Genomic DNA, 288358 nt, shown 5'->3' with positions numbered 1-288358 from the left:
ATGCTTTCATCATTTTATTTCTGGCTTTTCATTAGTTCTGTTGAAGAAAACAGAACACACATCCAGTACTTAATGATCCCTTTAGTATCAGATAATCTATCAGCGTTTCCAAAAGAAAAATTGATGGAAATCAATGGAAATGTTCAATAATATTTATGTCTAACTGGTAGCAAGGCATTAGCTAATACCATGGTATATCACATATACCGTGTTATCCTTCCTGCAAGGGTTCAGAAGCGGCTCAGTGTCTGAACACTGATGTTTCGAAAATATCTTCCTCAGCTGTCTGACAAGCTGTGACTTGTTTTATTTAACAGTATCAATAAAGTTCTCATGTGCATTGGTGTGCTTGCCATCTCAGGCACCACCAGTTTTTCAGGTGTATTCATGATCTACCTAACAGAACTTTTCTGAATCTGTCAAAGTACTGTCTCTTTTGTACGCTTTGTTTTTGGAAATTCTACCTATTACTGCCCAAACCAGTGCACCCACATATCAAGGCCTCTGTTGAGGCTCGTTCATGCATTGAAACAATTCGGTTTATTGGTGCTCCTGATCATGTACAGTTGCTATCTATTACTTACTCTGAATCCTCGACATTGATTTTATTCCTCCGTGTGTCTTGGAGCTTCAAAGGGTGTGTGTTTATGGATCCAATTTTCAGTACAGGTATACATAAACAACTTGAAAACTGCATCTCCTCAGCAAACTTCAACAGGCAGATAACACACACATTATTAGTCTCCTTCTGGCGTATATAAGATCAAACTCAAAAATTGCACATCCTAAGCCCTGAACATTCTCTGGTATACAAGACCAGACAGATGATAGCACATTATCTGCATCTCCTTGGTAGATTTATTTCTGAAATGGATGTTTCTGACATTAAGAGTGTGTCTGACAGTCCTTCTCACCCAACATTTAAAGATTAGTTTAGCTGAGGGAAGTTGGCTGCAGTCTGAACCTTCTGTTTATACATGACTAGCTTAGTTGAGAGGAGTTGGCTAGAGTTTCTACCTTCTGTTTTCCCAGTGTGCGCCAAGGAAGCTCTGATGCATTTAGTACATGTTATTTCCCACATATTCTCTTTCAGGCCAGCCTTGCAAACTTCATGAGTTATACAGTATTGTAATATCATAATACTAATGTGAAATTCTCTACATCATATTTTTGTTTTCTTTTCTCTGAAGTATCTCACAAATATTAAACAATGTGCAACATCAAATAGATTTTTACCAGATTTTACATCCCATAATGATAGCAAAGAACTAGCCCTGATAGCCTTATGTTTTCCTTGTAAAAGCATTAGGAATTAACTTGCATTGCAAAAGCAACAAAGTGTGGTGGGCCGTATCCAAACTTGTTAGCAAGTTCGAGGAATTGCCGAAGCATAAAAGGTTAGATAAGGCAAAGCTAAAATCAGATCAAAGCAAAGCTATAATCACAGCAGCTTAGAGGTATAGCCCTATCTACAAAATGAGAGCTTTAGCTCTCAAAAAGAGCACTTACTGGACTGTCTAAAGCTATTTGTAATTTTTATTACTGTATAAATAGTAGAGTATCTACTTGTGTGACTGAGCTGAGGTCTTAATGTCTGTTATAAAGTCAGCAGGCATACAATTAGTGACAGAAATAGTGTCAGAGTTAGGTAAAAGTGGTAGCAACACATTCTTTTTAAGTGATACTTCTAATTTGCAAATCTCGTTACTTTGCAAATTTTTTTCAGATATTTGTTTCTATAAAATGGTCATCCGGACGAATCACTAAAAGTTCAGGAAGGTCATGTGTCTAAGTTAATTTCATAACCTTAATTGCTTCAATGCAAGCATAGAGAAGAAATGAAAATCTGTTGTGGTGAACTCCCTTGTGATCCAAAAGATACACTAATGCACCAGCTCTATTAGAAATAAAGCCTATATTGCAACAATCATTGTTAAGTAGCCTCTCTGCAGCTGAAAAAGTCAGACTGTTTCTCAGATCTCCTCCTCTTCAGACTGTATCTCTATTACCCCAGTCCCACCTTTGTGACTTTTAAATACAAAGTAACTCATGTATAGTGGGAGAGAGGGACTTAAACAATCTCTTCAGCTGTCAGCAGTGTTAAAATGATTGGTACACTGAGGACAGATGTGACTCAAATTACTTCTTCCTTAACATTTATGTTATATTATGAAACTGTCCACTTCATAAAGTCATGAAATTGTAGGCACTCTATTACACTGTTCAATTGTTTCACCTCACTAATACATGAAATGCCTTAAAATTTCAAGCATCTCATGAAATTACTTCTTATGAGATCAGAATATGAATAAATCTGTACAAGTAAGCAAAAAAAAAAATGCCTTGGTTCCTTGCAATCTTCCCTAAGGCTGAGAGGGAACACTTTTTGCTACCTGCTCCCTAGGAATGTCATCTATTTGGAATGAATTTACACTGGTAAAAGTTTTTCTTTTATGTCTTTTGAAGGAGGCGGTTTCAGGGTGGAAGATGGCACAGATATTTCTCTCTACTTCTTTGTTAAACAGGGAAGAAGAAACTTCACTCTTTTTCTTTCAGAAGAAAAATATCCCCCATTCAAGATGTTTTTTTGACCTCTGTGCTTTGAAGCACATGAGTAAGGCCTGTTTTCAAAGCTTACTTCTTAGGAAAGCAGTGGGTTCATTTTTGGAGTCAGGCAGTCATAATACATCATATTGCAAAGACTACTAGGGTGAGCTGCTTTCTGAATAGCCTGATACTTCCATAGATCCACATATCTAAAATCACAAACTATATATGAGTAGTTCCAAAGATTGATCATGCAAAAGAAAACACATTTTCTGTCTTTCAATTATGCTCTGAAACCTCATAGTTTTGGGAACCTAACGAGTTTCATCAAAGCCTTGAAGCATGTCATACGGTTTTAGCCTCTCTCCTTGCATGGAAACATAAAAAACAGCTTCAGCACTGCTTGCAGAATGAGACTGTTGAACAATCTGCAAATCTATTTCCCATCTTTTCATCACTACAGCAAGATGGAAAAGTGGAGGTGTTTCCACGATAGAAATGAATGCTTGACCAGTCCATTTCGGACCTGGTTTCTCTTCCAACAGTCACAAAGCACCAACCATACTGTGCCGTCAGAGGGTCATTTAGGCATGATCCCACATTTGATAAAATCATTGCATGGCATCTGTTTCCATGAAGATTCACCTCCAAATAAAGAGTAAGCCCTGTCTGAAGTAGCTCGGTGTGAATGTGTAAATGGTCAAGCACTTGAAGAAGAAAAAAGCATTACCTATCAGTACATGGCTTTCTTAGAGATGTGCTGCACATTCCATATCCATCTATATTTCTGCCTTAAGGCCTTTTTAACATCTATCTTTATTCATATTCTTGTAAAACAATGAGTTGTGTATTTCTAGAAATAAAACATTTCATCTAACATCTATCTATTGTTTTGTGTCTTTTTGGTCATTTTCAGTGACTGGCTTCTCCACATGTTTCTAGCATAAATATGTATATATCTCAGTCTATGAGAATTACAGGCTATTTATCTAGACAGTAATACCTTTTATCTTGGCTGGGCAAATCTTATTCAGTCTCCTTCCAATACTACAAATCTTCCTAGATCCTTCACTGTTATTTCTCTGTTGTCAGAAGAGCTTCCAATTTAATATAATTTCATATTTAATTAACATGCCATTTACCCTATTCCCAGATCATTAATAATGATGATAAATGAAACAGGGCCTATTATCATCCTTTGGGGCAGCTCTTTCCATATAATGAATGAATTTGACAGAGGTGAAAGTTTAGGTTGAAGCATGAAATAATTTTAAATTAAACATCCATTTATTTTATTTGTTGTAGTTGCTAATTATTGATGGACAGCAGCTGAGAACTGACCCATCTACTGTGATGGATGAAGTGCAGAAATTTCTGGGAGTCTCTCCTCATTATAATTATTCTGAAGCCCTAACGTAAGTTAGTTTCATCATCTCATGTTCCTGTATTCTTAAAATACCAGTGTCTTGTAAGTGAGCTTAATAGAAAATAAAGCCTCTCATACTTTTCTGTCTCATGTGAGCCATCACTAGGATGTATTCTTCAATGTCTGAAAAGGACACAATTCAGGGTTAGATGTTCTGTGAATCATGCACTGAGTCACTAAATGTGGAGCTTGACTGTTACAGAAATAGACTTCTGACAAATGGACAAAAGAAGTACTACTTTGTGAGAACTGTATATGAATTTTGGATCAATAAAAATGAATTTTATTTCCATCAATAAAAGAACCAACATATGCAAAGATGCATAAACAGAAAGGAAAGAGAATTAGTTTCTCTTTATTTTCAACATCAGCTGCAAGAAGGATTCATCAATATCAGTGTCAAGAGTGTAACAACCACTTTGTATGTCATAAGCGCTCACATACACAAATGCTTTGGATTATGACATTTAGATCTGGTTGCTCTTAAAATAAAATTGATAACCTTAGGCTGCTCTTCTGAATGCATGACTATTGTCTGTCTTTATAACAAGTTCCCAGGAAAGAATGCTTTTCTTTTCTAGGCATTTCTATATTTAATGCTTTTATCCAATTGTATTCTGTTCCTTTTTGTAGCAAAACAGACTTTTTTCTTTGATGAGATAAGAGTCAAGTGCACTGTAAGGACATAAAGGGCCCAATTCATCCCTGAAGTTAAGTGTATTAAACACATGCTCTTTTTTTTATATACCAAAGCCTTTGACCTGGATACTGTGAATTAATCCCATCTGCATCTAATTCTCAAGCACACATTTCATTCATATCTGTCCTTGAACACAGGTAATCTTCATGGAAATGAAGAAATTTGCTCCATTAAAATGTACTGAAACCAATTTGTCCCTGTAGCTGACAGCAGTTTAGTTACACCAGTAATGTCTTTGTCTTTAAATGCATTCATTCTGGTATGTCTTTTGGCAAAAGATACACAAAATATAAATGATTTTTTTCTTGTAACTACAAGATTGCATTGCAGAAACATGAAACAAAATCCACTTGTATTTCTGTACACTTTCTCCAAAGAATTCAAAGCATTTTGTAGCTTGTAAGTTTATAGTGGTGTGCAAGGTAGGTAAATACAAACATACCAGATTTGCAGAATGAGAGTGAAACATTGAGAAGTGAACTGTAGATTAACAATCTTAAGATTCATGAATTACGAAGGTGGGCAAAGCTAAATACGAAGGAAAATTTTTGTATGAGTGCATTGTCTTGATGAAAACAGAGTAAGTCCAGCTGGAAAAAGTACTTTACACCTTAGCTGGAAGAAGTCCTGCAGGAGAGAAGATTAAACCAACTGCTCAGACCAAGTGTAGTTGTTCATTAGATATGTTAATTCCTACCTATAATAAGTCTTACACAATTAAAAGAGACGTTACCTGTATCTGTTGCAAGCAAAAGCCCTGCCTTTATTCTGCATGTTTAGTCTCCATTGCATAGATACTGGCTGAAGGCATGATGTAATCCTTAAAATGTGCTCTAAAGTATGTGACCAACAGATAGATGTCAACATATACAGTATACATAGACTTTATTGCATATTTTATTATGATTATTATTTTATTTAATCTGTTGAAGAGAAACAGCATATACCAGTGTCTCTGCCCATAATACATTTTTCCGCCCCAAAGTAATCTTCATAATCATTTAGATGCTAGTTTTATCATTAGTAGGTACTTTTTTCTTCAGTCTGAACTCAGAAGATGTATCCTTCTTGCTGGGTGCTCCTCAGCCTCTCACACACAGCCCACTGCAAACTTGTCCTTCCAGGATCAGTGTTCTTGGCCTTTCCTTCTCTCCTGTATATCTTCCTTCTGTCTTTCATCTTTATCTATTTCTACTTTAGTCTTTGTGTCTGCACCCAGCTCTTACTGCCTTGCTCCTGTTAACCGCTCAGCTCCTCTATTCACTGAGGTTTTTTTTCACTCTTTTCACCCTGATATGACAAGTTACTGGTGCAAAAAATAAGATACTAGATTATGAAAACTTGCTTGATTTTGTTTCGGAGTTGAAAGTGTTACTTCATCTGTTGTATTTGAAAGTATATTTGTTTCAGATTTGATTCACATAAAGGTTTCTGGTGTCAGCTCCTGGAAGAAGGAAAAACCAAGTGTCTTGGAAAGAGCAAAGGTAGAAAATACCCTCCTATGGATTCTGAGGTAAACCATTATTCTCTTTGGCTTTATATAGGGATTTAGCTGGCACCTGTGGGATACCTCACAGGCAAACAGAAGGAAGAGAACACAAAATTCGTTAGCTGTTAGTTATTTGACGTTAGTATTTAAGATAGCTGGAGTCTATCGACTATTTCAGTCTTTTTTTTCAAGTAAGTGTTCAGATTATTAAATAAAACAACTTCTAAAACCTGGAAACCCTTAGAAAAGTAATCTCAGCAGCCCTGAATTTCCCTGAAATTCGTGTAGAATCCTGGTCCCCTTAGCTAAGTGACTTAACCTGCAGAGGCTTCACAGTGCATTCTTTTTCAGTCATGATCAGATACATGTGTGTGTGTCTGGTTCTGTGTCCTCGAGAGTAGTTAGGCCATGACAATTAGCACTAACTCTCATAAAGTCCACTTCTGAGAGTGTTTGAGTTCTGTTTCTATGGTATATTGTAAATACCTTCCCCAGACAAATGTTCAAATTAAATAATTTCCATCAGGTCAAATGTTGCAGCCTGTGCTCACGGGCAATTCATTCTTCTTTTCCAGTTAGAAATTTTATGTTTAGTCTGTCCTGTATTCCTACTTCATTTAGCCTGATTGAAACTCAAATAAAAACTTAGTTTTGAACACCAGTGAGTATTAATGCACCATGCAGGCCATTTTTTCTTCTCACATCTGTATAAATCATAAGTGACTTTACAAAACTCAATAGAATTATATAAAATCATTGAGTGAGAAGGCTTTTGACCAGAGATAGGATAAGACTTTGTTTTTGTTATGTTCTTCAATTCTAAATACTTCTGAATATTGGAGGTACTAGTTGACAGATGCCTGAATACTAAAAGATTTTAGAAGCTCTTCATGACATTCTGGCTTCAATCACATTAGAGTAAATTCAAAGTAATTGTATCTGCTTCAGAGCAATTCTTAATTTACATGACTATCTGAGAGCAAAATCAAATCCTTTGCTTTGATTTTGATGTTCATTTTGGATATCCTGTATTCTTCCTGAAATTATCTTTTGCAGTTCAGCTCCTAAACTAAAGAGCTTAAACTTGTACGCACTAGATAGCATTAAAAAAAAAAAAAAAAAAAAAAAAAAAAAAAAAAAGTAAAGTTTTGACACAGGTAAAACAAACTTCAAAATGTAGAATTCACAGCAGCTATGGTATGGCATTTTATTAAATAACAATAAGTGTTTTTATATCCTTCAGTGCAGGGTTTTTCTGTCAAGCTACTACAGAGATCACAATGTGGAACTGTCAAAACTCCTACACAAACTGGGACAACCTCTGCCATCATGGCTGAGACAGGAGCTGCAGAAAGTAAGATAGCATTGAAAAAAGGCTTTTTGAAATCTCTCGTCCACACTTCAGTCACCATACCTAAAGTCTCCAGTAGCTACCAGAAGATGTTGTAAAATATACCTCTTCCAAAAAAAAAAAAAAAAAAGTAAAAGATAGAAGTTTTTTCCATATGCTGGCATGTGGATTGTGAAAATGTTTGTGTTTTTTAGAACTTGGGTAGGCCACAGTCTTTCTCATTTCTGGGCCTGTGGACTTGTGGATTACTGTGCACATGTGTGGAAATCAATTGCAACTGGTATAAGCTTCAAAGATACATGACCTATCCAATTTCATGGTAAATATTTACAGTTTTATATATCAGTTTAAAAGTTTTGTGTCTCATGTAGGTTTTGTTACGCCTCTGACAGTTTTTCTTACTATTTGATTATTGTGTCTTGCATAAAGTCAGAAAATTTAATGTAGCAGAAAATGCCAAGTGTACTTCTGCCTTTGGAATCATCTTGGCAAATACCCAACATATATCCTAACAAGGTATGTGCTAACAAAGTATATACTAGCAAAGTAATTAATATATACTAACAAAATAGTATATACTAGCAAGGCTGATGAGTAAAATTACCACATATGATTTAGGTGTGCACAGCAACGAAATACTTGTAGCAAAATCTGGAATGCACAGGCTAAAGCAGTGTAGCAAAAAAGGAGGTATTCTCCAATCACAGCCTGCAACAGTGAAATCTTACGATGCTGTAAGGAGCCTTTGTCTGTAGTTACTGATTTGTCAATGACTGAAATGGCAAAATACAGAAGGTAGACTGTATCTGAACAGAACTTTAATTGGACATGTGAAGCACAAAAGTTACAATACAACCTTTATGGGCAGTATTAAACTCTAACGATTGTGAACCAAACTGAAGCAGTGCAATGAAGAGTCTTTCAGTGCTGGCTACTATAAGCAGCCAGACCTGAATACTGCATTCTGAACTTAAATTTCTCTAAATGAGGAATGTCTCCACTGAAATGAAGGAAAAATTGGTAAATAGCAAAACATATCCATACTTATATTGCCTTAATTTGCATGACTACTTTTTCCTTGATTTATTTGCCTTCAGTCTGTGCTGTATCTATTCCAAGATCCCTCAACCTGATCAAAAATTGTAGCATCTTTCAGTGAGCTCCAATTTATGTCAGTTGTAAAAATCTATCTAATTTCACAATGAAAACACTGGTTCTAGATATTTTTAAAAATTTGGTATTAAATATTAAGAATAAGCCTTAGAAAAACAATAGAACATGGTGTGTAATAATGTTACAAAATTAGGCTCTAATCATGGAAAAGGCTAATAGCCAGCCCTACCTTTATGTAGTTTTAGACATTTCAGTGGTACATCTCACAACACATCAGCCTAGACATGTAAGATAAAATCTGATTAAAAGTACTTAAAAAATTGAGAGATCATTGAAAATTTCATTTAAGTATTGCTTCTTCACTAAACTTTGACTCTGAGTGTTTCTAAAAGGCATGAAGAGGTAGTGAAAAAATCAGATGAAAGACAACTACAATTCTCAGTGCAATGGTTTTTAGAGTAACTCTATAATATCATAATTTTTTTAGGATGAATAGTTAAAAACATGCATCAAATGGTGGAAAAACTTTCTGAGTCTCAATGTTGTTTTACAATATTTACATAATCATATAATTTAACTTTCAAGGTTATGGAACGGAAACCGGTCTATTATTCCCTAAATAGAAAACAGATGTCGAGATCCTTACTGTACCTCTAACTGGTAATCTTTACTATTTATTGATTTTGTCTATGTAATATCTGATTTTAATAGGGCTGTAAAGAAAAAAGTCTAGACACATTTGCTGTATATAACAATATTCTTTCTGCAGCACATTTTGCTAAGGGAGTATGCATGACAAGGACCTGCTAGAGTAGACATTTTTTTAAGGTGAACGTCTGTATCATTTATGAGAAAGAGATTTTTCATTTCACTTTAAATACACACTGTCATATGGGTAAGGTCAAAAAGCTGACTTGTCTTAATGTACTTCTTATTTGATAAAAGAAACACTCTGAATTCTGAACATCCGTTAAAGCAAAATTCTCTGCATGCTATGGACAGCTCAGGTGTTCCTAAAGCATTGGTTTGGATTTGTTAAAACTGAACTGAATAACTGGAGAAAACAGCTGGAATTTTCATCCTGGGATGGTTGATTTTATCCTGTGTATAACCTAATTTACCATCACTCAGACACTTAAAAAAATTGCAGGGATTGCACAGAGCTCATGTTTTGTGCTTTGCTGCCTCAGTTCATGTTTTTTAGAGTAGCAATTGTACAATAGAAAAAAATAAGAAAAACTTCAGACTTTATCAGATGCCTGAGATTTTCATGCTGAGAGAATCTTTTCTGTGCACACTGAGTGCCTCTTACATGCTGGAGGAATAGGCTTCAGCCACATTCACAGTTCCATCTGTGTTTCCAAGAAAGCTGTTTCTCTCTTCTTTGAGAAATCAAGGCCTCAGCAAGATGGAAATGATGAGTGGGCAGTCAAGGTTGAATAGAGTGGCGATGGATATATGCACATCAGTCACATTGTCATTCCAGAAATTTCACAACAGGACAGGTCACCTTTCCTGTGTCCTGTGTTTCCTTTTGTGGCATCCTCACTGAGGTATGGCAAGGAACTCCCTACAGCTGCGATCTGCTAAAGCAGCTCAAGATCTGTCAGCTTGTAGCACCTGGAGCATAAGCTCTTCACATGCACAGCCTTGGCCTTGGCCAAATTAGGTTTGGCAGCTAAATGCAGTGCTCATCTTCTGGGAAGGAGCGTTATGATGACTGTGAAAGCATGATGAGGAGCAGTATAGTGGGGCTCTTGCATGGCTTCTGGCCTTTCCTGAGTTCTTAGGCAAGTCTCAGTGGATTCCTGTGGTAACTTTACCTGAGTCAATACTATGAACAAATTTGACCTTTTGTCCCTGGAAGTGTGCATCTGAAAGGGCATGATCTTGAATCTTCGTCAGTCTGAGCTTCTGTTGAAATCAGGCTGCTAAACATTAGCATCTCTAGAAAAGGCGCTACAGGATTAGCTTCCTGTACATTGGAAGTGCTATTCTTACACACAAAAGCAATAGAGAAGTAATGGCAAATAGATACTGTTCTTCGCACTTCTGATTTCAGATATTCGGGTATTAGTTGTTTATAAAAAGTATGAAGCCACTTTTTCTCTCTGGAATTATTCTCTTTAAATATGTTCTTACATTTAACAGGAGACTTTAAAAACAGAAATTACTTTTAATATACAGGCAACTTGGTGATGAATGAAGAGTCTAAGCAAAGCATGCAGACAACAGCTAAATGTTCTGTTCCACAAATAATAGGATACATGTGAGCAGAGCTGAGTAAGCAAGTCATACAACCTACAGTATTATCTGACAAAGTTTAACCTCGTCTGTTCACAACTTACAAGAAGCAGACTATCAATATTAACACTTTGAAAAAACAGTGATTCATCACAAAGGAGCTATATTTGCTGGTTGAAGTGAGGTGTTCACTGTGGTTGGTAACACGGCCATGGTTTCTGTTCCTCTGGTAGATAACTGCACAAGCAGTTCCTTTACAAATGCTTGATTATGTGAGCTTCACATTTGTTTTCATAAATCTGATTCTGATATTTGCTTTACATGGACGTCTGTGCCAGTAAAAATCAATGTGTGATTATTAGCAGAAAGTAACTATTAGGGGGTCTAAACACTGAGCCTGATACAAATTCACTTAATGATCTGAGCAAACATTCCTGAAAATACTGTGATATTTTCCCAGTTCTATTTGTGCAGAAGGAATTAGTTTCACTGATTTGCAGACTAGCTTGTACAGAATATTCTTTTTCATTGCTTAAAAATGTGAAGCTTCCTCAGGAAGAAATTAAATAGATATTTCAATGTTTATAGATGTAATATTCTTGTCATTCACATTGAATGAAAATTGCTGGAAACATTTTTCTCTGAGTTTTTTAAAATAAAAATAGATATTATTCTGATAGTGGCATGATATATGAAGTGCAACAATAAACTCTGATAAGAAAATGTACTGCTGTGTGGATGTGATTTTTATGTTCATGGAAGTTGTCCTTTTCCAGGTTTGTTAGCAGATAATGCAGCTTGACTCTGAACTACTGCAAAATCCAGGAGCACAGGAGCAGCAAGAAATATTTTCACAAATGAAAAATATTGCTTATTATCTCTGTGAGTGAATATTACTGCATTATGGAGCTGCCTGTTTTACTGCTTTTGCTTCCTGCTTACTTTTCATTTCTTGTGGCAGAACTTGAAACATTTCTAGATCTTGCTATTTTTAAAAGAACTAGCAGGTTTTATTCAAATTACTTGCCTTGGGGATCCTGTAGTTGTACCATTGCATCAGCCTCCATAGACATGAGAAAACCTTTTCTAGCAGAAACCTCTACAGAATTTCCAAAGGAAAATTCACTGTTACCAACAAATTCAGAACAGAACTCATGTGCTATCTAGCTGGGCAGAAGCTGTTAATGTCTTCATAGAGGTGTAGGAGACAGAAAACGTATGTAACATGTTTGCTGTTAACATATGTTAAAATGTTTAATTGGTTACAGAGAAATTATGTAACCTATATATTCAGAAGTCTGAGCATAACAAAAGTGAAACAGTAAAGTAGTAACAGAAAAGTACTAAGCAAAGGGAAAAAAGATCTTAACTACAAGTAATACCTTACTGACTTCAGTCTCCAATTCTGATTTCATGGGTTTTTTTCAGTTCTTCCAGTCTCAAAAGTCTTAGACCTCAAAGGTGAATGGGCCATTTTTTTGTCTCTATGGACTACATGAATGAAGAAGGCATGATAGTCAGCATCAAAGGACAAATCACAGGAACAGGAAAACAAAAAACAGGTAAAACCAAGAGCTAGAGAAAACTGAATGGAGGAGGACTTTAGACAAAATAAGAGTGACAGATTTGAAAAACATGATGAGCTTGATTCTTTTCCACTTCATAATCTGTTCACTTCTTTCCCTGTCTTGTTCTTTGATAGGGTATTTTCTTTCCTTTTTTTTCATTCTGCTTCTCTTCTCTTGAGAATTTTGGAAGGGAAATAAGGCTCATGCATTTTTTAAGTGTTCAGATATCTACCTGCCTAGGAGAGTTACCCATCTAGAAGCACAATGTCTCTATCAGATCTTTTTGTTTTCCTGAATGTGATTATTTAGGCCTGAAGGCATGAGTCTTTTCTAAGAGGTATGGCCTATTTCAACCATGACATTTGACACAGGGGCTTGATTCAGAATTACTAGTTGAAATCCTCTGACTTATCCATGAGAAATGGACCTCTTCCTGGGTAAAGAAATTTTCTATTCTATCCTCTCAGTTAACAAGAATGTATCCCGCTAAGTTTCTCAGTAAAACTTCTTTTATTAGCTAAGTTCTCAACTGATTGACTCCAGGACCAAAAACCAAAACAAAACAAAAAACACCACAAACCAGTTGCACAGCTTTTTATACAGGCATAGTTCATTTTAGCTATTATATTTATTATATATTATATTTAGCTAGTTTCCGGAGGGGAAACATGGTAAGCTAAAGACAGGAGACAGCACTTTATTCACCTGACATAGAGTGGAATCAAAGTTGCTGAACACATATGGTGTAAGATCAGAAGAGCTTATGGCACAGGCAACTGGATGGCAGATTCTGACATGCCTTTGCCCTTCTGTACAATCCTATCATTCTTCTGGAATACTGCATGAGGGTCATATATCTAAAGCAGTCGAATTACATCATCTCTGAAAATGATGAAAAACACCAAATGACAGATGGCCTTAAATAATTTCTTTTTTTTTTTCCAATTAGAAGTAAGGTTTATAATGAAACATCAGCCAGAAGGAATCTTCCTGCACTACCTATTCACCACTTCTAATATTTTCTTTAAGAGTTCCTTAACAAATCACATATAAAGTCTTCCCTTGTAGCTGATTGAGACATATTTTTGGTCTTGCCACCTCTGGCAGTGGCAGTCTACTGGCATCTGGACTGCTAAAGCCAAAATTATCTGCCTCATCTTGCCAGTATGCCCATGCACAGAATAAATACTACCTCATCTTTGAGGGTGTTTTTACTTAATGAAATCTGTGACAGACATTTAAAAAACTGCCCTTTCTCTGGACAGAAGATGAGTTTAATAACACTGCAAGCCTACCACACCCTGAAATTAGTTCTCTAGTTCTGCTGTCCTGACAGATCTAGAGAGGAAATCTTGTCCTGATTATGCAGCCAGTGGAGTTATTTTAGGTTCATTTCATTGTAATTGAGAACTCCTTTCCCCTAGTGTATGTTAAATCCTTTCCCTCTTGAGTTAGGAAATCTAGCAGATTCAACTTTTTCCTTTCCTCTGATCCATGGCAGTAAGGATTTTGAATGCTTTCTTTTTTTCAGACTATAAAGTACTTAAATTAAAAACACTGTGGTTTGAAAGGTATACTAAGTAAAATTGGGGAGGGGGGAGAAATTTTGCAAGTATTAACCAAGTATCTTTGCTTGTGTGGACCAGAAAAGGAAAATTACTTGTGTTCATCTAAAGGGATTACTTCATTTTTCTAGCACATATTTCAAAACATCTTCCTTGTTCTCAACCTGTTGTTATCAGGAAAGAACAAATTTAGTATTTTAGCATTTAAGGCCCATACTATGACCTTACTTAGTATATATACAGATATATACATACATTCATATGTCTGTCTGTATGTAGACAGGTATATCAATGTCCAGGCAACTTAAACAGAAACACTTTGATTTTGAGAGTAACTTCAGTGTCTTGTTCATAGAGCTGTTAATCTATTTTCTCCTGAGGTTGCTCTTCAGCAACTTTTAGAAGTACTTTTAAAGCACAGTAAAAGACCTTAATCATAATTGTAGCCCATTGTTGTCCTGCATTCCCATCATACCTCAGATTGTCAATATATTCAGTTTCACTTCTGGAGCTGTATTTGGGCAGTATTATCAGGTCCTTTTTGTGGAAGACAGACTCCTGCCCTCTTAAATCTCTTCCGGCATCTGAAGATGCTCACTAGTTTGTGATGAAATTGTTGCAGGATGCAGTGAAGGCCTATATTGTAATTTGAGTGAGTCAGTACACCTTTTCCTACACTTGCTTTGTAGTGTGCACTGGAGCCAGATGTGCTCTTGTGATACAGCTCAGAAATTCTCATCATCTGTGAGCTTCACCATGGCTGATACGTGGTAACGACTAAATAGCCAACCTGACAAACAGCAGAGACTGGACAGCCTAACTACTACTGTATCCAGGAGTGACTTCTGTTTGGGTCTGTTTCAAGTCTTCAACCAGTTTCTTGCAGTAATTTCACTAATTTAGTGTATGCTGATGATTTATAGTTTTGCAAATTATTTCCAGATTGGAAATTTTTAGTCTGTAACTCCTGAGAGCTAGTGATTCAAGCACAGGATGAAATGGTGAACAGAAAACTATCATCATCACTTAAGGCTCTGCTCATCATTCAGTATGAGCAGATGCTGTCTTATTCCAGCAACATGGCGATTAAAAAAATAAATGCAGTTGTCCAACTGCTATTCAAAAGCAGTCACACCCTCCTGCCTTCAGAAAGGTGAATTCTGCTTGAGCGAGAAAGGCCAAAGCCTCAATCCTACACATTTTGCAAATCTCTATGATCCAGCTAAACGAGGAGTTCCACTCAGTACAGCCGCAGATGGGAAGAACATTACAGCAGAAACACGCGTCCTGAGTTTAATGCCTCACACCGCGGCCTTGCGGGTACGTACACGCCCGCCGTGCGTCAGGCTGCAGGAACACCAGCAGAAGCGCTTTCCTATTGCCCCCGTGTGACCGACGCGCCCCGCTGCACGCGCGGAAACGCCCACAGCCGCGGGGCGGATCGCGCAGCCCCTAGCGCGGGGCGCCGCGCCGCTCCGCCCTTTCCGCCCGCCGCAGCGCCCGGCTGCTGGCGGTGGCCGCGGCGCCCGCGGCGCCCGCCCGGGCCGTTGGCGGGGGCGAGAGCAGCGCGAGCCCGGGCCGTTCAGGGCCGTTGGCGGCGGGAGAGAGGGGAGCGGCCGCGGCGCGAGCCCGGGCCGTTCAGGGCCGTTGGGCGGCGCGCGCGGCGGCCGTTGGCGGCACGGGTTGGGGGGAGAGGGCGGGCGGCGGAAGGCTGTCGGGGCCGCGCTGGGGCCTCGTGGGGAAGCGAAGGTAGTCGCGGGCCCGGCGCTGGCGCCCGGGTCGGGGCGGCGCGCTGTCTTCCGCAGGCGCGGGCGGGCCCGAGAGGGCCCGAGCGGAGTCGCTGAGGCAGAGGAGCGGGGCGAGCGGCAGGTAGGTGCTGCGGCGAGGCGGGAAGGACGCGTGGGCCGCGTGAGGCATGGCGGCGGCGCGGGAGCGGCCGCCACGTGGCGGGCCGGCGGGGCCGGGTGGTCCATGGTCTCATGGGGGCTGCCGGTTGTGGCTGTACCCCTTCCTAGACATGGAAGAGCAGTACCTTGCTAATTGGCAAGGCTTTTACCATCTCGTTGGTATTAGTTGTTGACTGTAGCAAGTAACATATCGAGTAGATGGAGGTGTGGGGTGCGGTAGGATTGGCGGTCTGTCTTTTTTATGTTTTTCCTCAAGAAGCGGTTGCGGCCCAGTTCTTAAATGTGTCTTCTTTTTTTTTTCCTTTAAAGAGTATAGAGGCTAGAGCTACAGAGACGACCATTGTTGCTGTTGAAATTCCCAAAGAAGAACGTATTATGCAGTATGTATTATGCGATAAATTGTTAAAAATGAAGTCTTGAGCAGGAATAATTACCATTTACCATTTATATTACTGTGGTTAAACTGCTTGGCACCGATAAGGTATAGGCTTGTTGAGTTTTTTAATGCTTGATTTGCGATGGTCATTTATAGATAAAATTCAAGAACAAAAGTTAGTGTAACTAGGAAGAATTGGGCTTGGGTCTAGATATATTGGCTATATTAGGAATAATGGGTCATGACGAAACACTGCCTTTGCCTGCCAAACTGGAGGTATATGAATCCATAGACTTCTGGAGACTACCTGTGGAAGTGTTCTGTCAAGACAGAATTAAGACCTTGAGACCTGAAACTGCTGTGGAAGGGGGAGATTGGATAAGTCATTACAGATAGTTTTGCTTCAGAGTAGCTGACAATTTGTAAGAGGGTTTTATGCTTTTAAGAAATCTTTGTTGTTGTGAATGTATTTTCAATTGCAATATTAAACTATCTTTTTTTTTTTTTTAACAGGGGCAAAAGTTCTTAAGTTGTGATGACAGAAGACAATGGGGTAATTCCACATTTAAATTCTAGGAGTAGCTATGACTAGAATTTTAAATTATTACTTAGATTAGGAGTGGATATGGTTAATCATCTGGAATAAATGCCTTTTTGAGCAATAATATTTCTGGTTACTTAGGCTAAGTCTTAATCTCTTCAGCCTTAACAAGATACGAGCTTTTGTAATTAAGTTCAGACTTGGAGGCTAAGAGATGTTTTGTTGTTTCTCTCATCTTTACCAAGAGCAGAGATGGGCTGGGATGTAGTTTACTGTGCCTGAAATCAGTCTTTACTGCTTGTAAACAAATAAGAAAGAATACTGTTAGGGTGACAAGCTCATTTTTTTTTTACTTTGTAGAATCTTTAGCTACTCATGACTGTCGCTGGGTCTCAAACAATTATATTAATGCTGACTAGTTTAGTTGCTGAACTGTAGTCTGTCTTGTGGTTGACCATACTGCAATATTTTTTAAATCCAGAAGCATTTGTATCTTAAGTGGTGGCTCTGATGCTGTCACAGCAGGTTACAAATCTTACAGTAAGTACATACGTGCTGTGTAAAATGAGGGCAAGATTGTGTGAAGTCTAGAAAGTGAACATGAACAGCTGCAGTCATAGTTTTTATGTGTATGCCAATGTAAAGCATTTAAGTGTATCAATGAGGCAATAAAGAGACGTCTTTTACTGCAAGTGTCACTTGTTCATTATAAGACTGCTGATAACCAAGTCTAGTCCTACGTGTGTACTCTGGAATTGCTGCTGTGTGACTAAATTGCTTGGTGTTGGTGTGTAGCTGGTTCTTACATCTCCACTTCATGGTTACGGACCACAGTAGTGACTGACTGTGGCTGACACGCTGTTTGGGAGCCATTTTAGCTGATCTTTGTGTCAGAGGTTACTGTTGCAGTGGAGAAAATCTAACCTTGAATGTAGCTGCTTTTTCAGTATCAGCTGCTGAGGGATGTTTTGTTTAATCCATATTTCAAGAGAAGAATATGTGGAGCTCCAGTAGATGTGAATCATTGGAAATAAATGTTTTCATTCTGTGATGTCTGACCAAACTTACTGTCTTACGTAAGGCATGTTCTCCAGCACTCTGCTGGCACAATGTCATGTGGACACATCAAAAGGGGACAAGAAGGAGGACTTGTGAGCAAACAAACAAAAAAAATACATAAAGTTAGAACAGGGGTCAGATAGAGTGTACTTGGTGGTAAGCACTTGACAATTAAGAAAAGGAAAAAGGTTATATTTGCTGTGGAGGGGATGGGGTGTTTGTGGACTTAAATTGTAGCAAACACTAGATCTCAAGAAATAACTTCAGATGTGAAGGTTAGTTACGCTCTGGAGTAACTGCCTTACGGAGATCAGGGAGCTGTCATCATAGGAAACTTCTCTTTTTATTTTTTTATCGTACTTTTCCTGCTGGGGATGACAGTATAGCTGAATGGATATTCTGTGTGAAGCTATAATAAGTAGTGCTACACCTGTTCAGTTGGTGGTGTTTGATTACTCTGTTTCTGTTTGAGCAGCTCTGCATTGAGCCATATTGTATGTCATCTTCCCTGCAAGTTTGTGCCTGCAAAGCCTGGTAGCCAACAGTCTGGAGCATGCATTGTAAATTCTGTTTTTTTCTGGGAAACTGTACTTTCTGTAGTCACCTTTCTTTTTTTTTAGAAGTGGTTTGGCAAGGGCAAATTCATTTGCAAATCTTAAACAAGAAAATCCCAGGCAGACAGTAGTCAGGGGGGAGCTGCTGCTATTCTATAGACACAGTGAGGGCAGAAAGGTCTGCTCGACCCCTGGGAACAAGAGTGATCTTTTGCAGTTTTCTGCAAAGTGGCCCAGTGTTCCTGAGGCCATTTTTTTGTAACTGGCTTTCATCCTATGAAGAAAACTAGATACAGGCAAACATGAATAGAAAGAAGCAGGAGTGGTGTGGGAAACAAGTTTGTCCAGGAATATAGAAAGCATTAATACAGCAATTATACAGAATATAAAGGTTAAAACGGTCTGAAGGCCTGCAGAAAAACATTTTCTTTAGCAATCTGAAGCAATATTTAAAAGTTTAGGTCTTTAATGTCAACTTTTAACTATGGTACGGCATTTTGCTGATATGGTCATCTGACACTTGTTAGCCCAAATCCTTTGATTTTTTTACCTTTGCTTTCTTCAGGGAATAGCTCACAATATTTCATTAATTTTTGGCATAAAAAAATGAGAACTTGGTTCTTAAGTTGCTCTTCTGAAATTTTCAGTCCAGTTTTTTTGCTGCTTATAGCAGAAGGATCATTTTGTGTGAAACTGGCAGTAACTTAGAGGACCACATATCTGTCCTGTGAGTCTATTGCATAAGCCAAACAATAAGGGCACTGGGTATTTCCACTTAAGTTGCAGCATCCTTGGATTATAGCTTTAAGGTTCTCAGGAACAGGCTGTAGCAAGCAGACCACAGGCCAAATGAATTGGCCCAGAAGCCTGATCTGGCCCCTGGACAAGATTTGTGAATATTCATTTCTGAGCCCTTTCATCAAATATTTAGAATTTGTTGAGATAAAACACCAAGTTTGTGTAAAACAAGCTTTCATTTAAGGTGTGTGGGGGAGATAGTTTTCAAGGTTATGGTTGAGTACAAAAGTAAGAATAAGCTGCTTGCTGTGGATGTCTCCTGGTAATGTTGAGTGCCCTTAGTGAGGCTACATTGCCTTACCTGAGGCTGAAGATTACCATGGACACTCAGTTGTGTACACAGAAGGCAGCAAACAAAAAGCTCTGCTTTGCTTTGAGTGTAACAGAAATGATGAGTATACTTAAATGTGGAGGCTTTTAATTTCCCCACTTTAAAAAATGAACTTGCTTAAGCTGGCTTGTATTTCAGGATTTGTCTTAAAATTCCTATTCCCAAGTAACTTTTCTTATTTTTCTCACCTATGCCTTATAGAGGTTATTTATTTTTCTATACTTGCTTATATCTTGTCTTAAACCACTCCAGCTTTATCTTCTTCACCCAACACAGTCATTTTTTATGCTTTTACAAAAGTAAATTCCCTTTTTACATTTTATTAACTTCTGTCATCCTTACTTCATCCTTTCCCTGTTTGTGGTTGCTTGATACTGCATTTGCAACATGGCCACTTTCTGTGATGTGTGTGGAAAATAAATGGAACAGGAAATGGAAACTACTGCGTGTTAGTGGATATGTAATGAGCTAGGTCTGATGTCTCGTACATCAATTCACTGTATGTGCTGTTATGCTGCAATGTGGAGCACAAAAAGTTTTCTTTTTTCATAAAGTTTATGGTGCTTGTTGTACTGATACCTGCTACTTGAACCTAATGTTCTAGCCACCTCAGTACGATAAATGATGATACTCTGAAGTTGTAGCAGCATTAAAAATGTTGACTATAAATATTCTAGCACTTGTGTATCTTAACACTGAAAAAGAGAGAAAACATTGATTCAGAATAGGCATACTGTTAAAAATAAGCTGTTATAGCATCTATTCATGAAAACTAGGTAGCTGAAAATGTAGAAGGACTCCTAGTTCACGTGTGGTTCAGTGCTTGTGTGTAATGTGCCTTCACTATGGGAAGCTGTTCAGGGTCAAGACTACATGCATGTTAAATGTGTTTTGTGTTTGTCAGTTGCAGTAGTGTTTCACTATTCTTTGTTTCCAATGTACTCCTTGTATCTTCTCTGGAAAATGGACAAGTTGAGGAAGAACATTTCGCTTACTGTGAAGTTGGTAATGTTTTAAGCAGTTGTGCAATTTAATGCAAGAAGGTGGAAATCTATTTACAAAACCTTTAAAGTTCAAAGTGACTGTACCTAACTATAAATTTGTATAATGTTGGGATACTTGAAGAGACGACATTTTGGTGTTTACTAAAGTCATCTACTTTGATAATGGAAGTGCTAAGTGTTCGCTTAGTTTCTGTGACCATTAACCCTGTGACCAGCATGTTCATAACAAAACAAAAACTTCAGTATAGACGGGAGAGTAGAGAGAATTTGTTTTCTACAATCTTGTGCATTTTGGAAAATTCAAACAAACGGGTAGGTGGCAGGGGTCAAAAAATTCTTAGGTAGTTTTGAGAGTGTAGGATAGGCTACTTTTTGATAACTGCTCTAGATTAGAGTATACAAAGGATTGGAAATTACATGGTATAGAGAAAACTTGCATCTAGGGGAAAAAGGCCTACAGTTCCATACTTTCAAGAAAATGAAGTCATATTTTCAAGAGCACCTGTTTTCACTTACAAAAACTCACAGCAAGATTATCCAGCTGAGCTTTTTGAATTTATAAAGAAAAGTTCTAGTCAGTGTGGCAGTTTTTATTGTATACACTTAAATCATCAGACTCATGGAACAAAAATTTAAATGGTATAGTGTAAGACAGCTGCACTTTGTTAGAAACTAAGAAGGCATGCTGTCTGCATGAAAACAGTAGTGCAACATTTTTAAATCTAATTCTTAAAGCATGTTATGAAAGGAGCCAACTAAACTAGCAAACTACTATACTAAATCTAAGTGGCTTACTATGCTTAGTATGCAGACTTGATTTCTTTTCCAAGTATAATACTTCAGTGGTACAACTTTTTTAAAAAAAAAATCGGGATTTTCTCCATATACGTCATGCACATAATACATTGCACTATACAGCCTACTTCACAAGCCTCAAAATAGAGTACCTTCTATAGCAAAGTTTTGATGGTACAAGTAAATATCTTCTGACAGATGTATTTCCCCTTTTATCATTTTAATTTAAAGAGATATATAAGCAGTAAAAATAGGAATTGATTGAAATTTTGCTAGCAGAGTTTCATATAGGTCTAACAGTTGGTGGTCACTGTACTATGATTTTATTACATGTTTTTAAATAAACTATTTCATGCTATTTCAGAAGTGCAGAATTAGAGAAGACTTTAAATATCTAAAAACACCTCATGTATTATAGCTTAGCACCAGTTCCAACAAGATATTTAAACTAGTCATGGCCCTTAAAAATCACTTTGACACCTGGAGAGAAATTGAGGACCAAGTCTTCAATCACATGGGATTCTGCAATATTACCACCATTTTTTTGCATGCAAGCCAAGTTGCATTAAATATTTATTACAATACTGGACAGACATGGATGCATACAGAAATGGATGATAACCCACTTACAATAAGGACACAAGCATTCCACCTTTGTTCACAGAAGGCCAGACAACACTCTGAAGGAGCTGGAATATTGGGGGAAAGGAAATGCAGAAAAATAGTAACTGGTAGTCACAATTTGTACAATTACATACAATATGGTGACATACAGCTGCCATGTCTTTCACATTGGAGTGTTTCTTGGCCCGCAGAGCTTCAGTTTCATCCTTTAAAGAAAAGTTTGTCAAAATGTGGTACGTAATAGACATTTATAGATGGTCAAGGTGGACCTACAGATGGGTTGTAGATGTAGCACTGAAGTTTCCTGTTTTCCTGACTGTAGTTAGTCTCAGATATTTTCAAGATTAGCTTTGATACCGAACAGTGTTGCACTAGAAAGGTAATTACTTGTCTTCTGTGTGATAAAGAAGTTAAATGGGATGGCCCTTTCTAAAAGACTAGTAAATAGTTATTTAATACATTTCTTGCTACACTAAGTAAACATCACTTTTAATCGGTGTTTTTTTATAATAAACCATTAAGGTTTCTGTAGGCTTTGGGAACAGAATTTGTGAGAGGAATTGACAAAGGGAATCAAGGTACTTTAAGTCTTTGAAAACCAGCTAACTGATGTTTGGATTATAAAAGGACATTGGGGACCATATGACTTAAACTGTTTTTTTCCTTTAGCATTGTAAATTACTATGACAAATTTGAGTAGTTTCTAGATTAAAGATACACAAATATTTCACAGGTATTGATTTCAGGTAGGGTTCCTTTTCTGGTCAGGTCAGACTGAATTAGTATTCTAACTAAACACGATATAATTCCTTAAGTATTCCTGTGTTTTTTTTTTAAACTGTCATTTAAGACTTTAGACCTTTTCAAATGTGCATTGGCTCAGTGTCTCTAGTACTTGCATTCCATATACTTGCAATAACTTTTCCTTGTAGGATTGGTAGAGGTTCCTAGTGGTACTTCAGTAAAGCCCCTCTAAAACTAGTGATCTCTGAGCTTGTTTTGAATTATTTTAACTTTTGTTAGAGAATTGAGGGGTTTGAAACTGATACTGTACCAACAGCTAGTGGCAAACAGGAAAACCTATATTCTCCCCAAACTGCTGCATGTATGTCATTATGTGCATGTGCTGAAAATCAGGGGAATGCAGGGGGAAGGTCCCTTTAGATTAAAAAACCTAATTCCATCTTTCTGGAATTCAAAGAGGGCTATTTTTTTCATCTAGCTCATGCAGTTGTGCAGGATTTTTGATGGGAAAATAATAACGTCCACAGTACTGTCCGCTTTACTTAGAAATGTGCTTTAGAAACTAAACTGTGAGTATCTGGGAATCTGATTATTGGTTATTAGTTTCCCTTCTAACAAGTAATGCCTATGAAGAGTCATTACCAGAAGTGAACCTGTGAGTGTTCTCATCAGCTGAAGGAAATATGAGACAAAGTTAAAGGACTTGAGTATAAGACCACAGAAATAATAAATAGGGAAACAGTCAAGGACTCATTAAATAAACTAGACTGGAAGTGAATTGAGATGTGTAATTCTAGAGAAGCATGGAGCATGAATAGCTGCTGCTACAGTCTTCTGTAAACAGTGAATCTTTTAGTGAACTCTCTAACTGTCCTGCTCCGATGTTGCTCTAAGATAAAGATCACTTTTGCCATTATCTGCATGGAAACTTATTCATGCAGTATAAGCTTCTTCAATTGGATTTTATCTGTACATTAATCCCTAACTGGAAAGGTTATGTATATAAAGCTTGGATTTAACAAAAAAGAAAAACACATGAATTGGGCAAAATGTCTGTTCCCATCTATTGTGGGCCCCAGCTGTGCACTGTTTGTGCTGTTTAAGCTGTCCTGCTTCAAAATTTATTATCGAAGTTTGTTTTTGATTAAGGACATTCATAGTTTGGTCACACTCTTTATCCAGGGTACAAAAGATGAAACTTTTGTGTAGACACCTGGAGAGTCTTTCACTCCACAGCCATAGCCCCAGGAGGTCACACCATATACAACCCAGCTTTCCCCAGGGCGTTCACACATCAGTGGTCCACCACTGTCTCCTTGACAGCTATCAACACGTTTCCGTTCCTCGAGATTTCCAGCACAGAGCATTCTTCCCGTGAACCTTCTTTTATAACGCTCTTCACATACCTTCTTGGGAAGTAAAGGGATGGCAGCTTGTTGTAATGTTCTTGAATAGGCCCTCCCTATAAAGAGGACCCAAATAATTGTATCATCATGCTTGGTCTCAGAAGCATAAATAAAATCTAATCTCATTTATACTGTTAGTCCTTCCTGCTATTTTATCATTAAAAAAGGGACTTAATACAGGAAAATCTACTGTACACTAAAATAATAATGTACTAAATATATCCTGTAAATATGGAATACAAAAATACTTTTTTAAAAAAGCTTAAAATTTAACTAAGATTTAGGTTTACACCTCGTATGCTGGATCTTTTCAAGGCTGGATTTTGTTTGTTTTGTAAAAGAAGTGTGTTTAACAAGAATATATGCTGTAATACTTAAATAGGGAAGCTATTCTTTGGAGATATGAGCAGGGGAGACTAAAACTGTAGAAATACTTCATTTCTAGGTCACCAGTTCAAGTCTATCTGCTTCAGCTACAGCAAGTGCTGCACCATCTATCAGCTTCCCAGCCAGAGCACCATCATAATTAAATACTGTGGGGATATGCAAGCTTGTTGGTCACCTTGACTGCAGAGTTAATGCTTCTGGCCTTCAAGTGTACTTTGTTAGAGGTGAGCAATATCATTTGACTCTTCTACAATTCTGATACTTCTACACACTGGAAAACTAAAAAGTATAGCCAAATGAATGTCTCATTCCAAAAATCTGCTTCCTCACCTAATGTAATTTTGCTGGAAACAGAACCTGTCCTTGCATTTTCTCTTTCTGTAGTGAATCTTGCACTGCACAAGCAGGGCTGTAATTAAATTACTGCAGTACTTTCTTACTCCTCTGTGTATTGGTCATCTCTTCTACTTGCTACTCCAAGCTTAGAGTTTTTCACTGATTCCACAGTTAGAGCACCTTTCTTTGCTTTTAATATGCTGAAGACAGGAAGATTGGTGTCATGAAGTGGAGAGGGTGGAGCATGTTTCATCTTAAGTGAAGTAAATAAGTGGAGTAAATCAGTGTTCTAGCTCTTACGAGGAAACAGAGGATGAGAGGGGTGGGACAGCAGCTCAGGGTGGGGTTGGGCAGACGTGGCATAAACGTGCATCTATTAATTGCAAAATTACTTATATTTGGAAATGTGGAATGTTACTGTGGTAACATGATACTTGTGATACTTGGCCCATCATCAGGCTATTCCTAGGAATAGTTACTCTAACTTAGAGTTGAAAGAAGGCCTTTTTTTAAAAAGAGCTGTCATTGCTACTGCGTAAAGACCAGATTTCAAAGTTACAGAGCTAGCTCATTTTAGGAAATGTTAATACTGAGTAAAAGCTGTGCAAGAGTCAGTATTTTAAATCAGTAGCGTTTTCATGTGCTTTCAGCCCTTCTTGCTATGTATGCTGAACATATGTGCTTATTAGTAGTGACAAATCTTGTAATCCTTTTCAAGACCTTACCTGCAAGTTTTCAATGTTGTGATCAGTTATTTTTCCTTACTAAAAAATTTCCAAGTAAAATATCAAGACTTAAGTCATTTGACTTTTTTCTATAACTTTTTTCTTTTTTTCAGTTGAAAAGATAGGACACCAAAAGCAGTTTCTTTAAAAATAAAATCTTATACTTGTAAAATAAGTTTGATTTATATTGTAAGTATGAAATTTCAACTGAAATATTGCAATGATGTAATTTCTTACTGTAATCAATTATGGCAGTGGCTAATGTTTGCTTACCTGGAAGTCCCTAAGTAAGCAATATTGTACTTAGTTGTCTAAAGTGCTAGACAGAGCTAAGCAATGAATTAATATTGTTTTTAGCAAAAAAGTACAGACCTAGAAATCTGTTAATGGATGTACAGATTAATGAATATAAAGAGAGAGAAGTGATACGTGGCTTTGCTTTCTTGCCAGTTTGAATGAGTCAGTGGAGCAAAGGATCAAGTGTGGCTGCTGTCTGGCACTGTATTCAACCACATAAAAATATGAAGTAAAACAAGGTTAATAATTTGTAAAATATTTAAAGGATAGAGACCTTTTGAAGAAAGAGACTCTTGTAATGACCTAAAAAGTGACTAGAAAGTTTATTCCGAAAGTCTTTATTACAGATTGCTTTCTGGCTCTCTCAAGTTTTGGCAAGGTGTTCTCTTACTGAAATCTAACCACTGATACTGAAAATGCCAGTGGTAATATGAAAGACTGAACAATGCTACTTAAAATTCTGTTACGTACATGTTTCCTATCCATTTTTCAGATGAAGTAGCATCATTTGAAGGAGTTCTGTACAATACTCCTTGTACTTAAAGACAAAAACCTGAAATATATTAGAGCTGTTAGTTATGTTGGGCGACAGGGAACTATAAGCTGCTCTTTGAGGTTTGCCTGTCAATGAATAAGCCTTTGATTCATACTTGTCAAGCTTGATGAGGCCATTTTAATGACTTGTTCCACTATTTAGAGTGACATTGTTCTCAAACACAAACTAAATTCCAAAAGCAAAAGATGTTTTTGATCCTGTTTTAGGATCAGGAGAAAAAAGAGATTCTCTTATTTAAAAAAAAAAAAAAAAAGGAAGAAGAAGAAAGAAAATACTCAAAGTGGAACAGTTTTCCCTGAGTATTTGATAACGTCTTTTTAACAAGCAGCCTCAGGTAGCAAGTCAGTGGGTAGAAATCATTAAAAGACTTTTACCTGTGTCACCCCATCCAGTGATGTAACAGTTAGGAGCAGTTTTCTGTGGTCTCTCTCGCCTTAATGGCAAGCAGGCAGGTAAGACGTGGGTGCTGAATCTGGCACATTGTTCCTCTGGACCTTGTAGCCTCACTAACGCAATGTCGTAGTCACTGCTGTCAGGCCTGTACTCTTCATGCGTCACTATCTGCTGAACTCCGATTTCTTCCTCATACTCTTCTGGTACCAGTGTGTGATAATCTCCCACTCGCACAGCGTAATTACGAGTGTTATTTCCATACCTGAAATTCAGATTGAAACAAATACGGCTCACTCATGCAAATGCAGATACTAGACATAGAGCCAGATTTGATCAATGTCTTTTTGTCTCTTTTTTTTTAATTGTTCAGTTAAATCACAGCACCAGCACTTTTTTACAGAGCAAAACCACTTTCTCAAATAATTCAACTGACGTTTAAACATATCCTAAAAAATACTGTATAACTTTTCCTGAAGTTTCAGGTAAGGCTGAATATTTTCATAGGCAAGATTTCCTATTGCCATCTGCCACAATTAGCTTTTTTTTTTTTTTTTTTTTTTTTTTTTTTTTTTTTAAGGTGCAAGCAAGGAGCAGTTCATAAATAATTTTAGCAAAGGTAACAAAATGCCAATAATTGTAATGAAAACTTGTGAGTACTAACATCATTGTGACACCCCAAATAATTACTGAAATGAAAACAGTGCTCAAGTTTGTTTTGTAGATTAGTTTTGAAACATGTTTTGAAGAAGGAATGCTATTTGAATTCTAGAGGAAGAGATAACTTGACATGAAAACCTCTTAAGTAAAGTAGTAAGGAGAACGAAGCATGTATAAAATAGATATATTTATAAATATATATAAAAGAGCTTATGGTCTTGAAGTGACAGATTGCCTGTAAATCTTAGTTGTCCATATAAAAAGGTTCCAGTCGCTAACATTGTAGACTGAATGTGAGTACCTTAGAGGTGATTACTATGGCTGCAAGAAGTGTTGCTATGCATGCCTGAGATTTCAGATTACAGGACACAGCCATTCTCAGGAAAATGCAAACAAGTGTAGTGTTTAGTATGTTTGTTTATTTTAAAGTCTGGCTAAGCTAACACAAATACATTTTTTTGACTTCTCCCTTTTCCTCATAGCATTCAAAAGGAAGTTTCTAATAGATTTACAGAAAATACACAATGATCAGTCACCTACCCCACCCCTGTGTTTTTATACTTTCCAGCAAAATGCTGGAATAAATTATAAAAGGAAGCTGATACAGAAGTATTTACTATTGCAGTAAAATTGTATTATTTTCTATTTGAATTATTCTAACTTAAATGCAAAAAAACACTTAAAGTATGAGAGTTTTCTTGACATCTCATTCAGTAATATTTTTCTGCTCAGATATCATATACTGTGTGATAACATTCCACTTAGGAATCTAAATAATACAGCAACTGACCCCAATAAATTTAGCAATGTTATACTGTTTCTTTCATCACTTAAGCAATACTAAATAGTTTAATAACTTTTGCTATAGTGATTGTTTATAACTGTTGATCTCATTGCATTTGAAAGCTATCTATTCAAAACAGAAATCTCTCTGCTGCAACATACCATTAGATGTGATCTCTAAGGAATATTAGAAACAATATTTTAGCATTTTTTGGTATACATCTGAGCATCATCCTATTAGAACGGGAATGTATGAGGTCATTAGTAAAAATATAAATACTTTCTGCCTGACTTAATCTGTCAAATACATTTCCGAAAGGTCACTGAAAATGCTATCGTATAATTATAGATACGCTTTTGGCTCTATGTATTAAGTCACATGTTAGTGCTATGCTACTTGTTCATGGAGTTTAAATTTTTATGTTTTTTTCCTATTCAGTAGGTATTTGTCTATGTAATTAAACCATTGTGTACCTTGACATACAGATTTTGTATATACAAATAAACACAATCACAGTACTTTCCAGATTAGTTTTCTCAGTGATCGAGTGGATATTTGGTTCTCAAATGGAGAAGGGTAATTTTTAAACGGGTATAAATCTTTTTTTCTTTTTTTTTTAATCTCTTCTGGTTTTTTTAGTATATAGTGCAACATCAAGTTCATGATTTACTTTTCTATTCATTATCTTAATGAAATTCAGGGCAGTGGGAAGGGTTAGTTCTTTCTGTTTTCCTTTAACCGTATGGATGTCAGGAGTACAAAGTGACAAATATATTGTTTTATGTGTTTGGAATTTACATCAGAAATGAATTACTCTCTCCCAAAATTGGTTTGATAATCAAAGTAATTTGATTTTTGATTGTTTGTTTTGGTTCATGAAGAAGATGGAGTGAAACAGTTGCTTATGACCAGCAATAAGGAGTGCTCTCCTATCAGCCATATCTGAGATAGCACACAAGGAAGCTTCTGGCTTCTATTTACTGGTATATCCTTGATCATAACAAAGAAACAGTATTCTCTTTAAATTAAGTCCTGCTAATTTTCTCTTACGGATCATGGTAATTTTTAGAATCATAATGAAAAATTGATATTCAGGAAAGCCTATCTTAATTAAATGCACTGATTTTAAAGACTGAAAAATGCAGTTGCTTACGCAAACGTATAGAACTTTTTGTTAGCTAGAAGTCTTCTAGTTGGAGGCTTAATGAGCAGTCTCAGATTTACCTTACTTCTGTGCACATTCATACACACAGCTGTTTTAAACTGACTTTTTCAATCATAGACAATTATATTTCTTCCCCACTAGTAGTTACCTATTTGCCAGATATGTAAATATTGTCACAGAATGTCAGTAAACAAAAGAAGCAAAATACCTAGCTCATAGGGGCATCTAGTCTTCCTTATCTACAAGTCACCTTGAAATGGCAGAGAACCATTGTACACATATCACATAACCTGAAGAGCAGAGGCAGAGGAGGGGTCTGGGAGTGCTTCCCAGCAGAAAATGGTGTAGCTTTCAGGGTGTTACCACTGTCTTGTAGGGCTAGGATGGGTAGGCCTTTAAGTTACAGCAAAACCTGCCAGTGTTACCCTTAACACCACCTTCCTCTTTTATTTCCCCTCTAACTGGAAGTTGGATTAGCTATCAGCCTCCATATTAATATCATCCTTATGCCAGTCAAGTAATGTAGTGACATTGAAGGCACACCTGAATTCATCTGACCATTCCTGCTAGGCTTAAGAAAAGTGAGTTTTAATGTCAGTTTCTACTTTGGTTTCTGGCATGTTGCTAGATAGTTAATTCCAGTGCTCCCCAGTTCTAAACAGGATTGCCGGCCCCTTGCTGAAGTGTATGTGGGCATCCAGGAGTGCTTAAAGAAGCACTTAAATGTTAAGAGTTATAGTATTAGAACAGCACAGTGTTCAAGTAATCCCATATATCCTAAAATGACATGATGGTCATAATTTCATTTTTGTTTCATGCCTCATTTCTAATCATCCAGAGTTAACTTTTTTTTTTATGTCTACAGCTGCAAATTCTCTGTAGCTGAACGACTTAGGACAAAACTTGGCAACACAATAGGCAGATTACAAAGGAAGAATAGTTTGAAATATTGCTATAACTTTGCATCAAAAGCAAATTCTGTGTGTATGAAATCACAGAAGGCAGATAATGCTGCTATACTGCTGAGGAACAATTCCTACAATCATGCATAGAATGTATTGAATTCTTATGCCTACTATAATTGTGCCTGCTTTTGTTATTTAAGCAGTACTCTGTTTTTTCAGGTATGGGACATGATATACTGTCTTTTTTCTCTTGTCTGTCTGGAAAATATGTGAAGAAGGCGCTTGATCTATAGATAGTTCTTGTAAATCCAGCCTCTTAAAATCACTCTGAGATCATTAGGAAGTTCAGCCCAGTCTGTCCAATGACAAATCAGAGCCAAAGATGCCGTCTCTCTTCTACAGTGAACAGTGACACATCTACAGGCTGTGAGAGTTGCATGCTTAGATTTATGTTGCATAGTTTTAACTGCAAGTCCTAAATCAGCATGAATAACATTTAGGATACATTTTTTTCACACAGTTTTGTGTGTATATCACTAAAAGGTCAAAGTTCAGATTCTTAGGCTTGATTAACTACCTTTTACAGAGGACTCTGAGAAAGGAGCAAAAGTGGATTTGCAATCTTACAGTCCGAGTGGGACAAAACAGTATATTGGCCCTTAGGACCAAGTGGAACAGTTTTAGGATAGCCTGTGACAGCCCCTTGAGTGGCTGCAGATGTAGGATTATCAGTGTTACAGCCATGCTTTTCTTGTTCCCTAACACTCTCCCAGTATGTAGGTGTTCAGAAAAGTATGCAAAGTAAAAAGCTTTCGTAACACAATCAGTAATGAGTTGGAGTCCCAGTTAAGTAAGCAAGCCACTGGGAAGAACAGGTAATATATTTTAATACATAATTTTAATGTACTTTGGAGCAGTTTTCAAATGGGCTTGACCTAGGATGTTTTGCCTATACCCATAACAATGAAATAGTTTGAAAATAAGCCTCATTAGTGAAGACAGACCTACCTCTTAAAGCAGTGTGCAGCAGTAAGGACCCAGCAGCTGCTGATGAGAGTGGCACCACACAAGAGTCTTCCGTCACCGTGAGATGACTTTAGTCGGAGTGCAACCTGCCATGGCCAGCCACCCCTGCAGAGAGCATAAGACATCTCTTTCCGGGAACAAACCAGAGAAGTTAGATAGTTTGTCACTTACCTTGAATGTAAATCCTATGTACTTTTTCAACTGAAATAGCTTACAACTCATGTTATTTATAGAGTAATAGTTGAGAATACCTTTGATACTATTACAGCATTCGAATTCCATGTAATAATGGTTGAGATTAATTTACAGTTTGAGTGTCCAGCACTCTGAGCACTTCCTCTCACTGTGAAATATTTTAATTTTACCTTCTCAGATTGTATTCATCGTGCCAAAACTATGCTCTATAGGTTCCTCCCCAAATGCCATCCAAGTCAGATAAGAGATGCAGAGTATTGCTTTCCACATGAAGAATATTAAGCAACTCAGGAGTCAGTGAGTCAGAACTATTTCCTGTCAGCTGAGTAGGGGAAAGAAGGGAAATTCTTGAGAACTTATCCTTGCCTCTTTTTCTGTCTGTATTAGTATCTGCTTTGTTGGTCCCAAGCTTCTTTGAGGAGGGAAACTGACACATCTAAAGCAACAACAAAACCACAAGTAACAGATTAGCACCTTCTTTCAGCCTGTGGTCGTCTGTCTTGTTTAGTAGATCTGGGATACATATTCCCAGGCTTATCAAGATAAAATGAATTAATTTTCACCAGTTTTATAGATTAGCAAAATACAGGAAGGGGAAAAAAGGGAGGGAGAGCGAGGGATGTATGTTTGAGCAATAGCCACATCCAGGAATAAGCAAGCAGGTAGACTTAAGTACTTTCTGACTACAGTCAAATTAGAACAGGTAAACTGGAGTACTAGAGCTGCCCAGCCCAGCATTCTATCTCACAGTAGTCAAATATTTTGAAGAAAGATAAAGAAATTTACTCCCCATTAGAGTAAAACATGTTAGATTTTTAAGTTTTGGAAGATGAGATTCAACATTTCCAAAACATGAGGCAATTAACTTGTATTTCCTGGTATGCACATAAGTATCCGGTTCCTTTCTGAGCCTTAACAAGTAATTTGTGTTAATGCTTTCCTGTGGTAGTGAGTCCTTTTCTGATATTGTTCATGTGTTCCTTTTCTTGATCTTTGAATTATTTCTAAACACTGCAGTATTGAGTTTCTCCCACCATTTTACTTCATCTAGTGTCCCTGTGTGTGTTTATTACGAGACTGAAGTTCTTCACTGGAGACTGTTATTTGTAAACTCTTTGATTTCATCCAGTGTCCTTTGTATGTGTATTCTGAATCAATAATTCTTTTTCTGCTTTTTTATACAATGCCTTATTTGTCATTCTCATTTGTCTCCTTTCTAAGATGAGCAATCCTATCTGGCTGAATTTGTGGTTTTCTGGGCTCCTTCTTGCTATTGTTCTTTGAACCTCTTCCACATAGTTTCTTTTTTGTAATGGATTGATCAATGTACACATAGTTTGAAATAGGTTGCACAATGACATGTAAAGATGTAATTTCTTTTCTCTCTTTTTTTTTCTTTACACAATCCCTTTCATAAGATTCTGTGAATAGATATTTTTGTGACCGTTCACATTGTTAAGGAAGTAAAGCCTATACTTCCTGTTGTAGCGGTATGTGAAGAGGAAAGACAATAACCATATGCAAATATATGCCATTAAAGGTTAGGAACAAAGTGTTAATAAAAAAGCCCAGTTCCATAACCGTATGATCAAAGAGAAGTATTTTTGGAAGGAAAATCAGGTCTTAGGCAGTGAGTCATATCCAGCCCTTTTTCCAGGGTAGAAAACAATTATAGTCCTCAGACCAGATTGAACTAGATTCATAGCTCTGTTTTTTGTAGCTCATATTTGAGGTTAAGGTTTCTTCTAAAAGAAAAAGTGAAATGGCTACTCTGAAAGTAAGATGTTTAACCCAACCAGCAACTGAACCTACAGGTGTTTGCAGATTTTCAACTGATAATATGATTGCTTATCAAAGAATTTATTTGAATTTCCTGCCAAATACACTTTGAGTGTATTTCTACCTTAGGAAAAACAAAAAAATTGAAAATTAAAAAAAAAATCCTACAATAAAGCGTAAATTAGACAGGTGGCTTATGGCAAACACATCTTAGAGGCTTTATATTGAAAATTACTTGTCTTTACCAAATATTTACCGTAAAGAATTTTTCCCACCAATTATTCGCTTTTGTCGGCGATGTAGTAACCTCAATCCACAAACAGAAGCAAGAGAATCTAAACAAGAAATGGAAATGTAGGCAGAATTAAACTTGCAGTAAGAAGTATCCAATCTACGATGGGAGTTAACTAAAAAACAATAAGGCTGAAGTTATTCTATATTTCATGGTAGGTTTTAATACTCGAATATTACTCTAGGAAAATATGCTGGATTGTCTCAGGCTTAGTAATTCTGGTTAGTTAAGATTCTTTTTCAGCTCTGATCACAAATCAATTTACATAGTTGTGCTGTGCTTTGCAAGTGCAAGTCTAGAGTTATTCCTTGGATTTTTAAATAGGGTTTTTTCTTACTTATCCTGATGTAAGTAAAAGCAGAACTTGACAGTTAAAGACAACTATGCCCTGAAAAGTTAAAAGTAGCTGTGTCTCTTTTTTTTGCCTCCTTGTGTCCCAAGCATAACTTAAGAAATGGGGCTGCTGTGTACTATGGTGGACAAATACCCAGTATCGTTTCAATTGTCTTTCCTTCCTTTGTGCAGCTGGCACAGCAACAAGATCAAGCATATGGTCTGCAATGTGAAGGCAGACACAGTTCCCTACCGCTTTTGTTTCTATTACTACTTTTGATATTAATATTTTCTCTGTAAGGTGGGAGTGTTTACTTCCTCTCTCCCTACCATGATAGTATCCCATTCAGAATCTGTCCTTCTGTGACTCACAACAGACATCACCTTTATTGCTGTTCCCGGGGGCCTTCTTGCCTGGGTACTCGCAGATCACCCCAGCATCCTCGCTGTGACGGCAGTTGTGGGTTCCAATGTCCTGTTTAATGCAGTCTGCCAGAGATCTCTCATTTCCTGTACATTTCACGTTATCCACGTGGATTGGACCTTTGCCCTCCCCAAAATATGCCATTGTCCTTGCTCTAGCTGCACCTCTGCAAACAGAACATAATTTTGTGATTAAAACATTTTAAAGCTTTATTCTATGCTTGACTCACTTGACTTAAACTGAAATATTTTAGAGAGTGTGAGTAGTGAAATGAAGACATTGAGGTTTCATTCCAAGTCCTCTTGTTAATTTGCTTGATGACAGTGTTTTTTCTTGTTGCCTCTACTAATCTAGCAGTTGGAAAAAATAATAGTGTAGCAAATGTGTTACAGTTCGTTAATGTTTAAAAAGTGCTTTTATGTCTTTGCATAGCACTGTGCAAAGTATTTTTATTGTAATAGTGTTACAGTCTATAACAGTTAATAGTCTATAACAAATGAAAATATGTGAAAGCTGCTTTTTCATAATCTCTTTAATCCTCATATAAAATCAGCATCTGTGAATGCTAAAAATAATTTGTTCTGGTCTGATTCCCTCAGAAAGATGGACTAGTTAAATAGAAGGTACACTTGCAGTTTAGTTTGAACTAGGATTTACAAATCTTGTAGACAATAATAATTACATATTTCATAGTAGCTTGGTATAGAAAATCATGAGTGCAAATTACATGCCATTTTAAAGTGTGTCCCCATAGTTGAGCTCTAAAACTAATGTAATTGGAAAAAGACAGTAAAATGTCATTTTAGCATTAATACTTAAGCAATTGTATTACATTTGGTAACTTTTGTGACAGATGTTTATTTTTAATTACTTAGGATAATGCTTCATAATATATAAATAGCCATTTTGTTGGGTACAGTCTAAGTAATGAAGAAACTCTCTCTTCTCTAGGTGGAGATCACATGGCTATCTTTACAAAGTAGGGCTGGAAGCCAGTGCATCCTTTAGGTGAGTTTGATTTACTGTTTACATAACAATTAAGAATGATTTACTGAGATTTTATTGTGATAAAAACTTATTGTGATAAAAATATAATGAATATTATGACTGTAATATGTTACACTACTCCATGAGTTTCTATTTTGAAAGAGTATGTTGCAAATACATATTGTAAAGGACAATACTTCTGTGGATACAAAAGGATAATTGCACATGCAGTGAAAAGCCAGAGCAGAGAAAGAGTTTAACAATGAAAATGTACTAGGCAAAAAAATATTTATCTCTTTTTATATCTTTTTTAATACCCACAATGTTGAGGAAGGCAGGTGAGAATACCCTAAAGAGTTTATGGCTCTTCGTCAGCTAGAGATTCTCTGCTGGGGGGGAATTTTGATTTGTCGTATCATTTTTAAAGTTTCTTCATACTAGAAGCATAGGATCAAAGTCAGAGAATCTGGCCTTGAATTGTCCACACCCATATAATCTAAACATGAAAGTAATACATGTAAACTTCCTCTCTTTTCAAACTTGTCCATGAAAAGCCTTGGCTATTTGGGCTTTTTTTTTTTTTTTTTAACAGATATTGAAGGGGAGGGATGGACAGGATTTCTAAGCAGGAAATGTTACTTAGAATAAATGAATTGTAAAAATTCAGGAAAGAGAAACATGCAAAACATCTGACAGAGTTGATACAACAAGGTCACTTGTCCTTAGACATTTTAATTTCCATGGCTAGCACATATCTATTAGAGATCTTCTGGGCAGGCTAGACAACCACAAATTCATGGGCCCGTGTGGGATGCACCCACGGGTACTGAGGGAGCGGGCAGGTGTTGTTGCCCGGCCGCTCTCCATCATCTTTGAAAAGTCATGAAGAACTGGAGAGGTGCCTGAGGACTGGAAGAAAGCCAATTTCACTCCAGTTTTCAAGAAGGGCAAGGAGGAAGACCCAAGCAACTACAGGCTGGTCAGCGTCATCTCCATCCCTGGTGAGGTGATGGAACAGCTCATTCTGGATGTCATCTCCAGACATATGGAGGGAAAGAAGGTGATCAGGAGTAGCCAGCATAGATTGACCAAGGGGAAATCCTCCTTAACCAATCTGATAGCCTTCTATGATGGAATGACTGGCTGGGTAGGTGAGGGCAGAGCGGTGGACGTTGTGTACCTTGACTTCAGCAAGGCTTTTGACAGCTAGAGAATCTCTAGCTGACGAAGAGCCATAAACTCTTTAGGGTATTCTCACCTGCCTTCCTCAACATTGTGGGTATTAACAAAGATACAAAAAGAGATAAGTATTTTTTTGCCTAGTACATTTTCGTTGTTAAACTCTTTCTCTGCTCTGGCTTTTCACTGCATGTGCAATTATCCTTTTGTATCCACAGAAGTATTGTCTCCCATAAACATCCTCCTAGATAAGCTCAGGAAGTGTGGGTTAGATGAGTGGACAGTGAGGTGGATTGAGAACTGGCTGAAAGGCAGAGCTCAGAGGGTCATCATCAGCGGCGTGGAGTCTAGTTGGAGGCCTGTGGCTAGTGGTGTCCCCCAGGGCTCAGGACTGGGTCCCATCCTATTCAACTTCTTCATCAATTACCTGGATGAGGGGACAGAGTGCCTCCTCAGCAAGTTGGCTGATGATGCCAAGCTGGGAGGAGTGGCTGACGCACCCGAGGGCTGTGCTGCCATTCAGAGAAACCTGGACAGGCTGGAGAGATGGGCGGAGAGGAACCTCCTGAGGCTCAACAAGGGCAAGTGCAGGGTCCTGCACCTAGGGAGAAATAACCCTAGGCACCAGGACAAGCTGGGGGCTGACCTGCTGGAGAGCAGCTCTGCAGAGAAGGACCTGGGAGTGCTGGTGGATGACAAGATGACCATGAGCCAGCAATGTGCCCTTGTGGCCAGGAAGGCCAATGGTCTCCTGGGGTGCATTAGGAAGAGTGTTGCCAGCAGGTCGAGGGAGGTGATCCTGCCCCTCTACTCAGCCCTGGGGAGGCCTCATCTCGAGTCCTGTGTCCAGTTCTGGGCTCCCTAGTACAAGAGAGACATGGAGCTACTGGAGAGAGTCCAGCGCAGGGCTACGAAGATGATCAAAGGGCTGGAGCACCTGCCCTGTGAGGAACGGCTGCGAGAGCTGGGCCTCTTCAGCCTGGGGAAGAGAAGACTGCGGGGGGATCTGATCAATGTGTACAAGTACCTGAAGGGAGGGTGTCAGGGGGACAGGGACAAACTCTTTTCAGTTGTCCCATGTGACAGGACAAGAGGCAATGGGCAGAAATTGAACCACAGGAAGTTCCACCTGACCGTGAGGGGGAATTTCTTCCCTGTGAGAGTGATGGAGCACTGGACCAGGTTGCCCAGAGAGGTGGTGGAGTCTCCTTCTGTGGAGATCTTCAAGGCCCGCCTGAATGCAGCCCTATCTAATATGGTCTAGACTCCCTGCTGAGCAGGGAGGTTGGACTAGATGATCTCCAGAGGTCCCTTCCAACCTTACGGATTCTATGATCTGCCAGATAATCCAAAGCCTTAACTGACTTTGGAAGCAGCATGCAACAATCTTGCCTAGAAGGTTTAATATAATTTACCTTGTTAGCTGCAAGCAATGAATCTCTTCTTGCTCCAAATATTTTTCTTTTGTGAATGATGCTCTAATTACAGATAACTACAAAGAATGTCCTTCTTTCCTATCTACAGGCAGCTGATGTGTCCATATATGGTATTACAAAACGGTGAGACAGTACAGGGACTTGTTGCAAAATCTTACTGGATTTTGGAATCTCCTATGTCACAGAGCAGTTTGCAGTGCTCGGTGAGTTTCTGCTTTAGGGCATTGCTCTAAAATTCCTTGGGAAACTGAAAGCTACTTTGTTGTGATTCACAGCAGTATTCTTGTCATCTTATTTGCCAGACATTTATTGCTATTTACTGTATATTTGTCTCAGCAGTCTTTTATCAGACATTTATAAAGGCACTGCCTCCACTGATATACTAGATAAATCTGAAAGACTCTTAAAGACATACATGAGTTTGCATATGTAAGTATTAAAAGGTGAGAGAGATGTGGAGAACAAAGATGAAGGAAGGAACTTAGTGCCTGTGGATTGCAATTGTGCTTTGACATAAGCTGAGTCATAATACTTGTGCTGCAGACACTTTCATATCTTTATATATCATATTGTGCATCGGTAATCTTGTCAACTTGCTGGTAATTGCTGTGAAAGGTTCATTCAGCAAAGGAGTGTCCGTTCACTATACCTACTTTTAATAGGAACTCCCTTAATCAAAATAAAAAATGTTTAAAGCATATACTTACAAGGAAACAAATATAAAAAACATGACGTTCTAGAGCAAGAAGTACAGCTTAATAGAGAAAATAATTTCATATAATTGGGAGATCTCTAAATGTAGAAGTGTAAGTTTTGTATGTTTGTTACATGTTGGAACATGATATTACAACTCTTTTCAGTCCACCACTATCCAGTGGTGCATGTGTCACTTAATTGCTGCTTTCTGAGCCAGCTATTCATGCACAGATGGCCATATGAAGAACAGCTCTCTTTGCTTGCTCAAATCTGTCCCTAGGGAGAAGGGCAGGTTCAAGCCCTTATACCGTAGCTTTTCTCAGGCACAAGGCTGTGCACAATAATATGCTGAGCTCTTTTAGAAGCAGTACTATCATTATTCATAATGCTGTTAATCAGAAAATCCTGTTGATTAGTACAGAGGGCCAACTATCTTAGAACACTTTTTTTCTGGAGAAGATCATTCGTGTGGAACACTAATAGTAGGGTATTTGTACATTTGATGGACATTTGTGTGTGTACCTTTGTGCTCTTATAAGCCTGTTCTAAATAAAAGAGGTCCAGTGTAGCCCTAAAATACTTGTTTGTGTGCTAAACTCTGTCAGGTATTAGACAATACTTCAGCAAATGTACATGTTCTTTCAGTTCTTATTCTGCTACAAATATACTTTGATTAGGACACTATTAATAATTAAGGTTTCATGACTTTTTAGCTTATTAGTAGTGCTGTTTTCTAATATTATTTGTATTATGTTTACTTCCACTAGTAATAAGTTTGGCAGGCTGGCTTAATGAGAGATCTTTAAAACTAGTATTAATTTGAATATAGTGATTTTGCCAGTTATGGATTCTCCTGCTTCATCCTCAGAAATGAACTCATACAAATTGCTGAGAAGGTTCCAAAGCAGGATTTCATAAAATAAACATAGAGATATGTATTGACATTATGAATAATATATACAGGAAAAAGTCCATTTTCCCAATGTTTACCTTTTGTTTACCCATGTCTCCTTTTTAAGGCAGTTTTTTCTCCCATTTGTAATTGTAAATGTATTTTTTTCCAAGGAAGGGAATGCAAAGCCTTTTTAAATTCCATTAAATTCCACAATAGAAAAACTTGGAAGTTAAATGTAGCAGTGTAGAGGGAATTGAATTATGTTGTTTAGCTCCATAATCAGTCTTCATGAAAGTGATGTCAGCTTCATTATTATGTGCTTTTTGAGCTCCTCGCAGGAAAAGGTCATAATGTGTTTACTGCTAAAGATGCAACACTCATCAACCTTAAAACTCTAATGCATGAACCCAGAAGTCCCAGCCTTGCTTTGGGACAGTCAAATCACCACTGAATATAATAGGAACGTTAGCACAAAGATCTGTGCATGGACTCTTTGGCCCAGAAACAATTACAGCTTGTCAGTGCATGTAACAGCTTAGTCAGGTTTGTAGAATGCAACTGTCTAGACCTAGGGACAGCAACATGAAGTGCTTCCAACAGGCCTTCTCAGTTTCTCGAACTTAATTTTAGATTTCTAAAATGCATCTATCCTAGGCCTTTGTCTAATATGTATCCTACTGTATCCCATAATCTTAACCCTCTGTTCTGACATGACGCAAATTGAGAGTCCAACTAACTGTCTGTCTTTGCAGAGGCTTATAAACAGAAGGTCAAAATAAGTGAGTTTGGTCATCTATGACAGAAATATAGAAGCCTAGAGAGGCTGAAGATGAAGCATACTAAAATGATTCAGTGGAAGGTAATACAAATGAATGCATTTCTTTAGCTCCAGTTTCTTTACAGATACTCAGAGAAAAGTTTTTATATGATTGAAAATTGTAGTCAATTAAGTATGATGAAACACAGAATTCTAACATAAAATCAGAAACGAAACAGAGAACCTACATAGTTCACAGAACGTATAATTATCTATGCTCATCTAAATGTTATGTTAGTTTCTCTCATTTTTTCCAAACTAGAAATTTCACTCTGAAACTTTTTACTTTAGAAACCTAGAAACCAAAGGTCAAAGAAGTAAACTAAGAACAGGTGAAGTGAGAAGGAGCAGAGAGCAGCTATGCTAAATCAAATTCTCTTCTCAGTTACATCAGTGCAACTAACTAAGTGTGGAAAAAAATCTGGTGTAGTCTGTTTATATCATATGAACATGTAACACCTTAAGTGACAAATAAAGTATAGTATTTATTCAGTAGTTTAGTCATTTTGGAATATTCAGCTTTTGAGAAAATATTTTAGCTAACATTAACTTGCTTTACGGCTGCCAGTGAGACTATGAAATACTTTTGAATATTGAAATTCCTTTTCCCAAATGTATTACTTAGTGTATGCTCCCTTTGAAGACATATACTATTAGCATAATAAACAGTAGGCTAAGTATACATTTCTAAAGTATACCAAAAGAATACCAGACAGTTTTTAAAAAGCATATATTACATGATCAGACATAACCAAGTGATACTTGGTTACACAAGTTATTGGTTATTTAACATAATCCGATATAGCAAACCGATAACTTGAGAAATAGCTGTGCAAGTTTTCTTACTTGTAGCCAAGCTGTCGACAGACTACAGCTGCATCCGTATCAGACCATCCATCATCACAAATTGTCCCCCACTGGCCATTGATAAAAATCTCTACACGTCCTTCCTTCTTATTCTCACCATCCATCAGCCTGATGGGAGGACCTGGGAATAAATTACAATTGTCAACCCACAACGACAGAAGCAAGAACTAGTACATTAGGTCATTTTCATCACATTCAGGGTGTAGGGTTAGCTGACACTGATGTTCAACAAGCCTAAAATCAACTGTTAAATTAGTAGCATATTTTGCCCTGGCTGGAAGAAGAAAGCTGTTCTTACAAATTACAACACAATATGAAGTACAACTGTTCTGCATGTATTTTCAACATTGGAATTCATCTAGTTTTCTAGTTTCATATAAACGTGGGGCATAACTCATAATTTGACTGCAGAAGGCACAGACCGATTCTCCCACTAATGGCAGAGAACACCTAAGATGTCTTTGTATATGGTACCTTCCAGGCTGAACACATTTTCCTTGCAGGAACTTTATGGGCGAATTTAGCTATATTTCACTTCATAAATCCACTCTCAGACTTGCTACAGAAATTCCTCTTGCCACTGTCTGAGCAAAACAGTACAGCTTTGTTTTGAACTTTTGGTTTTGGTTATTTGTTACACATGCTATTCTGTATTACGTTTTGTGTGATAGCATAATATTCTACAGCATGTTGTTCGTATATTGTTTTCTAGCATTTATAATTGAATACTTAATGAGATACAAGCATAATACAAAAACTCACTTATGTGGATTAGTCAGACTTAACCAGTTTGTGTTTGATGTCACAAACATCAGTTTGTGGTTTTTTTCTTTCTCAGAGCCTAGGGATCTCATTTGATACTGTTACTCTCATTCACTGTTTAAATTTTGAAACATTAAGCAAAGTATATATTTGATTCTCATTTATGTTAAGACTCCTTTGTAGCATGCTGGGAATTCAAGTGTCCTTAAAACAGTTATGAATTACTGTGAGGGCTCTTTATAGTGTTTAAGTGAGAATCAGCTTCTAAATCTTTTAGTACGTCATACTTTATAATCCTTAACACTCTAATTAGAGCTTCTTTTCCTGAATAATTTGAAAGACTGTTCCTAATCATCTTCACATAAATGAAAGATAAGTAAGTTCATTACCCAATGAAATTTTATTCTAACTCTGAAAGGATGAGAAATTATTTAATCTTACTCTAAAATAAAGCAGTATTAGGAAACATTTGGATTTGAAATTTAATTCAGATTAAATTAGGTTATGAATAACTTCCTTAGACCAGACCTTATTCTGCAGTAAAGCTAGTTAAATCTGGCTTAATTTGTTGATTAAAAGAGGAAGGGTTTTAAAATAAAAATAAAGTGCTTTTGCTTTAAATATAGTTGACAGCACATTGTTCACATTGCAGTTACATTGCAATCTGGACTGTTACTAATCAGTTTCTCTAACTTTCTGTTTAGTTACAGTTCCAGGATCTCATGTGTTAACACATGTTGTAGTTATTGTAGTGTATTGTATTTCATAGTGTTCCTTAACATCTGTATTTTCTGAAGTTATATCATCTACTCATTTCTCATATTTTTCCACTGAATTTATCTTTAAAGGGAGAAAAATGCTTTTTCAAATGCTGTGAAGTAAACAGTAACAATAGAGTCTTTGTCCTCTGTCCAACCAGAAATTTTACAGGAAATGTCTGATACACTATCTTCATTTTCCTGTTGAAAATGATGTGTTTTTTGGAAGAATATGATTTAGGTGTAAATTATACTACCTAGATAGTGCCACAAGATGTTAGTGGTACAATATCCTGGTACAATATAATTATTCTTATTATTATCTCATATTGTTGTATTTTAGCATATATATCTATGAGCAGGAAACAAATATGATTTTCTGGTAATCAGAGATATGAGAATGTTCCCATATGGATGCATTTAACTGAAACAGACCTCTTTCAGATAAGATTGTTTTATAGGAACTTGAGCAAAGCAGCACAGATGGTTTGCATCTGTAAAGACAGCAGTCATGATGTAAATTCTTATTATTTTGGGTTTGAGAGAATTCTTTTTACCAATGTGATTCCACTTCATCTACACATAGTAAAACAGTACTACAATATAAAACATGCTTTGGATGGTTAGAGGTCAAAAGGCTGTAAAGAAAAAGGTTATAAAGAAGAAGATAGTAGAAAAATGTGCATTGCAGGTGCTGATTGTTAAAAGATCAGGTAGCAATGTAATGCAATAAGTTTAAGGTTTAGTTTGCAGGATAAGCTTTCTGGAATTTCCAGAGAACTTCAAGAACCTAAGCATACAAATCCATTAGATTTCTGTAGAAGCTGGGAATCCACTAGTTCCTTTGTTAATCCTAATTTCAAAATCAGTTAAAATATACTTCAAAGATTTTGGCAACAATTCTGTAAAGCATCACTTAACAACAAGCTACAAAGTCTGCATGTAGCAAATTAAAAAATGAGTCTGGTTTTCAGAATTGCTGAACAACTCATTGTTCCACTGTAATTTTTAATGTGCATATCTGAAAGCCAGAATTCTTGTTTAATTATCTATATGTGGATTTAGGAGTCTTTAGAATCTATTTGCAAATATTTTATCTACAGTACCTCTACGTAATTGATACTTATCTTGGTTCTTATCAGTCTTTCTATTCTTTCTTCATACATGTTCGTAGGCGTTTTGGCATTGGAACTGGTCTTTTGTCTGTGTTTCTAGCATCATTCATCCTGGTCAGGAACACCAGTTGCTGGCTGTTCACCCAGGCACAGGGTAAACAGTAGACAATAGTAATACAGAAATAATTTCATGCTTCTCACCATTTCTTCTTGATATCTCTGAACTTCCCACTTTCTCGATATATCTTTCTTTTCAGATTATCTGAAGGTAAGGCCATAGGATGTTGCACTTTTGATTTATATCCTTTAATGCAATTGTAATGCACAGGTACCTTTCCAACTTTTGATAGCATGATACAGTTCACTACAACTTAAGAAAGTGCTGAGTGAAATGCAGTATACCTCTAGGAAGGGCTGAAGAAATCTAAAATCTCATGACAGTAAAGATTAAGAGAACAGGATTTATGGATTCTGACTTCGCTACTTTACAAATTTGTATTGTTCTCTAAGGTTCTGGCTGTTTATGTTCCTATATACAAAGCTCAATTACTACTTGTGATCTTCAGGTGAAAAGTGAACCTTTTTTCCTTCCTGTTCATTTGGCATGTGCACACATCTGCCAGTGATTGATTGACATTGGGACATTAAGCACCATAAGTATAGTATACTTCTCTCAAATCTGCATGCACAGCAATAATCATATTGTGAAGTTATCAAAGAGATGCTTTACCAAGTGCGAGTTTATCACTGTCGTTATCTGGATGACAAATTAGTCTCACATCCTCCTGATGGTTGCAGTCATGCTTTCCCCACTCTCTTTTTGAACACTGCAGAAGGTTGGACTCCTTCCCTGAGCAGCTGACATCATCCAACCAGATGGGCCCAGAACTTCCTTCTGAGTAGCTCTCAGGTGCACTTTTTCCATACCTGCATAATAAATAGGTATACATAACATTTTGATCTTTAGTGATTGGAGGGTGTGTGATACTTAAGCACTAAAGGAAATGATTTATTTCTGACAAAGATCTCTCAAGCACAACAGTGAACGGTATTAACCATGACCAAGCAGGTTCAGTTAGCTTTAAAATCAGTGATAGCACTATATGCTTCTTCCCTGGTAACTGTTTTTTTTAAGGAATTATTGTTAAATTCATACAAACTTGGAAATGTAAAAATGTGTTACCTTTAATTAAGACTTCAATTCAGTCAAATATACAGTTGTCTCATTGACTTTGAGACTTAAAAAGTTCTTAATATTATATATACATTTGAATGTCGCATCTAGGAAAAATGAAAACTTTCTTCTGTGAAAGTGATGTGTTTTAATGTGAATATAGTTATTATGGATTGTGACATCAGTGAGTGAAAGAATACCACAAGAGAAAGATGGCATAGTGAGAGCATGTCTCTGTAAGCAGAGTCAGTAGGAAAAGGAGCGAAGAATGAATGCATAGAGAACTCTAAAGGAATTTTTTCTAACATATGAATTTCAAATAATGAGTATTCTAGTGCCTGTGATTTTTTATTTTATTTTTTTATTTTATTTGATTTTTTTTGAGCTAAATCCAGCAGGCCTAATACCTTGAAAGTCTCCGTGGTTTTATGGCTATTCCACAAGCAAAGAATTTGAAGAATCAAACTGCTAAGCATAAAACTAATATAACAAATCAGTTTTTCTCTATAGCATATGCATTAATCTTAGTTAGCCAAGAAGATAAATGCAAGGAGCTCAGTGAATAAACATTGCTGAATCAATGGCTGAATTGAGACAAGCTTTTGTTTTCCTACCTAAACTGAGGCCATAAATATCTGATTGATGCTGAATGAAGTAGGCTTTAATGGATTTTTCACCCAGTAGTTTATATAAGGCACACAGCTAATACATAAAAAACCAGACCCTTGAAGAATATAGGGATTGTGTAAACATTTATCATCATTGTCAAGTCAAAGAGTCAGATACATAATACCAATTAATCTTACTTAAATCCCAGCTGCCGGCAAACCACCTGTGTATTCAGCTCAGTCCACCCATCGTCGCAGATTGTGCCCCACTGCCCAGTATAATAGATCTCCAGGCGTCCCTCATGACTGCCTTTCCCACTTGCTAGTCTTAATGCACCATCTGTGTCATTAACAAGTACAGAAAAGGAAAAAACAAAAATAAGAATCAGTTTTCCTTAGATTCTACAAAAAATAACTAACAGCATTATATTTACTGGATTGGATCAGAATATTAGGCTACCAAACCTAATGCTGATCACTAGGTTTTATTTGATCAGAAGATGAACAAAATGCCGTAATGCTTCCAGTTGGTTGTGTGGTGTTACATAATGCAATTCTGTAAGCGCAACAGAAGTGGTGCAGGATACCAATCCCCCAAGCCCCTATTACATGCCTAGTTCACGGGAGGAGACTCTAATTGTGTGATTTTGTTGTATACATGTGTTATCTTTTACTTTGTATATTATGCTTATTTCCCATTATTTCTATTGCGGAAATATTTTATTGTCATTGATAGATGCAATAGAGAATTACGGCAGCAGGTGTAGTTGTCCTGCTTCAGAGAAAATGCCTCTACATCATAAATGGCAGTTAGCAAGTTGCTGAGGATCCAAAGGCTTGTGCTGAATAACAAGATTTTCTGTACCTGTAAAATTTCCATAAGCAACTGTTGGTTCTTTGTAATACTGCCAGAACATTTATTACTGTGGGGCTTTACACGTCCAAGAACTTTAAAAAATATCTCTTTCCAGAGCACTTGTCACTATTTTCCAGTGTGATTATTTATCACTGAACTACCTGTAAGAGGTGTACAGGAAACACCAGCGTCTTCTTTGTGGCCACAGTTGTGTTCTTGCCAGGAGTTTTTAGGACACTGTTCTATAGATAGTTCATTTCCTGTACAACGCACTTCATCCAGCAGCACTGGGCCTGAGCCCTCCCCAAAGTAAGCCTGGCTCCGTGCCTTGGCAACACCCCTGTGCAAATGTAACAAACACGTGGTCAAGAACAAGCAAACTGAAAAAAAAATACAATCTTTTAATTAAAAGATCGAATCTTAAATCATATACACAAGAGCGTTGAACTGAAATTACACAACTTTGAACAGAAAGTAAATTGGAAAAAGGTAGAAGTCTGATGTCAGAGGAGCATGTCAATTCCCATATGGCTCACCAGCAGGCCTAGATGCTCTAAAACTGTTGCACAGATCTCAGCCTTTTGAGCAAACTTGGATGGCACTATCAGCAGCCATGGGTTCAGTGTCAGGTTACAAGCCATGTATAATCTGGTGGCTGCTACTTAAGAGCCACAAAGCTTGCTACCTTCAATGCCACTTATTTTAATTCATGATAATTCCAGCAGGGTTGAGCAAGTGAATTCTTTTCAGTCTCTTCTGCACTGACCTGCTTAGTTCTCATCCTGGTCTGTCTCAGACATAATAACCAATTCCTGGTTGGTTCTGTACCGTAGTATCTTCCTTCTCTGTGTCATGCTCCTATTTCTTTCCTCCCTAACCCATCTGGCCTGTCACCCCAGTTGTCTTCTCTCTCTTTTTGTCTCTGATCCAGCATCTCTCCTCTTTGCCTCCCACATGTGCAGCATCCTTCCTCAGTACTGTACACTCATCTTGTGTGATATCAGCTCTGGTTGTTGTAATAAAGTGTTAGTGCTATTTTAAAGGAAAATATTTTAAAAACTCAAATCCATGTATCTTACTAACTTTCCTGCTTAGCTACTGAAGCAGAAAATACTTGGAAAAAACATACCCAAGGCCAAGCTGCCGACAGACGACTTCAGCATCTGCATCATCCCACTGATCATCACAGACAGTCCCCCACTGGCCAGCATGGTAGACTTCTACTCTTCCTTCATGAGCATTGTTCCCACCGGCCAGCCGGATTGGAATAAAGACAGAGGCTATGATCAAACACAGAATATAGAAAGATGTCACTTCTTTCTCAAAGTGTTATCCTGATAGTAAGGAAAAAAAGAAGATGGTTTAATGGTTTGCCTGGCATTGCTCATGAACTACACTATTTTTTCTAATTAGATGAAAATTCTGAAATTGAACTTGTTAGAAACTGTTCCCTCAAGCTCACTCTGGGTAGCTGAAGAGTATTATCCCAGTAACTGTACTGAACTCCAGTTACGTTATGCGTCAAAGCGCTCACAGGTATTTAGGACCATAAGGCCAAATACCAGTCAGAGCTGCAATTTTACCAGTAAAAGCAAAATTGACTCCATACAGTTTGGGTCTCAGAGGGCAAATCTCCAGTAAGAGTCAAAAATTCTGTCATTGTCACAACTGTAGAATTTCACACTCTTATCTTCTGATTCCTTTGGTAATTCTAGTCAGAGCACTGAAATTTCGTTGACTACTGAGGTTCACTTTAGTTGTGTAATATTGTTCCCTTTCTTAATCTATCAACCTGTTTCTGAGATATGCTTTGATTTTTGTTTTTTGTTTTATTTGCAAGCAAGTCCTTCCGAGTCTTGAAGCCCTTCTCTGGGCCTGCAGAAATTCTCCTGGAAGCATCTATAATATACCTCAGCAGAAAAACATAATAATAGAAATGGCTTAAACCCAGTAAAAAAATAATGACTTTTGTATTTAAAAGGGTATTTTAAGGTTTAACCATATCTAATATCTGAATGACTTACAATGCGAATGTTGGCCTTCCCAAAAATTAATGCTATCATTTCATCTATTTCTTGGCTGAAAAAAAGAAAATTGAGGGAACTTCACCAAGTTCATATTACTATTTCACTGGTATGAAATCTTGAGAGGGGTAGTTATTTAAAAAGACTAGTGGCAGTAGAACCTGCAAAACAAACATGCAACTTCAGAAAGTTTTAGCTAATCAGCTAGTTCTCCTGGCTGATTTCATTAATTTCAGATATCTCAGACTCTAAATTATTGATAAACTTCCAGTATTCTTGAGGTGAACAAAATCCTTTAAATAAATTTCTCTAAGCAAAACAAAGTGTTTTGGTGAAAGTGTCCATAAACAGAGGGGAAATATGATGATCTAAGAAAATAATTTTCAAATTTATAGCTTTCAGTTTCTTCAGGCAAAACTGTTTCTCTTGCTTTGGTCCTTAAACTTGCTTCTTAAGTTAAAAATCATCTCCCTTCCTGCTATGTTATAATTTTCTAAACAAAAACTAAAATATTTTTTTCAACATTATTTAGGAAAATATTCCTCATGAATAGTGCAGCTTTAGAGCAAAAATGCAACTACTTTTACATAGGGAGGTAAGTGGGGGAAGAAAGGAAGCACAGAGCCAGCTGCAGTTATGCCACAGGTTTTGGTTACAGCTGAAGATAATTGCCATTGCCAGCTCCTCAGTTCTGCCTGCCTGACCTTCCTTGAGATCAGCAACATCTTAAATCTGATAGCATAACTGTCATGTAGTTCCTGTTTATCATTTCAGTTAAAGTAATGTGAAATACCTTAAAAGCATTAATGTTTTCCTCCAACCCTGTCATTTTGGCTTGGTTATGTGTGAGGCAGTACTCTTGAGCTAGGAGAGCTTTGACCTGTTTTAGAAGCATGTGGAATAGGACAAAAACACAGTTCCTTGTGTGATGCTGTTGACATTTACAGTAAGGAAGAGGAGCTCAATATTCATCTGACATTTCTACACCAAAGCTCCCTCTCAGAAAGCATAACATGCTGAGCAAAATCACTGCTCTTTACAAAAACAGAAAACATACTAACAAATTGATACTGTAGCATGTGTTGCTACCAAAGAAAACTTCCTGCAAAGAAAAAAAGGGGAGAGAGGGGCTGGGGTAGCACACAATCCTACTTTTACAGCTAGAGTTCCCTTTGAGGATTTTTGTTGCTTCACCCTCTCTTACAACCTGGATCTCAAAGCAACAATTTGCTTGCTAATTATGTAAAGGGTGGTGCTACTAGTGGTGCTGAGAAATTTGAAGTGAATGATGCTATGAATCAGTCTTATTTAATTTTCTGTTCTAAGAAGTCTAATTAAACTTTTTTTTTTCTAATTTAATCATAAGCAATTCTGACTGCTTTTATTTATATAAAGTAAACAGGTAACCAAAACATATATGCTTTTTTTTACCTAGGGAAGAGCTACATGTGACAGCAGCTGCCATTTTTTGAGGACATGTTCCATCCTGCCAGATGTCTTTTTCACATAATAGTATGTTTTCTTCATCACCACGGCAACGTACTTCACTCCAGTAAACAGGGATAATGCCCAGTCCGGCAAATGGTATGTGTTTTGCTGTACCTTTCTCACTGCAAGAATAATCAGGAGAGGGCATTAGGAGGGGTGCAAGGGAAATGAAATATTTGTTCCTGAAATCTGTTCTTTCATGTTTCCCATATATAAAATTTGGGATAGAAAAGAGTTGTCTGTCTTCAACAGGATAAAGTCATCACATTTTCATGCAGTTGAGCATTGTTGCCTTCACTGAGAAAAGTACCAGATGCGACCCAGTTCTTGCCATTGTGTTGGGGGATATTTTAGTACAATGGCTTGCATTGCTCCAGGGCCAGCCATGTTCCTCTTCTCCTTGTTCTTAACCACAAAAATCAACACAGAGGTTCTGTCCAAAGTCCATAGGAGGATCTACAGTACCTTTCCACTGCAGGTTTACTTACAGAAGTAAGTAATGCTAAAGAGACTTTCACTCTCCTCTTCTCCTGTACTCCAGTAACACTGACAATTACTCTGCCCATACTCATGTCATACCGTATGGGCTGTGGCCATGGGACAGTGAAGCCACCTCATACTCCATTAGATCAAGTCCATGTACATTATTCTCAGACTAATAAGCCAATTATTGAGCCTTCTTTGCCTCCCTATACTGCCTGGCAAAATTAAATGAAAAACAATGCTCAAATATTGTAAGATCAACAGAACAGATAGATGGCAGCCCCTGAAGAGCACCAGTAATACCTGCTGAAATCACCTTGCAGGATATAGCTCCAAATTTCTGCTGAACAGTCATGATGGCATGAATTGTTTTGACTGTTATTTAAGAGGAGAGGGGTGGCTTACTCTGATATAAGTCATTTCTGCTGACAGGGCCATACCATTCACCCTTATCACTGAACTACATTAGCTAATAATGGTCTTGTTCAACTAGTATGTAGGATGTGGAAGGCAAAAAGAACTTAAAAGAAAATGAGGAGAGGAAACATTACATGTAGACAGCCGAAATTCTAAGCAAAACCACAGCCTCCAGATGGCTGAACTTTTATCTCATCTAATCCTCATATTTTTATAAGTTGGCTTGGTGTGTCCAGATTAATACTGAACATCATAAAATGGCTTAGATCTAGTTCTGGCTAGCACTCTGTAAAAAGTGGAATATCATTAGGAATGTCACAACGCAAATACACTGCTCTAGCCACCTAGTGATTGTAGAAGACAAAATCACTTCCTTGATATATAACTGAAGGAACTGTCAGAAAGGCATTTTTTCTTTCAGACTAAAACTTACCCAAGTGCAAGCTGTCGACATACGACCGTTGCATCATTATTATCCCAATGGCTGCCACAGATTGTTCCCCAGACTCCATTCAAATAAACCTCAACTGTACCTTCAAAATCATTCTTGCCACCTTGGAGTCGCACTGATCCTAGTTAAAAGAAAAAAAAATGAATTCTCTAAGATTTTGCATGACTCAGTTAATTTATCCTCAGCAAAAGACTGAATCTGATTTTCCATCTGCAAAGAGTTCCTGTTTCAAATATTATCGCCTTACATTCTGTTATTTTGGGAAGCTGCTTCTGAAAAGCATTCTAGCACATGTAATGTTCTTGTACGCTGATCTATAAAAGCAGGTAACCTTATTGCTTACGTAAGGAAAATATTTTGCTTCTTATACTGAAATTGCATCACATTTCTGATCCTTGTATATATAGACTATGTATAATCATATAAATGTAGTTAAATCTCCCAATATGAGAAAAGATTATATATATGAGTGCTGTATTTTTATATTCAATATAATTCCATCTGATTTAAAGGAATTAGAAAGCAACCACATGGATCGCATAGCTTCTGCTCTGACCCATATAACATTATGCATGTCATGGGTGTCACCAGTTTATTTCAAGCCAAAGAAGGAATTCATTCATACTTGCTTTCAGACCAAACACCATTTGATATAGTTATATAAATTTGTTAGAGATCTTTATCCAATTCCCAGATGAAACATTAGGAATTTTCTTAAAGAACTCAGAGGTCTGCCATCAAGCTGCTTTGAGAGTTACAGAACACACAAAACTAAGAAAATTGATTGATTTAATTTTTATATTACAGTAGTTTTGCTTGAGATGCAAGATATCTGCTGCCAAGTGTAACTAAATGCCACTGGCAAAGGTGGGAAAGAGTTGGCCATATATGTAACACTACAAAAGCAGAACAAAGGTCATTACAGTACAGTAATTCAATAGGAAATAATGCATTTCTGTTAAATTATCAAACATAGCACAAGCGTGTACATTAATATTGCCTGAAATCTCAGTTAATCTGTCTGCCTCTGCTCTGTGATCTACTTAAAATCAGAGGCCAGACCATGATCCAACTTGCAAGGTTTTTAGCAATAGGGAAAAAAAGCAATGTTTGTGTCTACATTCTTTGTATATGTGTTCATGTGTGTTATATGTATAAAATAATAATAATGACTGGATCAGTTTTCTCTTATCCTTCGTTTTCACTCAGATTGTGTTCTGTTTTTAATTTAGTTCAGTATAGTTGATAAAACCACAAGCCCATGACTGCCAAATAAGTCAAGGAATTAATTAACCTCAAACTAGTGTTTGTGTGTTCCGTTTTGCCTCCTATTTATTTTCTCAGCAGTAACTTATTGTGCAGTAAATTACAAAATTTATTAAATTCGTGTTACAGACTGAGCCGTCATTCAGAATAGAGGATTATTGATGGTTTAATTATAACTACCAATAATTAACAATTAATTGTAACAACATATACACATTACACATTGTTTTCCTGTCGTTATGATTTTTCTCTTCATGCTTTTATGTCATATTTAGACAGACAGACTCTGGAATTTTTTCTGCTCTTTATGAGATGTTTTTGTAGACTATTGATTTCACTTGAAATGTCAGTTGAAGTCATAGCAAAGTGATTCTTGACATACTAGAAAGTATTTTGAAGTTAACATCTCCAAAATAAGTCTTTGTACATGATTGCTGCATGACACCTATTAAAATCAATAAATACAGTGTTTCCTAATTATACATTACCCAACATTACTGTGCAAATATTTGGGTAAAGGAGTACACGAAGAATAAAATTCTTAGGTCTCCATGGCAGAATTTGGTCACTGCTCTTGCTATATTTACAGAATTCACAGTGTCAACACTGAAAGACTTTATTCATGTGCACAGAGCAGAAGATGATATGAGGAAACTTCCACACACTAGAAATTCTTTTACCAACAATTAAAAATGAAAGAAATCTAAAATCCTTTGCGTCTCTACTAGAAGCCTCATGGAAGAAGCCTAAAAAGCATAGAGATCTCACTGTAGACACATACCACTAAAAAAAGACCAACTTCCCCCTTACCCTCTTTCCCTGCCTTCCTTCTCCCCCCAAAACAAACAAACAAACAAAACTCTAGATAACTTCTGGTCCCCCCCCTTAGAATGGGAAACACCTTGCTGGCAATAGTTAGTAGGGAAGGAAAAATGACTGAATGGGGGACAGCCTCATCTCCATGTGCCTGTATGACAAGATCTAGGAACGAATGATAAATACAGGGGGATTTTTTTTTAATTCATATCACTATTTCCACAAAATGTTTTGGTTTGCCTTTCTCCTTTAGATTTACATCTGTGTATAGGAACACTAACATCTTATGAAAGGCATTAACATACATAACAGACTGTTCATCTCACAAGAAGATGCAATAAAGAACTGGCCTCTGTCAGATAGGAAAAAAAGGACACATGATGGTTCTTAAATGTAATTTTCAATGAATTTAAAATATTCTTGATTTTTCCCTAAAATTTTAATCTAGAAAGAAATAAAAAGAAGCTTGTTTATACAGATAATTGGTATTAAATCTTTTATAATGTCTAATGTTTAATAGTTACCTGAAAAAATAGCATAACTCTAATATGCTGATTGCACTGACACACTACTCATTATAAGATGGTAGCTATGAATAACCTAAAATATCCAGGGCAAAACCTAGCTTTCTCTCCATAACCAAAAGAGTTAGTAAAATCAGTTTTTTAAAGAAAAGTTTCAGAATTGAAAAATATCTGAAAGGTGGTTTGATTAATATTTTTTTCTAAGCATTCAGTATCTCAGGACTGAACCCAATAAGAGTAAAATGATACTGTATTTTTGGTGCTTAATATGCACCCTGAAGTATGTGTTAGCATATATCATATGACTTAAGTCATAATTATGTTGCAAACAAATATAACAGAAAACTAATGAGAAAACTGAGTAAAATATGGAGCAATAAAGTGTTGCAGTATTTTGACCCTGTGATAGTTATTTTTCTGAATTAGGAGTGAGTTTTAAAATACATTAATTTTAATAAAATGGGTACTTATGAAATATAATAGAACTTTAAACTACAGAATTTCACTTCATTAGATTATTTTTCCTTTCCAACAGACAAAAGTCTTATTTTATGACGGAACATACATATATGTTTCATGTGCAAGTTGATCATAGGGAATTGCAAGCTGACCAATGTAATCTGCAGTCAGGTATGTTTATACTGTATTACCAAGTCTCTGTTTATTATTCATGACTCTGTTATTAGGATCTTCACGACAGGATAATCAGTGTTTGCATTGTTAAAGTGACTGGGAAACACTTCTACTTCATAGACAGCAAGAAAATTAATATTTAGCATGATAAACTTTGTTGTTTACTTTTACAAATATATCCTAAAATGAACATAGCTGTAGTCTCTTTCTCTTACTAGTTATAACTGAAAGCCATATGGAAATTTCTTCAAAAGCAATAGTTTCTGCTAGAATCTGTTTCAGAATTGTGTAAACATTTCCATAGGCCTTCTTCTCTCCCAGATTTATGTTGACAAAGTCTCTTTGGTACCAAGTGCTATCATCATAAATTCTAGTAAAATTTGCTTTTAATTTTGCTTAAGTAGAAGTGTAATATTTTAGAGATCCTACAGCAAGTTTTCACGTTATGATTTTTACATCATAAACACCTATAGAAACAAACGACGATGTTTTGAGGTACCTGGATGCATGTTAGGAGAGCTAAAATTTTACATGCTTTTTCTTGGTGCACAGAAGCATGGAACTGCCTCCCCCACTTCCTCATTTTTCGATAGGGAAAAATGTTGGCATTTTATCAAGGTGAGGAAAATAAATGTGTGCAAATCTAACTCCATCTTTGTAGACTCTGCCATTCCCAAGCCTAGTTTTTCCATCTCTGCCATATAAAGGTGTTCTTCCACTGAAACTAAACTCTCAGAAATGCTGTATTTTCACTGTTTAATTCTGCTGTTACATTTTAACACACAAAACCACCTGCACCTCTATGCATGTGACAAAGTGACTTCCTTCTGCATTCCCCCTCGGGCACTAGCAGTTCTGGAGAAGAACATTTGAATTACTTCTCAGAAAATAAGACTCAGTTAAGTATATTTATTGGAGATTCTAGGTATCTGGAGTCAAGTAGATTGTGTTAGCATCCCACTGACAGATGAGTAGAGCTAATGCAATAATATCTACTCTAGTTTGCATGCAATGCTCTGAGAAGTGCACACTGCCTCCCTGCCACATCTTCAACTGCTTAATGTGCTTATCAAGCCTTCATTGCCCCAACAGCAAACTTGATAAGGGAAGGTTGTGAATACAGGGATGCTGCCCTTTTCCTAGGCCAAGGCTGCCCTCCTTTGCCCAATGCCTTTCTCAGCACTGGTCAGAAAGGGGAAGGATCCTCTGTAGGACAGGTGTATTGGCCCCACTGGAGGTAGAGACAAGGGCACAGAACCACAAAGCAAGCCTGCTAGATACCTTTAGGACACTTACTGTGGTCTCAGGACAACTCTGTATATACATATTCAGTCCTATAATGAAGAATGCAGACCTGCTCTCTTGACAGAAGCTCATTCATATATAGATAAATAGATACTCCAAAGAAATCCATGCTTATTTTGGGCCAAGGTTATGGACGGTCAATTCAAGTTGTTTACAAAGAGTTTGGTGATTTTAGTTGCCCTTGGATCTGCCCAAGTCAGAGCCTTTCCTATCTGCTGCTACTGTTTAGAAGAGATTAAGTTATACTTGGAAATGAAAGGAAGAAAGGGTATCCAATAAGTGCTGCTGAGACTTGCTCCGCAACGCCTGCCATATAGGCTAAAGATGAGACATGAGAGAAAAAAAAGGCGGAGGAATTGGCTCTGAGCCAATTTTTAATTAACTCCAAAAAACAGAAGAGCTTCAAATAACTTGCACTGTAAAGAGCAAGAGCATCCCACCTACTGCTTTTACTATACCATTCCCACATCCGGAGCTGCTGAGTAACTTCAAACCCTATTTTATTTTCTACATTTCACTTAGAACAAGTATTGTCACTTTGTGTGGTTGAATTGCAAATAGAATGGGGATCACTTAACACTTTTGCTGTATGTGTAAATATTGCAGCATTGTTTTTCTGGTGTTGGCTAAAGGTATGCCGCTATTTTCTTTGTAAATGCATTCAAAGGTTTGTAACTTGTCTGTAAATGTAAATTTTGAAAAGGAGGATGAGAATTAAAAGTTGCCCATGCCTTTCACCCTGATGCTGAGTACTCTGAAATTACAGATTTAGAGTAAAGCAAAAGAAGTGTTTGACGTTTGGAAATCTGGACAACTGATGTCTTTATTTCTGCTTTCATTTGCAAGGTGTTACAACATGGGATGGATGGTTTATATTAGACTTCTGGGGGGGTGGGAGAAGTGATGGAGGAGTGCCGCAGAAAGGCCCTAGGCTGATATATCATCTCTGAAGTCTTGGAGTCAAACATTAGGTTTGACAAACTGACATTAAGTATGAGAGTCTCCCTCTTGCTTTACAGCCCACATGTATGCTAACATACTACAAGTTGTTAGGCAGTTAAGTTCAAGATTCAGAATCCAAGCAAAAGAGCCAGTCCCAGCTACAGAATGAAATGAACTGATTGCTTTGCATGAAGCACTTGTAAAAAATCTAACTACATTACAGGCTTAATCTAAAACCAGTTCAAATTGATGGACACTTTGCTTTTCCTGCAGAATCAGGCCAGAGTGGAGTCAGAGAAATTAATTTTGCTGACTTCAGCTAAACTATGGGTGACATTCACTGTGATCAGTGCTGTTGTCCATCTCTTTTCTAAGCACTGCTTTCAGTCTAAAATTGTAACTATTTTCTCCAGGTTGTTTAACCTTGGAAAAGGGGTGCATCCATTAGATCTACTTTTTAAGAACTATCATGGGAATTTTAGTAGATCCTTAAATTGGAAGTTTCATAAATATTGTATGTATGTACTGACTGTGTGATGTGCTGAATTGGTTCCTCAGCAGCATTGAAGTTCATCATGTCAATGATCAATGGTTTTAAGATTCTGAAAAAATTAATCGAAGTGATAGAAATGTAATAGTCTCTGAAGGACTACAGTTGTCTTACATGGTACAAAGCTGTAGAAAATTAGGGGATCTCATTTTGTGCAGCTGTAATTAGAATGATTTGAGGAGAGCTACTTCAGTCTAAAAAGGAAAAAAATAGACATCTGTTTAATTTTTGTTGTATTTTTTCTTTAATCTTATATTATTAAAAGAAAAAAAAAAATCTCCAAAAGACCTTCCACCGAATACCTGAACTGTATTATAGGTAGGGAGAATAACCTGGTGTTAACTCACTTTACTCAGAGTTTTAAATTAGATGTGTAGTAAAGTGTGGTGAGCAACATATTATGAAAAACACTGTAACTACATGCCAGGTAAACACCATGTGGCAACAGTTGCTTTTTAAGCACTGAGGTAAATCACTCTTTCAAGGCATGAGTACATTACAAGTATTACAAGATGTTACTAGCAATGCCAAAATACTAAATTCTGCTGGACATTTACTGGCTCCGAGTACAGGGTACTCAATTGTGATTTCCTTGGGTAATAATGATTGATAACTTTTATATATACATATACATATGAATTCGGTTTACTTGCTTTCAAGGCACAAATAAATAATATTAGCCAGATGTCTCTCATTTTAGAAGGAAATGTGACACTAAAATACATTATTTTAAACTAGAAAACTGCATTTAGACTGGTATTGAATAGTATAATTGCACGGGCATTTTTTTAATTTTCAGCGTTAATATCAAAATATAAAGCAGTTTAAAATATGCACATGCACAAAGTTAAACCAATTATCTTTGCAGATAAGTCTCAATATTAAAGTCTTAATACTAAACCTAGAAAGCCAAGAGGTTTACAGATAACGCTTTACACATGCTATTGTATCTAGTTATTGCAGGTGCCTGATAACTGAATCTCTGTAAAGTCTCTCCTCTAGCTAAACTTCATTCTAACATTGCTTTACTTGTATTTCCTTGCTTCTTACATGAAAGGAACATACTCTGTCTTTATATGCAAACGAAGATATCAGCCCATCTTTGAGCTGATTTATTTCCATGTTCCACCTTACGCATTCTCACACATTCTCTAGTTCTGTGGTATCCCCTTCACGAAGACTTTTGGGCAGGTTTTTGGTCTGTTGAGGTCACTCGGAGTTTACCACCGAGTCTGACAGAAGCAGACGACCTTTCAACTGTAAAGTATTAGCTATGGTTCAGTAGGTATGTCCACCTTAACAGGAGCTACCCCGGAGTACGTTTTCTTGAAGAGACAAGGAAGAAAAAAAAAAAACACACACACACACCAAGAACTCGAAAAAGACCAAAGAAACAACTAAACTTAAATCATGCAGTATTTTTAGCATTTTTCACTTAAACTAGTTTATTACAGAACTTGCAGGGAATTTTGGAATTTACTTCAGTGACAGCAAGGTTATGTTCTTAGCAATAAAATGCCACATTCTGCACAGCTGTGACATACTGGTTCAAGAGCCTCACAAAGTACTTTGGGGACTAGACTAAAGAATTTTGAAAAGAGCTATAAATGTGGTAAACCAAATAATAATAATAATAAAACAACAGTGAGACCTTTTTTAAGGATGTAAGACCTTTTTTAAACTAAAGGATGTGAAGTCTTCTGAATTTTTTTCATCTGTGTCTAGCCATCTTCCATGGCATCAGCTGCCTGCTATTCTTTCCAAGGAAAGATCTGAAATGCATGGCGCCCTTCTACCTTCCTGAAGGGATACAGCATTTGACTTTGAACATGGCTTTGGAAACTGAATTTTTTTAATGCATAAATGAATTGTATGGACCTCAATGCCTCCATATGCTCTTCATGTGATATTTTATACCAATCTCCGTAATTATCACACTGTTCAAATTACTGTCTTTTTTTCTGTTCCATCTCTGACATACCTCCTAGGGCTATTGTTGGAAGAGTAACATAACCATCCTCTTCAGCGTCTGAAAGGGAATCCAAAAAAGGAAAGACTTCCACAAGAAGAGAGTTATTAATATTAACATTAGTAATAGACTTCCATGCTAACCTTGTGATATTACAAAATATGTAGAAGGAAGGGCAACAAAGAAGAACGTCTTTGTTTTCTTTACAGCAATTATGTCTGAGCATTTTTAGTATAGCTATAGATAGGACATAATTCTTATTTAGGTAGGACTTAATACCAGAGGGATGCAGAAGAAAATGTTTCCATCTAGTGAAGCCTTTTAAAGCCAGACTGTACATAAATATACTTAACCCAAGGGATTGGTGCCAAGACTGATGAAATTTAAAGCTGATCAACAGCTCAAGGGCTAAATGCTGAAATCGCTATCGAGTCGTTTTGCAGCAGGAACTTCCCCCGCAGCGCTCCTGACACAGCTGTCCTTGACTTCGCGGGAAGCGTCGGTCTCGGGGCAGGCTGCCCAGCTGCGGCTGCACCACACGCACCCGCGCTGCCTTGCAAACCTCACCGTCTCCGGAGCAGTAAGAAGAGTGGAAGAGATTACAGGAGCGGGTCGCGCTCGGAGCAGGGCAGCCTTTGCTTTCCGCTAGCGCTCGGCTCGCCCCGGACAGCCGCTTCCCGGGAGAGCCCGCGGGGGCGCGCCGCGCCCGGGCAGCGCTAGCGCGAGGGAGGACCTTCGCCCCCCGCGTGCAGCTGCCGATTTTAGCGCTTGAAACGTCCCCCCTGAAAGTCCTCCGGGCAAAAACCCGCTCCGCTAAGGCGCCGCGCGAAGGAAAGCCGCCCAGGTGCCGCCCGGCCGCCCCGGCGCCGCCCGGCTCACCTGGCTCGCAGTCAGCGCGGCCGCGCTCCGCCCGCCGCCCGCCGCCGCACCAGGGCCGTCCGCCGCCGCGCAGGGCGCAGGAGCTGCGGCGGCCCCGCGCCGCCGCCGCCGCCGGCCGCCACGGCCGCGGGAGGCTGGGCGCTGCCGAGGCGCCGGCGAAGCGCCCCGCGGCGGGGCAGCCGGCGGCGGGCGGCGGCGGGGGGCCGCGGGCGGCGGGCAGGCTGGCGGGGAGCTGCCCCAGCCCGCGGGCGCCGGGGATCGCGCCTATCACCAGCGCCAGCACGAAGCCGGCGAATGCCATGGTGCCAGTGCAGCCCGCTTTGCTCCATCGCCCCCTCCGCCCTCGCCCGGCGCGCCGAGGGGGGAGGCGGGGCGCGGCGCCCCGCTAATCCCCCGCCGCCGCCCGCCCCCGGCCCCGGCCCCGGCCCCGGCCCCGCCGCGGCGGGGCGGGCCGAGGCGCGGAGCCCCCGCGGCGCAGGGCGGCGGCGCCACGGGCGCTTGCGGCTACCTGCCGCCGGGCGCCCGTCGTCGCGGGGCCGCTGGCCCGCCGCGCTTGGGGATCCCTACCCGCCCCCTCCCGCTTGGTTTTGGCGCTGCCCCGACCCTCCCGGCACCATCACAAAGCGGCTCTGGGAGCCGGGGAGAAAAGCACCCCCGCCCCGCGGGTGGCGAGAGCCCCAGGCCTGTCGGCAGAAAACAAAGGGGCCGGGAACAACTGCTGCGGAGGGGGATGTCTTCGAGGGTTTAGTCTTGTCCCAGCTCCATGTGCGCTGAATAGAAATCCGCTTAATTCCAACCGCTGTGGAGTTTGGTACGACCTGGTCATCTCGGATTTCCGCCGCCTACCAGGATGGCCATCAATTAGTTTTGCCTTTTCGTCTCATACTGTTCAGTTGCTAGTTTGGGTTATTTATTATTATTATTTTAATTATCTCTGTGCTTAATCTATACTGCTTAAATTTTGCAGTCTGATGCTGCCTGATAGAGTGTTCACCTTATGTGGCAATTTGCCTGTAGTGAAAGTCTTTAGATTCACTTCTCCATAGGGTCTTTTTCCTCCCTTAATGTCTTCGGATGAAAAGCATCAGTCTGGCTTCTGGGTGAGCATATCAGTGTTTCCACAAACTTGCATTGTGACCAGGGTCTAAGGGAGAGTGTGCTTGCTGCTTTCCGTGTGGGATCCCATCTCCAGCAAAGAGTGTCCTTCCTTTAGCAGTCTCTATTCAAAAGGGCCAAAATGCAACTTCACTGATTTAGACTTTTGCTTGAAATAAAGAGGAGCTCCAGTCAAAGTCACGGACTTTGTCTGACGTCAAAGCTGCAGTGTTTGGTGTTACCTATATTCGTTTCATTTTAGTTCTCCTGATCTGTGATTAATTTGTTATTGCAACCTTTTGCTTGCTGTTTTAATCACTTACAAAGCAAAGGCACACTCCACTAGGGTTTCTACAGCAACATTTTAACTACGCCATCACATGTGTCCATTGCACTTCTGTGTGGATATGAGTGCACACATTGTTCTCTCTTTCTGACTTTTCTTCTGGGCATATGTATATGCATTAGTTTAGAACCTGTCAGGACTAGTAAGGGTTTGATTTGCTTTTGAAAAATTTTAATACGTACAAGATATTAGCCTGAAAGCAACTTATTATGGCCATTTATAAATTGCCTGAAAATTTGTTGCTGTCATGACAAGTTGGTTCCTTTTATCCTTTAGAAGGACTAGTTAAAGCCATGCTCAACCTGGCTGGTTAAAGCAACCTTTCTTGCCTAATAAACGTTTTTTGGCCTAAGCTCTTTTTTCCCCTTTAGCCAGGAAGAGCCAGTGTTCTGCTCGCAGAACGGGAGGAAGATAATGAGTATGATGAATCTTGCAAAACACTTCAGGCAAACCTTTGAGTTTAGTACTTATTCATGTATTCTGATTTAATTTATCTCCTCTAGGTGTGTGGGCCTGCAGAAATCTTCCAGGGAACTTTCTTTGCCTATATAGGGTGAGAGAGTTTGTGTTTGAGGTTGCAAAACAGTATTAAGCAAGGGAAAGAAGTGGTGCTGCACAGGAAAGAAGGCTGGGAAGCAACTTGAATTACAAATGAAGCCTCCAAAAAAAATAGTTTTCATAATGATCCCCTCCCAAGACAGTGTTCAGGTTTAATCAAATGATGAAGATGCACAGATTAAATCTTGAACATTTTAATTCTTATCATGATTGCTATTTTCTCTGTAATCATATGGAGAATGAGCCTCAATCTCTTTTAGCAATTGTAAAATAGCTTTCAGTCTGATGATGTGAGGACTGCTAACGCTAAGGGAAATACTAATTTTGTTAGAATTTACAAATTAAGGGCTTAGTCTGGCTTCTATTTAAAATATCAGTAATAGTTTCACTGTAAGTAGAAGAGGCCCTTTTCCAAAAACACTGAAACTGATACAGTCTGGTTTTCTCAGGGTTTATGCTCTGTGCCTTGACTGCAGTTTTGTTTTGTTTTGTTTTTTGGGGGTTTTTTTGTTTGTTTGTTTGTTTGTTTTTTGGCTGGGCCATTTATGAGGTCTCTCCCCAATACGGTTTCTTCCTGTTTGAACTGTAGGAGCTATTGTTGCAGCCTATCCTTAGGTTGTAACACCTACAGTTGCCATATAGAGTCACTCTCGTCTGCCTGGCTACCTACTCTCATTAAACTTGTAGGAAGCTCTTTATCTCTGTGACTTCTGCCTCTGTCACATTTGTCATAATCAGTCAACAGATCCAAAGTTACTGAGAAGAGCAAAGACAAAACAGCAGCTACATGGACAGACATAGCAATTTTAAGAATTTGATCCTTTTGGGCATCATACTTAAAATAACAAAAATAATTAAAAGCGTGTCTAAAATAAAACTGCATTATGCTTTAAGGATGGACGCTACCGTCATTTTTATAAATGATTCTAAAAAGAAAAAATAAAGGCTTATTACTCTGATATAATTAAGATCCTCTTAAAAATATGCCAAATATGAGACATTCTTAGTGCATTTGGTTTCCTTAAAAAGTTTTGGCTCTTCTGTATAAAACTGATGAAAGCTCATTCACAGGTTGAATTCAAAGAAGAAGGAATGAAAAATTATGTTTGTTGAATTAGAAAAATAAGCAAGCAGATGTAAACCTCAAAAGGTCTCAGTGGATCTGGATACTAAGTACAAATTTAATCTTGAAGTGTTAATAATGTCAGAAAAAAATATAGTATTTTCATACTGTATTTCATACTATACTAAGTATATAGTATATTTCATACTATACTAAAATATAGTATAGTATAGTATTTCCCAAAGTCTTGAGAAAATAACAAACCTTTGAAAATCGTACTAGTTAACTACTATACGAATGTATAGTAGGTATTCATATATCTACTACATGAATACTTCACATTATAACTGAACATGAGCATCGTATTTCGATTGTACTTACTATGCACAGAGGTAGTCCCTGTTGGCAGCAGTCTCATGGAAGTAAATGAAACAATGCTCATGGCTAAAGTCAGCAAATCTGTGCTGCACATCTAAAAATGTCAATGAGATTACTTGTAGAAAATCAGTTGCTAGAATGGGTTTTAATTTGTGCACAGTTTGACCGGGCTGGCTGTATTTTCCTCTCCTAATATACAACATCCCAAATACCAAATTGTTGATAGAGCAAGGAATAATAATTCATATATATGAACTGTATAATCAAAAGAATTGCTGTATTTTTTTGTATAGATTCCTCAGGTTGCCTGAGAAATTACTGAAATATTAGAAAATATCCCCATAATTCAGCAATACCAAGGGTTTTTCACATAAGCAAGTCATAAAAGTAAACTTACACAAAAGCTTCATTTTCCCTAATAGCTTCCATAAAAGAGGGTATAGGTTAGCAAAGGACTAAGTTTCAATGAATGGTTCTTGCAAACAGAAGAAAATATCTGACGGGTTATACATGCAAAAATGCAGTAGTCCTCCTGCATTTGGAAAACATTTAATACCAAAAATTTAAAATTCAGCTGAGGAATCAGCCTAGTTCTATTCCTATTTAAATCAATAGTAAAACTCATTATTAGCCTCTTCCTGTGTTCAGTAAAGCTGCATGCCTTTACTTCAGAGTGGCTTGTGCAGTATGCTCTCGGCATAGATTGTAGAAAAGCTGAGTATTTCCAGCTCTCAGTGGAATTAAGTTAAAATACTATTGTCAAGCAAAGACCTGAGTCAGTTCCAGCTTATTGACACTGATACCCCTAAATCAAATCCCTCTGGTGTTCCCTCCTGACCTGGTTAGAGTCAAACAAGCAATTTAGATGTGAAAGATGAGAGCAAGCATTGACTTCAGGCAGTGCAGAGGAAAGCTCAGTACCAATATATGAGAAATTCCCCCAGGAAATAAATGCAGGTACAAAGCAGAGAGAATGTGACCAAACAGCCAGACACAACAAATTGGACTGGAATGATTTTTAGAATATCTCCCTCATAATTTCTTGCTATAGTTTTTCACATAATCAAGTATGCTGGGGCCAACAGATCAACCACTGTATTCAACGGAAGAACTTGTGCACGTAACTTAGTGGGCTCTGAGTGACATCAGATAGCTCCAGACAGGGTTTAAATGAAGATGAGAAGTCGAGGAAGCAAGCCTCCACACAAAGGAGTTTTCCATGTTGAAAATAGGGCACAATATGGGTGCCATAATGAGTCAACATTTTTAGGATGTAAGTCAGCGCTCTTGTAAAATAATTTTATTCATTAAACTCATTCTTTTCAAAAAACAGAGGCAGCAGAAATTTGAAATCTTGCCAAGTCTGAGTCAAAATTAATTTGGGTTCATGCTTGTATGGAAGAGAATAGGCCTTTTGTATGTGATTATATATAAGCTCTATAGGGTGACCTTGCATTACACAGAATGTAACTGAACAGCCTGAGGTTTCCATTACCACATCATATAGTGTGCACAGTAATGAGATCACAGAAGAACCTTTTTTAAAGTGTTAAGTATTTTCTTGTACAACAAGCTAAATTCATATTACAAGGCAATAAGAGACTTGACTTCCTGGAACCATTTAGTAGTATACATGTACCTATAACAGGCTTATACAGACATGCATGAAATAATTCCATTTAAAAATGAAAGATAAATTGAATCATGCAGAATTAGTGAATACTTTTTGTTTAATATGCTGTGTGAAAAAAATGCTGTTTCAGCTGAGATAATTTTAGTGAATCCAAAGTAACTATGTATCATGTAAAAAGTATCACAGTTTTGCACAGAAAAAATGGATATTTGAATAACTGAATGAAACATGGAGATAATTCTGTTTGAAAAATATTTTTAAAACATAGAACTTCTGACACTTATTAGAAGTTACACGAAGAGAGAACACATAGAGGCATCTGAAAAGAAAAAAAAAAAAAACATCTGAATATCAAACAGAGTTTTTAATTTGCTCCATGTGTTTTACAGGTTTACCCATCTACTCAAATAGAAAGTCACATTTGGAAAATAACGTGCAAACGAACTACATTCAATAAAGGCTCTAATTTTACATAAATGTATACTCATTCTCTAATATATACATATCTACCTACTGGGATATCTCCAGACAAAATCTAGATTTCACAAGTACCATGTGTAAAATTTCAGATGACTGCAGCCATAATTAGTTTGTGCCATTGCCACTATTTCAGCCACACACAGGAATATCAAACTAATATAGCATACAGTCTTGTACATGTCGTTGCAGTGGGACAGTGTTTGAGGCGATGTTTTGTACTGTTTTCAGGAGCAACTTCCAAGTGCACTTTTATGCACCCTCCCTGCCCTTTAAAGGAAGCTCTGTAAGTGATTTATTCTGTGCTTATGCTGGACAAACAACCCACTCCAAACAAAAAAGATCAATGGGCAGGATACACCTTTGTTAAAACTTTAACATTTGTTAAAATGCTTAGCATCTTGGTTTAGATCCAAGACAGATAAGGTTAAAAAAAAAAACCACTCTTGTTGTCTTCAGTGTCATAAGACATAGATTTTTGACTCTTTTTCATGTAGAAAGTGGCCCTTACAAACCTGTCAGTGTTAGGTAGCCTGCCACAGAACAGGATGAAGCCTTGTTTATTCAAAACATCCACTGTCAGTGAGGACAACTGGTTCACAGAGCTGAGACATATGACCTTCTACAATTTCCTCTGACATTCATGGTGTAGAAGGTTTCCTGGGGTTAACAATGGTTTGTAAATGTAGTTGCATAAATAAATTCTTCTCTTACAAGTAATCCAGGTAGTCTTGTTCTAGTTATTTCTGTCTGGAATGATAGCAGGTGTCTTCTCTTTGTTCAGAGTTAATCTTTTGAAAACATTCCATAATAATATCTAATAATATTTATATGTGAAAAATAAATCTTTACACATTGTTGTGAAGTGTAAGTGCCCATGCAATGAAAACCACACAGCATAGAAAGCTAAGTCAGGCAAGGCTGGTTTGTGTTCTCATCTTCCATCTAAGCCAAATGTCATCTGCCCATTAGCAGCCGTGGAATTCAGGCATTTCTTTTATTTCCTGCAGGAATTTGTCCGTTTCCTGCAGGAAATCCAACAGCAGTTTATATACAAAATGTAAATAAAACTTTTTTTCTCCAGAGTCTTAGAGGGATGCAGGAATTTTTCTAGCACTGATCCAGAGTTAGATACATGCAGTGACTCTTCAAATATTTGATTTATTTTCATTGTATCATACAATTCTGTTACTAGGAATGAGAAAGTATAAAGCGAGTCAGAGCTGTATTTTATAGTTATTCATAATCTGAGCATATGTGTAATTTGTAATAAATTATATCTATAGCTTATTGAATGAAAATATGTAAAATAAGCATAAAAAGTGAAAAAAATATAAATACCTATGGGAGCAGGAATAATTTTGTCAAAGCAGCCATATTTAATCTCTTACAGAGTTTGAATTTCTAGATGTTTTTACTCTTGAAAAGCAGCAGGCACTTCAGATTAGCACAAACCTTACCATGAGGACTTTTGTTCTGCAAATTGGAATGCAAAGCAAGATGTGCTCCCTTTTCCATCTCTCCCCTCCTGTATGCCCATATAGCTATAATTTGGCTCTTTTGTTTATTTAACATAAAAATAGTTTGGTGGGTAAACACCCATTTTAATTTTTAAAAAATCTGTAATTTCTCTATACACTGCTGCACACTGTGCTTTTAAAAACAGAAGTTAATAGATTTGATTTTTCAAGACTCTGTGAAATGTCCCAGTAACATAAATACATTGCTATATATTTCAAGTGATTTACTTATTAACATTTTTCAATACACATTTTCCTACTGGGGCACAAAATAATCAAATATAATTCCTTCCCACTTACTGCTCTTGTGTCCATCTCCAAGTTCTGGAATAACTGATAATGTAAAGAATGTCACATTTTTCCAAAAGTATTTTATATCTGTTCTTTTTAGTCAGTACACAGAAAATCTTTTTAGAGGATTTCACCATTGTACATAACTTGAGTAGTTCATTGTATATGCACTTGAAAACAATCAGTCTCACAAAGTTAGAATGAAAAGAAAGCGTGATTTTGCCATATTTCAATGACCATTCTCTGTCTATCAGCTTTAAAAAAAGAGACTCGCACTACTTCCAGTATTGTGGCAACACTCATATGTTCCTTCTGCTAGGTGCTGCATACACTGGCTCCCTACTGAAACTGATGTGTGGCCAGCACTGGCAAACTTTAGTCCTGTGTATTTTTATTCTTACTTTCTTAAATATGTAACAACTTCAATTCGCTAGATAATACATGTAAAATTTAAAATGCATGTTTGTTTTTTCAAGAAGTAAACTGACAACTGCACCCCTTATTTTTAGTAATAGTTCTGGATAAGAATATCATTATTGTTTCACAGGAACACATTTTCTTATAGTTAATGGAGGGAACAAGGAAAAACATTTTAAACTAAGCTAATTTAAAGAGGTTGGGATTTATAGTTAACTGAAAAAAATAAATCCTGTGCTACCAAGAAGCAGTTTTAGAAATGGTAATTCTCACGTCACAAGGGTACCAAAGGAGCACTCAGACAGAACTAATCAGCACAGCTTCAAAATACATGATCTTTTTATATCCTCTTTTGGTTTTGTATTTGGAAGCACTAGGACTAATTTTAAATTTTTTTTTTGTTTTACATGTGATTTCAATTAGTTGAAAAGTTTCACTGTTAAGAAGTGGAGTGCGTTGTTGAGTGTTTATGACCTGTTTGCATTATTTGTTAATAATCTCATCAAAATCAGAGAGTTTTCTCATTTTAGTGAATTGTTTTGTGTATTATAAATACAAGCATGAGTTTGCCCATATGCTTTCCCATTTTATTAAGTACTAATCTCTGTAGTTCCTGGTTTAATTTCACATGTATATACAGAGCTGGAGCAACCATATTGTGTTGACTAGTATATTTAAAGAGATGCATAAAGATGTGCTTGATATTTGTGCCTCCTTGTGATATTTTTAGTTGAAATTCTGAAATGTAACTACATAAGCTTTAAAGTAAATAAGGTGAGGGTATCAAATGCAAGTGGGAGGAGAAACTGTACAATATGGGATCAGTCCTGACCTTGCGCTACGGCCCTTGCGGTTAGAACAATACTGGCATTGTGCAGATCTGCCATAGACATTTGCACTCAGATTGCCTTCATTACCACAGAATGTGCAAAATGTCTGGCAGGAGCTTTGCATGCAGACAACATGGGAAGGGAACAGTGAGGAAAGGGGGTGAAGAAGGGAAGATCCACTGCTGTAACTATTGGCAAAATGCTTTCTTATCATCTTTGTTGTTGGCTTAGTTATCCTTTACTCCTTCCTGACTTCTGACTGATCTCCCTTTCTTATCTCTCCTCTAAACCCTCTTGCCACATCATGATACTTTCCCCATTGCTATTTTTGATAATCTAATGCTAACATGGAATTTACAATTTACAGTTTTTGTATTCTAGTCATCTTGGCTGGAATAATGATTAATCAACTAAAAAGTAAAAAAAAAAAAAAAAAAAAAAAAAAGAAGAAGAAAAGGAAAAAGAAAATTGAACACATTGGATTATGAAAATCCATGGATTTTTGTATTCAAAGAGATACATGGAGACTCTACCTGTTTTTAAATTGACCAGCTCAGCCCATCATTTATTTACGTGAATAAAATAAACATTATACTACTGTGCACACCACCTTTTGTAGATTAGACTTCTAAACATTGTTAGTTTTAATATTTCCATATTTCCTGATATATTCTCATAGAGTGTAACTAAATCCTACTAGACTGATTCCCCAGGTTACATTAATTAAAGTATTGATAAGTTTGATAGTTGCAAAATCACAAAACCTCAGATTGTTTTTATTATGATAATTGTCCTATTTTGGAAAAAGATCTCAGAGTTTTGTTAGTTTGAACAGAACCTTCATTTGGCCCTACGGAATCAAATAAGTAACACCTGTTTGGAGCTGTACGAGGTGGAGTTGCAATTTGGATCATGAGCAGTACGTATTTGTGCTTTTTTTTTCTGTATATATAGGTTTTCCTTTCTGAAGCAAATTTCTAAGAACCCAAGAAAAGTAAAAAGGAACGTAAAAGCTCTGCCAAACATGTAAGTAAGTGAAACACTGGGAAAGAATTTAAACAACAAATTCAAGTGTATATTTTTAAATATTCTGCTCAAATAATATGCTGATGCAAAATACTCCACTGTAATCAGTTATGGAGATATCCAGGAAAACATTAAATGATACTGAAAACAAATTTAAAATGGAAAAGTACTGAGTATATGAGGTATCAGATAAAGATGGGTTTTCTGGAGTGCAAAGACTTCGGACATTTAAGATTTTCAGTATATAAAGCTATTATATATTGTAATATTCTCTACAGTAAGTTTATGTATTAACTTCTATTGCGATTTAATAAAAGCAAAACAATTCTGGGAAAAAAGTAATGATAGTATATTCATATAAAACGGGCACCAATACAGTATTTTAGACATGAAAATGTATAGGATTGTTTTGTAATCATGACAGGACACAGTTTTTGCCAGTAGGATAAAACTGGCAGTATAATTTTAATGTCTTGTGTGAGGAACAGAGGGAGAAAGCAGAATGATACATGAAATGTTTTCTCATCTTAGTGTAGATGGAGTTAAGTCTGAGAGTGAACAAACACTGAGGTGTTTAGAAATATGTTTTTTTGTTATTCAAAGCATAACAATTTCACACTTCTCTAACACTTTGAATTATAATAACAAAGCCAGCAGATGTCATGTAATTAGGTTTATACTGCCCTTGAGGGGAATAGATCATATTCCGCTCAGTGTTAAAACAAATAACTCCACTGAAGTTCCTAGTTACTCAAGATTTGCTCCTGCCTCACTAAGGGCTAATTTTGGGACTGTTTTTAAAATGAGAAGGCAATAAATACAGGTCTAGATGCACTATAACATCCATCTGCTTGCAACACAAAGCAGCACTCCTCCCCTCTTCACGTTCTAGTTTTTGAGGCATATATGCAGCTGTTTTGGTTGAAACGTTAGTTGTACTTTAACACAGCCTCTGAACACGATGGGGAGCCAGTAATGCTTGATCTTCAACTGACATGGGACTTGGGGGCTCAGGGTGCTTTTTTAGTTAGGATTTCTCACCAATTTAAAAGGAGGCTTGTGAATTAATTGTTGTAATTCACTAACTTTGTAAAAAGAGATAATGTGTTAATCTATTCATTAAAATATGGATGTAACTGTTGGTAAGCTATGTGGATGACTATAGTGTATAAGGTAGCATCACTTTGAAATCACATATGCCTAGTGCTTAAATCTTCATAATGAGAGATAACAAGATACCAGTCATTATTGTTGCAATGGAAATACAATATACCACTGTGATGAAGATGAGTTAGGGGCAGATTGTGCTAACTGTATTCATATTTAATAGTATTGTACCCTAATCTAGAAGAATAGTCCCAATGACTTCAGTGGGACTCTTAACAGAGGAAGGGATCATGTTAGCTGGGGCCTTACAGTAACCAACTATGTGTGTCCTAACAAGCCTTACAGTGCTCCGACTGTCCAGGAACTATAGAGCAAATTCTGAGTTTCGCTGCTGTATATGGTTTACTTAGAGCATATAGGCAAGTCACTAGTTTCTGGGATGGGTAGCAAAGAAAGGAGGTAGCAAAGGAAAACTCCCCCTCCCTGCCCCCCCCCCCAATAAAAAGGCTATATCCTACCTTTTGGTATGGAAATGCAGAAAAGAGAAAGAAGGGAGTAAAGAGTTTCTATAACACAAGATTAGAAAAAAAGTTTATCTGGTTACTACATGAGCAAAACCGTATTTTATAAATATTAGCATACAGAGCTTCAGTGGCACAGTGATAAACCTACATACAGTTAACATTAATAGAGCAGTCAGCAGAAACTGCTAGCTGCAAAATCCCTGTAGTCCTATGCAGGAAGGAAAAAAGTACTCCATTGTACTGCTTTCAGAATAACTTACTTTCATTTTAGTTATAGTGGTAAAAATAAAATAGGAGGGCTTTTATTTATTTTTTTTTCCACTTTATTAACTTATATTTACTCCACTATTTATTTAAAAATTAAAATCAGTAATTTTAAGTGAAACATTTCATTTTCAAAGTAAAGCAAAAAACAGCTATATTAATAACCTGAAATGGTTTTGTACATAGGGTGTCTTGAATTAAAAATATGTTCTATATTTTTAGTAATTTGTGAAATTTTTAGAATAAAATATCTTGATTGAAGGAATTTTAAAAAAATGAGGATCATTTTCATTCCTAGCAATTTGGCAAGTTCAGTACAAATTCTTAAAATACTCACTTGACCCACCCACATTTTTCAGCAAAGTTCAAAAACTTCAAAAAGCTTCTCTACTTTTTGAGAAACGACTCCAAATGCTACTACACTACTACTGCTACTCCAGCAGTGCTGTTCTTCTGGCAGTGTTAGACACAGCTTGAAGAAGCCAGAACAATATTTTCATCAGAATATTTAAGAAACTACATGATTTATTCCAAGTAGGGAACTTAGAAATATTTTTATACTTTTTAAAAATTTGTGTGTAAACTACTCTCACTGACAAAGTGGAATAAAATATACTACCAGCAAAAGCAAACATGATCTCTTTTGAAATTCATTTAAAAAATCCTCTGCAAATCAGTAACAAGGCTATGCTTAGTTATTCCCTGGCACCACTCTCATGCTGTGACCAACATGCAACATCAAGGCTTCATGTCCATTACCATGGATTGCTACAATACTGGATCAATACTGGAGTGAAATTTGTTCTGCATGAAGTGTGAAAACACAGCACGTTTGTCAAATTATCCAAACCATATGATATTGTGTTTATGAAGACTCTATTTTGGCTGTATGTTGGCTTACTGAGGACAAACAGTACTGGGCCTAATATAAATTCTGCCAGGGCTAAGATATTTCTACAAGATTTTTAAACAAAATTCGAACTACTACAGTGAGTATGTGTATATTCGTGCTTGTCGTACTTCTGCAGTACGTACATTAAATCAGATTTGCCATCTTATAGAGACACAGCCTAAAGGCAGAGGTAGAACAGCACACAGAGCCACAGTCAATGGGTGTTGCAGGTACTCTCCCTTATTCAAAACAGGCCCCCAAAATGATGTTCCTAGCTTTTAAAGGTATCTTAGAGATCTATGCTCTTGACTAAAATCATGAGAAAAGGGACATGCAATAGGTAGTTTCTGTGATTTGTTCATTGTTTCCATTTTCTATTTGTCTGATTTGACTTAAAAGGTAAAATTCTATTTATTTCATCCACTTGGTCCATTCAGTGTTCTTAGTTTAGTAATTTATAGAGCATCTAATTGGGAATAATTAAGTTTGAGTTTTTCAATGGGAAGAATAATTAAGGTGAGAGAATAGTGAAATTAGGCAGCTTGGGCCTAATTCTCCATAACTTTTAAAGTGATTTCTACTGACACATAATAAACTAGCAGTTTTTGATAAATGAAGTAGAATAGACTTGAATATATGGCAAGATAACACAAATCCCAAATGGCTGTGAACATATACGGTTATTTGGTCATGTTTTATTGCTATTTTGCAATGGTATAAATGGTTAAACAAAGCGAAACAGAAAGTCTGCTTATTGCATTTGGAGACAACTGTTTGAAGCTGGAAGTAGATATAAATATGCTGGAGAACATGCTGAGAATTCAAATATCTTAACAATAGAAATGATCAGAAATAATAGAACATGGATCAATAAGGAAAAGGGAAAGGTGATTTACTCAAGCAGGAATAATCAGTTATACAGAAACACGATGAGAAAACAATTGGCTAGATAAAGCTGAAGGAAAAAATCAGGATAATGGATCAGAGGCGAATGCAATTTAACAAAGTCATCAGTTGCAATAAAAGAGAAAAACTGCAAAAACTGAGAAAAACTGAGATCCATGAACTGGTCTGTAGCCTACAATACTTACTACATGTTTGTATTTCACACAGCATTAGTAAGGCTTCATCTGCATCTGAATGCCTAGCTTTGGGAATTGCCATTCAAGAAAGATTTGACTCAATTAAATGTGGTTCCAGGGAGAGAAGGATCACAGTCTTAGACTACAGTGCAGCAGAGTGAGAAGAAATGTGACGAGGTTTTTCCAGGGCATAAAGGACTGTTGCACAGAGGATACAAATAAACTTCTGCATGTCATGGCGAGCTGTATGAAATGTATTTCTCTTGCTGTCCATATGAAGTAATGATTGTAAATTGCAGCAACAAATATTTAGACTGCACACTAAGAGAAAAATCTAAATGCAAGAACCAAGAAATTCTGTTGTGGATTTCCTGGGGAGGCTGATGTATTTTCAGCATGTTTGTAGGTTTGACAAACATATCAGTGATGCTATTAGTAAAGCAAATCTTAGCTTTGGATATGAGAATAGATTAGGTGAGCTCTAGAGTTCTCTCATAACCCTATTTTGATGATTTCATGATAAGGTGCAAGGCCATAAAAAATTATGATGCAAATAAAATACTCCAATATCAGTGATCAAACCCAAATCCATAGATTGGATTATGGCATGGTATATACATATGTATAGCTTTTCACTCCAGACTGGCAGAATTTGGCCTGATATTTATCGTAACAGAAAATAACTGACCCCAGATTGCATGTAAGGCTCAGACTGCCAAAACTACAGCAAAAATAGAAAACAAAGGGTAGGAACTTTTTATTTTGAAACAGCATATGTATATAGCATAACGTCTTTCTTAGCCATTATTATTTGTTAAGATTAGCTGGTCTTAGCAGCCAGTTCTAAAAACAGAGCACAGGCTTGCACAAATCTCTTCATCGTATCACTTCATCCAGAAGGAAGTGATTTCATTACTGTGCAGGGACTTCTACTGTATTCATTACAGCCAACAGTAGCAAAGAAGCATACAGTAGCTTGAGATAGCATTTCTTTTTCCATAACATTTCTGCAGATAGGACAGTATAAGTAATAATGCACACCCTAAGGAGATAATAAATCATCTATTGGTATTTTGAGCTTTGAACGCTTAGAAGCCCTATCATGTTGGTGATGTTCTATCAGTAAGAAATGTCAATAGTTGAAAATACTGTTTTCCTTCTGCATTACTGTGCATTGCTCTAATCTCCTTGTCTTCAGCTATCTTAAGTTTTAGATTTGACCTGCATATTTTGTTGAAATATATACCATATAATAAAGAGAGTAACATTTTGTATCACAAAACTGTGGGATAGTATCTGGCACTAAGATACCAGTGGAGGAACACATATATTCTCTATGATAGAGAACTAAATGTCACTGTTCAGCTCCTCCTGCCCACGTTTGGGTCTGACAGTTATAGGAAAGATTGGTATATTTCAGGAAAGTAAACATTAATATCAATTAGATGTGCTGAGATAATTTATAATGTTTATTTTTTCTTAAATTTGCCTTCCTAAGGTACTAAGAACTTAAGTTTAATGCATATGACTTTTGAATCAAGACTGTGTGACCCTGTGGGTCTTCATTCTTGTTTTAATACAAATTGCTGATGGAATAAAAATCTGCATATGATATAAATTATATACATTTAAAGACAGTCAGTAGAAGATGAGTCGGGGAAAGGGAAGGAGCAGGAAAAGAGACCAAAAATCAGAGAAGAAGCGCCTAAAATATTTTGCGAAGATACTTCAATCCAGAAGTCTCTTAACTGTTGGAAAAGTGGGAGCAGAACACAAGGTGAAGTTAGAAATAACTACATTGGGTAAGAAAATGTGTTAAATTGCAGTTGGCCATAATGGACTACTAAGGAGAGAAGTGTAGAAGAGTCGTATTCTGACCCCAAAACAGAATGACAGAGAAACTGTGAAATGTAAAAGTATGACAGATGCAACACATTGCAGTAAACCATCAGTGAAACATCTTAGAGAATAGATCTTGCTAGAAAGACCTCGCCAATAATCTTGCAGTTGTTTGCCTTGTATTAAAATGGTTGAACAAAAACTATTTTAACATCTATATTTGAAAAAAAAGGGGCCAGTATTCTGCTGAGTGACTCCAGAGAAGCCTAGACACCAGATTTCCATCAATGGGAGATGTTACTGTTCAGAATCAGTTTGTCCGTATGTTAGAGTTAGCTTGTTTCCCCTTCGCTGTTGGGCATTGTGCCAGAATTTGTAACTGAGAGATTCGCAATGCGCCATTACAAGAAGCCGTGTGTGTGTGTTCAGTATGAGAAATCACCTCAATCACAGTGATGCTCTCAATCCCTAACTTTAGCAGTTACAAAGACATTAAAGGTTTTTATTATTCCATTTTTTCTGCTAAAATATTTTTCCTGATCAATTCCTTTTCCGCTTGTGTTCACGCTTTTCAAGAGATCACGTTCTGCCTGGAAAACTGATGCGCCACCGCTGATGGTGACATACTACCACCTCAGGTTAGACTAAAAACCATTTAATCCCATTTCTTCTGAAATTATCCAAATAATGCTAATAATTGCCCTCAGAAGGATGTTACTGAAAAGTAAGCAGCTCAGCAGTGTTCCCCTGGGGGAAATACACAGTCAGCCAGCCCGTGGGCACTTCTAAGCAGACATCCGCGAGGATCAAATAACCCCTCGGAATCGACATGAAGAAGAGCAAGCGGAGATGCTCAAGGATGATGTTCAATGACTCTATGCTGCACAGTAATTAAACACTGCCATTAAATACGTCCCCGCGGCGGCGGCCGCGCTCCCGCCGAACATGGCGGCGGCCGCGCGGGGCCGCCCTCCTCGCGGGCCGCCGGGCCGTTGCGGCGCGGCGGAAGTGACGCGTCGCGCGGGCGCCCGGCGGCGCGGGGTGGCGGCGGCGCGGTTGCTGGGCGATGAACAGCCGCCTGCAGGAGATCCGGGAGCGGCAGAAGCTGCGGCGGCAGCTCCTGGCGCAGCAGGTGGCGAGCGGGGCCGCGCGGCGGGGCGGGCGCCGCGCGCGGGCTCTCGCGGCCCCTGAGCGCGGCCGGCACCGCCCTTTTCCGTGGTGGGGGCGCGCGCCGGCCCCTAGGTGCAGCCGTTAACGGTAGCGGCGCGACCGTTGGGGGCGGGGCGCTCCTGGGCCTCGCGAGCTGTGGGGACCTCGTGGCTGCTGGCCGTTAAGGCGACGCAGAGGTCGCTGCCCTCGCCGCCCCAGGTGTGGGCGATTTGTGCGAGCCGCCAGGGCAGCGGGGGAGGTTATGCAGAGCCCGCGGGAGGGGGTCGCTGCCGGGAAGCTAAAGCCATCCTGCAGCAGTGCTGGGCTGGTAGAAAAGTATTTCCAGCTTAGAAAGTGACACTTTGTGAGTTGGTTTGATTTTGGTTTTGCTTTTGTTTGTTTTTAACAAGTGATGATTTTGACTTTAAGTTATTTTCCTTCAGTTAGGAGCTGAAAACGCAGACAGTATTGGTGCTGTGTTGAACAGTAAAGATGACCAGCGGGAAATTGCTGAAACAAGAGAAACATGCAGGTCTGTACTGGTATGCAGTTTCTGTTGGAAATTAGTTTTTATTACTAGTAATAAAAGCCTTTAAAAGAGGAAGAGAATGAGATTGCTTTTTTGAAAGGAAAAGTAAAATTGTACAGTTCATGTGAAAACATGCTATTCAGTGAAAGGAAGTACTTTAGTCACTCAAATTTGAACTTAGGATGATAGGGTTTTGTCAGTAACTACTAAGAACAGTTTGGATATATGAGGCTTGGAAGTCAAGGCTAGCTCTTGCTTCCTTTATTAAAAAGTTACTGTGGTGCAAAACAGATCTGTGAATTTAGGCTATGTGGTCTGTTTTGTCCTGGAGCATTTTTAACCTTTGCTAAAAAAAACAATTATAGGGTATTTTATCTAGTTCAAAAGTTCTTTTGGAACAATAGAAACATCCAGTTGGAAAAACAGCATGAACTTGCTAGTTTGATTTTAGAGTAGCTCTGGATAGATATTGCTTCAGTTAAAACAAACTGTACCTTTTAGAAAAGAAAAAAGAAATGAGATAACTTTTCAAGAGCCTTATTCTTGGGAAACTGTGCTTGTCTCTAATAATGTGAAAGAAACAATTTACATGAGACGTTTCGAAATAATTTTAGACTTCTGGGACAGAAACATTCGGTCGAGGCAGCTAATCCGAGATTTCTGAAACATCGTCTCCTCTCTGTGGAGAGAGAAACTGTTCTGTATGAGGAATTTTTTTTCTATGTTTATAGGGCTTCTTATGATACATCTGCACCCAATGCAAAACGCAAGTATCCAGATGAGGGAGAAGCTGATGAAGAAGAGATTGAAGAATATAAGGTAAAATTAAAAAAAAAGGGGGGGGGGAGGAAGAAGTTTGTAACTTTATTTCTGTTAGTGTTTGTATGCCACTGAGGGACATACTGTACAGCATCTGGATTAGGGAAAAAAATACACACAAACACGTGCATGTACCTCTGTGTGACATGTACATACTTAACATATGTGGATAGTTTAAAATCTTCCTTGATGTCTTTCGCTGCAAAGATCTGAGAGAGCGAGAATGAACTCCTAGTGGTTCTCTTTGGATGTGTCTTAGATGCATTGGATTCTGTGTTCACCAGAACCCAGTATTTGGAAGCCTGATTTGCTTGTGGTGCCTTGGAGAAAGTAGGTTAAAGCATTAGCTCTCAAAGGGCATGCCAGTGTACTGTTGCTGCTTGTGTGGTATGAAGAGGTGAAGTGTGTATGTGCTTGGGAACACAAAAATATTGACAGAAATTTCTTCACATCAGCTTGCGTGTCAAGCTTGCCATATCAGCTTCATATCAAGCTTGCATATGGAAAATGGCAGGCCACAGGATGAGGTATGGCAAAGTTGAGGATGTCTTCCAGTTTCTCTGTTAAGTGTAAGGATGCACTTTAGTTGTCAGAGCATGTGACTGTTGTCACTGATATGTTCTCCATTAACTTGAAGCTCACGATGAGGTAGGCTGTAATGACTTAGAAGTGGCCAGACTCCTGAAGTGTTGTTGAGATTGAAATATATATTTAATAATATAAATCTTGGATCAACTTCAATCAAACAGATGGATAGATTTGAAACCCACAAGTAGAACAGCTATAATAGAGCCATCAGCTGTTTTCTGTAGATACTGCTAATTCCCTTTTGGCAAGGAGGTAAGAACTTAAAAGCTGTACTGTATTTACTATTTATGTAATCTTCTCGTTAGTACTTTGAGCCTATTTTAAGTTCAGTCTCGAAATATGAACTGGTTTAAAAATCTATCTCCTTTTGACACTAAGCCTACTTGGATTTGATTATCTTTAATATGCCTTAGAAAAAGTAGAAATAGACTTAATTGTTGGTGTTACAGACAAATATTGCCAATCTGCCAGGCATTAGTTCTGTTAGGAAAAACAGAGGTCAATATTTTGACATGAAGTGAGTTGTGTCTCTCTAAAACCTTGGTTTGCAGTATTGATTCTAGGTGGTGTTCTTGGTTAATCTTTCTGTAGTGGTTTCTATTTTTTTTCGTGCGTTTCTGCAAAAATACACAAAATGTGTTCTCAAACTGCTCTAGCTGGAGCCTGAGTGTCTAGCCGTAATTACCGGTAAAGATGGGTTAGTGTGAAGACATAAGACAGCAGTTATTGAGGTGCAGTGTGATGCTGTGAGTTCTGCGGGGGTGGAGGGCACAAATGTGGGTGTGAAACTTTTAAACCAACGCAGTTGGATATCTTGGAGGATTTTTATCGGTTTTTAGTGTTCAAAATGGAGAGCAAAGAGAGCTGATTACACCTAAATGCCTTATTTTGATGTTTTGAGAAAAGTGTGAGGTCATTACGTAGAGCAAGTCTGAGAGCAGTTTCTCAGAAGAAAGATGAAGTTTGTTAATCTTCTCTGCCATCTAGGAGCTTCTGATGAGGTGGATTTTTTTCTTTTTTTTAAGGGTAGAATAAGTGCATAGATAGTTATAGATAAGTGATACTTAGTAAGTATCAGGCTGAAATGAAAATAAAGGACAACTTATTAAGGAACAGAGTGTTTTTCTTAGTAAAAGGTCATTTTTTTTGGTATGTTTGAACAGAAATCAGAATCTTCACTGCTACAAGTAGAAAAAAAAATTCTGATGAGTTGACCCAGGTTCTATTGACTATTGTCTGTAGGACTTAGACACTTTCGTGTGTCTTGATTATTGATTATTTTAAAAATTACTCTAACTAAAGAGTTAACATTGTCTTAAGTTTGCTGTGTATGAAATACTGTGCATGTGTAATATCTCCCTGCTAATTGCTAGGCTGCATTAGAAGTGTGTTTCTGAGACCTAAAAATCCCCCTGAACTTTTCATCAAGGAAATGAAATCATCTTTTGTTTCCTTGACAAAGGAAGTTATGAAATGGAATGAGATGGAGCTGTTAAATGAGGAGGAGGGATATTCTTTGCTGTATAATCCCTGGTGTTAAAAAATCTTTTGCATCTCATTTTATAATATTGCCAGTTTGATGTTGATGATATGTTTTTACCAGTGTTAACTGCCTGAGAAAATGAAATATGGTTTCCTTTTTAGAAAGAAGAAAGGGAATGACTCCTTATTTACACTCCTTCATTTTTCTTTTAAAAACTATCATTATTTCTGCTAAACAACTTGAATAAGGCTATTTCTATAATCACAGAAAGCATGACATGAAGGAGAGAGTCTCTCCTTCCCCTCCCACCTATTTCCCTCCTTGGCCTCTGTGCTGAATGTTTTGTATCTGTTAGCATGACGGAACTCTGAACTGCAGAAGTTGGGTGAGCAGACAACTGGTGACACGCTAACTGAAAAATAAATGGCAACAACATTTGTCTTTCTGTTCATTCTGGGGCTACAAAATGAGTTTAAAAGGAATTTTAAGATGAATAATAATAAAAAAAAATCTATGTTTTTTGCAGTGTGATGTATTCCTTTAAAGTGTGGGCTGTAACTGATTTATTCTGGGAAAAAGCTTACTAAAGTTGCAATTTAAGAGATGATTGAGTGGACGTAAATTTTCAAGGGCTGCTGCTGGCTAAGAACTTCAACAAAACATAGTACTTACCTTAATCCGAAGAGTGGAAACTCTTTGGGACAATAATTATAAATTCTGTGTCTTGTAAGGCACTGCCTACAATGTTAGACTCTAGAAGTGAATGGTTTCTTGCTTTATTCTCGTTTCTGAGGCCTCTTCAGTAACTATCTCAGTGATGACAGACAGACAGACTTTTCTGGCAACAGGTCAGATGCTATTTCTTTGTCTCTCCAGAACTGGAGTGGAACTGTTCATGATCTACTGTTTCAGGAGATTTGTGTTCATTGCTCGCTTCTGCTCCTTAATGAAGGAAGAATAATAGTGAGGAGAGAAAGAACATGATCCTACATGCCTATAAAATCTGCTTTATTCCCAAGGATGAAGTAGAGCTGCAGCAAGATGAAGAAAACCTACCGTATGAAGAAGAGATTTACAAAGATTCAAGTACCTTTCTTAAGGTAGGCTATTCCTGCAGTGTGAAGTCTGGTCAAAGATTGTGTAGTTGTGTTAAACTGTTTCAGCGGTTGATGATATTTGAAATATGACCTTAAGGGCTGAAATTACTAACTGGGATTTGCAGGTATGTAACTTTCTTGTGACAGATATGACAGTAATTAATGTTTACATTGATCTGACTAAAAATTTATATAAATAGTCTGTCTGTCCTGGTTTGACCTACAAGGAGCCGTAGTAACAGTAAGCATGATTTGAAACTAAAAATACAATGACTTTTTTTTTTAACTTATGGAGGTATGTTGAGGAGGGAGAAGGATTAGACTAACCCAAGTAATGTGTATGTGTGTCCAGATATTCTACCTTTGCTCTCACTCAATTCCTTTTGTTCTCCAGGGGACTCAGAGCTTAAATCCGCACAATGATTACTGCCAACACTTTGTGGATACAGGACACAGACCCCAGAACTTCATCAGAGACGTGGGTATGTCATAGACAGTAATTGATCAAAGGTATCTTATTTTATGCAATTGCAGTGCTTTTTCCTCCCCTTTTTAACTCCTCGCAGTAACTGGAAGATGTAGATACGCATTGTCTTATGCAATGCATTCCATAGTCTTGTCTCTCTGTGTGCGTACATATCAATATATAAATTTATACGAATGATTATATTATACTAATTATTTAGAGGATAAGTATTACCCAGGTTATCTTTGGTTTTATTTGAAAGTGTTTAAGCCAGAAAAGGTTTTCAAAACTAAGCTGCTCTTGTTCGTTCAGAAGGCAGATGGGTCTAGTGAGTGCATCTTAATCTTTGGAAATTTAAATGACACAGTTATTTGCCTCTGAGAACTCATGTAGTGTATAAAATGTGGATAATACAGAAGTAGATAGGCATACTACTGATGGATAGTATGGTAGATGGATAATATTTACCAGCATAAGTATGTAAGTGCAGACAACTCCCTAGAAGACTAAACATGTCACTGAGTTTTTATAATGTTACTTTTAAATTTTGTATATTTACTTTCACTTGGCCATCACTGAATTTGTTCTTGAAATCTTACTTTATTAGGCCTGAATTTAATGTGTAAAATTAAGGTATTACTTTGTCCTATTTTCCAAAAGGAGATGCTAGTAGCTACTCGATATATATATATATATATAAAAAAAAAAAACAAAAGCAGGACACCTCCTTCTTCACAATTTTATGCAATATTTATTCAGCTTTTATTTTATCAAGTTTAAGATTGTCAAGGTAAGAATTGACATAGGTGACTGTTTATAGGTGCCAGCCCAAAGAGGTTCTGTGTATCTGTCTGATGAGGTAATAATAGTTTTTCTTCTTTTCTGTGAATACTTCTGTAAAATGCATGCTGATGTTTAGTTTTAAGATTTTTGATGTTTTGACTCTTTTCTGTCTTTACCTAAAAGCATCTGGGCCTCACAGTTACACACCTGAAATATTTATACATTTTTCCATGAAATAAGGTGATTACGAAGACAGTAAACATTAGCCCATGTTATTTACTCTGATTCCTGACTGCATAAAATAGGGAAGGGGCGAGATAGCTTGTGAAAGAAGTTTCAGTGTGGAAGTGAATATATCTCCAAAGTTATTGTAGACCCTTTATTAGAGATGAGGTACATGAAGTTGCATACAGGCTAGCTAAATGTTAGATGTACATTAAGATCAAAAACTAGGTGCTATTGTGCAATTGAACACCACCCTGCTAACAGCTGTAGGGAGGTAGTGGTTCCATGATGCCCAGTTACTTCTTTTTGATGTTGCTATTGAAAGAGAAATGCTTCCTTCTGAGATAGACCCTTCTTTTTAACAACCTAAGTTATCGTCACTGAATTTTTTTTTGTATCTGTCACATAGCTCCAATAACTGGCTTGTACTTCTGCTAATCAGGAGTGTTTGATTTTTTTTTTCTCTATCTTGTTCTTCTGGCACTGGAAGCAACACAACAGCAGAAATCAGAAGAAAATAGTTTTCTTTTTTTTTGATTAGGTATTTGAGGAGAATAACTTTCATTATGCACAAGTAACTGTGACAATAGTGAGGTTAGATATTAAAAACTTTCACCAGAGCAGTGCTAGAGGTGAGAATTCAGAGTTATGAACTGAAGTAATTCAGTAATAGTAGCCATAGTTAACTGGATGGAGGCAGGAGGCTTTTTTAAAGTACTGATCAAAAAAACTGCTTTGAAGGGGTTGATTTGTTCTAACAAAATGGAAATGAGGCTGAGTGTTAATATTTGGGCTGATTCAGAATACTGGAGAATGCTTAATTGATACAAACTTACTCTAAGTAGTTGTTAACTTCATGTTTTCTTCTTCTTAGGCTTAGCAGATAGGTTTGAAGAATATCCAAAACTTAGAGAGCTCATCAGGTTGAAGGATGAGCTGATATCTAAATCTAACACTCCACCCATGTAAGTGTTCTTGCGGCCTTTCTCCTCCAGACTGATTTGAGGTTAACTGTCCACTTTGCAAATTTTTTAGCACCTGTTTAGAATTTACACTTTATATTTCTGCTTGTATATACAAGTTAAATAATTGAAACTTCAGAAGAATAAAATCTGTTTGTTTTGGCTAGCTTAATATAGATGTTTAGTATAGTATACAAACCAGATTTTATTTCTAGCGTGTGATTATTTATATTATGTGAAGCTTCGTTTTTTTTTTTTTTTAAGCGAGCTGTCAGCTGACTGAGCTACAAGCTTTAATCTGGGGATCAAAAGAAATATGCCAAAACAATCATGCATCTCATGATATCCTGCAGTTTACAATAAGAAAAAAAGTCTCTTAATATAACCTGGAATTGTTCTTGCAAAAACATATTGTATAATGTTCAGCTGTTACCTTTAACCAGATGTTACTTTATAGTTTAAGACCAAAAAAAGTTGAGGCTAAAGTAATTTGTCCTGTTAACTTCTGTTTACCTCTGAGTTTTTTTGGAATATTAGATGCACTATAAGCATGTGGCATGTTACTCACATGTGGCTGAACCTTTCTGAATATGACACTAACATTTTTAATATACCACAGTTCTAATCTGTACCCAGAAAAACAGAATTATTTCATAATAGTCACATGTAAACACTTGAGAAAATTGTCTGAACAACTGAGGTACAAACTGTGAACTCAACTTGCTATTTTGAAGTTAGTTGTGTAAGGTTTTCTGTTTTGTGGAAGGAGTTGTTTTTGTGGGGTTTTTGTGTGTGGTTTTAACCCTGTTAGTACAGAAAAGGGAAAAAGTTATCAAATGCTACCTTCTGATAACACCAAATACGCTTATTCCGTAATCTCTTCCAGATATACTGTTGGAAAGGGAGATTTTCTGCAAATCAAATTTAGTAAGACTAGAGATACTGGGGAGTCATATTTGGTAGTGATAAAGCAGTTGTTAGCAGATGTGGATGCCAAGTGTAAGAGTGCATATAAGTAATTAATAAATTGATGAATTAGGATGTTACACTTCGGCTATAAGAATAAAAAAACACAATTTTGCTTTGTGGAAAATAACTACATTCCCAACACTCAATCTTTTGAGCATAAAGCAACATATAAGTAGCAGTTCTAAAAACACAGTACTTTCCCAAAATGAAGCAAAATGGAAATCTATTTTCCAGGCAATGACTGTTTCCTTCTTAAATGTTGATATGTTCTCCTGTATAGTCCATGGATGTATATGTCCAGTGATTCTCTACTGGGTATTCCTGTATAGTATGTTCTCTGGGTGTCTGTTTCCTGCTTGCTAAAGTAGAATCCTAAACGTTGTTTCTTGAAAGGAAGACTTTTAAATCTAATTTAATAGCACTTTGTTTAGGCTAAGTAAGAATACTTTGTCTTCTCTGGATTTAGTGTGTTTAAACTATGCAGGAGACCTTATTCTTAATTGACCACACAAATGCTGCTTTGAGTGTAGTTTTCAAACCAGTCTTACACTTTCTCCAAGCAACCTGTCATCTTTTGTTTAAAAAGGTACTTACAGGCAGACTTGGAGGCTTTTGATATTAGAGAACTGAAGTCCAAATTTGATGTGATTCTTCTGGAACCACCACTGGAAGAATACTACAGAGAGACTGGCATTACTGCCAATGAAAAATGCTGGACCTGGGATGATGTAAGTCATCTTCTAACTGTGAAAAATTTCGTATGCATACCTGCATGACTAGCTTGAGGACTTAGTGTGGTACCAGAGTGTTTAAGAAAAAATGGGTTATATAAAAATTGCATACACATAAACTTAGTCTTATATTTTATGCCTGCACTGTTTGTGTTGAGAGTGTGGGCTTTTTTTGTTTGTTTGCTTTTTAAGATATAGCAATTAAGATACAACCTTTTGCTCTCCGTGAGCCTCACTGAAAACTTAAATGGGAATAGGGTGAAAACCTACCACTAATCCAATTTCTCTGTGTTTTTTTGTTTTGTTTTTTTGAATGTTTTACTTTTGAAATTTGGAATATTCATTGCAGATTTTCTCTGGCCTCTTAATATTTCTTAAAGGCTTCCAAGATGCATTTTTTAATACTTTGGTCAAAAGAGTAATACATATGCATCTCTGACATACTTCATATCTCCATAGTATTAATTAGGCATTGAAATATACCTACAAAACCAATTGTACTTCTGAGAAGCCTGAGAAGATAGATTCCTCTTACTTGTGGAGTTTTTCTTGTGATTATACTTTCCCTTAGTGCTTGGTCACCTCAGCTTTTTCAAGCAGTGTTGATTTCTGATCTCTTTTAGGGGAATAAAGGGAAATACTAATGTGAAAATGTGATCTTTTCAAGATCACAGTTGGTGCTTCTGTATTACTGCATTCTAGTAAACACAGAATTTGAGTTATATAAGGAATTAAATTCTTCATGTAATGGCACATGTGGACTTTTGTTAAGAAGAAATCAAGATCCGTTGATAAGTGACTCCATTCTGTCCCTTTGCCTTTTCAACTAAGTTAGTTCTGGTAAAAACAAGATGAGGTTTAGATGCTTTATCCTGTGAAGTGCTGAATGTCATCAAGCACCATAAATTGACCACACGCAGCATGTTTCCCAGATGCTCTGTTCTTAAAGATTGAACTTGGAGTGGTATTTCTCTTGTATTAGCAGAGTATTCTGCACTTAAGCATTTAATAAAAAAACTTGTAGCATCGGTGTTGGATGCTAATAAACCAGCCCTGCTCTGTGCATCTGTGTTAGCTATTACCACCCCTCACCAAAAAAACAGGGGAGGCAAAAAAGCATTCTCTTCAGATAGAGAGGAATAGCTGATTAAAAAAATGTTAGAGTAATCGTGTCAGAAATTCTTAAATTCAGGAGTATGGTGGAATAAATACCTTTTATTTAGAGACCATATCTGATAGGTATGCAGGATGATGTTTTTTTTCACAGTGGCAGTGAATGAAGCTTGATTTGATGTGTTAGCAAGTTGCAGATGAATCTCTTCTACTTGTTGCTTTGCATCTGTTACTTATTTCACCCCAAATGTTACTCGTTTGTAATTGTTGAACCACAGTTGAACCACATACATTCTTCCCTTTTTTTCCCCCTCTGAAGAGAAAATGGAGAGAATCTTTCCTATACAATACAGAATTAGAATGATTGAATGATTTTTGTATGTGTATTTTACCAAACTTAAGAACTGAAAAGAAACAGAATACTTGCTTCATTATATTCTTTTTAATTACTGAGGGAATGATGAAATGCAGCATATGCTTAAGGGAAAGAAAAGATGCAGAATGTATTCCTGTTTAAGCCTAGAATTTTCTACAAAGATGTAACTTATGTTAAAATGAGTGATCAAGTTGGTCATCAACTATGCTGAAAGCATGCTTAGGTTCATTGAGCTTTTACAATGTACTTGGCTGGAAAACAGATTTGAAGGATGGCTTTGAGGAGAATGGTATCTAGACTTGCATCTTTAATAAATGTGCTTCCTGAAGGTTTCTGTGACAATGCTTCAACACTTACTCAGTGTTCTTCCTGATATAGTTTGCGATTATATCACCTAAATTAAGCAAATATTTCATTCAGAAACACTTTATTTTTTTTTTAGATTATGAAGTTGGAAATTGAAGAGATTGCAGCCCCAAGGTCATTTGTGTTTCTGTGGTGTGGCTCGGGAGAGGGTCTGGACCTTGGCAGAGTGGTAAGATGATGCTTTAATTTAATTAATCAAGGACAGGCTTAAGAGTTTATTTTTGTCATTGACTTTCTCTATGTAGAATTCTTGGCTGTAAATGTTGAGAGATGTTTTGTTACTGTGTTAAAGGATGTGTAATTTTAGTGGGTCTAATTGGCATTAATTGTTTAGCTACTGTTATTTTCTAGATGAGCTGCTGTGCATTCATTAAAGGATGATATGTGGTTACTAATCAGTTTGCTTTGTCATCTACTTCTTATTTTGGGGTTAGTTAAACTACTCTTCTAGACAAATTGATTTTTGTCATAGACATAGCTGGACAGTTCTTGAATATCATGACAGCCAGATGAGATTGAGTCCTTAATGCCCAATTTCCTTGCTTTCCAAGATAGCCCTAGTAGAAATTAAAGATTAAAAACTAAGCATATTAATTCTTTATAAACTTAGGGAAAGCCTCAAAATGATTGCAAAGGCTTTTGACTCTTTATCAACTCTTCTAGAATTTCACTTTTATTTGAAACTCTACCAGAGTGCAGATGTTAACAGAGACAGAGCCAAGAAAGCTGATCACTGTGTTGGTTAGACTGGTTCTGATTAAATGGTAAAAATGAATATACAATTTCACAGAGGAATCTGTGTGGTAGTTAGATATCTTTTTTTTTTTTAAAAAAAAAAAAGTACGTAGACAAGTCAACATGCATGTGTGCATATAAGCTTTTTGAAAGTTTGACAAAACAACACGAGCATGCTGGGCAACGCAATACATCATATATCTGTGACAAATTTATCTTTCGGTTATATTTTAAGAAAAGTTTTAAAAAACCTATTTTTAACAGTTCAGTTTAGGTTGTTATTTTTGTTTCTGATATAATGCAGACTTTATTTTTGTCTGTCTGTAACATTTCAGTGTCTACGCAAATGGGGTTACCGAAGATGTGAGGACATTTGTTGGATTAAAACCAATAAAAACAATCCTGGGAAAACCAAGACTCTAGACCCCAAGGCTGTTTTCCAAAGGACCAAGGTTTGGCTCAGTTTCTACTCCGTTCTAATCCTGTCCATTTCTGCTAATCAAACACCTGATGCTCTACTAGTTTGTGACCTGCTTTCAGGAAAACAAACATCAGGACTTCAAAGTTCTCTTCTGCAGAGTGTGTTATGTGTAGGAAGAGAAAACAAAACAAAACAAAAAAAACCCACCAAAACATCACTGGATAGATGACTAACTTCTGTCCCTTTTTTGACTTTACTCAGTTTGATGAAGTATAGAGGTATCATCTGCGTTTAATACTGCTGGGTAAATGTCTGTTCTAATCTTCCAAATGTGCTATTCATTTAAGCCTTATTAAAACGAAGATAGCTGAAGAGGGTTTGTAGACTACTGGAGTAGGGGGGGGGAAAAAACTCCTGAGCATGATAATGGAAGTTGCAACATTTTTCTATTTAATGTTTTTGACTTCTTGATTGCTTCAGTTAAGGGGGCAAAGTAAATAAGCAATTAGCCTACTCGGAATACCTCTTCTGTAACATACAAGCCTCTTTCCATATTGGAGGTTTAAGGTTTTTAGGACAGGAACACCTTTCAGTTGGAACTAAACTTGGCAGTAGAATTTGACTGAATTTAATGTCAAAATGAATCCTTAAAACTGTTGATCTAGAAATTTGGGGGTTTTATTTTTTTAAAAAAAAAGACGGTTGGCTAATGGTTCTGAATGTACATATGCAGGTAGGTGCTCAGACCTGAACCAGATAGAAGGCTGCTAGGGACGATGGATCAGTCAGTGACTGTCATGCACAAGAGACAGAAAGAGCTTGTTTTAAATTAAGCAGTTTCTTAGGGATGTATTGTAGAGGAAATATGAACTGAAGGAGGTGCAGAGAGAAAATAGTATTCTGACTTATAAGGCATGTTGCTCATGAACTTGGAGAAAAAATAATAATAAAAAATTGTTGGCATATATGGATGCAACTGTGGCAGTTAAATTAAGTACAAAGAGTTGGCTGACAATAGTTTAAACTGTCATTAACCTCAGGACTCATTCCACATTCATGAATTTTGTTGGATATGTGGCTAGCACTAAACATCCTAAGCTCTGCCTTGGATTTGCCGATTTTTAGGAGCTTAAACTTCCCTTTAAGATATTAGGAGTCTTTCTTTGATTTGCATTCGCATTAATCCAAAGCTTGTTTGAAAGTTTACATTTGTTATGCAATAAACATGTAATATTTAGATTTATGTAGTATTGCAAATCTGTGCGGCTTGCTCATCAGTAAGTGATTAAAATTTTAATATTGGAGGCTTTTTTGGAGACTTCTTAACTCATTAAAAGGGAGTTGTTTTGCCTTCTGGTGTTAGAGAATTTTTCTATTCACGGAGTAAAGGTTGGGCTGAGGTCATTATTTTTTTATGTTGAATGTTGAAAATTGAGCTAACTTACTCTAAGTAGAGAGCTCCATCCTTTGTAGAAGATACACTTACCGATGATGATGATAAATGTTATCCCTTTAGTTTAGGCATCTCTCTAGATGGAGGCTTTATGCTGTGTGCTTGTGTGGTATTATCTAAGGTATTGATGAATCACATTCCACATGTTATGAAAATAAAACTTACTGGGTAGTTCTTCTGAAGACCAGACTTACTAGACTTTGCCTGGTGGATAATTTGCTTGGCAGTATTTTGTGTTTATTTAGTTAATTAAAAAGTCTGAAAATCCTGCAACAGTTAATCAACTGCTTATAATAGGTCACCCTTTTCATTTCATATTTTATTGACTAACTCTTACAGCCCTTGCCAAAAATCTGGAAATGATTATATACTCATCTGCAACTTTCTTAGAACCATCTGGTGATGCTTAGTAAATCAGTATTTTATGACCTAAGGAAAATTTCTCATTGGAGCATAGTATTTCCAGAAACAGAACTCTGAACTCAGTATGTACAGCCCTCATTTCATCCTGTACCAGTTATGGTGATTCTTCAGGCATAGATACATACTAGTCACTTCCATTGATCTCTGATGTTGCAGAGAATAGGAAAGCAGTGCATATTACACTTAAAGAATGTTTTTAATGCTGGCAGAATTGAATTTGGGTGCACTGATACCTTCATAGTGATTTTACTTCCTTTGATGCTGTTGTATCTTCTAGAAAGGAATTTGGAGGTGAAGGCTACTTTTGTAAAGGAGGTATGATATGAAAAAAAAATGCATGTATTAATGGTTCTTTTAATGACTTTTTACTGACTGGCTATTTTATGACTGAAAACTTTGAAAACTATTTTCACAAATAAAGCTATGAGGATGATGTTGATACTCTTCCTATCACCTTATACTCCAACTTTTCTTGTGGTAAGTTCTCAGACTCTCTCAGCTTAAACTTCTGTAACTTTGTAGTAGCTGTAAGAAGTCAAAATATCTTGTTTCAATCTCTAATTTAAGTTTTAGCACTTTGAAATGGAGGTACTCTCTTTTGGTTTTGGAAGGGTTTCTGGGTAGCTTCTGCTTGTTCAAAATTTCTAGTTAAAATTTAGACTCTTCTCTATTTAAGAGTAGGATTTAGTCTGCCTAGAATTTACTCTACCTAGAATTTGCCACCTTCTCTGTGGTTTTCAAACCTCTGTCTGTGATGTAACAGGATGCGAGGTGCCTGACGGCTGCTGTTCTGTGTTTTATGCGTGTAGGAGCACTGCCTCATGGGCATTAAAGGAACTGTGCGTCGCAGTACAGATGGTGACTTCATCCATGCTAATGTTGACATTGACCTAATAATCACAGAAGAGCCTGAAATTGGCAACATAGAAAAACCTGTAGAGATTTTTCACATCATTGAGCATTTCTGCCTTGGACGACGGCGTCTTCATCTTTTTGGAAGGGACAGTACAATTCGACCAGGTAGCTGTTCTGTTTATTTTGTCAGAATTAAATTTAAACTTGTTTTACTAATGCTCTTCCATCATCTGAGGCCACTTAATGGGTTCTAAGGGAAGCTAGACTAAAATGTGTTTAATCTTAATGCATAACTCTGCACTAGCTGCAGGTATGTTCTTAACTTCAAACAGTACAATATAAAGTACATGTCAGTAACCTTTTTGGACGAGGAGTTGCATGGGCTAGAGTGTTTCTCTTTCTGGTGACTTCTCCATAGTGGAAATCTAGTCAGAAGAGAGAAAATATACTAGACAGAGAGATTTTCTAGGTTTCCCTATCCTCTCGCTCCCTGAGGCAAGTAACCAGCCTCATGTTCAGCAGCAGAGGAGGATGATGGCATCACCAAACTGTTCTGCCAGTGCCAGGATAGTATCAAAAGAGCTTCTGATATAGTTAATGCATGGTCATCAATGATCAGACAGAACAAAAGATTTTTTGTGCATATTTTTTAAGCAAAAAAATCCCCATCCTGGAGTGAATCTTCAGTCTAAGTTGCAGGAGCAACATATGGAGTCATTCTAATTGTGTGTTAAAATTATGGTTATAATTTCTTTTATTGTTGCTATAGAAGTCACAAATGCAGTTTACCACTGCCTACTGTTAAATTTTATCTTCTAAATACCCACTTTTAAGAGGCAAATAATTTCTAAAACAGTAAGACCTCTAGGCTTCTGTTTTCTCCATCTTTAGTTGAACGTGAATCCTGAAATTGCTCAGTATTCCAGTGGAATAATAAAATGTATGGTCTTTTTTTCAGGTCAAATCCTGTATATGGCCTTTCTACTAAGCTTTTATTTTTAGACTTAATACACTAAACTCCACAGTAGTTCTGAAAATTGAAATGTCTTTGTCATCTGCAAGACAGAATAGCAGAATTCTGTGCTGGTTGCAGAATTCATGTGAGTGTCCTGAAGAGCTTTCCTGAGGTATGCTCTAGGTCAGACAGTAAATTTGAAGGAGAGGCATTCTTAGTTTATGTGAAGATCTATCAATTACAAAGCAGTGGTGTTTGGAAAATCTGTGAGAGCTGTCAGTCTTGAATTGGCCAAAATATTGGTTAAAAAGGAAGAACTTTCTTCTTCCTGTATCTAATTCATCAGTGAGTATAACAAAATACAGCTGCTGTTTTTTTTGTTGTGTTTTTTCGCCACATCTGTTTACTTTTCGGAAGCATGGTTTCTTTCTGTAAGCTTGTTTTAAATCACTCTGAGCTAGGGGCTGGTTCTGTTTCCAGCATCTCAAAACCTTATCTCTAACACTGAGACTGCAGCATCTGGCATGATAGAAAACGTGTAGAAATGTGTGGATCAGGTGAAATGCATGGTAACCACATTCTGTGCGGTTGGAGGGAGGGAGGGATGGTTGGGCCTTTCAGTTTCTCATGTGCAAGTGTTGAAGGAATTTCAGCACAGGAAAACATTAACTAGAAGAACAAAATCTCCTTTGACACCTTTCAGGCTTGTGCATCAGTTGTCTGTGCTGTTTCCAACCTAAAGCCTAATGTGAAATAGAACTTGAAAGTCCTCTGTGTGCGTGGTGTTTCTTTTGTTTTATTTAATCTAAGAACATTTGAATTGACAAACTTCATACCTAATGTTATGGATAGAGTATGCATGCTTTACGTATAGATACTGTGAGTGTTGGTCTCTGGAAATTTACAGTAACATTGTATCCTTTAAAAAGGAGGCTGGGGAGGGGATAAGGAGGGGGGGAATGTGAGTGAGGAAAGTGCTATAGTTGCAATTGCTTTGGTTCTTTTAACAGTTTTGGGTAGTGTTCTTTTCCACTAATTACAAATTAATAGCTTGGGTGAGGAGGAGAAATGGGTGCATGTTCAACCACAGTCTGTTTTGCTGCATGTGAGAGCTAATATTTATGATACAGAAATTGTTGCTTATTCTTCTGTTGTAGTTGGAATAGAATGTACGTCAGCACAAAAGCTTCAAGCAATAAGTTATCTAAATCAGTTCCAAGGTGTTTTAAGTGTTTTCTTTTGCTCATAAGAAGTGATTACTAGCCATTCCTATTCTTTCACTGACCTTTGGCTTGAAGTCTAATAATATCAGTCTTAATTCTGTTAGCTACATATGTTTTTTGTAGAAGGATGGGCAGTTATAGCCAGTTCTTTAATTTTATGTGAATTCACAAAACTTAGTTTCACACAGTAGGTCTGTGTGTAAATCTGACCCAGCTTTTGTGTTTTTAAACTGAATGGTTATCCTGGAACAGCATTTCATACTTGAAATTGTATAGGTCATTATAGCAATAGTGACGTTTTTTCCCCCTTTTCGTTAATTCAGGAAGTTGGCAGAGCACAACATTTTTACTGATTACCACCTTGAATTTACTGTTTGTGAACGCTCATAGCTGTTCACAAGGAAGTATATAATCCTATAAACCTAAACAAATAGACTCTTTCTTTTTTAAATGTGTGGAAAGCAAGGCAAAGAATACTTACATTCCCCAGGCAGAATATAGTGTTAAAGAACTAATATGGAGGTGGGGGTTGTTTGTTTGTTTTTCCTTTTTTATATTCCTTTTCCCTATGAGCATATTGAGATCACTGAACCACATTTTTCTTCTTTAATACGTGATGTAACAGGAAGTTAGATTTCCAATGATGTGTGTGTGTGTTTGGTCAAAGCCCCATTTAAAAAGTCCTATTTTATGCTCAAGCCTTGTTCCAGAGCTTGATATGTGTAAATTGCGTGTTTTTATCACTTCAGTTTTTACTTTCTAGGAAAAAGGCAGCAACAGCGCTGAAGCATGAGGTTTGTTTGTTGCTTTTATTGACTTTGTTTTTATTCTTTAGGTTGGCTGACTGTAGGACCCACCCTCACAAACAGCAATTTCAATGCAGAAACGTATTCTTCATACTTCACTGCTCCAAATTCCCACCTGACTGGCTGCACAGAGGAGATCGAGAGACTTCGGCCCAAGTCGCCACCACCCAAGTCCAAGTCTGACCGAGGAGGTGGCGCTCCCAGGGGAGGAGGAAGAGGAGGGACTTCAGCAGGCCGAGGAGAAAGGGGCAGAGAGAGGAACAGAACTAATTTCCGGGGTGAGCGGGGTGGCTTCAGAGGGGGCCGTGGAGGTACCCACAGGGGTGGCTTCCCCACACGCTGATGACTTAAGGAATTACTTCCCCTGGTCCTATGCCTCATTGCTGAATCTCTTTTTCCTTGTCTTGTTTTTGCTAAAGTGAATTATTCTGGGGACTCAAGCTAGATGACTTTTTAAAATGTTTTTGGTGCAAGCAGTTCCAAATATTCTGCCTTCCTATGACTGATCTGGTACATCACCTCACTCAGCAGGCAGGATCCCGCACTTGAATGGCGCTAAAGTTGGCCTCCTGGCAGCTTCCATTCATCAAAGCAGAGAGAACCATCTCTTCAAACCATGGATAGGATGGAAGTGAAGATACTTGCTCTTCCTTTCTAAAACTTGCAAGTTGTGGGCTTTTTTTTTTAATTATAGTTTTTTCCAAAATGTGGATTCTTCTTCCTTCTTTGTATGTCCAGGTGTGAACTACTTGGATTAATATCACATAATGGGTGTGAAATGCAGTTGAGTTGCATGGCAATAGCAGACTTATTTTCTTATTCACAGAAGAAAAAATGCTGTGTCAATACAGACACTTATTTTAACTTATCTTAAACCAGGAGCAAATTGAATAAATAGAGTTGTATTTTTTCCTTATTGGGCCTAAATTTTCTGAATCAATCATGGGAACAGGGAACAAATGGATTCTGTCTGTCCTTCCCCCCTGCCCCGCCTTTCATTTATCGAATATGTGTGCACTCATTTTTCATGTTCGTAGTAGGAAGAGTGGTAACTCTGTCTAGTCACATTTTGTGTTTCATGGAAAGCGAAAAGTTACCGTGCATTTATATCCAGGTCAGAAAGTCTGTGTAGATCTGGATTGCTTCTTTAATAGAGATTTTCACCTAGAGCCTGTTAATAACCTTGTTCTTCAGTAGGAAAAAGTTTTATTGCAGAGCAATTGCAATGTAAGTAATAAAAAGACCTCATTGGAGGCCATATTGGAAACGTAAGGAGATGTTACAAGAGGGAGTGCTGCAAATGTATGGCCTGGGTAGTGACGGCACCGTAGTTAGAATTGTGTTTTGCTTTGCCTGTGGACCTTGTGTGCATTGGAAATCGAGTATTGGTTTTCAGAAAATAACACGACTCTCAACTTCTTGGACAATGCTTGGAAGACTGAACAAACCTGGCCATTGAAGTCCCAGATTCTTAGGCATGGATTTCAGAGAATTGGCTTTTAAGTCTCGTGATCTTTATCAGTTGAAGCCTAGCTTTTATAAAAGCTATCTTGTAAAGTAGTGAATTATTAAACTTGTTTATCAAAGCCAATGTTAAGACATTTTTCTTAATATTTTGTGGGTTTGCTCTGAATTTTCTTAAAGAAGGATGTAGAATAAGTAGGTTTTATTGTAACTTCCTGTCTACTGTAATGAAAGAGCAGATGGTAACTTCCTTTAGTGCATGAAATCTTAGCACAGACGTTTGTCTTGTAGGTTCTGTTCAACTCAGCCTTTGCTAGTATTTCTAGCAAGGTACTGGTAAAGAGTAAATAAAACTCTTGCCTTTATTTACATCTTATTTCTTCCTGTGTTAGAGCTGCAAAGCTGAAGAGTCATTTGACATTTGAGGAGGGTGTTTTTGATGGTAGTACCTGTTTAACTGTCAGTGAAGTTTGTCAAAAACTACTTGGAGCAACCTTTAATAGGATATTAGAAGAAGAAAATTTCATGTTTTCTTGATTTTTACCTGATTCATGTTATTTGTTCAGAAGTAAATTTGGGAAACAGTTTGAGAAGAGATGCTGTTTGGGTCAGTGATAAAAGCTTTTTCTTTTTTCTCTCAAATAGTAATTCCATCTCCCTTAATTCTCTGTCCATGGCTGATAATCCAATGAGTAGACTACTGTTCAAATTGAAGATTGAATCTGCTTTTCAGTGTAGCCTAAGCATAACTGATTGAGATGTGCATCTGTTCTAGGGCTGCGGAAGTCACGATGGTGCTTGAGACTTGAGCAAAATGAAAATGTGAAATTAATTGGATATGGTCTTGTAAATAATCCATTCTGTTTGAACTGGCAGAGGAAGTTATGTTCTGGATTTTTTTCCCCTAAAGCTGAAATAGCTAAAATAGCATAAAGAAAAAAAAAAAAGAAAAAAAAAAAAGGGAGAGATGATACTGCTAGGGACAGTGTTAGACTGCAGAGGAAGTGAAATGGTAACAAAGAGCTTGTCTAACTCTTGTTAATTGAGGTTAACTGGCAGGGAAGTACGGCTTTTGAAATATCAGCTATGAAGAAAAGATACCTGCCGGTCGTGCTCTAAACCTGTGGTCTATCCAGGGACAAGAAGCAGCCCTGGGGGCCGCTGTCAGCTGAAGCAGTCTCTCCTTGGCGGTAGCCTGGCCGTGCCGACAGCTTAGCGCAGGTAAAAACAAGCGTACGTAACGGGCTCGTGCTCTGAGGGAATGGCCTCCTCCCACTACAGCTTTTTTCTAACACTGGTGCGTGAGAGGTAAGGTCACATCACGGCTCTGTGAAGGCTTTGCCGATACGCGTGTAAGAAGTGACGGGTGCGTGTTCCTAAAAGGGGTATTAAACCCACTTTGTTCTATGGAGTTCTTTGAGGCCTTTCTTATAATTCCATATAGCACGTTAAGAACTGCTTGGGAAGTCGCAAGGTAACTGGCGCAGTTACAGAAGTGGGGTTTGTCTTGCCATTCTGCTGCTACTGGCTTTCTGTGTGTCAAATAAGGGAGTGAGATGTCACACTACTCTTTTGGCTTTTTCTCAAATCTTCGCTCTCTTAATGTTGAACGGTGTTGAGTTGGCTTCATCCTCTGATGAAACAAACCTGAATACAGCTTGTTGAACGTCTCCCACAAAAAGGAGGAGGAAGTATTCTGTACCCCTGCCTCTATCCATCCAAGTGTTTGTTTGTTTTATGAAAAAGGGAGATGCAAGTATCTGGAATCAGTGGTAAGTAAGTAAGTTTTTTTTTTGTTGTTGTTGTTACTTTTGTTTGTTGCAGTTTTAGTTTCAGAGAGCTCCTTTTCTTTCTGCATGCCTCAAATTAAAAAAGATATGATGATAGCCTTAGAATTGTAAAGAAATTGTGATAGTAAGATACCCCAGCCAGCAAAACACATTTTTGGGGATGGGGAGTGCCTACTTCAGTAGTTGGGGAGGTACGGGGTGGGGGGGGGGGAGGGAAGGTAGACCAAAAGCCTTTCAATAGTTCATGTATTTTACTTACTTGAATATCCCTGCATGCATGAACTCGTGATAATAGATGATCTTCTCGCTGGAGGGCAACATTAAAAGCAATACAGGCTTGTCAGTCTAATCATGTGTTTAAGAAAGTTTAAGTCTATTTGAATCTAATAGAGTAAATGCTTTTTTAGTAATTTGTCAAATTATATTTCCTTCTTCATAGCTTTAATTCAGTTAGTTATCTGACAGTCAATTCTGTAAACATTAAAAAAAATGTGTTAGCAGTACGATGAATGCAGTGCAAAGCACAATGCAAGTCTTATGCCTCATTAGAAAGATTTTTTTTCAGTGCAGTTATTTCTGTTGCCTGGCGTCCCCACCTAGTGGAGCAGAAACAAAGGTTAGCTGGACACAAGTGTGCGACTGCCGTGTTCAGCACAGCTGGTTCCCTGCCTCTGCCTGGGCGACGCAGATGACACAGGATGTCGACAGGTGGCTCAAACAGGTCAGTAAGGTGCATCGGTGAGGTGAGATGCCCCAGCCTGGTGCCTCCGTGTGGTGCTTCCTTGCGATTGCGACCTGCTTGCTGCAAGCAAGTACAGAGGAACTGTCACCTGGCCTCAGCGCTACTGCAGCCTTTGCTTTTCAAAGGCGAGTTCAGACAGCATGATCCTTTACTCCTTAAGTCTTTGACGTGATGAAGACGAGACCAGGGAACTGCTAGAGATTTTGCTGTCTTTCCTAGCGGAGGTAGTAAAAAATGAAGAAACATTTGCTGCTTTGTTTCTCAGTCTTCAAGTTACTGAAGCACCTCAGTTTTGTTTGTAACCCTAAATAGGATTTGGGGAAGTGGTAAACCTGCTGCCAGGTATTTTGGCCATCTGTACACAGTACTAGTGCTGAATTGGTTTGTTGCTATGTTCTGAAGTAAGATTTAATATGAAAATACATAGCTTTCATTTTATTCCTGAGTTCTAGGAATTCTAGGTGTAAAATGGGCCCCCTAAAGCCATGGTAAGTAAGTGTTAAACAAACAGCCTGAATTGACAAAGTAGATGCATGTGATTGATTGACTGACTGTAGCACAGACATGATCCTCTGGCCATCAGTAAACAGCATGGAATGAGGTGAGGAAGTGGGTTCTGAGCAAGTAGGGGTGAGGCAGGGCACCTGCCCTTGAGCACTTCCTGAGCTTGCCTGTGAGGATGTTACAGGAGACGGTGTCAACAGTGTTGCTGAAGTCAAGGTAAGACAACATCCACCGCGCTCCTCTCATCGATGCAGCTAGTCAGTCATGATACTTTGCCCTGCTACCTGGAACTGCAGTCAGCAGAAGCAGGTATTTTTGTGTCAGCTTTCTAGGCTTACAGGGGTGCTGCACAAACCCCCTCTGGTTCCCCATGCTGGTGGTCCTAAAAACACCCCCTCTGTAGTGTCCTGAAATATGAGGATTTTAGAGGCTAAAAAAAACCTGCCTGGATAGCTTTCAGCAGAGGCTGACAGCCAAAAACTTAGAAAACTTGGTAACATGAAGGAATAAACACTCAACCCAAGACAATTTAGTAATTGCTCATATCTTTATATTTGTTTATCATTTTACAAAGTAACAATGATCTGGAATGGCAACAAATACTTTTTACAAGTTAACATTATCTTCAGCCAAAAGGTGCTGCTCTTGACAGCTGCTGAATTCAGTCTGAGTATCCATTTGTAATAAAAGTTCTTGGTAAATGGACAAGGATGCAATCTTTCAAGTAAGCTGCCAAACTTACCTGTTTATCAAAAGGATTGAAATTAGTGAAACTACCATTCTTAAAAGGCATATTTGCTTATGGAACTCAACCTTTATTTGAGGGTGGATGTGTGTGGTGTGGGGTGGGTTTTTTTTTTTTTTTTTTTTTTTGCTTTATTTGAAATGCTAATCTTTCTTTATAATAGTTTTTCAAGTTTGAAAAAGTTTGCACATCTCGTGCAAAGATTCTGGTCCTAAAGAAAAGAACAGACTAAACTGAGGTAAACAGCTCTTCCAAAGACTCTGGCTTTCTAAATTGTACCTTAAATATTATTGGAGATTTGTTTTTCAAAGCAGTGACTCTTAGAGGGGGGGAAAAAAAGAAAGAAATTGGTCATTGGAGAGGAGGTCTCACTGTGTTGAAACTCATTAAACAAGAGGCTTCCTTTTATAGCACCACAAATAAGACAGTTCATACATAAAAAGGCTGAACTGCCACTGAAATTGAGGGGGCCAGATGTTTAGCTAAGTACATAGTGGAGTATTCCAGTTAGCAAATGCAGTAAACAAAGCCTCACAAGTGTTCAGTTCTGAAAATGTAAATGAAATACACTAAATTAATTGCTGCCCTTAAGACTAGGGAATTGTACTATAATACTGTGGCATTAATTGCCAACCTTAGTCTAAGACTTTTGTTTAATTACCATTTACTTGTAGTCCATGATTAAAAATGTTCAGGTCCGGTTATGAGCTGAGGTGGTTGTGGCTTGGATAATCACAGGTGTGGAAGGTTATACAGAGCTCTGTTTCTGTAGACAGTAATATTTGTATGTTCTAGGTGAAAAGGGACTATTTCCTCATATGCTTTAGGAAGAGATCAGCTTTACATGAAGGTCTTAATGTACTCAAATTGAACTATGAGATTACTTTAAAACTACTACAACTATATGCCCTCTTTTTAAAAAATAAAAAGCAATGCTTTATTTTTTTCTTCTATATAGATTTTTTTGGGGATATCTTTCCTGGCTATCATAAAATTTCTGGCTAGCAAAAGGAATAGAATTTTTCTAAAATATAATTTGTTATTAGAAAATGCCTACCATACCCTCTGAAGCTTTGACAGTTTGAAATTGGGCAATTCAATTTAGAGAGAGTCAAGATGATACTCCCCAAAAGGTTTAATACCTGAGTGCAGAACTTCCTATTCTACAGATTAATAGGTAAGTAAGTAAACAAAATAGAGAGTGTGTGAAATGGAACTGAAATGGAAAAAAGCACTGAAAAGGTTCAGTAAAGCACAGCATAATGCTGAGGTATGGTGGAGCTGTGGGCTGCCTTCAGGCACCAGCTACTGCACTTCTTGCAAATTAACAAAAACAGAGCAAAACAAAAACAAATGATACTCAAGCTTCCTTAATTGAGCAGCTGGCAAATCTCTCGGTGGACACAACATAAGAAATCCACGTAAGAAGCTCCTCCATAAATACTCTTGTCTTCTACTAGGAACTGTCGGAAAAGCATCTCTGGCTGCTCCCGTTGTTTCACTATCATCAGCTGAAAAGACAGGTAGGTAGGTAGGTAGGTAGATGGGTGTGTGTGTGTGTGTGTGTGTATTTTAACATACATTCACTAAATGCTTTCCTGTATCTAATGTGAACACTAATGAGGGGAACTCCTCACCCCAAAAAACTAATACAGTGGCTGGCTATAATTGTGGACAGTGGAGAGAGATTTGTGTATCTGTGTTGTGTATATTTTCTGTGTGTGTGTGTGAATAAATATATATATATAAAATGACCATTTTTGTACTCTACTGAACATATAATTAATGCTTTTTCTAAGGCACATTACAGTAGAGCACCCCCATCCGTCCCTTACATAACCATCAGCCATTCAGAAACAATTCCTAGAAATGTTTAGTCTTCTGCCTCTTTTGCACCTAGCACCTAGTTTGAAATACGTTTTGCAGAGGAAAACAGTAACCTGTAGGCTGACGGTCTCTGCAGATCTCCTTTCGTTATGCCAGGACACCTAAACGTCTCATTGAGAGCAGCGTACATTTGAGGTACTTGTGCCCAGCCTGTGGGAAAACTTCTGATGCAACAAAACCTTTTGCTTTGACAGAGGGTTACCTGTAGCTGTAAAAGCCAGTGCTGGGTAAGCCAGAGCAGGTAAGAGAATGTGTTGGAGGAGAGAGGAAGTCTTTTTACCTTCATAGTGTAGGGCTTTTGGCTCTGGATATGCTCCATTATTGACCTAAGTTTCTTGGAATATGGATTGTCCAGGTCAGGCAGTAGCGTCTGTTAAACAGAAGTGTTGCAAAGCTGTTACATTCTGATCACATCTCTTATGAATTCATACAAGACAAGCTGCTAATATTTGTGATGGGTGTTACCATGGATTTCATTCTAACCTGGGAAATACACTCCTTCACTTAAGCAGGTAAAGTAATTAGTCTTCAAGTTATTTTTCAGATTAAAGTAATCACTGTATTAAGATTTAGCTTAAAAATAGTTCAGGCTACAGGAGCAACTTCAATTATAGCAAAGTGTTTTGTTCCAGTTTGAGCAATACATGTTCAATAGGACTTTTAAAAATATGCTACAGTAAAAATGTGAGATATGAAAATTTTAAAAAGGTTTTTGGAAAGTGTTCTCCCAGTGCTTGGTCAGAGCACAACAGCTTGGTCAGGGTTTATGTATGTTACTTCTTGGTTTCTTAACGCAGTTTCTGCTTTTAGTTGAGTGATGAATGCTGTAAAACCTCATCACTAGTTTGCGCAATTAATGGCCTCTTCTTACTAAACTGTAAATTCTGAAATGCAGACTAGTTCCCCCTCATACTCACAGCCTCCGTGCTGATGTGTGCGAAGGATGGCACATTGAAGAGCCCTTGGATAAGCTCTGGGGCCACGCTGACTCCCAGCCACAGGAACATATTCAGACCGTTGGCCAGGAAGAAGGCACCTCCTTCTGAGAGCCGCTCCTCAGAGCAGCGGACTGCAGCTGGGATGGCGTCGCTCTTCAGATCCAGGCTGTGCTGTGAGAAGACCTCAGAGTTGTAAGCTTGGTCATGCTGAGGGAAAAGCCCTTGACCTGTTGCTTCAAGGATGACCCAAGCACCCCCTTAGACACTGAAAAAGCAACTGTTTAAAGGCTTATTATGATGATTCCTTTCCAGAAAACATTCAGAGTAGAAGAATTAGAAATTAACCTTTTTAGGTATGTATGTGCTGTGTGTGACAGAGGACCTATTGTAAGTGCAAAGACATCTGAGTACCAATGTTGATCTTCCGTGAAGGAAAACAGTCAGGTAGCATCCTTCTTTCAGTGGCCTGCATAAGGACTTTGTTAAAAGAAAGGGACATTCTTACAGAATGCTAATATGCAGTGATTAATACTGAGTGTGTTAGTGTTTCTTCCCCATTTTCTTTAGGCTGGGGTTCTCCCCTTGCTCCTCAGTTTAATTAAACTAGCAGTAAAAACATAATTCAACTCATGACACGTGCCCAGGACACAGAAAAAGTCTGTCTTTTGCATCTACACAGCCAACTTAAAATGCTTTATAACTAAACCTACTAAAAACAGTTTTACAGAGAAGGAAGAGACATACAAGTAATATACTTACAATTGGCAAGAGCTGGGGATAGAAAAACAGCTGTGTGTTGGCTACCCCCATAGACATGACCAGCTGCCGATGGTAAGCTCTCTCATCTGTTGGAATTTCTGGTCTGCTAACTAGTACGCAGCTCTTCAACAGACAGTTCATGTATACTGGCAGCAACTTCATTGCATCAGGAAGGATGAGCTGAGAGGTAGAGAAAGCCCGTTACTGAACCTATGCTGTGTCCGAGGAGAGGAGACGGAAAGGTCACGTCATAATTTGGAATTTTCAAATAACAGGGTATAAAAATGATAATATTCAAACAGCTTCTTACTATCCTTTAGTAAAGAAAAGGGTTAACAGAAATTAACAGACCATCCTAATTTAAAAGCCACCATGGAGTGGTTTTTTTTATTATTATTTTATTTTTTTTCCCCTAGGAGTGAGTTGGGCCCATGCAAGCATCAGGTTTTTATCACTCCAGCACACCTGAGACATTTACATGCAAATTCACAGTGTTAGTAGCATGTTATGATGCTCTTTTCATCTTTTGAGGACGATATTCTTATTTGTTGAAAATTATAGTATTAAAATTTTAAAAAGATTAAACAGGAACAAAAGAAAACAACTTATGTAAATCAGCGTATCATTCCAGCAAGCAGAAAAGGGTTGTCTTAATCCCCTTTGTGTGAGCATCATTTTCCTCAGTGCCCTTGCCATTGGTTTCAAAACAACTGTCAATATGTTGTAACTGCTGCCATTTAACCGCCCCTGTCATTAATAGTGTTTGCAAACCAATTAAAAGTCTTTGCCTGAGATCTTCCTTTCTGGCACTTCTGTCGCAGCAGTAGTTGTTCACCTGCTGCAAAGCCTCAGGGGAGAAGGTTGACCTTCAGCTGGGTGTTACCTGGCTTACGGCCGAGGGGCTGGCGCAGTTCTTGCGGTAGCAGGCCAGCACGTGTGCCATCTGGTTCACCAGCGTCTCTCTGACCATCTTCAGTGGTTGACTTAGAGCAGCTTTGAACGCTACAAATGCAGAACAGCAACAGAGCATGCTCAAGACACGCACGATGTAAGTACCTACATCTGCTAGATGTCACTGAGCTCATGTCTAAGGTTGCTTTTAGTGTCTTTTACAGCATCTTACAGGATATTTGTTCATCTTTGAAAAAAAGAACCATGCAATGGCCATACATTGCAAAAAGAGCAATATAGTATCTGCATTATAATGGAGGGAGAACTTCAGTGTAAATAGCAGGTGAAGGATGTGCATTTCCCCTTTTGTGCCTCTACAGCTTTCTGTGTTATGTTTCTGGCTACCTTTCCAAGCATTACAGTTAAGGCAGATGTGTTTACACTATGCAACCTCTGACTCTTAAAACATTGTAAAATGAAAAAGAGAAGAGTTGCTCAGTCTTTGAGCAGCAAGTTGTAAAACACTACTTCCCACCAGGTAATGATTTTGACTTCTCTTTCTCCCCCTTCCTATACCCTGGAGAAAAAAGGAAACAGAATTGATTTGCCATAACTTTACCTGACTTAGCGAAGAAGTTGATAAGTGCATCAGTCTCACAAGTCTTGTAGACATCAGCTAACTGGGAGCTACAATTTAAACCTATATTGTGTATGCGAAGTCTTCTTTGCCCGCCTATTGAAGTGTAAAGGACAGCACACTGCAACAACAGAAACACATTCCCATTCAGTTCTATTTTAAAACAAAAAGCTCGTCCTCAAAACTTCCACCAGGTAAGAGCCAATTTTAATGTACAAAAGGCATATTATAAGTAAGTAAGTAAGTAAGTGAAGACAGCCTCACTTAGTGGTGCTTATTCAGCACTAATGATAATGAACTGTAAGAACAATGTGCCTATAGTTCCTATGGCAGTATACCGGGCACATAAACGCATTATAAAAGTTAGTAGCCTTAAACTTAGAAAAAAAAATCTACAATTGGCATACTAAAATCTGGAGGGTAATTTAAAAGTTTATTTAAAACTCCAGTTCTGTTTTGTTTAAATATAATGTTGGCATCTGGGAAAACTCTTCCCAAGCATGAAAAATAGAGGAAATGAGAACAAGATTTCCTGCCTGCTAACATTTTGCTGGTATGGCATTAATCAGGCTGGCACCTTTTTCTTGCTTCCTAGCACCACCATAAAATGTGAATTCTCATCATCTTGTTTGGAGCCTGCAGGGTAAACACAGAGACTCCAGCTCGCTGTAGTCAGCCTTGCATTAGATCTTTCACACACATCTGCCATATGAAAGCAACGTAAATGTATCATCTCCAAGGCATATACAGCCCCTGTCGCTACTGAACCATGTCTCTAGCAAATGACTTCAGACATACCAAACTGGATCCTTCACAGTACTATAGTCATACAACAATCAACTGCTCAGTTATGACGTATATTAATAGGGTAAGATGCAATCTTTGGTCAGCTAATTAAAATCTTATCCTATTAGTGGTATTACACCACCAGAGCTTGGGCAAGCTGTCCCTGGCTACCATCAGTCCTACACTGTGACTCTTTCATTATGGCTGCAAAAGTTCTTGCTCATACTCTCATGGAATGACATGTCATTAAGTTTTTACCTGAATTAAGGCTCCATTGTCTTCACTGAGTTTGTCATCATGCTTGAATTGCACTGTCACTGCCTTGTCACAGTCAACTGCTGCCATCTCTACATCCGTGGTGTTGTTCATGTAAATATCACCAAAGAAGTCAGTAGCCCGGAAGCCTACAGCCAGATAAAAAGACAATTGTATCCTTTTATTTAACAGTCACAAATCAAATTGACATTTTTTGACTTACTTTATTGATGTTCATTAAATTTTGCTTATTAAGAGAGAGACTTTTTCCTGGCAGAGGTGTCACCAGCCAGCCCTGCTGATGGCACTGCCTAGCAGTGTTCATGAGCTGCAGAGCTGTGATTTGACTCAGGGACAAGCCACAACCTTTTGTGCATCTACCTGGCAAGTTCTGTGTGTTTGGGCTCCTCAAACACTTAATGTGAAGTAAAAACGAGCTCCTGAAAAGTAGAGACATTACTTTCCTTTGAAGTATTTAGAAAATGAGGGGACATGTAGGTGCCCAGTAAAAACGCTAGATCTCATACACCTTACCATCTTAACTGCCCAGGACGCATACATAATGATTAGAGGCCTTACTCATAAGTGAAATTTAGGGCATACATAATAAGGGCACATCCATCTGTTTTTAATCAGTTTATCCAATTACTTTTCAAGAGGTACCTACTGAACTGAAAATGTGAAACTTCTTATATTACAAATAATCTTTGTAACACTTACTTCTAGTACCATATTATTTTAAATTATATATTACCATATGCATTCATGTTCATTTTCCTCCTCCAAAGATACCATTACCTGTACTTGTCCGAACCCTCATTATTGCATCAAATCCGGGTTTTTTTTCTATGTCCTTCCTGAGGTCACTTAGGAACTGTGGGCTATCAGAATTGAGCTAGAAACGCAAAGCAAAAGTTGCAGTTCACCACTCGGTGGCAGCAAAACAGCACAAACTCAACCCTTCTCCCCATAGATGTCCAGGAAGGTCTGTCCACATTTAACATCCTTTTTTTTTTTTTTTTTTTTTTTTTTTTTTTTTAAGGGGATTAAAAATGCTGATTCTTACTTCATTAACATAAATATATATGTGCAAGTATCCACCAATTCATTACTAAGCATGGACATCTAGAATTCCTATTCAATCAAATCTATCTGCAGTAACATTAATCACTTACCCTGCAGGCTAGCTAGACTTTCAGGGCACAGCCATAAGCACTACAGGGTAGCCTTGTTTACTTAGCAGAAAATGCTTTTGCAGGTCAGCTCCAAGCACAGAGGAAGTCTCCCCTCCCCCTAAAATTCCCAGGTAATTTTGAAAACCAAGTCAAAGTTCTTATGGCTTTTTTTTAGTCTTTATCAATCACAAGCATTTGTATCTAAACACTGGAGTAACTGACTTCCCTACTCAGAAGCCAGCAGATTTAAGTAAGTGGATTTCATTTTAAGATGCAAACCAGCTTATTTGGAAGCACAATTAATGTTTCAAGATTTCTATTTGAGCCTGATCTGTCATTTCTAAGCCTGCATTTTATCTGCTGGGTTGTCTAAGTAAATTCTCTGGAGTCACTGCAGTTTTGTGTTAAGGTGGAGAAGAACACCTCAAAACGAAAAGAAAAACAGTAAATCCCCAGGTGCTACTAGCTGACAGGTAAGAAACTTGCACCACTTACCTGGAAATTGTTGTACTTGTAGAGCGTTCCTCCAGTGTATGCTGTGACAAGACCCATGGAAGCTACGTCCACATACTGATTTGGGAAGAGGAACAAATCCACGCAGCACCCATTAGCCACACAATCTCTGGCTAAGGTCTCATAAAAATTTACCTGAGGCTGAAAGAGTGTCTGCACAGAATTAAAAACACACAAATGTTGTAACATTAGATACTGTTGATAACCAGTCAAAATCCAAATGCCCAACTGAAAATAAAAAATGATGAAGTAAAATTTTTAAGTGAGACGAGGCGTAAGATGTAAATCATGTTGTCCTTTCTACATATTCCATGAATGCGCATATAAAATGGTTCAGCTCAGTACTTTCTTAGAGGACAAACCCACTAAACTGGCAGGGGCCTACAGGTTCTTGATGGATGAAATTACTTTTGCAGCTGGCGCATTTCCCAATGTTGCTTTACTGTAGTTTTTCTTTAATGTCCCTGTAGGGCCCATACTAATATATTTCTTCACTACATCGAAAATCATCAGGCAAAGTGAGAATGGGAATGTAGCTATGCAACCAATCTTTGCAGAAAATAAATAAATAAATAAAAGGCTCTATTAAAGAAATTCAACTTAATAGCAGTCCATTGTGAACTCCAAGTAGAAAATACCTTTTCTTTATCTGTATTGAGCAGCTTTTTGTCATCTCTGTTTCTCAGCTTCCCCGGTGCTTCCGCAGTTGGCAATGAAGAATGGAAGATAAACAATTTTCCAGCACATTCTGCAGCCTGTTTCAAAAGCATCATATTGGCATTTTATTCTTCTGCTAAGATCAACAGTTGAGCCTAATTTTCATATATTTTAGAGTTTCAAAGCACCGTCTAAACTTTCTGCAAGTCTTTTCTAAATTGGATAAAATTAAAAGGAAATGTAATTTAGCAGAAAAAGTATTTTGTTCAGTTAGGTGCTCTACTACTCATTATATTTTTATAGAGGCGTGATTATTACATTCCTGTATTAAATTCCACATTTAAATCCATATTAATAATTGCAGGTGTATCAAAATTTGCAATTAACATTTCCTCCTGTCACAAAAAATGAAGTAAATAACAGTTCTATTCGAGTATTCCACTGTTAGTTAGAACTGCAAAGAGATGGTATTTGCTAACCAAGATGGAAAAATGCTGCCAGCAACCCTTAAATTCCACACAGAGTAACAGCAGCACTACAGGCATCTTTGTATTGCTAACACACTTTTCCATCAAAACTTAGAAAATATTTTATCGCTTACTCTTGCTATTGAGACAGCTAATTGGAATAAGAACTGATTGATTAACCATTTTGAAATCTTCAGCTATTGAAGATGGGTGAACAGAGAGGAAGGAGAAGAGCAAGATTTGTCCTTTCCCCATGCAAAAGAAAAACAACCAGGCCTAACTGCACCCCTATGTTAGACCTGCAATAACTGAGACGACTACGCACATAAATCAGCTCCCAATAGCTTTGCTACTCCTCCCCCTCCAGATTATAAAGGTATCCACAGGATAAGGATATTCCACACTTCAAAATAAGCCACAGCATTCTTCTGGGAAAACTAGAAATCTCATCATTATGGCAGAAATGTATCAATAATAAGTATTGATACTGATAAGCAGTATCAATAGTAAGGTAAAAAGTCCTACTTTTTAACCGAACTGGTATGTCATCCCTCATTTTTACTCATGAATGTCAATTTCTTCCATTTCTTTTAAATGGCAGTATGTTAAAGGTTGAATGATTTACACAATATGCATTAAAAATTACTGATAATGTTTCTGGCAATTGTTCTGAATGCATGTATCTTCTTTCTGAAAATGTACCAAATTTAACCTCAAATATGAACATAATGCATGTTATTTTTCAGACCAGAGTTGTTTTCTCAAGCACACATATATGCGTATTAAAAACTCACAGTGAAAATCCTTAAAAATTGCATCTTAAAAAAAAAGTTGAGTTAAATAAATATAGGTTAATTTAGTGCTACTTTCTTTCATGGTAAACAGTCACGGTCCTTAAGTTCATTTTGTAAAAGTGAACACATCTGCACACATACCTTCTGGGACTATGAATTAAAAAGCAAGAGAACAGATATTAAGTAAATATTTAAAAAACAACTTTGATAAATGCTATGTATTTTCAGTTCAACAAAAAAATCTACTCAGTATGTCCGCTTTACTTGTATACAGCTCACAGATAATTAAACCTTTAAAACACCGCTGGTTGTCTTTTGGCCCGCAGACCCTGTGTGGAACCACGGTGCCATTCTTTTAATTGGCAGCACTCCACAGAAATGTCAGCACTGTAGGGGATGTCCCTGGCGTATGGCAAGGACTGGGGATGCATCTTGACCTATGGATTCATTTTCAGCTGTATTCAAGCTGTGAAAACTTGTCAGTTAAAGGAAATCCCCTCCTCCCACACAGGTCTATGGTCATAAATATCTCCTGTTTTGCACCAAAAGTCAGCAGAAGTTGGAGGACAGGCAGGCGAATGCTGTGTCTTGTGCATAGGTACAAGGACAAGATGTCTGTGCAGACGACCAGAGTATCTAATAAATAACGCTGTTGTAGTAACTAAAACGACCTTTTTCTCCCTCTCAAATACTGGAGAAGAAGAGACCAACTCCTGCTCCCCATCTTCTCCTAAACATCCACTCTACGTGGCATAGACTCTAGGCACTGGTTTCCCTTAATGAGCAAACCTGGAAGCAGATGCTATGCTTGCCAGTGTTTTCTGTCTAAAGCAGTTCAAACATACTGTTAAACTAATGGAACCTAAGTGCTGAAAATGATCTTTTTTTTTTTGTTGTTTTTTTTTTGTTTGTTTGTTTTGTTTCTCATTGTGATTTGTAGGAGGATTTTGCACTAGCCTGCAGCTTATCAAGTCTCATCCTAATTAAAGGGTCAGTTCTCTTGCAGAGAGGAACATTCAAACCTTTAGCGCCTCCATGCCAGCCTGGATAACTGGAGCAAAGATGGTCTCACTCTCATTAGTGTCTGCAAACATCTCTGGAATCTGGTCCAACAAGCTAAGAAAGTGGAAAGGATCAGTGTTTCAACTGGTTAGCATACTTGGGACAATCCTCAAAACCTGTAACAAGCCGAGTCTTCACACAGGAACATGCAAATTTGTATTTTAAAAAATAATGAATATTGGTTGTTCAATTAGAATCCCAGCCAGAAAGAAACAAAATAGGAATTTTAAAGTTCTATGAACTGCATTGCTTCAAAACTGGTAGCATGCAGTAAGTAAAACGAACAGTGGTTGTTGATACAGCGTTTTCTTTGCCTCAGAGGTGGAAATAGACAATTTGAGACTTCTGCTCCTCCTAAGGCTTTTTGATACAAACATGCACAACGCTTCTCCCCTCCCTCAGAGCATAGGGCACAATTTACTAACAGGCTAACACATAGCATAAGCATTCAACTCCTATTGAAGGATGGAACAGTTTTTACTTGTTAATGACAGAGCGTGATTCCACAAAGTTGACAAGGAAACCATCCAGCAAAGGAACAAAAACTTCTCCAACGTCTGAGACCACCATCATCTGAGGCTGGGCTAAGTTGCTCTTTACATTAAAAAAGTGAAGGACCTTGTTATAAGTGACAAAACCAACTCGAATTGCTGAGGATTCTTCTTGATCTTCTCTGCAAGAAAAACAAAAACCACTGGATATAATTTTGAAACATTGACCTTGCAATAACAGTGTTCCTTTCAAAAGTAAGGCTGCTTTCAGATCATTATCCACACTGTGAACCAACAAACCAAATACCAAACAAGTAGATATAATGGCCCTAATCTTTCCCTTAGGTCAAATTAAAACAACCTAACTAAATCTCTCTCAATCTCTCTCTCTCTCTCTCTCTCTCTCTGTCTCTATATATATTTACATATTTTGTATATATATTTTGCATGTATATATATATTTCTTTTTTTTTTTTTTTTTTTTTTTTAAAGAAAGTCAACCCTAACAATTGTGCATCCTATCCAAACAGTCAAGAGTCCCTAAGATAGGGAATAAACTGTGCTGCCCTCAAAAACATGGAAAAGTGAGTACAGGACAATTAGCTACAAGACACAGTCAGAAAATCAGCTTGATTTAGAATACATTGTAATTCAATGATACTAATGATGAACGTGTAATGAGAATAGTAATTATGTGTGAACACAATCTAGTAATTTTTGGACACTGGTGGGTCAATCTTCTGCTTCTGTGGTGCTTTTAAGCAGCAAAAGCTCTTAGACCCTCCACAGCTGTGTGTAATGCGGAAAACACACTGCAGAAATTGCCCGTTGCTGCTCTACGCTCCCAGGCCAACCGGAGTTCGCCGGCTGCTCCTGTGCACTACACGGGCCAGCACCCTGCCAGCAGCAGGCTCCGGCTGTGTCTTTGTGGGTTTAACGCCTCTAAGCAGCGGGCGCGTGTTCCATCACGAGCAGCATCACTGATAGCGCTGGTCAGACCCTTACCAGGAGCGCAGCCAGAAGCCCAGCAAACATTTCTGTAAAAGGGCGCTCCTCCTCCCCCTCCCCCAAGAAAAATTTAATTACTACAAAAATAGCACCCTCTCTTAATAGGAAGCTCCTCTTGTTAATGAGGAACCAAGTCTTTAGCACCAAAAATGCCAGATGTTGACTCCATAGTACCAGCAGTTATCAAAGGTCAGCCTATATTCTCTGTACTGCAACATTAAACATCTAAGGAGCCTATTTATCTTACGAGGGCATGTCACAAAAACAGCACATACTGAGCTTGCAGTCTAACATATGTTTGTTTTGAGGGGAAAGAGTTTCATATTTAAGGCACTGAAACTTGGAAATCCTCATTTAATTCCCAGCTATGCCTCTGATTTCATTTACGATAACAGGAAATATTTAAGTCCTCTGTGCCTCAGTTACCCATTTGTAAAAAGAGAACAGTAGGAATTTGTTTTTTAATCTCACCAGGCTGTCAAGATATATACCTACTGAGGGGACACAAAGTTCTTTGAGACTGCAGCAATTGGAACCACACAAATAGCTGGGCTGACATTATTATTTTCTTTAGTTTACAAAAGAAGTGATTTGGTAAAGATTTATGATTATAAAAAATTTTACACAAAGAAATAAGCTAATCAACAGACAGGATACCGTAATGTGCAGACACTCGCACAGATGTTACTATCATACCAAAACACTGATATGATAATACCAGTATTTCCAATAATTAGGCAATTAGAGCAGAAAATACACTATTTACCCTTCACTGTAACTTCTGGAGTAGCAAGGGGTGTTCAAACCATCCTAAACCTCTAATAAATACACCACAGTAAAGAAGCCAGGGTTTGAAAATAACTTATCCTGCTAAGGAGTGCAAAGCCTTGGCCCATCAAAATCAGTGACAAGGCCCCCACCCCCTTCCCTTGCAATCAAGGGATTGCAGTTCATGAGTCCACAAATGCTTGCAGAATCAAAACTCAAACCTAGGAGGGGAGACAATGCAGACAGACTTTCCCTGCACTTCCTCCGTATTTCTTCTTACAGCAAATAGAAAATATTGCCACAATTCATGGCTATCAGATTTGCTTCTCTTCAGAGTAAAAAGAAATAGTCACTGGCAGTTCACAAGCTTCATCCAAAACCCTGAGCTTGGGAGGGAAATCATTTTTCTTGCCTACAATCTGTAACTCTCATGTCAGTCTAGAATGTTAATCCCCCATTCCTGTTTTATGGGAACACAGCTGGATGAGATAGGGGCCACTTTGATCTAAAACAAAGCAATATTCTATGCTGAAACGCTCCATTAGGAAATACTTTGAATAATTCCTCAAAGATATTCTACCTCCTAGATAGAGGCATCATTTCTGAATTTGTGTTTCTAATCATTCCCTGCCACTCAGACACTACTATTTTGTTAGCAACATGACTAACATGGAACATTCAGGAGCTTGATGAGGACAAGGTGTTACTAACTTTCTGCACACGTCGTACTTTCCTACTTTGAAGAGAAATGTACACACCTCTCACTAGTCACTACTCACTTACAGTGAGTATTTGGGACAATTTTACCAGATACTGCTCTTATCGCAGCACTTCGTAAGATCCAATTTCTTCTATCACAGTTCTGAAGATCAGTTATGAACATGGGAGCCAGTAGCGTATGTATGGTCACTTACTATTTAGTTCTTTTGAAAGTCTCAAAATGAGACATTTGAATCATAAGTACATAAATGCACTCAAATGTTTTTAAATCATGCACCTAAAAATTATTCTTGCACTACTGGTAGCCTGATTTTCTGTCCTAATATTTTAAGTAACCAGAAGATGTATTTTCTGCCACGCTTCACGTCTACAAAAGCACAAAAGCCCTTTCAACATGGAAGCCTGAGATACCCATCTTAATCCACTCTTTACCAGCTTGAACTTCCCACTTCTCAGCCATTTTTACAGACTTACCTGGAACGTGCCTTTACACCAATGGCCTTTTTGTTACACTCATTGCTTTGTTACCCAAAGTCTTTCCTCTTACAGATTTGGGATCCTAAAAATTCAAGCATGAGGTGAACTCCCAGCAGAGGGCTTTCACCCCATGTGGTAACAGTAAAATATTTTTCCAGGTGTCAGTTTCCAGCTACAGAAAATGAACACACAGTGAAGTTCATGCCACAGTGCCAAAATAAAAGTTTCACTGCCAATTTTGGTGGAGTGTCTTACAGTAAGTTTTTTATTCTTTAAAGGCAACAGACTAGTCTTTGAAGAAAATGAACGGCCTGTCATTCATTCTTTCCATTCTTTTCTGTAGACATAAAAGAACTGGCTTTGCAGAAAAATTAGCTAACAGCACATCTCTGCAGAGTCCTGGCACAATGAGAATTAATGCACGTCTTCTCTGTGATGGACACGCACTTGCTTTCATTCTTCCTTAACTTCCCTTATTCAATCCTATGTGATTCTGACCTGCCAGCTATTTTTTTATTACCACACTCGTACCTTTCATCATCTTCAGATGATGTCCAACCTGACGGAAGGCTTTGAGATATGTTCATGATAATATGAAACACTTCTGTCTCCAGTTTAATCTTCAATAAAAAAGTATTTGTGGGATGGCCTCACACAGGCAGTATCTGACAAACTGAGCCCCCACCCGGGACTGGAATTTATTTCGCGCACTGAGATCCAATGAGGAAATGTGATAGAAAGATTTATACTATACCTAGATTACCTCAAGGATCTTGTCTCCTGCTCTTGCTCACTTGCTCTCTCCATTTCTAAAGCCTCTTCTCCCCCTGCAAGTATATTTATTGGGAACCTATTTTCTTTCTATAGGTCATTCAATGCTTTATATACTTTAACTGAGAAAATCTTGTCTACTTAATTTCTCAGTCTGACTCTCACTGCTCTCACTTAACTATGTGGCTGCATTACTTACATTTTAATGAAAGCTATACAAAATAATATACTGCCACTAATATTAATCAGTGGTAATATTAGTGCTGCATGTTTAAGACTCACAAAGTAAATGTGCTATGTTTCGTACAAGGTTTGTTGCTTATAAGATTTGTTTCCCCTCTCAGGTACATACCAAGCAGAGAATTCTCACAGCAAGCAGCTCTAAAAGCTTGCTAAGTAACGACAAAGAGCTGAAGATACAAACCACTTACATTTTGGCTTTAGAGAGACTCGACATTTTTCAGTATTCTGGTTTGTTAAAGTGAAACTTCCCAGATTAATTTCATGAGAAACGCAACACTGCAATAAACAGAACTCCAACAAATAAAGGCAAGCTACAAGCTGGGATTTAGTTGATAATACCACTAGAGTTCACTAGAAGAAAGGAAGAGAAAAAATACTATATCTGCAATTAGAACAACAGATTCTTTCTATCCATATAGTACACAGACAGACATCAGTTACAATGTCAAAATTAATATTTGGTCACTATCACCTAAAAAAATGCCTGTATTGTAAATTCTGACATTTTCTAGAGCTTTCTTTTTATCACCTCTCAATGTGCAAAGCTTCATGAAAGCTGCAGTGTAGCAAGTTAAGAAAAGCACACTTATGTTTCTTTACCTCGGAAGTTTATCTAGCAGAGTCTTCAGTTCATCACATATAAGTTTAACGAGGCCGCTGTTTATGTTTCTGTATGATACATCAATCATGAAGATATAAGCTGGTGGTTTTGGAGGCTTGTTGTTCTACAGAAAAAAATTATCATTCACAGGAAAAATTAGACGGTGTCCTGTTATGTCCAATAAATAAAATTTACAGACTGTACCATCAAGGCAATCTAAATATAGTGTTCAGTAGTCTGAAAAATGCTATAAATCATAAATAGTAATTATTAGAGAAAGACCACCCATACTGGGCAAAGACCATCCTTGGAATAAAATATGATTACCAGAACATAACATTCTAATGAAATAAATATGTAAAGAGTAACAGCTTATTAGATAAGATGAAACACTAACATTTTCTGTAGAAATTCAAGTATTTAAATAAATTTGTCTTTGCTCTTTTCTGTACCCCATACTGCTTTTGCATTACACAATAATGTTTTATTAATACGAATATTTAGTTTTCATTAGCAAGTGCCCCTAACAACTGTTAAGTGATTCCTAACTAATCTGGAAACAGAATATATGGCTTAGCTGCTAAACCAGAGTTAAAATACCTCAGTCCTTTGCAGTACTAAGAGGTGGCCATCTACATCGTGTCTGGCTGGCTGTCTCATGCACAACTGCACTCTGGACATCTGAGAAAACCATGCTTTTAAGAATAAGCTATTTTTCTTTAAGTCTGTATGAGACTAACATTCAGTGTATGCAAATGCTGAATATACAGCAGTGGCTTGGACTGATACGGATTCCTTCCGGCATAACTTCTTACTCTTAAGTTCTTGCTCATAACGTAAGTGGCATACAAATCACAGACACGCAGTGCTGTGACAAGTTTCTATAAGTAACGTGGCGCAAGATGTAATTTTTGTTCCTCAGTAAAGCAATGTAATGCTTACAGATGTAGCCAGGAAAAACAAGTTTAACAACAGTCTTCACAATCCTTGCTATAAGCCTAAGATTAGCTTTCCTGTTTCTCATTAAACTAATAGTGGTCATTAATTGGTGTCATATGCTGGTCAACTTTGCATTATAGTCATATATGCTATTTCACAGCCTTCACACAAGTTCTAGGCACTTGAGTTATTACAATTCAAACCCAGAAAACATTGTTTTTAAAAAATTAGCTAATCTTCTAATTATGATTCCTCCACAGTACCTGGCACACATTATACTAAACTTTAAATTACGTCCTTGCTCTCACTTCATTTGAATCATGCAGGATTAGCATTAGTGAAATAAAACCAGGTGGTATTTTTTAAAAGCTGTTATATTTTCTGTATTTGGATGCTAGTTTCAAAAACTGTATCAAAAACTGTTTTCTAAACTCCTATATCATACCACCATTTACAAAGAATCCTTACTTAATTTCTGACATATATATGGTAGAAATGAGAACTTGTGCTCTTGCCACATCCGCTTAGCAGAAGCACAGTAATGCAAAACAGCTGTTATTTGTTAACATTTTTTGTAGCTGTTCATCCTTGTCATTTGATAAGCACAAAAGGAAATGACTTTTCAGTTTTGGTCTTAAACTAGATGTAGAAAAGAATTAAACTTTGTTAACTTACAGCAAAATGAAAAATTAATTACAAAATAACAATGTTAATTTCTCTACAATCCATGACTTCACATTTCCAGCAGAAGTCAGTATTTTGTTACAGATTTCTTTTTTTTAACATTCTAGTAAGTTTATACAACAGGTCTTTGCAGCAAAAACAGAGACCATACTGGACTAATCAAGGAAACTCCTTGGTCTAAACTATTTGGCAAAAGCTACCGTGCTGAAAGCTGCGTTGCGAAGATGGCTGCATCACACAGGATCATGCCCTAGGGCAGACAACAAGAACCGTGAAAACGACAGGGAGCCAGCCCTCCAACACCCCTGAGTCTTCAACAGCCTAACTGCCAGAAACTTGCAAAGCTTTACTGAATTTGATGGAGCTACACTGATAAATGCTAACTGAGGGTCCCTTGCTTTATTTCTGTAATGCCTTCCTAGAGCTACTCAGTTCTCTTCTGTTCTGGGGCTAATTCAGATCTCAAAAGAAATCCATAAAGCAGATCTCTCGGATCTCACTGGACTTTGGACTGGTTCTCTCGTGAGAAACCAGAACTAAACAGTCTGTTGATTTTTTTCATAACAGCAATAACTTGCTGGTCTGAGGTCTGTGGAAGTTACTGGTATCTACTTCAAGATTTCACAAGATACAACTGCCTTTCTTAAATTTATTACGACCTCAATCCATTGACACTTATTCCACTGACAGGAAGAAAATCCTGCCCAGTATCAGCAAGAGCAGAAAAAATCCCTTGCTGAGGGACAAGGTTACACTTGCAATTTTGTAAACTGAGTTTAAAATTTGGAAAGTTTAACTAATATATAACTTAGGAAGTAGCAAATACAGCTCTCTAATGAAATCAGCTACAAACATATTCAGTGACTTGAGAAAGCTTTGGACCAAGCCCTTAAGTGAGTTAATGAAAGAGCTAACCCATTCCACTAGAACTTATTTTTTCATCAAAAAACTAAAACTATTTATGTCAGGAAAAAAAACAGAGGTCAAATTCCCAAGCTAAGGTTTTCCAAGTTGAGAAGGCGATTTAGATACGCATCTGTCTTCAAAATTAACAAAGGACAAACAGATAAAATTCAACGTTGCTTTGGAATTTCAGCTATATCCTCTAGACAGTGCAGCAGGCTTGCTAAGACCAAACCAATGCCCCAGCTGAACACCAGTGATCCATGACTTTGCTGTGGTATTTGTTATTCTTACTCGATAGTCTGATACTCAGCAGTAGGAAAGAACAGAACACAGTACTGTAAGCCTAAATTCTAAATTCTGGGCATCTCTGTATTTTCTGAAGTGTTCCTTGACTCTGACACTCAGCTGACAGGTGTGGTTATTCTAACGCTGGTATTTAAAGGATTTTGTTTGTTTTGATATAAAATTGTAATTTTGCATACTAAAAATACTCACTCGGCAATAATCCAAGGTAGCAACATATTCATAAGATCCTAGAGATAACTCAGGCCTTTCATAGTGGTCTACTCGTCGGCCAATGTGGTCCAGATGTTGAAAGAAGAATGGAGGGACTACAAACGAAAATGAGGAGAAAAAAAACGGATTTATATTTTGGGGCAAGAGGAACACCTGTTCATTCCAACAGATGCAATGAACTAATGCAGGCTCTTCTTTCATTCAAGGGATGCGTACAACCACTTACCCAGGCTGCAGTGTGTGTATGAGGGGGGGGACGTGGTTAGGACTGTTTTGGTTTATGGGGAAAAAAAACCCACTCTAGTAATGCAAGCTCCTCTTGTATTTGGAGGACAATGCATATTTTGCTAAAAATGTCTATGTTCTTCCAGCCCTACACTACTCAAGCTTAAGCAGGAGAAACTGGTGCAGGTTACTTCCACAGGCAAAAGTCTGCTATTCGCAGGTTACAGACTACGAGCACCTATTTTGTTAGCAGATACAGTCTACTCAAAGCTTAATTCAGGTCACACAAACCACCAACTCTGCAAAGAAACAGAATTAAAATAACTAAAATAAGACTTTTTCTGAAGTCTGTGCTGCTTTGTCTGAAATACTGCTTCATCAGAAATAGTACTACAAGGTTCACAACCCTGGCCTACTGTACAGCAAACTGCACTGAGTCCATTATATTGGGAACCTTCTGTAGCTACATATATAAGATGCAGAACTCAACTCCAAAGAAGCATTAAGAAATCAAGGGGCTTTGCCACCAACAATTTATATGCAGTTGGTCTAATGGTTAGAGTCAGGCTAAGGAAGTTATCTCTGGATTTTAGCTCTTCTTTCTTTGACCAACATACATTTAAAATGTTTATTTTTCAGGTTTTTATTGCCTTTAAAAAAGGGGGGGGGGACATTTTCCTAGCTCATGGGGTATTTTTAGGCCTCTTTAAAAGTTGTTTTTAAGTGCTTTCAGATTTAGATGAACGGCACTGTAGTAATACAAAGCAAGATTTAAACTGACACTTCAATTAAAAATCTTTTACTTAAAAAGTTCATAATGCATTCAAAATTTATGAGAGTTTAAATCACTAACAAATTAGGAAATTTGTTATCTTCCACAAACATTTGGGCCTCAAACAGAAAACCGGTTGGAATGAGCCCATCAAGGTTCACATTTCAGACTTGAAAAGATTACTGTATTAGGGAAAGCACTATACTGCTGTGATCCAGCTGAGGAAATCCAACTTGATACAAATGTCTAGAAAGGCTAGTTCTGGCAAAGATTTGGGATTTAGCCAAAAGCACAAGAGCACTTATGAGTCACATGCAGCACACTTGAACAAATATGGCATGGTATCTTCTGTGAAAACCAACACTTGTCACAGCAAGATTAATAGGTTATTTAACCATTGCATCCACAGTCATGGACAGGACTAATCTAACACAGTTCCAAATATTTGGTTCTTGCTGGACATTTAGATTTCTTTACAGGAATTCATTTTTCTACACAGAAGTTGCTTTCAGATAGCAATACAGAATACAGCAACTTTGTAGTCTGTCGTGACATACTGTTTTTAAATAAAGTTTTCTTCACATTAGACTAGACTTCATGATTCAGCATTGTTATTTTACTCACATTTCTTCTTAAAAATTGTACTGAACAAATGTAGTTTTCTTGGGTAGTATTTTTTTTTCATTTTGAAATAGGTCTGGTTACTGTATCTCACTAAATTGTTTTCTTCTACAACAGTTGATTCCTAGTCAACTAGCCAAGAAAGTAATTTTACAACTATAGTATCTTTTTAACTTTATGGCATTTGTATGAACCATAAATCAGAGAAACAACACTTACCATCATTTACACAATTGCAAAATCCACACTGATATCTTCTTCCACCTTCAATAAACTGCATGAAGGGACACATATAAGCTTTGCACCTGTTGCATCGGATTGGTCCAGCCTCACCATGATTTACAAGATAAAGAGGTGTCTAGATAAAGAGGTACAAGAAGTTATAAAAAGTAATACAAACTTGAAACCAAATAAAATGAGCTAGAAAGCTGCTGCTCAGACTTAACTCTTATCAGGTATCACCTGGAGCAAGAGATCACCTGTTCAGCATTTACCCAAATTCTGCAGTACAGCTGGCTCAAGCCCAGAAGCCTCATGCAGTCTATAGGATGCCAGAGCATTCAGATTTGACCACAAAATAACATTTTTCCCCCTTCAGCTTTATTACAGATTCTGAGCAGGATTAGGTGAACTGTTGCAGCCATAATTGGCAAGAAAACTTGCTTGAGCTGCAGTAATCCTGTTTTTACTTAAATAAACAATGCATCTTGCTTAGGAAAACATGAAACAAAGCGTCTGGAAAAGTACCTCCTACCATGAATGAGAAAGGCTAAATTTACACCTTCACAAGCCTATTCTGGTATTTATCACAAAAGGAAACAAGGATTCACACCGAAAGCCTACAATAAGAGTTATTCTAGCCTTGCAGTAGTGCCTGATAGGAGCCAGCCCAGCCTACAGAACTGTGAAGGCACTGGAAATTTAGCACTCTAGGCTGGCTTTTTCCTCTCCCAAAGGGGTTCTACAGTTTACTAGGAGAGCTGCTGGCCTCAGCTATTTTACTCTATCAGGCTGTGCTTTTCCCAGAGAAATCTATCTGATGCTCATCTGTTGCACGTGGCTCTCTCAAACAGGTATTTGCTAAAAAAGCTTGTAATATCTTCTCCTAAATACCTCCCCTGCTAATGCTGCCATGTTATACGCTCCACTAAGATTTATATGTTGCCAGGGTTACTAGCTATAGTAGAAGATTTGGAAGCAATACTGATATTTACTGAAGGAAAGTACACAGAACAAATAAATACAGCATCTTAAACATTTGTCAGTTCAATTACATCGACCATACTTGCTTATATTCTCTGCCAAAACCAAAGCTAAGGGAAGACCTTTCCCAAATGTCTCCTTCAGTAATAACTGCAGCAGTTGGAAGAGTCCTATGATTATAATTCACGTGTTTGAAAAGTCATACTTGAAACCATTACACAAATGGAAATCTGTTCGATTATTTCTGAAACTTTACTGAGAACAAATGTATTTTGCATTTGTCTCTCTCTCCTTTTTTTCTTTAACCTTACTCTCCTCAATCCTAACTAAACACTCCTGAGCATAAGAGTAAGGAAATAAACGCAGAGTTGGACCACAAGACAGATCTCCACAAGAGGAAAAATGCTGACACCTCCGAATGCTAAAATTATTCCACTAGCATATTCATTTATTCATTTAAACTTTTTCTGCCTCTTCTTACAGAATGCACATACTTCATCTGTTATACATTTTCATCTTTTACTGGTGCATAGGAGTCTTTGAATAACTAGAAAATCGTACTTATCCTTTTAGCATTCACCACTTAAAGTATAAGTAAACAATAAAATACACTGTATGGAGACAATTGTTTTACTCCTTTATTTCTCCCATGGGCTTAATGCTTTTGTCAAGGATTTTATACATACGAGTAGATTTGACTATATGAGTTTAAGTGCTCCCTCCTGCTCTACTGAGGTATTATTTTACTTTGTGTTCTTCTATGAAAATTGAGTTTAACACAGATTAACCAATAATGTCAGCTGGTAAATACCAGGATCATTTCTCAGATATCAGTACCCAGGCTACAAAACCTGTTCAACAGCTTCAATCACTTAATAATTTTTAAAACTTCTGGATTTTGTTTCATTACTAGGCAATTTTCTGCTTATCATTCTATTGTATTAGTTTAATGAGGCCTGGATCTTGTCTGCAGGTAATAATATGACAGAATATGACCTGGTACAGAAAACAAAACAAAACAAAGCCTATTCCTGATGTAGCTATACACACTGGTTTAGTAATTGGGTTGTTATAAGCGGCGTGGAGTCTGGTTGGAGGCCTGTGGCTAGTGGTGTCCCCCAGGGCTCAGTACTGGGTCTCATCCTGTTCAACTTCTTCATCAGTGACCTGGATGAGGGGACAGAGTGCCTCCTCAGCAAGTTGGCTGATGATGCCAAGCTGGGAGGAGTGGCTGACACACCCGAGGGCTGTGCTGCCGTTCAGAGAGACCTGGACAGGCTGAAGAGCTGGGCAGAGAGGAACCTCCTGAGGCTCAACAAGGGCAAGTGAAGAGTCCTGCACCTAGGGAGAAATAACCCTAGGCACCAGGACAAGCTGGGGGCTGACCTGCTGGAGAGCAGCTCTGCAGAGAAGGACCTGGGAGTGCTGGTGGATGACAAGTTGACCATGAGCCAGCAAGGTGCTCTTGTGGCCAGTAAGGCCAAATCGTATCTTGGGGTGCATTAGGAAGAGTGTTGCCAGCAGGTCGAGGGAGGTGATCCTGCCCCTCTACTCAGCCCTGGGGAGGCCTCATCTCGAGTACTGTGTCCAGTTCTGGGCTCCACAGGACAAGAGAGACATGGAGCTATTGGAGAGAGTCCAGCGCAGGGCTACGAAGATGATCAGAGGGCTGGAGCACCTGCCCTGTGGGGAACGGCTGCGAGAGCTGGGCCTCTTCAGCCTGGGGAAGGGAAGACTGCAGGGGGATCTTATCAATGTGTACAAGTACCTGAAGGGAGGGTGTCAAGGGGACGGCGACAAACTCTTTTCAGTTGTCCCATGTGACAGGACAAGAGGCAATGGGCAGAAACTGAACCACAGGAGGTTCCGTCTGACCGTGAGGGGGAATTTCTTCCCTGTGAGAGTGACGGAGCACTGAGGCAGGTTGCCCAGAGAGGTGGTGGAGTCTCCTCTGGAGATCTTCAAGGCCCACCTGGATGCAACCCTGTCTAACGTGCTCTAGGTGACCCTGCTGAGTGGGGAGTTTGGACTAGACGAGCTCCAGAGGTCCCTTCCAACATTACTATGAATTTTAAACCCAATTTTGATACATTTAGTATTATCCAATAAAGAAAACATACAAAACCATCAAGTGAGCATACTCCAAAATACCTTACCAAAAATGAAGACTCAAATATATATATATATATATACATATATATATAGCACGAATAAGAACAGTCACAAAAATAAATAGCATAACATTGGTGTCTACTTTCTTCTATACCTTTAATAAATAAATAAACTTTTTTAAAGGCAGAAGAAAGAAAGAACACGTTTTTTCTTCTCTTTTTATATTTGGAGTGGAAATCTTATTTTTCCTCTCCCTTTAAGCTTCTTAAAAACAAACAGTCAATATGAAGTTCCTTTTCAAAATACCAGTTTAGAGCCTTGTTTGCAAAGATTTATGAACATGTTTAACTCTACATATCAAATATTTGTCTCCAAGTCACTCAGACTACGTACACTGCATGAAGTTAAAACATGTGCTCAAGTCTTAAAGGAATAATACCCACAGGCAATGTTCTGTAAATTTTTACTAGGTTGCATTCTGCTTTGTCTTACCCAGAGAAATAAAAGACGAAGTATCAATGAAATCATACAACAGAAGCAGGTTATTTTCTTCCTAATAAACTTGTAAAACCTTAAAAACCAATCAGTGAAGCAAAACGCAACCAAGAAACACATGCAATAGAATTTCCACCATCGTAACTCTTCACTCAGGAGTAAGTAATGACTTAGTCCTTACTCAGTCTGCTAAAAGCCCCCACATATTTGATTTCTTAAATTTAAATTTGTATTTACATTCTGGCATTTTAAATAATTTAAACCATTAATTCAGTAATGAGCAGCACCTAATAATAAAGTGTTCTGTATGAGAATTTCAGAATACACATTCTGATGAAAAGTATCAAATCACTTCTTGAACACCAGGTTGTGAAAAAACTTCATAAGAATGACATTTTTGAGGGCATTCCAATATAAAACTCGATTCTTCACCCATCAAAAGAAATTCTTTCCGATTACGTATATAAAATGCTATTGCAGTTCCAACTGTCAAAGTAACCACTGTTACTTTGTACTTTTCAGGGTCATACATATATATGAAAGGCGAAATATATATTTTTATATACATATATATATTTAATTCAGATAGATTTCTGTGGGCATTAAAAAAAGTAAATAATGTACATGCATTAAAAAAAATCATAAAATAGAGCAAGTATGCACTAATGAATACACAAAAGTGTCATCATCTAAAGCCAAAAGCAATGCTGCTAAATGAGAGTCCTGGTTTACATGCTGTACTCTCTATAGATGTCACTGTACACCAGAAGATGGAGAAGAAATTTTTGTAGTCAGTTGCAAACTCCCAGAGAAGCAGGGGAATAAGATAAAATCCAAAAATCTTAGAGAGTCCTTTTTTTCTGAAAACCAGTGAAACATTCCTTTTTCTTTTGCCTTTCAATATATGCAATTATGAACTTTTTTCTCTCCTTCCTTAAATCTCTACCAATAAAAACTGAATCAAGCTAGATCTATTTGGACATCTGATATATTCACATGTTATGTCCTTACATCGCTCTTCGTTCTTATCTCTTCACAACCCTTCCCTATTTGGCCAACCAATCAAGAACAGAGACAGCATCTCACATAAACGGACTCTTAGATATTGGTTGGTGGTTTTCCAGCACTATCAAAATATAAGTACTTATCAAAACCAATGACTAAAATGAATTCATGATAGCTGAAATTAGAATTGGATTGGACACATCTAAGGGGTAGCTAGTATGCACTTTGAAGGAACAGAGGCTGAAAGAATCAGTTACTCTTGGAGGCAGAATATTATGGCTTTAACACTATGGCTTTAACATTATTGCTTATTAATATAATTTTAATTATAATATATATTATTATATCATAATATTTATTATACCATATATTATATATTTTATTGTAGCATTACATTACAATTAATATATTAATATAAATATTAAGATTTATTAATATTATGGTTTTAACATGCTAAATATATGTTAAATATGTTAAAGCAAAGGGGGATTGGGCAGCAGAGATGGGAAATGACAAACCTGCATAAACTTTCCCTTCTCTGGAAGCTCAGGGCTTCACCGGAGTACAAATACTGAAAGCTGATCCTATAAACCATCACTTATCCCACTATTAGTCCAAATATAACTGGGAAATCAAGAGTTTTATTTTGTACATATTTCAGCAAGAACATCTTTTAGCAGTCAGTAAAATATCAAAAAGCAATAGTTACACATTGGTGGCACAGCTCCAAAATGAAACACTTCCATATCATTTACCAAAAGGACTGTAACCAATGCTTTAATGTCTCAGAGAGCTGAATTACTGAGCATGCTATTAAAATACAGTTCTGACCCACTCCTGAGGGTTCCCCGTGATGTGAGCAAAGTATCACTGTATTCATATTGCAGGATCAGGGCCTCAGCTAGAAACTATTAAGTGTAGAAATAAGGCTGTGATAAAGCTCTAGATCATCATGGCACAGCTCGGGAAGGGTACTGTAAAGAGAGAGTCAGAGAAGAGAAAGTCTCTGTCTGGAGAAAGAGACATACACAAACACTGAAGAAAACTAGTCATTTATCATGCAAAGAAATACACACAGCATGCTATCTGCTTTCACCGTCAATTTGCGTGTATAGACTGCGCTGCATGCTGAAGCTCCATGTGAGATATCTTAGCATTTGCCTTTCCCTACCTAAAATAGCCACGGCAGATTCCTAATTGCTCCTTAACACAAGCTCTATCAGTACAGCAACAGGTCTGCCTTAGGGACCATATTTTTGCCTTTAGTTTTACTCCATGATTGTTCAGATGCATTTAATAGCCCAGAACTGAAATGGCAGGAATGCTATCATATTGAAATGCGGCCCACACAGCTTGCAAAGTCTGACTACATCCAAGAGGAAATGGCAGAGTTTTCAATGAAATCAGTCTCTTGTCTTTCACACCCCTTCTCCACCCTCTAAGAGCAGGAATTCGCCACCAGTTCCTCTATGTATTTTTAAGAAGGTTACCATAGCAAGTCACTGATGGAAACGCTACACAATGTAGCGTTGTATACTACACATAACAAGCTGCCTGTTCAACTGCAGATTTTATCTGGACACAGATGATTATGACAACATATCCTACAAAACCCCCAGATTTAGAAGATCTAAGATTTCAGGAGACTACCTAATGGTCATTTTTAGATGCAGGCTACTTGTTTGCAAAGGAGAAGAATATCTCACAGTTTTGGAGAGATTCACATCTCTTGATGACTTCAGGAATGACGGTTACTTAAAATTATACTCAGTGATCAGCAATACAGTAGCAGATAAAACATTCTATAGTTCTATGTATGGTAAACATTAAACATTGTATTTGCACAACTCATTATCAGAAAACAGACACAAAACTACCAGCTATTCAATCCAAACAGGATTGAATCTAAAAATCCCATTGACAAACTGTGCAGTTTGCCAGGGCAACAAACACTGTTTCTAGAATGATTATTTATACCAACATTCATGCAAGTTTATTTATTAAAATAGCTATATACAGAAATCTAAGACTATACTACATAACTTTCTGATGAACAGAGGAAGATTGTTGACTGAATGAAGTACCACTGCTTCATCCAAACCTTATGTTTAATTAGTACAAAAAATAGAGGAGGAAAAACTCCTCAGGATTATCAAAGAGAAGACTGAAATGTAAGATTTATGTTTTCTGGATTCATGATATAGGGTTTTAGCTTTGTTCTCCCCGCTGCCCAACTGTGTGTATTTCCTAGGACTGCTGGAGGGGTTTATTTTCTTTTATTATATCATCATAGTTTGCTTTTGAGAAAGATTAACCACCCTACAAATAATCACTGGGTTTTGGGTTGCTTTACTGATTTGCATTAAAATGACAAGTGAAGTATTTCCCTTTGTGATTTTCCTATGGCCTTTTATCAGAAACCATTCCCTCTGAAGTCAGAAATGATTTTGCCTATTCTTGGATTTTAGATGCTAAATGCTATCAGACTCCTCAGCAGATACGACTCAAAAATCAAATCTGGACTATCTCCTCTGCAAGGTTCACAGCAGGTTCAAACATTCTCTGTAACCAGTGCTTTCTTATCTATTTTCTTGTTTTCTTGCCTAACTGCAGCACAACTGAAGCATCAACGATATCATGCAGTATATCCTGATCCTTACAGACCACATGATAATCCAAGAAGCATGTTAAAACCTTTTTGCTCAAAAACACTGCAGACCCAGACCTAACATTTAACTGCATACTCAGCAATGCAGAAACCACTGTGCACGGCTGGTGAGTTTCAAGTTAGCACTGCACACAAGACATGATCCAGTATATAACAAAATAATTAGAAAGACAGTCATTGATTTCACTGACTCATACCTAAATCTTTCCATGCAATCTTCATTCAGCAAGCACGTTTTTATTCATTTGGTTGCAAATACTACCCTCAGAGTTGGCAATGTGAAAAGTACAAATACAGGCTACTCTGTTCAACATGGGAAGAAGGATTTTAAAAAGTTTGAGGATGAAATAACAATACAGCTTTGGCATAGAAAAGTCATCCTTCCCATTAACAAAGCAAGAACTGGCTTTTAAAAACTAGGTAAGCTTATTCTTTGAAACTACTATACCACACAACTGACAGAAGGGAAAAAAAAAGAAAAAGAAAGAAAGAAAAAAGTTTAGGCTTAAGAGAAGCATCACAAGTTGTCCTGGTCACAGATCCCAGGCAGGGAATAGCAACCATTAACAAGATGGTACTCTCTAGCACTTCTCAATCTGAAGTGCTAACTGTTATTTGGATGAACAGACATGCTGTATCTCAAGTGAAGATCAGCAGCCAGGATTAGCTGATGATATAAGCAGGAGTGTGAAACTGGATAATCAACGAACTCTGCTGAACAACAGACCTCCAAAATGTTAGCACTTTAAAACAATTAGATCTCAAACAGGAGCCATCTCAGTTCAGCCTACGCTCATCCCAGCAAAAAGGGGGACTGGTGCAGAGGCATACACACAAGACAAGAACAAGGGATGGAATAAAAGAGATACAAATCTTCTCTAGGACACCCTACTCCCATCCTGTTAGTACCATTAAGTGTGATATGCGCATGTTAAATCACATGAGAGGAGTCAGGTTCATGCCTGTGTTAATCCACAGCTCCACTTCCCACACATTAGTATCACAAATGGTCCGGCATTGCAGTCCTATTCTGAGATTTTTTGGCCTTACTTTCACACTAGCTGTGAAACTGTTGGAAAATACAAAAGGCAACTTTTAAGAAGACTCTCTACAGACACAGTAAGTAATAACCACAAGAGAGCTAGTCTAGCTTTAATGGTCACAGGAGCTTAATTCTATGATTTTAACAATATAATCAGAATTCCGATTTTCTGTGAGATGGCATTCTGATATTTTCCTCTGTCTGGCTTGACATTCATTTCACTCAGAATGAAATAAAAGATATTTAGCATCATATTTTACAGAAGTAATCGGAATTAGTAAAGATATCTTGTTCAGGTGTAATTTTTATTTTTTGCAGACTACCGTAGCAGAGTTCTAAGGTGTTTTCAAGAGAGCAAAGCAGCATTTAGGCTCAAATTGCTACTACTGACTTCTCCTTGACAAGCCCAGTCTCTTACATGTGCTGAATGGTTACATCAATGTTAGTTTATCTTCACATATAATTTTTCAAGATTGCTATAAACATCTAACATCTCAGTTCAAAATACAGGCGCAGCCTACTCACATGCAAACATAACAGCTACACCAGCAGATCAATTCTGTTTTAAAAGGTCAAAGACCATTTAACACAAACACAGCTGTTACCATTTCTAACATGCTCTAGAGTATCTTTAGGATAACGAATCAAGCAACACACCAAATAGTGCTCGTGGAATGCAGAGCTCAAGGTTTAGGGAACAAATATTTAAGTTCATAAATAAATCTGAGTGTAGCACTGTGATCTGTGAAGCAATACTTATCCTAGATAAAATGTTCCAAGAGGAGAGCATTATCAATGTTTTTCACACATTTTAGCAAGAAAACTAACTCAGTATTTCAGGATTGTTTTGGCCTACAGAGCTATTGTCATCTTTAGAGGCCAAATATATGTTTTTCCATGTGTGTATATCTGTGTGTATCTATCTTCAAGATTTGAGAGAAAAAATAATTACTGAATTAAGATTTACAACATGAATGAATCATCTGATGAACAGAGTGGTTTTCTCTCTCAAATATCCAGAGCTGTTTCTCTTTTGTTAGAAGGTATTACTGAAACTTTTTAAAGTAACTGACTACTCATGTTTGCATGTCTGAGAACTTTTTACAATAGGAGCACTCTTGCTGCTATTTTTGCACAGCCAAAGAAACTTTAAGAAAATTTAAGAAAGAAACTTTAATTAGAAAAGAAACAGGTTTAAGAGTGTTTTAACTGGAGGGGGATAAAATAGCTTTGTTTACCTTTGGGCTTCCTTAAACACTATTTATTTTTAAACACATATTTATTTGTAAGTAGTCATCTCTAAGGCTAATTAATTTAGTTCCACTGATATCAGAAAGAATTTGGAGTACCTAAAGGGTCATGCTGCATTCACAAACCAACTGTAGCTGCCCACTTGCCTCTACCACAGGAGTACTGAGCAAGAATAAAGATTTTTTTTTTTACGTGAGCAAAAGGAGATTTGGAATGAGTTTAATGTCCTTTTCAAAACAAAAGTTGTTTCCACATGATATAGAAGCTTAGTTTTGAAGATCAGCAGCAAAGCTAGCTGTTACTTTAAAAACACCGCATCAGGCAGGAACGTTCATATTCTGAGCCCCCCTTCCATGAATGCTTTCAGTGCTGTGATAGCTGGATGCTACAAGATGACTCTGGGACTTCCAAACATTCAAAACATTTGACTGCCATTACCCTCTTATATATACTCTTTTATTAAGACTGAGCTTCTGCTGAATGCTACAAGTAAGGGCACTGTGGGACTGAGCTATGAGCTAAGCATTCCTGCAAGGGACACCAACCTGTTCTCTTGCTCCTTTACTCTAGGGCTGAGGAGGTAATCTATGCATCCAGGTAGCATGTGTAGATTATCTCATTCTGTTAAACATACTATGAAAAAGGAGCCCAGTTTTGAAACATCAGTTTCCTGTCCTACAAGGAGAGGAACTTCCCTTCCTGTAAAAAAGATGAGGGGATATTCTGTAAAAGAAGGTTTAGTCCCTCTTATTTTCCTACAGGACAGCATTAGAGCCTAATATGATTAGAACCTAGGTGTAATCTGGTGTAATGCATGTTTGACACTATTCTAAAAATCAAAACCAGCTTCCTATTCAACATTCTTCCACATTGTTACATTCAGAATACAAATTGCACTAAGGCACTGGCAAACATAAGAATATGTATAAAAGTTTCAAAAGCAAAATACAAACTTTTCATCCTGAACTTACTAAAAAACACTATGTTCTGACTCTGTAAAGTTTCCAGAGTAACTGAGTAACATCCCTGAAGGCTTAATGTTAGAGTTTCCACAGTCTTACAATGTTTAATTTACTGTTGTTGCTATGATTAACTTTGGTTGGCGTATAAAAGGAGATAAACACCATTTCAGGAGAGCAGCATGCAGTCTGTAGAGGGAAATGCACATGCAGACTAGCAAATCCTTTTAAGCAGCTATTTTGAGTTACAGATCATACTTAGCAATAGCCAATGTAACCTTCTACTTGTGTGTAATTTTTGTTGGCAAATGCTAGCTAATTAAGTGGATATGAATATTGTTTTTCTTCTCTGTTTCCCTTCCCTATCTACTGTTGCTTACTCATTTTTTACTTCTGCTACTACCATTCTGAAGAACAGACACAAGCCCTATTTTTTTAGAAAACTAATTGCAGTATCTTAACTAAGTCTTTAGAAAAGCAGCTTCCCTTCAAATTTGTACTAATTAACCAAGAATTCTGAGTACTATCTGAATATAAGGCATATACAATTGTCAGTTTTCAAAGTCACTGTCCCCACCACCATCAGCAGTGGTGCATGGAACAACATACTACAGAAGTATGAAAAGTATTTTAAAAGGTATAATAAAACAAAAAGCATAAAAAATTAAATTAGTAAACTTACTTGAACTAGTAAAAACTCTGCAGACAAAGCCTTTGCTACCTTTGGCTGGGATAGTTCTGTTCTTACAGAGTGCCGATAGAGCCTAACAGGCTAACAAAAATGTTCTCCTACATGACGAAGTCTCGGGAAACAATCCAATTCCAAATGCTTTACTACTAAACGCAGACTAGCCCAGGGCATACTTCATAAAGAAAGCTTTATCTAATATAGGATTTATGTACCTCTAGTTAAGCACTGCAAAGTCTAGCTTACAGGCACTAGTCTCCAGAGGGGTATAAAACTCTGGTGAGATATCTGGAGATGACAATGAATTCTGGGCTCCCTGTCTCACGCATGAGAGAGTCAAGTATCCCAGAGATGCCATAGAAAAAACCTAGACATCAACCTGGAGCTAGCTAGTAGGAAAAAAATGGTGTTGTCAAAGTAGCAAGGTTTGTCAAAAATCTTTCCCACTCCAGAGTCCAGGCAGACTCAGAACTCTGAGACTGAAGTCTCACAGTCCTCTTCCGAATTAAGCTGTCAAAAAGATGCTTTGAAACGTGTTTTATTTTAACATCTGGAAAATGAAGGAAATGGGCTTAGGCTTACACTTAACAGGGTGGGTATATAGCAATGAGTTCAGGACATCAGATTATGCTACCAGGACATCTTCTGTATGTATTGATTGTTCTAAAAAGCTCAAAAATGGATTAAGTATAAAAACACCAAGCCTGAGAACAAGGAATAATATCTTGCAGCACAGTCCTATCTCTAAGCCAACTGGCTTAGTTGCAAGCTATGTTGTGGTATTGGCGCACCTGCTCTGTCTCTGGTCTGCTGACTTCCATCTGTAAAAGTGCAAACAAGGTAGCAAATTCTTCTGTATAGCCTGGTCAATGGCTTGGTGGCCAGGTCCCTTCCTGGCAGGTGACAAAGGGAAAGTTTCAACATAGTTAGGATAATGTCCTTATTGTTAAGTTGTATCACAGGAGCAGGCCTTCCACTCTCACCATGTTCTAGAGGAATATTGCAATTAGCACAGATGGCTTTGATAGCTTCCCTAAAATATTGACAAAATCGCTTTCTACTGGATCTTGGACAATCCAAGGACAACGACTGCAGAGCATGCAAAGCTATTGTCCTACTTACTATTCAGAGTTAGCAAAATACTCTCTACTCACTGATCTACAGCTACTGTTTTTGCTCTGCGTTTTCCATTTAAAGGAAGGAAGTTTTTGTTATCTACGATGGAGAGGGAAAAGTCTTGTGTCTTACAGGATAAAGTAATTTCAAATAACCTAGACACAGAGGGTCATATGAAGTCTGCACAAAGGAAAAAGGTCAGATTATCTTCAACAATACAAAACCATGTTAAACAATATGAAGCTTCAATAAGCTCTGACATTTCATATCCAGTGCATGGATATGAAGAGGAATCTCAGCTACATTAAGTCTCAAGTACATATGAGGATTACCAAGATACAAGCCTACACGGAAAAGGGTCTGTCTGACCTGTTCAGAACAGACAGCAGAACAAAACTGTTGCTAACTGTTGAAAAGACAGCAGCAATATAAAATGAAACTTTATAAAGAACTTTTGGGTGATCTCAGAGCTACATACCAGCAAGTCTTACTTCCACAGAAAGTAAATAGGTAGATACTACAATGGAGGAGAACATAAAAAGATACACAGATAATTAGGATATATAGCAGTAGAGTTGTTGCGGCTGTTGAGGAGGATCATCACTACATATAAATCTTTTGAGTTCTCTCAAGAGTCAGACAGCACTCAGGCAAGCATGACCTAGTTGATATAATGTACTTCACTTTTGAAAAAAGTCTTTTGACAGAATTCCTCATCAAAAATCCTTAAATTAGCTAAGCTCTCATGAAATATAGGGGAAGGTCCTCTGGTGAATAAGTAGCTAAATAAAAAACAGAAAACAGGGTAAAATATATAAAATATATATGACTGCTTTTCACAATGATATCAGCAGATGCTATCTGCAAAAAAACTCAAGAATCTGTTTTGCAATCTGTGCTTTCTAATGCATCCCTAAGTGATCTGAGCAACAGAGCAATCAGTAAGATGTTTAGTTTGAATCATTTTGTGCTGTCTGCAAACTATGTGTTCCAAAAATATCTCACTTTACTCAAATCAAAGACTGGCATGAGCACATAAACATTACTAAATGTGTGCCTATATAAAAATTTGCTTCAAGCTAAAGCTACAGCCCCCACACAATTCTGAGGGACCACAGTATTTTCCTCTGCCTAGCTTGACATTCATTTCATTCAGAATGAAGTAAAAGATATTTAGCATCACATTTTACAGAAGTAATTGGAATTAGTAAAGATGTCTTGTTCAGGCATAATTTTTATTTTTTTGCAGACCACTGTAGGAGACTTCTAAGATATTTTCAAGTGAGCAAAGCAGCATTTAGGCTCGAAGTGCTACCACTGGCTTCTCCTTGACAGGAGATGTTCACAGTATGTGAACAGCAGAACCTCTCTGAGTCCCCACTAAGAAAGGAGTAGATAATTAGAGTGTGGAGATTTCCCTAATTCTTCAGATTCATTTAACATTTGGATGACTCATTTAAAACTCAAAGGAGCAACCAGGTTACCAATATCCACTTCTGCTAGCTTCTGTGAACCTTACAGCACTGACACAGCTCTACCTAGGAAATGTACCATCATCCCTAAGAAAACCGTGGCTCAGTTGGATTGGTCAGAAAGCTTAATATACTTCTAAAAAGGTAAAATGGCTTTAAGCTCATCAACATCAGCACTTCTCAGAAGTAAACCCATTCTAGTTTTATTTTTTTAACCAGCTAGAGAATTAACTGTGAAAAAAAATAGAATTGAAATATAAAATTCTCATCAATAACTATTTCTACAAAGTAAAAACAAATATGAAAAAATATTGTTGAGATTGATGACACAAATGCTAAGGAGCAATAAAGAAGGTTACTTCAGAAATTTAAATATTTAAAACCATATATAATCACTTTGAGTTGTTTATGTTTGTTTTTAAAACATGAAATACTCTTTTAACTAACTTCTGTTAGCAAGCACTATTAAATGTTAAACAAAGATCACATGCTTTATTCATGCTCTGGAAACACTCATACATCTCCAAAACAAATTCATGTAGGGCTTGGTCTATGATGATAACTGTGAGAGTTAGTTTATTTTTATAGACTGTTGCTAAAGCAGTGGTGCACTAAAAATAAGTTCTGTTAAACAATGATACTGTATTCTCAAAATCTATAACAAACAAATACTTTTCATAGATCATCCAAATCAGGACAGTGAAGATGAAGTGTTATTTCATAGCAATGATGAATAAGGACTTCGTATAGGTAAGATTCAGATGTGTCTCTTGCTGATGAAATTTTTTAGCGGGGGGATGACATTCTCCTTGCTTTTGTTTCTAATGATTTACAATGTATATGTAAGGTTCACTAGTCAAAAGTTTTCTAGATTGGGTTTAGACATTTTTTGGGGATGGTGGGGGGGTTGTAGCAATATTTGGGTGACCGTAGAGGCTTGTTAACAATTCAAATACTGAACTGGAATATAAAGAATGTTAGCAGACACTACTATTAAAAAAAAAAACTGTTTTTTTGAATTTATGACATCACTGACATCACCTGCTGGCATCACTAAAAAGGCCCTTAAAGGCATCCATAAGATAGGCTAGACATTCTGAAAGGAAAAACATTCTGTGCCTTACAGTCACTGATTTCAGGCAGAAAACATCATAGTAGGAAATTTAGAAACACAAATAAGCTCTTGGAATATATTTTTACCTCTATACAAAGCCCCGTTCTTTCAAATTAAGTGGCTATACAGAATTAAATTGGTTATAAATCCCATATGGAAAACCACTTTTATTATAAGATCTTAAGAGCAAGATCTTATTTTGGCCGCAGCAGTGAAGACAAAGGGTACATGCAAGCCTTGGAGAACCTGCATCAGCCAAGACTGCCTGGCATTTCCTACGTTAACATCACCTCTTCAGTCCTTAACTTTACCAAACTATAACCATTCAGACTGCAATTTTCCACACTGGACTTTGGCCATTTTTGAGAGAGATTTTTCAGACAAAGATTTTTAGCCTCTTCTGAGAAAGAGGTTAGGGAAGAATACTCTGCTCTACACAGATTAACAAATTAATGAATGCCAATCTTTCTTTCGAACAGCTTGAGAGCACTAGCACTTTGAAACCCTCATCCAAGTACAAGTGTTTGTATATACTGCTAATTTACACACACAAAAGAGATTTAGATTTTAGCAACTCATTGATCGTCCTATCCAAACACTATGTGAGAGACATGAAATGCATGCACGAGGTGCATAAATAACTAGATGCATACTGAAAGACAGATGGAAGCAGGAAAGCAGAGTAAGTACCATCTCAACTCTGAAACCAGGATAAAGAATACTAAAGAGTAAAGTTGAGCTTGTAAAGTAAAGGGGTGGAGAAGGAGCAGCAGGAGTTTCATCTGGGAGAAAATGTGGGGGGACAACAAGCAAGGTCTGCACATTCCACTCAGGAACTGGAATGAAATCTAAAATTACTACAAACAAATGTTGAGACTCAGTATCTGCAGAACCACAAGCAACACATCTCATTTCCCTGTGGATCTTAAAGATAACTACATATTATCCTGCTAAAATAATACTCTTAATTGAAACTACAGAGGTCTGTTGGATTGGAAGATATCCACCCTGATAAAGAACAACATCTGTTTTTTTCCAATATACTTTTCCAAAAAATGTAAGAATAAAACAAAGAAAATCCAAGAGTGCAATTCCAAGCACTGAAAGTCTTTGCAATTTTAATCAGGCTTTTCTGTGCATGTGTTTTATGAGGGAGTTTTTGAAGACATGATCACAAACTAATAAATTCCATGAAATCCCTGATTTTTTTCAGCAAATTGCGTTCAAAGTAAATTAGTGCGGCATATCAAAAAGGAAATGCTGTCTGCAGATCTCTGTTGCAGAATTTAGAAGCCATATAAAAGAGGAGGCAGACAGCCACACACAAGAAAGGAGGGTCATATAAATGATGCCGTTAAATGCTGCACGTGAGAACTCGTTCATTCGCTGCTTCTGATAGAATTCTTTGGTAATGCCAGGAAATTTGGGTTTCTGACATGAGATAATGGAATACTACAAATTTTCAGAAGCACTCTGCAAATGAAGTATAACTCTGTTTGGAATACGAAAGGCTATTAGAAATGGTAATGCAAGAGAAGAAATTAATTGGGTCAATGTCTATAAATGGGTGCCAAAAATGGGTGGTAACCTTTGACTTTTTTTCTATGACATAGTTCTTTAAGGAGAAAATATCCTTATCTTGTCAGATTGTTGTGAAATTAATTACTTCTTAAAAAAATTAAATGGAAAAATACCACTCTAACTGTCCTTGTCTTAAAATGAAATTAGAATCTGTTGAAACAGTTTGTGGCTATGTTCTTTTAGTGCCTGACATTAAACTGATGGAGCTGCCACAAACTAATGACAGTTGTGGCAACATCACAAGCCTAGTGATTCAGGTAACACAGTAGTCACTCTTGTACCTTTTACTAAAGGAAGATTTTTATCCCCTGAATTTGCATCATGACTAGAGTGTTTCTCCTTGTCTTCTGACACCTCCCCATTCTCCCCTGCTCCTTAAAAGTCAGGAGTAAGACCCTCCACCCCCAATCACAGAACAACTCCCAGAAGAACACAGAAAAATATTCCTTTAGCCTTTACCTCATTTGGTGGAACTATAGCAAATGGCTTGATGACAGCTGCCAGAGGAATGTGAGCCTGTTTGGCCATATCTGAAGAACATGGGAAGCAGTAGGTAGTACATCGGATGTAACGAGGGCTGGCGTGGCCTAGAACACCCAACAAAACACAATGAAAGTACAATGACCAAAGGATCCTGCCTGTTCCAAAGATCCAGCAGCAAAACCAAAATAGCATAAAACAACAAATGCATATGCTAAGTTAAAAACATTCTTTTTTTCTCCCCATGCAAGCTTCTGTCCATATCTCCTTTTTATGTCAGCCCATTGTCCCTCCCTGCAGGTAAATCTTCTCTTGTTGCTTGAGTTTACAGCAAAAGTTTAAACATATAAAGGAAAAAAAAAAAACACGCATTTGCAATAAGAATCTCAACAGAAATGTCTGGTTTGAAAATAATCATATCTGACATTTTAAAAGGAAAAAAATATGGGTTTTCCCCAGTGAGAATGCCAACACTGTACGCTGCAGACTGATCTCTGATGTCAAGACTGCTCTAATGAAACAGTTCCAATTCAGAAAAGGCTATACCTGTGCATACACCAACATGATCATTCATCTTGTAAAATGCAGTGTGCTAAAGTCACCACACTACTTCTGGTGTCAAACTTAGCTCAGTTCCTTCTACGAGAAACTGTTTTGTGCACTGCAGACAAGAGCAATGAAAGTCAACGGGAGTTCAGAAACTAACTTCTTTATGCTCCCTTTCAACCATCAGGCTGCAGCTCTGCTTAGTTTCTAGAAAGGCATTTCCTTGTTCATCAGCACTGCTTCACCCATTCCCAGATTATGTCAAAAAAGTTTGATGTGTTTGTACATTTTGTTCAGTTCATCCAAGCACTGATAAATTAATGCTGTGTTGAATCAGACCATCAGTTTAATCTATATGAAAGTATCAAGTCTGCCATTAAGAACTGCACATGGAATATGGTATTTACAGGCTCTAGGCAGAGGAAATTGAAGCCTGGCAAGAGGCAAATGTAAATATACTAGCCAAAGGAAAACATTAAGCAAACTAAGATAGCTTGTACTCTATCCCTAAGCTTGAATATAAGTTTCCAAAATTCATATCTTAAAAGGCAATGATGTTAATCTTATTGCTAATTTTAGCACGAGACTGCATGTTTCTCCAGCATTCATCTTAAAGACTTTTACAAGTTCAAAAGAATCTGAAGAGGATTTTCAATTTGAAGATAAGAAGAAAAGTAGTCTCTCCTATTCTTACCATTTTAAATGCCAGCAATGGTTGAGGAGATGCTGGCAAGGTGGTCTCAGAGCCTTCAGTGAGGTTAGCACAAGGTGCAAGAATTCTCAACTCCCATTTGTCCCTAGCCTCCCCCCCCCCCTTTTTTTAAGGGAAGAAGTTTCCCATTTCATGTCCAATTTAGAGTACGAAACATCATTTTAGGATGAGAAATTTGAAAATTCAGTATATTTTTTTAGCCTTTGATTTTACCTAGCAAGATTTCCATAGCAGTAACATGGATAGTTACCTTGATCTTGGATTATGCAGTCTGTGGTGACAAGAGGAGGAACTTGTCCTCTTGTGTTTGTAGCATAGATCTGTCCTCCCCTAGAAGCCTTATCATTTTCAATTACTTGAATCTGATGAGCAAGAAGGAAGACAGTATGAGAAAACCAAGCCATGCATTCAGTTACTTTCATAAACACTTATGCTAACATTTATACCAAGTAATTGTTCTATACAAAAGTGCTATAAACCCAAGATACACGTGTTTCTGGGACATTTAACAGCTTGAAAACTATGCAACATAGCTGAGCAGTGTAATTCATTTACAAATAGAGTTGCTTGTAGGATAACATTACACCTACAGGAAGGTGAGACCTATACACAAAAAGTATATGAGTTGTTTAGAGCAAGTATACTGATGGCTATACTGACAGACCTTCTCTGGAGCAGCTAGCCAGTAAAACAAGGAGAGCCATTGGGTAAGTTGCTGTTACTGGATTTGACTTTCCATTCTCCCAGATTCACCTGAGATGAAAACAGGTTGCATCACCTTACTTAGATGGCACAGATACAAGTTATTTTTTGCATGACTACAGTTGTGCCAGTTGCTGCTCTTCAAAAACGAAAGCACAAGTAACTGATCAGGTAGCAACGGTAGGTGGGGTTAGCTCTCATTTCTCCCCACTAGTTGTGGGGAAAAAATTAAAAACTACAAGGTGGTTGAAAAGCAAACAGTGATCTAGAGAGCATATCACCTTCTGAGCTATATTTCATCGCTGCCATTTAGCAAGCAGTAATTTGGACTCCTAAGAAAAGTCTTGCTGGCTATTAGCTAGTATTTCAACATCGGAGTTCACGGTCTACTTTCTCTGAGTCAGACTACCATGCTGTGAGCTTCTTCCTGGAAAAAGACTGAAGGATAGAAACTACAGAAAACATTTTTTCTGAAGTGGAGAAGCTCTGACCATGGACTGATTTATTCTGGTTGAAGCAACTTAAGATGTAATTTCACAAAACACTGCTTAGGCTGGCTTTGCTATGGAACAACATTTCCTTCCTATGCATACTCTCCCCCCTTTGCACACAGTCCCTCGTCACTATTTAAGTTCTGGGCTTTTCAGGACACAATTGAAGCTATATAAAGCTGGATATTGGTCCACACTGTAAATGAGATCACTGAAATGATACCATTACTCCTCTTGCTCCCTCAACAGAGCTATCATTTTAGCAATCAATTTTACAGCATAGCCTAACAGTTGTACTGCTGTGAGAAGCAAGTAAAAGGAAAGAGAATGGGAATTTCTGAAGTTGGCTTCACCACCCAGACTGGCACCCAATGGCATTGTATCTTTACACTGCATGTGATTTTTTAATAGTAGCTGGGAAACTTCAGAAACCACTGTTGGAAAGTAGAGGGGAAAACCAAAACTAGTTGCATAGAATCCATTGATCATTGTCCAAGAGGTATTTCCTAACACATTGGAAATAATCTGAGGCACTTAACTTTTTTTTCTTACAAAGTTCCTGTACTGTAATTTAAGTACAATGCATTCCTTAGCTTCAACACTATGATTACTTTTCTCTGCCTCCTCGGCTTGTGTACTTATTGCTAACACTTGCATTAGAAAGAAACAAGATTTTACTCTAAAAAGGTCCATTGGCTGAAGAAAGCAAACCACTTTCAGACTTAGATCTGCAAAGCATCAATGTGCCATGGTATTCCGTAGTTAACTGACCTAGATATATCATTGTTCTTGGAAATAATTGTTGACAAAGCCCAGATGCTAGTTTTCACAGGTGGTGTCAGAGCACATATCAACCTCTAACATATGTAAGAAAATATAAATCAACAACGGCTTGTCCAAGCAAATTTATCTGGCAACACTACTATAACTGTATAATGTAAATATAACAAGAAATACACATGGTGATACTTGCTTCTCGTTCTGAATTAGCTTTTTGCCCTTTACAGACATTGACCCAGATCATGTTTCTTTTAAACATGTCATTTTGATCCTCTCTCTGCTGCTAAAACAAACCTTTTAGCCTATTTTAACATTGCTGTCATAGTCAAGCCTGTTTATTCTACATGTGTAATTGAAACAAGACATCAGTCTATGCTTTCATGCCAGACCTCCTCCTCCTTTTTTTAAAAAAAGGTTAGGCTAACCATTTTATCCTTCTTATGTAAAAGCACCAATCTGAAACACAGGGATGAGCAGCCTATTAAGGGTGTTACCTACATTCGCTAGTTATACGGACACTGACTCTGATTTCTTAAACAATAGTTTTCAATTACATTAAACCTGAACATTTCCTCTAACAGAAGGAATTGCAGTTGTTACGTTAACTGCTAAGTGATAACTAAAAAGCATTTTTTTTCAAGATTTTCTGAGTTTTGCACTAGAAGAACACTGGATAAAACAGATAATCTCTTCTGGAAGGAAAAAACAAAAACTCAATATAAGAAAGTAGGGCTGCCCAACCCTAGACAGTCTTAGGCTTTTACAAAAATGTTTCTCCTTCAGCGTGGCAAAACACAATCCTTCCTATGCAGTAATACTGCTTCAGCAAAGAAAGTGTGAGATTCCTTCACCCAGACTAGCTTACAGTGTGGTGGCTACTACATTTTTCTAAGCATAAAACATAGATTTTAATTTCTACATCAAAGCTGCAGAACACTGCCTGCCTCAAGAATCCCAGCTCTTCGAGGACCTTTTGGCTTGGCCAGCTGGTCACCAGGAGCAGTAGAAGTATGAGTGTCAGAGTGTGCATTTTCTCCACAAGGTCAGCTCATTTCTCCCTTCGATCTTACTTCAATCAGCTATTCTCAATAAAAAACAAGTGACACGTGGCCTTCATTTGACTAGTTATTTTTCTGAGTAACTATTAAGCTACTTTATTTAAAAAGATGAACACAGCCATCACCTTGTTCTCTTTTTACCCTAATCCATTTTGAAAAGAAGAGACAGCTTCTAGTGCATTAAAAAAAGAGGCCTGTCCTATCAGTGCATGTTTAGGCACGCTTAAACAGCTCAGTGTTTTGAACCTGTATGAGGCTTAAGCATGAACTATACCGTGAGCTACTGAAATCCTTACAAGACTATGGCAACTGGAAGGATGCTCAAACAAATAATTTTAGTTGTCTGAGGAACGCCCACAATCAAATAGTGAAGTGGCTTTTGAGCACATGACTTCTCAGCATTTAAGATCGCCATTTTAGAGTTAAAAAAAAAAAAAAAAAAAAAAAAAAAAAAAAAGCTGTATTTCTGCCTAAGTCCTGTTTTAGGTATCTATCCCCCACTAAGCTTTCCATCTTTCTGGAGTGAAAAAGGAAGGTGATTAGCTACAGGGAATGTAAGTAATCTATCAATACTGCTGGATATTCCTGTTAATGTACTTGGAGTCAGGCTTATATCTCATGTCAGCTATAAAGTTATAAAGCCTCTTTAGTTCTAAAATTAATATTATGCACTACTCATACACTCAAAACAGGTATCAGAGTACAGTAGAAGCTACAAAATTCCATGTAATTAACAAAATTATGCAAAAAATGAAACATATCCTGTGAACTAAGCAACATAAGTGCATTTTTATATTCAAACAACTACCAACTAAAGTTAACTACCAACTACTGCCATTTGTCTAAAAAGCAGCAGAAATTTATTTCCATAAAAAATAGCGTTACATTACTTACAGGGCTTGGAATAGAGTCAGGATCAAGCTTCTTCTGCTGTGGACCTGTGAGCTGCGCTGGACCTCCAGGGAAAGCACCAGGATAAGATAGCTGAGCTCCTGCCATCTGAGGGCCATAATTTGCTGCAGAGTTACAAATGACCATAGATTTAAGTATTTAAGTTCTGGTATCAAATCTGCTATCATTTTTTAACATCAGGTTTTGCCACACAGCTCATTCTTACTGCAGCCAAATGTTGCTTTTCTTTTCATCAGGTAGAAGAAACCGAATATTTTAGCTCACGTAGTCTATTGTTTTAAAAGTAAACATAAAACTGTGTGTGACAACTTTGGATCTAGAAGTCCTCAGGTATGTGCCCAAGTAGCATAGTTAGCAGAGATTCCCACAGCTACTCAGTTCAGGCCATTACGTTATTGAGAACCTCTCCAGTAACACTGGTCAGTGCAAACTGCTGTAGTTAGTTTGACAACTAAAAAGCCAGCTAACTGTTTACTGCTAATTGTTTACTTAACTGCATCAGGTAAAACAAAGCACATTCTTTGTATTCAGTTACAACTCTTTATTGCTATAAAAGCATTTTTGAAAGCTGTTGAAGGCAGACAGTACTATAAAATGGACCTGCACCTTTTTGGATAATAAAAGTCTCTTCTTCTGTAGTATGTTGTACCTTTATCCATTACCACCCAAATAATTCTGCTCCTGACCCAAATTAAGCTACTTCTTGCTACGTTCTTTTCCAGAATGCTGAATCTCTGAGGAAAAGTATAGCCTGCTTTAAATTACACTGACTGACAATGGGAATCTTTCCATTCTATTAAAAAAAAATAATAAGTTTTTGTTTTTCCAAGTCAGTAGAACATCATCCATGACTGGCTGCAGTTCCACCTGCAGTGGAATGCAGAATGTGCAGTTCCCAAAGCACATTTTGTTTTCAGTTAGATACCAAACATCCTTCCTTACCTTGCTGAGGATGATATCCAGGCCCTGGGGGCTGTCCTGGAAGCTGTTGCAAGTTAGCATTTGGGGGGCCAGATCCAGAGATCCCATCCTGTCTGGCCATTGGAGCCAATGATGGTTGAGCACAAAGGCCATTTACATTATTTGCTGGTGGAGGAATTTGTGATCCAAGCGGTAAAGCCATTTGCTGTTGGGCCGGTGGTGGTGGTGGTGGTTGTGGACCCTGAAAGGATGCTGGATGCCCAGAAGACATGTGCGAGCTCTGAGTAGCACCAGGACCTGAGCAGAAAGCCATATGTCAAAACCAACAACCTACCGTGCAGAAGGTAATCTATTTTAGTTCCTATACATTTGCAACATGTATAGGAATATTGCATCTTGTATTGATAATGCTTTATTACAGGAATTTGGAATGACCATTCGTGTAACAAATTTAGCTTAAGTCTGAACTGATTCTAATGACCAACTATTCTTTGTGGCCTCATTTTCAACGAAAACCTGAAACTGGATGGAGAAGGGAAGAGGGAGGTCAGCCTTTGACAATATTTGATTAAAATACACATAAATCACTATTTGCTTGTGTAACAATATTTCATTTCATAATGTGAAAAAACATTCCTTTTAACTTAATAATCAATTTCTCTTATATGGCACATCTTTGTTAGTTTGCTGTTTGCATTTCACTATGATAGGTTTAACGGTAGGTAAATCCATTCATTTAATCTGCTTTACAACCACCTTCTGGTTTTCATATTACAAGATGAAACCTATGTGGACTATTTTGTGTACATTGATGAGGAATAGTTAGTTCTTTATAAGAACCTAGTTCCAATATGAAATAATAGGACTCTGGAAATATTTCTTTGAGTATTTTAAAATACCTACATTTTTAATCAAATTTCTTTCAAAAGATCTATAGTAAAAATAATTTTCAGAAAAGCTAAGAACATAACCAAAATTAAGGTTGCAACAAAAGTACTGATATGTTGATATAAAAACACTGAAATGTATCTTCATTCACACATGTTAACTGAAAAACACATACAAAACACAAGCTTAGGTTTGCAGTTGGTAAAAACAGACATTGTTCCATTAGTTTTATAAGCTGTGAACTTCAGCAATCTCCCAAGTTACACCAATTTAGGCTTACAGTTAAGCAAAAACAGAAGAACAAAACCCAACACAGAGGCAGAGTGTTAAATAACCCATATCTTCAGTGATCTGAACGGCATCTGAAACTTCCAGTATGTAATAAGATAAGCAAGAATATTCTGTTCTACACAATTATTACTGAAGGCAGTATCCTGAAGGTAGAGAAACAAGTTAATTCTTTTCTCTACATAATATAAATCATGAATTGTTGCAGGGATGTTGGGCCACATTTCATCCTGTATGAAACAACCATTCTTAATTGCACACTTGCAGTTCAGCACACCAAAGCTGAATTCAAGTCTCAATTAATTTTTCTAAGATGAGGAAGGTTTAAGTTTTCACTAGCAATTGTACAGAGGGCCAAACTCCAGTAGTTATGCAGGCTTCATTCAACTTGAACCAACAGCTTGTAAAGTCAGGGCAGAACAATGATGTAATTATCAGTGTAGCTTGAACTAAAAGGTTCATCTCTATTCATATCTTACAATGATACTGACCACCAAAGTGATCTCAAATTCAAACAAATTCATCCTCCTAAATGTACTGGTCTTAGCAAAACAAGATGCTAACTCAATTCCTCTCCTTTTCAGTTGAATAGTAAATTTAATCAGGCCTCAGTAAATATTCAGGAAAAGCAGATAAAACAAAAAATAAAATCAGTGATGGCAGGTCCAATTTACACAGAAGAATTACATAATCATGTCTTTATCACATGGTTTAGTTTTGAGATGTTTTAGCCTCAAATTAGAAGTAAATGAAATTTAGATGAAAAGATAAACTGTAAGTTTTAGACACGAAAAAGATCGTTGTAAAACAGAAAGAAACTGAAAAAATGAAAAAAAATAAGTTCTACCTGCATATTTTTGCTCTTGACTTGCCTGTTACTGACAGGATCAAAAAAGAATATGAGAAATGATCAAAAAGGCAATTGATCTTTCTGGAAGGTTCAACAAATGTCAATTTAGAGCTAACTCAAGGGTATTCACTTAAGTAACAGGATGAAATTAAAGACCTAAGAACTTGACAAATGACGGCAGTCAAAGATTTTATGTCTTAGTTCTATGCAGGTCCAGTAAGGTGCAAATTATCATAATCTTAATAGCTTTAATTGAGGAAAAAGTAAATCAAATCAGATAAAACTATTTACCATAGCTATTTATTTGCATGGTGTTGAGCTGGTTAGTAAGTTGCGTTGTAGATGAAGTGGATGCAGTATTTGGATAGGCTGGTTGTGATTGATGACTGTAGGGAGGATAGGAAGAGCCTGTACAGTGAGGAGGTGGAGGGCCTTGAAACCTGAAGGGAGAGATTAGCGCAGTTATACAGAGAATTGCAGCAACCAGTAATAATTCCAGAAGGTCTAATACCTTCTCCAGGGTGATGCTGAAACAATTAATTAGGGGGGGGCAAATTCTTTACAGTTTGTTCATCTCCTGACCATAAAAAATATATTTTTGTTAAAATAGTCTTGAAGAGAGAATGCACACTCAGTAAAAAAGACAGTATATGATTTTTTTGCATACTTGTTAGAAATAAAGAAGTATGAGTATGCCTTGGGAAAGAGAGAGAAGCAGTGAAAGGTTGGTGCTCAAGAAATCTATGCTTCTGAACACACCACATCACTCCAAGCTCTTTCCATGCTTATACAGGAAGCTTCCCTACTGAGGATGGGTGAGGACACTGGGATGAACACTAAGACAATATCTGCAAAGTGAGGCAAATGAAGAGGGAGACTGTTAAGAAGTTCCCAGCAGTATGGCGAAAATGAAGACACAGGTGAAAAAACCCTGCTGCATGGACACAGGAAAACACGAAGGCAAGGAAACAACATGACAGAAGGAAGAGGTAACACATATATAACTTGTAAAGATATTTTCTACCAGGCTTTACATACTTCTGGAGAAACAAGATTGCAGGCCATCTTCCACAGATCTACATTGCTTTCCCTACAACCATTTCTAAAACTGAGGAAGGTCCTATGTATACTAGGGAAGTAGATTTCTCTTTCCTTGAAATTTTGTTATGAAAATTTCCTGGCTCTCAGTAACCTGGGAATAAAACAAGATCAAGTGAAAACAGTAAATAGGCAGTTGTCAGGTGATGACTAGAAACTAGGAAAGAGAAGCAACGTTTTGCTGGGCTGGTCATGTCAACTCAACTCTCTTCACCCCGTTTTTCAATGCCTCGTTTCTAGGTCTTTAGAACAACAGCCACTTCTCCCTATGCATTGACACACGGTCTTCTACAAAGAACCACCAGTCTCTGTGGGTCCTCTACACACAGCAATAACACACAGAAAACAGATTCCCTATTCTGATGCCTAATAAAACATATATGACTTTATTAGAACACAAATAGCTATATAACAACTAAAAAGCACAGAAGCAGATTAAGACTTTGATCAGCTAAAGCAAGACTGTTTTTAAGTAGCATCAAGTTCACAAAAACAGTTGTATGTACATAAACTCTAATTTTGTCACTCCTAAGAAGACAGCAAAATAATTAGCAATTGACAGAATTAAATGAGATAGTTAAGCATATCTGCACAGGTACAAACTACAAATCATGTCACACCACTGTAATCATCCTTTTCTGCCCTCACCTTACATCCTTTCATATCATTTTCCCAACACTCCCTTTTACATCTTCTACCTGTCCCTAGTTTCTTCTTCCTCTCTTACTTCTTCCCACTCCCTTCTTTTTCATTTCTTCCTGCAAGCTCTGGAGGCAGGACAATACCACTTCAGGTAAATTCTTCATAGTCAGTCAATCACAGACTTGAACAAATGGGCGGCAGTCACTAATCTGAAAGACTATGACAAAATTGCATTATAAAATATCTTTAGAATAATCTATGGAGCCTTGGCTGTGTCCCACAACACTGAACCACAGACATCCTACCACAGAGAAAAAACTAGAGATACCATACATATGCACCAGCTTCTGGTCAAAACTCACTAGTAACTATTAATCATTAAAAAACAACCTCTAGATACCTCACAACAGAGGATAATTAAGACATCAGAAAATAAATAAAAGCAGCACAACTCCTATAACAAACAGCAGTTATAACACCTAACTGCTGCATTTAATCAATGAGTCTTAAGTTCAAGCAGAAAGAATAAAAAGAAACTCAACCCATGATAAAGATCTAACTTGTCGTAAAATGGACCTTAATGAGATTACAGATTGCACTGTACGATCTGGCAGCTTAACGTAACAGTGACCTGAACTTGATGATCCAGTTTAGAACCGGAATAGGTCAGAACTGCTGAAGGTAGAAGGGATGTAATACTTGGATGCCAGTAAAGGAGCCAAAGAGAGGAAAAAAGAGAATGAAGAATTCAGATCTCATGTATTAATTCATGGAGTCACCTATGTGGCTGTTGCCCTGGTGTATTGGGCCCATTTGGGAGGTTAGTCTGGCTGAACTGATGTGCACCAGGTGGTGGAGGTCCAACAGGAGCTGAAGATCCAAAAGGCACAGTTGATTTCGACATACCTGCCAAACAGAAAGTACTTCCTGTAAGAAAGCACAAGATCTTCAAGAAATACAAACATACAGCCCTGCTGTAGGAATAAGAAAAGATAGATTTCTGGCCAGCTATAGAAATAAAAATGAAAAAAAAAAAAAAAAACCACACAGTTAAAAAGGAAGGAAATAGTAGTTAGTAATCTTCTGGTGAAAGAAAACAAGCAGGACCGTAACAAAGATGCAAGAATAAGAAAGTAGATGCTCCAATTCAACCTGGGATACTGAAAATCCTCTATCACTCACTCACCTTCTTAGGGAGAAGCAACAGGTCCCTTTGCTTTCTGAAAACACTGTCAGAAAGAAAAGCTGGAAAAATCTTCAAAAATTTGCCTCCATATGCAGAACCAGCAGACTTATGCTAAGAATGCTTTTTAATGCAGAATTATCTAGAACACTGACTGTAAAGAGATTACAATTTATGTAAACAAAAGTGTTGAATAAATCATTTTTCAACCAGTATTTCTTGAATATTTTCCTTTAAATTACTATAACACCAAAAATTTGTTTGCTGCCAAAATTAGTATTTTTCTGAGGTAGTCTAATAAGCCAATTAACAGAAGTAGTTCTATGTTCTGACTATATTCAGCCTTGGATTAAAGTAACACAACTCCTGCAGTCTTCGTTGAGAAGTTTTAGAGAAACTGGGCAAAATTTCTCCTTTTTCTAATTTCACAATGCCAGAATAATCAAGTAAGTCATATAAAACTACGTATGCCAATTTTTGTTTTCATTATTCTCTTAGTACTGCCATTTCCCTACTGCAAATCTGAAAAAGTAAGTTTAATGCAAGTTATCATCATCTGAATGTTTTTAATGATATTGACAAATTATGTTTTCTAGCTGCCTTAGAGAAGAATTCAGACATCTTTACTATTTGAACTATAATTATCGTCTAGAACATCAGATAAAACATTTAGACAGTTCCTCCCTCCTTCCTCCCAATTTTGCCTAGGTATATTAGTAGCCTTACTAGAAACCTTACTCTTTTTGGATGCTTTCCACAGCCCTAACTGGCATGTCTAGTATGCCCTCTTTGGCTTTATTGAAATGAGGTCACGGTATTGACTTATTGAAAAATGGGCCTCAACACTGTGCTATCAGAAGTCACTTTTTTTTTCTAGGGAAAATCTGCAGCCACATATCAGTAAGTTAAAATTAAAAAAAAAAGAAAAAGGAGAGACAGTAACAGCCATTTTAATGTAATTGATACCCATCAGATAATCTGTAGGATGACTGTGCTGAGATATAAAGAGCAAATATCCCATTTGCTTATAAAAGTTATCTAAGTTACCCATCCTAATATTAGGTGATTGTCTCCTACATGGTTAGGAGGCAGCTAGACTGTATTTACAACTTACTATCCAAGAAAACATCATTCAGTAAACGAGCTTAAGTAGTAAACCATCAACTTACACGCAAATTTGTACTCAAGAACTTCATGCCACTAGGACACAGGTCCTATGGTCAAGAATGTAACTCATTTCTGAAGAGCCTGCTTGCCAATAACACATTTGAGTTCAGAAACATTTTTCTACTCCTAGAAAGAATACTCCACTGCTCCATATGTATTTATCTGTACTAGATGTTAATCACAATATAGCATTAAGCACGTGTGCTTACTGTCTTCTGGACAACAGAATTCACACACAAAGGTTAGATTCCCACTACCAGGCATCTTGTATCAACATTTAGGGTAACAGCAACAACATGGCTAAAACTAGTGCAAGATACTGTTACACTAGCAATGTAAAATAGAACATTTTGCATAGGCACAAGTAACATGAAGAGATAAAAGGCCTTCATAGAAAAGTAGACTCTAAAAATGCATTTTAAGCAAACTTCATACCTGTTTGAGGTGCTGAATATGAAGAATTAGGGTCGCCATAATGTCCATAAAGAAGCGGAGAAGTAGGTGGTCCAAAACCTGTAGAAAAGCCTCCTATTCCTGGCTGCGACTGAGAATATGGAGGAGTTGCAACATAACCTTGTTGACTCATGATGGCAACAGTCTCACTCAAAGCAGGCAATCCTCTTTAAGAATCTGGGGGAAAAAAAAAGAGGAAATTATACCTGCTACTATTTGTTAGTCTTTATGCATTTTGAAAGTGAGAAGTGTGTTTCCCCCCTCTGTAACAGTAGACAGACTGGAAAGTAAATATGGACCTGCAAGTTAGGAGAAAAACACAAATCTTATTGCATGAATTTAAACAAATCACTGAATTTTTCTAAAGAGAATTCACTTCTCCCAGGCCAATGAATAAAAACTCAAAGTAAAGGAAGTACAGGTGAAAGAAAACCCAAAGGAAGTTCTCTGACAGCTCTCTTTATTGGGAGAATCTAGACTTCTACACCTGAAAAATAGACTGAGAGTCCCACCCCCTAAATATCAGGTATTCCAAAGAAAAATACCAGATATTCCTGAAAAATCAGGAAAGGCACAGTTGCCAGAATACAGAAATCCTCCAGCAATTCCTTTTCCTGCCCTAGCGTGTGTCTCTCAGAGGAGGCATGGAACACAGCACCAGCTTTCATCACACTTTCTACATTAGCCCCAGCCCAAGTAAGTGAGGGAGCTTTTGTGCTTTCAGTGGTGGTAAGAAATGACACTAAGTGCACAGCCACTGCTGTTGCAAATCCATCCACATTACACAAGTACTGTATGATAGGTGCTGGCCCTTTTTAAGGCTCAGGTTTAAACATTAAAAAAAACAAACAAACAAACAAACAAACTAAAATGCTACAGTAATTGCCACACAATTTTTCTTACATCAAGAGAAACAAAGGGACATATCTCTCACTTATGTCAAAGCTCTTCTCTCACTTAACTGAGCAGTCTGATTTTCTGCTTCCTGGCCCTGCTCCTGACAAATTTCCGCAGCTAGTTCCTGCTCACAGGAAAGCAGACTGGGACAGGAGAGAAAAAAAAAAAAAGCCAGGGAATAAATCTGAAGAATGCTACAATATTAAAATAAATTATTGTAGTAAGAAAGATTAACTTTCAGATACGGAGCACTTTCTACCAGGAAATCTGAAAAGTTCTTGAAGTTGTATACTTTGTAGCCTTCATAGGTAACTTTCTCATTTTCATGTAAAATAGAAATCCAATGTAAAGTCAAAATAAAAATTTAGCAAAAACAACAAATTCTACTAATTTTATTAGTGCCCAAATTAAACTGCTTTGTGAAATGCTGAGGAGATCCAGACCCTGAGTGAGCAGCAAGCACTTACTGTCTCTGTAAAGTCAAGTCGCAAGTACACAGATCAAGCATCTCCAAAGAGCTAAAGCCACATCTATGTAAACTAGCATTTTATTTGACAACGGGAGTATTCTTTTGAAATAGCTCTCCCAGCCATTTTTACTTGATTTGGTTGCATCATGGAGCGATCTCTGAGCATGCAAACTGGATGAAGCTCTATCAGAAATTGTGCTCTACGAGCGTGCCTGATTTCACCTCAGAAACAGATGCAGCTCCAAGATCACACTACGTAGCAGACAAATTCATGCTGGCATGTGTCAGTAGAAAAAAAAATCTACTCTTATCAGAAAACCCATCTCTAGACTTTTCATATTAGACATACATTTCTGAAAAAAAACTTTAGTTTTACTGATTTTCCATGTCAGACAGGAAATCACTCTGAGATGGGTAAAGGGCCTAGACCTCCTCACAAATTGCCTGTCCTACTAAGCCACATTCCTCAATGTGGCATAAAATTTCCCCACTGCCTAAGACATTTTTAAGTATTCAACTGTTTCAGAAATGACAGACTGGAGAGTTGTCTTCTATTTCTTAGCTAACGAGGTAAGCACGAGAAGAAGAAAAAATGTGTAGAGAGAATGGCTTTTGGTTGCCCGCTATACTCTCCTCCCCAGCAGAAAAGACGTGGCAGCACGAGCTTTAGTTGCTCCACAAGATAGAAAATCGGCACAAAATTACCTACTTGCTAGCATATACTTATACATATTTTATATCTATATACAGAAAGGAATGTTCACTTTGAGGCTGCTGCAACAGTCGGCACCTTTAGCTGCGACAGCAGCCAGGGGAAACTACTTCCTCCACAGCTCGCTCTGAGAGGAAAGAAAAAAAAAATCTTGCCACGTCAAACTTCCCACAGACAGCATAAACACACAGAGGTTGGGTTGAAGAGGGATAGGAACTCTTAACCCTAAACTGAATAATATAAATGTACTGAACTCAGTTTCAGATTCTATTTAACATAGAGCATATTTAATCTTTTTTCAAGATATGCACAAATGCAAACATGCAGTAAAAACTGTTTGGATAGCAGCCAAAATATCAATAAAAACTGATCATCTGGCAAGGTTTGATTTAACAAGAGACATACAGAATCAAAGTGGAAATCACATAAGAAAGATCAGAAGATCTGCTAAGACAAGATCTTTCACTGGGTGTGCTTACTACCTGTGTTGCTGAACAGAAGGATTTGGAAACCTTTTCTCCTAGTCTCTCTTAACACTAGTTTATCTTACACCCTTTTCATTGAAATTTAACAGCACAAATTAAATTATTCTGAAACAAAACAGGTTGTGATCTTTTTTTCAGGGGATCATTATACCCATGCAATGCTTTACTGCACTGGTATCTCTGTAAAGATGTCAAACTCCACTGTGTGCACGTAAAAAGTAGGATAACAGTTAAAAATATAGGCTCCTGTTCTCAGCTAACTGAAAGAGAACCATTAACTTTAAATTTCTTCTGAGATGCTGTGCTTAGTAACGTATAATCTAGAAACAGAGGCGAAGTTGCTCCCCAATACATGCTGCATCCTCCATTGGGCAAATAATGTTTGGTGAGTACGTGTGCATATTTATACAGAGACATGCATACAGATGCACACACAGAATGGAACATAGCTACACGTATTAGATTTTAGATTATATTTTTATAACATGCATTTCAGAAAAAAACTACGAAAGCATAAAGTTCCCTAAAACTCACTGCAGTCAGTCAGTTCCTATCGCGCATTTCCCCGTTAACTGGCAACTTTAAGTCCCCGTAACACCGTAGCGGTGCTCGCTATTTTCCCGGCGCCGCTGCGCTGCCCTGCGCAGGACACGTCTGCCCGCTCCGCTTAACAGTAAGGCGCACACGAAGTACCTGCCCGCCGTGCCGACGAACGCAGGCGCCGCGGGCTCCGTCCCGGCACGACGCCCGCTGCTCCCCACGCCCGTGACCGGGCGGCCCCCGGCAGGCGGAGCCCCGCCGCCTCTCGCGGCCGGCGCGCGCCCCCCGCACCGTTGGGACCGTTAGGACCCGTCACCTGGGCGCCGCGCGCAGCCCCCCGCCCGCCGGCCCGCGCGCGCCTCCCGCGGCTCCGCTCGCGCCCGCTCACCCGAGTGCCACGTCTGAGCGCGGCCGCGCGCCCGGCTCCCCCGCCCGGGAGCGCGCCCGGCGCCGGCGCCTGCGCACTGCCCCGAGTGGCCGCGGCCCGCCGCCAGGCGGGGGAGCCGGCCCGGGCGGCCGCGGCTGCCCGTCGCTGCGGGCGGCAGGCAGCGGGCGGGGACACGGCTCCCCGCGTCCTGCCGCCCTCCGCTTTCACCCGAAAAGCGGGCATGGCTTTCGGGTGCCTGGGGAAAGCCGCGCGGTGGGCGGCGCACCCGAGGACAGGCCGAGTGCTTGGTGCTGCGCAGAGGCCCCGGGGATGACGGCTCGCGCGGAGCCTGCGGTTAGACACAGAGCCTAGCAGGAAGGCGAGAAGCCACGCGGTCGCTGTGCACCAGCCACGCTGACAGGGCCAAAAGCAGGGATCAGGTTTTCCAAAGGAAATTCATAAACTAGAAGAACCTCGGAAAAGATCTACAAGACCTACCCAGTGCAGGACTCAAGTAGTTGGATCTAGCTGGCTTACCAAGAGAAGCATAAAAAAGTAACTTGATGATAGACTGGAGACCCATACACAGGGTACATACAGCTTACAATTGTTAATATTGATACATTTTTTCCTTCTGTTAAAAAAAAAAAAGTACTGAAATTCCTCTTTAAACATAAAAGTCCTAAAAATACACTTTTTCTTATATATGCTTTAAAAGACATCTGTGACAATGTATATTTTTAGATACTCAGATGACAAAATTAAAAAGTGTGACATACAATGCAGATGCTTCACTTGTTTGCCTACTCCAGTTTTAGTTACTGTTCAAGTACACGTACAGATACTACCTTGGTTACACGATACAGTCAATCTTGTTCTAATTAACAAAATGGAAACGTAGTAACATGAGAAAGACCTATCAGTAAAGTGACTGTGCTTCCCAGTCCAAAACCAAACAATCATTGACCTGGAGTTAAGGTGAGGGGGAGAAAAAAGGAAAAAAAACCCAGAAGTCAATAGTCGATTAAAGACAGTTTCATAACTCAAATGTATCCAGAATCCAGGCTCCATATCCTTTCTTAGGCTTTGAGTGCTTGATCTGCAACCTTATTAAAGCTTTTAAGAGGAACACTAATAAACACCTACATGATTTGTAAATGAAGCTAAATCTCAGTAACAGACATCAGAAAACCCTGTCAAAACATGCATTACTGTAAAAAATAATTCTTCAAAAAAACCCACAATACATTTAAAATATATGTCAAAATGATGGTACCCAGGGGGCCTCACTTGCATGAAAGAACTTTCTTACACTAGCAAGAAATCTCAGCAACACAAAGTGGGCAGGAATGACTGCTATCAGCAGCAGTCATTCTTTACACACTGCTGGAACCATTACTGCTGGATTTGTCAGAGAAAATTTGCCAAAACTTTGCAAATCTCACACATCTCTCTAATTAGAATGAAAAATTTAGTTCACGGGTGACAAGTATCAGTTAAGTTGTGTGTCTTTTTTATGGCAGCATATCAGTGACCCTTTCATGAGCAGACATAAAACATATCTTTTGTCACAGGTGTATTGGAGTTTCAGATGTACCTGTTGTCCCTCTCTCTTTGGCTAGTTGTACAGAACACATACAATTACCTTTGGTTACGAAAAATTCTTCTGAAAAGTCAAGTAATTGTCACAGATCTGCAAGCCACGCGGAGAAAAACTGCTATTTTGAGTGTGGACATTCCATATTTTGCTGAGGAGACAAGTCAATCTCTTGTCCCACCAGTCCAGTTGTGTCTAGCTTGCAGCTATTAACAGTAACCAGCTGTGGCTAATTCAGCACAGAACCCTGCACTTCCTTCCTACTCAATTTCTCCCTCTCTGAAATCAGTTCTAGTGAAACTGAAAGATGAGATCAGCAAAAGACAGCAAAGAGAAGCTATGCCACTGTCAATTCTTCCCCAGTTTTAGGCCCACTTTGGAAATGGATCAAGACGCATCTTTCCTGTGGGAAGCAGCTAAACATCTGTTGTCTTTCAGCATGCAACATTGAGACAGAAGGCACCCAGCACAGTACAGTATTGATATTTTGAAGCTACAAGTAATATTTATGGTTTCCAGCTGTAAACAGTAGAAGTAATTTTGAGTTCTTCAATTTCAAAAACGTGGAAACATCATTCAAGATTTAAGTGCATTTCTGGTCTGGAAATCAATTTCATAAAATGACATTGCAGGGTTACTAAACTGGTGTCACTATGAAAACGTATTCACATTTTGATCATAAGATCTGAAATCAGACTTTTTTTTTGTTTATCATCATCAGTAATGAAGATCTTGTAGGTTAAATTACATTCCTTAGCAATCAGTTTATCCTAAAATTGTGTAATGCAGCTGAAGACTAATGTGATTACATACATTTAAAACCTAATTTGGAGGTAGTACTGGTGAAGTAAATAGAGGAATTCATCTAAATCTGTATGCTTTTTATCTAGATTAAAAGATAGCAAAATTTCTGCCTCTTAAATGTCATTACTTAAGTTCTCATTAGAAACTTCTCTGTTAGTTCTGAAGCAAAGCAGCCTCCCATCAAGTTGGGAGACTTCTGATTACAGAACCTCTTACTGTTGCTGTAAAGCCTATAGCTCAAATCTTTGAAAGATCAACATTCAATCATTTTTCCAATGATTGTAATCATTTGGATTTGATCTGTTCCCTGAAATTACTATTGGGGCTCTATAAAGGCTCTTGATAGGCCAAGTGTGCAGAACACCATATCTGTAAGTCATAGTACACTGCATTAAGACAATGAGCAATTTAGGGAAACCTAAGCCCTTATCTAATCTTTCCTTTTAGCAGATGTCCTTAAAATATGGCTTTAGCACAAGTTGCCAGTAAGAATCAGAGCGCTATGATGCAGTTGTGATACAGACAGGTATTTCTCATGATGTTAGCTCTACTGCAGCTTTTTTAATAGTTGACATTAATTGTGTTAACTTTAAGCTTCGATAAGTATTTGTAGATAAGTTCAGCACTATATGATCGTCTTATATCAAAGTACATTTTAAGCCATTCTATAGGGAAAGATGTGGGGAGCGGTTCACAGAACTCCAAATATTCTATATCTTAAAAGGCTTTTCTATTGATATTGGCTTCTTAATTTCATATATATCTTCTGTAGACGTAACAGGTTTGCTTTTGTACAAGATCAAAAGGGTCCTAAAAGCTGTTTATATAAAAAATTTCTCTTTTTTTTTGTCGTGCTTACATATAATCATTGAGCTCTCATTAATGTTTTGTCTACTGTTATAATTAAGATCTATGGAGAACAGTTTACAGTTTAAAGCACTTTAAAAGCAAAATGAAAATGAATATTTACAAAAAAACCTTTGTTTAAAATGGAAGCAAAACCATTTTTTTTTAACAGAAGCAACCATATATAGAAGAGATTACGCTTCTGTGAAAAAACGTGACTGTGAGGTCAGATTAAAAATGTGGTATTTCAAGAAATGGCACTCTCCAATGTAAGATGAAACACATTCATCAGTGTTGTGACTCATGCATTTGCATTTCTAATACAAAGCACTAAAGCCACTAGAAACAAATATGATTACAGCAGAAGTGAATACTGATATTTTGGTTAAATAATCTCAACGGCAATTAGAACATACTAGTAGAGTACACCCCTTAAGCACTGCCCTTAAAAAAAAAAAAAAAAAAAAAAGATAGGAAAGGGTTTTCAGAGTATTATCCCAACATAGTTGCTGTTAGCTCAGGGGAAATAATACAGTAATATTGAACTCCTGCTGAGTATACACTGCTATATATTTTTTCTCTTAAATAACTGGTGTTAACTTCCTATTCAGCTATAGTCAGGTCTGTTTCAGCTCAGGCTTGGGGCCACAGTCAAGGAAGAGTTAATTCCTTACCATTTTTGCAAGACCACATGCTAACTAAGTTTAAACATCACTGACAACTGGTAAACCCACAATGCTAGACCTGTTACCTTTACAGTCCCCGACTTCCCTGACGCCAAAAACAAACTGCCACAGAGAAGGTTCCTTGCCTATCTGAAGAGTATTGGGGAAGTCTAATGGCATATTTGCAAAATAGAAATGTACATTTACAGAAGAAAGAAAGTGTGCAGTTGAAACAGTATTTAATGCTATTATTTGCCTAGGACACTCTCTGGGTCTTGTGAATAGCATACCTGATTTCTTTTTAGCTTGGCATTTCTTAGCTAGAGCCACTTTCTTTCCCTGAAATTCAGTAAAACAGAAATAATTACAAAATGCTCTAGAATCCACATCTCATCAAGTCAAATGTTATGAAAGTGAAAATGCCTTAGAAAACTGACAATGACTGCTTTCTTTAAACAGGACTTTCTGGCCAATTCAATCCTCTATATTTTTCAGTATCTGAAAACGGCAAGGCTCCTCTCCTTATGCTCACTGGCTGTTGCTATTTTGGTTTTCTAATGAAATCAGCATTCTGGCAAGCTGAATAGGAAAATTTACAAGAGGTAGATTCAATATTCTGAGAAAACTGCTGTGACATTTCAAGGAATTTCAATTCTCTTTTTCAAATCAACTTAGCACTGTAAAACCTTCCAGTTCTTAAGGAGAAGAACCCTTAGAGAAGAACTGTAAATGAACATTATCAGTAGCAGCACACAAAAGGACAGCAGAATGTTAGGCAAACTTTTTTTTTTTTTTTTTTGCTTGCCATATATGTGGAATTTCTTAAATATATATTTCAATTATATATCAAGTTTATATTCAAAGGCATCTGAGGTAGTTTTGCTTTCACTGAGTTTCTTGATCACGTGTAATACTCATGATGTGTTAGTAGAACCTTGCCATACAGAAGTACTCGAACAAGTGTACTATCATAATTTAAGGAAAAAAAAACAAAAAAAGGCTGGAACTCCATATCTGAGTAAGAAGCAGGCAAACTTTTCATAGCACACTAGCTATTTGATTAATTTACTGTCTTCTCATTGGAAAACATGAGGTGAATTTACAAAGTCCATTTTTTTTCCATTTGTTTTGTTAATAGCTCAGTACGATTTCAGCCACTGGTAGTGACCATTGAACACACTATAAGTATATTCTTATTCTTATTAGTCATATTTCTCCATATATTTGATAGCCTACTGTAACTCATGTGATACTGTTTCCTTTCCCAGACTAGTTGATACCACTAGCAGGGTAAGTTGGTTTCTACTTGTTCACATTGAGGGATATTCATAACTGTTGAATGAATTCATTGTATAAGAAAAACAACTTTAAAAAATCACTATGAAAGTCACTTCAGATGCAAATACTTCTGTGTCTCCTCATGCTGACATTCACTGTGCTTCTGCTTTCCACCACTGTTAATATGGGAGGAAAAAATACTGAATACTGTACCCGAGCATGCAAAAATGGCAAAAGTTTTACACAGCAATAATGCAAGTTGCTCTCTGTTATTTGTAAAATTACCAGTATTAGTTGCAAGAATATTTATTTTTCAAAACACTGGTTTTGCATTATTTAGATACCTCTAATATCAACTAACTGTATCCCCCCCATCACCAAAAAAAATAAAAATCAGAATTAAGTCAAAGCAAATCAGAACTGAATCAAATAATCCATCACTTTATCTGAATGATAGAAGCAATGAATGGAGAGAAGGTGCCGCAAGCATCAAAATGACAAAGGGAAGGACCGAAATTTTACAGCATGCTTAAGCTCAAAGCACAGACTAGATTTGCTCTGTGGATGCACAAAAACCTCTTGTTCAGGATTTGCAGACAGTGGCAGTTGTCTAGAAATCCATGCCAAAACCAGCCATGCGGTAGATTATCACCTAAGAGCAGAAGCCTGTGCCAAAGACAGAAGGAACTGAGAAGTGTAAACTGGTTCTTGGCAAGAAGATACAGCGCAACAGGGAAGTACATAGGATCAGCAGGGGTTAAACATCAAGGTGTTTTTGGAGGGAAGACTTTTCTAATATAATCTGCTCCATTTGGAAAGGAATTAGTAATCAAAACAGAGAGTTGGAATTCTTGTTCATATAGCCAGTCCATGAGGGCATTTTGGAGTGCTTTTTAATCTCTTGCAGTTATTCACATGTGGGGTAAGGTTTCATGCAGGGAGGTCATTGGTATATCATTTTCATTGTTATGGTTTCTTTGGTCAGAATCCAAACAGAACCATCCAGATGCAGACAGAGGGAAATGTTAGCCTTATGCAGACATAACCTGATGCTGTAACAACATTTATGCACTGTCCTCTTGCTAGATGTTGTAGCTCTAACCACCAACATCAAAGACCCAGCAGGGCAAACACTGAACAACGTACAGTATTTGTGAAGTGGTAGGAACTGTTCTACAAAGCTTACAGCTTAACTTGTAGTATAGAGGAAAGATCTAACAGCATACAAAAGGATACAAACTATCAAACTAAGCACTAACTATTTGAAAAGTTTATGCTAATTTCTGGGTTACACTGAGGAGTGGCCATTTCTCCCATTTTACAGACCCAGATCAAAAGTTAAATGTGAATTTGCAAGTGTACAAACTGAAGCCAAGGTTCCTGAGACCCATGCTATATTATAACACAATTCTTCCTCTGCTTCTAGCTTTCTTGTTTTCAATACTGATAAATTCAATCCTATGAGCCTTTCAAGTGAAAAACAATGCCTGCTTCAAATTGCAATGCAAAAATAGTTCATTTTTATGCTGGATCACAGCCATGCATGTAATCAGTCATTGTACTTCTTAAAAGCAACTAGTCAAAAGGAATTAATCACTTTTATGCTAGCTGACATGAAACAAAATTTAAAAGATTATATGAAATTTGATGTAGGTGAATATTCACCAGACTGTTAAATCTTCAAGATCTCTTCAATCTCCAAGTCCATGTTAAGCCATCACTTCGGTCTAATTCTTCACTAAACTATGTTTAAAATCTTGAGTTCTCTAACTGAGTATGATATGGTTACTCTGGATTTATGCCACTGTAGTACATCAGAACAAAGTTAAGCATGGTATATTTGTTTAGTCAATTAGGTAGGCATGAAAAGTTTGCACTGGGTTCTTTCAATAGGAAGAGGGAAATCATAAAAGCTGACTGCCCAAGACAAATAAATAGATAAAAGGTCTTGTATTAATTAACCTCCACTTTTAAATGATAATTCAAAGTGTAGGGTGAATTATTATGGCACAAGTGAGGAATTAAGATAAACATAGAACACCTACTTATATACTTGTTCAGTTCACGATCCAAGCTTTTGCACAGAAAATATAGCTTTGATCTCTGAAGGCTCTATTAAGAGGAATCTTGTGAGACCCTGTCCTGCCAAAAAGGGGAAAAATACCACAGAAATAAAGAAATAGTTTTCTTTTCTCTTTAGAGACTTTTAGCGGAATTCCTTCCCCCACCCCCAAAAGAAACCAAAATGTAACCATCTTATCTTTTGGGAGTCAAAATGAGATGGAGATAAACACCTAAAAGTCTTCCAAATCCTGAGAGAAAGTCAATTTCTGCTTGCTAAATCCAAGTGATAAGTAAAAACAGCAGTGGAGTGACACATGAAAATATGAATTCCAGCCCTTACTTCAAGTTTAACAAAAAACAAATGGTTATTCCAACATTGAAGAAAATTTGTCCACATTCACAAATCTTGTAGTAAATGAGTTTTACTTTGTCCTCACAACAAAAACTCTGGGAGCTTTTGTAGCTATTTTGCACATTGATTCTTCTGAGTTATTCTGAAATCCATGTCTTTTCACACACCTAACTGGTCCCTTTCACAAGGCATCTTACCTGCATCAGGATCACCTACACTTCCAAAGTGGCTACCAATACAAAGGGGTAGGAAAAAGGAAGGGAGCAAGTCTAGCTCCTATTGCAGTGTGCTGCTGGGGCATGGTGTGCACACCTGGAAATTCAAAAGCCTTCTCAATAGCCTTGAGAATACAGAAAAAAAAGAAATCTGTCTCTTTGAAAATATTTCCTGGTATCTGGAACTGCTTCTAGACTGAGTAGGACAAAGACCAAAGAGACATTAGAGCTCTGTTCTCCAAACTCCTGGCTCTTTACTTGACCTATCCATATCTTTTTAATCACTGTATTTAATGGTGACAGGTGTTTGGTACAGAGGATCTGTGACCTGTTCCACCTGGACATATCCTTAGAGAGCATATCTTCATTAAGCTACATACTGGCATGGTGAATGTGGCAGCATGTAGAGTTTCAGTAGATACCTTTCTATATCAATTGCTTTTTATTGTGTCATCAATAGTAATGCTCAAGCCTACTAACTTAGTTTCTGTGTTGTGAAGGACCAAATCTCTTCTTTTGCTGTTTTCTCACAACAGTTCTTAAAACCATAATGATAAAGCAACTGCAAGGATGTAGGATGAGACACGCTAATGTAACTGCTGAGAAATACCCTTCTGGTGATGGCATGGCAAACTTTCCATTTCCAGCTGAACTCAGCTGACTCAGTCTTGCCTTCTTAGAGGACCATATATAGCTGATGGTAGTGTGATCTATAACTAAAACACACCTGTTGACTAACAATATCTATATTAACTGCATATGCAACTGGCTCAGGTCTCTCAGAGGTACTTTAACTTAATAATGAGAGGCATAAGAGGGATTATTGCTAGTTTACCATTAAGAGGAACATTGTCCTTATTCCTCTACATGGGCTACTTGCATTAATAAAGTTTTGCTTGTGACTCGAGTTACTATTACTCATTTGGGAGAGGAAACAGAGAGGTGGGGGAGATAAATAAGTAAAGTTTTGACCCTTCCTTAACATCTAAAACATTGTTAAACCTCACTGAGCTGGTATGGAGGTGAAAGTAACTTGTTTCTAGCAAAGCAACAACAAATTACTTTCCCCTTAAAGAGAAGCTTGTCCGAGAATTATTCTTCAGTGCCACTTACTTACACTTGGAAGACTATAGGCTTGCAGCTGTGTATTTCAGCTTGGAGAAAGAATTGCTTCAAGTTCTAAAACATCATTAAATGTGTTTTGTTTCTAAGAAAGCTGTTTTTTACAGGACATTTCTCTACTTCTTCCACTATACTTCATCTGGCATTCCTGAAGAAGAAGAAAAGACTGAAGCAGGAATACTTATAAAATTCATAACTGGTATCTTACCTATCACACAATAACCCTCATCAGGGTTTTGAATCTGAAGCCTTTACTTTCACTGGTAAGAAACACTACTTACATCTCTTATCAGTGTGGGCAGCACTTTCTAGTTTGGCCTTCAAGGTACTCAGGTCACTCTGAAAAAACTGTTGCATTTTTGTCCTCTTTTCTCCTCACAAAGAAGTCTGTATTAGTGTTTTACAATACCCTCATCACTATGCGTGTGTACTTTCCGTTAGGAATCCCCCTCTAGTTTGGAGTACGCTGCTAAGTTCCTCATGCAATCAAAACATCTGGATTGTATTAATTTCTGTTGTAGGACAAGAGAAATTGCATGGGAAAAAAATGAAAAGCAATCAGCTTTAATGAATGTTAGCTGGAGCCGAGCATTTGAGTGTTCCATCAACATATTTCACTTTGTCTGTTACTTTATACCTTTTTCTGAAAATGAAATCCTTTCCATGTGGTTCTGTTTTTTGTTGCTTCTAAAGTCAAGAGAACAAAAATTAAGCAGAAATGTATTTTTCTACTTAGATAAGGTTCGGAGAAAACGGCATTTAGCTCTCCATTCAAAATTTGCTTTTACTTTATACAACTGTATTAAGTTGTACTACTAAACAAGGAATGTTACTGAGCAATAATTTAGGACAATAACGTAGGCTAGGTAACCTTATATTATTCTTAGCTTGCAGAAGTCACTTTTTATTTATTTGTTCTAATCTGAAGGTATGTATTAGAAGAGACTGTATTTCATATTTTCTTAAGTGACACAGCTGTGATTTTATCTTTTGTTCTGTTTAACTAGTTATATGTTTGCAAGTGCTTTTTCATTGTAATTATTAAACAAACAAAATGAAAGTACCAATTTGGGTTTTTTCCATGTTGATTCTCCCATTTGTCTAAAACCATATCCTGCAATAAATTATATGATTTCTTAAATTGTTTATAGTGGATATAGTTAGAATCTACTAGAAAGCTGCTAAAAATAGCCATTTTTAGAGAATTAGCTGATCTTGATTTTATACGAAAAATATCAGAGAAAGAAAATGAAATGCATAAAAAGGAGAAAATGTACCATCTAGGTATTTAAAGCAAAGTGCCACCCATAAATTAGAAACTGTGATATCTTCTCTCTCTTTCCTTTCCTCTTTACTAAGAAATGGGCTGAATGCTTTTGCATTTGTAAAGAAGCCTCAGACCTAGGATTCTACTGGAGGAAACCATGGGTTAAATAGCCACTGTTCTTTTATTGCTTAATGAAATATGGACACGTCTTGCTTCTTCTGGCATTTTTTAAATGTCTTCTACTACAGAACTACTTGATTTTAGATAAATCTTCTGACAGTAAAACTGTTCAGGATCACAAATGGGTGTTATAATACGAAAAGAAACTATACAGACAAGTGACTGTAGATGAGGCAAGCAAAACAAGACGACCACACAGTATTCACCCAAGAGCTTTAAAGGAATTCAAGACTGAAATAGCCATCTCATATTTAAAACTGCCTTGTTACCTGAGACTACAGAGTGCCATTAAAAAAAAAAAAGGCAATCCAAGAGAGATTCAGAAAGCAACATGCCTGTAAACCTGATATCTATACCAAACAAATAGACAGAAACTATAATAAGAAATAGCAGACACCTGGATAAATATGACTTATCTGGGAAGAGTTAAAATGGCCTTCATAAAGGGAAGTCCTGCCTCACAAACCTAAAGCAGTCCTTTGAAGGGATGAAAAAACTTTGTAGATAAGGGTGATCTGACTGACCTTGGATTTACAAAAGGCTTTCAACAAATTCCCTCACCAAAGGCTTTTGAGAAAACTAAGCAGCTATACCATAAGACAGCTTATAAATATAAAGTGAAGCACATGGCGGGGGAGGGGGGGGGAGAAAACCTCACATATAAAAAAAATGAGCTTTCAACTGACTATCATCAGGCAAGATCTTGGGATTTTAGGAGATGGTTCCATGAAAACATCAGCTTAGCATCAGCTGAAAAAGCAAATCAGATGTTAGCAATGCTAGGGTGAGCAATTAGAAAACAAAATAGAGAATATCACGTTATTGCATAAATCCTAATTTTGTCCACATTATGAACGCTGCCATGTTCTAGCCACTGTCTCAAAAAGAACGTAGGAAAAATATAGAGGATCTAGAGAAAGGCAACTGGTATGAGGTAGCTCCTGCATAAGGAATGACCAGTTAGTCTGGTCCTCTTCTCTCTTGAAAACAGATGAGTGAGGGGGATATAACAAAGGTCTATAAAATAAGTGGCCTAGAAGAGCATGGCTATGAATCGCTTGTTCAGTTTCCTCTGATCCAAGAAGCAAAGGACATCAACTGAGACTGCATGATCTGGATTCAAATAAGAAGAGACGATTCTTCATGTTCCATTATAGTTAGGGATGACTTCCTGCAATGAGCTATAGATATAGAAAATTATGTGGCTCAAGAGGAGACTGGAAAACTTCATGGATAAGAAATTCACCGAGTGTTACAAAATACCCAGGAACTGAGGAAGTCTTTGAGTGGCAGCTGCTGGAGGCCACTTAGGGAAAGTATTGTATATTTTCCATATTCTTATTTTCTTTCCTAAGCACCTATTTTTCATCTCCTATCAAAGAGAGAGGCTAGGTGGTCTCACTTTGCTCTAAGTATGGCTACTCTTAGGTTATCACAGCATATTCAAGCTAACATGCTAAATTTTCCGATTCACACTTCTTAAAAGCAAATGAGCAGTTGCAATCTGACATGGGATTTTTTTTCATACAGAGCGCACCAGATCAGATCCAAGCCAAAGCTTTGCCTTTATTTGGGGTGGGGGGGGGGGGGGAACAAATATCAGTACTGCATGAGGTCTGGTGTATGTCATTTGCCAAGTTTATAAAATTAATTTTTGTGACAAAAATTTTATCGGTTGTTGCCTAAACTTGAATCATTTGGCTTTAGTGAAAGTGATGGAGATGGTGGGAATGGTTAAATGGATGTGGCTGCTGCTATCTTTAAATTTTTTGGTTGCCTTCAAAAATTATCTCAACATTTATGCAAATATTCATGCTAAAACAGAGACTGAAATGACAAAAAAACATGAATGACTCAGCTTTTATCATATGTCTACTTTCTGACCAGCATTTAAAAATCCCAAAGGATGCAGAGAATGTAAAATAAGATAAGACTAGTAATAAAAAGCAAGACATGCTGAAGCATAAGCATTTAAGAAAGTCATATATGGTAAATGGGAGTTGTTAATGCCTATCGAGCATTATTTTTTAAGAGATAAGGAAAAAAGAAGCTTTAGGCCTCTCCATCATGGGAATAGTTAGTTACAGACTTCAAATGTTTTCTTTACTGAGGAACAAGCTACTAATTCTCTGTTAAAGAGAGAGAAAAAAAAGCAGTTTATTTGGAAATGTTGTTATAATAAACCTCAACACACTGACTAGAACAAATTCATTTCTTCTTGTCTCTGTTAAAATTAAGCATCACATAGATTTCAAAAATGAGAATCCAGCAGAGCATTAAACAACACTAATCAGTTTTAAGAATCCAAAAACAAGCACACAATGCTGTAAAAAACATTAACTTTTGCTAATAAGTTTCTCTAATGTTTTACTTTCTGAATAATTCCAACTTTATCTTGTCTTTTGCTATGATAAAAACAAATTTAAAGTGTATCTCTTTGCTCTGTTGCCTAAAAGAACTTACATAGATGGTGGGGGAATTAGCTTTAAGTAACAGCAACTACTGACACTTCAACAGCTATACGGAAGCAGTTCATATACAGCATAGAATAAAATCATACAGCTCCTGGTGTTCTGATTCCTTCATATCTCCCTCTGCCCTGATAAGTGAAGACAAAAGGAGGTTGTTCCACTTTAGCATTTTACACAGTCTCTTTTACAGGTAAAGGATCACAAACTCCCATCAAATATGTGACCAGCCAAATGCAGATACGTGTAATTATGGTACCCTTTAACTTATCTTCTGTAAAACCATATGCAGAAGTTCAGAAGCAGAGATAAGATCTGATTATTCCTTTTACTAAAATGATATAAGAAAACCTAAATACAAGCTCTGAACACCCTAGCAATAATTAAATGCACAAATTTAGTCATAAACTTATAATATTTGAAAGGCTGATGCATTATGAGATTTACTTTGAAAAAACATATTTATTTTTGTATTTACCAGCATTTCATAGGGCATTTTTTTGCAGCTATATGCTATGGATTTTTATTGGCATAAAAATATGTATAAAATTTTTTCTTTAAGAAGCAAAAGGGAGAGAATTTTGTCTAAGGCAAGATGTTGCTCAGGGCAACATTAGGCCCACATTTTCCCTAGTCCTCCTCTTGCTGCTGATGTATTTGAAGAAGCCCTTCCTGTTGTCCTTAACATCCCTTGCCAGACTCAATTCCAACTGGGCCTTAGCCTTCCTCGCCATATCCCTACATACTCTGACTGCATTCCTATAATTCTCCCAAGCAGCCTGTCCCCTCTTCCACATTCTGTGTATTTTCTTCTTCTGTCTGAATTTGGCCAAGAGCTCCTGCTCCATGCAGGTCTCCTGCCCCTTTTGCTGCACTTCTTACTCATAGGGATGCACCACTCTTGAGCTTGGAGGAAGTGGTGTTTGAATACTTTTTGGGCTACCTTAGTGCCTTTAGAGGCCAGATAAAGGGCTCAAGTGCCTAAAAGGCTGTCTCCTTTTTCCAGCTGTAATGTTTCAGTCTAACAGAAGATTCTGTCTCTACTCCAGTATTTTGCCTAACTGTCTTTAAAGAATATTGCTGTAACATGGGGAAGCATCACTCTATGGACATTGAATTGACAGAGACACAAGCCTGGGTTACTAGGTACTTAGTTACACATTCTCCTAGCCTAAGTGCCAAGTATTTCCTCTTTTCCTGACATCTCTGAAGACACAGAATCAGTCACCTGCAAACACTATGTACAGGGACCTGGGTGGAATTCAGGCTGTGTGGATCTGAGGTTGGCCCCTAGCAAAAACTGAGCATCTAACCAAGAGACATTTGCTTCCAAAACTAATACAGCAGTTAAAAATGTTTCTGCCTATCTGCTGAACACCCTCCCTTCAAATCAACTTCATTGGAAATGCAGCATGATTTGAGCCAAGCTAACTGACTTTGTGCTGAGGCAGACCATGAGCACTCATGTTGTCTGTTATCAACACTCAGCTAGGACAATATTCACCCCTTTCTAAAGGACAGCAACCTTTTAAACAAGAACTCACCTGTTTGTCTACATTACCCAAAGTCAACAACAAAGAACATAACTGAACCCAGGATTTTAATTTCCCAGCTAATTAATTTCCTACTGAATCATTTTTTTCCTCATGCTTACAATGAAATTCTCCTTTGGTGATACAAATTCAAATCATCTGTTGATAGCATCAGTACATCAAATTGCTACCTCATTCCATTAATCCCCTTCTCTCCCCTGGTGGGAAAAGCAACAATATGCATAAGAGCAGGTGTTATTAGAATCCAAGAATCCTTTGGGCCTTTGCTAGATAGTAGCGCACTATAAATTACACTGGAGCCACAGAGAGCCAGTAAAATAAGCAATACCAGGATCAGGAAATTAAAAAATTACAAAGCTTTTAGGCAGAGGGGTATATCTACATTCTGCAAAAAAGTGCATATGGGGTAGACAGGAAAACCCTAAATGTAGCTTTCAATCCAAGTGTACCATTTATTCAGGTGATGTGCAAGATGTTTCACTTGAGATTCTACTTTCTTCTTTGTTTGGAGTATGAGTGCAACAGGGCAATTAGAGTTTAAAATGTCTGGCACCACTTACTAAAGCAAACTTATGTCTTAAATCATCACTAGGAGATTTACAGTACTTCTTGCTGTTGTTTTGATTTAACTGCCACAAGAGCCCCATGTTTAAATATAGCCCTTCCTGCCCCACAGCTGAGTTTTTGTGTGCGCTTCCTCAGCGTTACTTACTTGACTGCGAAGATGGGCTGAGCGTACGAGTCTGACGACAGAGTGGGCTGTGCCTTTCATCCGTGAGAGCTCTTCCATTCTCGTGAATGACTACATTAGTCAGCGCAGTCCGCAGCAGCAGCAACAGTGTGGTGCTCTGGGTCTCCAGCTCTGCCTGGCAGACAAGTCTCAAGCTCGCTGAACAGCTGCGAGGCAACTTTCCATCTTCTTCTGCGTATGAACACTGCCTAACTGCAGCACGAAAATGGGCACAGGGGATTATATCTGCATTGCTATGAGTGGAGGGGCGCCTTGGGGCTTTAGATTGCAAGGTGGCAAGGAGCAAAAGCAGCCTTTGCAAATCGCCAAGGTAGGATCATGACAGAAAGATGTTTTCAGTGTTTTGTGACAAGGAGAGAAGACAGTAGTCTGTCTAAAGAATCTTACTGTGATGCTTGTCTGAATTTGCTAATGTGTTTTGCAGAGCTTCTACAGGTACTGATTGTTTGTTGTTAATAAAAAGGAATGATAACTTTTTGATATATTTCAAATATTTCAAATATTTTCTTGAACGTAAAAGGTTTGAAACTTCTGAGGTGGTATGTGCCTTTCAGCTCCTATTTGATTCGCACTGCGTTTTTGAAGGCATGCAGCATATTATAAAACTGAATCTCATATTAGGAAATGCTGGTTTTCATCTATTTGTCATACTTTTTATAATCTAAGCATAAAATAAATACAGTTTATCATGAGAAAATGCTCTTACTATTTTGGGAATCCTGGAAATCATTTTACTGAGTTATCTCTGTTTTTGGAAAGTTATCCGGTCTTAAGAACAGCTTTAATAGATACCAAACATTCCCTCTTGTATTTCATGAACAACACTGAAAGTTACTGAACACTTCATAGATTATCTCTGTATATAAAATGAAAACAAAACAGAAGTAGAAGTTTCAAATGCATAAAAAACACATCCCTCAAGCACTGGTAACCCCAAATTACAAAAACAAAACTTTCAAAAAGTAGTTTTGCTAAAAACCAGAGCTCATTCCATTTCAACACTGAAGATTTGTCAGGGTTATTAAGGCTTATGTAACTGTATGGAGCTGCCTCTGTCTCCCTAGACAAGGGGCACAAATGCTCTGGAATCAGCACATTACCACTGGCTGAAGCAGCACTGGGACTGATGACCACACAATTAATTCTGCCTTGTTAGCTTAAGATCTAAAGATTAAAACGTATCTTAGGCCAAAAAAATAGAGAGAGAGAAACAAGATGACTAATGACTATGGAACTGCAGATCACCTTTTTGTATTTTGGTAATCCAGTACATTCAGTTTTCTTAATTTTTTAATATTTTGATATACTCTTTTAGGTCAGTAACTTAGCTATTCATGCTCTTAATTTTTTGAACTTTTTAAAGTCAGTACACTTATTAGTTAGGTATAGTTAACTTACTGGATCAGTTAGTTTTTCACAAATATCAGAAAGAGTATGTGCAAGTACACCTCATCTTATAAAAGATCCTTTTAGTTCCTCTGTCAAGAAAATAATGTCTTTCAATAAATTTTTGAAGGATTTTCAACCCATAATACTAATCATATTCAGTAATAGAGCTGTGATTTATTGAGCATATATATCATTTTTGCTTTATAGTGATGATTTTTTTGCTTGTTTTAATATTTTGCAAAACTTGAACATGTTTAAATTTTTTTCCAACTGATATGCAACTGTTGCTTTGCATGTAAATCCACTGATGATAGTAGAATTCTGCCATCTAGTGAAACTTCTAGCTAGAACTTCAAAAATTATAAATAATGGTGAAAGGCAAGCGGCCTTCATTATGTAAAACCAAAACTAAAAGCACAGTAGTTTGAACACAAGACTCTGAAAAAGCTCTGGTATTTCAGATACAAATGAGCTAAACCATTTTTTTTTCATATTTACATCCTAGACAGGGGCACTTGAGTCTGGGACCTATCTTAAAAAAAAAAAATCACCAAAATTTAAAGTTTGAGAACTAGATAAATGATAATAGTTGTGACTTACCTCTAATAGGAAAATCCACCATTAAAACATATCTATTTTTAGAAAATATATCAAAGAAGCATGAGTTTATTTCCTTGCAAATGCAATCAATCAAAAGGCTAAGTAATACAATACGACAGAATATCCTTTGTAACAGTATGTGTGTCTGCAGAAATAAGTATTATAAACATTCAGAGGTACTGCTGGTAGATCGGTCAGTTTATAAATTCCAGATCATTTATTTGGCCGTGCTTATGATTTGGTCCAGGTCAGTGGGATTTGAAAACTGACACTGGTATCTGGCTGAAAACTTGAACCTTAGAAGTCGACAGGCCATAGCTTTCTTCGGGGCTCACTCTGTTGGGTGGCTTCAGCATCCTCCCCGGGAAGCCCAGGCCCTCTGAGGGGCTTGGGGCTCCAGGTCAACCACCGCTGCCAGGCCCACGCACAGCAAGGCAAGGTGGGGGGCTCCAGCTACAGTGTACGTGACCCTTCTTGGGGAGAGGCAAAGCCTTCAGCTTTTCTTTTGTTATTGATGAAAACAGAAACTAATAACACAAGAAACGATAAAAGATTACCCAACTACTGCGTAGTACGCTTCCTACAGGCTCCAAGATCCAAGGAGCCAGGGTTGTGTTTCCCAAACAAAACCAAATTCTTTCTTCTTCTTCTTTTATGTGTGAAGTTCAGCTTCTCCACTGGTGCATATTAATGTAGCTCCATGGAACCAGTGGGTCATTGCCAATTTTCTCCAAATCAGCATTTGATCAGAAGTGTGTATTTCTGGCCTTGGTGTCTCAGCCCGCAGGAGCTGGGAAAGCTGCACAGGGGCTGCTCTCATGGCTGCTGAGCACCACCTGAGTGCAGTTGCCCCCCAGGAGTTGCAGAGGGAGGTGCTCCCAGGCCCCCATCGTAAGCAGAGCAATAGCTGTGATACAGGTCTTGCGGGGAGGTGGATGCGAAAGAGAGGGAAATGAGATAATCTAGGAAAGAGTAGCAGTCTACAAAAATCCAGACTCCTTGCTTATCTACTCTTCTGACTGAAGAAACATACTCTATTTAAGGCAAAAAATAAATCATTGCTGTTCAGTACCATAAGCAACTTCTCTCAGGTTACGTTTGCTTTTTAAAAGTTGTTTAATTGTATTTATTTTAAAAGGGGCAAAACATAATAAAAAACTATTGTTTGCTGCCTACCTCTTGAATAAATGCAAATAGAATTACTCCTAAAACCAATGAAAGCTTTGACTGTAGGGTAAAGTATCATCTTCCATTACCATGCTAAGTATTAACAGAGAGGTAGAGACAAACTTTATCCCTTCCTCCCAAAAATCTTGGTATTTTTTTCTCACAAGCACAAAAAATAGTAATTAGTTTTCACAGACAAATAATCCTACAACCATTAACTTCAGTTCGAGACATTTGAATAATTTTGTTTCATCTGAGACAGCAACAGATGGAGACTTTTTTTAGTAACATAGATATCATTTTGCTTTCTCTTATCGCTTATTCAAAACATTTTTAAAATATTTGACTAATTTTCTGTACAAACTGTTTAACAGCCTTCCCCCCCCCGCAAAACCTCTTGTACCTCAAATCAAATTAATTTTTTATTATATCCACTAACAAATTATTCTTAAAAACTTATTTTCAGTTAAAAAGAATTTACACATTCTATGGACTGTTCACCTAAACTACAATGCCTTAAAAAATACATGTTTTAAATAAAGTGTCACAGGCACACACTATGCTGAAGGACATCTAACAGAATGAATGTTCTGAAAAAGGAATGACAATCAAGAGTATTAGACCAAGAAATACATTTTTTTTATCAACTGTCCTGTGTACATACCAAGATACTAAAAAATATCAGTATTGTATTGCACTGTAGGATAGCACTTTAAATGCTTCCCAAACCACTGCACGGTTCTGAAATTTCAGGACAGTGACCCTAGGAGGCTAAACAGTCAAGATACAGAACAGCAAAGCAGCATTTGATGTCTTTTCTGTTGCCACCATAACATACATGAAAGAATAGTTTCTTTCTGTATATTACGTATTAAAAATTACTTCTAATTTTTAATTTATAAAATACATAAAAGCTGTATGTTCAAAACTATGGATGATTTTGCAGACTAGCATTTGAAATAAATTTCTGTGAGTGTTTCTACTAACACTTAACAATACCAGTTACATTATATATAGTAAAGCTATATTCTTTGTGATGCATCCCTGTTGCAACAGATAATTTAATGGACTTTCCCTAGAGATGATTTTGATTTATAATTCATCTACAGTGAAACACCATTAAATTATCTGGTTGCAGTAGAGATATATTCTGTTCAGCATATTCCTGAACATATTTAATGAACTTATTGTTTGTTTCTGTCACAGTCTTGCTAATTTAAGTTTGGGAACTAAACCACATAACTCTACTATTCAAGCATCATGAGTCCCATTACTCAGACCTCTAAGCATTTCAAAGGAAACTCCATCATCTTCTCCATATCAGTATCTTAAAAGTAAAAATGAACAGATTCTTAAAAATCCCTATGTTTGATTATGTTGTAGGTTTTCATGCTTGAGACTTCGGGGAAATTAATGTCATTTAGAACGCTGCCTCACTTGTTAATGATTTCAGATCAGATCTGGAAGTACTCAGTCAATATATAGTATATAAATATATATTTATATGTACATACACAGGTATCCACCAAGAAAGATCTCTTCAAAAGGCACCATGTTATCCTATTTTATATCTACGAGAGTATTGATCCTGATTGCTCCCAGATTCCTCAATGGCAGAACAATATGTAGTTGTACACAGAGAAGCACATAGCCATTTTTATAAAGTGCTAGTACGACCTTGTGTACTTTTTCAGCAACACTACATTCTTAGCAAAATAAATTAGTAAAATTTCTATTGCTTTAATTTTCACCATGCTAATTTGCTAATGCAGAATTACAATCACAATGCCTACTCTCTAACAGTCAAAGTAATTAAAAAAAGAATATTTTAAAAATGATTTCCAATGTGATTTTGCACCCCCAAAGTTTTGCTTTTCCACAATGGACATTTGCTTTTTTCAAAATATGCAAAACACCATGCAAAACCTTTATTTTTTTGCATTATCTCGTTAATGTGAACTGTAGTCCTAGTGAATATTTTGCCTATTTTCATAATAGACTTCTGCTGTTGCTGCTGCATAGACAGTAGTTTTACCTTTGGCTTAGTAAAGACATGTGACAACTGTCTGCCAAGTTATTTCAAACTAGTGCACTTGTCCAGCAAAACTCTCCAATTTCAATTCAAGTCTGTTTCACTATTTTGGATTCAATAGAACCTGAAACTGAAAGTGAAACTCCAAGGGTTGAAAACAACCTGAACACAGGACGCAAAAAGTTGATGTTTAGATACAATTACTCAGTGCTGGATGTATACAGAGGTAGGATCTACTGTGTCAGAATTTGACTTTCTCCCTGCATTTATCTGAAATACATGACACATGCAGAGTGACACTTTCATCAAGGTGACTTTCATGTTTAGTCTGGTAGAGGAAAAAACAAGCGATAAGCCACATGAACAGAGTTATGCTTTTGATCCTGAGGCTAGGCAAGGCAAGGCAAGGCACTGTCTTCAGAGGTATGTTAGCAGCTGGCCCATCCACAAAAAACATCATTGCTGCTAGGATTAAGGAAACTCTTTCAAGTTCATGTCATTCTCATACATTTTCACCACTGATGCATGCTGACACTGCCAGGCAGAAAAACTGGATTAGCAGAAGCAGGGATTCTGCTCACTGCAATCTAGCTGCGACGTGGTAAATGTGCCCAGGCTCCTAGTTCAGCCCAGCGCTAAGGCACCCCGATGAGCACGAATCACCAGTTACTGCAGCAGGGGTTTCTGCTCCCCTGTTTGCCTCTGCCCTGGCGGTATCCTCCTCCCAGTGAGACGCAGTTAAGAGATGGTTCTGGATTTGGGATCATATCCAGATGGCATTAAAGGCAGAGCTGGAGCTCGGGTGCCGGCTGCTTCTATAAATGTACTAGTTAATGCATAGTCAAGTAAAGTCTTAGTATACACTTGTGTGTTTGAAATAAAGATGCGCAGTATGCTATGTAAAGGCTCAGTACTGAACTAACATGACCCTGTTGATATTTCCTTATTTGCATCAATTGACATTTAAACAAAATTTAAATACAACTTTACACTAATGTAGACAGAACAAGCCACATTTGAAACATGCTAACTGAACTTTGGCAACGGAGAAGGGAAGTTTGTAGTTGTCCTACAGGATTTTAAACACAACTTGCCTTACTTGGACTGTATTTAAAACTATTGGTTTAATTTACTAGCTAATACATTTCCAAACATAGTTTGTTTTCCCAGTCTGGACAAACTCTTACTCTCAGATTAATTCTTCAGACCATCTGACATAGCCTGTATTTGCTCATTTTCTGAGGCATATTTACTTATTTTTTTGCACAATGAATTATTTGGAAGATTGTGTTTTTTCTTTTTTCTGGAAAAGATTTTGAATCCTTTACCAGCTTTGACCCAATTTATTAACTGATAAAATTTTGAATATCAGATAGCCTAATTCAGCCTCCATTTAAGTACATGACAAAAATTCCATTGGCTTTACAGAGGTTAGGTTAATTTATTTTGCAAAATGAAGGGAAAAATTAAGTTTCCCAAATATAACTAAAATGGATCACTGTTAAATAACCCCGTTCAAAAAAACCTGTCACTGCTAGTTAGAGCCAGAAAAATAATGAAGAAAAAACGTTCATATACCTTTACCAGCAAAGGTTTATTTGCACTTCTCAAAGTCTGCGTTCTGTGTTTTCTAGTTCCAGACTTTTGCATTCTAGCTGTTGTGCCAATGGAAACGTTTAGAACTGAAGTCCTATCTATTCGTTCAGGACTGCAGGCTGAACTAACATGATTGTACACCCTGTTTTGGATATACAGAACTATATACTCAGCTGGTTTTGGCATGCTTTCCACAGTATTTAGGCAAATACAGCATGCTTTGGATATATTCATTCATAAGCATTCACTGCTGCCTGTTTTTAACAGACACATTTCCAATTCTCATGCTAGGAGAGTTTTCAATACAATAGAATGAACACTATAATTCACACTGATTTAAACCAAAGAACCTAACTGCCCCCCCCCCCCAAATTGTACTCCTACGAAATTAAATTAGCTGCTCTGTACAGAGCTTTGTTTCATTGTTTAGGTTCTTTGCTGGAAATATTTAAAACGCTGCGTGATTTCATTATATTTTATAGTTTTCTATTTTCTGCCATTGTATTCTTATAGTGAATGTTAAATAGTAAGACTTTCGGCCAAGCTCACAATAAAATATCGCAACAGGAAATGTTGTTTACAAAACTCTCTAGGATTGTACCAGATCGTTTCAGAGGATACAGCTAGCAACTTATGCATATCATAGAAGAGCCTTCTTCCAAATACAGAACTTAGTGTGCTTCATATTTATTTTTTAGAGTAGAAATTATTGTAAGGCACCACATTTCATGGGTTAAATGCTCATCACTCTATAAAATACCACTCAAAGATAGCTTCTACTTTAAGAGGAACAATTCAGTGCCTGCAATTAACTATGGACAAAAATGATAACATTTAGATTGCAACCAGTACTTCCAAACACTGTTTGCTGGCTGGAAGAAAACCGGCAGTGAAAAAAAGACTTGGATATCAGCTTGCAAGTTTAAAATTTCAACCTAAAGTACAGAATTTATATAGTGGATTTCTTTTTTCTTTTCTGTAATTTTTCCCATCTGCCCTATTCCATCAGAATCTGCAGTCCTCTGTCAATGTGGATATTAGGATGAGACTCAAATGCACAGTTAGATTGAAAGACTTTAGCGAGCACCAAAATCAAAGTGCTACTTGTTGGTTACTTGCCAATGTACAATGTTGAGCATGGGAGCCAAAAACCTTTGAAATGTCTCAACACTTTGCTCTCAGTGGGGTGCTAAGAACAGCAAAGTGGTTGCTTTATTTGTTACTTATGTGGAAGGTAAATTGCATTGAAAAACCATCTCTAAGCTCTCCAGAGCTGATGGGCTTATATGCTGAGCTCCCTATCATCTGCTGCAGCCCTATGGCACAGCACAGGAACTTCTTTCTTGTTTGGTAGAGAAACTCTATCTACAAGTCTTCTTTACACTCTCACAGAAAGGTATTTTGAAGTCTTTATGTTTCTTCTTTGCTTGATACCTCCTTTCTACATCTAGTTTGCGGCATCTAATATGCTGGTAACATCTTGCTTCAAAATAGTAATGTCATCTGGACTCTGTAGTTTTAGAATTACTATTTTATAAACTTGCCTTTATGTATGTGTATTTCAGAAGTATGACCCCATTTAGGAAGCTGGGTTCTTTAGTTTTTGTAAGAATGTTTTATACTACAATTCACTAGCAGGCCATGGGCTGGTTGGTAAAAACTATGAGCAACATAGACAAGCTATGGTTTTCTATACTAATCCTCTGTCTGTCTTGCTGGTTTCATTTGTGATATTTTCTACATGAACATGGCAAGTATGGCATAAAGTGCTACATTCAAGAATTTCAAGAAAGAGTATTTCTAAAATAAAGACAAGACAGTAATATGTCTATTGTGGCACTCCACAGTAATAGAAAGAAAAACAAACCGAATGACAGGGAAGCGTAATTAAATGAGACTAAATACTCCCTTCCTATCACTATGCCTAATACAAGGAGTATGAGAAACTAATTGTGGTCTGTAGGCAAAGGTGTGAAAGCTGAATCTTTGTTTCAAAATCCAAACAGCTGAAACTGCTATAAAGAAAGCCTTAAGAAAAGAGTTACATTTTTCCCATGAACTCAGTGGGAGCTTTGCCACTGACTTAAAAGGGCAAAGGATTGGGCCTTAGTATGTAAACTATAGTGTAGTTATTTAATTAGAAGCAGATATAAAAATCCTCATAGGGAAGGGTGTAGCAGTTTTAGCTAGAGAACTGTTTAGTGAAATATTCTGTGTTTAGCAAAGTGATTCCTTTCAAAGGAATAAAAAAATCCACGTAAAAACAGACTTAAATAATGTAATTTTTTTCAGTTATTCAAGCAATTGTGCATTTGACGTACATGCTGACTTAGAAGTCTTTGAAAGTATAAATATACTCCCTTGAGATGAGGACATTTCAATCTACATTTATGAGAAAGCAAAATTGTTGCTAGTGATAGCACTAGACTCGCATTGCCAGAAACCTTCATTTATAAAGGACTGGTACTGTATTAGCGTAGGAGGAAGTTTAGGCTGTGGACATGTCTGTCTCAGTTGCAAACCTTTACATTGTTGAAGGGACTATTTGTAACTACCCTCTTTATTCTTTCAGTTCTGCCACAGACAAGTCTGAGTTAAAATGAGCAGGTATTTCTTAATTTAAATACCAGGCTTTGCTAATCTCACTTTGCCTGAGAGCCTAGGGAATAATCATTTGAGCAGCTCATATGTAAGATCTCAAGTGTGAAAACCTCAGGGATGAGGAGGAGGAAAGAGGGTGAGAGCCAAGCAGCAGTGGGTGACAACCTCAACTGGCACAGCAGAGGCTGGACAAGTCAGATAAAACCACATAACTCCTTGTGTTGGCACAGTTACCTTGTTGTAGATGCATCGTCAACAGCTTAACTGACACCACTTTGGAAAGGCTCAGAGGGTCCTGCAAAATTTTGTTCTTCTGGAAGAAAAGCATCTACATGTAGAACTGTGCAATCATAATTATAGTGGTATATTGTTACCTATACCCATACAGTATCTGGTGTTTCTGAGCTGTACTGGTTCAAGGGAAATCATGTCACTGAGTTTTATTAGCTTTATTCAACCACTCACTACTCGGTAGTGTCCCCAGAGAGATCATATTTCTATTTATCTCTCTATACAAACTTAAATCATTGTCTCCTCTGCCAGGAGCTGCTGCCCTGCTTTCTCCTCATCATTCCCTCAGAAGTACATTTATGTAAGTCTAGAAGTACAGAAGTGATTTAAGTGTCACTTTCAAAGAATTCACTGAAAATTCTGACCAAGCAACGCCTCAGACTCTAAATCTTGTTACTCGGTTAGAATAGTGCCCATCACTTCTAATAAACTTCCTTTGGACTGAAAGAAATACAGGAAACTTTCTGCTTTCAATGAACTCTCTCATCAGAGAAATCACTAAACTACAAGGGCATAACAGATGTGGCTGGAACAGGCTAATCATCATTTTATTCCACAAATTGCATTTTCCTATTTTGTAGAGATCACTTCAAAGACCAGCTGCCAAATGTCACTGATTTAATTACAAAGGATTCATATGGAAATAATCTGAAAGGGATGAACAGCTTCATGTATTCATAACCATCTCCCTGCACACTGGAAATAATACTTCTAGAATGCACCATGTAAGACCTGCTTATAAAATTCCTCAAATTAGAAAAATATATTAATAATAAGAATGGTTTAAGTAAATTCTAATATATACTAGCAATAGCCTAAGATCTTTACAGACTGGCATCTGTTTGACATTCTTCACTGTAGAAAACAAAGTTTCAGAACTGTTAGCTTGTGAAATAACCTGGTGCCTAGGAAATCAGTACAGTTTCACCTAAATGCTCAGTCAGTGGAATGACTATATTATGCTGATCAGCCCCAAAGGAACCATTCACAGACATGGAGGGTTTTGTTACAAAAATGCCTCATAATAAATTACTTCATTGGTTTATGAAAGCAAAATCTTACTTTTGAAGTGTTATTTCACGAGATCCATAGCATCAGCCAAAGTTAGTGTTTAGATGTGTTGTGCATGTTAAGAGGTAGGGGAAGATACTAGTCATTAAACTGACATAGCTAGAACAGAATTCCCTTTCACGACCTCAAATCCTATTGCTAATAGGATTACAATCCTATTGCTAAGTGAATTATCACTGTGCATTTATGCCCAAACTGAATAATTATCTTTTAATAATAATACTGACATATTATTGATTATCACTAGATGGTGCTATTATTCACAGTCCCAAAAGTTACAGGTAACTGAATATAAAGACAGTTACACCTTGTAGAAACCTTGGTTGCTAGCTTTTATGGTTTCTTACTGAAGCTGGTAAGTATTGTTTAGCAAAGTTTGTTCAGCTCAGTATCTCTTTGACTGAAAAATTTCCAAGTGAAAAATTAATATCCTCCAGATAAAAATGTAAATAAAAAATGAAGAATTACATAATACCAAATTAACCAAGCTCTACCTCCCTCCATGTTTTTCTCACGCCATTCCAAATCTTGCTATTACAACCATTCCTTATGCTATGCATACCCATAGAAAATAATCCCCCTAAGGAGAGCTCCATAAAATTATACTGGAGTTTGATTTGCAATTTCATAATATAATAATTAAAACATACTTTGATCCTTAAAAAATAAATAGAAAATGAATATTCCAGAAAGCATTAAGAGTCAGTCATAATCCTTCAAACAAAAACAAATCAAACCTCAGTTTCCCCTGACCCAAACTGACAGCAACCAGAACAGCCAGGCTGTGAGCAATAGATGACGATACAAGAAGTCTCCCAGGTCTTGTAACCAGTTTAAACTGAACTTTGAAGTATCTCAAAATTAGATATTTTTCTAAGTTCATCATTAGCCCAATTTTTCTTTCCCTTCCCTCATCTTTAGTCGTACTTTCAGCCTGCAACATTAGCTCTTCTAAAACCAGCTCATTTTTTCTTGATGAAGAGCTGGACTCCCATGCACTGCACCAAAAACGAATCCAAGAATGCATCCTTGAGCAGCAAGGGTATCGCAGATCTACTTGAGCTCATTTGTACTCGACTAGCCTAAAATTAACAGGTCAATACCAGTCTGATCCAACACTTTCCCACAGCAGAATCTTTCTACTGATGTTACTAAAGTCTGATTCAGCTCCTAAATGCTGCCACATTTCTGAGATCATCTCCCAGATTACCTGGATAATGCTACCCAAAGCTTTCTGAATTTATGGCATAATTTGTGACTTCAGAAAGGATTTGACTTTAAAACCTCACCATTCTACAAAAGCAAAGATTTTTGACATCCCTCACTGTGGCAAAAAAAAAAAGAAAGAAAGTTTCAGAATCATAGGCTTGTGAAATAACCTGGTGTCAGAGTTATGGTTTTCTTCTTCTATGTTTACAGCAACAGTGGAAAGCAATCCACTGAATCTAAATCTAATGAGAGGACTACGCATGCCTTTCTTTCTGTGCTGGCAAGAACAAGACTAAGGGAATGATAATTAAGCCTGAGCAGATACTTATCTTTAGGGCCTGTCATTTTTTTTTAGTGTCACTACAGGAACAAATGGAGCACTAAATGCATTGCCTGAGAACAGCGGTGATGTGCTGGATGCCACTGTGGTGCGTCAGGCAGTTGTTTGCTCCCAGTCCTGATTTGCATTAGAGTCCAGGAAAAGTTGTGGAAACTGGAAATTTGTATAAATTGATATTGGGTGTTTTAACAGAATGAAGCAAAAACTAAAGATTCATTGATCTGTTCAAATCAGGCCTGAATTGAGGCCTTTTGGATTTTCTGCTTCATCAGGCTCTGAAAAATCAAGCCCTGGCATGGTTCAACAGCTTCTAGGTCTTGGGTTAAGAATAGAGAGGCAGCAACTGACCCATGTTTTAGCACAACCTTAGTTGAAATTGATAAATGTGAGAAGGGGCTCACTCATCATATGACAAGTATTTTCAGGTATTCTGGGCAACAGCATGGCAATTGAATTTGAATAAAATGAAAGCCAAACCAAAGCTTTCCCCCAAACGTTAAACCACCCTAGACCCAAACATTTTTATAAAGGTTTGAAAATATTCATTGTTACCTTGCTATTCCATGTTTTTCCGTGCCCATCGAGGGCAAGGAAAACAGTACCTGGACAGATCATGCTGGGTGCACACAACAGAAGTCATAGCCTAGATTTCTGTGTGATTTCTAGTCTCTTTTGTATTTTAGTACTATTGTAATATCATGTAAAGCAGTGTTTTGCCTTAGGGATTCATATAATCTCATATTATACCTACATATCACTTCAAGCAAAACTTACACATTGGCCCAACCGAGTTTAGTTTCATTGAAAAGCTTTCTTGAACTTTTTAATTTATCTAGTTTTACACTCAGAGTGTAAAATACACTCAAGCCAGGTGACATTTTGATATGCTCTGGTTTCGCTGTGCATGTTTCACTTGGCTCCCTTTAGGCCTAGTATACCTCTAGTTTCTCCCTCATTTTAACATAATTAGTCACAATCTGAACTCCTACCTCAAATACAGATCCTGCTGCTATTGTATTTAAGTAGTCAGAAATATATTTCTATGACTGCTTTGCTTGGACTTAGACCACAGCCAAGGAGTATTTAAGGCAAAATCCTTTAGGCAGTAGGCCTCCACCCCAGCCTTTAGCTGATACCAGCTATAACGAACCGATTATGTGTCTGTTGCATTTGCTGAGGTCGGCATTATTGAAACATCCCTTCTGCCTCTGGATCGCTCTGCTACTCTCTCCTTTTCAATGCAGAAAGCTTTGCTGCGCTCCTGTGGAGTCTGTCACAGAGGTGCTCTTTCCACAGCACAAACCACCTGTGCAACATGTGTGTGAAACAGAGGCAGAAGGGACTGAGCAGATTCAGTCTTCTTTTTCATCACCCAAACTACAGTAACCCCGGGCATTATGGAGCCTTCACTCAGGCACAGAAAATGAGATAACGTTTGTTTCAACATGCAGATTTCTGCTTTCTTCCATTCAAACAGAAAAGAACTGAAAAGCAGAAAACTGAAAAGCAATCCCCTGTGACACAGTGACACTGATACGTTCCTGCTGAGTGTGATTTTTTTTAAAAAAATAATTATTATACTTAAGTTTTTAAGAAAAAGGTAAGCGTCAGGGCAAAATAACAAAAGGAAAGGGAAACTAGGCACTCACTCTGACACTGAATTTAATTTATGAAGGCAATGACCTGTGACATCTGTTTAAAGACTACGCAATCCTTAAAGAGCATGCTTCCCAGAGAAACTTGAGCAGATACTAGCAGTTCCTATAATAGGACTTTCTGCTCAGAACTATACTAGTGAGAGAGATGTTAGCAAAGTTATAATCATTTTCAGAGGCAATCAAGAGTCAGACAATCCTCTTTTAGGTGAAAGAGTACTGTACATTTCCCCACTTCTATCTGACTGCTTAAAATGCTACTTGATCTTCAGTTGATTTTTCAATGACTTATCATAGAAAACACTTTAATCACCAATATGCTGAACTTCATGTGTGGCAGTAAAGGTTTCTTAGAGAGACAACTATAAACAGGCCAAACACCACCATATGAACTTACACACCATCAATTTCAATGTATGAAGTACCATGAACCAGACAGAAGCATTTGCTCGGAAAACAAATACAAAAATACAGAACTGCTCCACATGAGTATCTTTTCAGTTTCTAGCTGTGCCTTCACATGCGTCTCCTAGCCTCTGCTCTCCTTATTTGTTGTTTGGAAGGGTGCCACAGATCAGCGCTGGCTTTGCCATCACCACAGGTTTCCTGGCACGCAGTCTAACAAGCCTTCATGAATAGCATACTGCCATACTGTCAGATGTCCCTTCAGATTATTTTTCCTTTCACTAATAAGCTCTGCAAGCAGCACAATGTATATGAGAAAAGGAGACGAAAAAGTGATTTCCATTTCCTGTTCTGTTCTGCTTGTGCCTCATCTCTTTAAGCTAGTATTTGACCTTGGCTGGGAGTTGGAGCACTTTTCATAGCTCTAAAGGGAAATACTACATGAAAATTTTTGTTTTTATAGCTGCAAATCCCTTAATCTCCAGGAGCACAAGTATTTACAAAAAGTGCCTCTTTTAACTCTGTACAAAATATAGTTTTCTGTTGTTTTCTTATGTACTTATATACAAAACCAAGTCATGAAGCTCTGGTGCAGTTTTGTTTTCTGCATGCTAAGGTTCCTTTGAGGTTCTGCATGGCAATAACTTCAGCAAAGTGAGACACATCAGCTAACAGTTGGAAAATAAGCAAAATATCTTGTAATAAAGTAAGAGCAATAGAAACCACACAAAATGAAAAGGAATGCTGATACTTTAATTAAATACAAGTAGAGCTATCAAAAACCTTTCTACAAAGATGTTAGGGCAACATATTCTGAATAGAAAATAGGTATTTTATAGCCATATGTTAATCTTCTGGAACTGGATGAGTTATTAAATTAAATCCTTAAAATGAGTAGCTCTTTTATGTACTCTTTTATGTTGCAGATGTTTGATACAATCAAGATTATCATGTTCATTTGTATGTGCTTGCTTCTTTTGCTGTTATTTTTAGAAAATTCTTTAGGGCTCATTATTATTCTAACATCTAAGATCTGAAAAACTTTTTTCTTTTAGTCCAATAGCATTTTTTGATTATTGTTCTTAATCTCCGTTTCTAGTATTTTTAGTTTTGGAATTAAAAAAAGCTCTTTAACAGAAAGTCCTTTATGTATGCTCTTCCGTTATAATAATATGGTAAGGTGTGGAAACTTTCAAGGCACTCTACAATGCCTTTTCTTTAGGAAATGGAGATTTACCTGTACATCTTCTAGGCACGGTCATCTATTTCACTGGTAGGCCACAACTGACAGATACACTGCATCTATGAGCTCTCCATTGTTTAATGCAGTTAGTAATAGCAATGATTTTTTGTCTGTCATATTTAGTAATATACTTTTATACAAACATATCTATGCTAAAACTAAAAACTACATCAAACTGAAATAATATCATTTCAAATCACAATCCCCCCCTTTTCGAGGCTCTTTTTCCTTAACAAAGCTGCAGTGTTGCAGAACATTAATGAAGGCCATTCAGTACATGGCAGTGCCCCTGCTGTGTCAACCCCTGAATAACCCAAGCAAGAAACGTGTACCTGGAGGTACTGACCATCTGCAGTAATTTTGCTTTTTAAAAATCTATTTGTAGGAAAGAGACTAATTTTAGTCTCCCAAACAATTTGCAACTTGTACCTATTTTCTGATTACATTGGTTACTCTTTACTCTCTGATTTTTTCTTTTTCTTTTCTTTTTTTTTTTGGGGGGGGGGGGAAATCATTACTTTATTTGCTAAAAAACACTTACTGGTTCTCTTGCTGTCGGGTGGCTGCCTTTCACTAGCATGTGGACTGCAGCCTTCTATGTACATGGCTGCACCCTTGAGAAAGCCAACACATTTTAAAGCTGGCATGGATTTCAGCCAAAGGTCATTAAAGCATCTCAGAATCAATCTGGGAGGAGAGATGCCATATTATGCCTGGGTTAGTATGTAATAATAATATTTTAAATTTCAGAGAAAGATAAGTTAAAAAAAATACAGAATATGTCAAAGAGCTGCTTGAAACAATACTCCAATTTCTCATATTAGGAATTGTTAAAAATGGTTATGTTAAACAACAGTTGGCTCTCTTTCCAACCTACTTGCTCTTGGATTTCCTTAAAAATTCAATCCTTAAAGTTTCTGAATAATGTGACCATTGTAATTCAAAGACAATCCCCTGCCAGTTTTGATTAATTTATTTTAACAACACAGAAAAACTCTGCTGTAGCTACTCTGGCAATATAAATCTGTGTCACAAAGAATTCTGTTGTCTCCACCTCCCTAGTAAACAATGGTGCCAGTGATTTGGAGCTAAATGGCTAGTGAGATGACTTAAACAATTCATCTCGGCTTTTCTGTCTGAATTAAACATTTTTTTTTCTCTTCAGTCTTTAGTTAGTTTGTAACTCTATTCTTAAATTTCCTAAGTAGCATATCCAATGAAGTATTTTAACAAATGCAGTAATATCCATTTTACATGACTCATCATGGCTATTTTGCTATTTGTTTTAGCATTTATTGCAACTCTCATGGCACATGCTATTTTTCCTTACAGCACCAAAATCAGGTTCTACCTGAGTTACATTAAAACATTAAACATGTACATTAAAACTACAATACAATTCTAGATTTTCTGGAATGCGGTGATCTCACTCAGAAGAGGAAAAAAACAAGTAACTCCAAGTAAACAAAATTTTAAATCTCATTATTTAAAACATTAAAGTCATTCTTAAAAATCAGACTTCTGAACACTTTCACAGTTAACTCAGAGTAATTTTATTGCATTAATCACTTACTATTTTGGCACAGACTGAAGAATAGATATGTCCATCCTAACAGTTGGAAATGTTACTGAAAAACACTCACTGCAGTGTTATGAGTAAGGAAGAAATCCACAATATTAGGAAAAAAAACCCTACATAACCTATGGCCATCCTATGTTTTTCCACCTCCCTAGGAAGAGCAGTGAAACCAAGATGAACAAAAGACAAGGAGCTAAATGGAGGGAGACGCAAACAGCTTTTTTTCCTCAGCCTAAAAACTCAAAGAAAGACCAGACATCAGAGGCACTGCAGCTTGCTGCTCTCTTCTCCACCTCTCTTTCTGTGAGAGGTGTAATGGTCCAGGTCCTTTCCTCATCTCTCCATCTCCCTCTTGCTCTACCCTTCTCTCCCCATGCATACTTTTCCCTGAAAAATATTGTTCAGAGAAATCAAAGGTCAAACAGAAAGTCTTATTATGAGATGCATGCGAGGGAAGCACAGGAAAACCTAAGAGCTCAAATCTGATCCAACTCTGTTCTATCCATATTCCTCCCATTTTAAAATAAACTAATAAATAAATTTGTCAGTTGCACCTGTCTCCAGCCTTTGTAGACTAAAAGCAACCTTTACTAGCCCAGGCTTGCAAAAGGAATCTCACCTGGACAGCTAGGAGACTCCTTCCTGTCTAGCAAAATGTTGAAGAATAACTTCTACGATATCATTATATGTGCATGCACTGCGTTTTTAATGCTTTATTTTTTCCATATTGTATTAGAGAAGATTTTATTTATAGCATGAAGGTTAATAGGAGAATCTTCGGAAGACTACAGTCTGTTTGCTAATGAAATGTACACTGAGGGCACGTAAATACCTGTTACAGTTTCTATGGACAGAAACAGAGCAGTTTTCAGAGGTTGCAGCAATTGTCAGAGGTGTGTGACAGAGTCATTTTCTCACATTCTAAGAATAGGTGAATACTCTAGCATTGCAAACTCTCCTCTACCATAAATTTCAAAAACATACAGTTCTTTAACGTAAATTGCTGTGGTAACTTACCTACACAGCTACATTCTCTTGAACTGTTCTCATTCCACATAAATATCAAATATTCTTTGTTTAAAATTGTTTAAAATATTAAGTAAAATGAAGTTTAACAACTTCTAGGCTATGTCTTACAGATTTCTGGTAAACTAGAGACTCCTTTGAAAAGACACATGTGTAATTTCAACAACGTCTATACATGTCAGCATATATACAGATGCTTTACACTAACATTAAACAATGTTCTATAGCTATGAATGCTTTTGTAATCCAAATAAAGTAGGCAGTGTTTTTATAACTATCAATTCTTAGGTTATGGAGAATGTCTTCAAATAGAAATAGAAAGAAGTTTATCATTACAAACAGGTCTCATTCCCTTAAAAGGAAGTTGTTTCTTTTTTCTTCTGCTTCTTTGGAGAACTGGCTACAAACTGAGAATGGTTATTCCATGACTCATTTGAGAAGAATAGCTACAGTGTAAAAAGTTCAGATAGGATTTTAATAAAACAGGACCCAATTACATTCTGTACTGGGCATAATAATGGTAGCTTTAAAGAGGAAAATCTCTCTCCCCACACTTTTTTTTTTTTTTTTTTTTTTTTTGATTGCTGTAAATCTCCATAAGTGATTTAAAAGGAAATGAAAAGAGTTGGGAAAGAATGAAACATTTACTCCTATTTTCAGTTCTGTCCATGAGTTAGAATTCCCTTTTCATAAAGAGGTTTTACATTTACTTTATGCTGGTCTGCTCTGGAGGTGAGCTCCTTCACCCTCCAGTTCAGGTCACTGCTGAAAGCACATACAACAGATTCAGGAATCATCCCTTGCTTAGCTATGCACAGATAATGTGATTTTTCTACTGCACTCTGTGTACTTCAGCTTCCTGGAACTTCCTCAAAACCCTAACATAATAAATCAAACTGGTCACAAATAATAAAATTATTTCACATGAAATTACATTAACCACATATACAGCTATGCAGCATACATTAGAGACTGCAAATGCTAAAAGCAAGTATCATTTTTTTCCTTGTACTACTTTCTTCCCTGATGACTTAAGGATACAGTGGTAAAGGGAGGACAGAAAAAGGCTGTTTCTATCTAAAGTTTCTGATTCAGCTTCTGTAATTCTTGGCATAACATAGGAACCTCGAAGCAGTCTCGTACCTTTCAGCTTTTGAATGGCACTTTGAGCAAAGGGAAGCTCAATCAAAAAGTAGGAGATAGTATTCAAGCACTCATTGTATGCCTCCATTACAAGCTTTATCTTAGGTTTTGCAAATTTATATACGAAATTGAGTCCCCACAAAGGATTGTGAACATGTTACTTAAAATTCTGCTGCTGTGCTGCAGCACTCGAGTATCTCACCTTAATTTACAAAAGGGATGGAAGCTAGTGTTACGTCTCACCAGGCTGAATTTTAATAGGATTTATGTGAATATACATAGAAAAAGGGCATGCTGGCTGATGTATGGATATTCAAAATGCAATAGCTGGGTGAGGGAGGGAGTATGCTGACTGTGTAGCAAATATTCCATGATAGACATGGAGAAATGCAGGTTTTTAAGCTCAGCATTAGCTTTTTGCCTATTGCTACTCAAGCAAGAGAAATCTGTATGCAATACTTGGAACTTGAACTTTAAGTCTGCTAAACATTCCTCTCTTTAAATAGTTAAGTGTTAAGATGTTTTTATCTAAACTCCAAGCAACAAGGTCAGGATACAGTATTTATTATGATAGTCAAAGTCAACCTAGTTAAAGATCTGCTGAACAGGCTGTAATAACTCTTGTAGGAAAATGGTTTGTCTTTTTAAAGTGTGTGAGATTAGAAGGGCAACAGCAACCATGCTAATCACAGAGCGTGGCTGCCAAGATTCTGTAGAAACCATCTGGAAGGAAACACAATATACTGAAAAAACATTATTTTGCCTTAAAGTTGTAGGCTATCCTAAAGAAATAGAACTTCATAGGATAAGTCAATTCATAACAAGAGTCTTATTATGCAGTCCAAAGAATACTCTGCATAAATAATCTATGATTATTCTACTCTACGCAAAGATGATTATTTGTCTGTCAGAACACAAAGGTGTTCATATTTAAGATTTTTATTTGCTTTCTGCTTACTGCATATATATTGCAAAAAAAAAAAAAATGCTGCATTCATCACTGGTAGCCAAAGGTATATTCTGATGTTCCCTTAAACATCAGTTATTATGGGGCTTTATTTTGATGTGAAAGTGTGTGTACAGTATTTGGCCATTTGTATAAATTAATACTTCCCCAAAGTATTAGGGTTTTTGATTTGTTTTTGTTTTAATTTCTCTTGCTTCTAGCACTATGGAACATTTTCTCCAGTGCTTGTTCCAAGATTGCTCCAGCTGAGGCAGAAGTCAATAGAAAGTGACCAAGTAATTTCTGTGGGAGCTGCACATTTGGAAAGCAAAAACAGAAGAATATTCTAGCAAGACTGTTCATGTATCCAAACTCCCTCTCCTAGGAAGTCCACAGGAAAATGCCAATCATTTCAGTTTGTCATGAGACTAATTGGATTTGAATCTTCTTAATATATATGGAACATCCTGTGGTCTTTAAAGCTGAATTTTAAAATAAAAATTGCTTCAAAGCGCTTTCCACCTCCCTCCTACCTCACTATGTTTGATCAGCTGAGAACATTCTAGACAAACAAGTTTCATACAGGTATCACAAACATTCACTTTTTGAAGATCCCAGAAATCTTCCATAATTTCAATCTATGCATTACAGCGTACCTCAGCCAGCTCAGGGACAAACATATATTACAGGGTTCCATTGATGATTATGGACCAAAAGCTGCAGCCGTAAGTTAGCTGGCAGTAGATTGTGGATAGACAGAATTTTAGAATTTGGATAATTCTAATATTTTTTTTTAAGTGTAGTTTTTATATTTCACTTTGAAAACCATGTACAGGTTAAACTGTTGTTCGTCCCACCGGTGTCCCACAGTGCCGTGCAGCGAGATGGCCTGCACAGCTGGTTGCCAGGAGGACAGGGAAAGGGGATCACACTACTGGGAATGGGTTGCCAGAGAGCTTCTCCTTACCTACTGAGTGCTCTGATAGCAATGGAAGTGCTATTGCAGAAGACTGAAACAGGGTCTGTGCTTCTTCAAAGCCCTATTCGAGACCTGGTTGCTTTGAGAGTTGAGGGAGGGAGAGGCAGGGAGCAGAGAGGAAAGCAGAAAATAATTCCATGCAGTGCTATTAGATTTCGTCAGTAGAACTAAGTGAACAAGTAAAATAAACGGGCCCCTGAAAACAGAAATGGGGAAATTGCTTAGCACCTGCTTAACTTTGTTCTATAATGTATTATCAATGCTGTCTAAGCTGTCTAATGTGAGCCTCTGCGTTGCACAGTTGCAACACGCACAGGATCTGACTATGTTTGGGGTTTGGCCCACTCTTGCACAACTGACATGAGCACCTTTTCAGGATCCACAGCAGGTGATGGCACAGCAGGGCACTATTTCTCTGCAGAGACTGAGGAATTGCCTTCTTACTTTGTGGATGAAAGAAAAGCAGCAGCATGAGCAAATAGGACTATAAGCATATTCTTCCTTGCCTCTTCTGCTCAGGACTCCTGCTGGACCCCCTCAGAGGGGAAACAGTTGTTTAGAAGAATGACTCTAGATTTCAAAATATCTTGGCCAAACTATTGGATGTTATAACCCTAATCAAGTAGTTATAACCTAACAGTCTGCTAATGCCTTCATATACTCCAGAGACTTTTCCTCTGAGTTGTTACTAATTGATTTGATGGAGAGCTTTTCTTATTTAAATGGAAGCATCCTGAGTATTTCCTGCAGATTTCCTGCTTGGACATTTTGTTTGACAGTAAATTTTATAAATAGATAAGTTCAAGTAAAAATTGCAGTGAAAAAATATATTGATTCATGAAAATAGTTAAGAGAATGTCATACATTAACTTACAAGTGATTGTTAGTTCATATATTCAAGAGAATAGTGTCCTGAAGAGACAACATAGGCACTCAGTGTTGTTGCAAAAGCATCTTTGTTTTGGGGTGGTATTCTGATACTAGAATATCTGCTTGAAGTATTTTCATTATTCATTTTTTAAGTTAATTGTGGGAAACAAAAAAAACCAAACCTTCTTAAAAAGCTTTGTGTGATAAGGTAAATTTTTTATCTGGAGAAAAATATTCCAAAGAAAGTACAATGATAGTCTATAAGAAAATGTTTCCTCAAACTATTCTGAAATTTGTAAATGAGTTCCCTTTTTCTTCAAAGGTTCAAAATGACAAATGTTTGCAGAGCAGAACTCTCAAACTTTGCATGCTAAAGGCCAATGGTTTAGTTTATGTTTTTATAAGAGCACAGCAAATGCCTGACAGAGGTCAAACTTAATTTTAAGAAGGGAAGTTACCCTTGCCTTATCTTTGTGCTCTAGTCTACAGGTTTGAATACTCCTATGGCTTATTTATGTTGCTAGGAGCTAAGGATGCTGATGTTATATAAAGCAGCAGCAGAGCTCCAATTTGGTGTATATTGAAGGCCTAGACAATATGTATTTCAGTATGCATAAGAACACACTATTGGTGAAACTACTTCTGCTACTTCAAATTAACAAACAAATCTAACTGTGCAGTTAGATAAGTTTCATTCCAAAATGTGCACTCCTAAAAAAAGGTAACAGTCTGAACACCGGGATTTAAACAAATGATTATTCTTCTGGAGGAAAACTTCCACGCTTACAGTTTAAAAAGCTTTTTCCTTGCCTTTTTTTTTTTTTTTTTTTTTTTGCAATCATCAGTAGAAATGGAAAACATTTGTAATTTTTTTTTTTAATGTATAGTAATACCTTTTTTGGTTATGACCAACGGGGGCCGGCAAATACCTAATTCTTGCCAAAAGCAGAAGTGCCAAATGGCAATCTAGTCCATTTTTGACAGTACGAATACAAGATACAGACGTGTCTGTGAAACATCTAAAAATATCTAAAATTATAAGTGCAAGAGACAGCATGATTAGTTTCAAACCTTGTTGCGTAACGCAGTAATTACTTCAGACACAAAACAGCCTGATGAATAGAACACATGTGACAACAGGGGCAAATAATCAAAGTATCTGGCCAACTGTGTACTCACAAAGAGTTAGAGATGAATTCTAAATGAGAAAGTTAGAAATAATATTCAAATTTCCTATTTAGAGTTGCTTCAAACTTCTACAATATGGGTTAGATAGCTGTAAAACTTTGTACTCAGGGATTTTGAGGACTTTGGATTCCAGGACCAAACACTTAGCTTGGGCCCCACAGTCTTCCAGCAAATTCTGTTTAGAAACATGTTCAACTTTTCTGTGAATGTGATCAGCAAAAATGATTACTGTCAATGGAGTCATGACAAATAGCTCCAGTGGAAAAGCTGGTTACAGTGACTGCTTGTTGTACTGCATAGAAAGCTGATGAGGGGCAGGATGAGTTATGAGTCCAAACAAAATAGTTTCATATTAGCATTTTAGGCCAGCATCTAAACTTAAGAGTCCAAATAACATTTTATTTGTAAATATTTATGACTCTGGGATTCCAACTTTATCCCATTCTTTATCTGCACGTCTGCCTTTCATCACATCACATCTGAAATACTACTGAATACATTTTCTGCTCAGAGCCTCATCAAATCCTTCACCTTTCTTTTGTTCCTCCCCAGATTGAACACATGCAGTGTGCCACTCATATTTCCTCCCGCATACAGAGAAACACGAGCATACCACCTCTGTCCTTGAATAATCTATTTCTAAATAATTTTACCTTAGTCTAAAAATCTTTCTTAAAACATCTGGCATTGCTTAAGCCCAAATACCGCCTAAACTGGGTGTTTCTTCTCTACCTTTTCTACTCCCCTCTTGTCTTTTTGATCCTTTTTCTATGTCCTTCTACATATATCAAGTATCTGTGGTGTAAGGATTCTCTTCTTAGCAATTCCTACCATGTGAAACAGCTCTCTGGTGCTTCTCCACTTTTTCATCCTGACAAATAAACACATTTTTTTTGATGTTTCTGATTTTTCCTTCCTTCCTCTGTTAGGTGTTCTAAGGAGAAGAATTCCATAGGTGTATTTGAAAGAAAGGGTTCTATTTTCAGAAGATACTGTACAATTGAAAACTAAAGTACTATTTGAGATGGAAGAACAGTATTTCAAGTATATTTACTTCGCTATAAATAACGTCTGCACAGAAAAATATAAATGATAATGACAGTAGATTAACTTGGTTCACAAGCCTTCAAAGATGCTCAGTATGACATTCTTTTTCATTTATGCAGCTGAGTAAGTTTACTTCAGCCAGCGGGTGGGGGGGTCTAAGAGAACTATTTGGACTGTATAACAAGAACACGTCTGTACAGTTGAGATAGCTTTGAAGAAATGCCCAGTTTGGTTTTTATAAACTTAAGGCTTTTCTAAAACAGTTTTAACATCACTCCTCCCCCTCCACTACCCAAAACAGCTTCAGAAAGAGTCATGTAAGCATATTCATGGCCCAGTACATACACTGCTTAACCATTCAAGTCACAGAACAGTTCTGTACACACAGAAAAGATTCCATGGGATTAGCTTACATCTTATGCATTCAAACAACCGTCAGCCAAACATCTTTGAAAGAGTTTATATGAAACACAGAATTAAAGCAACCAATTCCCAGGGAAAATTACCTATGGTACTTTGCAAAAGAAATACCCAATTACGGTATGCTTTAGTACTTAACTAGGCTTGGCAAAGAGAAGTAAAAACAAAAATATACTCATATCCTGGCAATCTACTGCACATCGAATGCTACAGCATTAACCGATGTAACCATCTTGCCCTATTTAGGAAATTTTTTTGTTTAGATTGCTTTGTTTGGGTTTGATAACGTAACTGCAAGCTGATCCAAAATGACAATAACCTTCATTCCAAGTGGGGTATTAGAATGCAGTCACAGATGCCACTTCACTATTTGTCTGTAAGGAGAGCTGTAAAGAGTCTGTTAGACTCTTAAAGCAGTCTCTTGGCAAATACCTTTGCAGACAGAATTTGCTAATATTACTGATTTAGTACACTTGTACACAGAATACTAATGTATATAAATTTAAAGACAGTGCATCAAACTCTTGTACAACAAAAATCTTCTAAGCATCCATTTTGGAAAGGCTGGATTGCATAAAATGCTCTGGGAAAAAAGTCACAATTCCTCCAGCGCAAATAAATTTGGAGAGCAAGAACCCCCAGATTTGCTCCACAGTGTTTACGTGCTTGTATTCAGAACATGACGCTACTTGGTAGAAGTCAGGCCTAGGACATCTCATGACATTGACATAGGCCACTGGCTTTCACACAGCCAGAACATCTGCTGCGCACTGGAGTGAAAGTACTGTCTGGACAGGCTGCCTGACACCACCGCTGGCAATGTCATTCCCTGCAAAGAGCCAGGCATGGCCTGGGCCTCATCAACCAAGTGCACATAGTAGTTACCCTCACAAGTAAAGAAGTGGAAACGCTGGCAAGATGTTTGCTCATTTCCTTCTATTTTCTTTCTGTCCTCCATTAAAAAAAAAAAAAAAAAAAAAAGTAATTTAAATGTTCCACTTCAAATTGCTAGAGATTTAGATTCAAATGAACCTAAATGTTTACCTTGCAGCTTCACCTAGTTCTTTTCCTTCCCTCTACCCCTTTCTGAGCTTCTTCCTTTTTCATTAAATCCTTCAATTTAGACGTCAAACTAGAAACCTAAGGCTTCCAATTCTCTGTAAAACTTCCATTTAATCTCACAAGGACGCAGTAGGGAAAGCATATGGATGTCTCCCTATGAAGACCTACTAGCTGCACTGCTTTTAGCTCACCTGTGGTCACTGTGAAGGAAACTGCTGCTGTCCTCACAAAACTACCATCCTTTTTTCCACAAGCAACCAGCTACCACAGAGCTTGCTAGAAGTGTTACACAGAGGGCTGTCTGTGTGTCTTACCGCAGTCTTACCTTTGAGTTTTCTTCCTTGGAAGAGTGTATTTTTTTCAATACTAACACAATTTTGATATAATTTGGGGACAAAAAGCAAGGCTAATTTTGTGCCAGAATGGTGCAGAATGATGTGTCAGAATCTGTTTTCATCTGTGCATTTTAGTCTTCCAGAATAACATTTTAGCCTTTCCCACCACACAAAATTATGCCTGTCTTGAATGGACTGCTTGTTTTTACTCAGGATAGCTAGGCAAGTTACACATGCCCTGATAAAACTACACTGTATTAAGCTGTACATGTCTTTTTTCTTTCAGAAGACAAAGTTGAAAGCAAAATCATAGATCAAAATCATGAATTCTGAGGATATAAAATTATTCTCATTTGTTTTTTCCAAAAATAAAATCAAAAACTTAATATTGCCACTGCCCAAGATCACTTGCACAGAAACAATGGTTGGTTTAACTTCAGATCAAAATCCTGCAGATTTCTGGCATGTCTAACTAATATGTGTTTCCTTTACCATCAAATAAACATTCAGTTTTGATTAATACTTATTTACTTCACATTAAAACACTTTAAACTGAGAGGATGCAATGCACCACGACCTATCAACCACCTACAATGTCTCCAGAGGTTATTTGAGTGATTCACAGGATGTTTTTAGTACCTGATGAACCACAGTTCTCCACAGGAAGTCTAGCATTTTATGAAGTTAGGCAAATTGTGGGGTCCCAGTGACTGAAGTCTATCAGCCCTGTGCAGCTGTATGTGAGGTTGGTTCACATGTCTCTGTACCACAGTCCTGGAACTGGGAGTACTGGGGAGCATGATGGAGGGACACGAGAATGGTGCTGGATACATTCAGTCAGACTGAACCAGATTTATCAGCCCAATCTCAGTGCTATTGGTGCAGGCAGCAGAAGCAAGGAAGTTACTGCAGAGACTTTAGGAGCAGGATAAGCACATGGCAGATGCCAAGGCTTGACAATTTTCTCAAGTGTGGCTTAGCTACAGAAGCGCTGGGAATCATTACTGCACAACATATTAGATGTGTCTGGACAAGGTAAATTTTTTGTTTTCTTGGATGATGGGACAATGCTCCTCCTTTAATGTACTATAAATTACCATAAAACATAAATTTAGATATTCTGTTGATATGTGGGTTTTCTTTCTGGTTTTGTTTTGGTTGGTTGATATGCCTGGTTTCTAACAAAGCATAACTTTCAGTCCACATTCATGTCAGTAATGGCCTTATTTGAAACAGCAATTTTTCTCAAGGTGCCTCGCAGGGTGATGACCCTTAATTCCAGACATCCCAGATTTGATTAAAGCCATATGAAAAAAGTTCACCTTTGTAACCGTGCACTAGTGGTATTGCCTGCTTTCCTCAAACACACAAAAAGCCTTTACTAAGACTAACAACTCACTCATCTTTGTTTGTCACATTTTCTTAAATACTGTCTCTGTATCACAATTCCAACTTCAAACCATGCAAGGAATTGTGAAATACACTAAGAGCTGGATCAAAAACAAGATCAAGAACGAAATACAAAGTGCCATATTTATTTAAAAAATAGCCCTTTTGTAGGAAGGTTTGTTCTATCCATAGGCCAGTTCCTTCTGCTTTGTAATGAAATTGTTATGTTTTTGAATAAAACAGAAAAATTTCAGCATTCATAATGAGAATTAGAACCTCAGCATCAGAAAGGAGCAAAGGAGTCCACTTTGTTCTTTTTTTGTTAACTTCATACACGACAGCATCATATAGAGGAGACAGTATGGAGCCTACATTAAGTTCTGTCCGACTAGTGACTTGAGTTAGGCAAGAAGGAGCCTCTCAGTATTGTCTCCATAAAAGTACGGAACTTCCTCTGTGCTCTCCCACAACATCAGTTGTATATGGTGTCAATGAGAATAATTATTACAATTACAAGCATTCTTCCTGAATGAGGAGCAGAGTCCTTTTCCTATTAAATCCAAGAAAATAATCTTTTCCTATGTTAAGTGCTCTCCCATTTTCCTCTTCTTCAGAGGTAAACTGCCTTTTATCTTCCCTGGGGTTATAAGGAGATGAAATCATTCAATCAAGTCAGTGGCTATTTTTGCCCCTTCCAAAAGTAGCTGGCTAGAAAGGAGAGGAGGAAAAGAAAAAGAACTGCAAATGCAAGGGCAAAACCACAAAGCTCTCTGGGGAATTTGGAGTATTCATAACCAAAAAAAAAAAAAAAAAAAAAAAAAAAAGGGGGGGGGGGGAGGCAGATAAAGCAGCACACAACTGCCACCACTACCAACAGTACACTCATTTAAAAAGGAACTTAGCTGGATTTATTACCTATTTTATGACAAGATCAAAGAATAAGATACAGGATTGTTCAACACAAGACAAGTAACAGCCCTAGACACATTAACCTTGTGATACTGTGCACTGAAACCCACATAAATGACTCCAGAAACAGATTACACTTTGAATTCTCTTTCCCTGTGGGTGATTATTACCTTCACCACCACTGGCTTCTTTCTATTTCAGAGATTAGAGATCAGAAGAAATCTTGCTGTTTTGGCCTCTTTCTTGCTCTATCAAGCTTTCACATACAGTTTATTGAAAGTTGTTAGGATGTTTAGTGCTTATAGTTCTGTGGTTCCTATTTAAATTCCCAGCCCCCTTTTCCTGCCTTCTGAAGCAGCTGCCCTGATTAAACACAGGCCTTGCATTAATTCAAGTTTTTGAAACCCTACTGGAGATGACTCAGTCCAATGGGCTACTTACAGTATTTGACTAATAATGCCAGCTTTACATTTCCTATCCACATGAGTCTCTTTCTATCCAACTTTCTCATTCTAAAAAAAAAAAAAAAAAAAAAAAAAAAAAAAAAAATCCTACCACTTAAACTTTTCACAGATAAATAAATCAAGCAATTCTAAAATTTAAAGTCTCAGGAAATCCCCAATTCTATCTTATCATCAGCACTGTTGAATACTTAGTACTTTCAGTAAGAAGCTAAACTGAGTATAGAACATATGAAATAATGTACAAATGACCCTCCTACATGATTATAGTATCTTATGTATTATAGTTGTTGCTTCTGGCTCTTAGTTAGAAAAGCAATGCTGAATGCCATTTTCTTACTTTAGAGTATGAAATAACACAGTTAAGTCCTCTTCTGACTTTCAGAATAGATACCAATTGATGATCAGATGCAATAATAATGTACTTCCAAACCACTGTATATTAATTACAGTATGTAGGATAAAATCTCTAGGTCTAAATATATTCAGCCATAGAAATTACCTTAAACTATCCTGCATGAAAGTTGCCAGATATGGAATCCTCTTCAAAGGAGAAGATGAAGACAGTAGATTTAATTTTTTATATTGAGGAAACAGTAAAACAGAGATTTTCTGATTTATCATCCATCTGTGTTTTCACAAGATTGTGAAGTTCTAATTATCCACAAGACTCAAATTCATCACATAACTACTACTAAGCATAATGCTGTCACTATGATTACAATACACTGTATAAAATCAGTTGATCCTCTAATAGTTCAAATTCTAACTACAAAAATACTTCTGGTGCATTAAATTATGAGACATGAACTCATTACAAGCCCTGGAAAACAATTCAATCCTACCAACTTTCCATCAGTATAAAGAGCCAGTAACTATGCTTGAATGTTAAATTCTAGACAAAAAAAAAGTAGTAAACAAAAAAAGAAAAATCTTAAAAATGAAAAAGAAACTTAATACTGTTTTTAAAACTACGATTCATTTTTCTGTGGGAAACAAATAATCCTGTGGATATTGTCTGAAGGAATGCCAAATATCCACAGCAGATTTTCACACTAGGTAGTGTATAGAAGCACAAATATTTACACAAATAAGCAATCTAAAAGAATCTAAACTCAGTTTCAAACAACTCGAGAGTGCTTTGTTTTTCTTCAGCTTTTGTGTGGAACCGAGTGAAACAGTAATTTTAATTGTGTTTTGCAAGATTTGTTTTGGTTCATTCACATTCAATGTGAATTTCCACATATATGAACTTTTTATATAGACATACATACAAAAGACAAAACTTAAGTTTTCACAGTTGTGTTAATAACTTTGAAATGCAAAGCAGCAAAAGCTACCTATTTTAAAAAAGTTTATATTTAAATGATGAACAAATATCATCTTTTCTCCTCTAAATATAAGATAAAGCTACTAGTGTTGATTTATCTTATTATTTGATGTCTTATGCAATAATAGTATTAGTTGTCCTTATAAAACAAGTATCCTCCTGCTCAGGCTAAAGAGTAATAATTGTGGAATACACATGCAACATACGTGCATGTACTATGAAAATATAAATAAGCAATCAATAGAACAAGGACTGTTATGGTACGTATATGCATATGAAAGAATACTTGCCTCAAATTGTTGAGTTTTGTTTTTTGATTCTTTTGGAGTAGCCTCTACAATTAATACATACTGATTTCTATTCACCTTCTCATCCAGAAGCCGTGTATGACATGCATTAACAATAGCCGTGGTTGAACCACAGCACATACAACCATCAGCCAGTATGTAATAACATTCCTTTGAACCATTGAAACATAAAATAGATTTAATAGAAGTCAAAATTTATTTATGGATTCTATTGCCACAAAACTGAGCAATTTCATACGACCACAAGACCATACAGGTTAACACTGGTGATATTCATTACACCAGTCCAATAAGCGCATCATCTCAGTATCTAAAATGCAAAGCTCTTTTGCAAGGATATCAAAACTTGCATTACCAAATTTAATCTGCTAAATTGTTTTCAAGTGTTAAACTTCTGTACATGATGGAGAAAGAACAGGAGAGAATCAGTAGCACCAGACCACTGGGGACAAGCTGAGTCCCAGTGACAATAACAACAACATGATAGGTTTCTACAGCAAAAATCTGGACCCAGTGAAGGTACAGATGTTTATCACCATTGCCATGAATCCAGGTTTCCATTCACAGCATGTAGAAACAGAAACGCGGGGGGAAAAATATTACAATGGTTATTTCACATTGTCTGCTCTTCAAAACAATACCATGAAGGTTGTATCATCTCTTACTTATGTTCAGTGGTAGATTAATGCACAGAATTCCACACCACAAAAAAATTATATTCCTTTAATTAGTGTGCCACTTAAAATAGCTTCAGTTTCTTTTCCAGCTTACTTTCAGTTTACAGCTTCTTTAAGAAAAGATAACCCCTTCTTGCATGACCCCATGCAAGAACTATATTCCCTGCAGATCCCTTGTTTTAACAAACTCCAGTCCACTGGGTAATCCATCTACATATTCTTGTAGACACATTTTTGTAACCCACAACTTTCAAATATAACCAGAGAAGTCCAAATTGGCCAGCTAAATGTCATAGTTTTTCATTTTGTATGTTGCACAGAACTTGCTATCCTAGCTTGTTATTCATGTGCACAAGTTCTTAACACAAGGTCTCTCACAGTTCAGAGGATGTAGGAGCAGCCAGGAGAAACCACTGACTTACCCAGGAAGCTCTGAGAAGTCCAGAGGAGAACATATACGCAGAATTGCAAGGCTCTTCTTCTCTAAGAGCTAATTAGGCATTAGAAAGGAATTTATAATAGGGACTGCTCTTAGATCTATGTGTTGGCCCTCTTTTCCATCTGTGCCCTAAGAAGCTCATTGCACAGGTATTACTGCTTTCTGTGTGGGAACAATCTTTCTTCTGTATAATGCAGGGCCAGAGCCTGGGTCACCTTACTCTCCTCTACACTTTATAGCATGCTGGTTTCTTCTCTTTTTCTTGTGTTAACTGGGGTGCTGTGTTACCAGTCCCAGCAACTGGAGCACTCTCCAACTCAAATGAGTGAGGCGTTGTAAGCCACATAAGCCTCCTCTGTCCTGCACAACTCACACGCCTCACCAGCTCTTTAAGAAAACTGTTGGGTGGCTCTGCATTGTCAGCAATAACTTTTGAGCACTGCTGAACATAAAATCTGGAAGAATCATTTCAGAGGAACTTACAGCACTGCTATTTCTAACACTACTGAATATCAAAAGGGCAGTCACTTACATAAGAAAATACAGGCAACAAGCAATGATAACTACAGCTGTTTTTGTTTCAAAAATTATCGAAATGGAAGCTTACATAGAAGTTTGGAAAGAAGAGTTTATATATCTCTAATCTGAATGCAAGATTGCTGTATATAGGGTGAATTCTGTTTCCATTGTAACCATAACTAGTTTTTCCTCAAATTGCAAGTCTGTTTGTTTACATCTGATTTATGTGGAGAGGAAAAAACCAAAAACAAACCCTAATGCTAGCAAGCTAAGGAGGTCTTTTGGACACAGTGTTGCTAAGTTTCCCAACTTACTTCACTTCTTGATGTGATTTATTCGCTCATCTCCTGCTGTTTAGTTTTAGTGAACCCTGAGGAACAAGACTTCTAAACAAACTGAATTCCATTTTTTTTTCCAGCATATTTAGACAATAGTTTCCTGGTATCCCACTTTTTCTTGTTGAATTTCCCACTGCACTAAATATTGTCTAAGTACTAGTGAGATGCACTCAGTACAGTTTTCCTACTGAAGAGATATTTCTTCTATTGGTAGCATAAGCATTTTCATCTTATTGTGGAGTATTGTGTATAGCAAAGGTGAGTCCCAGTCTCTCACAGCAGAATATGAGTAATTCTGACAGGAAATAGCATCTGTTTTTACAGCCAATTTTGGAAGAATCAACACTGACCCCAAATATAAGCGGATTTGTTGGAAGCATTTACTTTTCTGCAATAACTGTAGTCATCAGAAAGCACACATGGATATGCACACTTGCTTTAGTCAGAAGTTTTCCCTGGTAATTTTAAACAGTCATAATCAGGCAAAACAAAGTCAAATAGAATCTTTATCATCAGGCTAAATCACCTCCTCGAAGCTCAGGAGATCCTGGTGTGTTCCCTAACAACAGAGTTACACAGGACAGGTAGTGCTGCTGAGACCATCTGCTATCACTGTAGAGTATTATAATATCTAATTATTTACTTAATGAGTACATCACAAAAGAAATGAGGGCAAAACCTAGTCTGAGGAAAAACAAACAACTTCAACATTAAATAAAAATTCAATCTGTTTAAAACACCTAACATAGATGCTACAGGTTCACCTAATAGGTGGTATCCCATCTATTGTGGTGGAGAGAAGAAGAATTGGCAAAATGACCCGTTTAATGTGTTATGTTTAGAGACCCCATGATAGGAAGGGATTCATATTAATATCAACCTTTGTGTAAGTATATACATATTCTACATTTGTGTGTGTGTGTGTGTGTGTGTGTGTGTGTGTGTGTAAAGATACAGTGCAGGAGATGCATGGGATTGAAATGACTTTATATTGATATTTTAAGATAATGCTCTCCTTATTCCTTGCTTGGCTTTTATACAGTAAATATGCTATGAGACTTCAGGCTGACCTTTAGCTTTTGGAAATGCTGACCTCTATGCCTGCAGAACAAGCCTGCACATTTCAGCTAAACAGAGGAAAAACAGCGAGGAATGTTTTGTTATAGGGTTGACTCATTACTTTTCAACAGAAGAAACGTTGCTGATTCAACAAAATGTAGCTAGAGATGCTTAAACTAAAAAGTAAGGGAAATACTTGCTTCCACAAGCAAAAATCTGAGTAAAGTAGCATTTTCCTATGCGTGGCTGACTATGATTGCCATTACATAAATGGGTAAATGAAAAGGTATTCCTCCTGCAGTGTGTTTTCCTGGGTTTCTACTTTGCATATGCTATTTACAGCCAAGCTCTTTCCAGCTCTGCATGACAAACCCAGCTTCTCACCCTTTATATTCTGTCACTGTTAAGTAAATATCTGATGAGGGAACAGGACGTCTCATTTACTTAGTGGGTGCAATCTGCTGTAGAGGAACAAATGCCAGGCAAGGAAACTGTGCTTAGAATCATTATGGTTGCTAAGGTCCTTCCTGGAACTGCACCGCCAACTCCTATATCTCAGGCCATACTAAGAAAGAGAATGGCATAATTGGCTTTTGACCTTCTTCGATGATCCTCATATCTGCAGAAGAGGTCACGGGATGTGTGTCAATGTCCTAACTAATATTAATCTAATCTATACTTCCTCTGAGGAAAAAAATTAATACAGCAAACCCCAAAATTTCTCTGAGTGCGCAAGTTCTAGTCTCTGAGTTCTCACAATTCCACTTAAAACTCTACTAAAATTAGAATGATGCTATTTTTCATTCATCACAATTCCAATAGCTTAGGCTGAGAGAAGGCCAGTGGTTTTCAGACCTACTTTTCCCAGTAGACTGCTTTAAGGGAGTTTCACACTGGGAAATTTAACCATCTTGGTTGTTCTCATATCTAGCTTGGGATAGCAGAGTTCCAAAAGAAATAGGGGAGTGATTTGTTTACACTAAGATATAGCCCTGCTCTAAGATGTCATTTTATTTCTGTTTTCTTCCATAATTTAGTTTATGCAGAACCAGATGCCTCTTACTGTGATTTATTGCAGGAAAGTTTTCTAATACGTTTAAGATTTTTCACTTCATCCTATTTGAATATGGTAGCAGGCAAGAATGAAATTCAAAGAACAAGCTTTGTTCTAGAAGAGGAATGATTTTTCTGATTTTTCAGTTTACAACGTGAAGAATTCCCTCTCAGCTCTTGCAAGCATAGTAACTGTAGAACAGCCAAAATTGGCTTCCCTTTTTCTTATTTCCTTTGGACATGGAGATAACTTATAATTGAGTATCATTTGTATTTTGAATGGAGAAGTTTCTGAATACCAACTTGTTTCATCTTCATTGATAGGGTGATTGCCTTCATGATACTGCTCTCATTTACTTACACATGCATTTACAGAGGTTCTGCAAGGGCAGGATACGTGTGTGTGCATGTAGGAATAGGCTTATATTCAGCCAAAAGAACAAGATGCCATTATCCTCATCCTCTATATTTCCAACAGAAATACAGGACAAGGCTAGCACCCTTTCCTATACCTTTAAAATTCTCCTCTACAGTGAAAAATTGTATCTGGAGCTCTTCCTATAGATAACTACGGTAGGAACTGCAGGTCTATGCATGGTACAAGCACTCCATTTAGATAGCAGTTTTTCGTGAAATCCAGTGTTCAAGAACTGGAATAACTTTCCAAGATCAAGCTGAACAATAGGGTGGGGGAAGAGAGGAGCACTGAGAACTCAGGCCTGCACTATTTTGCCTAGAAATTGGGTTAAGAATAGCCATTAGGCTCTCCCCAATGCTGCTGGGTAGAAATAGGTACTGAAATATGACTGAGGAATTGCCATTTTGTACATAAGCAGAAACCCATCAGAAAACAGATATCTGGGGAAAGACAGGAGGTTTGCATGGGTAATCATGCATTCTGAGAATGACAGAAAAATGTGGAGCAGAGGTATAAAAAAAATGTAGTTGAAGAGCATTGAGTCTGATAGAGATTATCAACAGGAACAGTCAGAAATAGCTAGCTGCAAGGCCTAGTGTGAGTTTAGTCAATTATTTCATCTTCCTCAGAATCTGAATTTGAGCACAAGAGCTTTATGAATACCATGTAATCCATACAACCCAGCATGCTTCCACATATTCCCTCTTGTTACAATATCCCATAAGGCAAGGAAGAACACAGAAATTCAAGCAAGGTTAAGATCTCTAATAGTAATAGACAACTAGAATCTTCTGAAGATGGTATCACTGAATACTGAAGCTACCATCGTGCTCAGCAGAAGAGGAAAAGTGCCTAGAAAGGCAAAAATAAACACCATCAGTGCTGGCCAGGAAACTGAATTTCCATTCTATGACTTATAGCGGTTTCTTTTTTGTTGTGTTTTTTTTTCCCCTCCAGGTGTTAGTAGTTTCAGTACTTACATATCACTTTTGAAAGTGCTAGTCTTCATAATGACAAGTGACATATGTTATTTAGATGGCTAACACAGTTGGCTTAACTAAGTTCCCCTTAATTTATTACAAAGGATTTTGAGAAGACATTTTAATAACAAATACCCAGCTAGACTATCACTGAATGTTAAAATTGTTTGTAAGAATTTGTCTTATGTGTAACAATACAATCCTCTCTCCCTACTAGAAATTAATGATCAGGACAGAGCTAGAAGAAACTTAAATCTCTACAGTAGTTATAACTAACCTCAGGGATAGAATCTTAGCATCTCATGGCCCACATGCATCTGTGCATACTTGTGGGGCAGGGACATAATATACCAAAACTTATCGCTCAGAGCTGAAGTTACAGTTTATGCAGCTATAACAGTCACCTATAAACATCAACAGTCTTTTAGACAAATCTCATGTTATTTTCGTACCAAACAGCCTACATAGGAAGTCAGAGCTGCTGTTATTGTACAATGATTTTCAACAAGACACAGTAATCAATCAAGTAAATAGCAGTGCTAAATGAAATTATTACTGACCTTCAGTAACCCATGCCATGAAATTGATTTCTTCTTGCATCTTGATGCATCATTAGAGTAGCAACAAGAGCCTTTCCAAAGGTTTTTTGTGTTCTCAATACTTCAGTCTTGATCTGCTCTTTTAGTGTGGGGCCACTACAACAAAGATGCTGAAATATTCTCAAATTGAGGCAAACACACGTTTGCAGAGGATTAGACTGAGATCAAACTCATTCCAGATTCTCTGTATTAGATATGAATTGGGCAGAAAAGAAATGAAGCACTTTTTCATTAAATCATTCTTCTACTTAACTCATCTTAGCCATGCTTTAAAGGTAATTACATTCCCAATAGCAAAAGTGATCTGAAATCAATTTGCCAACAGAGTCTAGATAAAAGACTCTGATGCAAACACTGGGAGTTGTGTAATTTTTTTTCTTATTATTTTTCATTTACCTTTTTAAGAACTAGACTATGATATAGTCACTGACAAATTTGCTAATGCCAGTGTAGTTACCTTCGGAAAATGGTTACAGAATCCCCTCTAGTGCAGAGCATAGGTTCCAGCAGTGACAAAATAGTAGAGAACACATTATACACTCTTCCTTGGCTGCTGCCTTCCTCTCTAGGAATCATTCTGGACCTTACAAAGTCTGAAGAGCTCTATGTAAAATTGTTACACAGGCATGCATTTATTTTCTTTTATGCTATTATCTCAGATACAAAGGTAAAGTGGTAGCGTTTAGGTTGTAATTTTCAAGGATGGATGTTATAAGCACTCTTTCTCTCAATACAAATGTCTAAGATGCAACAAGGCTGTGTTTAGAGTCCAATTCAAGACACATTTCTCTGCACAGAACTTTCTATTCCTGTAAACTTGCCTCCTGGCTGTTTTTCCTCCCTTTCAATAAAGGGATTTAGATGGTTGCTAGTGTTGATCATAGATACGCAGGGCTGCTTGCACTTCAGTTGCACACTTCACTGATTCTTTGCGAAGCCATGCCATATCCACTAATAACACTTGGGATGTGTTGCAATCATCACAATTTAGGACTTGTAGCCACAAGAAAAATTCACTTGTGAACCATGAAAAGCAGCTTCTTGCCCAGAGGATTAAAATCTTAGGCCATTGATACAGAAGTTTAAAGAAACTCTTCCAAAATCTTCCAGTGAAAAAGATTCCAGAACATTTAAATATGGTCCGTAGAAATATTTCATATAGAAATCTAAATTTTCTTGCCTGTAAAGTTTATTTCTTGTTGCTTTTCAGCCTATGCACAAGAAGAAACAACTGCACTGTCTCTCCTTTACACCAGTCTTCTGCTGTGAAAAGGTTATGTGCTCCCTCCCATCTCTATAGACAGCAAAAAACACCAAAACTGTGTAACACTGAATTCCTCCAATACTTCCTCATACATCAGGCTTTCTAACTCTTGCTGCTCTCCTTTGGACTCTGTCCAATTTGCCCACATCTTTCTGAACTTGATAGTGTACTCCCAGTGCCAAATAAAGATGAATAATTACCTCCTATGTTCTACAGATTGGGCTGTCCTATTAATACAGCCGAGGATCATGTTTCCCTCTTCGCCTAAGGAAAAAAAGAGGAAAACAAGCAACCCTCTAACCACAGTCTTCACATATTTGGATTAGGAACACACCAAAAGTCCTCCAGAGCCTTTGCAGTAGAACTAGTATCAGCAAGATGCTCCTCTTCTCACTTCATAGTTTTTTCTTCTCATGTGGAACAATTTGCATTACTCTAATGAATTATATCATTTCAATTTATCTTCAATTTGCCAGATCATTTTGAAACTACTATAATGCCAGCAGTCACATCTAGTGACTATCATTAGCAAGTTTTATATCTGATTACTATTGTCTCACTAAATAATTAATGGAAAAAACTCATAGAACTAGGTCCATGACATAAGTCTATGACACTGTTTGAGATACTATTCTGCTCTCAAAGTGGAATTTTATTTTTTTAAAGTTACTTTAAAAATACTAGATTTTAGGGGATTTAACTTTGCAAAGTGAATCTAGACAAATAATTAATTACTTGAAAGGCTTTTAATAAAAATGCTTCACAAGTTTCTATGAACTCAACATTAGTAGTTTTCTAATTAAAGAATTCTTATCACAATAAAATGTGGTATGCTTTATGCAAGGAAATAAAGAAATTCATAGGAGACCTATCATTAATGATAGTAGCCAATTTTCAACTCCAAGATGATTTTTTCTTCCTAATGAGATTTAGCAGAAAAATCCTTATTTCCCTACATCAAAGAAAGTGCGAGAAAAGAGAGCAGCACAACAATTGCTGTGTCAGAACAAACTCAGTGAGGACTAAAATAGAAAAATAAAAAAACCCCAACAACAAAAAAAGAACAAATTCCTGCCCTTCTCCACAGGAACATTTACCTCAGTCAGAATTATGGTCCTGAATACTTTTTTTTATTTTTTTTAAGGTACATAAAAATCATATGATGACATACAAAAATGGTTCTGTCTGAACAAGAAAGAATTATTTTAATCTGAAATATAAAGAGTGTTTAGAGTGAGGATACACCTCCCTCGGAATTTATTTCAGGATGGTTCTTAACACAGCTTCTTGAATATGTCCCATAAAGATATTGCTTCTCAGGAAAACAGACTTTTAAACTCAATAGTCTGGGGGTATGAGGAGGAAGAAATACGTTTTCACGAGGAGTCTCAAGATTTTTTCTTTTCTTTCAAAACCTCTCCACCAACCAAACATCTTGTAATGTTCATATTTCATCTCTGTAAAAAGTATTCAGATATGGCAAACTACAAAAAATGTCACCCAGAACTCCAGCTGCAGATTTTCTTTTCTGTCTATAGTACCAATTTAATTTCCTTAGGTTTTAATTTTGACCTCATCTGCCTTTGTTTGTCATTGACATATTCCTCTTCCCTTTTGCAAATTATCAAGACAACTACTAAAAACTCATAGGATGATTTTAAAATATGTACGCAGGATAACAAACAGAACTTTGGTACACAAGTAATACTATCTTTAAAATAAAGATAGCCAATCTAACAGTGGTTGTATTGGGCCTAGTAAGTTAAAAAATTATATATATACATACATACATATGTATATATATATATATATATATATATATATATATATATAAAAAAATTGAAAAAAATCCACTACAATTAGTATGCTATATACTTAGATTTAATTTATTTCCTGTGAGCCCTACATGGGATATTTCTGACTACAAATGACTAGGAAACATTATTTTAAGGAAAAAACAACTGCCTTTCTACGAAGTTTTATTTTCCTGTGTAGTTGATTCACTGCCCTCTGCTGCATTAGAGAGGGCAAAGAATACAGAACGTCTTGCTCTGGAAATAGCCACTGAGGGAACAATTTAGCTGCTGTTAACAAGCCAGCTGACATGGAAGCCCCTTTAGAAAACAGATCTCACCTGCTTCTTAAGGAGAATTAAGACTTTGTACCAGCAATATTCTGTTGAAACAACAGGGAATTAGAGTGCAAGTCTTTGGTATTGTTTCATTAAAGAAAGAATCACAGAATGGTTCAGGTTGGAAGGGATCTCTGGAGAGCATCTAGTCCAACCTCCCTGCTCAAGCAGGGTCACCTACAGCATGTTAGACAGGGTTGCATCCAGGCGGGCTTTGAAGATCTCCAGAGAAGGAGACTCCACAACCTCTCTGGGCAACCTGGTCCAGTGCTCCGTCACTCTCACAGGGAAGAAATTCCCCCTCACGGTCAGGCGGAACTTCCTGTGCTTCAGTTTCTGCCTGTTGCCTTTTGTCCTGTCACATGGGACAACTGAAAGGAGTTTGTCCCTGTCCCCTTGACACCCTCCCTTCAGGTACTTGTACACATTGGTAAGATCCCCCCGCAGTCTTCTCTTCCCCAGGCTGAAGAGGCCCAGCTCTCGCAGCCGTTCCTCATAGAGCGGATGCTCCAGCCCTCTGATCATCTTTGCAACCCTACGCTGAATGCCCTCCAGCAGCTCCATGTCTCTCTTGGACTGGGGAGCCCAGAACTGGACACAGTACTCGAGATGAGGCCTCCCCAGGGCTGAGCAGAGGGGCAGGATCACCTCCCTCCACCTGCTGGCAACACTCTTCCTAATGCACCCCAGGATACAATTCGGCCTTCCTGGCCACAAGGGCACATTGCTGGCTCATGGTCAACTTGTCATCCACCAGCACTCCCAGGTCCTTCTCTGCAGAGCTGCTCTCCAGCAGGTCAGCCCCCAGCTTGTCCTGGTGCCTAGGATTATTTCTCCTTAGGTGCAGGACCCTGCACTTGCCCTTGTTGAGCCTCAGGAGGTTCCTCTCTGCCCAGCTCTCCAGCCTGTCCAGGTCTCTCTGAATGGCAGCACAGCCCTCGGGTGTGTCAGCCACTCCTCCCAGCTTGGCATCATCAGCCAGCTTGCTGAGGAGGCACTCTGTCCCTTTGTCCAGGTCACTGATGAAGAAGTTGAACAGGATGAGACCCAGTCCTGAGCCCTGGGGAACTCCACTAGCCACAGGCCTCCAACTAGACTCCACACTGCTAATAACAACCTTCCGAGCTCTACCTTTCAGCCAGTTAAAGAGGTTTAAATTATGCCGCTGTATATAAATGATGCAACCTTTTTGTGTGCATGCAAACAATAGAGGAGTCAAAATGTCAATAAAAGTCAAGAGGCTGAGACTTAAGGATTTCTGAACATCCAAGTGTTTAAAATCTCACCCTGTATTCAAACCTTACATAAATGAAGGTCTAGCTATTACAGTGATTTGAAGATGTATAGGTGTTTATTTAAGGATAGGTAAGATTTAGTCTTTGACAACATAGATATTAGACAACTACTTAGATGTTGACATCAACATGACAGATACCTGAAGTTAGACATGATGATACCTAGATGTAATGTCAAAATCACATTTCAAGGTGAAATTTTGGGTCTCTCTCAGACCTGGTCTGGACAAAGTCTTTAAAACTCACTAAAATGCAATGTCTCACCTTGTTTAGGTGAATATAACTTGAGATTGATTGTTAATACTGAACTCCACCATCCTGTTTTTAATACCTGACCTAGCTTGTTCAAAGAGGTACTCAGGTTTTCTGGCAGTGATAAGCATGATACATAGATCCAGACTTTAAGTGTTTAAGTTACTTTTGAACTGTGCTTAGTATAAAGGGAGTTTTCAATACAGCCTCTGCCTGAGTGACTCCTTTGGTATCTAAATACTTTTGATGTATTTAGAATGTAATGGGATAATGAAATGTTACTGAGAAGTATAATTACAGTAACAGGGAAAATAGCAAGGTGAAAACAGCAAGTATGCTTCTCTCCCCACTCCACCCAAGACAGTGCAGTGACGAAGTCATACTACAGCATAATTTCATATTGCTAAGATCTAAATCCCAACTTACTAGCCTACTGAGTGCTTCTCACCGTGCTTAATGTACAAATAGTGTCACACTACAGCTTTAAATTATAGTAACTTGTCAAGAGAAATCAATGAAGAGATGCAGCTAGCACTAGCCAAAAAAAATCCTCAGTAAGTGCTTAGCACTGAAGGCTGGTTTTTGTGCTTTTTTTTTTTTTTAATGATGTCACTTTAAGCAAATATTGTATCTTATAATTACATGCCTTCTTCGATGCAGCCAGTTTGCTTGAACAGCCACATGCAAATTGTATTTGGAAAGCCGTCCTTACTCATCCATATCAAACACTGCATTCCCTGCTAGGTAGTTATTAGTAGTTCATTGCTCTCCAAATACTGTTTTTTACTGTTTTGAAAAAATGCTTGGCTTTTTCCACCCAGACATTACTTTGTGCCTCAGCTGTACATGAGGCCAGTGAATGATGGTTTCAGACACGCTCAACATCGTTATCAGCTATTTCAACTACTTTCTGTTTTGCTGTAGGAACTAAAAGAGAGCTCAGTCAAGACCACGTATTGCTCCCCCTTCAGTTACAGCATTTCACCCCTTTTACATCTGGGTTTGCGCCACCAGACCTTTAACACTGAAATCAATATATACATCAATGACTTAAAAGTGTGTACCAGTATATATACACAGTATGTATCTGTATCATACACTGTGGCCCTAATCACCTACATGCATCTATTACTACCATGGTGCTCTCAAAGATACATGTACAAAACTCCCTACCCCAAGGACTGTGCAAAACAGTATCCAGCCATTTCTGCTGACACACTTGAATGGTTTCTAACGCAATTTTCAGAATAAAAATCATCTCTCTTCATAGAAATAAGTTGTGATACCTTATGCAAACATATAGTATTTACATGGCTAAACATAGAGAGAAAGGAAGAGGAATCTGACAAAGTCTGATTTTAGAGAGACTAACAAATATAAGGAGCTTGAATAACATGCTTACAAAGTAGACATTGTAAAAACTGAGTAGCCTTTCTTGAAATGGGAGCTAGCTAATTCAGAAAGATTGTGAGAAGTTTTGAACTTTGCTTTCTTGAGCAACAGGATGTGCACAACTTCTATTGAAGATGATATATCAACTTCTTTTAAAATGCTCATCTGACCACATTACATTACTCCTACTATTCTATTCTCTTATTGGGGAGGGTGAGGGAGGGAGAAATCTCAAGCATTGCCTGGGCAGTCACTTTTTCCAAACTTGGAAGTTCTCCAAGAGAAAATATAATGCTTTAACATTTTCCTTCAGTCTTATTCCTATTATCTAGTTTGTTTCACTTGTTTTGGACTCTCATAAATACTATCGCAAATGTGTTTCTAGAACAGCTACTGAAAAGGACTCCAAGATTAATATGTTTATAAACAATTTTATCAATTAGTAGCTTTTCAAAAAAAATTTGTTAAATTCAAGTTTCCATAAAAAGATACACTGTTTTCTGTAACTGCATGCATTCTATGCTGCTGCTTCCATCATCAGCTATTCAGAGGAGGGCTGATGAAGTCATTGTACAGTCATGACTTACAGATTGACAGTATTTGTTTACAGTGCTTAATCTTATTTTTATCCTACAAATAAGACTCTGTTTCCAGAGTCTTAAAAAGCAGTAGCTTAAGTTTCCACTTTCCTCATTATATCTTTTAAATACTTATTTCCTTTTAATTTTCATAGTATGTTATGTCTGCCTGACTGGAGAACATCATGCACTGAAAACAGGATTACACAGAGGCACATGAAAAACAACCATCAGAATAAGTGAAGAAAAAATTTGCAGTCTCCAATGGTATTCAGTCATGCTTTGCTGTTAAAAAAAAAATCAAACAAGCATTTGCAAATAAAATTGAAAGATAAGCCCCATTTGAATGATCAAATAAGTATTCTGCAAGGCTTGCACTCACCATTTTAGAAGATCAATCAATAATGACTGAAAGTTCAGGTCTGAAGTATTAAGTTACTTGACTCCTTGATTTTCAGCTCTACTTCAACTCTCTCCCCATGATACTCAGCCTAGGTAGAAAAAAAAAAAAAAAAGCTTTTGAGTGATAAATTGCATATACCTTGCTGTAAAGCAAACAAGAAGAGAAATTAAGATTCATTTAAGACTTCCCTTTCTCTGGCCCAAATAAGTTAGCTCATAGTCCTTTAGTACTACTTTGGAAGAGGCATCTATCTGTACGATATTACTACATTTGTATTTACATTTTACAAATGGAAACACTATGCAATACTGTTACAGTTAATGATAGCATCCATCAAGTGGAAATTTATTAGCAGTCATTGGTTCTAATCCTCCTCTGCACAACAGATAAACTGAAGACAAAGCAAGTGTAGAACGTGTATGTATACAATAGCTACACATTAAGACATCTGACCAGATACACACTTTAACAAGTATCTTCAGTAACAAAAAATGGCTATTTTTAATTAATAAAAAGTACTACATTCACTACAATCTGAATGCATAGTTCACAGAAGTCTAAATTAATCCTTACATGCTTAACCAACTGCTCATTATGGAGACTGTGTAGAGATTTGTTTAGATCCAGGAGGAAACTGTTCAGGAACTGGGGAGAGGGAGCTTGGGATTCCTGTCTGAGACAGCTGGGAAGTATATCAAATTAGGAACATGTCTTTGCCACAGAGAAGCCAACAGTACGTATGACATTTAGGAAGGAAGAAGGAATTGCAATGGAAAGATTCTTCGGGTGCTTTCTCAGTGAGGCATGGAAAGATATAGAGGCACTTCAGAGGAAAGAGGGAGAAGAAAGTTTCAGCTTAAAGCAGAGGTAGGCACTTCTAGATGGACTGGGAGGGATGAGGCATTAGTTTGCTAAGCCACTGCAGGAATGAACATGACATTACAATAGAACTTCAACAGAACCATACTGCAGTTATGACCAGACTCCTTAGATTAAACAAGATTAATACTTTACAATTACTGTAATAATCTGGGAATTATCTAGCCCACATCAATAGTTCCTAGATGCTCTGGTGATAAGGTAATACTATACTGTTGTAGTATATTTGCACTAAAAAAGCACTTAAGTTTACATGCACGACTTTCTGGAGTGGCTTAGAACTCTGCCACTAAGGGGCAGTGTTGCTTTATTTAAAAATGTGAAGACTTGTTAAAATTTACCTTCTCTTTACCTAACTGATCTCTTTCTAATTTATTTCTATTAGGTGTAGCCCCTATATTTAGACCAAATATAAGTAGTGCCATCCAATTACTCTGTTCCTGCCCAATATTCAAAAGCAATATAGTTACTATATAAAGCTGATTTCACCAGCAAGACTGCAGATACCTGTATGCACAATAGTTTGGCCAAAGTAGTAGCTTCCAATATACTTCAACTGCTTCTGCTGCATATCAGTCTTCAGTTACTATTAAAAGTGAGTGTATATTAAGGGCTCTAAAAACACACTTCATTATCAATAATTGTATTTCTTCTGAATAGCAAATGCCAAAGCAGCAGACAGTGTTGCTCCTCCTGCTGCTCATGGCTCAGTGTATTGGGTGGATGAAGGAATTTCCCTAGTTCAGACTACTCAGCAATTGCCGTATACACTTCTGTTTTGCTACCACCTAGCCCTGTCTTCTTCATGCCACACAACTGCTCTCTCTCTCCTTACGTTACTGCAACATAGACACCACTTCCAATTGCTATGTTTTTTCATCCCTAGTTCAGAGTCTTGCTCTTCATAAGCCAAACTGTTTTTCTGTTGTCTCACTAGTTATGATACAACCTAAGGAATAAAACCAAGGCAAGTTAAGACCAGAATTGGTTCCGTTACCTGGGCTGCCTCTGAAAGAGGCCTACCAAACCTGCAAGGCTCCCTCTTTTTACAGACAAATTATTCCCTGAAATCCAAAGAGCCTTCTTAAAACAGAAGTAGAAATAACACCAAGAAAGTTAATTGAGAACACAGTTTCAATCAATTATGTTCATACCTTTTTCTTGTCTTGTCTATTTATAGAAATTTAGGGATTAATATTACAAAATTATGCATTTGCTGGATGATTCCATGTGAGGGAACAACAGGTCTCAAAGAAGTTCTGCAGTGAACCAGGCTAAAAAGCCAGCATTTCAGATGCTGCAGCTTTCTTCTGCCATTAACTGTGACTGCTATTCTTAGCTTGACTACTTTGATTGCTTTAGATATGAAGGTAACTTGTTGTTTTTTCCCCAGCAAGTTGTCTTTTGCTGGCAGACTGTACTTGGAACCATCCCTTCTGTGTTGCATCATCAATTTTGACAGAGCTTTCTGTCATGTATTTAAATGACTAAAGCAACTGTTTCAAGTGCTTAAGATAGAAATCAGAGGAATATTCAAAACCAAATATTAGGTCCTTAGTTCTGATCTCAGTTTCCTTTCCCCTGAAAAAACATCGACTGGAATCAGATCATCTTTGTGTTTCCCAGTTTTACACAGAAGAATCAGGTCTTTGTTCTCCTGAGTAACAAGCATTCTCATATGTTATTACTGAAAAAAAAAAATCCACAAGTAATGATCTCCCCAGCATAACCTTATATAGCTCTTTGAGTAGAATCTCTGTCTAAAAATAGAAGTCTCTGACATTGAAGTGCCTGGCAACATGGAAACTGTTGCATTTCAAACTGAAGTTTTTGGAAAGTACACTCTAATTCCATTAGAAGTGTCTCACAAATGTACAAAATGCATGACCTGTCCTGTCATGAACTTTGAGTAAGTGAGAGTGTGTTTGAAGCCAGTGCTATTGCAGTAACAGCTTCTTAGAAGCAAGCAATAGAAAAAGAAAAAAGCAGCACTGGCAAAAGGTGTTGGATTTACAGCTCTGCAAAAGTAATACCCTTTCTTCTCTCCCACCCTAGTACACAACTGCCAGCCCAATTGTGCAAGACACCCTTAAGCCCAGCACTTGCACTGAGGACAGAAGAACATACAAAACTAAACCTGGCACACCAGCGTAGCAGTTTTTTCAATTCTCTCACACACATTCCACTTCAGAATACACAGAAAGGGAAGGGAACCAAATCATCTTGGCCCAGTTTTCAAAGACGCTTACTACCCACACTTACTGAAGTCTGACACAGGGGAAGAAAAAAAAAAAAAAAAAAAAAAGAAAAGCTCTGCCAGCATGCCTGAATTGGAGGCTACAAATAGGTCCAATTCCTCAGAGAACTAAACCCACGAACATTAAACAGAGCTCAGCACCTCCGTCAGGCTTGCCTTGGACATGATTAAGCTAAGACAATAGCTGCAGGGGGCGTACAGGCATGGGAGTTAAAAGTCTGAGTTAGCTTCCACAGTTACAGTCCAAAAAACAGTATTTCCTCAATGCTCTCTCACTACAACTAAACACATTTGCCATATTAAAAGATGTTATTCCTCCATTATTGTAGCACATCTAACAGGAAATGCTACCTCCCTGGTAGCATATTTAACATGAAATGAAAGCATTGTTATTCCTAAATTTACAACTACAAATGAGTACTGACCTTAAAATCCTAAGAAAATGGCTTGATTCTGGTTTACCTTGCAAAGGCAGGATCTTTTGGTCCTCAGTTCCACTGTAAGTTTCATGACCTACTTTCAAGATACTGCATTTTTAGTCTGGCTGGTCCCAGTGAGATTCTGATATATAGGCTTACATAGTATCTTATTTAAAAACGGAAAAGCAGCTCATTAATACCAATCTCCATGTCAGTGCTATGGAACATAGACACGTTCCATGGGTTCAAGGATCTCCTGCACAAGAAAGATTTCACAGTTGACTGGGGGGCTTTCAAAGTGAATCTCTTCAATAGGCACTACAGACATGCTTACCTCTATTTATATTATGATTATTTTGTGTACTTGCAGGAAGATTTTTATCAGTTCAGAAGTTTTTATCAGTTGAAGGAGGATTTAGATCAGTTCAGCTATGATCTTTTTAAAAATTCCTCAGAATAAACACAAGTAAATTCTGAACATTATCTGAGTCTTAATTCTTTTCAGGCTTAGACTCAGAAGTCTCCATGTTAGGCTTGGGCTTTAATAGTTTAATCAAAACCACAAGTCTAAATAACTTGCTCAGTGATATTATCAGGCAAATGGTAAAGCCCACAGTAAGAATAGCTCTGTATCCTCATTCCATGGAGACTTCAGAAATATCTTTTTAGGATCCCCATCTGCTGTTTCCTCCTTCATTAGAAGCCTCCAGCACAAGCACAGAAACCTTGTCTCCTCTGCTGGGAGACCAAAGCAGAAGCAGGGCACTGACCTCTCCCGGCAGGCATGCACACAGAGTAATCTTCCACCCTCCTGGGCACCACTGCTGTTTTTCTCGCCAGCTTTATTTGAGCTATCAGGGAGACGCAAGGCTGAGGAATGCCCAAATCCCCTGATGAGTCACAAAAAAGGAGCTGTCCAGTACAGCAGGCAGATGACACTGCAGGTCAGCTACGTGGACCTATACATCAGCATCCATGTAATATTCACCCTATTTTTCAGAGCTCTCTGTTCTAAGTACCAAGACTATTAGGCCTGTTACTGACTTTAGTTTTGAAAGGTTTTTTGATAACATCACACCCTAATTGAGAGAGATGCTAAGTAAATTAGAAGACTGATAACGAGATTTGCAATGTTTCTGTTGCTGTTTTTGTTTTTTGTAGAGTGAGTCCTGGAAAGTTTTATTGTAAATACTGTTGCATGGCTAGAGCCATTAGAGTACTTAATGGAAAAAATATTTGGCTAAGATATAAAGAATCAGAGAAGTAAAGAAATACCAACAAATAGTGAAACTTGGGTAAAACAGTGAGATAGGAAATACTGAAATTTGCTAGTAGACAATTTTTGGGGGTAGTAGAAAAGCTCGAGTCTGAATTATTTTGAAAAGTGAGAAGAACAGCTCAAAAGAGAACATCATCATGAAGTTTAATGTGAAAGCCTGGCAAATAAAGCTACCAGCTTTCACAGAGGACTATTATGCAGTCTGTAACAGTGTTTATTTAATCAAATAGTCCAGCTAAAGATGACCACAAAAAATGGCAGCTGGAAATCAATCCATGTACTAAAGCTCTCAGCTGAGCTGGAATTAAGTGTTTGATCCACACTTCTCCAGTGACTTGGAGCTTTGTGTTTTCCTTCTAAGAGCAGGCATTCACCACTGTATTTATGCATAGTATTATAATTGTTTAAAGCACGTTATCTAGATGTTGCATTTACCAGCTGCTTATGTTATCGTGCTTCTTTGAATACTGCGAGTCATCTGTACTAATGAAGTCCCCAAAGCCCCCCTAGCCTGGAATTTGAGATCTGGTGTAGTTGTGCTCTGCACTGTATGAACGGAAGGCACTTACAAACACTTAGCTACTGCTTTCTTCACTGGAAGCGAGGCAGAACCTGCTACCTCCTCACAATCCTTCTGGTGTTGACTGAATTGCTGCCTAGCCAGTGAGGCAAGCAGCAAGAAATATATCACTGGGCACACATTTCAGTATAACCTTGACAACATTGACAGTGATAGCTAAAGACTCCAGTGAAACAGAAACCTATAAGAACACATTTGTTTTTTCATGCTGCCTTTGCCATTCCTTTTGGGCAGATGATCATATGCCATGCTTGTATATTTGCAAACGCATGACATAATGTTAGGGGATTGTCATAAACAATACCATTTCTGGGAATGGACTTAGACTGAATAAGGATTTAACTATCACCAGACTAGTTTTGCACTAAGGATCAAATGTGCTGTGTCTTATCTGGATTTGTAATGAGAACCCATCCACCCTCCCTCCTTTCTCCGCCTGTTCTCCTCACATCTCCCAATATCCAAACTTTAAAATCGTCCAGTAAGATCATCCAGCACTACTATTGCACATACAAGCAATATGTTCAGTGACTGGCCCAGCTGTCTCCTCACTGTGCAACTGTGGGCTGAGACTGAACAGCTCTAAAATGTAAGTGGAAAAAGAATAGATTATTTCTACAGTAGTGTTTGTAAAAACAAATGAGTAAATAGGGCTGACAGAAGTATCAACCCCACCTAGGCAGGCATATTAGCATGACTGATGACTCCAGTTTAAGCTTACTTTGTCCTTACAGACCATCTGGATGTCAACTTCTCCCTTCCCCAATAGTATTTTAATCTATATGTTGACCAGAAAAACCAAGCAAGACAGCAAGCCGTTCTGGGCTCTAGGTGCTGCTCAGCTATAGCTTAGCAGCCGGGTCAGTATGGATCAGTCTGAAGCACATCAAAGCACTAAGCCATTCAGACTATGCAACTTCTTTCCTTACCACCTTGACTACAATAAGGAAGATGCAGAAAGTGGTCTGAGGCTCCCAAGGATGTTCCTGGCATAATGCATATTCTTAGGTCTGTGCCAAAGGTCAGCCAGAACATTTTTTTCTAGCAGAAGACCATGAATTATCAAACCCAGCCTAATGGCTTTGTGTGCTCTATAGCCAGGCACAGTTGGGACTTGCAAATTTGTCTCAAACCTTATTTATAAACTTACTATCAGCAATCAGTTTTTCCTAGATTACGTAGTTTAGTCTATATATTTGAGATACAGAAAAACTGACTACAGCTGAAACTCACAAGCCAGCCTCAGTTCTCCTGAGACAAACCTCCAGACAGTTCCAAACCTCACTGAAGCTCGGAGAGTAGCCCTTGCTTTGCCTAGACTACTAAGACCTTAAGAACCATTTCACAATGACTGAATGTATGTTTGCTCTGTGTGAACTGCTTTGCTCTTTTTCCTTTGCCTGAAATCACAGGAGTGAGTACAAAGCAGTAATTGGGGACTGAAACACTCCGTTTGCCCTTATGTCAGAAGGGCTCCAAACAAACCAGTCCTCACTGGCACTGACTCTGTCTTAACCAGAGACAATCTGGTCTCTCAGCACTGATCTCAGTTATCTGTATTACTGTCAATTGTAGCTTTGGTTTAGTAGTCCATAATCAATGCAGAAGGCTGACCCATTCCACCTACAACAGAGAAATAGCCAGAGCAAAGTTTATCCTAACTGATTTCATAGCTTTAAGCTATGAACCAAAATAGCACAGCTTGAATCCACATAATTCTTCCTCCCACCAACCTAGTCTCCACTATTGACATATGGAATCAGTAAGCATGCTTACTAACTTTGTGTTGAAGCCCTAGGCCTCAACCAGCAGTAACCCACTCCATTGCTGCCTGATGTTGTTACTCATCACAGCAAAAACACAAAAAAAGTCCAGCCTGTTGCGTAAATACTGCTTCAAGTTTGGAACCGCAGCTCCACACTGTCACATGTAGCTAATTACTGAAAAACAGTCAGTACCAACATCAGCATGTTTTGCACAGGAAGATCTCTTTAATCACTGCAAAAGCAGTCAGAGTTTTCTCTCTTTTTTTTAATTACATTCAAAAGTTTTGAAAGATCTGAATAGGCCTCTGTATAGCTGATGCTGATTAAGTCAGAACATGGTGCTAAGTGACAGAGGCTTGGAGGGCATGAGGGAACCTAGTCTTGTGCCAATGTTTTAAAAGGATACACACAAGTAATTATGTATTCTGGTACCAGCCCCGACTAAATTAATGGAACAACTACTATGGCAATTCAAAGAATCAGGAATTTGTAATTAATATGTAATTAATAGGAGAGATCTCAATAGAGGTGCATTTGCACATCTAGAGGCACATCTCCCCAAGATTAACTTTGTCAAGCAAACTTGTAATCATGTTGATACTTTATCACTTATCTTGGCACCATAGATTTTGCCTAAGAAATTCAAACCAGCTCATTTCTAAACCCCTTAACAGTATATACTCCCTTTGTTCCCATTTATAGTTAAAGCCATATGAATATATTTTAGCAGTGGAGCCATTTTTCCTACCTCCAGCAATCTATCCTCAGTTGCTACTTCTTTCTCTCCCCCTCCCTTCATTTGCCTCCAAGGCACCACAACTCCTCTTCCTAAAGGATGGCAGTTGCTGGCAGGTGGCAGGGTTCCAGCATGCCTGTTCAGCATCTTCCTCATGGAGTTATCCCACTTCTAGTTCTGCACTAGTTCATGCATCATGCAGTACTGTATGATGTGGTACAGACTTAACAGAAGTGACTATAAGTAAACTTCTATCATGTATTTCTCAATTACACAGATAGGAAATATATGGCCATTTTTTCCTCCTTCCATCTCAATTCTGTGGAAACAGGAAAAGATTTAAAAAAAAAAAAATAGAGGCTGCCCTTTTAAGCAAAAGGCTTCTCATTCTGAAATGGTTTTAAGTTTTAATTACTTCTCATATATTTTGTCTCCTTCCACTAGCAGTCCTACGCTATGCTACAAAAGCTGTTCTTGTGTAATACCATATACATTTAGTATTAATTAACATCCTAGCACCAGTAGCACATATCTGTTTTCAGGTGGCAGTGCTGCTTTTTATGTTTCATTTACCTGCCTTTTGAATGAAATTGTGGTAGAATGTTAGTGCTGCTTTTACTATTAGAAGTGGTCTCAAGTGTATGGTCTGAAGACCCTATTAACAGTGCAAGTACACAACAATACCACTGTATCCATCATGGGTTTAGATCAAGATTAGACTAAGATATACTTACCACAAACATCGTCTATTGCAGAACTTCCAATGCTGCCAATAGCTGCTCAGTAGGAGTAAATATAGACATATCTATGTCTGGTCTATATTAGGTCATATTATCCTCCTTTAGCCCTAACCACCAATTCTTTTCTCCTGGCCATAAGCTAGGCTGTAATGAAAAAGCTCTTCATGCTACCTGTATATTAAAGCACTCAGTAATGCTTCTTGCTTTTCTGAATCCCAAAGAAGCAACAACAACTCAATTATTGCCCAGTGCACAAAAGAATAAAAGGGGGGGGAAGGGATAAAATGAGAATATAGCTACAATGATCATGAAGAAAACCAAGTTCACTACGATTGAAAAATAAGCCGGTCACTATTTAAGCAAGATAAGGAAAAAAAAAAAAAAAGGGTGAATGAAAACAGAGCAGATAAGGCACAGCCATGCCGTTGAGAGGCAGCAGCAGAATCATTCCTTTCCTTTGCTTGTCACATGTTCATCAGGTCACAAGCAGCACTAGTAAAAACCAGCATTTCAGTTTTGATGCATCAACTACAAATATGCACTAATGTACCCCTCCCCCGCCCCCCCCAGAAAAAACCCTCATCACCTAATAAAGAATGGTAATCCATAGCCAGGTTATACACTGAGTACTGTGCAGTAAGACTTTAAAGTGCTGTACCAGAGCTCACTATTGGGAAATTTGCTGTGTTGCCAGCATACCAGATCAGTATTTCTGAGGTCATTATCTCATCCCTTTTTCAGTTGCTCACTTTGGATTTCTGCCAGAGAAAAGCAACCACCAGCAAGATGATACACTAGTACATTAAGCACAGCCTTGGGAATCTGAGCGAGCTTTTCTTTTTACTGAGATCAGTCTGCTCCCTGGTTCCAAACAGCACAAGTGCTCTGTCAATATATAAGTAGTAGAATGTGTTCTTTAACCCTCCCGTGACAGTATGCATAAGAAGCTATACCAGAGAAACTGATTATTCTGCACTTGTCAAATATATCAGGAAGAGAATTGAACCTTTATATATACTCTTCTCATATTGTGAGAAGACAATAGTTACCAAATAATCAGATGAGTACCACCACACTGTAAGAATGTCCCATGAACTTTTACATGAGGAAACCATGATTAAAGTTTTTCTTTAGCTTTTGGTTAGTAAGTGAACCCACAACCTTTTCAAGTCAGCTAGATTAATTGGTTTTAAAGTTAGAGTACCTTTACTTTATCTAGTTTAACCTCCTATATCACGTTTTGCTCCAGACTAGTATAACATTATACCACTGTTTAACTATTTTAATGATGATCTTAATAATGCCAGCACTCTCATGAACTCAAATAGTAACCTCCTACCTCACCTCCTGGAAAGATGTTTCAGATTTAATCTAGCAATCGAAGAATTATGTCAGAGACTAAGAACAGCAAGTAACAGGAAAATGTGTTTGAACATATCAATTCCTTTCTTCTTTATTTTATTTATTTATTTTACTTTCTCACTTTAAAACCCACTATAGTAGGATAATTAACTTCACAGACTGACATGAAAGCCAGTTCTACCTAAGTGGGCATGTTTTGGAGTTTGAGGGAGGCTTGAAGTAGAAAAGAGCATGCTGAACTGCCAGATTCCCAGTATCAATAACATTCTGTTGGAAAAAATTGACAATAGGAAATATTTCTGTGATTTCCTTGCAAACCCAGGACACTTCATTATTCAGAGCTTCCGCTGATGATCCTGGAGATAGCTTAGCAGTATCTTTGTTCACTCCAATTAACTAACATAAATTTTAATAGTCTTACTGTGTAAATTCTACATATACTCCCCAAGTCATGGGACAATGACTTAAAGGCAAAATACAGGAAAATGATCAATTTACATCTAAAGACAACAGTCCAGCTTTAGCATCTAACATGCTCTCAGGACTAGAATCTGTATCACGTGCCCACACAATCAGATGAGCTAGGGAGTAGGCAGGTCTGCAGCTGAACATGCCCTGTCTGAAGAGTTTAGCTGCTGGCTTTTACTGTTACAGAGTCTAAAGTAAATTAGTTTGTATGTGTCATAATGACTTTCAAGAATGCAAAATTAAAGCGATGAGTCTCACGCAAATTTAGCTGAAATATCTGAAACACTGCTCAAAGTACTTAGAAGAGATGACTAGATAATAGCTGTGAAAACTTCCTTTTTGTGTTGAAAACAGCATTGTTAGGCTGGGATTAGAGTAAGTATTGCATGTTAACTGCATACCAGAAGCCTGCTATATAGGTATACATAATGCATATAAACTGTGTTGCATAGGTACCAGTTTCATGAGACTGAAGATCCAGAGTGAGCTCAAGAGCTGCATAGCATTTTCACAGACATTAGCAGCATATAGATACGTGCTAACTTCAACAAACCTAGATTTATTAACTGTTAAAATAAGCAGTCTATTTTTTTTCCCTTGTTTCTTCAGATCTCTCAATATTTTAAACATTCAGCCTACCATTTGCATTTGTAACTCAGCTTCTCAATCATGACACGGGCCAAAGCATCCTTCATGGAGTTATTCCAGTAAAGGTGTTGATTCCTTTAATACATCAGGATCCACAGACTGAATGACAAGTCTCTGCTTCCAGAGGTCTTGATTTAAAGCTGGATACTGCCAGTTTGTTCACAGACACAGCTGACCAAACACAGGCATTGAAAGCTACAACTACCACTTTAAATGTTGACAGGTTTAAAATCTGATGGAGAAGACTGAATGGGATAAACTAAGGACTGGAAAGGTCACAGATGCGTTTGTGTCACTGGCTGAATTCTTTGGTAAATCAAACCCAATTTAACCACATAGTCATCTATTATACATACACTTTTTCAAGATGTCCAGAATAATTTCCTTAAATAGCCCCCTGAAATTATGTTCTAATGCATTAACAATTAAGAGAAAGTAATGCACAGGCTTAGGGAGAAGTAAGAAAACATCCCCATACTACAAAGACCATGATACAGTCCCAAAGGAGAAAAGAACTCGTCTAGTATACAAGAGGAAAAATAGCAGATACTGCGCATTCATACTGTGGTAATGCTCACTAAGGGAATAATAGCATCTGTGCATATATGGATAGTAACTGTCTATTTCTGAATTTTTTTTTCTGAATTTTATTTTTTTCTAAATTTTAATACTTTCTGAAGAGCTTGAAGTCAATACTCCAAGTTAGAAACTGCAAACTAAACTTACTTATCTGCAAATCCCATTGTAAGAGTAATGAGTTGCAACTGAATGTTTGCAAGCTCATGACAAGCTTTGAATAGGAAGGGGTAACAATCACAATAAAGTGGAAACAATCAGTTTAATTTTAAAAAGTCTATATTGACAAGCTTCAACTTAATTGTATTAATTTTGCACAAATGACCAAAGTATATCATTGCTCGGGAACAAAGAATTTATATTTGAATTTTTGTACAGGCACTAATAGCTATATTAAGTTCATGCAAGGGAGAAATAGATTCCTTCTTCCTGAAGGCTTGCACTCTTTTTATCAGTTCATACAGCCCACAATGATATGAACTTGTGATTTTCAGAGTTCTCCTATTAACGAAAATCTACTGATGGAAGGCAAAGCTTGGGACAGGAAAGAAAGTGTCAAGATAGAAGTACATTTAGGTGTTCCCTTTGTAAACTCAATTAAAAAAAAAGGTACTGAGTTTGTCAGTGTCATCACTACTGATTATGCAGACTATGAAACATTTCACACCCTGCCACATCTGCCTCGAACAGTTCAGAACATTTTCAGCAGAAGGACTGGCACTCTGACCTGAGGAGCTCTGGTAAACACTGATGTGCATTAAGTTGTGAGCTAGCACTCAGGATTTTGCCTTTAGCAAAGACCTGCAAAATTCACTAAAAGATCCAGACCTGTTATCAGGTAGGCTTAATTAACCTCAGGTACAGAGGCTGGTATCTAAAAAACAAAAGCTTATCAATTGAAGGCTATTTTATTTGTGTACATGAACTCCTAATGTGCATAAACATTGCAAAATAAGGCCCTAGACCTATAACTTATAATAAACTATACCTGAATCCAGTACATTTGAAGTTTTTTTTAATTCTCTGATTTCATATTAACAAAAGTACTAATAAACAAACAATTACGCTACCCAGTACATCTGCTTCCTGCTCATAATAAAGCATTGCACATTATAATATATTTAAATACATTTACTAGCCTCTGCCTTTGCTCTAGGGTTTATAATAGAAGAAATGAAGTGCCTTTTTTATATACTGTATACAGGGAACACTGATCTTGGATCTCTGATTCTGAACTATATGATGAACATGTAGCTAAACAATGAGAAGCAGATTTTGGAAAACGTCAGCTAATGCTATCCAATTATCAATTGTATTAGCATATTTATTTGCTGGCCTTATTTAAATGAAGCATGTTAGCTAGCTATATTTGTTGCAACAACTTGTAGTACTGTTACAAATAAAGACTTGCCTATGTTGTACTTAGGTACCTATGTGGTGCTCAGTTTTGCTATTTGCACAAGTAGTAGTATCACTTGCTACTTTGTCAGCAAGCAGTACACAAGTTTATTTGCTTTGATTTTGAATCTCTTCAAGATTTAAGTAGACTTCTCATAGTTCAGTATGCTCTTTTATAGCCAAGACTAGTTTATATTCAAGTTAATTTATTTCTTTGGTTCTGAAATACTGTCCCCTTAATTTTGTGTTTTTTGTTTGTTTGTTTTTAACTTAAGTTTACCCTTCTGTTCAAGTTGGAATGTATCCATCAGGCTATATCTGAAAAAATTTCAGATTCAGAAACATCAAATCTGTACTCAGAGTGCCAAAATTTGTTAAAGTTAAGCTGTTTTTTTTTAAGGGAAAGTATTACTTACTAGGAGTGCATCAAAAAATCTTGCTACTTTAATACTGGTTTAAAAAAATAAAAAATAAAGCAGCAATGTCTTTGTCCACACTGCTAGCCCCTCATCTTCCAGTCTGCTTTCCCACATACTGAAAGTTTGTTCTGACCATATCTTTAGACCTGTTATCTCTGCTTCTTTCCTGTTTTTATCTTCCTGAACGTACAGTAGAACAGTCACTATCTCAAAACCAGACATTCTGTTCTAACTTTAGACCCATATGTTTCCAGCAGTAAAAGAATCTGTATTTCTGGAAGATTAAAACTCTTATAGCAGTCACTTCATTCACAAGATACTCCTCCAGAACAAGTCCTCAGTACAAACAGACAAAACTGATACTTGTGCTTGCAAGTGTGAAAAAATATACAGACATGAAGCAGGAAGTTTTATCTGTATTTACCAGTTAGCTGCAATATTCCTGCCTCAAACCAATATAAACATCATTATGTTATAACCTTGAGGGGAGGAAAGCCTCCTTTAGAAACTTGCTTATTACCAAAAAACAACTAACAGTTATTCAATTATAAACCAGAAAATACCAGCATAGAGATTATACTAAAAATGTTACATGCAGAAAATCCTGCAGTGTGCCAAGTAAACAGAACTTGCTCATAGAATAAGATATCTGTTACAGATACAGACAGATTATTTTTTTCTAAGCAAAAAAAAAAGAAAAATAACTTTTGGAAGGAGGGATTTTAAACACCAACAGCCGACACATTTAAAACTATACTATTAGGTCAAGGTGAGATAGAAGAGATTATACAGAATAAGGGTCATTTGTAATCACAGCATTAAGGTTAATGACTATTTTGATAGAAAGGACTTATTTAATAGGTAATTCTAAAATGCTGTTCTGAATTCACTCTGCTCTGCAAGACATCCAATGGCACTGTCTGCTGCTGCAACGAAAGGCACCATTCGAAAAGCTGGCTAATCAGTAGGTCTCAGAAAGTAACCTTAAATGGAAAGTTTTCAACAGGAGCTTAACAGTAGTTGAAGTGTCCTTAACAAGGCTATGCCCTTAGTTATTAATTTTTAAATCATAATTATTAAAGAAAATAAAAAGCCACTGCTGTTAAAATTTGCCAGTGACTTAACTAAATCCATAAATGTAAGGAAGACAGACAACTGATCTACAGAAGTCCTGACTGCCTGGTAAGCTGTGTTATTCTGGGCAACATATGTTTCATCATAAATAAACATACGACCAGCCATCAAAGAACAAGGCTAGCACTTTAAATAGTGGCTTTATGGAAGACCTACATGTGTAAATGGTGTTCATCGACACTGGCTTCAAGCCTGAGACCCATGCAGCAATTCAGAAGAGGCTTCAGGAATCAGACAGGATGTTCATCTGAATGGGATCAGCTACAGATGACCTCTCAGTGAAAGAAGCTACTCTTGCGTATATGAGAAGAGACTGTTAAGTAGCAGGGAAGTAACTTTACTACATCTAGTATCAGCATTTTCTGTTGCCTTATTTTCTAAAAACTATTTGCAAACTGGAAAAGGATCAGAAAACAATTGAGAGTAACTGAAGCTTTGGAAAATCTGCTTTGAATTGAAAATGTGTATTTTTAAGCCACATAAGTCTTTTTGTTTTAAAAAGCAAAAGTTCAAGCTAAACAGGCTATGCTGGTGCTCAGACTGCTAGTTTTCTCAGTCAATGCAAAGGCTCAGCAGGGCTGTATCTGAAGCACAGCTACATTTAAGAAGCACTTCCCAGATCCAGGTGTGTACTCCAAGCAGCACAGCAAACAAATGCCAAGATACACATTATCTTTCCCAAATGCCCTGGTAAGAACAACACTACGAAACATTCCAAATAATTTCTTCATCTTGGCAGTTGGAGGACCAGGACTGCAGTGTCTTAGAGTGCATTTGCCTAGCATTAAGCTACAACCCAATGACCTTGTTATCAGGTTCAACATAATTCAGCTCTCTGATCTGCATACAGTAGGGCTCAGATACACAACCAAGACAGTCAGCTGGTAAGCTGAGCCCCAGTTGCTGTGTGTGCATACACTTGTAGCTCACAACAAATAACAGGTGCATCTACTTCAGTATTTTAGCTTCATCAGGATTACATTTTTCAAAGCAAGTTTCCCTGTTATCCTCACTGGATAAACCACTAAACATACTGGTTTATAATAATGGAAAAGTCTTGAATCTCACAAACTGAACTGCTTTCAGGTGAAAGCAAAGGAGTGTATCTAATAAAGCCTACCTAACCAGGGTTCCTCAGGTCACAGAAAGGGAGTAGAGCTACTCTAAAGTAAACACATACAACACAAAGGCTGGGCCTCCAGCATCAGTTTTCTTCACAAAACCCCTCCTTTGCTCCACTCTAATAGGGCCACAGCCTCAGCTTATCTATCTTTCACTAAATGAAAGGCTGACTGAAATCACCATTTAGCAATGGCACCCACTGCTCCCCCAACAGCACACTAAAGCTACCACAGACCCCCAGTAACTTACTATGCCATGCTCTCATCCCCAACCCCACATACCTCTACCTCCAGGACATGACCTCTCACCAGTGCATCACCACTCTGAGACTTGCACTCCACCTCAGAGGGCTCCATGCTAAGCACCATGCTCCCCAGGGCCTTCTCCAAAAAGGAAAAGGGAGAAAATCATTCTGTTTTTTATTAGACTTTCAGCCTAGTAACCTCACATTATACTAACCTCCTAAAACATCCACCCACACACCTCTTGCACCTCACCCCCTCAGTTTCCAGAGAGTCTTTAAAGGCTCTCCTGCCAAGCCCAGGCAGCTGCTGCAGCAGCTGCCTGCAATCAGCTGTGAAGTGAGGGGGGGAAGAGGCCTCCATCAGCCCCTTCAGGACTTCAGCTGCATGGAGGCTCCTGTGGCTTGGGTGCTGCGGGTACAGTAAAGCTTGCGGGGTGCCTGGTACTTCCCGGGGGCTCTGAGAACAAACACTCAGGCAAGGTCTTTCACAAAGCACATTTCCCCAAAGATTAACTTCTCTGTCAATATGAGAAATTGCTCAGCAGTTGACTTTTTATAGCAGTATAGGGCATTCCTGCCAATAGAAAATCCAAGATATAAGAGCAATTTCCCTTGCAGCAGTTGGGAACAGAAAGGAAATAAGGTACTTCAGGTAAATTGTCCAAGTAATCCAGCATTGTTCTACAAACCCACCAGTGGCAGGGTGATCTAAAAAAGGGCATTATACCAAATGGATCAGAATAACCCCAAGACTGTTGTCAGTTTTATGTACAACTATTTATATACAACTACTATACTACTGTTAAGTGTTCAGAAAACTAACGGTCCTTATGAACAAATCATGCACAGCATTGACTAAGAAAGGTCAGTACTGCTGAATGCAGTGATGGTTGCCTTAAATCTTTTGGAATTCATCTAGACCTATTACCATTCCTTCAAAAAATCCCTTTGTTTCTTTCATGTTAAAAAGCTATGGAATGGGTAACAGATATTGTAACTGAGACAGTTACAACAGTAATATATGACAGAACTGACACCAAATTCTCAGACACTTAATAAACAAACAAGAGCTCCTCTCACATCCTAGGTTTCACATTACACAGTTTCAAGAGTTCACATGTTATAGTGACTGTTTACACATTTTTAAAAAAGGGTCACTCTAAATTGTTCCTAGCATCCATAATAAATACTCACATTCAGGCCTAAAATGCTTTGTACAATTTTAATGGCATATCCTTCTATTTCAAAAAACAGTAACAAAAATTCAACCTTAATCCTAGCTCATACATGAAGGAAAACATTCTAAACACTGTCTAAACTATCATTTCTTCCCAAAGTACAAGGATGTTTATGCTATTGCCTAAGGAAAGATAAACAGAACAGCATACCACTCCATATTTGTAAATGTTAAGTCCTCTGCAAGGTAATAACCGGCTTCTGTATGCACCACGCTTCTGTTTCTTCACTGCTTAGAAAGCTGTAATATGACGTATGGGTATTCATAAATTGAAACGATAAAGATAAATGGCTCCACAAAGAAAAACATTTGCAACCTCATTCTTTATTTTCCCACATACCATTCAGACTCCAAGAAACTTTCCAAAATTGCCTCCAGAAATACCTCTAGGTACTTCCAGTCCAGTGGGCCTATAGCATATGGGGGTAATTCCATGAGTCAGTGGGACTGCTGCACCCTCAGTCTAGCATATATCAGATAGTAGCTCTGCTAGAGACGGTGAGGACTGACACTGCTGCTGTGAAGATGGTGGAACAGTACTATTTCTATAATAAATTTAAAGAAATGTGATGAGGATTAGTAAGGATAATGTATTATCCTTACCAATTGAATAAAATATAAAGCCGAAGGACTCTCACCAACAGGGAGAAGATTCAGAGTGAGAAACCCAAGGATGACCCTTTTATGTGTATGTGTAGTTCTAAAATAAACTTCTGCAAACATACTGGTTAATATAACATGTTGTTTGCCAAATATGTACTTTAAAAATAGCAGTCAACTGTACGGCATACCTTGAGTGGTGTTAAGGCTGTCTAGAATTTGTTATACAATGACTATGATAAGCCATAACATGCTGTCAGTGGAAAAAGGACTGGAACAGTAAAAACGAAGCCAGATAGATACTTGCATGAATACTTAAAGTGGGGACTTAAACCATAATAGGTATGTACTAATTTTAATAAATCAAGCCACTTATTTAGATGACTTAACACAGATTTAGGATCTCCAGCTATTCAGATGTTTATAGTTTGGCACCTAACTCTACAGTTGGACATCTAAGGAAAAGTGTCCAGTATATGACAAGTCGTACACCTATAGCTCTAACAGCATGTAGGTATGACATTCTGCCCAGAGAAGCTTGACTTTGTACACCCTTCTTTTAAAATCTTGGCCTAAATTTCAACTCTGGTAATCTGTGGAAAAGCTAATGAGATTTTTTTTGCCATTCTGCTGAACTGTGATTGAGTGATTGTTGTCCTAAACTACTATGTCTCCCTTTTTCACAAACATTTCCAGCCTGTACGACATCTAGTCAACAAGCTCAGTATGGCACAACTTATGTATTTGTTATTAATGGCCAGAATAGTATTCTCCTCAACTGAGACAAATTCTTGGTTTGTGTTTTGGAATTTGGAATTTGGAAACAATCAATAATACTGACCATCTTTTCTTCTAAAGATGAAAGTAAGTTGGGGACATAGTTGCCATTGTTTTCAAATGAACACTAACTGTGCAATTTTGAATTTGTTTTTGACTCATAGGTTCGCAGCAAGAGCAAAGCAGCTAAGGCTGGACTGTGTGAGGGGGATGAGGTGGTGTCTATCAATGGTAAACCCTGTGGAGACTTAACCTATGCTGAAGTTACCGTTCTAATGGAAAGCTTGACTGACGTCCTGCAGATGCTTATCAAGAGGTACAGGAGTGCTCAGAATACTTTAGTGTAATTCTGTTCAGTGAACTAAGTAGAAAATGTGGATGCTGAATGCACTTATTTTATAAAACTATACTGTGAGCTTCTTACTGATAATCCTTTTGTTTATGTCTGCAAGATTGGCAGTCTGCTTACTTGTATGAAAAAGAGAGAGAAATCAAGAGTATTTGATCTAAAGGAATTAATTTATATAATTCAAACAGCACAGTTCACGTACAATATAAAGGCTATAGTCTCCAAATGTAAAATTTTATTTATTATTAAGTATCTTAGATACTTACAAAGTATTGACTAGCCTGATATCCGAGTACTGCAGTCTTGAATTTAATTATTCCTTCCAACCCTTTGAAGTAGTTAAGTGTTGTTATTCTCTGCAGATAGGGAAGTGAGGCTTACAAAAAGCATGGGCTGTAGAGATGGAGAAAGTGTGTTGCACAGATACGCCCTGATGATGACATGGCAAATGGTCTTCTTGGGTGGCAGAATGTGATAGTAGTCAGAAGGAGGAGAGGGTCTGGAAACCATGAATTCTATTTCTGTATCTGTTATCACCTGACTAGATGAGGTGGGGCAAGTCACTTACAGCTTTCAGACTGTTGGTCTGAACAGAGTTTCAGACTATCCATTTATAAGATAGGGGCAGTGAGTTACATTTTCCTTTGAAAATGCTTTCCATTTCATATAGTAGAGAACCTTTATGTAAATTTAGGACTAAGCCAGCATTACTGCTCAATGTACACCTCAGTACATTCTAATGACACTTTTGTAAATCTGATGAGGTGGACTGAGAACTGGCTGAAAGGCAGAGCTCAGAGGGTCATCATCAGTGGTGCAGAGTCTAGTTGGAGGCCTGTGGCTAGTGGAGTTCCCCAGGGCTCAGGACTGGGTCTCATCCTGTTCAACTTCTTCATCAGTGACCTGGACAAAGGGACAGAGTGCCTCCTCAGCAAGCTGGCTGATGATGCCAAGCTGGGAGGAGTGGCTGACACACCCGAGGGCTGTGCTGCCATTCAGAGAGACCTGGACAGGCTGGAGAGCTGGGCAGAGAGGAACCTCCTGAGGCTCAACAAGGGCAAGTGCAGGGTCCTGCACCTATGGAGAAATAATCCTAGGCACCAGGACAAGCTGGGGGCTGACCTGCTGGAGAGCAGCTCTGCAGAGAAGGACCTGGGATTGCTGGTGGATGACAAGATGACCATGAGCCAGCAATGTGCCCTTGTGGCCAGGAAGGCCGAATCGTATCTTGGGGTGCATTAGGAAGAGTGTTGCCAGCAGGTGGAGGGAGGTGATCCTGCCCCTCTACTCAGCCCTGGGGAGGCCTCATCTCGAGTGCTGTGTCCAGTTCTGGGCTCCCCAGTCCAAGAGAGACATGGAGCTGCTGGAGGGCATTCAGCGTAGGGCTATGAAGATGATCAGAGCGCTGAAGCATCCGCTCTATGAGGAACGGCTGCGAGAGCTGGGCCTCTTCAGCCTGGAGAAGAGAAGACTGCGGGGGGATCTGATCAATGTGTGTAAGTGCCTGAAGGGAGGGTGTCAAGGGGACAGGGACAAACTCTTTTCAGTTGTCCCATGTGACAGGACAAGAGGCAATGGCAGATACTGAAGCACAGGAAGCTCCGTCTGACCGTTAGGGGGAATTTCTTTACTGTGAGAGTGACGGAGCACTGGACCAAGTTGCCCAGAGAGGTGGTGGAGTCTCCTTCTCTGGAGATCTTCAAGGCCCGCCTGGATGCAACCCTGTCTAACATGCTCTAGGTGACCCTGCTTGAGCAGAGGGGATAGACTAGATGATCTCAGAGGTCCCTTCCAACCTTACCAATTCTATAATTCTATGATTCTATGAATGTAAAATATGCTATCTTGGAATTCAGAATCAGCAATAGTTAAGTGGGGCCAAAACCAGAATAATATTCTGAAAGCACACTCTCTCCAAACTTTATGAATTCAAAGAAGATGAACTCTGAATTGCCTTCAGAGTGGGTGAGAAAAGGAAGAAAAGGCCAGAGACTTTCTCATTCTATAGAAGGAATTACATTTCCCACCTGAGCTACTGCGGTTCCCTGTGCTTGCTCTCCCACAGGCAGGAGTAGCAGGACAGAAGGGGTCAGGACTCAGCCCTCTTCCCAACAGAGCAGTGCCAGTGGAAGGGCTCAAAAGACTCTGGAAGGACTGTGGTGCAAAAAAGGCATTTGTCTGTGCTCACCAGGGACTTCCGAAAGAGCAAGTGAAATTCCTCTGTATGTTCCACAGCCTGTGCAAAGTAACTGTACTAATGTGTCCAGTAGTTTCAAGCTCTTATCTGCCTTCAGGACAGCAGACTCTGAAAGAATATTCATTTTATTTACAATAGACATGTTCTGCATGCCCTGTCTGTGCATGTTATCTTGAGCTGAGTAACTGACTAATGTAATGACATCAGAGAAATGGTGATAGCTGAGGATTACAGCTTACCTTTTGCACTATTCTGGTTCAGTGGAGTAGTATTTGAGCGTTCCTCATGTGATATCTGAAGTCTTATGCTTCTTGACATGACTACTAGAACTGCACTTTTAGAAATGATTTTTGTGGCTGACTGGCTGCATTCTTTGCAGCCATACACATAACTTTATTTGCTTTCACTCCTGCCTGCTGCTGCTCTTTAACTGCTATTTTAGTTGGACTGAAGGACACATTATGCTCTTGCTAAAGGACAGTATATCATATATTCACTCAATTGCCCCTACTTGAATGTACGATGAACAGCACAACATGTCCTGAAAATTAAATCAGAATGCTTAGGCCTCATAATAGTGTTTCATGGGTCTGTTAGAAATTTTAAGAAAATTACAGTTGGCTCAACAATTGGTTTGTTTTGAAAGAGACTAAAATGTTCTGCTGGAATTTATCAGGAGAATCTGTGAACTTCTCACCAGCTATCCTTCACCAGCTTCCCCTGTCCTGCTGTTAGTATCTTCAAGGGTAGAGGAAGATAACCTGAAACACTTTTCCCCCCTTGCCACCTTCTTTGTGGCACCCATCCCAGGTGTGTTGAGAGTAACAGCCATCACAGAACTATCACTAGAAGGATTTTTCAGGAAGTGGCCTGTCCTCCTCTGAGAGCAATGAGAAGCAAACCATCCTTTCTTGAGTTGTCCTTTGTTAACCATCTCAAAAAAGGCTAGAAATCATAAAGAAATAATAATGCCAAATTAAAGTGGTATTCCAGTGGTGACTTTTGGATCCAAGCATCTTTTGCTGTCAGAGAAGAATATTTCTTCTTGCTTGGAAGCTTCTGATTGTTCCTGAACTACTTGCAAGGAGGATGAGATTTTCAGAAGTAATCATCACTGACCAAATTCTGCTCCTATTGAAGTCTCTGAAGTAGCTTTTAAAATGCTACTTGGCTTTGACATCTACAAGAAGTTTTCCTGATCCTGTGTAAATCCCAGTCAGTTACTGACAAGCAGCCCCACAAAATCTGTGGTTTGCAGAATCAGAGGAAGAAGATACCCTGCAGGACAGGTCCCATCCAGATACCATGTCAGGGAAGCATCTTACTGGCCTTCCCAACAAATTTTTAACAGAGGTATCCAGGAAGCATTGAGAGCAGGGACAGAAACACTAGCCTGCCCTTTGCACATCAGTGTACTAGCTCCTCGGCCACTGCTAGGACAACAAAGAAAAATTCTAATGGGAAGAAGGGAGTGTGCTCAATGCATACCAAAATGAAATGCACCATGTAGGGAGTAAAACATGACTCTGAGACAAACCCCTCCATGCTGATTTCATGAGTTCTTCTTCCTTCCTGGAATTACACCAGGAGTATTGTTCCTGCAGCAACTGGAAAGACCTGAAACAAAAATAATAATTTGACAAAACAGAATCATAAATGACAAAACAGAGATCAGACCTAGTACTCTGCCTCTTGACACATGGATACACATTTATGTCTATATAGAGTAGAAGTATATCCATAAGTAGCAAGGGCCTTTTAAGGTGGAAATCCTTCTCTCTCCTACATGCACACAATCACTCAGCTACCAATAAAGGCCAACATTTAGCTGGCCCAGCCCCCAATCTCATATCCTACAAGGAAATGTTTATGGAATCCTGTAATTTATCTGTACTTAGCAGCAGTGCAACTGATCATTCAAATAGCATAATATGATGGAATCCAGCAGCACTCATGAAGACCTCCCTAAATTAAAATCTGTCTGACTTTTATGTAGCCCCATATGTGGTTTAACGGATGTTATATATTCTGTGCTATCTGAGGCAGATCCAGGCTGCTACAATCAGTAGCTAGAAATGCAAGTACAAATCTTCAGTATACTAACATATTTATTTCCTCTGTTGCTTCTTCCAGCCTTTTTTTGTAGGGAATTTCAAAGCTTCAGAGGACCTGGGACCTGCTTTTGATTTTAGAATTTCCTATGATACTTAGGGTATTTGAGGGTACCTACTGTATCCTTGAACTGAAAAAACATTTTGCTACATTCTAGTCAACAGAAAGCTTTAATAATACATTGCTATCCTGATGTTAAGAAGGGCTTTTTTCCTGGAATCAACAGTTGTCGCTTTTGCCCCAAGTAATGAAAGGGGAAACTAGAGGGTATACTAGGGGTCATAAAACAGCCTAACTAATTGGGTCAGGGAAATGAATAATTCAAAGAAGGGAGCTACACTGAGATTTAGCAGGCTTCAGGTAGTCTAGTAACATTCATCAGCTGGAAAATTGTTTTTTGAAAATGAGGAAATGGTGCACAGCTTTACTACCCTTTTTCACTGGATCACTGGAAAGGGGCCAGAATGTTTTAATTATTTAATGATACATAAGGATGATGACCCTTAAAGGAATTCTCTGAATGTGTGTTTTAAGTATTAATTTCCCTCCTTTTTATCTCCATTCAGTAATCTCCTATTCCTGAGGGAGTAAACTATTTGGGACAGGAACTATGTGAGAGGATGGTGCCTAAAGCAGTTGCAATAGCCACAGAGACAAAACTGAATGCCTGTTCTGATGTTATATGAAGTTGCTTTTCACATGCACACGTGAAATATGAAGAATTGTCCTAGAAGTCTCAGCAGCATTTTTCTGGCAACACTATAATAGAAATGTGTCTGTGAAACCATACTGACATTAGTAATGACATAAGTCAAGACTGCAGAAAGATAGTAGTAGAATAACAGTAGAGGTCCTATGGTAGTAATATAACTAATTTCCCTCTTCCTGCACCATTAATTAAAAGAATTGTGGAGGATACAAAGATGTTTTGATATAAGACTTCTAAATACCGGGGAAATTCTGCTAATTCTGCTACTTAAATGGACCTACTAGCAGGTACCATGATTAATTTTAGGGAAAAAAGACATACGATACAAAAATCACTTTTATAATTGTACTTACAATTGCTGTATTTACAGCAGCTTACTTTCTCGAATTACTTGTTTATGTATGTGCAGATCATCCAGTGGAATAAGTGAAGCCTTGAGCACTGAAAGAGAAAACGGAAAGCACGATAACATAAAAAATGAGGACTATAGGGAGAGCACTACACTGCAAATTAACACAGCCAAAGAGACACCCCACACAGAACTCTGCATCACAGAGATACACAGCGAGACTCACCAGGGAGCAGAGGAAAACAATATAAACTTTTCTGAAATGAAACAAGAGACCACACAGAGCCACAGAATTACTCCTAAAGTGATAGGAACCTCCAAAGTGCTCGTGACAGATGAGGCTGCTGTCAGAGGGAAGACAGAAGAAAGAAGGCCAGGCACTATGGTTGAGCTGCAGTTGTCCCTTTCACATGATGGGCACAAGGGCACCAATGCTCCCGCTGTGACTCTCTTAGGGGCAGAAAAATGCATCCCTTCAGAAACAGGACCCAGTGTACAACAGGATGGGACTAGCCCTGTAATTGCAGTTCCCCTGGGTGTGAAAGAGGGCAACATCCAGTGGTCAAGCAAAGTAGTCCAGATTTCTAGTGGCAAAGAGGTCAAGACGATCCAAGGTGCAGCTCCATCTCTCCCCAGAGTGGAGGTGATCCTAGACTGTTCAGACAGGCAGAAGGAGGCATCCAGGTCTCTAGCCGAAAGGGGGTGTGTTGATTCTCAAGTGGAAGGAGGGCAGTCAGAAGCACCTCCTTCCCTCCTCTCCTTTGCAATCTCACCAGAAGGCACAGAGCCGGGAGAAGACGACCAGCACTCGGAAAAGGATCACAGCAGACCTCTCAAGCACAGGGCGAGGCACGCAAGTAAGTATGTTCCATCTAAATCATTTGACCTGCCTGAGGGTATCTTTTTTAACTTGAAACATCATTTCAGAATTTAGACTGCACTGGAAAAACCTTTAAAGATTTTTTTCTGCAGTTTTCTAATTTCCCCCTCTCTCTTTTTCTTTTAAAAGGTGGTTCTATTTTTGCTTCATATATTTTTTCAGAGTAATACAATGCTCCTGGTGACAGGCCAAGAGTATAACCATGCATTAACAGTGCTGAATAACTTTGCTTAGTAGACTTCCACTTTGAAATGTAACTCATTACTTTGTCCACCTAAAATTACTTACAGCTCTCAAAAAGGCTGAATTTTGCCAGGTTTTTAATGTACATTGAAAGGTAACTTGTAGAATATCAACAAAAAGGCAAGTTACTTGCACACCTCTGTGTGAATCCTGTTTTTCTCCTTTTATAGGAAAATCTTTTTTCCTATATTCATTTGCATCTTCAAAAATCAAAACCATGCTACTGCTCTTAATAGCTGATAATAAAAAAGGTTAGCAAAAAAGCTGGATGTTGCCTGCAGGACAGGTTTTGACAGACACTAGCATGTGTATAACTGTTATATGATCCTTTCATTTTTGTAAGTCTTCTCTAGACTGTAAAGTGAACTTACTAGTTCTTCTAACTCCCATACTCAGAGGTCAGCCTCAAAATCTGTTCAAGAAGTCTACATGAAAGTAAATTGAAAATGCAATTGAATCCAATATTACTCTAACTGAATGTACATGTCAATAATTTATATATTTTGTTTATTATGTTATTCATTTGGGATCTTTCTATTCATTGTTCTTTCCCAACAATGTTAAGAATTCAGTCCAGGGATTTAGTAGCAGTATGGCAAAGGTACCTGAACGTGTGCAATGATATATTGTAGCAACAAACTATTTCATATGCAGTGTTGGAATTCGCCTGCTAACCCATAGCTAATTCCTCTGTAAGCATATTTTTAGCATGAAAACCATTTGTAACTTATTGACAAGTGGATTAAGCAGTTACTTATGCCTAAGTGTCTGAATGTAATCCACATATTTATGGCATATTAAATGGAGCAAAAAAGAACAGAGCACATGCCTTACATTTTGGCTGTGAAGTTGGAAGCAACTGTAGGTCCGTGCCTGTCTTTCTTAGTGAATTATTTGCACTGCCTGTCTAAAAAGGCAATGGCATACAGAATGAACTACGTATTACATGATGAACTGTTCTTTCATGTAGAACAAACATTTTATCTATTTTCATTTCAAACATGACAATCTCAATTCTCTATAACCAGTGGCAAATCATTATCCATAGGGATCACGGATTTAAACTTTAAAAATGTTTGCTTTTTATGAAAATATTTGTAAAATCATATCTACACATGAGAAATGTGCCAAACATAGGGCAATAATCTGCATGCAGCAAGTACTCTGCATATAAGACATGCTTATTTTAAAAAAAGTTATAATGTGGCATTTAAGTCTAAAGTAGATCAGAACATTTATTATACATCTCTGATCTCTTTAGCAGAAACTTTTCCTGTGACTAGTAGTCAAATTAAATTTACCTGAACAGGTAACATTTTATTCTCTCATCTCTACAATCTATTCATTAAATAACTATGCAAATGAGTTTAAAAATACACTAGCAAAGTGAAAAGTTTCAATTTTTCCTTTCCACAGAAATGCAGGGGTACCTGCTCAAAGTCTTTCCTAGAAAAACATTTGCTGCTGATGCAAGTGCCTTATTGGAAAGCAAGGAAGTTGCATGATGAAGGGCGAGTATTTCTGTTTGCAGAGAGTCAGACTAATGCTAAAGCCAGTACTTTGGGAAAATGTCTCCAGTGACTCTTGTAAGCACTTGGCCTGTCAAAGAACTAAACTAAGGATTTTGTAATTTAGCCTTCCCAAAATAAAATATTACAAATTGCTGGTACAGGCACCATTCTTTTCTCTTTTATAGGTTCTTGTGAGAGCCATTGGTCCAGTTATGCTATCATCTGGCGTAATGGCAAAGCTCCAGTTGTCTTTAATAGGAGAAGTATCAGGCTCCATCTTCTGACATGGCTAAGGGGATCATTAATAGAAAATATATCAAATGGCTTTCTTTAATAAGCTTGTTTTGTTTATGCCAGCAAAAGAAAATGATATTAAACAATTTACTGTTCCATTTTCATATACCAGAAACACATTTTTTACCTTTGAAATTAATTGGAAACAGACCGTTCAGTTAGGCAGCAACAACTTTAAATTCTAGCTTTTTGGAGAATGGAGAAGCTAGTGAGGCTGTCATTCAGTTGCAGTGGTGGAGTATGAAAAAGGGAGAAAGATGGGGGCAACATCTGATCAGCATTGCCGCATGAGACACAATGGTGTTGATGTATAGTCTGTTTAGCACTTTGCAGCTGCATCTATTCCTGCTCTATATGACTTTATGAGAACCAATAATTTATGCTTTTAGAAATATGTATTATTGATGTATGCTAGTGAATACTCTTGAGGAGTCAGCAGAGCCCCCTCTTTTCAGTTCTTAAATGTGTATTAACTCTTGCCATATATTTAAAAAATATTCTGGAATTGTTATATACTATACAATTCTGGAATACGTTTCAAAAAGTGATGTCTGTTAAAAGACTGGAACTTGTTTTCATTGAGCACCACGGCCAGATTCCCATTGTCTTCCACAAGTCTGTCTTTACACTAATAGTTTCACAATTATGACTTTGTGAATGTATGTTTCCTTTTAAGTAGCTAATACTTATAAGTTTACATATTTTTATCACCTATACCCTATAGTAATAGGTGATACCTATCACCTATTACTATATAATGCATATGAGTAAAGCAAATATGGAAACAATACCACCCTCTACCATCACCATACAGAATACATTCAGTTTCACTGTTCTCAGATGTTAGGCAGTCATGGGCCTTGCTGGCTGGGAATCTCTGCCGTAAGCCTAACAGCTGTGGCCAAACACCTGCTAAACACAGTACCTCAAAAACCAAATAAATGAGAAAATATCATCCAGCTGTTGCTGCTGAGATGACTAATGGGAACAGAAATTCAGAAAGCTAGAAATAGTTATAATGACACACACAATCTGCCTGCTGAGCTAAGAAAGTCCTAAAGAAATTGATGTTGCTTTTAAATGTCTATTTGTGTGATTCTAAAGGAGGAATGCTGGGCATGGAATTCATACCACAGTTGTTACTGTGGGAAAAACTTATGTATAGTGACCTCTACATGCACAGGAAAATAAATATTTTAATATGTGGAAAGGGCACAGTGGGTAAATTTCTCTACAGACAAATGCAGAACTACTTGTTATAATACTCCTTGTATTTTTGTGGGCTGCATTCTAATACACATACACTTTGATTCTTTCCATAGGACTCCGGCGAAGTGAGAGCCTGTCAGAAAAACAGGTCAAAGAAGCCAAATCCAAATGTAAAAGTATTGCATTGCTGCTGACAGCAGCTCCCAATCCCAATTCCAAGGGGGTGTTGATGTTCAAGAAGCGTCGTCAAAGAGCGAGGAAATATACTTTAGTCAGCTACGGTACTGGGGAGCTAGAACGTTACGAAGACGAAGGTGAAGAAGGGGAAGGTGAAGAGGGGGACAAGGAAAACACTTTTGAAGTGAGTTTGCTTGCAACAAGTGAGTCAGAAATAGATGAGGATTTCTTCTCTGACATTGACAAAGACAGCAAAATTGTGACATTTGACTGGGACAGTGGTCTACTTGAAGTTGAAAAGAAGACAAAAAGTGGAGACGAGATGCAGACACTTCCAGAGACCACGGGTAAAGGGGCCCTCATGTTTGCCAAGAGACGGCAGAGGATGGATCAGATTACCGCTGAGCAAGAGGAGATGAAGGCACGCACAGTGCATGCAGAGGAACGAAGGGAAGCCACCATGTCAGAAAGCTTCCAGAAAGTGAGCTGTTCAGCCTATCAGACAAAAGAGGAAGAAATGTCATGCAGGCAGACCTGTGTGAGCAAAAGCTACCTAGATGTGAGTCAGAATCATGGCAAAATGCTACAACAGAATGGCTTTGGGTTAGCACCAGACTCAGCTTTCTCTTTTCAGACCTCTGAAGTTCAAAAAGCAGCCTCTCTGAATAAAACAGCTAAACCCTTCCCTTCCGGAGTTCAGAACCGAGCAGCTGCGCCATTTTCACCCACAACAAATGTGACTAGTCCTCTTTCAGATATACCAGCACCTCCTCCCTATGCCTCTGTTAGCCCACCACCTGAGGTTTTATACAGACCGGTATCAGCTCCAGTAGCCAACAGAGCTGCACCAGTCACGTGGTCGTCCACAGAGCCAACCGAACACATAGCAACCAGAGATGAAAGGATTGCAGTGCCAGCCAAAAGAACTGGGATACTGCAAGAGGCAAAGAGAAGAAGCACTGCAAAACCAATGTTCACTTTCAAAGAATCACCCAAAGTAAGTCCTAATCCTGCCCTATTATCCCTTGTACACAATGCAGAAGGCAAACGAGGTACTGGAGCTGGTTTTGAGTCAGGACCCGAAGAAGACTACCTCAGTTTGGGAGCAGAAGCTTGCAATTTCATGCAGAGTCAAGCATCTAAACAAAAGACCCCTCCTCCTGTTGCTCCAAAGCCTTCAGTCAAGGTCTCTCCTACTGCTGGTACCCCCATTTCACCAGTCTGGTCACCTCCAGCTGTAGCTTCTATCAAGGCTCCTTCCTTCCCGGCTCCAGTCTCACCTCAGGCAGCATATCCTGCGCCACTCAAATCCCCACAATATCCCCATTCCCCTCCTGCCCATCCCCCAAGTACTCTTAAATTAGCTGGTCCTTTTAAAGGGCCTCAGGCAACCATAGCAAGTCCAAACAGTGCACCCAAGACAACACCAACCACACCAAGCGCTGGAGGAACAAAGAACACCTTTGAGATACCGCCAGCTATGAGTGGAAAAGGAGCACAGTTATTTGCCAGAAGGCAGTCTCGAATGGAGAAGTATGTGGTAGATTCAGAGACTGTGCAAGCAAACATGGCACGAGCTTCATCTCCAACTCCATCTTTACCAGCTTCTTGGAAATATTCATCTAATGTTCGAGCACCACCACCTGTTGCTTATAATCCCATCCTCTGCCCATCGTATCCTCCTGGTGCTACCAAGCCTTCATCTAAGTCTGCTGCTGCTACCAAAAATACTAAAAGAAAACCTAAGAAGGTTCTCAATGCTTTGGATGTTATGAAGCATCAGCCTTATCAACTTGATGCATCTTTATTTACTTTTCAACCTCCATCTAGTACTAAGGAAAGCCTAGGTATTAAGCAGACATCAAAGTTGTCTACTTCAAAACAAGGTCTACCTTTAAGACCACTCAGTGCTGGCTCTCCTACTAATGTCCGGGCATCTTCAGTGTACTCTGTACCAGCCTACAGTTCACAACCTTTGTTCCAGTCAAATGCTTCTACCCCAGTAAATGAATCACATTCATCTACAGGTTACTCTGCATTTTCTAAGCCAGAAACCATCACATCCTCTTTGTTTACTGCTCCGAGGCCAAAATTTTCAGCAAAGAAAGTTGGCGTCCCTGCACAGGTGTGGAAGCCATCGGTTATTGAAGAGTAAACCTTGTAGCTGCAACTCAGTGTCCACTTTGCTTGCAATTAATTGTTTGCAGTGGTAACCTGGCGCACCAAGAGTGCCAATAACAGTCCTTTGCTTACTTAATAACTTCAGATTATCACCTCAAATCTGGGTCCAAAATACTCTAAACTTTTTTAAAGAATTAAAATAGATATAAATTTTAGCACATTTATGCATATTATCACATACTTTAAACATATAACATCCTGCAATGGATAAATACCATCGTATTAAGTAAGCAGGACAGACGGTTTTTTTGCTTTAGGACTACTACAATGAAAATGACAGTAAGCAGTATTCTTGGCATGGCAAACTATTAGAAAAGAATTTTCTTTCTCTCTCATACCCCAAATTATATTCTAATGACCTAGAAATTTGAGGACAATTTATTTTTTTAAAAGTGTCTTATTAAATAATATTAATAATAATATGTATCACTAATGTAGCATAAAGTAGACACAGTATTAGACGCTTACTGATTACTAGCAGGATATAGGTAGACAGACCTTTGGGTCTGCACAGAGACCCACTGAATTCAGTGAGAATCTGTCCTGACACAAAAGTCATTTTGCGGGAATCTGATTGATCAGTCAGGGGCTTAGTTCTTAAGTTATGTGGATCGGCTCTGATCCAAAATCATAAATTGCCTCTGTGATTTCACAGAGAACGTGCTATAAGAGATGCTGGAGTTTTTTGAAGAAGAGTAACTCAAAGGAGGTGGAAAAAAAACCCACCCGGAAAAGTTGTTAAAGATTTCCCATTTTGGGGAAATCTTTAACTGAATTTGTCATCCCAAGTATATATTTTTAGCCAAGGATTGCCTTGACTGTGGCAAGTAAATTGTAGAAGCCAGGAAACCTAAATTATTGGACGGTCATAAGGGTGAGCTGAGTTTTGCAGCTGCAATGAAATGCAATACTTTCTCATGAAAACACAGTGATTAAAAACAGAAGGGACACACACACTTGAGTGTACTGATTTTTGCAGCAAGAGTAGTATAGTATGTCCCACAGAAATCAGCACATAACAGTGTATCAGAATTACGACCTTTGTTTTCCTACTGGTCTCTCATACACGTTTTCTTATTTTCATTTTGGCCTTTACAGTGCTTCTTCCACTTTTAATCATTTTACTCTGGTCTTACACTTTCACTTTTTGTATTATACTACCCAAAACATTGAGTATTAAGGGCTAAGGATTGAAATACTGCTACTGTAGAAAATTCTTAAGAGTCTGTGATCTTGAATCCTATTGAATAATAGAATACACAGTTTTGCTGAAATCAAGGGGCTATATTTGAATAGTTTAGTATGTTATTCACTAAGCAGTCCTGTTAACGCCACTGGTGCTGGTTCTGAACAAAGTGTTGTTTCACACAACTAAGAGTATTAGAATCCATCCCAGGTGCTACACTAAAAGATAAAAGCATCACTCTGTAAATAAAGGTGGTGGAATCTGTTGATATATATATATTTAAGCTACCAGTCAACTAACTATGGACCAGATTATGGATCTTTTATATCATACTGGTGCATATGATTTTAGCAGAACTATCTTCTTGAATAAAGTATTCCCCAGTATGAGCAAAACCTCCGTAGTTTAGTCCCGTGATGATAACTCATAACTGCAATTAAGTCTGAAAATAATACATTTGGTTGTATATGTAAAAAGCAGATTGCAATCAAAGCCTAACTAAGCCAACAGAAAGCCTAATTAACCCATGCCTTTGCCTTTGAAATCTGGACATCCAGAATCCCATTCTCCCCTTCGACTTTTGGATTAGGATCCTAACTGCACTAGAAGAAAATGACCAAGTGATCGATCTTACTATTAAATTCAGGAGAATGGTGGGAAATTTTGAGAAAACTAGTCAATCTGGAGAGCTCAAGAAAGAATTACACTGCATATACCTAGAAGTAGGGAAGAGCAATATTTTAATCCTCTGGAGATCTCCCTTCCATCTGTTTTCCACTGTCAATATGCTGTATTTTTCTTCTACTATTAAACTTGTCCCTTTCTTCTCTGTATTTTTTTTGTTGTCTTGTTTCATTTATATATACAGACTGACAGTACATTTTCTGGGAGCTCAATTTTTTCTTCAGTCCTATTACTATGAAAACTCCTTCCTTCCTTCCCTCCTTCCTTTCTTGCCTCCCTTTTTCCTTCCTTCCTGCCACTCCATTTAAAGTCTTACCTTAAGCTGCTTGAAGTATTTTAGGTTGAAATTTAAAATATTAGTATCTACTTAGAGTAAATTAAACCAAAGATAAAAATAGTGCTACTAGATAAATACAGAGAAATACAATCACTGATTTCAGACAGCCTCATATTGCCTAATAGGTTTTTACTTACAGTCTTCTCCTGCAAAATACATTATACAGTAAATATATATATAGTAAATTATAACCATACTTCTGTACTTGTTCACACTTTCCTACCCAAAAAGAATTCTTTCCTAATAGTTTTTTAGTAGTTTTGCACTTTTAACAGCAATGTTGAGGGTGATGTATGTGGCTATTAGTGAGATACAGTAGCTTACACTGTATGATTATCAATTCAGTCAGGCTCAGGTCAGTAACTTTTGGAAGTCTTCACTAGCTGTTGAATACTCAGTGTGAAATATGTGGATTACTGCAGTCTAGCATCTAGCATACATATGATTACATTTTCCAAGTAAGATAATAGGTATTATTATTCTAAATACTGGCAGAGGGAACAAAGGTGAAGCTGAGCTTTATTCTCATTCCAAAGGAAATCACCTCTCCAGAAAGATGAAATTCAAGTACATAGCAAATAGAGGAGAGCTGTGGACTGAAACAGAGCATTTCAGTTTCCTGCACCATTTACTTAGAACTAAATTCATTTCAAAGATCGAAATGAAATGCCTAACTGTTAGTTTGAAGATCATTGAAGATCTAATTCTTTCATTTTCAGCACAAAGCAAAAATTTAGAGAGCCAGCTATACCATAAACACATCTACAGCAATATGAAAAGTCAGCTTCTGTGACAATGATATAAAATACAGCTGTTAGCCTGTCTTCTCTCTACTTTGTCCAGAAGAACATGAGACGAATCTCAGCTGAGTATTTGTAATTTGCTCAGATTTGGATTTCTTGCTGTTGTTCAAATCCTGGTATTTAGTGTGGCCTATAGTAATGGCAGCAGGACAAAACATCTGCATGTGCTTTATATGTACCACCAGTGCTCCTAACTCAGGTAGGATTTTTTGAAAATCCCATTCAAAGTCCAAGTCTGAATCCAGTTTTGTATACATACATCCTTTTACACGCATAGTGCTTGGATCTGACTTGGCTTCAAGACTCATTTTAATAATAAGGTAAGTCAGTAATTTTTGTTAATACTGCAGAAGAAAACTGGCCTACTTAAATTAACAGTTTCAGCCAAAGGGTAATCTCTTGTGAAGCAGATATATAGAGGAAAGTAGAGCTGTGCATTGTTATGGGTCCAACTGAAAGCTGCAGGTGATGTGAGGCATAGCAGAAATGTCAAGAAAATGAACTCTTTATGTAATAAAAAGAAGGATATTTGAAATTCCATTTTGAAAAGGGAATGAACTCTTGTAGATGGTTTTCTCAAAAAACTATTACAATTATTTTAATAGAATATGGAAAGACCATCAAGACACACTAGCTGTGCTTACTATGTGAGTATATTTAACAATGAATTTTTGTCCACTTCTAATAACACTTCCAGTATGTTCATATTAAAAAAAAAACTATGTAAAGTGCTTTATGGTTTTAGCACATTTAATTGTAGCATGTTATAGGTATAATACTGCACCAATTTAGATCTCACACTCTAGAGAGCCTTTCCATGAAAATAACTACCTCAATAAAGGGTTACATATTTTCAATTTCTCATTCAATTTTAAATCTCTTGTTATAAAACCTGAATTGAAATCTTTTGTTTTGAAGATGAGTAGCTTTTAGACAGAAAGTTAAAAGTTCTGTTGCAAAGAGTCAAAATTTAGTTCTTGAACAACTCCTTAACTTCTCTCCCCTTCTCAAGGGGAACTAGTTTCTTCAGGCTTATCAAAAGATAGCATTCTATGAAACAAACAGATATTTCAACGTTTTCTTTTCCACAGTAACATTTACAGAGTAAACATTACCATCTCTTACAAGTAAGCCTGATTCTGTTGCCTTCTGCACTCTTACACAAGGAATCATTTTGTCAGTGTCCTAAGACACTTGACAATATCCAGTTACAATAAGCTACTTAGTTTCGAAAGTACCAGCCCAATGGACTGGGACTCTATAATACACATACTCATGGCAAGATACTCATATCAAGACTACTTATTCTGATATAATCATAGTCTCCTTACAGTAGATAATGCCTACTTCACTGCTAGGCACACAAAATTCATTTTGTTTGAGGTCAAGCCAATGCCATTTTAAGATTAGCCAACAAAAGCAGGTTCTTTTTTGCCCAAAGTCTTCATGCACTGACACAAAGCATATCTAACTTCATTTTATCAAAGACATTCAAGAGTCAAAGACGCAAGATCAGTGCTAAAACTGCTCTGTATTCTCTTTTGCTGTTACCACAGCAATCACACAGCAATGAGTTTATTTTCCTTTCGGCAGTGCTGTTATTATTCACTCTAAAACGAATGTTCACAATTCAGGGAAAAGGGCACTTGAAGCAAGTAAGTACTAATATGTTGAAGTATCAGCAACCTCCAAAAATCAGGAATTGAGGAGCTAATGTGTGGTTCAGATATGAGAGTTAGTGTTAAGTGGCAGAGCAGCAGTTTTGAGAGAAAAAGCTACTAGGATTACAGGAAGCCAAGCAGTGGGGAGAAAGCTCCAGAACAAAAGCAGAGACTGCACAGAATAAAATACCTACCAGAGAATCACGAAACCCTGCAAGTACAAGAAAACAATCAGCAAGAAAGGCTTAATTTTTCTGCACAGAGATAGCTGTCCGATTTCCAGCCTTTTGTTGAAATTTGCTACATTCTTCTTGAATTACTGACTACTCACATCATGGGGCATGATTTTTCTCCTCTACTGTTTACAAGGAAGTATTGTGAAGGAACTGAAATACTCATACTCAGCAAAAAAAGAAAAGTAAGTTCTAAAAAAAAAAAAAAAAGAGAGAGGCCCTATCAGTAGAATATTGCTTTGAGAGACCATGAATATACAGACATATTACCACAGATTGCTTCTATACATGACATTTCTTGAAAGGGCTAAGGTGAACTCTGAAAAAAGGGAGTATAGGAAAGTGTTCAGCAGTACTGGAAGCAATTATAAAGACAATCTGATAACAGATGATGTGAGCTGGGAGGAGCATTGTTTACCAAGTAACCAGGACAACATCTCAACGAAGGACCAGCCTTACCAACATGCTCTGCTGCTCCAGCCTCTCTGCGGAGAATTCCCTGTACACCTTGAGGTAGGGAAAATACCAGTCAAACAGCAGCACTGTTTGCAACTAACAACATGCAAAATCTTTCTTTTCTCTTTTTCTAGGACCCTTTTTAAAGATTTCCTAACTTTAGGAATAACAATAATAAAAAAAGGCTTGTTATAAAGAGATCCACTCTTCAATATTCCTTTTTTACAAAACATGATACAGCTTTGCTTTGCCTGAAGTTAAGTACCCAGGATTCCACTGATCACATTGGCAGTTCTGCATGGCAAATGCAAACCTTAACCACACAGCTTGGCATGATGTTATTTCGCAATGATTCTACTCAACTTGAAGTAGAAATATTATACACAGAAGAAACCTGTTGACAAGCTCTTCAAAAACTATGGATAAAGAAGCTCTGACTTTACTCACTTGCTGGCAGACTTCCAGGAAAATACATGAGCCTGGTAATTTCATAGGTAATTTCGTACCTGCTGCCGCAACTTCATAGTACACATGACAATGACTATTCTTACTTTATAGCAAACATTACCTTTGCATGGAATTACATGGTAAGGGAGGAGTTGTAATCACTCAAGAGCTATGTTTAACAAGTGCTTTCAGGTTGGACACTTACCACAGGAAGTACTTTATTTTTTTTTTTACCAAATGATTAAAAATAGAGACAAAATCAGCAGCTCAGCAAAATGCTATGTTAGAAGAAGTGTTGGCTTTCTGGGATGAGACAGGCAAAGATATTTTTTATGAAGCATGTGACTCAAGTCTCCTGTTATTCTGTGCAATTCTCAAAGGAAAAAAATCTATTCCAGTTTGTAATGATCCCAACAAACTGCTTTTAATTTCAATGCATGTTAAATCTAGGAATAAGGCCTGCACAAACATATGTGGCAGTATGATATAATAGTAACTGTACGTTCCCTTCGGCTGTTTAAACACAGGTATGTGTAAAGTTATTTACTGACCCACACCTACGGATGGTTCAGTACTTTCTGGATAAGGGCTTGCTGTGTGGGGTAATCCATATAACAGCAGTAAGTGCTTTCTGATAGGAATTCTTGACTCCTGTTATACAGTTTGAGATAGAAATCTTAAAGAGAGATCCCTCATATTCCCAAGCAATTGCAACATAATTTATTTTAAGAGTAACGAGGTCATTTCTAAACAGTCTGTAAAGAGTAAATTGTTGAACAGACAGATGGTTATTTTTGATGTTTCTACCTAGACAGATATCTCAAAGGATAGACTTTAACTGTTTTTAAAAAAGGAAAACAAACAGAAGAAAAGGGGAACAATACAGAAATAACATACCATTCCAACTCCAGTAACACACATTGGATTACAAAGGGTGACACTGGGCACAACCAGGTCATCAATTTCAGTATGAGCTCCAACTGACTGCAGAACAAGGAGTTCAGCACATTTATATCAGAAGCAAAAGTTTCTTTAGACTAACTACCTGCAAGCAAATGTTTTCATTTTTAAGAAAGTTTTTGAGAAACGATACTTACATTTTTCACTGAAAAATGTCAGTAACTACTAGTGATTCTTAATTTGACCTGTGAAGATGCTACTTCTTAAAGTCTCATTGTACATGTTATTGCTGGTATATGCCTCACTTGCGATGAACGAAAGCAAAGCATGTGCTTCAGAGCACACTTAGTTTTCTTCCTAGAATCTCAGCAACTTTCTCCTATCAGGACTATAACTAAAAACGGAACTTAAGTAGCCTTAAATAGCCTGAAATGTAGTGATAAGAGAACCTCAAAATCTAATTTAATTCCCTTTGGTTAAGTAAACGTTTAAATATGTATAGATTATTTCTGGCAGCCCTAGGCATGCTACCTGAGCCTTTTTCATGAACTAAACTGGGCTGCAAATTTCTTCAGAAAAGGCTCTCGTTGCTGCTTGTTCAGCTGATACCACACGGTATGGAGCTGTAACAAATGAAAAAAACAATTTTTTCGTGATGGCACACCATTAAAAATTCCAATGATTCCACAAAATGAGAGCCACCTAAATAAACTTCTTATGGTGATGTGTATCTGCACTTGCACTGCACTCTGTTGCATAGCTGTCAGCACTTCAGATAGATACACAAAACGAAAAACTCTTCTCAATCCAAGATTACTTTCAGAGAGGTGGCTTGATACAGAAGCTTGACAGGCTTGGTACTGCTATAGAAACACTGTCTAGGCATGGACCTAACCTTTAAATCTCCCTCAGACATTTGTGTGACAATACCACCTGTAACCACATGACCACTTGCTATTTTTTTCCATACAACTTCTGACTCATTCAGGCCAGAATGGTACTGCTTGTCTGAGGAATAGCTCTTCACTATTTTTTTTTTTTTGACATTGTTCCGTGTGTGACATTATTCCTTACTTAATGCACACTCTTTGAAGCATTGCTCTCCATGCAGAATTATTTATTTCCTCATGTTTTTCTTTTTAGTATCCAAGTGATTCAGAAGCAGTAACTCATTTTTACACTACTGCATTTTACAAGTAGGAAAACTATGCATAAAGAGTGAGGTATTGATGTTAGGTCACTCAGTGGCCTCGGGTGTCCAATTTGAGGCACTTAGGATTTTTGGAGTCTATCAGTATACCAAGTAGTTACTGTATCAAACTATGCTTCCCCTTAACACCATCAAGAGATCTCAGGTCTCCAGATGGGAGCCCATATATGGAATCCTAAGTGACCAGCTATGAAATCCAACTAGTGCAAGTGTCTTCCATACAATATACTTCTTTACTATATAATCTGAATACTTCCTAAATGGAGCCCTTACTCTGCCCTGGATGGGGCAGAGATCCTGCAGTTTAATTAAAATGCATATGCACTGGCCAACGATGCTTGCATTTTGTAACTCGTCAATATTTGTCTTTCCAACTTACATTGCTTCAGTGTAGCTTTGTGTGTTTAAGACCCAAGGGTTTTTCAGAAGAACGAACCAAACCAAAGAATATTATCACAGAGCATACTGTAACCAAGAATGTCCTCCAGCATGGCTGGAACCACTACAGAGAACTGTCATTTGACTTAGTACAGTAACTGGCAGCAAGTTCACGTTGACCTCACACATGTGAATCTGCAGTAGGAGGATGCCAGAGGTTTCCAATGGGATTTCACAGTCTTTGCGGACAGTGTGGAACTTGAGGAAGGACAAAATCTCCTTTCTCCGGAAAATAAATTTCTCTGGAGGTCTGGACAAAAGTATACTGTAGTGGACACAGGTTCTTTTCTCCCCAAATTGCCCCACTTCATCATTTCTTTTTGATCTATCTCCTTACGATAGCCTTACTGCCAGCCACACAAGTCAGTTTTCCATTTTTGAAGTTTCTCTTCCAAGCTCTTGCCTATCAGATCCTACACTCACCACTCTCCAAGCCAGTCTTCCACACAGTTTTTCCTTTTGTATCAAGTATCAGCAACTCCTGGATCTCCTTTGTCCAGTCTTTTCTTTGTTCTTCCTTTTCCCATTTCTACCACCCTCCTGAAAGTCTGCTTCCCCAGCTTCCTGCCTGGGCCCAGCCAGTTCCTGAAAGGTTCTCAACTTGAAAATACATAGGCAAGCCTGCATGGCAATATGAGATACTTCAGACATGAACATTAGTCTCAAACTCATTCTAAAGTATGAAGTGGTACCACTTTCCAAAGAAAAGGATGTTAAATTTTTTGGGCATTCCTATGTATTTGTCCCTACTCTGATTCTTTGAAATGGTTGAAATCTTTGGATTCATTTGGTTAAAATGACCTGAAATGGTTGGACCATTTGGGATGAAAAAGCAAGAAAAAGTCAAGAGTGAAGATTTTTGTGTGAATGATTTGATAAGAAAATTATAATTTATCTTGTAGTTTGGAAGCGTCCAGCAACAATATTGCTGCCAGCTTCATGTATGGTAATACATTCAATATTTACTTTCTTCGATTTTAGAAAAAGATCATTAGTTCATCTCCTTTAATTCACATTAATTTGAAATGGTTTCATTGTTCATACAGAACCACAAAGTCAGAAATTAGGACTAAGCTTTGCACTTATTTTTCAAATGTTTGTCTGCACATAGGCCAGGCTTTATCTTATATAACCTTCTAAGCTGTGTAATATTAAACTCCAGAAGGTGGCAGCAAATATTCTTCCAGATCAGAAATAAACTGTCTATTTCAAACTAAGATGCCTATGGTCCAAAAAAAAAAAAAAAAAAAAAAGCCTAGAATTGTTTTAAATTTTGATGGTCAAATACAGATAAAGATTAAATGGCAACACCAAGCACTAATTTTCTTTTATTAACACAGAAACAAGCTGAGATAATTGAATAACTAATTTATGAGTGGTTACCAGCACTCTTTTTTTTTTTTTCTGTGTATGTTGCAGGTGTTCCGCAGAAGTGAAAACCTAATACTAATATCATACTTTTCTCTTCTACCATTACTTGATAACCAAAAAGGACTTTATTGTGGAAAGTAGAATGTGTCATGAAGCTTATGTAAAATGTTTGACAGTAACTGTTTCATTAGTTCTTAGTGAGGAAAAATAAGATTATTCTCAACTTGATAGTTACAATTAACGGTCTGAAATAACATACACATCACACATATACACAACCTAAAATTAGAATAAATAAGATTGCACTTCTAAAATGCTCCATAAATTTTTGAAAGAAAGCTCTGACAAAACAGCTTTGAGACAGTTTGGATCAGACAGGAAGTGTGTGATTCTAGTCTGTTAGTAGTTGTAGAACAGTCACTGGCCAGGCATTATCTGTAAAATGAAAAAAGATCTAACTTTTGCCTTTAAAAATGTGCACTAGCTTATGAAACTAAGTATTATGCTTTTTGTTTTTCAGTTTTTCATAATTAACAAGAAATTTGCAATAGCAGTAAGTTCTAAGAAACAATTTTCTGGGTATTGATTTAGATAGCTATATTAACCTTAATCAAAGGTACACATTCATGTTCTTTCTACTTAATATGTAAATAACATGGGTACACACACCTTTTATAAGTACTGTGTTTACATTCATTTACTTATATACTGAAATAGTCTCTTTTGGGAGTAATACTACATTTGTTTTAGTTCATATTAATATACAGTTTATAAATATCAAAGATGCTTGTGGTACAATAAATGTGTGCTTCACGAATCAGTTTACAAAAATTTTGCATTTTTAAAATCTATGTTATCCTAAAACTAATGTTTAACCTCTTCCATAGATACCTGGGGAGTCAGCAGCAGTTGTTAGGATTCTATATGATTGTGACGGACAGCTCTGAACTGTCTTTCCTCCTCTTGTTATTTAAGAATTGCCTTTCCTTCAAAAGCTACTGTAGAAAAGTTTATTCTCTCTGAAAAACTCATGGCAATGAAAACCCCAAATTATTCACTGTGTGGTGTTCTGATTTGTTTTGCAGCATAACTTTGAATGTTGGTACAAGATTACAGTAATACAATCTGTGATAATTCAGTAATTCTGATAGCGTATTACTCTTCCTTCCCCTTTGATTGCTCGGAGGAAGAATGGAAACACTCTAGCTAGCTCCCTGTTTATGTTCTTCTTATAGCACAAGGGAGACAGAAGGTAGAATAGTCATTCTGCATTTGCACTTTACATTTTCACTGTCTCACAACATGGAGATGTTGTTCTATTTACTTTTTAGCTGTTTTGATATGCATACCAAAAGAGCTATCCCTAAGAATAAAATATGAAGGGAGAATAATGAACAGTATCACTAGGTTTAGCTGATGCTTTCCAGTAAATGAATGACAATTCTAGAGACTAAATGCTGCAATTCCGAAGTTTATTGTCAGTTCAAAGAGGCTGAACACTTAACTGCTGATAGACATCAGTATACGAATACCAAATATGGATCTCCCTTGAATTCAGGAATGTTCAGATTTTCATTCTAGGAACATCTTCACTAATGAAAAGAGTTAAAGGCAATGAAAACAATCATTAATCATCTCTCAGTTTCTACATTTAAGACATGCACACATTTTAGCAAAATTACACATTTCTACAAGTGCTTAAAACCTATTTACCAAAAAGCATGAAAAAATGTGGAGATTTTATGTTCTGAAGCCAAAGATTATTCAATTTCAGAATAAAATTAGGGTAGATAGAAATATTCTATCTTGGAGCTGAGTAAGTTATTGCAGAAGTATGTCATTATAAAATGTCTGTGTGATTATTGAACCACATGCCCAAAAATTTGCAGTACAGGTTGTTACTGGATTACTTCTATTACAATAGATACTACCATAACAGTCTTGGTACTGAGTAGGCTTAGAGACTAAATTCCCCCTCCTTAAGGTAAGTGCTGAGGTATAATGACATAGCACACATAGCTGGTATTTTTGCTGTATTTCTTTCATAGATGATAAAATTAAATATATATCCCATGAATCCAAAGGTTTATAATTGCTCAAAGTTACAATAACTAAATAGAATTGATTCAGGGCAAAACTGATATTTAATTTTCCTGGACTTATTAAAAATAAAATTCGTATTAAATTTTGTTTCCTTCTCTCTGTGCTGTCTGCTCTTACTAGAGTGCAGACAATGATGATTGCTATTTATTTTAGAAAGACTGTAATTCAGAATAACTACAGCTTACTTTAGCCAACAACATTTTCATCTTCTTGGATCTCCTGAGTAGGTCTTCAAACCCTCTTCTGCTTACCCTCAACATAGTTATGACTGTTTCTCTTTGAGAAATGTCAAGAATTCAGTCAGCTTCTTCCTTCAAGAGCCTCTTCCTTCAAAAACTACTGGTCCACTCTTGTTCCCCATCAAAAGCCAGACAGCCAGACCCAACATTCAGAATGGTAATTAAGTACACCTGAAGGTAAGTAGCATCTCAGAAAGTGGAGCTCTCTAACTTTTTTCATGAAATTTCTTCAGATCCTTACTAAGCAGGCAAAGTACTTTAGCCCTTTTCCAAGTAAATCATTTTCCCTCACAGAATTTGTCCTCTCACAACCCAGAAAGACAACATTTAGTTAAAAACTCATTGTTCAGTCCTTCTTTCCTGGAAGGAGAGATTAATTCTTCCTTTTCTTTATCAAATGCAAAGGAAATGGACATGTGATTTCAAAGATATTTTAACAGCCTATTATCAGATCTGTACTTAAATCCAAGTTATCAAGTGGAGAAGGAGACACACCCAGGAATATCAAAACAGGACCAAGCATGCTAAAGAACTGCCTATGGATATGAACTATCCAGTTGACAGTACCATTGCTAGACAGAGTTTGATCTCGCAGTGAGAATTTTGTTGCTCTGATTTGGATGTGGATTTTATGACCCTCCAGAACAAAGAAATCATTAATTATCTTCAGTGGTACAGATCTTACTGAAATAGCAGTCTTCAAATGAGATGCTTAGCACCTAGTAAAGCTGTCCCCTGGGACAAGAGACATCATTTTATAGATAATCTGATCTTTCTGTCAGAACAAAGAAGTCTCTCAGATGATAGCTATTAAGATGAAGTAATAGAAGTCTACAAATAAACATAAATATGTGAGAGTCAGATAGTCAATGAAAAAAAAAACCACATATATGAGCCTGGCCAATTGAAAGCACCAACAAAAGTAAATAGTAGTTTGGCAAAATGGACAAAACCTGAAATAAGTATTCTGATTTGGGTGTTCTGAGGTAGAAAAGGAGCATATTTGTCAACTTCTAAGGAAACAACTTTTTTCCAAATAAAGTGGCACAGTCTCTCATTAGCCAGGTAAACTGTTACAGTTGCTCCATTTTACTTGGGAGTCTTCACTGGAAAAATCTGTCTTGTTTTTTACTTCTGATTGATCACTGGGTGATCACATTCAGAGCCAAGTAAAGTAATACTTATGTAATGAAACATTCTTTATCTCATGGGACAGTATGAATTATCTGGATTCTTACCTAGTCATTTTGTCCCTGAGAGCGTATCTAGTTAAAAACAAAACAAAGAATGAGTTCAAAGAAACTTAGTACAACCAACATAATTCCCAAGGCACTATTCCAGTTTACTAATCTGCATATCTTCCCTCAAGGCCTAACATTTCTACCCAAATCCAGACCAACACTCTGTAAAAACTAACACACTGGGCAGAATCTCAGAATTAAACGAGAATAGTTTTATACAAGAGAATAAAATCCTCCATATCTAAAGTATTTTGCATTTTTTGAGTTTTTTTCATAAACAGCAACTCAAACAATATAATACCCTCCAAATTATCAGTACTTGAGATTCTAATTTTTCTACAACTCTTATAGGCTGAACTTACGATTTAGATAACATTACAGGTTCTGTGGATTGATATGATTTGAGATACAAATACTTATTCACTGAGGTCTTCCAAATTAAGGACATAAGAGGTTCTCAAGCTGGTAAAACACTCCCCTTTCCCTCCACCCCAAATTTGGTTGCCAAAACTCTGTGCCAGTGTCCTTTAAACCTTATTGAGTGATTAATGTAAAGGGTTTTTCTGTGAGGTCATTTTAACTCTCTTCTGCCAGTTCTCTTTCTTCACCTTCTATGATAACAAAAACTATCCCTAGAGTAGTTTCCAGCATCATAGAGTAATATTTCATTTTCCATTAATGATCTTTATTTTCTATTGAATATGATATGCCACCTATACTAAAAAACTAGAAAACTCACCACAATGCACATTTTGTCTATGCTGCATTTCTGGTTTTACGAGAGTCCACCTTTGTGACATAGTAGAATAGCCCATTTTGTTAAACAGACCAGTGAATACACTTAATAACTCATCAATCTCAGATGAAACTCTATCAAAGAAAATTAATGTGTATTTTATTACTGATAGTTAGGCTAAAAAGATATCTTTGCCACTTGGTGATCTCCAGACCTTTTCTCTAAACATGACAGACTAAATGCAGTATCTTCCAGTCTTGAAATGTCAAGTCTTTTAACAGAATAATTTCCATTTGCATCCCATCTCTGAAATCCTACAAAGCACTGATGCAGCCTGGATATCTTTTCTTGGAATTGAAATCTCCATTAAATAAACAAGAATTTTTCTACCTATTCAGCACAGACAGCAATCTAGAGCCCTCTCAAGAGCAGTTAATACAGGCTGGCTAACAACTTTTTCATCTTTTTGTACAATCTTATCTTCTAAGTAGCTTCAAGGCTCATGTTATCAGATTAACTTTTAGTAGAAACTGCATCTCATTCTGCATATTTATTTTGAGTTAGCACCTTTCAAAAATCTATTTTTGCCAATTATTTAAACAAAACATACTAATCATTCTCACTGAAAAAGCTATTTTTCTGTGGATCCAATGAAGAAAGAACTTGTAATGTGTTAGAGGAAGAAGAACTATTGTGACTGCCTTATCTGGGTCTGCCAATCATTGACCCAAGCATGCTCTTTTATCTGGACCTTTATTTTTCAGGTAAGAAAAAAAAATGTATGGAGGAAGTTTAATCCCTTCTTGATAGTATATCATGTATCTATGGGCCAAACCCTTCATTATTCTCTTTCATTCAGTTACTATCTAAATGGGTAATTTTTGCTTTCATATGCTGCTGTCTCAGAGTATACAGATGGGACCTGTTTAGATGTGATAATCTGACAGGTATGTTTTAAGTAAGGACTCTGAAAACTTAGCTGAGGTAAATTGCCCAAATGGAACGAATAGAATATTCCCTGAATAGAAGAAGATAAATTTTTCCATATGTATGTGCAGGTAGCATATTGTTGAGGAGTTTCCTCTCTGGAATTGCAAGCTGGGAATAGGTCGTGAGAAGGACAGTCTTGCTACAAACCATTAGATGTGAATTGGTCAACACTCTCACTACATAACCTCTGTGTATTATTCAGATATTATTAATAGATTTGGACTAAACACCACCAAATGCATTGAAAATTATGAAATCAGTAGGTTCTCTCTTTCTCAGTTTCCATCTCCCACATACAAGGATGATAGTACAAAATAATTTAAAAGCCCACGTGAAGCAGGGGTTGTTTAACTTTCCTAAATGCTTCAAGATCCTGTGATGAAAAAGCCTATTAAACATGTATTTTTGTGTGAATCTTTGCTAGATAAACTATAGTTTATTTGATCAGATACCTATTGACTTCCCTGGTATGTGGATCTTATTGACAATGTTTATGTTTTTGGAAACTAATTAGAAAAAAATAATATAGCGGCAGTGTTTTTGGAATTAAATTTTGGCAAGCCTTTGGCAACTGTGCCCTGAATTTTGTACAAGATTTCAGACTTAAAGGCAATTCTTAAATCTCAGGATATGAATCAGTGGGGATAAATCAGTTAGTTTAGGAACCACATGTACAGAGACTACACAGAAAGAATAATATAATTTGTCTAACACAAGGTACATGTTTGGCTTGGAGGAAAGGCTGTGTTTGTTTCATATACTGCCAAATGAAGACTGCTGTGGGCAAACCTTCTCATGAACAGAGTTTCTGTTTTCGAAGTGCTGCATTACTAAGAAGATTAGGATTTGTCAAATATGAATGGATTGCTCCTATAAATGGGTCAGAATGTTCTGAAATTTTGAGGGCAGTGCCTTTTAAAGACGTCAGGTTAAGTACCATCCTGCAAGGGTATTAAGTAAATGATTGCATTGACATTTTTTAATTTTTCTGTTCATTTTTCTTCCCTTTCCACTCATGGTAAGCCTAATAATTTTAGAGTTAGAAAGGCCTTTCTTAAAAAGAGATTGCCAAAAATATGTTCTTGGATAGATGTCCTAGACTGAGCCTGTAACCAAAAAAATTCAGGCTGTGCCTGAACGTTAGACAGAATCTTGCAAACACACACAGAACTAATGCAGCATGACTTCCTTTTTCATTATTAAGAACAGTCTTTTCAGAACAAGGCATACTAGCTAGCTAGTGGAGATGAAGTAAAGCTGTAAGGCTGATAACATAGTCCTAACTTTTCAGTTAATGGAAACCTTTTAGGGTCTTTCCCCCAAAATTCAGTTTGTTCTGTCTTTGTTCCTGTTTCTTTCTCTTCCTCCTTTTTAATATCTCCTCTCTTTCCACTAAATTCAAGTATTAGAAAGTACTAGAAAGTTAAAAAACAAGCCAGAATGTCACATGCACATATGCTTTCAGGGTTTGTTGTTCCAGTTTCTGAGGGAGAACAGGCTTCCATTTTTGCTGTTTAATGACTGCAGTTATATATGGTAATTTGTTTTTCTAGGGAAGAAGCAGTGGACGCTCACTATCACTTCCTGGGAGACCTTCTTCAGTTATTTCTCGAGCCATGTCCCCTACTTCTCTTATCTTTCATCCTGCTCCTGATTACTTTAGCAAGCCAGGCATAGCAGCTGACAGGCCTGGCAAGAGACCTACTCCCTGGGAAGCAGCAGCTAAATCCCCTCTTGGCCTAGTGGATGAAGCTTTTGCGCCCCTGAATATTGAAGAATCCATTGTGGCTAATGTAGTATCAGCTGCTCGCAGGAAAACGCTTCCTGAGTCACCAGATGAATGGAAACAAAGAGTTTCTGACGAGCCTCCGGTCTCAAGTGGTAGTGCAGCCTTATTTGGGGCAAAGCAATCAGGTATTGTATCACCCCCCAAAAGCACCTTGTCTGCCCCAAGTGCCACCACACAGGGTGGCTCTCGGCTGCAGTATGCTTACTTCAGTCAACAGTCCAGAACAGATCCTGATACGATGTCCATGGATTCCCGGCCTGACTATTACTTGTGAACAGCAGATTCAAAGTCAGCAGCCCAAGGGATGGATGTGTCCAACATGAATAACAGAAGTACCCGGCATATCTTCCCTTCATCCAGCTATAAAAGTTTTAGATCTGAGTTGGAGAAGGAAAGTTTTTGCTGACCTGATCATCTCTGAAATGAAGAAATAAAGAGGTAATCTAGAACGGAGCAGTCTTCATAGGACTGCAGACTAGCACTCAAGAATGGAAGTCGTTTTATTCATAACCTAATATTGTTCTGCTTCTAAAAGGTGAAATTGTAAACTTTCTTTGGGAGAGGGGAGAGGAAACAGGGGACAACCAATGTGGTCAATACAAACACCTAGAATGGATACAGTTGCAGATAGCACAAATGCTTGCCCTGAAGGTAATAAGAAAAGAATATAAAATCTGGGCATTTTAAAGCAAGAAGTATTTTACAGGGTCTTGCAGGTTCTCTGGATATATCTGACATCTGGGTTCCAAGGTACAAGACATAATCAGACTTGAGAAAGTTCCAATGAAAATGCAGTAATTGGAAGCTCTGGCTTATTGGTCATATGTTTTCTTTACTGCATTTTTGAAAGAACTAACAAAATACACTAATTAACAATTTTGCTACGGAGACATTTAAAATACATTTATGGTCATGGTACCTGAATCTCTCTGACACAGCATACATCTCCATGTAGATGTATGCTAATCACACATAGTCATGCATTGCAGATGGATTTCAAGATAGTTTAGATTAAATTTTCACATTGTAGTTAATCAGTCTGAACACAATAGAAACAAGGATGATATTAGTAGAGATCAGTACCATGATACTTGAAATGTAAAAGAGATCAGAAAAGTATATAGACTGCATTTAAACTGGATTGCAACTTAATTTGTAATAAACTATCAAATAATTTGGAGGCTGAAACAGTCCCTTCTCCATGTTTCTCTGTGAAATGCACTACTTGCTGAACATTTACTGCTATAGTGTCTAGCAAACTGACTGGTTAGCCAGTCATTCTAAGTAGCTCAATGTTTAGAAGGCTTTCAATTCGTATTCTCAGTTTGGAAGACATATATAAGTTGTGTTTATCAAGTTTATTGTTTACTAAGAATAACACCTGTCCTATGTGGAAGGTGACATGTGAAAGAGGGTTTATGATATGTGTTACATGGTATGAGTCTAGTATGAGTAGAAAATATTTGGTGAGTTGGTTACAATTAAGCTGTCTTGGTGGATCTGAAGATATGGTAAATAATTGTGGCTGGTAATTATCCTGCATATACATCCTTTTTAAACAACACGAATATGTGGCTAAAAATACATGTATTCCAAGCTTATTGGGTATTTTAGATGTTGTTATGACATCAAATGAATACCCCAAGTACTAAAAAGTGCTCTGAACCCTCCTCATTTTATGGGGTATTCTTCAAACATCTGTCAAGCACAGTCATCTAAAATTTCTGTAGAAACACTATAACTATCTTTATTTTCAACAATATTGTCAACTGTGAGTAAAGTGGTTAGTTTAGAAAGAAAGCTAGAACACATATGCAGTAAAAATGAATATATTACAAAACATTTCTATCTGCAAACAATTTTCCATTATAACAACAATAAAATATAACTGGTATAAAGAAAAGAGGAAAAGAAACCCCAGGTCCAGTTGAGCTGAAACTTCCCATAAGAGCATGATGAAATTCCCCTCATGGAACTCAGGAATTGCATGAAGGAGAAAAATATAAACTTAATGAATTTAAGTTGGTAGTAATTCTCTAGTCAAGAAAAGTCCCCTTGAAATCAAAAGCAATCCTCCTTTGGACCAGGAGGAAATGAACACGTGGATGTAGTATACCTTGAATCTAGTATCATATTGCTACTGCACCTTATGAATTTTTCACAAATTACGAATATTTGAAGAAAAGATTATTTAGAAAAATTACATGAACAAGATTGTCATCTTACACCTGAAAACCAGACTTGCACTTTAGATTCATAAACCCACATAAATAGAATAAATTTTCCTGTCCCAGAGGCAAAAACATATTTTTCTCTGTAGGGTTATACAGTGTTCCCTTATCATCACTGGGAATGTTCCCACTGAAATCAATGGGACACTGATAGTCCTTAAGGGCCTGTCTCTGGATTCAGACCTATTTCCATGTCAGGTTTTCAGCTAACTTCAGCATAACTGAGATCCAGCAGTTATGTTTTACAATTCTAAGCCATCAAAGCCTTAAGTGTTCAATAAATGCCAGTGTACACCATTGCTTTCAGTAGGACTACAGATACTCTGAAAACTATATAACGCTTACATATTATGCTGAACTGAGGTCCATTTAATTATAATAAAATGACTTCCTGAATCCAAGTCAAGTCCGTTTTCTGTTTTAAACAACTATATCCTTTATACTGTTAAATTGGAAACCAGATTAATGAGTTTGTAGTAAATCACATACTTGTCAATTACAATTGTTTTAATTCTCAGAATCAGTACTATATGTTTGGATTTTCACTGAAAATAATGTTATGAATTCTAATATCATATGCATAACAAAAGGAAATGAATGGTTAATATTAAGCTACAAGAAACTAAAAATTTCCAAAACTGTTTTTAAATTTTGATATTACAAAAAACATGTTATGATATAGAGTGAAATTAAAAAAGATTTTAATGTTGTGATTACCTAGCAATAGGGGAAAACATACTCTTGTGCCTAGGTATACCTCGGATCAAGGCAAAAAATGTAATTTTTCATTAATACCCTGGAGGTCAGGATTTTAGTCCTTCAGAACTTTCAGTGAATTCAGAAGTCTCCCACTGACTGCAGCAGGAGCTGTTCTGATACTTAAAGCTATATTCAAAGAGGTTTCTGGATGCCTAACGTTTTTAGACACCTCTCTCTCACTGACTGTCTATGTTTCAAGACAGTGCCCAGCAAATATATCATTTCAAATGTTATCCTTCAAGGATAATCTGTGTAACACACAGACTAGGCAGATAATGATGTGCCACTGTGCTCCTGTCATTTGGGCTGCTTCAAGCTGCCTTCACATCAGTAAAAAACAAAGATGCACCAAAAATGTAAAAACTGCAGAATCAGAGACTTTCAAAGAGAATCACTGACTTTCTGTCAATGTCCAAAGAAAAAAGCATAGCCCTGTAATTTCCCTGTATTGATAAGGAAGAATTTATCAGTAAATATTTCTGTGAACAAGAGAATTAATGACACTGAGTTTCCTGTAGATTTGCATCTTATCATAGATTAACTTTGATGTTTGATGTGATCTACAACAGATTTTTTTCCAGTTGTTGGGGATTTACTAGTTTTCTTTCCCATATGGATTCTCTCATATTTAATAAAGAATGACTTCACACTGCAGCATTTTCCTCAATAGCAACACTGCTAAATGTATCCTCTACTCAGTCACTTATTTTTACAAAGTCTGTGGGCAACTGACTGTCTTTGAGATCTATTTCGCTATCATATAGAAATGAAACCAGTAAACAGTTTCAAAGCTATTAATGGGAGGACAGACAGATACATAGGCATGCAGACAGATCACATAGGCTTGTTTACAAAGGAAACCAGGTTAAAACCAGATTCAGAGAATATATTCATTTCAAGGAAAGCAGCAGGCCCTGACTATTAACTGAAATGTTAATGCACACAAAGCTTTATGAAGCACCCCACTGCATTTTTCATTTCCTTTTCCTATTCCTCCACTAGCAAAGCATCTTTCTGTCATATAGCTGTGGCTGTTGTGTGTGAGTTCTGAATATATTACTATAAGTATTTCTTACATTTTGTTTTTGTGAATGCACAGATCTGCTCAGTAAATCCGAGGAAATATGTGATATTTTAAATAGCAGTTATTTGTGTTAGAACTATGTTCACTCTCAGAGCTATCTCTGCTAATATGCAGAGTATTTGAAAATGCAATATAACTGAAAATTTCTTTGCTTTAGATAGGTTAAGTGATGATGTTCACAACTCTTGTTCATAACTAGTCTTCATTTTGGTTTGCTTTAACACAACCAAATGTCTATCGCATATTGCATTTTTACCTAATAGCAAAAGACTGTACTATCTTTATAAAAGACTTTTCACTTCTAAAGGCTGTTTGTTCACTGCAAAGGACACTTTATTTGAGAGTGCATGGCAGAGATGTAAATTTTATCATTTAATAAAATGATTTTACCAATCAGATGAGAAACACAATTTTGTTTTCTCTAAATTCATGTCCGTTTATTTCTAAATAATCTAAACCCAAATAAAGTCTAATCTCTTTTTTTCTGTACCATTTTTAGATTCATTGACTTTGCCTGTCTGTGACCTCCTGCTGATGTGAGCTTCTAGAAGCTTAAATCAACATCAGGTCAAATGGTAACATGTCAATTACAGTAGAATATCATTTTCACACTGAGTAAGCAGAAGAAGAAAAATACAGTGAAGCACAATCTACCCTGGTAAAATGATATTGTCAGGATAGTTTTTAGCATTTGAGCATTTGTATCCCAGTATAAAAATCTACAAATAACATCTGCTTACTATAATTATCGACCTGACAAGCATATAAACCTCCATTTAGTTCCCGTGATTCATTCAGAAGGGCTAGATTTTTTTATTCTATTGTTGTTTATTCTTGATTGAAACATATTGTTTTAAAAGGAAATACACATAAGAATAAATTATGACCCACTCTTGACATTAGCTAGACTACATGGATGAAAAACTCTTAGTGAGTATAAGGATGGGATGTACAATATACTTGTGAAAAGTCAAAGTCAATTTTCACTATTTATGTCAATAGTCCAAATGAATCACAAAGCTGTTTTTGCACTGGTAAAGCAAACAGGATTGTGCCCCTAAGACAAGAAAAATGATCGATGTATGTAAAACTGGGAACTGGTAAAACTGGGACAGGTAAAACCTGACAACAGCACTTGAAAGCTTAGCTTTACAAAGGATTTACAACATTTCCAAGGAATCAACAGACAGCATTGTTACTCTTCATGGTTATATGCAGCATTGTTACTCTTCGCTGGTAAATTGCTTAAACACATCATAAACAAAGAAAGCCTAAGCCAGATTCACAGCCAGATTAATATAACATACTCCCTTGAGTATGTTTGCAATAGCTTGAAAATCTCACTACACAAGTGAACAGTCATTGTTTCTATATCCTGTTTCACTCTCCAGAGGATGTGTGTTGGGTGGCTTGAAATAGCCTTGATTTTCTGGTGCACTCGTCAACATTTAAGACCTTTTAAATGGCCACAGTGTGGCAGACTGCTCTATTACCACATGCAAGCCTGGTGGAATGAACTTGGTGTAACGAACAATTCTAAGTCCAAGAAAGCAAGCTGAATGTTTCCCAGGCATCATCTGCTTTTCCTCAAATCGGACGTCAGTGCTTATACATCGTTCGTGGGATATATTATTGGATTCTGAAAAGAAGTCGCGTTGCTGTTGAATCCAAAATGGCATTCAAAATGCTTTAAATTTGCCATTTACACAATTTTCGCCCTAGAAAAAGCACTTAAGCAGTTTATATTCAAAATACAGTGCCTCTGGAGTGTTTGTGTGCATGCACACATAAATATTTGTTTTTCTGAAGAAAGAAATGTGAAGGTCAATTAACGGAGAACTGAGAGAACATACTGTGCTGGGGTACTGTACCTACACTGGAGAGTTACAAGATGAATGACACAGAGTTATAGATATGAAGGTCCTGATAAACCCCTAAATATTAAGACTAAATCTATTTACAGTTTTAAAATAAAATCTGAAGATAATTTTATCTAAATAGAGCAGAAGTTCATGATTTAATTTGAAACTGAAGACAGCTTTTTTCCTATAAATAAGGAAAACTAAGGAAAAAATGCTAATAGGTTGAAAAATCATTTTCTACATTGTAAAAGATAAAATTAAGCACCCTGTAGACAAGCAGATTTTGCCCAAGGCAAAAATGGAAAATGAGAACTTTACTGGATTCAGAGTCAGAATAATAGATGCATAATAGAAAGGAATAGAGGCACATCTTTTCCTAGCATGAACAACCCCACAGTACTACTATAGTAGTTATGAAACAATTGCCATTTTTCAAAATTACTATTAATTTGCTAAGCCATCTGACTTTTAATCAGTCATTTCCTGTTATTATTGGTTGTGCTTGAGTTTAATCTGAGAAAATCAGTACTTTTTGGAAAGCATCAGAATTCACATAAAGCCAGCTTATACTCATCTCTATAGTATTTCTAATCAGTTTCCCAAAAGAAACAGAAAAGCTTGTAAGCATAAGTAACCTACAGCTGTAATGACTTAATAACTTCAATATGATAAACTTCCTGCTTCCTGGAACAAAAAAGACAGAAAAGAATTATAATTTTAATTATCAATTCTTAATCTCAGCTTTAATGTGAGGAGACGAATTGTGTGGCAAGCTTCCTCAAGCAAGTTCAAAGTAAGACTAGCACTCCTGATCCTTATTCCTAAGAGCTCAAAATCTAATGATCACTACTATAGCTGATCCAGAGCTGAATATTCAGTGTAAATGATGTCAAAGAAGTGTCTAGCTTGCCCTGGAATGTCCAAAAGTCCTACTGAGTGTGCTTAGTAGGAGCATGATGCAAAAAAAGTTTTAAATTCCTTTTGTCATGGAGAAACACAATGTGAGCTAACGATATTTCAGTTTCAAAAATCATAGCATCAAACAGTCCTTCAGCAATATTTGATACTACCACCTTCTGGAGTACGCATTCTCCTTCATCTCATGTTAATCTTAAACACCAGATGGCAAAAAAGAAGTGGATAAATAACAGCGCAGGTAAAGCGGCAATGCTGTACTAGGAAACTAAAACAACAGCACCAGTTTCAGAATGGCAAGAATTACTTCCATCAAGACTAGCACTAAGAACATTGTGTTCACTCTGCTGATTATAAGAAGTAGGTGAGGTGACCATTTTAGATATTCATAGTTAATGCAACTTTTCAAGACTCACTGAAGACCAAAAATGACAAGTGAATGAATACTATTCCTATGAGAATTAACATTTCTAAAGAGAATTCACATTTCTTAGACTGGGAGAAGTATTCAAGCAGATAACTTTTTTCTTCTTGGAAATCCTGCTCTTGAAGTTCAGCATCATTTGACAGTGAAAACACCATGGACTTCATTGGTTTTCATTGTTAGGAATTCTGGGATTTGCCAAATAATGATGAATTTTTTGATTCTTTTCTTGAATCCAGAAGTGTCAGGACTTCCTCTAAGGCACAAAAAGATCTTAGGTAAGGTTATTTAAAACTCTACCCTATGTTAAGCAGTTCTTTGACTCCACTTTGAATAGCAAGACTTCTGTGAGCTTTCATTTTGGCTCCCAGCCAAACATTACTGAGGAGCACATGCAAACAGATACATGCTTTTTGTAACCACTCTGAAGAGATCAAGGTCCACATCAGATCACTGCAACGAAGGGCTGGATGCTACATGAACATTATATGCGATGTTTACAGATGTGACAGCTTGATCTACATTTTTAAAGCATTCCTTGGATTTCACATATCTGAGCTCTGAGAAAATTTTGCTTGAAATACTTGTTTACAGTTCTCTCTTTTGGCAATGGGATGGATGCAGAACTGGTCAGCAATGCATTCCTTGATCATTGCTTTTTGCACAATCAGTAGGAAATACAAAAAAAGTTAAGGAGGGGAAAACAGAAGTATAACAAGAAAGCAAGTCAGGAAAGGTCAAGAAAGCAGCAAGACAAATTAATGGACAACAGGTCAATAAGCAGACAGAAAAGACAGTAAGTAGTCATGTACGTTCCAATAAACTTAATCCGATGACTGCGGATCATAGACGAGGGAGAGTCTGAGGGAAAGGGGTAACAGGGTGTAGCTTGCAAGCTTTCCCTACACAGCATCTCCTACTCCCCTTGCCAGAGCAACTGTTCTGGGCTAGATGGACCATTGGTGTGACTCAGGAGGCACTTCTCATTGCTCTTACGCTGAAGGCTCAGCTAATTGTCTCATTCTGCCTTCCCTCTCAGCCAGCTACATCCAGTTCTTTCCAGCAACTAGTGATATAAGCACCAGCCTAGGAAGGAGCAGACCTAGATTCTTAATCTACTGACTAAAATTACTTGAACTCATATTTTCTACTGGATATGGAATAGTAAGTACAGAACTCACTGCTTGAGTTGACACAACTTATTATTCAGTCAAGAACATAAGTCAAGAGGCCTGGAGAAAAGCATAGTTTACTGGATTCTGCACACAGCTGTCCAAAGTAGACGTACGCAGTGGATCCAATTCCTAGGCCTGTGTGTGAATTAACCTTACTTAATCACTGGATGCAAAAGCTGATCATATAGCATTAAGACAGTCCTGTTTCAGTACCTTCCTTGTGGAATCTGCTAGATCCAGGTCAGCTAGAGCTTTGAGTTGTATCTGCCAGCACCTCTTCCTCAGAGAAAGCCCACCAAAAATACTAGAACTACTCTGAATATTTACAGCTAGGTTGTGAATCTCACAGACTAGAACAAACGTTTTACATAGGGAAAGTCGGATTGTCGGATTGAGACAGATTAAAACTAAAAAGTACATAAACAAATCTCCTTGCAGGAAGCCTCCTTTTCTTCAGTCTAACTCTATAGTCCAGCAACTTTCAATGGCTTTCTGGCTACCACAACCAGGGTTTTCTGTGTGTCCTAGATGTCTTGGAAAAGTACTTCCTTCAGTCACCTTTGAGATGAGTCTTTCTGTTTCCTGCTTCTCAGGAGTCCTCTGCTCCATGTTTTTGGAGCAGGTTCTGTCCTTGCTATGTCTCTTGGAGTGTGGTTTTATTTTAGAGCTAAGCTGACCTAATAGCTATCTGTCCTGGAAAGGAAAACACTGCCTGTCTGCTCATGTCACTCATCATAGGTTCCCCTTATTTCCCTGACACCTGCACTAGCTTTCATATCAGTCTGGCCTAGCCATATTAAGGTAAACCAGAAGAAAAATACCTAAATAAAGAGATTTACCTGCTATGTTAGCTTACATTCCTTCCAGTTGCTGCTAATCATTAGAGCAGCTTAACCTCACTCACTTTCTGTCTGCCTGCCCCTCCACTGATGGGTGGAGGAAGGAATAATCTCCTCTTCTGTTTGGAGGGCTCTACCTGAGTCAGTGGGTAGCTTAGTAGCTGCCAGGGGTAGGAAAACTACCTTTCGGCCAGCATTTATCCTCTAACAGTGGAAAACATACAGCAACCAGAGTAAGCAAGAGACCCATCACAACAGGTGATACTGGAGGCAGGGCTTGAGCTGGGGTATTTGGTCAGGCACTAGGGCCAGTCAGCTATGCCGATTTGCAGGTCTGCTCAGGACAGTTAATATCTACAGACAAATACAAATACCTTGCAAATTAGTCTATTAAATACTTTGTATGTAGGAAAACAGAGCTTGAATTGAAGCTCCCCAGTGAATTACTTGCATGCACACACAAAAAAATAGCCTTTGATGCAATTTTTCTTTGTAGATGAAAAACAAATAGGGAACTGCTCTAGATTCCAAGACATTCCCCATTCCACATCATTTTATATGTAAGCTGAACGTTAAAAAAAAAAAAAAAAAAGTTCTCTGCCACTCCCATGGTTTCTTTACTTCCTCTGACAGTTTAAAACTCCAAAAGGTTTTGCACGTGGCAGCAAAATAAAATAAAAAGATCAAGGTATAAATGGATAAATCCACCTACTGAGTAAAGGCTTGAGAAAAAATGCACATCAGAAAAACATCAAAAACAGGAAAATAAGGCTACAAAACGCCTTTCACTGCATGGAACAAAATCCTGGTCCCAGTTGGCCATGGGAATCTTTATCACTTTACCACTGATGCAAGCAAGGTGAAGATTTCACCACAGAGGGAAATGTGTAGGACCACAAAATACACCTCGTCATGAATTCACAGCCACTGAACTGGATTCAATAGTTTTGTAGTATTTTGAAGTCTGTTGTTTCAAAAAGTCTGATGGACAATATAATAATTGGCATTAATCAGATTTTCTAGTGTCATCTTCTCTTAGGATTTGCACAATTTTCACTGTGGAGGAATATTGATAATTATCTCAGTTGGGTCTCTATCCGTTTACACTCAAGCTACTCTCTTGGCAACCTGTATAACCAGTGTATAGAGAAAGGCATTTTTAAAAAGCAATTCACTTCACTCCAAGTAAGTATCTAAAATAGATGGACTGGATGCTATCATGCCAGAGTATTCAGACAGATGAGGATCAAAATGTTCTTGACAGCATGGAGAGTACTGGAAAATGAGTGACTACATGTGTCTGTCTTTCTGTCTCATTCTATATATCTACTTGTATTTATTCAGTGCAAGTATTGCAAGAACTTAGGCACACATGATTTTTATCAACAGGTTGAAGCTATTATGTGAAGTGAAATTTCAGTTCTGGTCACAGTAAGGTAAGCACATGCTTAAGTTACAAGAACTCTTCATTATCTTAAATACCAGAGTGTAAGAGTTGTCGAACAAAGAAAGAAACAAAATACATGCTTTGGTTTCTGTACCTAAGGTGTTTTTTGAGTAACAGTGCATCTGGTGCAATCAATTCTGAGAAAACTTTATGACTATATGCTTCAGAAGCTATAACCATGCGCATGCAGTGCTGCCCTTGAGTTTGCTCCTCATCTAGCCAGACTTCATCTGGTATGAGTAATGAAGCTCCAGGACCCCTGAGACACAAAATGCCACTCCAAACTCATGTAGGCTTGCAGCAGCCAGATTGGATAGTTTGGTACTTGTGGTATGGATCATCAACAAATCAGGTAATCCATCCAAGGCCAGTGGAGAGCTGATTGATGTTATTATGGTTGCCAAAAAGATCTTGGCTTAAAGCTTGACTTCAAGCAGATACTTTTTGAAAAGCAACGTAGACATTTCCCAAAAGAAGGGATCATTAAAAAGTCTTCTATTCCTGAGTTTTAATAAGCTGCTGTTTATCCTGGCAGAATTACATACAGATCACTGTGTTCTGGATGTGTATTGCTGGATTTAGATGCAACTCCTCTGTGTTTAACTTCTAATTAATGGTAGTATAAATAGAGTTTTGGATGGCAGCTGGTAGAGGTCTGGATGCATAACATTTAGACAGTAGTAATAGCAGCTTTATTTTTCCTTCTGACCTTCATCATAGTTTCTACTCCCACTTTCAACTCTCTGCCATAAACTGTATTAATGTGTAACAGAGGGCAGAGAATATAAAAGTGATTTCTGGCCAAGTTTACAACTACTGAGAGTAAGAATTAAGGGTATTTCCAAGGCAGGCTGTAACTTTTTTCCTGGATATTAATTTGACTGTGTCTTACTTTGATATTTATTACTTCTCCCTGTTTTTAGCTTTTGCCATTCTTCAATATCCCATTTTCAGACATTATAGTGTGTATGTGATGTATTATATTTATTGACAAAGCACATGTATTTCCTGATAAAGCATAGTTAAGTCAAACAGGCATTGCATTATAGTCAACAATCGTCTTCATCTACACAGAATGTCCACAGGTCAGAGAAGATCTGAGACAGGCAGGGAGTGAGAGAGAAAAAAACAAGAAATTCGTGCTGCAGAGAAGCGGAAAGCGACTTCTGTACTAGACTGTAGGATATGGTAGGTTCTTTTGCTTCTGTCTCCTCTCTGCTCTGTAGGAATTGGTGCAAACTCTGGATCACCTGACACTGCTCCCAGTGCAGACACATGATCCTGTACAAATCCACAGCCAAAGATAGGACTCAGTGTCTAGCAGAGACAGAATGATAGCTGGAGAAGTGCAAGAAAACAGCGCTAATACTGATCGGTAGGCAACAGTGCTAAAACAATGAACTCAATGCACTTTCTATTCCACGATGTCTTTTTACTACTGGAGACTTCACGCGCTGATCAAGTCATGAAAATAAGAAAATAAAATCAAAGAGAAAAAATTTATTTTTTCACCTTCTTCTATGAAAAAGTTAAACAGACTAGCATATTGTAGATACTCAACAATGTGAAGAACCTATGCATACCTGCATACCTGCAACAGACAAACTGGTAGAGAATTTCATCTGTTTTCCGCTAAAAGACATTTGCCTCTGAACACTTCAACATTACTTACAGAATATCACTGTGTTTTCTTTATCTTTCAAATTTTTCCAAAACTTGAGCTGTGCTTCTTAGTTGTACTGGCCACAGCTGTTAGATGTTTCTGTTTCCTGAGCTGATGAAGATATAGATGTGTCTGACACAAATTTCACACTGGGTGAACTGCTAAGTCAGTGTCTATAAACGGTCATATCTGAAATTAGTTGCTCATCTTCACTAACAAATAATGTTAATGGCTGCAGAAAGGGAAGATCCAGAAGTGCACAAGTACCAAAAAGCAAATGCATTTTCAAAAAACAAATGAAGTTCCTGAAGAAATGCTTATTGATTTTCTTAGAGTTCATCTTTCAAGTTAAAACGTAAAGATAAGCATTTAAACAAATGCAGCATGTCCAATAGAGGGCAATGGTACACAATCCACATAAGTTAATATACTATACGCTCTCCCTGTAAAGGTCTCTATTTTGGTTGAGAAGATAGGGAAGGAAAGGGTTACTGAGTTCAGTCCAGACACCAGACAGACCAAACAGTGTAATTATCAGCTAGCCCAGATATATGCTGCAGTAGAAGTGGAACTCAAATGCTACATAACTTGGTAGTTTGAGCTAAATGAGAGGAGATAGGAGGTATTCATATGGCACTATTTTCTAACTACCACATACATATGAGCTAACTTTTCCTGACCTCCGTGCCATAGGATGGATAGATGTTATTACCTCATTTTACAAAAGGAGAAATTGTGACAATGGAAGATCATGTGAATCGCACAAGGCCACCGAGACAACGGTAACAACGGACTTCAATGCAGGCATTCCTGGCTCTCCCCTTCACCTATTATCCACTACCTATTTATAGCAGAACAATTAACAAGCAGTGCAATTACATTCTTACAGCTCAAAAAAAAAGAAATGGTTAGGAAGCTCCAAACTCTTGGAAGAAACATATCCAGTAATTCAAGAGACTAATCAAGTTATGGCCGAGTCTGCCAGACAAAATTCACTAACTTCAATAACAGAGAACTTAAAGCTCTGGAGTTGTTTACTGAAAATACATATAGCAAGGCAAATAGGGGTTCACTTCACAGGGCAGTAGCAGGATCAGTTAAAAAAAAAACATAGGAAATAAATGGGAGTCTGCCATTGGTCTTACTATACTTGAAACGTCCTCTCTCATGTCACCACTTAAGTCTCACTTACAAACTTCTAAAATATCTCTAATAAATCAAACAAAAACTATCCAAATTATCAGAGACTGTGAAATTCCCCTTGAGCTACTGTGCCAAATCGCCACTGGCAATGTCTTAAGTCTTAGAAAATTAAGATGGCCTTGATGATATCTGTTACTAAGTAGCGCTTGTTTTTTTGCAGAAAAGGGAATTATATTCTGTTTGTCACATCTGTCCTAACTGTAATGTAAAATATCCACTCAGCTGTTGTCCAGGTGCTCAGTTGTGCACTAAAGGGAATAGAATAACACAAGCATACTCAAATGCACCAAAGGAAGGCAGTTAATCACCAACACATGGCATGTTTGTGCCAGGAGTTTCTTCCATTTAACTGCAGAGAAGGTGACATACATAAAAAAGCAAGCCACTATAGGTGGCATAAGAGTTTCTTTCGTGACTTCCTGAAATTGCTTTAATAAGAAGCTGCATGATTAATTTACAATTGAGTGAGTAGAACTTGTCAAACTCCACTTCCTGAAATTGCTTTAATAAGAAGCTGCATGATTAATTTACAATTGAGTGAGTAGAACTTGTCAAACTTGCCACTTCTTTCTCAACAAAGCTGAGTTAACAGTTAACCTGTTTCTAAAGAGGTGACACAACAATAAATACAGATGAACCTTTTCAAAAAAAAATAAAATAAAAAAGATCTGTTCTAATGAATCAGCCATGCCAATTCCTGGAAAAAGAAATCTTTTAGAAAAAAGAGACAGAAAGAACATGAGTAGAAAACAACACAGCCAGTGTTAATGAGTCTTCCTTAAAATCTAAGTAGTAGGGAACAGAGTTATACCAACAAACCTGCAGTAAGTTTATTTAAATATATATTCACAGATTCCAGCCACTGCAGATGCAATATAAAATATTAGTCATTTCCACTCTGGATGTTAACAGCAAGTAATAGAAAATAGATTGGAGAAAGATAAGGAAGTTGGCATAACTAAAATGCACTATGTGGAATACCAAAAGTCATATCAGACTTTGGTCTTTCCAGTTCCCATGCAGGCCTTAGTTACCTTCCACTTCCAAATAGGATAATGGTAATATTACAAATCTGTTTATCTTAATTTCATTTCTAACAGCAAATATAATACAAAGAATGAAGTAAAAAAACTGTGGCTGTCCCTCCAAAGAGATTGTTTATTCATGCATCTTCTTCATTCCTGTGACCAAGGCCTATTTGCACTAAAACAAATAGATTTAATAAATAATTAATTGATACGAAATCACACACAGAATCACAGAATGGTTGAGGTTGGAAGGGACCTCTGGAGAGCATCTAGTCCAACCTCCCTGCTCAAGCAGGGTCACCTAGAGCATGCTGCACAGGATCATGTCCAGGCGGTTTTGAATATCTCCAAAGGGAGACTCCACAACCTGCCCGGGCAACCCGTTCCAGTGCTCTGTCACCTTCACAGTAAAGAAGCTTTTCCCCATGTACAGGTGGAACTTCCTGTGTTCCAGTTTGTGCTCGCTGCCTCTTGTCAGACGGCACCACTGAAAAGAGTTCAGCCCCATCCTTCTGAGACTCTCCCTTAAGGTATTTGCAGACATTGAACTCATAGCATCAAGATATTACCTCTGAAAAAGGCTTCTCACTGTTGTATTTATTTCTGTACGCTCTATATCATACAAACTACTTTCACAAGTGAAATTACTTGGAAGAACAGCATCTTCTATTTAAACATGAGAAAGTTCAGATGAAAGGAAGCCCGTAATTTCTGAGGAAATAAACTTTATGCTTCTAGTCATCCATATAAGAAAGTCTTCAGTCCTCTACCAATGACTTATTTTTGTGGTGTATTTTTTCAGGGGGAATGGAACTACAAAGACAACTTGAAGTTCCAGACCTTTAGCAACACAAGCTTTATTGCTTTTGTACTCAAAAGTTTCTTGCTCTTTTTAGTTGAATTCATCATCCTAAGCAACAGAAGGAATTTGGAAAAGTAAATAATCTGTAAATGCTGGCAGTTTCTATTTGATTTTACAGATAAGCTTTATCTGTATTAAGGTGTAGAAAAGTGTTGGTAGAGTGAGCTTACTCCACACTCAGTGAGGCATTACTCAGTAAGGCAAAACACCTATGCACAATTCCAGCATGTATTCACATACAGTGCAAGGAGTTTTAATTCCACATCTGTAGGATATCAAGACGGAGAATGGAAAGTATCTGTGGCATTGCTGGACTGTTGTAAAGTGGAAAATATGAGCTGATAGGAGTTTTGTTTTCTGTTAATCATCTAACAAGCCCATTAGTAGTGGAATGTTTCTAAGCTAAGTGAATCTCTGAAAGAAATAAATAAGAGCCATAACATTAGGAGGGAAAACATGTTCCAAGAGCCAATACTCCTTCCCCCATTTTAAACCTTTTCTTCTTGCTGCTATCTGTGCTAAGATGGAGCTATGGTGCAGTCAGGAGGAACTGGAAAGAGGTAAGCAATGTATTGTTCATTCCTCACAATGGTGGGTGTGGGAACTCATCAACTGGCACCAAAGGGGCAGAGATTGCAAATCACTGAAATGCATTCTTATTTCAATCATTTTTTCCTCCTCAGAATAGACATAAGCAGTGGAAGCACTGCATATTCAATATTTGGATCTTTCATTCTCCAAGTTTAAGAGTTAAGTACTTGAATTCACAATTATTTGGATACAGTAATTTTTTTATAAAGTTAAAGCTGTGGAATGGGCATAACACAATCTGGACAGAGTAGTTCAGCAAGTATTACCCACAAGGCTGTTGTTCATACTTGGTAACCAAGAATGGTATCCAACTTATTTTACACCTTCCAAAAATACTGTAAAATATGTACTTACTACGGTAATGTGCTCCCTGGGGAATCTTGTGTTCATGACTCTAATGACAACACATGGAAAAAATGGAAGAAACGCTGAGGATGAACCATAAACTTAGAAATTACTCCCAAAGCCACTGAACAGTAGATGCACTCTGCACAATGAGAACTACTGCAACATTTTGCACTTCAAAAGGATCAGGTTGAAAGATGTATTTGGGAGGTGTAACATAGTAGCAATTCCTTCAATTCCTCAGTCATGATGTGTAACAGTTTTAAAGTTTATTTTTGCTTAAGCTAAAGTTAAGGTATTCAACTTTACATAATAAGGTAAGGTATTGACAAGCAGAGTCTCCTAAATTCTGTGGGAACAATATTAAAATTTTTGAAAGGTAAAGCCATAACACAGCAACAAAGAAATTACTTCTAATTCAGTACTTTTGCACTAACTTTACAAAAGGAACATCTGCTCAAATATACACTTACTACATTTCAGCCATGGAATATCCTGGTTAACTTAGAAGCTAATCAAATCCTCAGGAAATATCCAAGCACTGGAAATATCACCAAGTGTAACAGCAATATAATCAATGCCACTTTGCCAAAACACACTAAAGATGGTCGCTCAGGATTTGAACCACTGTAACTGAGTGCAGCATTTAGTTCTCTAAATGTGATATAGAACTGAAAGTCCAGATATGAAAGCCAATCAACTTTGTTACACTGAAAAAAACCTGTGCTGAATCTTTTCAAGTTTGCCTTTCTTTCTGAAAGAAGTCTCTCCTCCACAGAGAAAGCTCCAGTGGGGCACAAAGACATGGGTTTTTTTTAAAAAAAAAAAAATGGTATTTGCATAAAATTAACTGTGACAAGTCAGAAATCCTTAAGCTTCTTTTACAATGAAAAAACAAACAGAAAGAAAAGTTCAGCAACACCATAGCTCCAACAACGGGGTCTGCATCTCATTTCTGATTCTGTAAAATGAACAACCTACTTCTCTGCAAATACTGGGTCTGCCTAATTACAAAAACTTTTTGGGAAGAACTTCATGAATGTCAGAGGTAGGCTTAGAGCTTTAGAAGTGCCATCTAAATGGTCATTCTGTCACTCTATTAAATAAAGACTCTCCAAAAGCTTGTAAACTACACCCAAGTGTGTTTGCTTCATAAGTTTGAATGTTAGTTGGTAATTCATACCTGTAACATCAGCAAATGTTAAACAGCTATAAAAGGCACAAATTGCTTTGGTCATATGACTGCCCACTAAAGACGATCAGAAAGTTTATTTAGATGATTTCTTAATTTCTGCTACTGCTATTTCATTTCTCACTGCAAAATTCAAGAGGTCAGCAGAAAATTCTGATTCTTAAGTGCTTAACCATCTGAATGAATTTAACCTATTTTGCTCTAAATCTTCTGGTCTTTTTTTGTACTGTATATTTATTTTTCAAAAAAATAAAACACACTCTCCAACAATGTCAATTTGTAGAAATTCACCTCTCTTCACAGGTCAAACAAAATCATTGGCTCAAGTATGTGGTTTTGTAACCAATAATCTCTGCTTCAAAAGTCCATTTATCTAGTAACACATTGTGAAATCTAAAAATAACCTAGCCACTGTATTTACCATCTTGGAAAAGTCCCTAAATCCATTTTCAAAGCATGTAAGTAAAAATGATTCATTTTTCAGAGTGCTGAGACATGTAATCAATAAAATGCATAAATATCCATAATGTCTTAAAATCAGCCTGCTATTGTTTTGGAGCCTCAATATGGTACTGCATACACAATTTCAGACATCTAGATTTGAAAAATTTGTCCCCAATGCTTTCTGAAAGAAGTCCCAATAAAGTGTGTGACAGCCTTAAAGAATTTAGAGGCCCACTGGTTTTGCCAGTCTCATAGCTGCTTTCTAGAAAGTACTGGTTTTCCAGCCAAAGCGTTTTCAGAAGTAAATATGATAAGCTGTAGGACTCAATATTAAATTTAAGACTGAACTGCAAGTCTCCCTCCAATGAATGCATGCAGTCTCCACTGACATTTAGAGAAGCTGTGCATGTACTGAAGGGGAAATCTTATTTGGCAACCAACACTATCACACTACATTGCAATCCACTGAGCACAGAAACAAATCCTGGTTTCATACTTCTGCAGCAGCAAAGCCTCCATTAGCTGACACTCCCTTCTCTGAACCAATCATGTATATACTTGTTTCGATATAGATATGTTCTGGTGTGGGAGGAGTAGCGAAGGATAATTTATTCTCACAGAAAAAGATGAGCAGCTATTATGATCAATGGGAACATAATTCTCATAATACTGGGATACTAAAAAGAGAAAGAAATGTGGGACAAGTTATGTAATCTGTACTTACTGAAACAAGCTATACGTTTCTGAAAGGAGATTTGATCCTGCTGTCTCTGAAGTGACCAGGAGCTTTGTTTGCCACTGAGAGAGGAAAATTCATCTGCTTTAAATCATGAATTGATTTCCTCTAAGATATTCCAAAATCTAGTAAAACATTCTTGTAATTACAGAATCAGGAACATGCTAAGAAACAAGAATTAAAAAATACTACTACACCTAATATGAGACCATCCATAGGATGACGTATCTCTATTCCTACCTCACAAAGAATTTGATTACCTGAATTTGATTATCTCTGTGACATACTTCAGCCTAAAACTAGGTGATATAAATGAGTATCAGAGGTGCTTTGCTCAAAATGTCTCAGGATGGAGTGACGCTAATATGGTTGCCCTTTGTCAGGATTAAAGGTTCCTCAGGATTTTGAGAGAGAAGCCTGAATTACTTACAAATTGCAACTTTACCCAGATGAACAAGTGTCTTGGAAAGAAACCGCTGATCCCCAGAAAATATTTCAATTGGAATTGTAATAAAATTTTTAAGATTATCTCACCTTAATTCAAGGGATTACAATTTATGTTTACAAGATTTTATCCTCAGGGCACCTGGGTTATCACATAATCTCTCCATTTTTCTTCTGAAATATGATTAGGTGCATGGCCAGAAGTACTCATGGTCGCGGCTCTGCAGCAAGATATAGGGTTTTTAGCTCAGGTCTACTACTCACTGGAGTCACCTTTTTAACCTGTATTACAGCCTACACAAGGATTTAGAACACCAAATTATTTGGATTCCTTGAATTGCAGGTTGTAACTCAGAGAGAAGAGCCTCAAGGGGGATGATTTCTTCATTCTCCCTCTGTCATGGCAGCAGGTAGAGAGGCTTTGATGCCACAACCCCAGTGACTGTGCTGTTGGGAGTACAGACAGACTGATATAGAGAAAACTCATCTCTCTCAATGACAGAGGAATTGCAGAGCATTTCCCTGCCGCGTAAACGAGGCAGCCAGAGACACTATGCGCTTGAGGATAACACAACTTTTCTTTGTCCCTGAAATCTGTAGCACAGTTACAGTTTAAATCCCATCCAGAGGATGCAGACAGTGTTATGTGCTTGGAAGGGGGCTGTGCATGTAAATGACACAAGAGAGCACTCAAGTACTGGATGCCCCACTCCCCCCACCCCACCCCCCAACTCCCACAAGTTACCTTGCAGGTCAGAAGGGGGAAGAATTTGAACCTAAAGCTTAATCTTCTGCTTCTCACAAGGTTAACCCCTACATGACTGACAATATATACCAACAATAAAATACTGTTCACTTTACTAGCCAAGAAGGAAATGATCTGTTACATGGCAGAGCCTGAAATTCTGCATGTAAATTTGTAGTATTTATTTTTCATGTCAGATACTTCTGTTACAGAAAACATGACAAGCAACTACCACAAGCCCAAAAACTCTATAGATATATTAAGCTTATAATATGGTACAGACCTTTGCTAGGATATGGAGCTGACCTTAACCAGTATGACAGTGTTAATATATTTAGAAAATGTATCAGCTATGAAATTGATACTTTATTTAATCCACTTTGTCTTATCATACTTGGATATGCTTTAAAGGAAAATAAAGACTATTTGATGAAAAAATAACAAATAAGAGTAACTTCCAGTAGCTGTTACATCACCTGTCATAAATTCTTCTAGGATAATGTTTGCTAATGTAAATCATATTTAAACCGTATACTTGTGATGTGGCACCTAGATACAGACTAGTGACAGCCCTTTTCTCATAATAATCTAGTTTTGCTGCAGTAGTTTTATACTATTTGTTTTCTCTAGCAGTCAGCTGCATGTGATGGTACTACACTATGATTTTCTTCTTTTATATTTATCATCTCTATTAATTTATTTATTTTAGATTTAAAGGAAATGTGCTTGCTTTATATATTTGTTTCAGAAAACAGTGTTTGAAATAATTGAAACATGTCAACATTAAAACAGTTATTGTTTTAACCGCCTATAAAGTGCTTTTGGCCTGCATGGTGATGGTTACCATAAAGTATTAGTATCTACCACAAAAATGTTTTCACAGCAGGGCTGCCTATGGCTGCCAGCCAGACCGCCTGTTTTTGAAGCAAGTCAAAATGTTGATAACTGTTCTCTTTCTTAAGGGGGGAGAAGGGGGAAGGAAGCAGCAAAGTAAGCTTTTCCACTTTATTTGTATGGGTTTTTTAATACAAGGATGTTTTCCTGCCAACTTTTTCCTAAGAAAACACTCAGCCACTTGATTCTTTCTTTTTTTTTCTGATTGACTGTTTCCTGCCAACCCAATTCCTGTGAGTATATGCCTCAGTGTTCCCACTTAGCCTTTATTTGATCTCAATTTCTTTGCCTTTGCACTCAGCTGATATTCTTGAGTAGGCAGATTTTATGTTTAGTATAAAATTATTTTAGCATAAAAAGGTATTTAAGCCATACTTAAGAAACACAGGCTTCATATTGCTTATGTGTGAATATGTGAGTTGGACAGAAGAATAATTCAAAAAGTTCTCTTTCCATTCACATCTATTTCTAGCTCTGGAAATTTTTGTCAGGTAAACAACTTTTCTGCTGAAGCATTTTAAAACTTGTATCTCAAGTAGTCAAGTCTCACTTTTGCATCAAAACTCCACCAAATTCAGTGGACCATATATGCATAAAATTGAACAGAAAGACAAGAGTTACACACATATGAAGAAGGCACATGCTTTTTCTCTGAGTTAGGACTGAAGAATTTTGCCAGAGCAGTAATGCTGTTAAGATTTCAAGATTTAAACTCAAGTCTCATAATATCTTCTCTAGTTTCCAGCTCCTGCATTCATAAGAATCTCAGCTTTCTGTAAAAAGCCAGTTTTTACTTTTCAGAAAACTGAAAATACATCTGAAGTGCATCTGAAAAAAAACTAGTATACACCCTAAAATGCAAATACATAAAACCACATTATTTATAAGCCATTGTTCAGATTGTATAGAATTTAATTCTGAATGTTTGGATTTGGCAATATAAATCTAAGAAAACAAGCATGAAATTTAACAGTGAAATGACTAGGACTAACAGAATCAGTGGAGCTCATAAAAATCAGACATACACTGAGTAAGTGTTGGATCTGCATCTTTCAAATAGAGCTTTAAAATGTATTACATACTTCACAGTTAGGAAAGACATTTCAAACTAAAATTTTCCCCTTTATCTTCAAGTTCATAAACAAAAGCCCCAAGATAGTCTGCCAGTTTCAGTTGCTTGGTTCTTCCCAGCAAACAGAAGAAGCTTAACACCTTGGCAGAATGATATGTTTAGAAAGGTTTCTTTGAACCTTTTCTTTTTTTTCTTTTTCTTTTTTCTTTTTTTTTTTTTTTTTTTTTTTTTTTTTTTTTTTGGTGAGGGAATGTAATGCAGTACAAGTAATATGCACATTAAATTAATGTTGCTTTCCTTAAAAACCACAACATCTGCATCTAATGCTCACAAAATAAACCAGTGTCAGGCACCCAACTCCTTTAGCGAAGGCATCTAAATGGATTCACTAGATAAGGAGAACAGAAATTAGAATTAAATGCAATACGAAAAGGACTCATTTTCAAAAAACCACAGACCTGCCAAAGATGTACACAAATATTCTACTTGCCATGCAATATTTGAGAGGTGAAGCTTCACTTTGTAAGAGCTTCTTATGCAGGCATAATGCATAATGAGCGTATGCAGGCACATGCATTGTGACAAGCTGTAACATTGTTAAAAGCAGTGAGAAGAAATGCATCCTTTTGACTAAAGATAAAATAAAAAAACAATCCAAGCAATAACTCAACTTCACAGTGCAGTGGACCATCCACAGAAATGCACGAGTTTTCAACTAGCGAGCTTCAGAAAAGGCATGTTCTAAATTAAAGCTTCCTGGCCAGCTGCTGGACCAGATTAAGTCTTTGACAGTACAGGTCTGTGCCTGTGGCCTTAGCTCAGATTAAATCAGGCCCTCAGCTTTCTTTTTTTTTAAATGACAGTCTTTTCACTCTCAGTGACAGAAAACAAAGCATGAAAGCATAAGCCAAGTAGAAGTGATAAATCTTGAGAAGTCACACCAAAATCTGTTGTTGTAGGCTAAACTAGAACAGTCTCAGCAATATGGCAGCTTCCCACCCAAGGTGCTGGGGCACCACAATCAAATCTCAGCGCGAAGTCAAGGCGATGCTGAGCCTCCAGGAAGTACGGAAGCTCTGCTCCATCGCTACATCTGCATTGCAGGAATGAAAAATGTATTTCTAATATGCACATCCTATACGGAGAAGGGTCCCATGCATGAAAGAAGGCTGTTGAAATACTCTGTGCTCTGTACTGCTGATGCCTATTATTATTTTAGTTCAGTCAAATACAGACCACAGTCTCCTATGAGTTATAGCCATCTTTGGTTTCTACAGTATTTTATAGATAAACCAGTTAGAAGAAGAGATTAATTTTTTTACTTTTTTTTTTTTTTTTTTTTGGCAAGCTTTTTACGTAAATTGCTACTAGGTATAAAGTGGCAAAGGTAAATCCTACAAAATAAACTATCTCCATTTTCTTTAAAAAAACTTGAGAATGTTCATGAGAATATTAAGTCAGAGGTTGTCTTGCTACAGATCCCAGAAAAACAATTACAGTCTTTGGATCTTGAACAGAAAGACAACATTAACAATACTTTGCAAAAAACAAACAAAAATATTTGCTTATCAAATACCTTACACATTATCAAATTCATTTTATCAATACATCAAATATATTGCTCTCTTACTGGTCTGTTTGTTGCAGCTACAGAGCAGCTACCAACCCAGCATGTAACTACTAACTACTCTATTACATACATACTATGCTAATTATTAAAGACTTACAAAATTTTAATTTCTATAATTTTTAATATTCAGTCATTAGAGAACTGGCTGAAAATTCTTCACAGAAACTCTTTTAAAGAAAAATGGCTTTCAGAAGAAATAGATCTTTTTACTAAAAAATATAATTTTCATGTAAAGTATCTATGAAAAGTATTAGCATTTAAAAAATGTGAAATTGAAATATCTTAAATTTTTATCTACCAAGATCTGCCCTTTTCAGGTTAAAAATGAAAATACTTAATTTTTGGCTATGAAAATAATGACATTTTATTTCATTTTTTTCTAAGAAAAACATAAACTGGACATTTTTATTAAAATACTTTTTTTCTGACTCTTTTGATAGGTGGTGAAATATGTTAAAGGTCACCTTCACACTTTTTTTTTCATTCAAACGAATTCATATTTTAGAGTGAAAATGTGGAACTGTGGATTCCTTCTGTCAGAATGCACAGAGGGAGGAACACCTCATGAGATGTTATAACAAAAATACTTAGGACTTAGCTACATTTACGACATACATGACAGGTTTAGGTTAACCACACTTTAGATTTTAAATAAAAGCAGGATTACAGGCCTATCTTCTTGAGGATCTGACTTTTAAAAAGATAAAACAAACTTCCCTACTGTTGTCAAGACACATATTCATTCACTTAGATTCTACTAAATTTGTGTGAAACAAGTGTGCAGATTTTCTTGAAAGTGAGATAACTGTCAAAGAAAATTATTCAGTGCATTAGAAGAAAAATACCAAATTGGAAAGATCTGTGAAAGAAAATGTGACAAGTCTCTGTAAGTCTTTGTTTTAGCAAACATTAAAAATTAGGCTTTCTTTAGCAACCTGTTGCTTGACAAATGGAGCAAGCTTTTTCCTAATGCCAGCCTTTATTTATATTAATTTCTTTGTTACACACACATCATATGACCTCAGCACATAGAGAGCATGTCTTGTAGATACATGGAAATCTGTAGAGAGGTGAATCTGGGTCACAAAATTCTGGAATTTTCCATTTGTCTGTTTTAAAAATAATAATAACTTAACTGTGAGTACTACAGAAATTAAGCACTGAAAAATAAGAGAGTGGAAATTCTCTTCAGAAGGGAAACTCCTGCATCACTTACTGTTGCAACATCATATTGATCTCCACTTCTGTATTTCTAAACTTAAAGAAAGCATTAAAAAAAATCAAAATTGTAAAAAGATCTGCAAAGTAGATGAATTAACAACTGAGTAAAACATTATTACTTAAATAAGGACCAGTTTTATCAAAAAAACAACTGTTGGCTCTTTAGCTAATTTATTCTTCGGCCTCAGTCAGGTATTTCACAATAACAGCTATACCTGTAAATAGCTGTCCAAATCACAGACTTACACAATGCTTGAAGTTGGAAGGGATCTCTGGAGATCAACTCCCCTGCTCAACCAGGGTTACCTGAGCATGTTGCACAGGATCGCATCCAGGTGGGTTTTGAGTATCTCCAGAGAAGGAGACTCCACAACCTCTCCGGGCAACCTGGTCCAGTGCTCTGTCACTCTCACAATAAAAAAGTTTTAAGCAAAGAAGTATATAGACACAGAAATATCAGCTGGGTCATTAAATGAGCAGAAACTGATTTTATTACTGTGAAATACAGCAAATACAGCCCTCTTTTCTACTAACAGACATAACTAAGCCCTAAAAGTCTTTCATTCCTATTATGAGTAAGACACAATACATACACTAACTCTACCACTCTGCACAGTTGCACTGATTAAATTTGTAGCATAAAATTCAGCACATATGATAATCAGAGTCTCGGGATGAATTTAAGCACATACAAAGAATTCAGGCATTATTCACCACTTTAATTGCCTCTAGTTTAAGAGAAGACTACAGCACTCATATTCTTCCATGTTAATAAAAAAGGGGGAAAAAAGAGAGAGAAAAATAAAACAGAGAAGTGGGTAGCTGTATGCAGTTCAGTTTTTTTCCACTTTGGAGCCTGGGCTTCTTTTCTGGTCAGTTATGCAATTCAGGGGCAGTAGCATGGTGAGAAAGAGCCCACAAGGAGCTGGAAAACACACTGCTAGAAGGAGAAGTGTTGCTTAGTTAAACAAAAATGACCTAAAGGAAGAAGACAGGTAAATGTTGTCCTTGTTCATAGGCTGACTTAATTATCCTACTTTACCACTTGCTAAATAATACTTCCCCTCATTGAAATGCATGGTTTGACTTTGTTGTGATATAGAATGGTACTGTAATTCTTTCACCTTCCTTACCCTTAATTCATTACCATGGGCATACTCTTAGTCACGTATACACATTCAAAATGGCTTAGCTGCTTAGGATATTTCATGGGGCCATGAACTTCCTTGAGCATTATGAAAGGTGGCATTTGATGGGATCAGTTCTTGCTTTACAGCTACTACAGTTAAACATTCCTAACAAGAGGCAGGATATGAATTTAAGAGATTAACTAGTGAGATTGTTAAATAGTGACCGTTCCTGTTTAGGGGGCATTTATTTTCACATGAATTATCAAAAATTAAGGCTGAAAGAGAAATCTAAAGGATATCATGCTCATTTCCATGCTCTGAGGCAAGATGCTAAACTACTGTTGACAGATACTTGCTAACCTGGTCTTAAAAATTGCCAAAGAGGTTGTTTCACTATTCTGAATTTCATTTAGATATGCTCTTACTGAATGGAAATTGATTGTTTTCCAGTTCATCAAGGTAATTTAAAGTTCAAGTTCTGTCCTGCAGATTGTTTGCAATTTTCCTAGGCTGGCATTTAATAGAAATGCTCTACTTCATCACTCAAGTTATTTATGTAACTACTGAGTAGCATGAACCCCTGACAGACTCTTGTTCAATCCCACTTGACAGCGTGGTGGTGAATCACTGAGAACTGCTTCCTAGAGTGCAAATTTCCAACCTTTGGAAAATTCCACCATTCCTGTGTAGGCATTCAAAGATTATTTCTCTTTTTACTTGTGGCATGTTATCAAAAAATTAAAGACAAATATTTATGCCTACTGCTTACTCCTCCTATCAAAGCTGTCAAATAAAGAAGCTGAATTGATTCCATAAATTCTTACTGGTAGTTTCCCATCAGCTTGTCATCCTGTTTGAAATTGATGATACAGTCATTTATATTTGGAGATCTTTATATCTGCTTCCTTTACAATGCTTTCCACTTTTGTGCCAAAAAAACCTTAACATTAAGACAACTGATTTTTCTAGTGTTTCTAGAGTAGAAAATAAAAAACCTGTAAATACTCCATGATGACATGCATCTTTGTCACTTCAGCCCTTTTGGTTATCTTTGGAAAATATAGTCTGATTGCTTCCCATGAGCTGCACATCACAGGATTATAGAATGATTTAAGTTGGAATGGCCCTCTGGAGGTTCAGTGCCCTGCTCGAAGCAGGGCCTGTTAGGTCAGGCTGCTCATGGCCTTGCCCAGTCAAGTTTTCAGGGAATGAGAAAAAGCAGCATTATGGTTAGATTAAAAGAAGGTGTGGTACCATCCTTCACATACATTAAATTGTTCTCTTCACTTCAGCCTCATTTTACTTCTTTTCCTATTTTATAACTTACTTTTTCTTCTCAATACCTATCAGGAAATGAAAAGTTCATTGCTTGCTTTTTTCATTAACCTATTTTATGGGAAAGAGGAGGAGGAGTTAATTTTTATTTTAGAAGTCTTAGAGTACATACACTAGTCTTCCCTTGACTTTGCAACAGAACTTGCTGGTGGCCTCAAACAAATAGAGGGAGAACAGTTTTGGCATTTAGTTGAATAGGTAAGATTCAACTAAGACTTTGACCATGCCTGCTGGTACTGTTTTAAGTGCACGATCACAGAACAAAAAATAGGGAAAGTTATTACTAATGAATAACACTAGCAGATAGATTCTGATAGTGAGGATTAGAAAGAACTTCTCCCTGGGACATAAATATCTAGGATCTCAGAAAGATGTTTCATAAAGCTAGGCCTAGGAATAGAAAGCTTGAGGAAAGCTATTAAGCATTTTATTTTGGCTGAACATAGATCTTCCTCAAAAAGTCTTTTTGGATTTTACATCAGGTGTTTTACGTTGTATTTGTCTCAGAGCACTTCTTCCCTGAAGAGTTATGCACACTGCATCGGTGTATTTTATTACTTCTATAGACTGAATTTGCTCCATTCTCCTGTCTTGTCAGGATTCAACTAGTTTTCTGCTCAATCCTCCACGGCAAACACAGTAATTTTTCAGAAGGAAGAGAAACTTTCTAGAACAAAACCCAGATCAAATCAGAAATGTAAAAAATGCTTCTCCTAGTTTTATTGACCCGTAATTCAGACAAGGGGCTAATGGGGGAATGTTTCCCTCTGCTGCGCTTTCCTTTTCCCTCAAGGTGCTCGCTGTCATGTAATATTTGTGCTCAGATACATCACACATCTCTCTAATAAATTGAGGCAAAAATATCCTAGAATGCAGAGTATTACTATATTTCAAATAACTGCAGGTTTCTGTTCCCAATGCACAAAGAAAATTATGAGATTTTG

General features: G+C 37.5%; 5 protein-coding genes, 1 long non-coding RNA gene and 1 other non-coding gene across 14 annotated transcripts in view; 5 read left to right on the top strand and 2 right to left on the bottom strand.

The window, feature by feature from the left end:
• The window catches only part of LOC134140012 (bifunctional heparan sulfate N-deacetylase/N-sulfotransferase 3), a 64546-nt gene extending 57021 nt beyond the window's left edge, over window positions 1–7525 (top strand). Inside the window, exons 11-13 of the mRNA XM_062574819.1 lie at window positions 3853–3962; window positions 6084–6186; window positions 7406–7525. Coding sequence (XP_062430803.1) covers window positions 3853–3962; window positions 6084–6186; window positions 7406–7525 — 333 coding nt within the window. The remainder of the gene's footprint in view (window positions 1–3852; window positions 3963–6083; window positions 6187–7405) is intronic.
• Window positions 7526–15696: 8171 nt separating this feature from the next.
• Window positions 15697–74076, top strand: LOC134139548 (uncharacterized). 4 transcript variants are annotated; one of them, XR_009958199.1, is made up of 10 exons: window positions 15697–15872; window positions 16220–16290; window positions 16800–16839; window positions 35348–35404; window positions 38087–38201; window positions 50006–50154; window positions 54551–54645; window positions 55201–55266; window positions 69856–69927; window positions 73828–74076. It is a non-coding gene; the product is annotated as an uncharacterized LOC134139548 (long non-coding RNA). The 4 variants fall into 4 exon arrangements; XR_009958202.1 differs by lacking the exon at window positions 55201–55266; XR_009958201.1 differs by lacking the exons at window positions 55201–55266; window positions 69856–69927; window positions 73828–74076 and adding an exon at window positions 59434–60099.
• On the top strand, window positions 15971–16101 carry LOC134140510 (small nucleolar RNA SNORA24). The gene has a single exon (XR_009958422.1). It is a non-coding gene; the product is annotated as a small nucleolar RNA SNORA24 (small nucleolar RNA).
• On the bottom strand, window positions 23837–60594 carry PRSS12 (serine protease 12). The gene is made up of 13 exons (XM_062574052.1): window positions 60294–60594; window positions 51392–51530; window positions 50002–50180; window positions 47676–47826; window positions 46708–46886; window positions 45889–46030; window positions 44639–44835; window positions 41253–41394; window positions 34357–34562; window positions 33604–33682; window positions 31356–31478; window positions 26818–27098; window positions 23837–24198 (listed from the first exon to the last, which is right to left on the bottom strand). Exons 1-13 carry the CDS (start codon window positions 60592–60594, stop codon window positions 23891–23893), a joined length of 2427 nt encoding a protein of 808 aa, XP_062430036.1. The 3' UTR covers window positions 23837–23890.
• A 2611-nt stretch (window positions 74077–76687) lies between the features above and the next one.
• METTL14 (methyltransferase 14, N6-adenosine-methyltransferase subunit) lies at window positions 76688–95753 on the top strand. The gene is made up of 11 exons (XM_062574818.1): window positions 76688–76767; window positions 77228–77316; window positions 78045–78132; window positions 81223–81303; window positions 81695–81782; window positions 83649–83739; window positions 85292–85433; window positions 87368–87460; window positions 88362–88478; window positions 91133–91343; window positions 94192–95753. The coding sequence occupies exons 1-11, from the start codon at window positions 76702–76704 to the stop codon at window positions 94503–94505; spliced, it is 1380 nt and encodes a 459-aa protein (XP_062430802.1). The 5' UTR covers window positions 76688–76701; the 3' UTR covers window positions 94506–95753.
• Window positions 95754–99190: 3437 nt separating this feature from the next.
• SEC24D (SEC24 homolog D, COPII coat complex component) lies at window positions 99191–212536 on the bottom strand. 4 transcript variants are annotated; one of them, XM_062574049.1, is made up of 23 exons: window positions 212447–212536; window positions 149830–150024; window positions 147824–147950; window positions 145596–145744; window positions 143300–143575; window positions 142340–142461; window positions 138665–138776; window positions 137136–137263; window positions 120190–120328; window positions 118332–118447; window positions 115307–115431; window positions 110710–110901; window positions 110189–110282; window positions 107887–108003; window positions 107231–107401; window positions 106359–106455; window positions 105564–105709; window positions 104502–104640; window positions 103875–103993; window positions 102992–103171; window positions 102212–102403; window positions 101575–101664; window positions 99191–100918 (listed from the first exon to the last, which is right to left on the bottom strand). In XM_062574049.1, the coding sequence occupies exons 2-23, from the start codon at window positions 149978–149980 to the stop codon at window positions 100778–100780; spliced, it is 3123 nt and encodes a 1040-aa protein (XP_062430033.1). In that variant the 5' UTR covers window positions 149981–150024; window positions 212447–212536; the 3' UTR covers window positions 99191–100777. The 4 variants fall into 4 exon arrangements, with proteins under 4 accessions (XP_062430033.1, XP_062430032.1, XP_062430031.1 ...); XM_062574048.1 differs by lacking the exon at window positions 212447–212536 and adding an exon at window positions 153339–153380; XM_062574047.1 differs by lacking the exon at window positions 212447–212536 and adding an exon at window positions 153104–153313.
• On the top strand, window positions 168551–264613 carry SYNPO2 (synaptopodin 2). 2 transcript variants are annotated; one of them, XM_062574046.1, is made up of 6 exons: window positions 168551–168789; window positions 231273–231424; window positions 236885–237681; window positions 241075–243263; window positions 259908–260268; window positions 260361–264613. In XM_062574046.1, exons 1-6 carry the CDS (start codon window positions 168685–168687, stop codon window positions 260375–260377), a joined length of 3621 nt encoding a protein of 1206 aa, XP_062430030.1. In that variant the 5' UTR covers window positions 168551–168684; the 3' UTR covers window positions 260378–264613. The 2 variants fall into 2 exon arrangements, with proteins under 2 accessions (XP_062430030.1, XP_062430029.1); XM_062574045.1 differs by having other exon boundaries at window positions 259908–264613.
• Window positions 264614–288358: the final 23745 nt, after the last annotated feature.

Source organism: Rhea pennata, chromosome 4 (genome assembly GCF_028389875.1).
Source record: "Rhea pennata isolate bPtePen1 chromosome 4, bPtePen1.pri, whole genome shotgun sequence".
Taxonomy (NCBI): Eukaryota; Metazoa; Chordata; class Aves; order Rheiformes; family Rheidae; genus Rhea; species Rhea pennata.
Note: the sequence above shows the minus strand (reverse complement) of the source record. Positions and strands in the feature narration are given on the sequence as shown.

What these genes read in the sequence shown, in the direction of transcription:
- METTL14 (XM_062574818.1), top strand. Translation starts at nt 76,702, where the DNA reads ATGAACAGCCGCCTGCAGGAGATCCGGGAGCGGCAGAAGCTGCGGCGG. An exon ending in AAGAGATTGAAGAATATAAG is followed by an intron (nt 78,133 to 81,222) that starts GTAAAATTAAAA and finishes TTTATTCCCAAG; the next exon opens with GATGAAGTAGAGCTGCAGCA. An exon ending in GTCTGGACCTTGGCAGAGTG is followed by an intron (nt 87,461 to 88,361) that starts GTAAGATGATGC and finishes GTAACATTTCAG; the next exon opens with TGTCTACGCAAATGGGGTTA.
- SYNPO2 (XM_062574045.1), top strand. Translation starts at nt 168,685, where the DNA reads ATGGGCACAGGGGATTATATCTGCATTGCTATGAGTGGAGGGGCGCCT. An exon ending in CTGCAGATGCTTATCAAGAG is followed by an intron (nt 231,425 to 236,884) that starts GTACAGGAGTGC and finishes ATGTATGTGCAG; the next exon opens with ATCATCCAGTGGAATAAGTG. An exon ending in GCACAGGGCGAGGCACGCAA is followed by an intron (nt 237,682 to 241,074) that starts GTAAGTATGTTC and finishes TTCTTTCCATAG; the next exon opens with GACTCCGGCGAAGTGAGAGC.
- PRSS12 (XM_062574052.1), bottom strand. Translation starts at nt 60,594, where the DNA reads ATGGCATTCGCCGGCTTCGTGCTGGCGCTGGTGATAGGCGCGATCCCC. An exon ending in TGTCGACAGCTTGCACTTGG is followed by an intron (nt 50,181 to 51,391) that starts GTAAGTTTTAGT and finishes TTATTCTTGCAG; the next exon opens with TGAGAAAGGTACAGCAAAAC. An exon ending in TTCCTGTACACCTCTTACAG is followed by an intron (nt 46,031 to 46,707) that starts GTAGTTCAGTGA and finishes TTAATGACACAG; the next exon opens with ATGGTGCATTAAGACTAGCA.
- SEC24D (XM_062574049.1), bottom strand. Translation starts at nt 149,980, where the DNA reads ATGAGTCAACAAGGTTATGTTGCAACTCCTCCATATTCTCAGTCGCAG. An exon ending in CTGCTAGATAAACTTCCGAG is followed by an intron (nt 110,902 to 115,306) that starts GTAAAGAAACAT and finishes TTTTTCTTGCAG; the next exon opens with AGAAGATCAAGAAGAATCCT. An exon ending in CAACTTCTTCGCTAAGTCAG is followed by an intron (nt 103,994 to 104,501) that starts GTAAAGTTATGG and finishes CTGCATTTGTAG; the next exon opens with CGTTCAAAGCTGCTCTAAGT.